The following is a 288,358-nucleotide window of genomic DNA, read 5'->3' as shown; positions in this document are numbered from 1 at the left end:
ACCCCAAGACTGATAAGAATGGTGGAGATGTGGAACGGGCTTCTCCCATACCACGTGTGACCATTAAAAATCAGGAGAAATGTATCAGCTGCAGAGGTACCCCCCAGAGGAGCAAGGGGGCCCAGCCCCACACCCAGCTCCCCAGCTCAGAATTCCAAGGTGAAAAGTCCTCATAACTTCTGGCTGTGGGAACCAGCAGAGACTGTGGTTGAGACGGAGGGTGACTAGAGGCCCAGGTGATCCTCTTAAAGGAACTGTGCTCCCACTTACTCACTGACGTACTCACTCACTCTGAGCTCCAGCACTGAGGCAGCAGCTTGAAAGCTGCCAGGGACATACCGAGGGGAACTGAATTGTCTGGTTTCAGGGCAAGAGCTGGAGGGGCAGCTTCCTCCCAGACAAAAGTGCTGGCAGAAACTACTGTTTTTTTGCTAAGCCCTCCCGCCTGCCAGGCATGAAGATGCAATTGACCACCATATCTCAGTCTCCATCAACCTGGCTAACACCCATTCGTTCACCAGGCCCTGATGATTCCCTTAGACTCCACCCCACCCAACTGCTTCCAGTGGCTTTTTCATATGAATGGCCTGTCTTGGCTCATGCTGTGGACTTTCCTAAAATCTCTCAAAGGTTCACAAAACTAAATCAAACAGCATCTGGCTTCAGCATGTCCTGTACATCTTGCTGAGTAGCCCCAAGCTTGGCACTAGTGGCAGCCAGCCTCAGTTGATGGCTTGGACTCTCAAGGCACATCCAAGCCCAGGCAGTCATCTGTGGATTGCCTTGTGGTTCATGCCAGGTAGCCCTGGGCAGGGCACAGACTGCAGCTGAATGTGGCCTGTGGTGGGGTCCCTCCCAGGAGGCTCCGGGGCCAGCATGCCAGGTGGCCAGCTTTGGACCAAGCCAGAGCATCACCTGACTGCCTCCAGTATGACACACCCAAAGGGCAGACTGGGCAGGCAACAGAGCCCTGCTAAAGCAAGTCCTGCTCTATAGGGTCAGACCTTGAAAAACAGCTTCTCCACTGTAGTCACGGCCAGTCCTCACAACCAATCAGCCCAAGGGTCAATCCCTCCCACCGACATGCAAATAGCAACCAAGGCTCAACTACAACAGGAGGGCACACACAACCCACACAAGGGACACACCCAGAGCACCTGGTTCAATTGACCAGGGAGACTGTACCACTGGGCCCCACAGCACACCTACTACATAAAGCTACTCTACTAAGACTGGGAGACATAGCAGCCCTATCTAATACATAGAAACAGAGGGAAGCAGCGAAAATGGGAAGACAAAGATACATGTCCCCCCAAAAAGAACAGAACAAAGCTCCAGAAAAAGAACTAAACAAAATGGAAACAAGCAATCTACCAGATGCAGAGTTCCAGTGGTTATAAGAACGTTCAGTGATCTCAAGGAGAACTTCGACAAAGAGATAGGAAACATAAAAGTGGCGACAGAAAACAAAAAAGAACCAGGCATAAATAAAGAATACAATAAAAGAAATGGAGAATACATTAGAGGCAATCAACAATACAGTAGATGACGCAGAGGTTCGAATCAGCAATTTAGAAATAAAGGTAGTAGAACACCCAATCAGAACAGCAAAAACAAAAAGAATCAAAAAAAATGAGGACAGTTTAAGGGAACTGTGGGAGAACATCAAGTACACCAACATTTGCATCTTTCTGGGGTACCAGAAAGAGAAGAGAGGGAGAAAGGAATTGAAAACTTATTTGAAGAAATAATGACAGAAAACTTCCCTAACCTGGCGAAGGAAATAGAAACACAAGCCCAGGAAGTACAGAAAGTCCCAAACAAGATTAACCCAAAGAGGCCCACACCCAGACACATCATAATTAAAATGCCAAAGGTTAAAGACAAAGCAAGAATCTCAAAAGCAGCAAAAGAAAAGCAGTTAGTTACCTACAAGGGAGCTCCCATAAGACGGTCAGCTGATTTCTCAACAGAAACTTTGCAGGCCAGAAAGAATTGCCATGAAATATTCAAAGTAATGAAAAGCCAATATTTATAACTAAAATTATTCTATCCAGCAAAGCTATCATTTAGAATTGAAGGAGAGATAAAGAACTTCCCAAACCAATATTGCAAGGAATCTTAGAGGAACTTTTTTAAGATAAAAAAAAAAATTTAAAATATGAATAATAAAATGGCAACAACTACATATCAATCAGCAATTACTTTAAATATAAATGGATTAAATGCTCCAAGCAAAAGAAAGGGTGGCTGAATGCATAAGACAACAAGACCCTTACATATGCTGCCTACAAGAGACTCACTTCAGATCAAAAGACACACACAGACTGAAAGTAAAAGGATGGGAAAAGATATTTCATAAGAATGGAAAAAAAAAATTGAAAAGCTGGCATAGCAACACCAGACAAAACAGACTTTAAAACAAAGGCTATAATAAGAGACAAAGAACTACCCAGTAATCCCACTTCTGGGTATTTATCTGATGAAACCCAAAATGCTACTTTGAGGGGATGTGTGCATCCATATGTTCATTGCAGCATTGTTTACAATGGCCAAAATGTGGAGGCAGCCTGGGTGTCCGTGGATGGATGACTGTATAAAGAGTAGGTGATACACATATACAATGAAATATAGCTCGGCCATGTAAGGGAATGGGTTCTTGCCATCTGTGGTGGCATGGATGGACATGAAGGGTATTATGCTGAGTGAAGTATGTCAGACAGAGAAAGACAGATGCAATGTGATTTCACTTACATGTGGATTCTAAAGAACAAAACAAACAAATAAATAAAACAGAAACAAACTCATAGATACAGAAAACATTTTGATGATTGCCGCATGGGAGGGGAGATGGGGGTGAGTGAAAAGGGTAAGGGATTAAGAAATAGAAATAGGTTGTTATGAAATAGTCATGGGGACGTAGGGTATAGCATAAAGAATACCATTAATTATACTGTAATAACTATGTATGGTGTCAGATAGGTGCTAGATTTATTGGGCTGATAGATGAAAAAGGGTTTGGGGGACAGGGTGAAAAACATGAAGGGATTAAGAGGTAAATTGATAGTTACAAAATAGTCATGGGGATGTAAAGTAAAGCATAGGGAATATAGTAAAAAATATGGTAATAACTATGTATGGTGCCAGGTGGATACTAGACAAGTCAGGGGCATCATTTCTTAAATTATGTAAATGTCTAACCATTATGCTAAACACCTGAAATTAATATAAAATAATATTGACTGTCAACTGCAATTGGGTAAAAGGGTGGGGGGAAGGTGAAGGGGAATAAGAGGTTTAAATTTCCAGATATAAAATAAATAAGTCATGGGGATGTAATGTACAGCATTACATAGGGAATACAGTTAATATTGTGATAGCATGGTACAGTGTCAAATGGTTGCTGAACTTATGGTGATCACTTCTTTAGGTATATAAATGCTGAGTAACTATAGTGGACACCTGAAACTAATATAATATTTTATGTTAGCTATATTTTAATAAAATTCTTTAAAAATATTTTTCTAGTAGCCACATTAAAAAAGTAAAAAGAAACAAGTAAAATTAGTTTTAATAATATATTTTACTTAACATAACATATCCAAAATATCATTTCAATATATTATTAGTATAAATTATTGATGCAATATTTTACATTATTTTTTTCTGTACCAATTCTTTGAAATTGGGTGTGTATTTTACATTTCTAGCACACCTCAATTGGACTAGCCACATTTCAAGTGCTCAGTAGCCACATGTAGTTAGTGGCCACCATATTGGATAGTGCAGGTCTAACTCATGGCTTGGACATTTTTTTATATGTGTGTTATACTTTTAAAAGTTTTTAAAATTTCAATGTTGCTTACCAGTGAGAGTATGAAATTGGCACAAACCATGTGAAGGGCAAATATGGACTGCACATATCAAAAGGGTTAAAATTCTGCATATCTAAAATCTAACAATTCATTGTCTTTATCTTAAGGAAATTTATCTTAAGGCAAAATGAATTTATCTTAAGGAAATAAAAACAGCTGTGTGTAAAATTTTAACCATAAGGCTAGTCACTGCAGTGAAAATGTGGAAAACCCCTGAATTTTCACATTACAGGATTTGATTGAGTACTGTGTGATATATTAATTCAATACTCTGTGTGTGTGTGTGTGTGTGTGTGTGTGTGTGTATGAGTATAAACATCTTCTGGAGAAAAATATTAAGAAAAAAAACTCTTAGGGTTACCTCAGGGGAGTGAGACTGGGAGGTAGGAGATGCAGAGAAATACTTTTACATTTTATCTTATACTCTGAAATTTTCAACAAGAACATCTGTTGGTTTTGTATGCAAAAGGCTAATTAACAAAAAAGATATTGCAGTATTGACACGGAGAGAGGAGCGGGAAAGTAGTTAAGTAAAAAGTAGTTTTCGTTTTTTCGAAATATAGGTAAAGTATGAATCCATTTAAAAAAAAATACGTTTTTGGGCATAGGGAAAATAAAGGAATTATATGTCAACCTGTTTATAGTGGTTTTCTCTAGGAAGTGAGATGGTGGGTGATTTTTTAAATTTTTTCTTTTAGTTTGTATTTAAAAATTTTTTATAATAAACAAGTTTTTCTTTTGTAATATGGGGAAACAAAAATTTTTTTATGTTTCTATGCTCCTGAATCAAAACAACCCAGCTTCTGCCATCAGCCCCACATTAGGAAAATCTCTGTGAAACAGTAAGATTCATCTAGTAATCCAGTCAGTTATATATGTTTACGTCCCCCTTCTTCCATCTTTGTTCTTATTAGCACTAGTCAAGCACAGTTCAACCTGTGTGACAGTGCCCTTGCTTAAACCCATCCTGTGTCTTGTACCTTTATTACTTCACTCTCTATGATAGATAATGTCCTACACAGGGTCCCTGCTGAGACTGTAGAAATTGAAATTGATCATGTGGTGATTTTTGTCCATAAGTACAGCCTTTGAGTATTATCTGGGACTTGAGCAAAGGTAATCAATCTCAAAAACTCCACTGAAGCAGATTATGAAACCACCCACTCCATCAGTAATTTTCCCTTCCTCTTCTGTTCAGAAAATTCGAGTCTAGTCCTCTAAATAGCCATAGGGGAAACTGTCTATTAAGGCCCACACAATTCCCATTAGTTAGCAAAGTAAAAGCGAAATGTAAACAGCATTAGCTCATCCCAGTCAACAGAGGTGAGACCAGAACCATTGATGGGCTTTCCTCCAGCCTAGCTACAAACACATGCTTGTTTTTGACCAGACACCAATGTGCTTGTTCTCTCCCCTAACTCAGTTGTGTGGCTGCTAAAGATTCCAAAAGGGGAAATTTACCAGATGGCCTCAAAACATAGCCAAAGGGAATTCCACTTGTATTCATAATACATCTTTGTTTCCAGTCAATAGTGAAAAAGAAACTAGGAGCAGGAATGACTTGTCAGCTTGAACAGGTAGGTTTTAGACTAGAATGTGTGTGTCTTGTGAGTGAATGGCATCTGGTCTGGGACAAGAGTCATTGCACCAAGGGGGTCAACGAGGGAATGACACTGCTGACTCCAGTCTGTAGGGACCATGAGGCTCATTTGAAATAGACTTTCTTTCAGTCTCTGGAGCCTGAATATAATCTACTCCAGTTCAGATGCCAACATTGCACTCTTTAAACAGTAAAGAACATTCGGTGCTTTCCCCATTGTTGGTACTGGGTCAGCACTGATTTCCCCCCAGATAACACTGGCAATCTGTCAGAAGAGCCCAGAAAGTCCCCAGAAAAGGCCTGGCAATAGTCTATACTACCTGGCAAACTGAAGTTTCAGGAGAACATGTCCCCACCTGCTGTCTATCCTTCACGTGGCCCTTGGCCTTAGGAGGTTTTAGAAGCTGTGCAAGTATTGAAAATCCAACTTTAGTGGTTTAAAAAGTATTTGACAACATTTAAAAATTGCAAGGAAGGAAAGGGGTGTTTCATATTTTCTTTTATTACTCAATTGTGTAAATCTCTTACAATGAGAATGTATTTGAATAAGACATATTTTTATAAAACACATTTTTAACACACATTTTGAAAATGGCTTGGATAGTCCTTTTGGTAGACAAGCTAGCCTTCTGTGAATCTTCCCAGTTTGGGTTTTGGAGGGTTTTTTGGCCAGTAATGTGATCATTGTTGTCTCCTTAGCTACATCTCCTTCACTCAACGAATCAACATTTCAGGGAAGAAAGGGCCTAGAAAACAATGACAGCCCAGAAGCAATGGACCCACCTCACTCCCAGATCTTGGTTTTTAAGTACCATTTCCCCCTAAAAGGAGTCAGCACTCTTTGGTGAAAAGACTGATGCCAGAACTAGGGCAGAAGAAAAACACATGAGGAACTTGGTATATTTTGTTGTGCCAGAAAGTAAGGGACTGCTCTTAAAATGATGGCAACATGTCAAAAAGGATATGAGTCCACTTGTATTGCTTTCCAGTGAACAAAATGGGGTAATTTGATTAATAATTTGGGGCATTAAGATGAATACTAACAGCAATGGACTAAAATCCATTTAATAAAATAAGATTCCATGAGCCCATAATAAATAAATAAAAAAATAAATAAATAAGCAAGCAAGCCAACCAACAAATGTAGAAGAAATTATGGAGTTAGAAAATCATCATTTTTGTGGATGTCATGGCAATAACTGATTCAAGCAAGAATCACCAATATTTCTGCAAAAACTACTATGTAAAAGATTGATGAAACAAATTTTCACAGCTCATAGTATCTCAGCATAAATTACTCCTTAATTATTAAAAAAGGAAAAATAGTAATCTTACAGTGAGGAAACCAGGGTAGACACCACCTGAACCAAGTGACCAAAGTTCATACCACCAATATGACAAAGCGCTATCCTGTGCCTCTTGTTTGATTCTCAGGACACAAGATCATTAATTCCTGCCAAAAATGCACAATCTGGGTATAGTTGTGAGGAAATGTGAGCAAACTAAAAATGAGGAGCATTCTACAAAACAACTGATTGGTCTGTACATTTCAAAAATGTCAACATCATAAAATCAAAGAAAGACTGAGGAACTATTCCAGATGAAAAGAGACTAAAGAGATATTACAGCTCATTGCAGTGTAGGATCCTGAATTGGTTCCTGGACTAGGATCGTGGATGTAGTATTGTATTAAAATTAATTTTTCTGATTTTGGTACATGTGTACTGTGTTCATATGAAAGGTCTTTATTAGGAAATACACGCTGAAGTATTTAGGGATGAAAAGGCATAATGTTTATAACTTACCATTAAATGATTCAGAAAAAAATAACAGAAAAATGTATATACACACATATGGAGAGAAAAAGAATAATAAAGGAAATGAGGCAATATGTTAATAACTAGTGAATCTGGGTAAAGGTATACAGTTCTTCATGGTATTTTTGTAAGTTTAAAATTATTTAAAAATAAAAAGTTAAAACTAAAAAGGGGCCGGCCCAGTGGCTCAGGCGGTTAGAGCTCTGTGCTCCTAAAACCGAAGGCTGCTGGTTCAATTCCCACATGGGTCAGTGGGCTCTTAACCACAAGGTTGCCAGTTCAACTCCTCGAGTCCCGCAAGGGATGGTGGGCTCTGCCCGCTGCAACTAAGATTGAACATGGCACCTTGAGCTTAGCTGCCTCCCAGATGGCTCAGTGGTTGGAGCGCGTCCTCTCAACCACAAGGTTGCCAGTTCGATTCCTCGACTCCCCCAAGGGATGGTGGGCTGCGCCCCCTGCAACTAGCAATGGCAACTGGACCTGGAGCTGAGCTGCGCCCTCCACAACTAAGACTGAAAGGACAACAACTTGAAGCTGAACGGCACCCTCCACAACTAAGATTAAAAGGATAACAACTTGACTTGGAAAAAAAGGCCTGGAAATACATACTGTTCCCCAATAAAGTCCTGTTCCCCTTCCCCAATAAAATCTTAAAAAAAAAAAACGGAAAAGAAAAAAGTCAAGGGCATCTTTCTTTAAAAATCTGATTTTCCCCTTCCACTCCATTTTTACCCCACTATCCTTGTTCAGGATTTCATCAGTTGACCTGGATTCCTGTAACAGCCTTCTAAAGCCTCCTGCCTCTAGTCCTTGCCCCTCTGCAATACTTTTGGGATACTGAGACCATACTTCCCATGTTCATACCCCCACCCTCAAATACCTATCATTCCCTTGCTTATTATCTGACAAGTTTTCCATGTTACTTTTCTCATCAAGTCTAAACACTTCTTCTTGGCAATCAAAGAGCTTCAACTGGCCTAATCATTCTTATCTTTCCCACTTTGTTTTTCAATTTGACAAATATTTACTGACGGTGGGTATGTGCTAGGAGATAAAGAAGAAACAGGACAGTCAAGTGGTTATATCCTCAAGGAATTTATATTTTATGGAGGAGACAAACATAAAGTAAATGAAGTCAACATCATTTCAGGCTGGTATTAGTGGTATGAAGCAAATAAGTATGTGGGAAAACAAGGGGGGGGGCATTGAGCAAGGCAAAGACTTTCTCATCAGGTAATCTTTAGGTTAAAAAGAGTCGGGTGGGAGTGAGGGAGAAAGAGGGAATTGTCTCAGTAGACAGATGGATTTGGTGCAGTCCAGGTACTAAGAGAAGTCCAGTGTGTTGGGTGCATGGAGCTAGGGCAAGAGTGGTGCCAGATGAAGTCTGAGAGGTATTATGACATAATAAATAATATATGTGGTCTTTGTCCCTAGTGTTTCCTGGCACAGAACTTCAAAGCACTGAAATTTCCTGAGGGACAGGAAATGGAGAATCATTCCCTAAATGATTAGGGAAATGGAGAAACCGTGGGTGACTCCCAGATTTTTGGTGGGGAAAACTAGGAGAGAAACAGTTTGGGGAGAGACGGTAGAGTCACAGCTTTGGTTTGGGGCACAATGATTTTGAGATGCATAAGAGACATCCAGTGAGAGATGTCACACAGGTACCTGGATTTGCAACGCACTACACGCCATCAGTATCCTTTTTCAATCAGACTGACTCTACCATGCAGGGACCCCATACAGTATGTCATGATCATTCCCCTCTCTTATCTTTGCTCAAGTGTTTCCCCTATCTTCTCCCCTTCTTCCTTGCCCACGCAAACCTTGTTCACCTTTCAAAGTTCAGCTCAAAACTGCCCTTGTGCATTAGGCTTTATCCTAATACCCTAGCCCATATTCATATTTCTGTAGCCCTAAGAGGCAGTACGGAGCTTTGGAGTAATTTAACTCCACATTGTCTTGTAAGAGTCCCTCTTTATTGCCCATAAGTCTGGCCAGCTCCATCAGATCGTAAGCTCTTCATGACAAGGGTCATTTCCTATACATGTCTGTGTTCCTCATGAGCATGTAGTAGTTTATGCACCTAACATTCAAAAGGAATTGACTAGCAGATTTATACAAAAGGCTGTGGAAGAATCAATAGGAGAAGATGAAGATAATAAAATGTGTCTGCCTTCTGATAGAATTTCTAAAAGCAAGGCTAGAAACTTCCTCTGGCATATGAAACTCTGTAAATCTGACCATTAATTAAAATTGTTGACTCGATGACTCCTGCAGCTATTGTATCGTTGGAGCTTAATAAAGCATATAAAATAGCATCCCTGAAATATTCCTGTGACAAGACCTATAGTTGGCACTAGTAGGAACTAGGACAGGATGAATGAAAAGCCTGAACTTTGATAAGCAAGGACCAGAGATGAAAAACAGCTCAATAGCTAATGAGGGGGCGGGGGCGGGGGAAGGCAGCTAATGGAAGGCCCCAATGTATCTGTTAGATCTAGTAGTTTTATTTAGCGTCTTCATTAATGACTGGGAACAAGGCACACACATTTTGTTAATAACATTGTTGGTTGGCACCAAATTAAGAGGTGCTGCAGACATCTTTGAGAACAGAGAAATAACACAGATGCATCTAAAAAGGTTAGAAATATGAATAGAAATTATCACAATGTGGTCTCATTTAAGAAAAATGCAAATGAAGGCAGCTGGGAGAGAAATCACCCAAAATGCAAAAGAATCAGTGGGTTGGGAAACCTAGAAAGCAGCAACATAAGACTGTCTGGCAGGAGAGCAATGGAATAAAGAATAAGCAGTGACAATGTGCTATCTCAGTGTAAATCGTTGGTGGCAGGTTCAGGAAGAAATAGCTTGTCAAGGAATTGCATTGTAACAGTGTCCTTCAACACCCATGAACATTTTTGGAGACAATGTGGAAAAATAAACAGACATAAGTTCAGGCCTTAGTTTCTTCAGTTGTTAGAAAAGTAATGAGACTTGGCTTCTAAGGTCCTCCAGCTCTAACCTTCTGTGGTTCTAGGAAAGGAAGATATTGGCAAGGGAGAGAGCAGGGTTAACGACGTGCCCTGTCTGAGCACTTCTAAAGATTTATGAAAAGAGGCAGAATGAAACATTTACCTTGAAAATATGTTGCCGAATAGCTTCCAAATTGACAGGACTGCATGTGGAATTCATCTTAAACAAGTGCATCTTTTTTTTTTCAATATAAATGTGGAGCCAAATTAACATATAAAATCTAGTAGTTATCTGTTTATAGAAAAACCCTCTACTCTAACAAGTATTTCTTTAAATAAAAACTTTCTGTGACTTTACAGTATGTATTTTTTTGTTTATAAAAATTTAATCACTTTGAAAAGCTAAGGAACACATCTGTTGCACAAAGAGTAAAACATCTGCATGTTTCTGCTATATTTGTGGAGGGCAGCATGAGAGACAGACTAGCCCTAATGGTTGGTGTGTCCATCTATATAGAATTACTACTGTCTTTTCTCAGGCTACCTCAGGCTATCACCTTTCATTCCTTTCAAGTGATTTCACTCACCTCACCTGCTTTCACTTACCTAGATCCACAACAAAGAAGGAAGTGAGGCATCTTGGGGGCGGTGGGGGCAGGGGATGGTGGAGCCATTTAAATCTCTACTTTAAAAGGTACATTTTTATTGGTAGAAAATGTATTCCTGTCAGGTAAGTACATATGGAAAATATAGCAGGCTCGGGAGAGTTTCTCTTCTCTCTCTTTCTCTCTCTCTCTCTCTCTCTCTCTCTCTCTCTCTCACACACACACACACACCACATACTAACAACCTCCGTCCTGTCATCTGTCAAAGTATCCTGCCAATACTGGAGTTACAAAGTTGTACGTATATAACAATAATGCTTTAATGAATCCGTAAGTCACATCATCATGAGCAGAGAAGTTGCTCAAAGACAGCCAAGTCTTTGTCCTTTCCACTCGATTTCTAATTGTTCCAGGAGGGCCAAATGCTGTGGAAGGAGACACTGTGAGGCATGGCGTGCAAACTCTCTTCCAGAACCACACAGGGAAGGCTTCTCGGGGCCTCAGGGTCAGGACCACTTCTGCTGCTGCCTGTTTACCCAGGAGGAGGAAACCAACCACATCCACCCATCCTAAAAAGAGGAAGGCAAACCTGTTTCTGACATGCAGAAGAAAGGTCGGGCATCTGAAGCTTAGGCCTGTGGTTACGAGAGGCGGCCAACACTGAAACAGGATGTCTGCAGTGAAAGTTAGAACCTGCACAAGAGCCATGTGAGGTTCAGGATTCTCGAGCCTGCAGTAGTGTGCCAGTGTTTGGTTCTCCTTCTAACCCAGGGCCACCCCATGCTGCTGCTGACACCCAGCGTCATCCTCGAGAGCACTGCCTAATGTCCCAGCCTCCCTCTTCAATGGGCACATCCACAGAAACCCAGGCTTGGCGATTGCTCCATGATCCTGAATCTGGCACAGAATCTCTAGGGTCTCATGACTGTGGTCTGAGGTTTCCTTGTGCCATTGAAATGTATGAAGCCACGTCGCTCCCTTGCTGACAACCTTACAATGCCTTCCCATGGCTTTTAGGAAAATACCCAAACTCCTTGCTATGTCTGACCACCCTGCACTGGTGCGGCCCCTGTCCCCACCACAGGTCTCTGGCCTCTTCCACAACCGTCTCCCACACTCACGTGGACCAGCCCCACTGACCACCCATCCGTCTCTTCCTTGAACACACCATACTTGCTCCCCTTTGTTTTGGCTCCTCCTTCTGCATGGAATGTTCTTCCCCACCTGTTCTCTCCCTCAGGTCTCAGCAATCATGTCACCCCCTCGGCAAGGTCTTCTCTGACCATCGTATCTACAGAAGCCACCTCCCTGTCACCCTTTATCACATCGCTGTGCTTAAATTCTTCACATTCTTTTGTTTACTTACTTGCTTTCTCTCTGTCTGTAATATATATGTTATGAGGACAGGGACCTAGCCTGTCTTGTTCTCCAGCGCTGGGAACAATGCTTAGCACAGGTATTTGCAAAATGAAAGGATAAATATACATTTTGACCCTGGGAGAGGCATTAGAGCATCAGTGAGAGGGTGAGTGCTGGAGTGAAGCCGCCTGTGCTTGAATCCCCCTTCTGTCACTTAAATCTGTACACCCTCGGTCAGGTCATGTAGCCTCTTTCTTTTCATTTTCTCACCTATCAAATGAGGAAAATAACAGTGTCTACTTTATAGGGGTATTATCAGATGGCAACGTACTTAATGAAGTGCTGGTACGTGGTTAGCACTCAAACATTGTTGTTTTTGTTGTTCTTTACCTGCCAAAGCTCATGGCCCATTATCATGTGCTATTTACAAATCACACTGTAACTTCTACTTCCTGGTCTGACATGTAACGAGCTTGGAAGTAGTCAACTCCTATCCACTCAACAAGACAAAAAAGCCAAACAAACTGAAAGTCAACAACTCTTCTTAGATCCATCAGAGAATTGAGGTCACAGGCAAACTGCTGCCCTGAAAAGCAGAGAGACTAACAGGCAGTTACAGAGAATCACAGCCTACTGGACACAGAGGCCCAGGAGCCAGAGCCTGCAGCTGGCGCCAGGAGGGTAGGAACACTTGAAGCTGTCAGTGTTGAGTTGCTGGAGGCTTAGTGTGGACAAGCCTGAAAATTAAAAACCCCTAGAGGGCCCAGTCCTAGGGGGCTCCACACTTTCAAGAATTTTACCTCCAGGAGCCCTACCAGGTTCTCGCCATGAACAGCTGAGAAAAATCCCCTTGTTCTTCCAGAGGAAAAGGAGAGAGGTAATTGCAAAGCTCTCTGTGCTCCTTAGCAAGACCTGTCCTCAAGAGAAACTGCTTTACCAGAGCCTAATCAACTAGGTTTTACCAAAGCCTGGTTGACCTAAGGGGGAGGGAAACATTCAGCTCAGGTTCCCCAAAAGACTGACCCCTAACCATAGGACCAGAGAACGCTCTCCCTTTACCTCCATGTCAAGAGGGCTCCTGTGTAATAACAGCAGATTTCAACTGAAAGAACTGAAAGCCTTAAACCCTACTTAAAAGAGGTCTCTGGGAAAACCCAAAGACAAGAGCAGAGAGACATCTTTTCAGACTAAAAGTACCTCCACCTCTCCCACTATCGCCCCCTGCCCAGTACATACATACATCCTCCGCAGAAGAAAGAGAAAGGGAGTTTCAAATGTTTAAGCCCCAATTTTAAGAAGATTGTTTTTGATGATCAAGATCTTGTTTGCAGCATCTGGCAAAAGTCCTGCTGATCCTCAAACAAAGATAACAAGGCATGACTTGTCCATTTTGGCCAAAGGCATGACCGTTCTGACGGAATAGAGCAAAAGAGAACCCTTGAAATTACCATGTTTCCCCGAAAATAACACCTAACCGGACAATCAGCTCTAATGCATCTTTTGGAGCAAAAATTAATATAAGACCCAGTCTATATTATATTGTATTATATTACATTACATTACATTACATTATATTATATTATATTGATTATATTATATAAGACCGGGTCTTATAGTAAAATAAGACTGGGTCTTATATTAATTTTTGCTCCAAAAGACGTATTAGAGCTGATTGTCCAGCGAGGTCTTATTTTTGGGGAAACATGATATCTTAAAAAACCCAGGCGGACATCGAAGGGAAACTAAATCAATGACTCTGTATTAAGTCAGGGCTGTCAATACCCTAGACTGGCAGATCACAGCACAGTTTTCACTTTCCCAGGTGGTTCTCTTCCTAGGTTTAAATGGTTTGGAGCGACTGCATTCTTTCCCTCTGACACAGTTATACATTGTATGGAAGCTTCCACTCACCTAGGTCTAGATGACATTGTTATAAAACCCCAGACCCATGAAGCACTGGTATTTCCAATGGGAAATTGTGGGAATTCTAAAATCTCACAAATAGAAGGCTCCATGAAGCAAGGATCATGAGTGTGTTTGCTTGTCATTAAAACCACTGTGCTTAGCTCAGTGCCTACCTCATAGTAGGTACTCAATAAATATGTGTTGGATGAATAAAAAAAAATATCCACCACAAATGTGGGCCTGGAAGAAAGGTGCACAGTTCAAATTTGATGATTTCTAAAATACTTTTTAAAACTATTAATTCATTTAACAATCACTGAGTGCTTTCTAAATAATAGGCACCACAATTCAGACATGAATGAGATGGTGTGCCAATTCTCATAAAGAGGGAGGATGGAATTTACTATAAACTTAGCACTTCTTATTCATTATTTCGTCATCCCAACAACTCTGTGAGTTAAGTATTAACTACTTGCCCTCCTTTGCAGATGAAAGAAACAAGAGACTTGCACAAAGTCCCACATCTAGTGAATGGCAAAGCCCAGAATTTACTCCAGGATTTGAGTCTACACTGTACTTTCTCCCCAAAGTAAATTTAAAATCACAGTGTGATCGTCTGTTTTGTGATATTTTGTTAAGGAAACTTAGGTCCTCAAAAATTGAGTTATAAACAAATAGTTTCACTGGGAAAAGAGGTTTAGGCTCTCAATCCCAAGTTATTTACATTAGAAAAAAATTCCAACAATAGAGGTGCTTTAAAACCACATGAGTGTGTAAGCGGAGGCTAAAAATAATAAACTGCTTGAACAAAACAAATGGAAATTACCGAGTTAAGTCTTAAATAGCATCTAAGACCCAAGTCAATGAGTTTCTAAATTATCATTATCAAAACTGATCGCTATGATAAACAAAGCACAACACTGAACAAGGATGGTTGAAGTCAAATAAAGTGCAGCATAGCTCACTTTGCCAGCGGTGAACAAACCATGAAACCGAGAAGCTGCCCACTGCTGCTCTGAGCACAGCTTCTTGCCGAGGCCCTGGCACTCATTCCTGACTGTGTTTGAATCATAACCAGTAGGTATTCAAAATACGAGCTGTGTTCCCAAAAAGATCTATTGTGTTAGATCCTATTTGCTTTATAAATGTTCAGACTGTAGGAGGGAAGCCTGAAATAGAAATTTGAATTCTTAAGACACAAGAGCAATTTAGAGAAATGCTTAGGGTCTGGCTGTTTTGTAGGGATAGGCTACCCATTGCAGAGGTGGCCACATGACCTGCACGTCTGGGGGTCACTGAGAGGCTCCTGGGTCACTTGTTTCCCTGGACCCTAAAGCAGTTTTAGGAATCGCCATTTCTTCCCAAGGGGAGAAAATACACAGGGTCTGGAATCACCTGTATTCATATATGGGCAGAAACTTTGAAAACAAGTTGGTTGCACTTACCCTGCTGGATCAGATGAGGAATTGGGAAAACAAGAGATCCATGAGCAAACCAAAATTCTGGCAGCTCAGAAAGCACACTGGATGTTGGGAAATGATCTAAACACAGTCCTAAAAGATATGGCTCAATCCTAGTGTAGTGATGACTCTGCCTTATATTTTTATAGCTTCTTGCAATTTGCAATGATTTCATAACAATTCTGGGAATGAAATTACATTCCTATTTTTATTGATGAAGAAATTGGAAATGAGCAAGTGATTCACAGCTAGTAACCATCAGAGTAAGACTCAAATCCTGTGTCTTCCAATTCCATAGTGAATAGACTTTCCACTATAAACTTATAGGATGACTTATAGGATATATTCCTATATCCTTAGGAATATGCTTTGTAGGAGCAATGGCCTCGTATCAGACCTGCATTTGCCTGCCTTAGATGTTCCATTTTTTAGTCATATAATTTGGGTAAGTTCTTTAACTTCATTAAGCCTTAATTTCCTCATCTGTAAAATGGGACACCATAACACATAGCACATGGGATAACGGTGAGGATCAAATGCAATATGCATATAGCGTGCTCAGCACAGAACTTGGCCGTCATCAGAGCCAGAAGAATGTTGAGGGTTTCAGGGCACGTTGAGGGCATGTACTCCGGAGGGGAGGAATCTCCTTTCCTCCTCGGTAGGTCAGCATGTCTTGAACCACAAAGTCCCCAGGTGACATTTTACAGCATGAAAAGCGACAAGGAGATAAAACTTGGGACTGGCAGGGAGTGCTTGGGGCCTGAGCACTAAGCCTAGAATGGCTATAGAGGAATGTCCACTCCACAGGGAGCTTGTCTGTGCCTCCTCCCACAGAGCCGCCTAACGCAGAGACGACCATCCATCCCCACCTGGAAAGCCATGGAGTTGGCAGCAGCCAGAAATATCCTCAGAGGCAGCTTGGCCTTGTAGGACCTGTGGCTCCACAAGCGATGGGCACCGGCGGTCACACCCAGCGCAGTCAGGAGGAAGCAGAAGTAGGCTGCAAGACAGAAGCAGGGAGAACGTCAGTAGATGTCACCGAGCTTTTAAACATTCCCCATGCTTTTTTTCTCTCCTGAATAGGGACCCATGTGAAATGGTGTCAGGGGAAGAATCTGCAATGTGAAGAATAAGTAACTTGGGAAAATACAATGTTTTTATTCGCTTGTAGCTTTCCAGTACCAGGCAAAGTGGAGAAAACTTTCCTCAAGAAACTTTGACCTTTGAACATCATTTTTTTTTTTCTATATCAAACAAATCTTTTATTTGCTAGTGCTTCTTGCCAGTCTTGATGCAAAGTCACAACCATATTAGTGTACATTTATAATTTGGTCTTACACGTCCACTCTCGGTGGAGCTAAGATTGATCTCTATGTTGCCTCTTAATTGACACCTGTGTCAGGATGAGTTACGTGAAGAGCAGATTTCTAAGTGGCAGTGCCCATTATCATGGCTCCATAGACCTTGGTTTGAAGGAAGTCAGGCCAGACCTAAAGGCAATGAAGTCTGACACAGGACCAGTAAAACAGAATCAGGGACAACTATGATTTGTCTTCTAGAGATCTTCACTTATACCGTCACTACGAGCTGGGCTGGCAAAGATGGTCCGATGAGGAATTTTTTAAAAGCCAACCTACAGTGGAGCTTATTATCTGCCACATTTAAACATGTTATCTCTAACCCTCACACATGTGTTACTGTCTCATTTTACAATTGAGGAACTGGATCTCTGAGAGCTGAATCCTGCACTTAAACCCCAGTCGGCCTGGTTCTAAAGTCTCGCAGGAGGCCACATGCCACCCCCAGGTGGCAGCGGTGGTTTGCTCTGTGTATGGAGACTTGGGAGACGTTTTAAGTGCACGGTGAAAAGGGGACACACAGGGAACAAAAAAATCATGATTCCAGAGATTATTACAACTACGACATAGTGGTTTTAAAGCAATGTACACACATAATGCTAAATATCTTGGATTATCTTATTACAACACATCAAACAGTCCCTTTGGGTTTGTTTTATTATTAGCCCCATTTTACAAATGAGAAAACAGAGGCTTAAAGAAGTGAACTATTTCCCAGCATCACAAAGCTTGGAGGTGTCTTTAAGAGTCAAACCCAAGTCTGTCTGAACCAAGAAACGGGTTCTCGCCCTCTACGTGCCCCTTTGCTTCTGGGAGACATCAGGTAAGTTTTATCTTCACTTCTCTACACCCCACTGTCATCCTTAATAATGGATCCAATCTAAATTTTTTTTTTTAAGATTTTATTGGGGAAGGGGAACAGGACTTTATTGGGGAACAGTGTGTACTTTCAGGCCTTTTTTCCAAGTCAAGTTGTTGTCCTTTCAATCTTAGTTGTGGAGGGTGCCTTTCAGCTTCAAGTTGTTGTCTTTTCACTCTTAGTTGTGGAGGGCGCAGCTCAGCTCCAGGTCCAGTTGCCGTTTTTTCTAGTTGCAGGGGCACAGCCCACCATCCCTTGCAGGAATCAAACCGGCAACCTTGTGGTTGAGAGGATGCATTCCAAACAACTGAGCCATCCGGGAGCTCAGCAGCAGCTCAGCTCAAGGTGCCGTGTTCAATCTTAGTTGCAGGGGGCACTGCCCACCATCCCTTGCGGGACTCGAGGAATTGAACTGTCAATCTTGTGGTTGAGAGCCCACTGGCCCATGTGGGAATCAAACCGGCAGCCTTCGGAGTTAGGAGCACGGAGCTCTAACCGCCTGAGCCACCGGGCCGGCCCCAATCTAAATTTTTTTTAAAAAGTGAGCAGCTTCCTTAATTGGAGGTAGAGCCCCAAACCAGGCTACAAATAGGTAGGATCAGGCAGATTACCCTACACAATTGCTTCTAGCACTCAGCACCTGCAGGACCTCCATAAAGAACATGTGATCAATTGTGAGTACGTCCCTGCACAATTGTGAATGGTCCCAGACCAGGACGAGTTCTTAGTGCTTCCTGTAATAATTCCTTGGGAAATTTACTAGAGTAACTTCAGTGACAATATCCATATTTAAAGGAAGCATAATATTACATCTTCCAAGAACCAAGTCGGACTAATCTTGAGCTCAATCCAAGATCAAGATCCCATGGGTCTAAAAACAAGACTCACCCTTGGCACTAAGACTAATGAGTCTTTGAATACATGTGATTTTCATGAACTTGACAAATCATTCCTTACTTGAAAGGCTAAAAAAAAATTAAAACTCACTTATATGCGGAATCTAAAGAAAAGAATAAGTGCATGAACTAATCAGAGACAGTTTTGGAAACATGGAGGAAAAACAGAGGGTTGCTAGAGGGGCGGGGGGGTGGGGATAAGGGGAAGGTGAGAGGTTTTGAAAAATAGTCGGTAACCACAAGATGGTCATGGGGGTTTGAAAATTAATTTGGGGAACGTACAGAGGGATAGTGGATGGGGGGAGGGGGGGTTCACACAGTGTGAGGGATATAAATGATAAACGTCTAAGTTTTGCTTTGTCTTGTGCACCTGAAACTAATTAAAAAACAAATAAATAAATTTGGAAAAAAAAAATTAAAATCTGCCCATAAATCACAGAAAGTGGCAGTAAATAAAGAGTTCAGGCCTCTTTTGTTAATGTAATTTAACTCTGGTCATAAGTCCATGAAATGGACAGTATTTCCCAAGTCATTCCTGGCCTTCATGTCTCTACAATATTTTTCCCAACTGTCAGGTAGTTAGGGAACAAGTGAAATCTATACCGGAAAAATTCAGTATGACCCTATTTTGCTAGTGGACTAAGACACTGGACCTTGGGTGCAATGACATGAATTCTAAGACTCCATGAAAAACATTGGCTGATCCACAGTTCCCAGGCAGGGCCTTAACACAGACTATGGCACTGTCTTATACTTTGTGGGATCTCAAATACTTCAGGGGTCATTTACATGGTTGATCTGTCCATGCCTGGAGGGAAGGGGCCCTGACAATGGGCTCGAGTCAGAGCCTGTACTGGCCCAGGCCTGGCTTAGCCTAGTATCCTTGTCTTCCTGGCATTGGGAATAAAGATATGACCCAATCCTTCTCTCCCTCTGGCTGAAAAACTAAAGGTCACATACCAAGGCACGACTGCAATAGTAAAGAGTGAGGCTAAGAAAGGGAGACATGGAGATGATGGAGATGTGAACGAGAGCTTGAGCGAGCTGCCTGCCCTGAGCCACTGGTTGCAGGCCCTCGAGCTCCATTCTTCCTCAGTGGATCCCGTGAGCCTCCCCGGTATTTCTCCTCCTAGTCATGTGAAACAACCAGTGTCCTTTTCTTGCTTAAGCTAGTTTGCACTGGGTTTCTGATAGAACCTCTAGGAAAGAAAGCAACCTTCTCGTCATAGCCCAAATGAGGATAAACTGCAAAAACCCGGGGCAGGATATGAGGATTTACGGGCTGTTCCATTAACAGAACTCAGTTTCCCTATTTTGACAAGGCTAATTTGAAAGGTTCTTAACCGCTCTTCTATCATCTTTGTGGAGATTAATATCTAAACTAATTTTTGATGGATGCTGGCTGACTGGCTCTGAGGTAGTAAAGTATTCAGACACAGAAGTGATAACTTTGAAAAAAAAGAAGAAGAAAAAGGAGTAACTAGCAGTATTAATAACTCACAGAGAAAGGAGCTAGATCAATATAAACCAAATTCACTCGGGCTGACAATAGTTCAGCTTATGATTTTTAGACATTATGATGGTGCAAAAGTGGTATGTATTCAGTAGGAACTCTACTTCAAATTTTGAATTTTGATTTTTTTCACCAGGCTAGTGATATGCAGTAAGACCGTCTCTCAGGACACAGCTCCCAATCACGTGATCACAAGGATAAACAATCAGTACAGTATACTGTGTTGCCAGTGGTTTTTGGATATTTTTTGCGTGTGTCTTTGCATTTCATCATGTCTACAAAATGCCTATCTGTGTCTGCTACTTCTGGTGATTAGAAGAGGAAGGCAATTACTCTTGAGATGAAACTGTAGGCTAATGTAAGTGCTCCCAACACGTTTAAGTTAGGCTAGACTAAGCTATGATGTTTGGTGGGTTAGGTGTATAAAGTGCATTTTCAACTTATGACATGTTCCACTTATGATGGATTCATCAGGATGGATTAACCCCATCGTTAAGGCTATGAGCATTTATTTGTATATTGGTCTGAATGCAAATAACAGTCACTAAGTCTGGTTAGCTCAAGCCAAACAGAAATGTATTACAAAGATATTGAGTAGCCTACAGAACTCATGGGAGGGTTGCAGAACAGTTTTGGTACACAGCCTCCAAGATGGGTCCAGTGCTCCCTGCCTCTTGTATCCATGGCCTTGTGAGGTCTCCTCCCGTTCAGTAACTTGCTTCTAACCAAAAGGATGTAGCAATATTGAGGATGTCATTTCCATGATTAGATTAGAAAAGATTACTACTTCTGTTTTGCTAGTAGATTCTCACGTTGGCTTTGATGAAGTAGGCTGCACGTTGGGAAGGCCCATGGGACAAGGAACTGAGGGTGGCCTCCAGACAACAGTCGGGAAGAAAATGAGGTGCTCAGTCCAACCGTCCTCAAGAAACCGAGTCCTGCCAGCAACAGCATTAAGTGAGCTTGAAGAAAGATCCTTTCCCGGTTGAGCCTTCAGGTAAGACCACAGGCCTGGCCACCACATTGCTGCCTCATGAGAGATCCTGAAGCAGAGAACCCAGCTCAGCAGTACATGGGTTCCTGCTCCATAAAAAAAACTATGAGAATATAAATGTATTAAGCTCCTAAATGTTGGGGTAATTTGTTCTGCAGCAATAGGTAACTAACGCAAGCCTAAAGGAGAAACCTTCCCCTAAGGGAAGGAAGACATGGCTTAAATCCTGGTTTAATAACAGTTTGCCATCTATAAGGACAGAAAGTAGCTTCATATCGCTGGGGCTGGGGCAGGCAGGGTGGAGGGAGAGAGGACCAACTGCTAACCGTGTATAGGGTTTGGAAGGTAAAAGGTAACAAAAAGTTCTAGAATTGATTTTGGTAATGGTTGCAAAAGGCTGTGAATATACAAAAAACAATGAATTGCACACTTTAAATAGATTAATTGTATGGTATGAGTTATAGCTTAATAAAGCAGTTATTGAAAAATTACTGAATTCCTATTAGATTTTGTTACTATGTATATTTTCTCTATGTAAAAATAAAATAGACATGTCACAAAACAAAAAGAAACAAATCAAACAAAAATCAACCATTTGCCTCGGATGCCACCATAGACCTCATCATCCCTGGACATTTGGCATCACTGGACACTCATGTCATACCCTGGACCTTTAAATCTTCCACAGCTGCCAGGAAGAGTCTGTATTTGACCCTACACCTATGTCTTAATCTCTGAAGACCCAAGACTCCAAGGTAGAAACACCTAATTGCCCATGCTTGGATCACAAGTCCAAGCTCTAGCGGCCAGCAACAGAAGAGGGAGAGTCCACTCCTCCTTTGGCTTCCACAGGAAGGCAGAGCCTCCCATCTATCCTGAGTGCCCTACTGGGGCGATGTTTGGAGAATGATTGTGGTGACCCCCTCTGGACCACACAACCAGAGAACAGTCCTGGAGAAATGCTAAGAACCCAAACTTAAAACTCCCTTCATTCCGGATCTGATCAGAGAGAGAGAGATGGACAGCCCCCTTCAAGCCCTATCCCTGAGCACTAGACAGAGGAAGCAATTGGCAGAGCTCTTTAACCCTTGCTTATTACCTGTGTCTCCCTAGCATCACAGTGATATCCAATAACTAATAATAATAATAATGATAATAGCTACTATTGACTGAACTTTCTATGTGCCAGGCTGTTCTAAGCACTTTATATGTAGTAACTTACTGAATACTCACCTCAAGGCTAGCGGGTAGGTAATAATATGATCTCCAGTTTACAGATGAAGAAAACTAGACAGAAAGTGAGACAGCCAGGATATGATGTAAGGTAGGGAGAGCCCATACTTGGAACATCCCTCCTGGCTGCTGCACCAGCTGGAGGCTGCCTTAATTCTGACAGGAAGAGTGTGAATGAATCATGTCCTTTTAGTCAGCTCAAAACCCAAGCTGAAGGTCAAAACCCTTATTTTGTATTTTTGCCTTTACCAACTGGCAAGTTTGCTTATAGGAACACCTTCGCCATCATCCTGCATCCAGTTCAGCCTCAGCTTGTCATAAATGTGAGCACCAGGCAAGCTAAGGCTTTATGAGACAGTTTACTGAGCTCCTGCTGTGGACCAGACACTGAGCTCAGAACTAGGTTCATAAGGTGACCACACAAACATGGCCCTTTCCCTCCATGTTAGAAAACAGGGGTTTTCAAACAGGAGTTTGGAAAGAGAATTTCTTACTATATAATTACAAAGTATGGTAAGTGCTATAGAGGAAATGAACAGAATAATATGAAAGGTTAAAGAGATTAAATGGGGGATAATTTAGTTTGCAGGACCAGAGAAGACTTTGCAGGGGAAGTGAGAATTAAGCTAACCCCTAAAGGATGAGGAGGAGGGAAGATTCAGGCGGAGGGACCAACAGATGGAAAGCCCTAGGCTGGAGAGAAAGATCTGCTAAAAAGCCTGTGTCTGACTACCTCATACCCACTAAGACAGCTACTATAACAAAACAAGAGCAAACAGGAAATAACAAGTGTAGGTGAGGATGTGGAGAAATTGGAACGCTTCTGCACTGCTAGTGGGAATGTAAAATGATGCAACCACCATGGAAAAGTTTGGTGGTTCCTCAAAAAGTTAAATATAGGATCATCATTTGATCTATCAATTCCACTTCTAGGTATATACTGTGTAGGGGTTCAGAGTCTCCCCAGAATGTGGCGTGCAGATTATTTTGAGGTAAAGATAACTGAGGCCCCAAAGACTCAGGAAGAGCTTTTTGCCTCCCTCTTAACTTCCTAAAAGAATAAAGAGCCTGGTCCGGAAAGAGCACTACCCTCAGAGATACCTACAGAGTATGGGTTACGTGTGGTAAGGAGACGTGGCAAGGTCTGGAGACCAAAGTCCTCTCTGTGTTCCAGTGTCTCTGCCTGGAATGGCAAACACTGGTTTTTCCATCTCCATGTGAAAGCCTTTCTCTCCTTTGAAGTCCCAGACTCCTGCCCCTTCTTTTTAGTTCAGAATGGCACATAAGCCCCAATTGCCTGACTGCCTAGAGGCCTTCAAATTTTTATGGAACCTCTGTACTTATAAAATTAATTTTTTTCTCCTGTTAATCTGTCTTATGGTAATTTGATTATTAGACCAGCCCAAGAACCTAAAAGGGTAGAAAGAAAATGTTTCCTCCCAGACGACCCCAAAGAATTGAAGGCAGAGACTCCTGTTTACCCATGTTCATAGCAGAATCGTTCAAAATAGCCAAAGGGTGAAGCCAACCCAACTGCCCATCAGCAGATGAATGGATAAACAAAATCTGGTATAAATATACAACAGAACATTATGACCATCAAGTGGAATGGAATTCTGATACACGATACAAAACATGGACGGACCTTGAGAACATTATCCTAAGTGAAATCAACCAGACACAAAAAGACAAGATAAGGGGATTAGAAAGTACAATCAGTAACCACAATATTGCCACGGGGATAAGAAAGACAGTTTGTGGAATATAATCAATAATGTTGTAAAGATTTTGTAGGGTATCTGATGGACACTTGTCTTACTAGGGAGACCACTTCAGGGATGGTGTAGATGCCTGATCACTACAGTATACACCTGAAGCTGAAGCTGAATAATAATGAATGACATCTATAATTTATATATATATATATATATATATATATATATATATATATATATATATATATATATACACACACACACACAAGAAGACAGCATAAGGAATAGAGGCAGTGGAAATGTAATGGCTGTGTGTGATGTCAGAGGGATAGTAGATTGGGGGCGGGGGGTTATCACTTTGTAAGGGGTGTAAATGTCTAACTATTACATTGTTTTTTACACCTGAAGCTAATAAAAAAAAAGGCAAATATTATATAATACCACTTACATGAGGTACCTAGAATAGGCAAATTCAGAGGGACAGAAAGTAGAAAGGGGAAGTACCGGGGAAAGCAGAAGGGGAAATGGGAGTTGTTCGGTGGGTACAGAGTTTTTGTTTGGGATGATGGAAGAGTTCTGTGGATGGATGGTGGTGATGGTAGCACAACATCATGAATGTACGTGATGCCACTGAGCTGCACACTTAAAAATAATAAATTTTATGTTATGTACATTTTATCACAATTTTTTTAAAAACAAAAGCCTGTGTATGAAGCCCAGGGTAAGAGGGGGAGGGGTTCCAAAAAAAGGTTCAAGGGGCTTACATGTAGGGCTGGTGAAGCAGCTCTTGGGAGCCACACTGAGGGGACCGGGTGCTGTGCTGAGAGCCATGAGAATCCATTAAAGGACTTTAAGCATGGAAGTATCTAGAAAATTCATGGAAAGAAGAGGGGGGAAAACAGTCACCACCCCAAATCAATCCCTGTTAATATTTTGCTATAACTCCTTCTGATACTTGTTAAAACAATCTTCCTTTATCCACCTTCAAATACTTTGCACACATAAGATCATTACAACTCCTATTATGGGAGTGATACGATGAAAATATCAATATTTATGAACAAAGTGCAAAAGGAAGTTGGTTCCCTTGATTTCTTAAACCAATGCACAATAATTTTCTCTTTACAAAAAATGCACCAGCACTGCCTAACAGAGTGTCAGAAGGGAGGCTGGAGAAGGGAGTCTACTCTCGCTGAATGCCTCCCATGGACTGTCACTTCACCAGTGTACCTAATTTTATTGTTTTGCCACTATGAGGTAGATATTATAATCCCCATTTTACAGATGTGTACAACCGAGACCCAGAATCCTTAACTAAATGCCTTGGGATCTCACAATGACTAAGCTCGGGCCCAAACGCCAGACCAGTCCATCCCCAGACCGTTTTCCCTGGTACAGTGGTTCTCAGTCATGGCCATACACCTGGCAATCACCAGGAATCTTAAACAGAGGCTGGGGCCCAGAGTGGAGTGAATCAAAGATGAGGGCTGGGAGAGCAGACAACTCTCTCCACTGGTGATTCTGCTGCACAGCTCTCTCCAAGGTTGCTACAGGCCCAAGAAACTGCTGCTCTATAAGGTATGCCCTCTTTTAGAGACCATCTTGTTCCATCCCCTCAGTTTTACAAATGGAGAAACTGAGATCCAGAGAGCACTGCGCTCCCTCCAACCCAGCCATACACAGACCCTCTGTGGCGCCCTCGCTCCCTCGGGGCTCGGGGTCAGAAAAGACCAGGCTGCCCTTTCATGTGAAGTCTGGGTCCTGTTCACGCTCCCCTCTCAGCAGCTCCCTTTGATGATGCCAGCTGCCCTCTAGGCCCTGCACAGCGAAGCTTTTGGTATTCACGCCCCCACGGGGGGGCGGGTGTACAGTGGGGCTCAGGCCGCTAAACCTCAACACGACAAGCACACCCCTTGGTCTTCCACCAAGGGAAGGGGAGAGGTGGGGGAAGCAAGCAGAGGCTGAAGGCTCCTGGGCACAGGGCAACAAGGATGTGTGTGGGGGTGGGGGAGTGAAGGGGTGGGCACTGCAGTGGGAGAAGACACCGCGCTTGCAAACCTGCTTTCCATGGGAGCTCAAGTGTTTTGAAAGTCACTTTTGGGCTCTGGCCAAGAAATGACTGTTTCTCCTCTCCACTCCTTCCCAGATTCAGAAGATAGATAGGGACAGGCCAACAGATCCATAGATGGACAGACACAGATAGAGATACATATATCTATACATACATATGATTGGTTAAATGGACCTGGGATTGCACCCCCAGTATATCACGTATCAATGTGACTTAATTTCTAAGTTTTGGTTTCTTCACCCATAAAATGGGGAAGATAGGTACCTGCTTTACAACAAGCATGAATTTGTTATAAAGATTAAACGGGGTATGCAAAACGCAAGCCATGCCTGGTGAGGAGTGAGCACTGACACATATTATTGCCCGGGTTATGAATGCCACCCCACTGCCTCTATAAAACATCCCTCCCCTGATAAATAACACCCTCTGAAGACACCCACACTTGCATCACTCTATGCCTGTGGTTCTCCAAGGGGTGAGGGATTTTGCCTTTTGCCCATCTCCCAGGGACATGTAGCAAAGTCTTTAGACATTATTAGTTGTCACAAACCAAAACTTGAAGGGTGCTACTGGCATCTAGTAGGTGAAGGCCGGGATGCTGCTAAGCATCTTCCAATGCCCAGATGCTCCCTGCAACAAAGGATGAGCACTACGGAAACGTCAATAGTGCTGAGACAGAATCCTGCTTTAATTTCTTAGGAAAGTTCTAGAAACCTTTCCTGTCCATGCTCTGGTGTAACTACCCCTGTCCTTGCTTCTTCACATCTCTCTGGTTTCATGGGGAGTTGTAGGAGTAATTTATCTCGGAAATTACTTAATAGCAAGCCTAATACAAAGGACTAGGATGACAGATCAATAGTATTTTAGGTCACTGACTCTTGAACTTTAACTTGCCACACAGATCACCAGGGGATCTTGTTTAAATGCAGACGCTGGCCCCACTCCCAGAGATCCTGTTTCAGTGTGTCTCAATTCACTGGGTCTCAGGAGGGACCCATCACTCTTGTTTCTAACAAATTCACAGGCGGTGCTGCTGCTGCTGCTGCTGCTGGGCCAGGGGCCCAGAGTATTAAGCTGACTGGCCACATTTGAGAGAAAGAGGGCCCGATAAAGGACTGCTAGTGACAAGGCCAGGCCCTCTATGGCCACACACCTCAGGAAACAGTGTTTCAAAGAGTTTCAATTAGACCTTACATCTTCCCTTTAAAGGTTTGGCTTTGCCAGGTTCGAGATTCTGAGGCAATTTCCTCCTGCGTAACTTTTCAACAATTCTCTCGAAAGTAGAACATTTTCACAGGGTCTTGGAGATGACAGGCTGAGAAGCACAGGGTTTCTCTTTACTATTGAAATCTTCTGAATTCTATTATATTTACAATAACCAGCAGCCCCTTTTTGCAACAGCACCTCCTTCCACTAAGCCACCTTCTATTGTGCTGCACATAGGCTGCAAGAAGACATGTTCTCTCCTTCCATGGGATGAATCCTTTCTTTAAAAAAACGTGTTTTTTTTTTTATTATTAGTTTCAGGTGCACAAAACAATGTAATAGTTATACATTTATCATTTATATCCCTCACACAGTGACAACTCCCCTCCCCCATCCACTATCCCTCTGACATCACACACAGCCATTACATTTCCACTGTCTCTATTCCTAATGCTGTACTCCTCTTCTTGTAACTATATATATAAAACTGTAGTTGACATTCATTATTGTTCCGCTTCAGCTTCAGGTGTACAGTGCAGTGATCAGGCATCTACATCATCCCTGAGGTGGTCTCCCTAATGAGACAAGTGTCCATCACATACATGGTATGAATGTTTAAGCGACTGCCCACATCTTCTAAGAAGAGTCAGCAGAAAAGAAATGGAACAAGAGAGAGAAGATATATTTCATGCATTTTACATGTACTGCCTATCTGCCTCAACCATCTTTCCTGCTTCCAGTTAGGTCCACTTAGATGGCTCTAAAATCCCGGGCAGATGCTATTTCTCCTGGTTGATTTACAGCTTATATGAGAATCAGAGTGAGTCAGAGCAGATCACTAAGAAACACAAAATTATACATAATGTGCTACTACTCTGCTATTGCATCACATTTCTTGCAATTCAAACAAAAAAGAAGGGAAGAATTCAGGTCCTTTCCAGAACTTCATTCCATGTATACAGGACTCACTTCAAGCGCTCACACTAGACCAGGCATCCCTGTTAAATGCTTGCTGGCCCTTTGTGGTTTCCAAGATGGCAATCACCACATTGTATTTAAATAAGGAATTATTGGTCTGATGCCATCTTCCCTTCTAAAACATAATCTCCGGGAGATCAGGGATCACGTCTGTCTTTCCAGGTATTCTCTACTGGTATCCTGCAACTAACTAAGCTAGAGAAAAATACGCAGCCATGCTGACTGGTCTCACTTTCAAATTCTTGACCACTAACTTCAGTGGGGTTTTAATATTACCCAGCAATCATATTACATTTCCCTGGTCCTACGCACCCCCTTTCTCCTAGACATCTATTTCATACCTGCTCCAATCACATCGCCCCCAACATCTCCATCGCCCCCCTCATGTGATAACTCTGCTTCTGATCTCATTGAGAACAACAGAACCTCCTCAGGCTCCTCTACCTCTCCCCACCCTCCAGCATCCGAGCCTGTGTACACTACTATTTCTCCAGGAACACAGATGGCCAGGTCACACCCCCTTTAAGGCTGGCCCTTCCTTGCGCATCTCATCTACTCCGTCCTACTCACTAGCTCTGCCATTTTCCCTTCCTCGACGCATCATCAATCACCTCCCTCCATACTATTCCCACGGCCTACAACCACAGTGTCATTTCTCTCTGTTAAAAAACAAAATTAAAAAACCTCTCTCAAAATTAAAAAAACTCTGGGACCCTGGATGACTCATTAGGTACTCAGCCTGCTATGCAAGTGATGGACAAGCACAGTGCCTATTAAACGAATGTATCCACAAATCACCTGGGAATGCTGGGAAACTGCCGACACTAATCCAGTAGGTCTGGGCGGGGCCAGAGGTTCTGGATTGCCAACAAGCTCCCAAGTAATGACCCTGCTGCTGTCCCACAGACCACAATTGGAGTTGCAAGGCAGTGGGACTCATTAGGACCAAGGAAACCTAGCTTTTCCTCTTGGTTTGTGATGAAGGCAAAAAGATATTTAGTGACAGAGCCCTGGATGGCAGTCTCGTCTCCCTACAAAAAGCCCTGTGCTTGCCTTTCCTGCCTTCCTTCCTTTCCTGCTTTCTTTCTTCAGGTACAAAGTGAAAAGGTTCATTTCATGTAGATTTTAAAATTTAGAAGATGAGACAAGGACTTTCTTCCAAGCATGGCAAAAACAATTCCATAACATAAAAACGCAGGAACTACCAAAAGATCCAAGGCTGAAGAGCATCTATGCGTGGCAGCAGCACCTTCAAGCCTTGGTGGAAAAAGATCCCTTGCCTGGAACAGAATTTGTTCAACAGAACTGTTGAGAGCTCTTAATAATCACAGAATGGTGTTGACAGCCTTTGTCCTAAAGGAAAAGATGTACAAGTTGACCAAACTGAATGCTTGGGGGTAGGGAGGAGAAGAGTTGCTTTCTTTAGACTAACACTGTTCTGCTTCCAGGTCACCTTTGCAAATATTTGGCATCTGGTAGGAGTGGCCACACGTGTAAGAAGAGCTATATTTAGAGAAGCCAACTGCTTAACTTTTTACTAAAAATACAAAAAAAATATCAAAGATATTTTATTATCCATCAATATTTATTCAGGACAACATCAAAGCAAATCCTTGAGAGATAACTGTTAAAGACCATAACCTAGTTCAGACTGAAATCTTTCTATTGTGGCTCCCTGTTCCCTCTAGGTTTTCTTATTTTCTTCTTCAAAGACTCTTCCTCTCCCTCAAGTAACACAAAGCTTCTCTTGGGGGAGGGGGAGAAATCATGTATTAGGCGCGGGAATCAGAGCTCGCTGGAACAACTCATGGAGAACACAGGCTCCTTACACAAAGAGGTGCGGGGTGCACAGGCTACCTGTGAATTGCCCACTTGCTGTTTCCCAGCTGGGGTGGTGGGGGTGGTTACCATGTTACTCTTTCTTAGTCTCAGTTCTCCTATCTGTGAAACAAACAAAAGACTAGCTCAAATAGTTGTGGTGAGACAAATGAAAATGTATATAAGGTAGTTAGCAAAAAGCAGGATCTCAATAAACATTACCGAAAACACAATTACTCTTCTCACTAGGCACCAGTCAACCAGTGCCAGGCTTAGAATGGGTGACCAGGAAGCAGTGCCTTCAGGGGAAAGGATGCCTCAGGTCTCCTTTCAGTGACTTTTTCTTACTCTGATCCTCAGCTCTGCCAGGTTCTCGTAGGTCAATTTGGGAAGAGTCAGCACAAACAGAGTTCATGATTCAGGATACCTTCCATCATTCATCCCTCTCTCTCTCAAATAATCAAAATCAAAACACAACTATCAAAATTAGAATTAGAGATAACAGAGTACAAAGTGAATAATTCACTGCACTATGGGTACACTAAATCTCGTTTTTTATCACTTATTCCATTTTGATTTTCTCTTGGGCAGTAAGAGTGTGTGTGTGTGTGTGTGTGTGTGTGTGTGTGTGAAAGAGATAGAGATGCATGTGCACGTACATTTTATATTGCTATAGTTATGTACAAGCTCATTAATGTCTCTGACCATAAAAGGGAAACTGTAATACCAAAAATGTTGGTCCCTCTGAAGAAAGACTAAGATTAAAAATGGCACCCAAACTGGTCAATTTGGGGGAAGGGGGGAAAAAGAATAATTTCTGCCCTCATCATCTGAGTTATTTGGGTAATTATGGGTCATCACTGCTCTCTCTCTCTCTCTCTCTCTCTCTCTCTCTCTCTCTCTCTCTCTCACACACACACACACACACACACACACACACACACACACAAGCAATTTGTCCAATACAATTAAGGCAGCTAGTGGTCGAGCCCGGACCCAGCATTTAAGCGGGAGTTAGCAGGAACCCGATCATCAGTGAAGCAGGACGACCTGGATACCCAGATCCTCAGAGGGCTGAGCGTTGAGCCCTAAAGGGGCATCTTGAAGAAAAGTTCTGACAAGAGAAACCCAAGGGACCACTGCTGCTTTTATGTTTGAGACAAAAGAGCTGGGAATTATCGTAAAAATTCAAGAGAAGCACTGCTTTCTCTCGGTCCCCATGTCTCCTCAAGGATCTCCTCATTCTCCTCACCCTCTCTTCTGACCAGAGAAGGTCCTCCCTGAGAAGGGGCTTGGCATGAACTCAGTGCCTTCTGACCAAATTTCTTCCATCTAGCAACCAAAGGCCAAGGACAGAGATAAAAAACGTTCGGCAGTGAGGTGTACTTGCTTCCCCCGAGGGAAAATCAATGACAAAACATAGTCTTTGCAAGGTTATTTCTTAACACGATGTTTCTGCCTTAAACAGGAAAAATAAGTCGAAAATACAATACTACTGAATTCAATCAAGATACCACAAAATCCCCTTCGATTCTCTGATTAGTGACAGCATCACTGAGGTAGCCTGACCTAATCCACAAACTTTGGTTTTAAGAGTATTCTTCACACATTTTTATTCCTGCCAAGTCTCTGTAAGTTGTTGTGAATAACCCAAGGCAGGTTTTTTTTTCCAGCACAATCTAGCGCCTAGTTTTCTAATCTTCACTGGTTTTGATGCATAAAATCAAACCTAATTTTAGTAACTTGCCTTAGCAAAATGTAATTATTCATTCGTTCGTTCCTCGGGAAACGTGTGAGTATCTTGCAAATGCCAGGTTTTCTGCCAGGTACTAAATATAGGAATGGTCAACAATCCTCCCCAGGGAGCCGCACAGCCTCCAGCTCCTCAAACCAGTAGCTGTCAGGCTATAATCAGCCCACAGACTTTTTAAAAATTGAGGCAACAATTAAAAACAGAGGATTTCAAATTTTAAAATCTTTGTCTGGCTTCTCCCAAAAAAACGGAAACATGTGGCAACAGCAGGCCACTTCCCTTTTCTGCACGATTAACTTTCTACTAGAGCTAAATGCCCCCTCCCTTTAGACTGTCACCCCCCTCATCCCCTGCACCTATATACACTTTTATGTATTCGTGCAACAAAAAAATCAACCTTTTTGTTTATAACCTGCCCAGCCCCTGACCTGGAGCATACCTGGGGCTGACTTCTCCATTAGGCACAGCAGACACAGTGCCGAAAGCCCACAGTACGTTTTCTTCAGAAGGAAAACAAATGAATATGATAATAAATATATAATAATGAATCCAGCCTAGATACATTTATCTTTATACCAACACAGTTGTAAAAGATCATTTCTAATTTTATTTTATTTTTTTTTTGGAAGGGGCCATGATGTCAGAAGTCAACACGACCCTGAGTATAGCTGAATTACATCAACTTCTTACTTGGAAAATTGGTGGAGGGAAAAGATTTAAGAATTTAACTTGTCTTTTTAGAAAAAACTATAAGTCGTTCCCAGTTGAGGAGGGAAAGCTTTTCTTTTTGGAAGAGTGCCAGCTAACGAATGTAGATTTGGGGGCAATAACCCTTCTGCAATGCCCAGGTGTTCTGATGCTGTGGTGCCTTCCCCAACCCTCCCTTTAGGACCCAGGCATTCTCTCCTCCAACTGCTGGCACTGTTGGTGCCTAACAGCTTACATCTGAGTCTCTCCCTAGGTATTGTGCTCCATGGAAGGAAGCTGTCCAGCCCAAGGTTTTGTCCCCTCTCCAGGGGATTCTTGTATCCAATGGTTATTTGATAAAGGGGTACAAAGGCCTGGGCCTTTGCCTCAATTTGCAGCATCTCTGAAGAACCACCCAGTTCCAGAGCTGCCTGCCTCGTAGGCCAAGGTCTCTGTTACAACTGCATTGTGATTCAACTTCTCTCTGCCCAGTCCTGCTTCTCTTAGTCTCTCACAGGTGTTACCAAGCACAGTCTCTGACAAACCAGCACACAAATCTGTACCTCAGGATCTGCTTCCCAGCGTACCCAATCTAAGACCCCAATAAATAAGACATTCTGGCAAGAATCATCAGTGGATGCTGTTATGGGTTGAGTTTTGTCTTGCAAAAATCCACATGTTGAAGTCCTAACCGCCAGTGCTGCACAATGTCACCTTATGTAAAGATAGGGTCTTAATAGAAGGAATGAAGTTAAAAGGAGGTCATTAGAGTGGGCTCTAATCTAGTATGACTGGTGTCCTTATACGTAGAGGGAATTTGGACACATGTACACACAGAGGGGAGACGATATGAAGTGACACAAGAAAACAGCCATCCGCAAGCCAAGGAGAGTCCTGGGACAGATCCTTCCCTGTCAGCCCTCGGCAAGAACCAACCCTGCCAACACCTTGATTTTGGGCTTCTAGCCTCCAGAACTATGAGGCAATAAATTTCTGTTGCCGAAGCTTCCCAGTCTTCCTGTTACTACAGCCCAAGCAAACTAATACACATGCTAAAATCATTAGGTCAAAGGATGGTTGGAAAGCAGGATATCCCCATGTTGTCGAAGCAGCACCCTCCCCTCGCCCCCGATTGCTTACTAATTGTGAAGGGGAAAATAAAATTTAACAATGGAGGAATCCAGCGCTTAACCAAAAGATGAAACTTAGCATCAGTAATAGTGAGTAGAAGAACCTGATATTAGTTGCCTTTTGGTGATAAATATGAAGCACATAGCATCACTCATGAAGCATTCTTGTCACATATGCTTAACTTTAATCTGAATATGCTTTTAGACCTAGCTCCCAGTTTACAGCAAACAGAGGGAAAAAGAAAACAATCAGACAATCCAAAATGTAGGACACTCTATAGAAAACTGGCCTGGTCTCTTCAAACAGTCAATGTCAAAGGTAAAGCTCTGTTCTAAAGACAGTGAGAACAAATAACAATCGAATGCAATGCAATAAGCTTGATTAAATCCTGGTTCCAAAAAAATATATATGTATATATAAAAGACATTTTGAGGACAACTGGAGAAATTTTGAATATGAACTAGATATTAGATTATTATTTAGTCATAAGAATGTCCTTATTTTTAGGGGAATTTTGTATGTGGAATTATTTAGGGATAAAGGGCCATAACATTTGCAATTTACTTTTGAAAGATTAAGAAAAAAAATCATAGATAGATAAAGCAAAACGGTAAAATGTTAGTAACTGTGTAGTAGATACACAGGTGTTAGAATATTATTGTTTAAAATCCTCTGTGTTTAAAAATGTTCATATTAAAAGTCTGGGGAAAATACATGTCACTGAGAGGCAATACACAAATAGTAAATTTCATCTTTCTTCTTTTGCATCACAGAAGAACACACCAACCAAACTTCAGAATCAGAATGCAGAGGGCCAGTATGGGAAAATATGGGTTAAACCCTGCTTTGTGCTGGCTTTATGGCACTAAAGTGATTAAAGTTAAATACATGTACACATTTCCTTCCTGCCTACCAATAAATTGGCCCTGAAACAAGTGGGAAAGACAAGGTTGGACAAAAATAACATAAAAAGATATGCATGTGGCTATGTTTAGCTCTTCTCTGATCCTTTCTGAGTCTCAGTTTCCTTATCTGTAAAATGGGGAGAACAAAACAAATCCGGAAGGACTGTTTTTAGGATTAAAGATAAGCAATGTCAAGGGCCTGACAGGCAGTAGACAGATGATACATACCCTTCTCAAGGCTGTATTGTGACTATGGGTGGTGGGAGTAGCCAGTGGCAGCAAGAAGATAACCCAGACATTCTGGACCCAGAGCCTGTCCTCCAGGCTGCACTCAGCAGTACTGCCTCTGCCTCGGAGGGAAACCATCTGTGGCATTTCTTTTCTAATGAGCAGAGAAATGATAACTAAAGAGAATTTTCACCCTCTCCCATACAAAGAAATCAGTGGACACATTTTGTTTACATTTCAGATTGTATACTCGCATTTAGGATAATAGTCAGGAAGAATTCAAGAGGGGTTTCTTGAAGGCCTAAGAAAAGGAAAAAGAAAAACCAAGTCCGAATAGTTCCACAATAGGAGGCCAAGTTTTTCCTGTAATCTATGTCAAGGCCTTGGAATATTTCATGGCTTAAAAAAAAATAACTTCCTTGAGCTTTAGAAATAAATAAATCTTTCCATTTCACATGCAATGTAGATGATGTTAGGCTTTCCTCTGAGATGAAGGGGCTCAAGAGCAAAGGCTTTTGATGTTTAGAATAAAACCTTGAATTCAATTCAAACCCCAAGAAAGCTATTGCTCTTGTCAGTCAACATGAACTTGCTAAAGGTAAAACCCATACCTGAGTTTCATTTTCAGTTCACCATCAAGCATGCACAGTACCTCAACAGCACCATTTTGTCTCGCCAAACAAACAAAAATGACAGCTTTGGCTTGCATGGGGTTTTTTTTGTTTTGTTTTTTTCCATTTGTTTTTATGATGCTTTAGCTCATCCATGAAAACTCTAAGACATGATACTGTATGAAAATAAAGCCCTGAAAAGAAGCATTTGATTTTGTCCCATACCTAAGGAGAGTAGCAATTCTAGTGACAAGATGAATCACAGAAAAGAAGTGAGGAAAGAGCCACCTGGAGGGTCTCTGAGCTTCTGAATCCCTGGACACCCTGCATCAGTTGAGCCTTCCCGAAGGCTCTTCAACAGGCATGTGCAGCTACTTTCTGCTACCCGTATGTTTATTACTAAAAAATAACCTTGAACTTTTTTTGGGGGGGGTGAGGGGAACAGGACTTTATTGGGGAACAGTGTGTACTTCCAGGCCTTTTTTTCCAAGTCAAGTTGTTGTCCTTTCAATCTTAGTTGTGGAGGGCGCAGCTCAGTTCCAGGTACAGTTGCCGTTTTTCTAGTTGCAGGGGGCGCTGTCCAGCATCCCTTGAGGGAGTCGAGAAATTGAACTGGCAACCTTGTGGTTGAGAGGACGCACTCCAACCAACTGAGCTATCCCGGAGCTCAGCAGCAGCTCAGCTCAAGGTGCCGTGTTCAATCTTAGTTGCAGGGGGCGCTGCCCACCATCCCTTGCGGGACTCGAGAAATTGAACTGGCAACCTTGTGGTTGAGAGCCCACTGGCCCACGTGGGGATTGAACCTGCAGCCTTCGAAGTTAGGAGCATGGAGCTCTAACCGCCTGAGCCACCAGGCTGGCCCATAACCTTGAATTTTTATACTGAGGCTAATAAGATTTTCCTAACTGGGCAAACAAGTTACCTGGACCTGAAGATTGAAAAGACAAATTGTTTTTACCCTGCTCGTTAAGGAGGGAGCTGTTTATTTTTTTAAATAGAGACTTGCAGTAAAATGTATTAGACACTGCAACCTAGAACACACACATATAATAGAATTTTCATTTAAAAAAATCCTTAATCCTTACTATCTGCAAAGCACTGATATTTTCTGTTCTATTTTATTATTATTTTTACATGTTGGTCACAATCCAAACTAAAGTTCTGCTCATCCACTAATAGGTTACAATGTGCAGTTTGAAACGCACTGGGCTGGAGGAAGCCTTTGCTTTTGGGCCCATTCCCATCACACACATAACCCTCCTCATCTTGTTTTTTTCCCCAAGAGCTGCCACAAATCAATCTTGACTGGGCCAAAAAAAAAAGGGGCAGTTTTTCTTTTTCCTCCACATTGTCAAAGTTCTGCAGGGCACCCATCATCGCTGCTAGGTTGGTCCCATGGAGTGGAAGCTGCCCCACCTCTAATGGAGTGGGGTCTATTTATCTTTACAATCATCACAGGGTAAAATAGGGTATGTTAGGGCACCCCATCTCACATCTTGAGGCTTTCCTCACATCCAAGTGAGGAGAGATTTCCCCATCACACAGACCCATTAGATTCTGAACTCCTCGTCCTTGGATTCAAGTAAAACCCGAACTTGACAATGGAGCTTGGGGATTTGTGTGCAACAGTGATATGCCATGGACAAGACTGGCACCGCTCAACTGCAAAGGGCGCAACCTGCACCCTCCCTGGAATAGTCCCCGAAGGGAGGCCATCCACACAGAGCACAGTGAGAGTGGTGCCCTTGGACTTGTGCACCGGGCCACCCACCACGGAGGTGAATGTACTTCAAAAGCTCAGAGAGGCACCTGTCCTCATCCTCTTTGAGTGTGCGGGCCGCACCCCTGGGCTGTGGTCGCCCCAGATCAGGAGTTATGGCCCACCCCTGCACCCCCATGTGAACATTCTTCCTTTTATCTCGCAGGGACCGGGCTGCTCCAGGCTCTGGTTCCCTTTTGGTTCTTTTGAGAAGTAATGGTCTTTCCTGCCTTCCCCTTGGACAGCCCCACCAACAGTCAAAAGTGTTCTGACTTCACAGGTAAATCCCTTACCAACTGGTGTTTCCCTGGGTGTGGGAAGATCCAGCTTCTCTCGGCCTCTCCTCTTTGGACTTGAGCTTTTCAATGTGTAAGAGTCTTTCTCTTGTCTCCTCTGCATCTTTTTCCTGTCCCCAGCTAGTCCAGTAGGTTAAGCCATTAAGAAGCATCATCCTGAATTTACTTGTGCAGGTTTTTGCCTACCTGTCCTTTTTGCCCCCGTTTAATAAACATATTTCAGTTCTCACAATTCTTCCTTGGCATTGAGTGTCCCCGGAGTTACCAATTCAGTGTCTCCTCCTTCCTGTAGATAGTGTTCTCAGCCTGGGGGCACAGTAGAATCACCAGGGAGCTTTCGACAGTCTGGAGCCCCGGCTGCAATCCAGACCAGTCAAGTCAGGACCTCTGGAGTGGGGCCCAGCCATTGGTATTTTTAAAGCTCTCCGGGTGATTACAAACTGTAGGAAGCTTGAGAACCGCTGTTTATTTTTCCCATTTACAGCACCTTTCCATGTTTAAGACACTTCTCTAATCAGTAGGAGAGCAGACCCTCCAACTTCCAGAGTGGAGCCTATACTCATCCCCATTGTCCAGGAGGATCGCTTGCAAAGGTCACACGTCAAGCCAAGACTTGCATCTCTTAGAAAGAGTCTTTTAAATCAAAATAAAGCCAGGTATTCCCCAGCACAACACAAGTATGAGGATATCAGCAGGGACCTGACTTGCGTGCTACCTCTAAAAGCTCTGACTCTGGGAAGAAATACTGAGGGGATTTTGTCTCTGATGGTGAGATGCTCAGGGATCCAGGATCAAGACGCCAAACCAAAAGTGAAGTGAAGAACTATGTGACTGCGTCTCCCTGGAGGAACAGGGCAGGATGCAAAGAGGATGTGGTTTCTGACCTCAGTTTTTGAGAAAGAATGGGAATTTTCCAGACAGAGGGGAGGGAGAAATGCATGAAAGTGCTTGGAGAAGGCCTGGAACTTCTGTGTGGCCAAGGTAGCCACGGACAGCTCTTTTCATCCAAATCACACCCGTCCATCTCATAAGCGAAGAAACCATCTTTGAGCCTCCCAAAGCTGAAACTGCACCACTGAAATTAAATAACCCAAGCAGCCAAGAGGTATCCATCCCAAAGGTCTGTGATGAATTGCCAAGTCTGTGAAGATGAGTAGGTTGTTATCTAGAAGGCAGACAGATTCATTTGGAGTTGGAAGGGTGAGATAGGATTTCCCGGAAGAGAGCCAAGAGGGCCATTTGGGGGAGCATGGAGGCTGGGCCAGAGCTAGTTGAGCAGGTGGCTTGTTGAGCACCAGGTTAGGATTACAGGGGACCCCAGTTAGTTACCTTTTCTTGAATTTATACTTCATCTGATAAGCTCAATTGTAAGCTCCCTGAAGGCAGCAACCAGCTCTAGATTCCACCCCACCTCCAAGAGCACCAGCACACAACTCTGCATGCAGCAGGTCTGAGTAAAGAAAAATTTGTCAATGGAAGAGGAAACATTCTTGGAATTAATGGAAGGTGGAAGGGTGGAAGGGGTATGTTTAAGAGAAAGAATTTTAAACACACCACCATCTTCTTGAACATAAAGAGCTTATTCACTTGAAATACTGTTTCTTCTAGGGAAGGTTCCTTAAAGCAAGTCTAACCTTGCTGCTTAGGTTACAAGGAGGCCGACAGCTCCATCAGCTACCAGACTGGGACGCTCCACCCCATTAGGATGTTTTGCCACTTTCCAGTTCCTTTCATTTCATTATCATTTTCTGTGACTTATAGGCAGAGAACCAATCAAGTCTGCCATTCCTGAGAGCAGAAGGCTGCAGAGGAGGGGGCTGGAGGACACAGCAGAATTCTCCCCGTGACTCCTCCCAGTACCTAGCTGGTTGTAGCTGGAAGCAGCAATTATTTTGCCTTGTCAGGAATCCAAGGTGCAGAAAGCAGTTGCTGGGCCTGGCTTTGAGAGCCTGCAGGGCCTGTGAAGGCAGAGCATGCCACCAGCAGAGAGCAGCAGCTCCCTCCTTCTCCCTCTCCCCATTCCAGAGGTAACTTCCTGGCAACCTTCCTTCAGTGCAGTTGAGACTTGCTGGGAGCTGCTCCAGGTCAGGGCTTGGGGCTGTGAGAGCCCCGGAAACAGCCACCAGCAGTTGCAGCAACTGAGAGCATTGACCGCGTCAGGGAGTAAAGGCCCCGGACCTGGAGTCCCAGCCCAGCTCTGCCCACCCCTTACAGCCTAAAAGTGGAACCCTTACTTTCAAAGCTTATCTGTGTCCCTCAGGGAGCCGGTCTAGTTGATAGGAGGCAGTGCAGTTCTGATGAGAGAGGAGTGTAGGGCTTGGAGCCCTGTGAGGCCTGTCACACTCCGCGTACTAAGACAGAGAGTGAGCTGGAGAGAATTCAGACCTCACAGCCACACAAATATAAGGACCCCAAACAGCCCAATTTACTCCTCACTCTCTTCCTTCCCCAAAGGTAGAAAAATGACTGCAATTCTCACTTCTTAGTTACACAGCGTCACCATTTACTTTGGGAAAGATAAGTTGTCATCTCCCTGGATCAAACCAATGTACCGCCTCCAGCTTTTGCTTCTTACAAACCCCACAATTTCAACTTCTCCTCACTCTCCTTCATCACCTCCATGCTCAAAGGACATTTTCTTCTAGAGAAGATTCTTTTCTCTCCCCTCCTCTTACTTACAAAATCACCTGCTGTTTTTATTCACGGACCACTCAGCCAGGTGGGTTTCTGTGCCTATCTGTGTCCAGCATTTGCTCGCCCCAGTCTTCTCACTGGCTTCAGTCAGTCTCCCTCTGGCTGAAACTCCACTGTCAGATCCTGCTGAAACCCAGGCGCCTGACCAGGTTCTGAGATGGCATTTTCCACTGATTATTGATAGCCCTGCAAGCTGGGGTGCAGTCCCTGGGTCACCTCGCTAGGTAAGGACAGGAAGTGCAAACACTCAGGGACAGAGCTCAGGGAAAGAACTGAAACTTGGGCTGTTAGGAAATGAGAGCTTCCGGGTCCTCTCCTCAGTGGTTCTCAAAGTGTGCTTCCCAGACTAGAAGCAGCCGTGGCTCCTGAAAACTTGTTATAAACGCTATTTTTGTCTTACCAGCCTAGGAAAAAGAGGTGGAGCAGTGGCTCCCAAATGTTGGCATGAATGATGATGATGATAATGGCTGGTGCATAATAATAGCTATGCACCAGCCACTGTTCTAAGGACCTTTTTTGAACACATTTAATCATCACAACAACCCTCTAAGGAGTTACGTACTGTGAATATTCTTGCAATTTTACAAATGAGAAAACTGAAAAACAGAGAGGGTAAGCAAATTGGTGTAATCACAGAGTAAATGACAGAACAACAGGCCAAGCTCTACACACACACACACACACACCCCTTCACCTCACTCTGGCTTTGATCTTGACTTCTCAGAGTATGGGCAAACTAAACCTGGTTCCCTGTCGTGAGGGAGTACAGCTCAGTGGCCAAGAGCCTATACTTGGGGCCAAAGGCTTGGGTCTGCAGCTTGGTTCTACTGTGTTGTGTGTGAACTTGGACAAGCTACTTAGGCCCTTTTGCCTGTTTCCTCAACTGTCAAGTGGGGATAATAACTGTACCCACCTACCTGATAGTGTGATTGTAAAGATTAAATAGGTTAATATATGTAAGCATGCCTGATGCATAGCACATGCTCAAGAAATGTTACCTTATTGTCTTGAAGGCCTCTAATTTGTGGAGAAAAAAAAGGAAGAGAAAGAAAAACATGGGAAAGAGAAGAGAGGGAAGAAGGAATTTGGAAACCCCAGGCTGAGCATTCTGTAACAACCTCCCTGGAAGAACTCAGGAAGGTCCCTGCCCATTCTCTCCTCTGCTGGGAAGCAAATGCTAATGAAGCATTTTGTGCACACCTGAGGGTGGAAATGTAACTCTCCATTCTGGGTCTCAGGCACATATTTAATCTTCTCGTGAAAGTGGTTGGTGTTGACCCAGGCCCACGACCCTCTGACTTTGAGAACCACCTGATGTAAGCAGAATTCTGTGTCTTTGCTGCTGCAAAGAAACAAATAAGCGTGGGATGTACAGAATTTAGTGCCCTGCTTACACAGGTGCAAGGGCAAAAAGAAAAATGGCCACTATTAAATAAAATGAAGTCTTTGTCTAAACCCTTAAGAACTACTTAGAGGAAATGTGTGCCTATATTTTATTAAGATTATTGTTGCTGTTAGAGACAGATAAAATAGCAAAAATAACCATCAGAAGATGCCAACCTGTGTAGCAAGAAGGAGCAGACCCTCAGGAAAAGGAGGCCTATGATGCTGAAATGTGGTACTGGCTTAATTATGGGGGGGGGAGGGGGCGGGAGGGGGCACGGGGAATTCTTACAAGCGGAGAAAGGGCCAACATTTTGCCGGCATCCCCTCTCCCATACTGGCCTCTCTCCTTTCCAAAAAAACGGAAACAATCCTAGCACCAGATCCAAGTATGTAAAGCTCTGGCATCAGATGAGCCAACAAGATAGCTAACCCGACATGATTTTCTCCTACAACCACTCAAGGCTCTTGGTAATCACACAGTCCCTCCCTGTATCATCAGGAGAGAATTTGCGCAGCTCTGAGATTTTGTTCCTATGCTGTTCCAGCTCACGTTTAAGATTTGTGTAGTTGTCAGAGGTGTAGGATTTACCTCTTTTCTGTCCTTGCTAAATTACAATATAGAGTACAGCCTTTAAATTTGTGTTTTTAACAAATTTTGTATTGTGAGATGAACACAAATATCAAAGCAACAGAAAAATCAAATTCACTTCTTACCCTGTCATGTAACAAAACTGAATAATCTCTTCTTAGCTTTATTGTTGCTTAGGCTTTTTTTTTTTTTTAACATACCTATAGTTAATACTCACAAAATTTGAGCTCAGCTATTTTTCACTTAGCATTATTTATCAACATTTCTATTTGTTTTCATAAAACACACATTTATCATTCTTAATAGCAGTATTATATTTCATTTTACACCCATAGTATGTTTTATTACTTTAGATATTTTTTCCATATTTTTTCCTTTTTCTTGTTTTTCTTTCCCCCCTAATTTTCTTCTTTTATTTCTCCAGGAATTGATCTCAAACATGTTTTGAAGTCCAAAGGATGTGATATATCATGGCTCATTGTACTTGGCCATGTTGCTTTCCAGACTATTGTAATAAATTATGTCACTATGAGAATACAGCTTTCTCAAAAGCCTTGCCAGATTTTGATTTTGTAATTATAATTTACTTTTACCAGTTTAAGCAGCATTTCGTGGTTTTGTGGGTCTTTGTTTGTTTTTTTTTAAATTTTATTGGAGAATATTGGGGAACAGTGTGTTTCTTCAGGGCACATCAGCTCCAAGTCGTTGTCCTTCAATCTAGTTGTGGAGGGCGCAGCTCACTAGCCCATGTGGGAATTGAACCGGCAACCCTGTTGTTCAGAGTTTGTACTCCAACCTACTGAGCCATTTGACCGCCCCGATTTTTGTGTTTTAAATTCTTACAATTACTAGGGAGGTTGAATCCTTTTTCAACGGTTTGTTTTCTGTTTGCGTGGCCTCTTGTGTGAATGTGTTCAGATTTTTTTGACCATGAATGCAGAAATAGTATTGCCCTTGTGGATTGGGTTCCATTCCCTAGAGATTCTAGATGTTCATTTCTTTCATCCATTCTGTTTATCACAAACAATTTCCCTCCTAAGCCACTTTGACTCAAGAAAGTTTTGTTCAGTCGACACAGGTCCCCCTTAGGAAGAAGATCATCAATTCAGCCCAGGTTTCTGGAGCCCTATTTACTGTTGGCTGCACACAGTAATCCCCTCATCAATTTTCCTGGAGGCAGCTTGATTTTTAAGTTCCCCAGCTCCCTAATGAACTCTATGCCCGATTTGTCAAATGTGCCCAGCAATTATTCAATGTTGTATCATGTACTACTGAAAAAAAATCGGGGGCACTATTTTCCTGCTTGCCTTCCTGGCCTTCTTTGATGTATATTGTGACTTTCTGCTAAGGCACTATTTACATGTTATGATCTCAAAGCATTCTACAACTACTGGATCAGACTCTGAAAAGAGAGAAAGGTATCAAAGTCAAGATGTTTTCAATGGCATAGTGGGGTAGGAAAGCTGGATAGGAAAATAATGGAGACTAGACAAGAAAAATTAAACAAACTGGAAAAAAAAGTATTTGAGAGTTGTTCGTTATGGTTAACAATACTGAATTGTATATTTGCAAGTTGCTAAGAGAGTAGATCTTAAAAGTTCTCAGCACAAGAAAAAAAACATAATTATGTGTGGTGATGAATGTTAACTAGACTTACTGTGGTGATCATTTAGCAATATAGACATATATTAAATCATTATGTTGTGTACCTAAAACTAATACAATGTTATATGTCAATTATATCTCAATAAAAAACAAGTATTTGAACCAGGTTACAGAAAAGACATAAGGTCAGTTTAACTAACTCAAAGAATACCCACCACCTAGAAATATATCTCCCTTTTGCAGGCATCACCCAAAAATGTAAAACAAGAACAACAAAAACTAAGAACTGTACAAGAGAGGCGGACGGGTGGCTCAGTTGGTTAGAGCGTGAGCTCTGGGCAACAGGGTTGCCGGTTCAATTCCCACATGGGCCAGCGTGCTGTGCCCTCTGCAAATACAATGAAGACAACGAGCTGCCGCTGAGCTGCCACTGAGCTCCCAGGAGGCCAGATGGCTCAGTTGGTTGGAGCGCGTGCTCTCAACCACAAGGCTGCTGGTTCGTCCAAGGAATGGTGGACTGTGCCCCTTGCAACTAAGATTGAACAACGGCAACTGGACTTGGAGCTGAGCTGCGCCCTCCACAACTAAGATTGAAAGGACAACTTGACTTGGAGCTGATGGGTCCTGGGAAAAACACACTGTTCCCCAATAAAGTCCTGGAAATACACACTGTTCCCCAATAAACTCCTGTTCCCCCTTCCCCAATAAATACCTTAAAAAAAACTGTACAAGAAATGCTAAACATTACAAAATTCCTTGATTAAAAAATGGCCCAAATTTTTCTTTTCTTTAAAAAGTTATTGTCCATTTCTTTGCATTTATTTTAATTTTACTTTTTGCCATAAGAAGAATCCCCAGTTGGGGAAGCATGCATCCCAACATGCTCCCTCCCTCACTCAATTCTTTCTTACTCACAAGCTTAGACTATATAGCCACTCAATGATCCCTTCCAACCCTCCACAGCCAGTCCACATTATCTAATCCTAGTTAATTCCTGGCCACAACTTGGTCTCTGGCGAGGCTACTGGAAGATGGTATAGAGAAGCTTCTCCAAAGAGCTACATATCCAATGGGTGAGACGGGGTATTTCTCCACAGTACTAGACACAACTACACTGCAGTTCCAAGTTATAGATGTCAAATAGTGCTATTGTCTTTATTGTTGTTGCCACTTAATTGAGCACTTTAGAATATGCCCTTCACCTAAAATAAGCACTTTACATGCCTCATCTCATTTAATCTTCACTAACACTATTACTTCATTTTATAGATGAGGCAAAGTGAAGTTTACAAACTTGGCTAAGATCACCCTGCTGGTAATAACAGAACTGAGCACTGACAATATAACATATTGCCTCTCATTGTTGTAACTTTCTGGTGGCTTGTAATAAATTGTAACTTTTCCCACAAGTGTGTTATTTTTTTACTATAGTAATTAAAAAATATACATTTTAATCTCATCCCTACTAGTTAGGAGTTGACTTCCTATGAGGCCAAATGCAAAAAGTCCCAAACTGTGATTTCCCAGGCAAATAGCAGTAAATACCTTACCATCTTCTGTTCTTTTCTGTTCCACATGAAAGTCATCTTCCTCTCAACAGTGGTAAGATATTTGAGGCTGTGGGTGGGGGTGTGCGGAAGAGGAGGAGGATGGGACAGTGGGGATCTCAGCCTGGAAGTCAGGAGGCCTGTGTTTTAGCCCCGCTTCCGCCACTAACTTCTCTCTCTGGACCACTGGTTCTTCATGGGCAAAAGGAAACCAGTGGATGACATGGGTTCTAACATCCCCTCCAGTTTAAAATGTCTAACAATTTATGAAGCCTGATAGTGTCATCATGCTGGCGCCCGGAGGTGTACACACAGCGCCCCCTACCGGCAGTCTCTCGGCAGTGAGGTCACGGTCACTAGCTCAGCACTCCCGCCTGCTGGTCCTGCGGCGGAGATGGCCCAGCTGTGGGGACTATGGGAAAGGCGGAGTGGTTCCAGGCATGCTCCAAGCTCAGCTCACCCCTCCTCTACAGTATATATTGCCGTGTGTTTGCTGAAGGAAAGGTGCTTAGGATTCAGATGGACAAAGGTTTTAAAGAGGACACAGGATTATAGAATAATTTAGGAGGGAGTCAGATGGTGAGGCAGTCCGTAAATGCGTGTGCTTAGCTTTGTTGATAATGAAAAGCCAGTTTTTAAAATGTGCTTTCTTTTTCTTTTTCATTTTTTCTTTAGCATGGAATATTCTCATAAAGACAGGCATATACCTATTCTCTGAAAGTGAAAAATAAAATCTTCTATAGCTTTTGTACATTCATTTAACATATGAGGCCAAGTAAATGTTCTGAGCTTCCCCCCAAGGGTGCTTCTCAGCTGCAACAACCTGCTGTTTGAGCCTGCTCCCCTTTGTATTCACCTGCCAGCTGAATACAAGCCCCTGGCACTTCATTTTCCAGCACTGACCTGTCCTTTCAATGTCACCAGCCTCCACTCCCTTCCCCCGAGGGGCATTTGATGGGAAAAACAGGCCCTTTCCATTTAGACTCTAGATAAACACACATAAAGCATCCTCACTTTAAAAAACAACAACACCCATTTAAAACCATTTCTAAAGGTTTTAGAAATGGTTTAAAAATGAAAACCCCTGAACCTTGAATCTGCAGCTCACAGCAGAAAAAAGCCATGGAGCTAATAATTGCCTTGATTCCCTTGCTTCTCCCACTCACCTCTTCCTGAAACCTCACACCTGAAGTTGGGGTTGTTTGGCCAGTACTCTGCCCCGAGAGGGCATCACTCACCTTCCCTGTGGGCACAAAGTCAGGGGAGAGGAAGACTGGAAGTTGGAGGTGGGTGGGGCAAGGGGAGGAAGGTCATCAGTGCCGGGCTTGGGCATTAAGGAGTCAGTACCCCACCGCCCACTTAAGCCAGGTCCCAAGAGGAATCCAATTTATGGTGAAGTCCATTTTCACAATAAGCTCCCAAAGCTCCCCCCAATTCACACAAAAATATTGACCTGCTCATACCTTCATGAATGGAAGAACCAGCCTGGCCTGTTCTGTAAACCAGGGGCTCCTAGTTCCCAACCTGTAGTCCATATTCCCAGGATGCTTTTCCAAAGGCCCAGAGGGCTTTGCTTTTTCTGCCCCCTCCTCTCACCTTCCAAACGTAAGCCAATCAAACCAATATAGACTCATTTTAATTTCTCTCCTAATCCTTTACTCCAAATCTGCTCAGAAAGAGTCCAGCACTAGAGCTGGCCCAGGCAGAACTCTCCGTAGTGAACTGGGGAGAGCCAAGACTGTAAATGCTAAAGATGGAGTCCTTTTTTCCTACCTCTTGAATCCAGGTTGGTCTTGCCATTTTGCTTTAACCAACAACATGTAGGAAAGCGATGCTGAGGGATTTCCAGAGCCTAGGCCTCCAGGGGCCTTATAGCTTCTGCTTTGGTCTCTTGAAATGCTGCCCAAATCACCATGAAAGGAAACTGTTTAGCCTCCCAGAGAATGAAAACCGTGAAAATGAGAGCTGAGGCGCCCAGCCAACAGTCAGGACTCACTGCCAGCCTTGGGAGGGATGGCTGAGTGCAGCTGCAGGAGCGAACCCAGGTGAAACCAGCAGAGGAGCAGGCCAGCCAGCACACAGAACCATGAGAAACGATATGCCAGTGTTGGTTTAGGCCACTCAGCCTTGGGGGGGTTAGGCAGCAATAGATAACTGAAAGGCATACTTCTTACCTTTATCTCTGTTGTTTATGGAATAAGATACTAGAATGGAACTTTTTTCTGCCTCTATTTCAACTGAGGCACCAATATGATAGATATCAGATCCCCAGATGAATAGGAAGCAAACCCCCTTACAGAGAATTCACAAAGGAAATTATCAAGACCTGGTTCCATCACTCTTGGATGCCTCATCCAGATCAAGGATATGAAAGGAGTCAGAGGGTGGTCAGAGGGTGTGAGGAGGGAAGATAGGTAGAACATTTTTGTTTTTGTTTTTGGAAAGCTGTTAATGAGCTGTGAGTGTCCCCTTAAAACCCCCAAGAAAAGAGGGGCTAGAGCTGTAGCTCCTTCACCTCACCCCAGTGAAGTAGGCTTATGTGGGCCGATCATTTGGAGAATTCTGAAATACAGCCAGGAAATAGCAGACCAAATGGGTACAGATTCAGGCCTCGACACTCAGAGTGGGCTGTGACAATGGGATGTGGGGACTGGTCTGCTCTTGTGGGTGAAGTGGACCAAATGTGGTCACTCAGAAGAGAGAGCTGGTGTGGGATTAGTTTGAGTCCTGTCTCATAGGACACCTAGAAGAGCAGAGAGACCCTAGCAGCAAGAAGCTAGAGGTGGACACTGGATTGCTAGGGTCTTAGGAAGAAATCAAAGGGACCTCCTAAAATAAAGATGTATCTCCTTATGCCCAGAGAACTGTAGGAGAGAGATGGTCGACAGTGGGAGTTTCTGAAGAACCCACCACAATTCCCTGTAAGGGACAGAGTCCTTCCCACATCAAACACTAGCCCGGCTGAGAGACCTTTCTACTTCCGCTGTCTCTAACTTCCTACCTGCCTTCCAATCTTGGAGGTTCAGAAACTAGCCAACAAACTGAGAAGTGCAGTCAAGAAAACAGCATAAGGTAGATACCCCAGAAAAGTTGCTCTCTACCCACCAACCTTTCCCAGGGCAGACTCCCAGCCTGGTGCAGGCTTGAGATCAGGAAGGGCAGGAGGGGCAACATTCAATCACGGTCAAAGTTTGATTCTCATCTTGGGCTGCACATTCTAATTTCTGAATTGAGACACAGTGCAACTGAGAATGACATGACATGACAATGAAATGACTTTCCTAAGGAGTTGAAAAGTCACAGGGTTTGAACATGAGTTGAAAACAGTCACAGGCTGAGGTTTTACATCAACCTTCCCCTATTAAATAAAATTTAAAAGGGCGACAGGGGAAAAAAAAATGTAGTGTTTTGATTATATCACTAATTAATTGTGTTTGCTGGACATGCTAGTTACATTTGTTGTTTGTGGTTTTTTGTTTGTTTGTTTTTTAAATTTTACTGGGGACTATAGTGGGGAACAGTGTGTTTCTCCAGGGCCCATCAGCTCCAAGTCATTGTTCTTCAACCTAGTTGTGGAGGGCGCAGCTCTCTGGCCCATGTCGGAATCGAGGAGGCAACCCTGCTGTGCAGAGTGCACACTCTAACCAACTGAGCCATCCAGCCACCCCCTGGTTACATTTTTTCTTATCTATTCATCATTTCTCAGGAGTACACTTTTCAAAAGACAAAAACAGTTCTCTTTGTGCAGTCTTTTTCCCCAGTTACTCATATTTCTCTTTGCTCACATAATCCTCCCAGTCATACAAACTAGGTTGGTTTATAACTTGTCACATGATTATATTTATCCAGGTCCAGAAAGTTCGTAGCTGGTCATCATTTAGGACATGGGCAATAAACTTGGAAACAGGTTTCCTCAGGTGCTTAAGGCCTTGGCAAGCTTTATCCCCATGACTGTGGGAGGTCAGTATAGCTGTCCTGGCTTAAGGCCAGCGTCACTTGTCTGGAGTGCAGGACTTCATCTGCACACCTGCCTAAGAGCTTTCAGAGACTGAAACCTGTAGGTGAGTCTTTGTACGTCATGCTGGGAAGTTAAAAATCTAATAGAGAAGGTGGGTTGGCAGAACCTATGTCTGAACTTCCAGCAAGTAAATTTTTATAAATAAAAGATGCAATCTATTATTTAGCATAACCAATCATGCTTGAAGAATTTGGGTATCACTAGCTAGTTCTCAAGAATTTAACGCATAATCATAGAGATGCATAATGCATGAAGACATGGCCCCACTGGATACCATCTTAAGACAGAGACTGGCTGGAGTGAGAGGGAAAGGCATTACATTTCAATCAATTATTTGCAGGTGACGCATTGCATTTATTCATGTAGTGTAATAAAGATGAAGCTGGAAAGTAGCATCAATGTCTTCTCTGCAGAAAGATGTGTGAGACAATGAAGCCTTACACTAGATGAAGAAGAAGGGTGCTGAGCTCTGTTTCTGACTGTGGAGCATTTAAATGATGCTCAGTGCCATGGATTTAAATCACGCTCTCACAGTCACTCCTCAGCGTTGAAATTACCACCTCAGGAAGACATCTTGCAGGCTATCCTGCAAAGACGTCACAGGGTGAAACTTGAAAGATTTTATCAAGGACCAGGGCATGGCCCTCAGCCTTGCTGGCACTGAAGTCTGATCCAGTGACTCCATTTCTCAAGGACCCATTTCTCAAGAGGCAGATTCACATGATCCAGTTTCCCAGCCTAAACCCGAGAGATAGCTTCTAATTCACAGGGATACTCGTAATCCTCATACCAATGCATTCTTTCGCAGCAGGCACACCTCTGTGGGGGGGCCCTAAGCACTGGGTCGCTGGGTGAGCAGGCATCACAAGGCGAGATGGGAAAGAATGTTTCAGGCAGCAAGCTAAGGTAGCCTGAGGTGTCCATCTCACAACAGAGAGGGGTTAGCCAGTGGTCTTTGAACTTTGTGTCTGTAGCCATTAGAGTTATGGAATCATTTTGCAAGTCACACTCAGTCACCATTTTAAAATAATAAAATACAGAGACGAATAGAAAGCATCAGAGAGTACTGCATGCAGCTGAGGTAGGTAAGAGGCAGTACGGAATAAGAGAACAGACACTAAATGCAGTTTCCGTAGGATCAAACAACAGCCATATAACCCTGGGCAAGTTACTGAATCTATGCTTCCGTTTCTTTGTTTGCAACGTACCTCCTAGGTTGTTGTGAAAATTAAATGGCTTAATATCTATAAAGGGGAAAGAACCACACTTGGCTATAATAAATGCTACATGAGCTTTCTTTATTAATAAGAATTGCTTTGTGAAACTATTGCTCACAACACAAGATAAAAGAATGGAGTTCCTATGACAACTGGAGTCAGACATGCTGAGCAGGACATGAGAGAAATCAGGGGACTAAGTGGTTTCCACTGCATTTGAATTAGAAAATTATGGAAGCAACACCATTGCAGGAAAACGAGAATCAGAGGAAATTATTCAAAAGGACATCTCAGATGACCAGGCTAGAGCTCTCTTAAGATGAGGAGCGCTTTTTAGTGAATTAAGATGAAAGTACTTTTGTTGAGAGGAGATGCCGTAAATATCTCTTGTCTGGAGAGAATTCTCATTCTCTGATGTGCATTTTGGCTTTTTTCTTTCTTTTTGACTTTTATCTGAGACCATGATGACATATTTTGATCCACTAGAATGGATGATCAAATTTAAATTTAAACTTGAACTTGAATTTCCTCTCTTCAGATCAGTCAGGTTTTCATCTCAATTTTTAAGAGTATCAGCCATAGCAATCGATTATTCCACCCCATACCACAAAGTCCTTCTTTCATAGATTTTTCCATGTTCCACACAAGTCTGGACAAACAGAAGGTGACTGATAAGGTAAAGGCAAAGACTAAAATATATTTTCAAGTAGATATATCTTTGGAGAAGATATGAGAGCAAATGGGGGAGAGTCAATAATATTCCAGCAGAAGTAAGAATAATTATAATATTGACCATAGACTGAGTACCTACTATGCGCCAGTCACAGTGCTAAGAACTTCATAACCATCAATCATACTTTTCACAATGCCTTTGAAAAGTAGATGGTATTATTTACAACTATAAGTAAGGAAACTGGCCCTTGAAAAGGTAAAAGCCTGCCTGAGACTCACTGCTAGTAAGTGTTAGAGCCAGCACTCAAACTTGGACTCCCTGACTTTCCCTACACACTGCTACAAGGGTTTTAGAACCAGACCCCCTAGGCCTAAATTCCAGCTGTGCCACTTACCATCTATTTAACTTCTCAAAAACTCACTTAATTTCCTCTTACATAAAATGGGGGTGACAACAGTAGCTTCCCCACAGGATTTTGTGAAAATTAAATGAGATGTTTATTCAAGGATTTAACATTGTGGCTGGCTCTTATGTAGCAAACTGTTGAAATAGATGCCAACTACCATTATTGTTATGCCAGTCTTTGCAAGTCTGTCTAGAACTGTAAACATTACATATGGATAATCAGTGGACCAGGCCAGACAACAATGTGCCACTTGGCCAACTGTCTTTGGACCTCCTTTCTCTATAAAGGCATTTCCCATGGCACCACATTCCTGCCCTTGGCACAAGAAGAAAACAAGACACCAGTGAGGGCAAAAGTGTGCAGTAGCAGAGTAAAATAAGGAAACTGCATGCACCTGAGAGGTTTCAGTGCAGGCCTGTGGAATCAGGAAGAGAGGAAGAGCTGATGTTTGAGACGGCAGTTGAGCTAGTCTCATAAAGGACAAATTCAGTACATTATGGAAGGCAGGAAGATAACCGCTGGGGAGAAAATGAATTACTTGGAGATTGGAGTGGAAGTTGTTGCTCATGTACTGTGTGAAGAAGTACTCCCACAAAAGAGCAACAGATTTAGGGCTGAGAAGAATTTAATCAGTTTCTCCAGCCCATTTTAACCTAAAAGAAAAGGACTTCATTTCCAAGTCTTAAATGGGCCAGAATTTAAACAGAGTCGAACTAAGGGGAAAGATGATGAGGAGGAGCCATCCACCGTGCAGAAACCAGAAAGAAAACACCTGCCCACAGAAGAATTGCCCAGGCTCAGATTTAAGGGCAACTTTGACTCAGCAAGCACAGCGCAAGCTGGGGGGAGTGGGGTGAGAGGACACAAAAATGAACCTTTGTTATTTCCACCCTTGTTTTGTATTTTGTTTTGTGGGTTGTTGTTTTTTGTTTGTTTGTTTTTTGATCAGCTAGATGAGAACATCAAATTCCGCTATGTTTATTTCTACTTTGCCAGGCCAAGGATGCCAAGGTTTTAAGTTTAAATAATCAAGAGGCAATGACATTTATTTTTAACACCTGCTGTGCTGAGAATTAACACATCTGCTGCAATCCCTGAGGTACATAGGCAAAAATGTTATAAAGCATCTTTATTATTCCAGCAAAGTGGAATTTAAAAATATGTTATTTAATCTGCAGATGGTTGGGTATAGTATATAGTACGGATCCTGTTATATATGGAAGGTCCCACCTCTGAGACCCAAGAAACAGTGCAAGTGAATTTACAGAGGTTAGTAGACGAAGAAAACTAAATGTGGAGAAACGAAAAGAGAACGCAATGTGCTAAATTTATCATTAGGCTGCAGACCTGGGCTGAGTTAGTGGGCAGCTGGTCACATATTCGGTGAACAACACTTTTCAGTGGAAAAGGTCAGAGGGAGGAGACAGCAGTTGCTTCTGTCTTTATCACCGCTGTCCTCAGTGTTATTCTCTATAACGTGTGAGTCATTGAAGGACATTGTTCTCAAGAAGCTTACAGTCTATTTAAGGAAACAAAACATGCACATAAACAGAAAAGTAAACAATACAAGATGTGCCAAATGGGCAATGTTTCATTGTTAGAAACTGCTGAGTGTCTTCATATTACAAAAACCTATATCCATCTTGCTGGACAGAAGCCACACCATGATGCTAGACTGAGAGAAATAGCCCCAAATGCTAACATCATACAATTTCACTCTAAATCATCCAACAATTAAAGGATAGCTGTGATATTAAGATATGAGAAATTACTGCTCTAGAAGTCATTAATGAACTGCGTTGTGTGCTGTTTGAAATTGTCCGTTTTTAACCTCATGCCGATTTGGGAGTTATTCATCTGAAATGACTTTAGGCTTTATACTCCTAAGCATATTTATATTTATTTAGGAAGGCAATATAAATATAGTGTTTGAGAGTAAGGACTCTGGAATCAGACTTCTAGGTTCAAATCCCAGTTCTACACATATTAACTGTATAACAGTGGCAAGTTACTTAACTCCTCATCTGAGAGTGGGAATAATAATAGGACTTGCCGCATATAATCATAGTGAGGATTACATAAAATGGTGCATAAAGTATGCAGCTCAAAAATGTTTGCTTTCATTGCTATTATCACTAAGGTGGTAGAGCGCCTGAGTCGGTGTGAGATGGCTGTTGGAAGGGCCCTGGCACTGCACAAACACCGTCTCCCACACAGGTGCATTTAAGACCCACCTCCCCATTCTCTGTGTTTAATGGCAGGTGAGTGGACAGACTAGGGACAAGGAAGAGGCACCTAATAGTCTGAGGGAGCAACATATGAGGAAATATGTCCAATATGTCTACTTAAAAATTACTAGTTTACACGCACAACAGGTGATAAGAAGAAATTTGAAATTAGAAGCAAATAAGCACACTTGATGCAGATTAAGAATGTGATGGGAACAATGGGTGCAAGTGTTCATCGATGCTAATAAAATTACTTGCAGAAAAACATTTTTAAAGATCCAGGGAAGTTGTGAGGAGCCTTTTGAGTTTCAAGAATACAGCTGTATTTCTACCCAGTGTCCGAGGGCTGCTTGTAGCAAAAAAAAAGTGGGATCAAAAGGAAGTTAATTATGTCTGTTTTAAGAGAAAGTATTGCAGGTGAAAAAGAGGAAACTATGATAAAAGGTCTGGGGTGGACAGGGACGAAGGGTTCAAAGGCCCATTTTACACACAGTGTTACTCTTTTGGGTGAGTGTGCCAAGGGCTCTGGGGTACAAAGTGCCTCTAAATCTCTGTAGCAAACACCGAGAATGTGTCTTCCCTACAGGTTCTGACTGTAGTAAGACATTCCCAGAGGGCAGGCTCCACTCTGGGTGGGGGTCTTTGTTCTGTGCTCTTAGATCTGCATTCCCGCCTCCCTTTGCACTTACATATTTGTCTTTATCACTATTTGTGTCCCTTACCAGTCTTCACATTTCATCAGAACAAGGGCCAGGTCTGTTTCTGTTTTCCATTGTATCTTAAGTGCTTAGCAAAGGACTGTGTAAGCACAGCATAAAGCACATAGGAAGCCCACAATAAATGTGTGGGATAAACGCACAAGCACATGAACAAATGTATGTGAGAGAATAGGAAGGTGAGGACCGAATACTTGCATTCTGCATTTCATGGGGACGTTTACACTGGGTCTGATTATTGGTATTGCTTTAAATATTTTCTTTCATTGGACTGAGCAAAGCCAGACCCTATGAACACCAGTCAGGCAGGTACTTTCCCTATAATGCAATTTTCAGTTATAAACATCATTCTCAGAGCACAAGGGTTAACCAAGTAAATCTTTTGAATCTTGTACCTTCCAAAAGGAAATCAACTAGGTCAGCCTAAAAAGTGTCTCTCACAAACCATTCCATAGGCTAAAATGTTTTAAACGATCCCATGGGCAAATAATAATAGCTATTTATGCTTTTTATTATAATGAGATCCCTTGTTAATAAAAAAACCATCATAAAGTATGTGTGTGTCTATGTGTGTGTGGTGTATGTGTGTGTACATGTACACACACACACACACCTCCTATCTCCTGGGGTTAGTCACAGTCGGGAAAGCCTTGCCTGTTAGCTCATTTAGTTATAACCGGACTCCACAATTCACCTGCTGGCAGCTACTTTTATTGCTTGCATAGTGCCTTCTTTCCACACGGATGACAAATACATAGACCCTGGGATGGCAGCCCCTGCTGAAAGTCCATGTTAAACATTGCTAACCCACGATTGCACTTTCTTTCTGAGTCTAGACACTACCTCTGAGTTGTTTTCAATATAGTACCCCTGCCAGCCACTACAAATCAATCAAAGTCAGAATATCTGATGAAATATCTTTGCCTCCTGGGCCTGGGAATATACGCTTTCAAGTCTTTCAAATTCTCTTTCCATGATCCATAGTAGAAAATGGCACTGGCATCGAGTACACACACAAGGTTTCACTAAATAATACGGGTCCTTATTTGAATGATGTGTTTTGATTTTCTATTCTATTTCACTTTTTAAAATGCTATTTGCAATGTATTGATTTTATAACCTATACAAAATATGGGTTGTGAACTGCAATTTGAAAGATCATGCTATACAGATGCAAACTCCAAATTCTAAAGTCATGGCAAACAACAGGAAGAGGCTCTGTTAGCTTTCTCAGTTGGACAGAGTGAGGGGCTAATGGAACTATGGTCAGAGGCTCCATTCCCACCAAGGCCCATTAGCTCTGATGTTCTGAGCCATCAGTGAATGCCTAACTCGAAGCAGCCATCTCCTGGGGACACATTCTTGGCTATGGGCTAGGAGGCAAATCTCTTCCTCTTGCATAAAGAATAATTCAGAATAACCATCCTGCCACAATGGGTCAGAAAATTACTCATATCATATGAAAGACAAACCCAGTACTACCTGCAAGGAATCTCATTATTGATTGCTTGGTTCCCACAAGAACCAACTAAGCTATTTTCGGTTTGCTGAGATCACGTGTCTGTTCACTCCTGTGTTTCCTCTGCCTGGCTAATTACCACTCATCACTCATCTCTGTAATCTCCCCTGTCTGCCCTGCAATCCACACCCCACCTCCTCCATCCATGCCCAGGCCACGTTAGGCCCCCCTCCTCTACTGTCTCACTTGCTACTATATTTAATTTCCTGACCACCTCCCCATACATCCTCCTGGGGGACAAAGATGGTCTTTCAACTCCATTCTCAGTGCCTAGCACAAGGCCAGCCTCACAAGTGCTCAGAAAATGTTTCTTGAATGACCTAATGACTGATTCAAGGGCCAAGGAAGGCAGGAGTTAATGTATTTGAGGAAGACAAAGAAACAAGAATTAGAGGAAGGGAAGGAGAAGCAGGAGAAGACATGTGAATAATGTTTCATGCTTTAGCATCAGTTTCAGAACTCGTTCTTCACCTGACCCTCACAACAGGTGAGGCAGAATTCATATTCCCATTACACAGGTGAGTCCATTGAGGCTATGAAGAATCCTTCTTTATGGAGAGGAGGAGGATTAAAACAAAACTATGGAGAGAGAAAAATACCTTTTCTCTAGATTGGAAAATTATTAGAAAAACACCCTTCTCCCCTTAACCACAAGTTGGAGGAATCCCTCAAAATAGGACAGTGACAAAATCATGGATTTGGGATTTTAGCAAGAAATACTGCTTTGTTCTCTAACAAAGTTCTAAAGCAAAATAAATCCCCATAATTATGTGTACAGGAGAATCACTACCATAAGGCCTGAAGTATTGAACCTTAATTAAACATAGTTTTAAATCAGGAGAATTTGTTTATGTATGGGAATTTGTCACGCTATAAAGATTAGAAAAAACAGAAGGCAAAATGCAGTCAACATCTCTCTAAGGCTGACTTTGACTTTAAAATACATATGTAATTGTGTGGAAATCAGGAAGATTCTTGATAACTCCAAAATGGTGTCTGTGGCTCTCACCAAGTTTGGGGGTAGGGGGAGATGGAAAAGAGGTGGGAAGGAGAGAACCTTTTAAAAGTAACTGGCTGAAATGTTCTGACCAAGAAAGGCATAATTTTACTTCTGCTCCTAAGTTCAGATGATTTGGAGCCCTGCATAAACCAAAACTGTCACTATAATTCAAGAATAATTGCAGCAAATGGCTGCTTAGCACAGGGAAACAATAGGGCTGAGGAGATGGAATCTTCCAGCCTTTGAGTTGCTCTGGGAAGCAAGATCTTTACCTTAAATCCCAGCTGAGTAAAAAAATCTACCCACTCTTCTCATCTCCTTACCATACCTGGACCTGGAGAAGCCTAAACATTTGTTGCCCTTTGATCTTCCCAACCCTAAGATTCATTTAATACAGAATACTCATCCTGTGAGCATTCATACATTTACATATTCTACCCCGTTCTCTCCCCTCATATTCTCTCTCTCTCTCTCTCTCTCTCTCTCTCTCTCTCTCTCTTTCTCTCTCAGCTACATCCGTCTTCCTTTTCCTCCTAAATAAACCTACTTCAGTGTTGAAAACAGAAACAAATTGAACCCTACCTACCAAATACTGAATCACATTTTCCCAAATGACGAAAAGGAGCTTATCACCACTATCATCAAAATATGTCTCTTTCACTTGTTCCCTGCCCTCTCCCTGCCAAAAATAAATAAATAACCCTATAATATCAGAACTGCAAAGAAACTGAAGACTATCCGGCCTTCGCCACTCAGAGCGAGGTCGAAGGACCAGCACCACCAGCCTCGCCAGGAGCCTGCTAGAATAGAACCTCCTGCGCCCACGGGACCTGCAGGATTAGATTTGAATTATAACAAGATTCCACATGATTCACGTGCACACTCCAATTTGAGAGTGTCTAGGCAGCACTTCTCAGCCCTGGTTGTATAAGAGAATCATCTAGAAAGCTTTAACAGCTACCCAAGCCAGGCCTTGCTCACCTGAGGGCCAATTAATCAGAAACCTCTGGACACTTAAACGCTCCCCAGTGACTCTGCAGCCAGAGTTGAGTAGCACTGCTCCTGCCCAACTCTCCAATTTCACAGATGAAGAAATGTAATTGCAGTGAGGCCAAGTGACTTGCCCAAGGTCACAAATGTGCCCTAGGGTTCCTCAAGAGGATGGACTCCAAGAGTGGCAGGGTGGGTTTCCTGTGCCCTCAATAGTCTAGCTCTTCTTGGGCTGATTGACGGGTGGAGAAGGCTATGTTCTTAGAGGGTCACCCATCTCACTCTTTTCTGAGCCCGACTCTACCCTCAAAGAAATCATTTAAGTTGGCCTGGAGTACAGCTTAGAAAATTGTGCAGCCATAACATTTCTGTTTGACCCACCAAATGTGTTAGATGCGTTCATATTTGCCTGCCCTCCTCTCAGCTGTCTTCCTCCTCCCCCCACCCCCCACTCCTGTTTAGAGGAAAAGCAGCCAGTACACACCACTCAGACGGAAGTGTCTGAGAAAAATCCAACTCAGGAGGATTAAAAAACAAGGCAGGGTTCATTCCTTTTCCTTGAACCCTTGGAAAATGTTTACATGGGAGGCTGACCAACTTCTACAGAAAAAGCAACATTGCTACCAGCTGTGGAAAGAAGGCAAAATTGGTTTTGAGATTTGCCCGGGCATTGCAGATATGGTTTATAAAAAGCCCAAATGTCAAATTCTCCTTGCTCCTTAGGGTCTCCTCACAGATAATGCAGTTCCTGTCAAGTATAAATCAGCCTGAAAAATGAGACCTGAGAACGGGGGTGGGGGTAAGGAATCTATTCAAAGACTCGAATTCCCAGAGGCCCATGGCTTTTATGTGAAGGATTACTTATCTCCTAGTTTTGCAGGAGTAAAAAGGGCAAAATGGAATGAAGGCAAAAGGACATAAATGGGGAAATCAGAATAGAAGGAGAAAGAGAAGGAAGAGGGGAAATAAGAAGGAGAGTGCAGGAGGAGAGAAATGTATGATTATTAAAAGTCAATTAAAAGGCTCTGCTTCTTTGCTTCCTAAATTTTAATATCACAGAAGCAGGGCTGAATCATCTGCGATAGCTCAAATGCAAGGATTAGGAATGAGAAAGGGGAGGTTGGAGGGCCTTTCATCACATGTTGAGAAATTGCACTGCCTGGTCCCTTGGCTGCTGCAGGACAGGCATGCTGGGGGGTCCACAAAGGGAGAGGAGCTCCTTCCAGGAACCATTCCAGACCCACTCTTCTAGAAAATGGGCTAAACTTCCTATTCCCCTTAACCAGCAGCCAGCACTTTTCACCCCACAACTGGAAGGAAATCTGCTCAGTGCTTCTATGTACAATTTCCATTCAGGGAATCGTTGCATTTTGGAACGGAGTCTGCCGACAGAGATAATTTCAGCTCATCTTCTATTTTCAGGCTCCCTCCTCTATGGAGAGTGGCATCAACTAAGCTCCAAGAAGCAATTTAGAAGTGGGGTTTGTAGAAGGGAGAACCCATGCCAATCTACAAACCTGCAGAGCCGGGGGAGGAAGTTTTATTTTTAACACTGGGATCTGTAAGGCTGACCTGTATTTCATTCTTATATTGACAGAAATGACAAGCCTCGAAGGCCAGGACACAGAATTGAGCCGGTGCCTTTGAAGGCAGAGGAGCAGTTGCAGTAAGACCCTGAGTCCCCACCCTGGACAGAGACAGTGACTAAAACAGAAGGTCCTGGAGTGTCTGAGTAAGGGTGTACTCCATTCGAGGGGAGAATCTGATCTTAGCTTTACCTTCAGAGCTCAGAAGTTAATCCATAGCCAGCCTGAACCATGCAGCTGACAAGAAAAAAATGGGTGGAAGATGGCAGATTAAAAGCCCAGGAATGGAGAAAGTGGGTGTTGATCTCCCAGATTTCAGTAGGAGGACATGTCCAACACATCAGAATCCCTCGGTCAAATACTCGTAGGCAAACACGGAGGTGGTATTAAACAATGTGATCAAATGGAACTGCTTCACACCATCATATATGTTTATTAAAAATGTGTCATCTCTACTGTTACTTTATTCCGTATTTTATTTCTCCTACTCATTTCTCAAAACCTAAACCTCTAAATCATATTTGCCTGGCCAACCTTATGATGACAAGTCTTCAAATGTGTAATACAATGTTAAAATTAATTTTATGGCTGAGACACTGAAGGTTGGCACCGCTACGTTATTTTCTTTTTTTTTTTTTTGTCAAGAAATCACATTTTAATCTGCCATCTAGTCAGTGGACTGGAAACAGAGAGGAATCACTTCAGACTATGAGAGATTTTAGATCCTGCACCACCAGCTTTTTTTTTTCAGTCTGTCATCTGAAGGTAAAGCCGTCCAACGACAGAGTGTAGGTGCGGGAGCCGCTGGCTCAGTGACAGGAGGCTCCAGGAGGAAGGGCATAGGCCTCAGGTGGATTCCTCCACGGGGTGTTCCACAAGCACCTCACACTAAACCCTATAATGCAGAGCCCAGTCTCTCTCTGCTCCCTTCCAGAATCCATGGCCAATGGCACCACCTTCTACTTGGCCATCTGGCAGTAGAGGCAGTGACTGGGGGTGGGGTGGGGGGTCATTAGATTCTTCCTCTGCCCCCCAAGCTCACTCAGGAGAGGTGCAGCATGGTGACGAAGAGAGGAGGCAACAGAACCAGGAGGCAACAGACCACCTGACATGAATCCCAGTTTGTCACTTGCTAACTATAAGTGCCCTTTGGGCCAAGTCACTTACCCTCTCTGTGCCTCCATTTCTTCATCTGTAAAACCTCTTAAGGGTGCTTGTGAAAGCAAATCAGTTAAAATACATCATAACGTGGAACCCTACCTAGCGCATATCCAGGGCTCAGTGTTGGCTAAGACTTCCTGGTCCTCAATCGCACGTCCACTTAGTCACAGGACCTGTCAAATTCAAAATCCTCTCCAACCCCACTATCTTTCGTACGTGTTTGTAGCCCTCACCATCTCTCACCTGGACTAATATCGTCCTCCTGGTCTCCTTGTCTGTATTTGTTTGTATTCTTGTCGCACCACCCTCCCTGCCACCCCAATCCATCCTCTACAGAAACCACATGGATCCAACTAAAACATGAAACCAAACTTTTCCCTCTCAAAACCCTTCAATGGCACCTCACCCTTCACAGAGGGAACATCCAAACTTCGTGTGTCACATAAGGCGCCCTCCCCATCCTGCCCCTCCCCCACTTCCTCTCCTTCATTTTCAGCCACTCCTCTCCTATCTCCTTTCCTTCCACTCCAGTTACACCGCGTGACTGTTCATCCTCCAGCTTGCTATCTCAAGCCTCCATGCATTTATCTGTGTGATTCCACCATGGAAAAGTGCTATAGGTCCCAATTTGGTCATCACTTTCTTCAGACAGCCTTCCCAGAACCCAAACCTGGGCAAACTCCTCATGCTGGGTTCCCAAAGCCCTGTGCATTTCTCCTGTTCCACACCCACTAAGTCACACTGCAATTCTCAGGAGCTTGAGGGCAGGACTCATCCCAAACACCAGCACGGGCACTCAACCCCAAATCGATGATTGTGTGGTACAGTGGTGAAGAGCAGAGGCTCCAGGGTGCTGGGCACATCCTGGCTCCTGCATCTACTGGCTCTAAGGCCTTCATCAAGTCACTGACCTTGGAGAGACTCATCTGTAAAGTGGGGAGGATCGCAGTATCTCCATCATAGAGGTATTATGAAGAAGGAACAAAATCAACATAGCGTCTTTAGCTTGGTGTCTGGCACATCTTAAGCACATTATATGTACTTAAGGGGAGGAAAATCCCGACATATGGAAAGTACCAACAGGATGGAAATTTTCTAAAACGTATGGGCGCGAGCTTCAAACACGTTTGTGGGCAGAACTCATTAATGGATACGCCAAGATCAACTTGGATATGTTGCTCATGTGGCTGTGGCTGATATTTCAAAAAAGTAAACAAAATAGTTGAATCAGCTAGTAATTGTGCCCCATTCCTAAGAGACTGGGTTAGTAAGAGCAGCCCTATAAGGAGCCAGTGGAGACATTCTGGAGGATTCTGGAGGATGACAGTGAATCCAGAACAAGCTGTTCACTCTCCTTCAGAAGCCAAGGAGCGGAGGAAGAGTGGGGCCAACAGAACCCTTGATCATCCTGCCAGTTTCTACAGGAGATCAACTCCCCACAGCTAAGCTTCGCCAAAACTCTTTCTGACGGCAGGGTACTTATCCACACTTTGCCCAGAGGACCTGCTGAACTAATCCCTGTTTCCATGACTTCCTTGCCCCTCAGCCCCAGCAGAATTAGCTGCTGGCAATGCTAATTGGAAATTCTCTGTCCTTCACGCCAGGAATTTGAGTGAAAACCCTCTTGGCTCATTAAAATGCTATATAACCTTGTCAATGCTGCCAAACGCCACCACAAACACATGTTGAATTTTTCTTCTTTAACTGACCTCCTCACAGCAGGCACATCCAGAGGCTCCACTACTTTTAGTAACGAGAATCCTCAGAAAAATAAATGAGATGGGAAAGATGGACATACACATATGTTGTCTGCTTCTCTGAAGGAGCTGGAGCCAGTCAGCCACAATTAAACTTCTGACTGAGGCTCTCAGAACATGTACCAAACACACTGATTTCAACAGCTTCGGGGAAGGGGTCAGCCTAGGACAGTGTGGCCCAGGGCCACAGGGGAACAGCCCCACAGGCTCCTGGTTTGAAAGACTTCAGAGTTACTGACCCACTGTATTAGCTCACTTGTGCTGCCATAACAAAGTGCCACAGACTGGGTGGCTTACACAACAGAAGTGTATTGTCTCAGTTGTGGAGGTTTGAAGCCCGGAATGAAGGTGTTGGCAGTGTTGGTTCCTGCTGAGGGCTCCAAGGAGACTCTGCTCCAGGCCTCTGTCCTAGCTTCTGGTTTGCTGGCAAACTCTGCCATTCTTTAGCTCATAGAAGCATCACTCCCAATCTCTGCCTTCATCCTCACATGGCGTGCTCTCTGTGTGTGTGTCTCTATCTAAATGTCCTCCTTTGATAAGGACACCTGTTATGCTTGATTAGCATCCACGCTACTGATTTCATCTTAATTTGATTACCTTGTAAAAGACCCTGCTTCAAATACAGTCACATTCTGAGGTACTGGGGGTTAGGACTTCAATATATGAATTTGTGGGGGACACGATTCAACCCATAACACCCACTCTCCATCCAGAGACCACTCCGTAACACCAGCAACTAAGCCTTGGATCAGGGTGACAGGATTTGGGTGACAGGACACAAGCTCTGTGAATGCACTGCCTGTTGGACCATGGTGGCTCCATCAGCTTTTGAGTAAACAGTGAGAGAACTAGCACATGCAGAGCCCAGACAAGAAGGCTGACAGACTGGCTCCACTGAGAGGGAGTCCTGGCGAGCACAGGTCGTGCATGCCTGGCTTTAGCTGTCACCGCTGCAAAGATGCCTCCCTGGTGAAACACAAGCACATCACCTCACAATCATGAGGCGCACACAGACGTTTGGACTCGTTCCACAGTCTGACCAGACCCTTTGTCCCAGCTCCTGACTGACATCTCCAACTGCTGTTTAATGAGACTGCCAGTTAGTCAGTCAGTCACCTCACACTTCCTGACTGCACAGGCCTCCCAGGTGTGGTCTAGTCAGAACTCACAGCTCCTTTTCTCGAACCTGTCTTCTCTACTTAGCCTGATTCTGCCTATTTAAGTTCTTAACAAGAAGGTGACTTCCATTCTAACAGTGAATTTAGTCCATTCTCTTCACTCCTGCATTCCCAGCACCCAGGGTAGCACCTGGTAAGTAGGAGGGTCTCAACACATACCTCTGAACGCTGGAATGAGCGCTGTCTTTTCCCCCCAGTGGACGGGCAGTTCCTTGAGGTCGGGGGTAAGCCTTATTCCTCTTTAGAATCCTGCCCCCAGCAGCCTCATATAGAAATCCCCCATAAAAATCAATCAAATAAATGGATGCTTCCTACTCTGATGTTCTGCTTCACCTCAAACTAAACTCTGAAGTCAAATATAACACTTAACTTATCATATTTCTTCTCAAGCAAGTCCCTTCTCACCATTCAGCTCAAGATCGTCTCCTACAAAGACGACCTCCTTCTTCTCCCTCCCCAGAATTGACCACTCCTTCCTGTGAGCCCCTCATTGTATTCTGTACAAGTACACGCTTCCATCCTAGCGTCTATAATCTTACTTGTCTTCTCCTACGAGGCTATGAGCTACTTCAGGGCACAGATTTTCCTCTTTTCTTTTTGATTAACACAGGACTTTGTAGGCATAATTTCTTTTAAAGGAATAAACTCCTTTCCTATTGACACTTAGACTCTCCCTTGCCTCCCTTGCTAGATCCAATCCATCACAGTCTATTCCTTCTCAGTATCTCTGGGGTGTGTCCAGCCAGCCAGCCATCCATCCTTCCCTTCCATGCATCCACTCATCCCTTTCTTTCCATTCCTTCAACATCCATCTTAACCCCATTCAATTTTTTTGGCTCTTTTTTCCCACCTTCAAAACATCCTGTACAGGGCTGCCAGATTAACACGTTGCGTACGGCGGGGTTTAAATCCCTCGTGAAGATTCTCGTGATCCGTACGCAACGTGTTAAGAATCCTACAGCATTACTTTGCAAAAAACAAGCAAACAAAAAAACCCAGCTCCCTTGCTCTAAAACTTTTGACTATCCTTCACTGCCTACATGACAAAGTCTAAACTCCCTGCCATGCCCTTCAGAATCCTGATAACCTGGGCCCCCAAATCTTCCTTGCCAATTTTATTTTCCACTCTCCATGAAATGAGCCCTTTTTCTCAAATAAGTCTCCTCCTTTTCCCTGAACAACCCGCCACACTCACTCCTGCTTCAATACTTCTGCCATTCTCTCCGCTTATTTGCTTTCAAAATCCTCCCTGTTACCCAAGTCCTGACCTTCATTCAAGCCCAGGTCAAGTCCCACTCTCTCTATGATTCTCTTCCTGGTCACCCAGCCCTGGAAGAAAGGCTGCTCTTTTGAATTCCTATGGAGCTTATTGTCTACACCATTAATTTGGACCACATATCACCTTGTATTATCATTTATTCTTGCCATGCCAATGTTTATCATCCCACCTAGACTGTAAGCCTCCCGAGGGCAGGACCTGTGTCTGGTTTCATTCCTTTTCGTAACCTCAACACCTAACACAGTACCCTAAACACAGCACACACACAAGAGTGTGGGTGAAGAGAAGCAACTGGTCATTTGGAGGATTTGGAACATTAGCCTCTATTGCTGCAGATCTACCACAGGAAATGTAAGCAATCAATATTCATTGTGACAGACATGCATTTCACCAGCATGATGGACGCTTTTGGCAGCATTCAGTGCTAAGTCCTCTATAAATATTTTATCAAATGAATGAATTACAGGTTGGCAAATGTCCTCTGGTTATCTATCAAAGCCTAGAGGCAAGAAGGAACGTACCACAGCCATTCCAACCAAAGAACTAATTCCACTATTCCCATAAGAATCTTTAGACAGGTAACATCTGACATCTCCCCTGATGACATGAGGCCTCATTCAGGAGAGTCTTCCTAAGGCCCTAATAACTATGCCTAATTTTGTCTTCTCCTTTCTAGGTTAGTCCGATTTATTCTGCCCTGGGTCCTCTCCCTCTAGCTGACACCAAGATTCTGTCCACACACAAGGGAGAACACTTTATACCAAATGACAATCAGCTGAGGTGTTGCCATGGAGACACAATGGTGATTTCAGGAAATCCATCTGTTTTTAAATAGCTCTATAGACTTGATCTAACTTCTTTTACAGATCAGGTAGTTCAGAGCCCTGAAACCTGCACTCCCACAGGACCCTTCTTCAGCCTCCTTCTCTTTCCTCTCTTCCAAATTTCAAACCTCACCTAGAAATCTTGCACCTTAGGGACTAAATTGATGAACTGGTTCCAGTCTCCTAACATTCAACAAAGTGAAGCCAGAACTAGCACCTCCACATTAGCTGAAAACCAGTGTTACCATGGCTACAAAACGCAGCTTGCTGTGGGTGGGGAAGAGTTGGTAGGCTTTAGGAAGGGTCAGCATTTTCAATTCGTTATTCTCCTGGACGTCAGAAGAAACAACGTTTTTGACTTGAAGCTTTCCTTTCATTAATTCAAACATGGAAAAAATATATAGTGATACTTGAATTAACAAAAGAGATATGTCAAGAGGAACAATGTGTTGTCAGAAGGTTCAACAGAAACAATACTACTCTTTTGAGAGATGAACCATAGCCCCACAGCCTACGTTCTGCCTCTCAGCCATCATAAGGCCAGGGAGGGCACTGTCTGCTCTAAACAATTAGTACCATGGAAGCCCAGAAATACTGTTCTTGGGAGGACAGCTGTGATAAATAATTTCCCTGGCTGTACCCCCCACCCAAATTCATATGTTGAAGCTCTAACCCCCAGTGCCTCAGAATATGACTGTATTTGGAGATAGGGCCATTAAAGTGGTGATGAAGTTAAATGAGGCTGTTACAGTGGGTTCTCATACAATCTGACTGGTATCCTTAAAAGAAGAGGAAATGTGGACACACAGAGAGACACCAAAAGTGCATGTGCATAGAGGGACAATCATGTAAAGAGGCAGCGGCAGCCATCCGCAAGCCAGGGAACGAGGTCTCAAGAGCAACCAACCCTGATGGCACCTTCATCTTGGACTTCCAGCCTCCAGAACTTTGAGAAAATAAGTGTCTGTCATTTAAGTCACCCACTGGTGGTATATTGTGACAGCAGCCCTAACAAACTAAGGCACTGCCCCTCTTTCCTTAGCTGCCCCACCAGCAACAACCTCATACCAAAGATGACCAATAAAAATGTTTGTCTTCAGAGGAGTTATGTCCTCTTGATATCTACTTTGATATTAATATATCAGTCTTTATTCATTAATGTTTGCATGATATATATTTTTCCATTCTCTTACTTTTAATCTATTTGTCTTAAACTCTTCACGTTTAATAGTTTATTTTGCCAACATGTAGTTGGGCCTTGCATTTTAGCTTGTCTGACAATCTCTGCCTTTTAACTGAGGTATTTAGAATTGTGTTGTCCAATAGGCCAATAACCACATGTGGCTATTTTAATTTAAATTAATCAAAATTTAATAAAATGTAAAATTCAGTTCATGAGCTACATTTCAAGTGCTCCATAGCCATGTATGACTAGGTATTAGCACAAAAATAGAACACTGCCATCATCACAGAAAATTCTATTGGACCATTTACATTTGGTCGTATTATTAACTCGGCTGGTTAAATCTACCATTTTGCTATTTAATTTCTATTTCTCCAAATGTTCTTTGTTCTCTTTTTAATCTTTTTCTGCCTGCTTTGAATTAATTGAACATTTTCTCTCATTCCATTTTATCGCCTTTGTTGGCTTATTAGTGATAACTATTTTGCTGTTTATTGGTTATTTTAGTGTTCATAGTATACATCTTTAACTTATTATCTACCTTCAAGTAATATGATAAAACCACTTCACATATCATATACGAATCTTAGAATGGTCATTTCATTTCCCCTTCCTAGGCTTTGTGCAATGCTTTTCATATATTTTACTTCTACATATGTTTTAAACCTCAAAATAAAGTGTTATTATTTTTGCTTTAAACAGCTATTATCTTTTAAAGATATCTTAAAATAAGAAAAAAGCTTTTTGTATTTATCATTTCTGATGTTGTTTATTCCTTCACGTTGATCAAGACTTCCAGCTGGTAGATTTTCCATTTAAGTGCAGAACTTCCTTTCACATGTACTGTGGTGCAGGTCTGCTGGCAGTGAATTCACTTAGTTTTTGTTTGTCAGAAAAAAGTATTTTATCTTCATTTTGAAAGATATTTTTGATGATATAGAATTCTCAATTGATATGTATTTTTTTCTTTCAGTGCTTTAAAGATGTTGCCCCACTGTCTTTGGTCCTGCTTTGTTTCCAACAAGAAGTTTGCCACCACCGTCTTTGTCTGTTTCTCTGCAGGGAATATGTGCTTTTCTTCCTTGGATGCTTTTAAGATTTTCTCATTATTACTGGTTTTAAGAAATTTCATTTTGATGTTTGTGGAGCATTTGTTTGTTGTTGGTTTTTCCTATTTCTTGAGTTTGGGCTGTGTTGAGCTTTTTGAATCAGTGGATTTTCATTTTGATCAAATTTGAAAAATTTTGGCCAGTGTTTCTTCAAGTGTCTTTTTCTTTCTTATCCCTACTTTTTGGACTCTGATTACACTTACATTATGCCACTTAAAATTGTCTCACAGCTCACTAATGCTGTTTTTTTTTTTCCTTCAGTTTTTTCCTTTGGTGTGTTTTATTTTGAATAATTTCTATTACTATGTCTTCAAATTCACTAAACTTTTCTTCTGCAGTGCCTTATCTGCCATAAATCCCACCTATTGTATTTTTTGTCTCAGGTGTTGTATTTTCCATCTCTAAAAGTTCGACTTAGGTCTTTTTTTTTTTTTTTTAATCTCCCATGTCTCTACTTGTCATGCTGAATCTTTCCTTTTCCTTCTTGAATATGGGATATAGTTTTAGTGTTCTTGTTAAATTCTATCATAAGTGTCATTTTTGGGTCTGTTTCTTTTGGTTGATTTTTCTCCTCATTATGGCTTCCTTCTTCTTGCATGCATTGTAATTTCTGAATGGATGTCAGACATTGTGAATATTGCCTTGTTGGGTGCTAGATATTTCTGTGTTCTTATAAATATTCTTGAGTTATTTGGAAATAGTTTGGTCTTTTTGAGGCTTTATTTTTGTAGGCTATTTTATTTTATTTTTCATTTTGGTGAAATACACATAAAATCAACCATCTTAATTACAGTGCAATAGTGTTAAGAACATTCACAGTGCTGTGCAACCAATCTCCAGAACTCTTTTCATTTTGTGAAACTGAAACTCTATACCTCAAAACTTACATTTTTAAAGCTTTGTTAGGTGGGACTAGAGCAGCCTTTACACTAGGGCTAATTTTACTGCACTAATGAGGCAATAGCCCTCTAAGTACTCTACCCCATGCTCCATGAATTGTGTGGTTTCCCATCATGGTTGATGAGAACACAAACGATTCCCAGCCCTGTGTAAGCTCTGGGGACTGTTTCCTTCTGCTCCTTTTAGGTGGTTCTTTCTCTGACCTCAGGTAGTTTTCTCACACGCATGCAATGATCAGTACTTAGGTAGAATACTTTGGGAGGACTCTCTGCACATCCCCAGAGCTCACTCTCCCTCTATGCAAATGTCTTCTTTCTGGTACTTTTCTCTACAAACTCTAGCCACATTGACCTCCCTGAATTCCTAGCTTCATATTCTCAACTCAAGGAGATGGTTAGGCTTCACCTGCATTTCCTCTCCGTGCTCTGCAGCCTGAAAATTCTCTCTAAGCAGTATACCACAGCAATTGCAGGGCTCATCTCATTTGTGTATCTTTCCTCAGGTATCTCTGTCCTGTGCTGCCTGATGTGCAATCTCTGAAAATTGCCCTTTCATGTATTTTGTCTGGTTTTTCAGTTGTTTCAGTCAGAAGGGAAAATACAGTTCCTGTAACTCTATCTTGGCTGGAAGCAGAAGTCTTACTACGTGCTCTCCAGAACATTTGCTGGATAGAGTGTTTCTACATGTTTTTGTCACATGTCTGACTTTCTTTCTTTTTCCCTTACCTCTCCTTATTCTTACAAAAATAGTCTTTAATACATTATCTTTTCCTCTTTATTCTTTGATGGGTACTAAAAACTAAAGATACATGGAAGGGGGTGTCAATCTAAAAACTCACATCACAAGATAATGATGGAATTTACCAGAAAGACTGTTAGCAGCAATGATCAGGCTGTCAAGCCCATATGCACAGCTACAGAGGACCCTCTGGTTTTATCAGGTTACTCACAGCATTGCTGCATAAACATTCTCCCATATGTCTACTTTTTGAAGGGAAAAATAATTATATCATACGATTCAAGTGACAAACTTATAAGAAAAAAAAAGTCCTGGATTTCAAAGATTAAATCTTTCTCATTTATTTGACTAACTGAGATTAACCCAAAATTGCTCCTATATAAAAATAATAACTAGTGAATATTCATTACATACCAGATATTCTTCTAAGTACTTTTTATGAATTGTAATATAATACAGCAATTAAATAAATAGTATATCATTCCATTTATAGATGAGAAAACTAAAAGTTAAGGCTTGCCAACGGACATGTGCTAGTTTATGGCAGAGCTGGGCCCCTAAGTCTGTTTGACACTAAAACCCACTGTATATGGGAGTGGTCTGGCAAGTTGGAGACACTATTGCCTGACTAAGGAAAAATAACATCAGCTAAAATAACTATTAGGGTAACAATTCAAATAAAGAACAATGTTCTCTATTAGGTAAAAATGAAAAGTCTGACCAATAAATAGGAAGAGTAAGATACTAAAAAAGTAATATGTCATCTTTTATAAAACTAGTTAGTGAAAGGTGCAGGTAAGTCTTCCATCGATTGATGGATCTGTCGTTATGAATCAGGGGCAGTACTTACGTGAATTATTTGTAATGAAATGTATTAGTATAAAAACACTGATAATGTGTGTGTGGGGGGGGAAGATTAGCGTCCTATCTTGAGAAACATGTCATGGGAGTCCTGGTACATGTAAGAGTGAAGGTCCATGTGGAAGAAGAATGAATGGTAGAGAGAAGGCTTTGGAAAAATGAAGTCATCCTTTGTTAAGATTAATTTTTTTTCTAAACGAGTTTTGCTTCTCACTCCTCAGGGGCAATGATTTTTCCTTTGAAAAGAAGAGGTAAAGTGAGATTAATGACAGGAGGTTGTGTGGTGAGGAGGTGGAACTAGACATGTATTAGACTGAGGTAGAAGGCTCAGGTCCCGACTCCAGCTCTGATATCAACTTGCGGGGTAGTACTGAGTCCATCTTTAAACCTCTCTAGGCCTAATTTATTTTTAAGTAGAAAGGCCCTTAAAATCTTATGCAGAAGCTCAATACAAAAACAGAGGAGAAAACAGGGCTGTCTGTTGGGGGCTGGAGGTTGGAAGCTGGGTTCTCACTTTCCCCACTCACCACACCCCTCTGGATCCTGGTGGGTCCCAAAGGGCCCCAGGAGCTCCCTAAATTTACACACACTTGACTGATTCTCTCTGAAGGGCCTTCCTGTTCTACAGTTATCATCTTTGTGCTTCAATCCCAACCACTGCCCAGAAACTGACATGGCAATGCCTTTCTAGCCCCCAGTTTGCTTAACTGTAAAGTGGGGATAGAAGAATCTCTAAGATTCTTTCCGGCTATAACACTGTCTCTTAATAGGAATCTGATAGTTAATAAATTAGTAAAATGCCATCACACTGAGCAGACTATTAAGGGAAAAGGATATTAGCCAAGTAGGCAGTGTTTTCCAAGGCCCATAAATGTTTCATTACTTTATAGAGGATTGGATTTTTTGTTCTTTTTTTTTTTTTTAGACTGAACTACAATCAGTAGAATTTGGAAGGTCTGTGAGCCTTAAACTGCATTTCAGTATCCCACTGGGTAAAACTTGACAAGTGCACCAATTCAACCCATTCGGTGCATGTTTTTTGGCAAAGGGTTTCTTGTGGTAGAAGTTGCTTAAAAATACTGCAAAAAAGAAATTTTTTTTTTAATGCTCAGAAACAATTGACTATGGTTATATAAGAGAACATCCTTGTTCTTAGGAAATACACATGAAAGTATTTAATGGTGAAGGGGCCAATGTCTCCAGCTTATTCTTGACTAGTTTAAAAATATGTATTTATACATATGTATTATAGAGGGAGAGAAGGGAAGGAGGCAAAATGTAAACATATGGTTAATCTGGGTAAAGGGTATATGGGAAGTCCTTGTACTATTCTTGCAACTTTTCTATAAGTTTGAAATTATAACAAAACAAAAAGCTACAAAACAAAAATATGCTCAGAAAAACACCTAACTGAAATGAATATGTTCATTTCCCTCCTATACCGTTATTATAAACTTCCTGTTATATCAAAATATAAAAGACAATGTATGTGACATTTTCCTCCGTTTAATTTTCTCTTTCCCTGTCCCCTTTTCCCCTTGCTAACCCTGTTGGTCGGAGCAGGAGTGACTGAAAGCCCTAAGGGTTGAAGAACGGCAGCTAAGAGTCTACTTAACCACTATTCACTGCTCTTGGGCTGCTCTTACTGTACTCCCAGAGTATAGTGAGAAAGCTATTGAATTTCTAGAGATCTCACCCACCCACAGTGTTCACAGGATGCAGTCCACTTGCATTTTATCCCCAATCCTTCTCATTCAGTAAAATAGTTGCTAAATATAAGCAACTATGAGAATAAATATGGGAATTCAGAATATTCTTTCAGTGAAAAGGCAGCAGAGCCTACACCATCAGTGATCTGCACATGTCCCCTTGGCTCTTCCCACTCACATGTGTGCCAATGGCTTCCTACACCAAACTGCTCTGAGTTTCCGCAGAGATTTTCCACATGTAGGAGGCAGAACAGACGTGCTGGGTGTTAATGCCCCTGAGAACATCCCTCAGCCAATGATGGACAGAGTTTGGCGGGTAAACACCCCCTACTTCCTCACCCACTAAGGCATGTTCTAATCTACACACTCTCCCAGATGTCCCCAGAGAGACTGAGCCCCAGCTGCCCACAGTGGTGACAGATCTAACAGACCCTGGGATGACATCTTTCTCATCCCTATCTCACTTCTCTCTCTTTCCTGGGATCATGTCCCAGATAAACTATTTACATGCAAATCTTTCTCTCAGGATCTGCTTCTGGAGGAACCTACTGCAAGACAGGAGGCATGTCAAGAAGGAAAGAAAAGAAACTAAGTTTCACTAACATATAACATAGGTATAACTTTGTGTTGGATGCTGTACCTATGTTATCTTGTTCGACTTTAACAACAATCCCACAAGAAAGATGGAATTACCCTATTTTTGCAAACAGGGGACCAGTGGCTCAGAGAAGTAAACATTTTGCTCAAGATCACAAATTGGGGATGCTTGGGAAGAACTAGCACTCAAACCTACATCCATCGGACGGTAAGGCTCCGCGCCGCCTGCCCCGGCACCATGCTTCCTGAATCTTTTCATTAATCTTGGCAGGCCACTACTGACCAACTGTGCCCCAAGTCCCTCAGAGACAAAAGGCTTTGAATTCCTTCTTTCTGGAGTCTGTCAATAAATAAGTAAAATTAAAACAAAAAATGAAACTGCATCAGCAGTTTGGTTCAGTTCCACACACAGGTGTTGCATGACCACTACCACATCCTCTGATCAGGACATAGTCCCTACCCTCAGGGGGCTTCCAGTCGAGAGAGGGAGACACACCCATAATCAATCACATGAGGAGTTAAGATATAAAGCACCGATGTGCACTCAGCAAGGTTATTTAGCCCAATGAGGGGTTTCGGGAAAGGTTCCTGGGAAGGTAAAATTGAGGCTGAGTCTGGAAGGATGAAAGAAGATGTAAGGCTGTTTCCCATAGACAAAGATATTCTGATGATAAAATCAGCAGAAGCAGTAACTGAAGGTGGGAACTGAAGAGAGAAAAGGAGTCTAGGATGATACTCAGGCTTTTGGCTCGAGTGCCTGGATGGAAGGTAGAACCCTTAACCACAATTGAGAATACAGGAGAAAGAACATATTGGAAGATGCTGGGTCATGTCTATTCATGCATCTCTAGAGTGGATGGTGGCAGGTATCCTTTGGGTCTGCCAGGTAAGCTTTCCCAACACTCCTTCTTGGGTTACAGAGCACAGTCTCTTGGCCATAGGGGTGGGCTCTTAATCCAAGCCTGACTAACTGTACCACCCCACACCTCTGTCAATAATGCTTGAGCAGGTTTATAACCTGTATTCATTAACTTGGACTGCATAACAAACCATCGTCCTCAAAACTCAGTGGCATAAAGCGATTTATCATTTCTCACAATTCTGTGGGTTGTCTGGATGGGTATTCTGGTCTAGGATGATCTACGATGGTGTCGCTCATGTCTGGGATGGCCCGTGCCCAGCTGGGAAGGCCCGGCCTCTCTCCATGTGACCTCTCGTCCTCCTACAGGCTAGCCTGGGCCTCCGCACATGGAGACAGAAAGGTTCCCAGCAGCAAAAGCATAATTTGAATGAACAAGCATCTTTCAAACTTCTACTTGTGTCATATTATTAATTGGCCAAAGCAAGTCATGTGGCTATGCCGAGATTCAAGAGATAGAAAAATAGACACTATCTCTCAATGGGACAAGTGCCACATGTTGTGGACAATTTTTTCATTCTACCACATGACCCTAAAAGGGCAGTCAGAGCCCTTCTCTGGGAATAAAACAAATTCTGGGAGAATGATTTCTCTTTCTGCTTGGGTTGCTAAGCTGAGAAGATGTGAATTGCGGCCACCAGGGGCTAGCTCCCCACTACACACAGAGTACCTGCCAGGAGGATGAAATCAAGCTGGAAAAACTGAAGCTGAGATGTTAGGGAGCTCTGGTGGCCTCAAGACTGAGTATCAGTCAGAAATCTCGGTTCCTGAAGCTCTTCCATCTCTGTGACACCTCACCAGCTACTTGATCTGACACATACTTTTCTGCTAAAATTGGTTTGTTTTAGTTTCTGTTACTCAGTATGGAAAGAGAATTATTCAACCACCTTCCTTCATTTCCTTATGAAAGGAGGTGCGGTCCCCAGCCCTCCGTCTGTCAGGCTGTTTCTCATAGACAGGTCCTTCATAACACCATCTCAGGGCTTGTGGAATTCCTCTCAGCATTTGTCATGTGAGGCCCAGAGACGGTGGATAGGAGGTCTAGATGCAGCCTTGATAAAGAGCGCTTTACAGATGTGGTTTCAGACTGTCAAGTTGAATGTTCCCACAGCTCGTGGATGGAACAGGGCATGTGAGGGGCCAGATGGCTAATCTCTCCTCCTCCTTGATGGTAAACTCCATACCATGCAAGGCAGCCCTGCCTAGGAAAGTCACTCTGGGGTTATAGGAGACCTGTAACGTTGGGCACAAGTCCTGCTCTGAGGGTGGCCCAGCCTCTGTCACATAGCCTGTGGATTAAGGCATACTTTCTGGTTTGGGAGCAAACAGTAAGAGGGTGATGACAAGGGCACAAAGGTCACCTATCCCAAATTCTCTGCTCTAAAGGGAATTTGCTGGGTCTCCTTTGTGAGGTTGGATCAATGCTGCCAGCAGAATCAAAACCACCCCCTCACGGCAGGATGTCTCAAAGTCACTTTCCACTTAGGCTGAAACTCTCATCATCTTCATACTCCAGACCCCAACCCTCCGGACCAACGCTCTTCCTTCTCCAGTATTTCTCTTCTCGGTCCTTGGCATGACCATCCTCCAACTGCCTAAATTAAGAACCTCAGACACATCCTCTTTTCTTTTATCATTCCTGCACACGTAGGACTAACAAGACTAAACAGTAATCAGCAGAGAGATGAAGAGTGCAGGAGCCAATCTGCCATGTTTAACCCTGGGCAACTTATTCAACCTCTCTTGTCTCAATTTCCTCACCTATAAAAAGGTAACTAACATCAGAGGCATTTTGTAATGGTTAGAGTTACTATGTAAAGCACTTACAACAGTACCCTGTACATGGTAAATGTTCAACGAAAGGAAGTTGTTGTGGAATCATTTCGCTCTTCTCCACTCTCATTACAACTGTGTTTCGTCTGGTCCTATTGATTTCCTTCTTGGATTATTGAATCAGACTTGTTATCAGTCAGGGTCCTAGCAGGAAACAGATCGTACACTTAAAAGGGGTGACTAAGAAGACAAAGGTGTGGGCAGGGCCAAGAGAACCAACAAGGGGTGCTCAAGTATCAGGAGGGTTAGCCACTGCACCCTAATCACGAGGGGCATGGGCTACCATCGCCTCGGAGAGGAGCTGCCTAATGGGCTGTGGCCTTACCTGGAAGGACATGGCTTTGGCCATACTGCAGTCCAGCAGACAGGGAGTCATGGGACTACATACTCTGACCTCTCTCTCTTTCTTCTTGGGGCTTTGTCATTTCACCAGAAGCCTAAGGGCAAGGGAGCCATTGCTGTAGTCCATCCAAGTCGGTCTCTGGGGCTTAAAGCAGGATGGGTTCGTGATGGAGAATGGATCTAGAGGGACAAACAGAAGATACCCGACACGACTCCTAACTAGTCTTCCTTCTCCCACTTTTTATCCCCTACATTCTGTCCTCCACATTACCACCATATCTATCCTTGTAAATCTGATCCTATGGTTCTACTGCTTAAACTTCTTCAATGGCTCCCATTCTTCACGGCTTCAATGATCCCATCCTGAGGATCAGATCCAAGCTCTTTAGCATGATATGCTCTTTGTGGTCTGGCCCCTGCCTTTTTTTCTGGTTTCACTTTACCCTACACCCTCTCCCTGGAACCAAAACAAATATTCACCACTGCTTAAACACACAAAGCCTTCCCACCTCCATGCATGTGCTCACACACATGCCTGGGATGCTAGTCTGTCCTTCATAAGCTCATCCTTCAGGGGCTCCCTTTGCCTCTCCTTCACTGTTCCCATCACCGTGGTAATGATGTGTTGAATGTCCTCCTAGAGACTGCCCACGTCTATCTTGCTCACAGCTTATCCTCAAGACTTAGCACAGGATCTGGCCCAAAGTGGATGCTCAATAAGTACCTGCTGAATGAATTCTTGGATAACACCACCCATGAGTGTATCATTAATTCCCTCCTTAGGGTTTCTACAGACTTAGTAGGTCACTCAACGATAGTATTTACTACCTTTTATTACAGATATTTGTGTGTCTATCTTTCTCCCCAGATAGTTAACGCCGCAAGGTCAAGGACCTAAGTTCCCAGATCCTAGTATGGACAAAGTTGGCTGAATGAAGAAATGAGTGGATGACAAAGCTGGGTGTTGGGTATAAGAATTCATTCATTCAGCGAATATTTACTGAGCAGTAACTGTGTGCTAGGCACTCTTCTAGAACTCGACAGTGAACAAAAGAGAGAAATCCTTGCCCTCATGGAGCTCACATTCTTGAGGGTGGAGGGAATAGGAGACAGTAAACAAAATAAGTAAATATATGTTCACTGATTATAAGTACTACAGAGAAAAATAAAGCAAAGGCGAAGGGTGGGGAGTACCAGGGTGCAGATTGGGCTACACTTTTAAATACAGTGGTTACATGAGTTTCCTACTGCTGCCACAAACTTCGTGGTTTAAAACAAACTTAGTGGCTTATCTTACATTTCTGTAGGTTAGAAGTCCAACATGGTCTCACTGAGCTAAAACCAGTGTGCTGACAGGACTACTGTGTTTCCCCGAAAATAAGACCTAGCCAGACAATCAGCTCTAATTCGTCTTTTGGAGCAAAAATTAATGTAAGACCCGGTCTTATTTTACTATAAGACCAGATATAACATAACATAACATAACATAACATAACATAACATAACATAACATAACATAACACCAGGTATAATATAATACAATATAATACTGGGTATAATATAATATAATACCGGGTATTATAAGACTGGGTCTTATATTAATTTTTGCTCCAAAAGACGCATTAGAGCTGATTGTCCAGCTAGGTCTTATTTTTGGGGAAACATGGTATGTTTCTCCTGGAGGTTATAGAGGAGACTGTGTCCTTGCCTCTTCCAGGTCCTAGAGGCTGCCCGTATTCCTTGTCTGTGGCCCCCTACCTCCATATTCAAAGCCAGCGCCAGTGGGTCGAACCCTTCTCACATCAAATCTCTATGACTCTTGGCTCTCTTGTCTCTCCTTCACTTATAAGGACCTGTGCGATCACACTGGGCCCACCTGCACAATCCCACACAAACCATTTCAAGGTCCTCAAGTCAATCACATCTGCAAAGTCCCTTTTGCTATATAAGGGAACATATTCACAGGTTCTGGGGATTAGGATGTGGACATTTTGGAGGGACCCTTTATCTGCTGACCACCATGGTCTTCCAGAAAGACATCACTGAGAAGGTGACAGGTGAGTCAAGACCACAAACTGGGGAATGAAGCAAGTCATGCAGCTACCTGGGAGGAGAGGATCCCAGGAAGAACAGCCTCTAAGGGGACTGTGTCTGATGTGCGTGTGAAACGGCAAGGAGGCCAGCAGGATGGAGCCAAAATGAGCTCAGAGAGGTCCCGGGGCAGAGAGAGGCTTCATAGAGAACTAGCACAAAGACTGAGGGAGACGCAGCGTTGGAGGATTCCGAGCACAGAAGAGGAGACGTGCTCAGAGCTACCTTTGAACAGGACCACTCAGGATGTAGCACTGAGGATGGACTACCAGGGCAAGGGCAGCAGCCGGAAGACTTTGCAGGAGGAGAATCATTCAGGGTGCCTTGGACCAGGGTGGCAGCAGTGAAGGTGTTTGCTGTATTATTCCATTCACCTTTCTATGTGATGGAAATATTCATAATGATAGAAAGATGAATGAAAGAACCTCAATTTTTTTTTTTTTTTTTTTTTTTTTTTTTAAGATTTTATTGGGGAAGGGGAACAGGACTTTATTGGGGAACAATGGTCAAATTGTTGTCCTTTCAATCTTAGTTGTGGGGGGTTCTGTTCAGCTTCAAGTTGTTGTTCTTTCAGTCTTAGTTGTGGAGGGCGCAGCTCAGCTCCAGGTCTAGTTGCCGTTGCTAGTTGCAGGGGGCACAGCCCACCATCCCTTGCGGGAGTTGAACCGGCAACCTTGTGGTTGAGAGGACAGGCTCCAACCAACTGAGCCATCTGGGAGCTCAGCAGCAACTCAGCTCAAGGTGCCGTGTTCAATTTTAGTTGCAGGGGGCGCTGCCCACCATCCCTTGCGGGAGTCGAGGAATTGAACTGGCAACCTTGTGGTTGAGAGCCCACTGGCCCATGTGGGAATCGAACCGGCAGCCTTCGGAGTTAGGAGCACGGAGCTCTAACCGCCTGAGCCACCGGGCCGGCCCAGAACCTCAATTTTTAAAGGCATATGTGGTCCAACTGCATTTCTTCATAGAGGGCCACATTGTAATGGCCTTGGGGAGACCCGAACCTTTTGTATTTTCAAAGACTTCCAGAGAAAAGCCTATCTTCCTCTGCTTTGGGCAAATTCCAACCGGTCCTTTAGTTCTTGACTTAGACATCCCTTCTTATGAGAAGCATCCCTGACACCAAGCCCTTCCCACCGCCCCGTCAGGTCAGTGCTCCCACTTTGTGCTCCACAGCACCCAGTGTGTTCCTCTTCATAGTGTTTACACTGCATGACACGTTGTTGGAGATTCTGTGCTCCATGAGGGCAGGAACTGGGTCTATTTCATTCACTGCCTCTCATTAGTAGGTGCCTGGCATTAGTAGGTGCTTGGTAAATATTTGTGTTGTGAATAGATGGCTACAGCACCTCCCAAAGATGAATAAATGAAGTAGCAGTTTCAATGAGTGTCACAGGTTTACCTGAGGAGGACACTTCATGGATAGGGCAACATTTTGGAGCTCACAGCATTGTAATGCATGGCGTGGGGAGCATTGATGTTTTTATTCCTGATGGGGAGGCCGTGGCCAGCACCCCAGGACACAGGACTTCACACTCCCCATGCCAGCTTCAGAGGAGACAATAGAGGCTTTCTGGTCTGCTCCCTCCTCCTGCACTGTGCAAAGGCCTGTGTGCTCCCTGCCTGGGTCCTCAGTGCTCGGAAGGGGGCCTTCAGGTCCCTAAGGAATACATACAATCCTCTTTTCATTGCAACAAGGATTGCATTGTCCAGCAATCCTGCACTGCTCCCCTCCCCATCCATTCCTTCTCTCCCTGAGCCTCTCTTCTCTCTTCAGCACCTCCTCCCAGGGCATCCTGCCCTTTTTTCTCTCCTGGATGCAAAGACAGGCTCCCAATGGCTCACATTAGCCATTTCCCTATTCCAAACACCGTGGGCACTCGAGTCCTTCTGCGAGTAGAAGACAGGATGGGAGTGGGTTGGTTTTGGTTGATCGCCAATTAAACTGAATACCTCGACCTCACTTTCCTCAGGCTTAGAAGCTCCAGCATCACAAGTGTTACTAAGAACAAAGCTACTGTATGTGTGTGTGTGCATGTGTGTGTTTGAGTGAGATGGAATATTATCTAGCCACAAGAAAGAAGGAAATCCTGCGGTTTGTGACAACTTGGATGAACCTTGAGGGCATTTTGCTAAGTCAGACAGAAAAAGACAAATACTGTATGACATCACTTATATGTGGAATCTAAAAATGTTAGGAAAACGAAGAACAAAATGGTGGTTACCAGGGGCTAGGGTGTGGGGGAAATGAGATGTTGGTCAAAGGTACGAACTTCCAGTTGTAAGATTAACAAGTTCTGGGGATCTAATGTACAGCACGGTGATTATAGTTAACATTTTAACATATACTTGAAAGTTGCTAAGAGAGTAGATCTTAAATGTTCTCACCACAACAAAAACGACATGGTAATTAGCTAATGCTATGGTAATAATCATTCTGCAACACAGAAATATATGTTATGTGTCAATTACATCTCAATAAAGCTGAGGGGAGAAAAAAAATCCATGCGTCTAAGCAGAGTTTCTTAAGCTGGGCACCAATTAACATTTTGGACTTGATAATTCTCTGATGTGGGAGGCAGTGCTGTAAGTGTAGAATGTTTAGTAGTACCCTGGTTTCTACCCACTAGATACTAGTAGCAACCTCTCCTCTGGCTGCGACATCCCAAAATGTCTCCAGACATTGCCAAATGCCCCTTGCTGAGAGGGGTCACCCCGTGTTGAGAACCACTGGCCTAAAGCCTTTAAAGTACATATGGAAATGAATCCTATGGAAATGCATCGAGAAATTTGTTCTGAGGAAACAATTAAGGGTGCGCATGAAGATGAAGCCCGTAGGATGGAGCACTGTTGAGAAGAGTGACAACCGCAACAAAGAACCACCTATATTTCCAACAATAGGGGGCAAAGTATATCCAAACTTTGGATACTATGCTACCATTAAAAAACAATCCAGGAGCACAGTTATGGGCATGCAAAGATGTTTATGATATACTAATAAGTGAAAAAAGCTGACAACAAAATAGTATTATACTCTAATTACAGCGAGTGAGACTATAGTTACTACATAGAGAAAAAAGTCTAGGAGGATATCGTCCAAAATGTTAACAGTAGGTATCTCTAAAATGGGGGCATCCAAGAAATTTTTTTTCCTTTGCGTGGTTATATTTTCTAGGCCGTCTACAGTGAACACCGATTACTTAATTTATAAGACGTAAAATAAAATTCTTCAGGAAGAAGAGAGCAGCCCCAGGTCACAGAGGCTCCCTCCACCCTTTGCTTATGCCAGGAGGTAAAAGGAATTTATTGCCGGAGTAAAATTGTTAACTAGACCCAAAGTCTTCTGATTCTGTTTCTCTCCCACTCTGCCCACTTCTCCACTCACCCTGTCTTCCCTGGATTCCAACTAAAAGCCAGGATGGGCTTTGAGAAGGGAGGAATTTGCTGTTCAATCATCAGCAACGCTTTAGAGGTGGCACCGGGGTGGGGCTGGAGCCATCCCTAAACTCCTGGCCAGGCCCGACTGCCCTGGGCTCTTCTTAGGCCCCTGTCTGCAGCAGCTGCTCTCTCCTCTGGCACATTCCAAATTCCCTAGGCCAAGGAGTCTGGACCCTTGGCCCCCTCCCTCCCTCACACAGCTTGTCACTTCACTGCTAATTAGTACCTAGGGCTCAGCCAGGGCAGGTGGGCAGAAGAGAGGGAACACAAAGCCATTCCTTCTGCCACTTGCTAGCAGTGCCAGTGAACTGACTGCTGGGAAAGCAATGGCAAACACTGATCAGGATGAGTTTGTGGCCATCCCCAGAACTCACTGGGCCACAACGGTCTACTTTTCCTACCCCCACACACCTCCATTCCTTCTCTCCCTCAGGCTTGGCTGGGAGCTGCCTGATGGGATGGGTTCCGGGTAGGCTGGCCACATGGAAGCTCAGGTCTCTGGCTCAGTGGCTCTGGGGACCTGCAGAAGGAAGCACCTCCATAGGTGTGGGTGTGGGTGTGGGTGTGCGTGTGCTGAGGGCAGATGATGTTTCCTGGTCACCTTCTCCCTACCTTCCCCTCCCCCGTCTCAGAGCCATGACTCCACACAAGTCCCAGGAAGGGGTGCTTCGGACCAAAGTCAACAGTCTTGACAATTCCCTGGGACACACCTCAAATATCATCATTCATGATATCAGAGGAACCCAGGACACACACCGCGCACATTACCCGGGCAGGGGCAGCTTCAGGGGTGCAGAACTGGTGCAAGAACACAAGGCTTCGCACTTAGAAGGGTGCCATGCCTGGTTAAACACTCTATGACCATCTTGAAAGTCTTCATAATTGTTCCACAAGAGCCCCATATTTTCATTCTGCACGGGGCGCTGTAAATGACGTAGCTGGTCCTGCTTCTGGGAAAGTTTCCTGGTCACCTTCTCCCTACCTTCCCCTCCCCCGTCTCAGGGCCTTGACTCCACACAAGTCCCAGGAAGGGGTGCTTTCCCAACCAGTGACTGAAACCAACAAAAGCATTAAATCCATACAATTAGCCAATAAAGTCTCCTCCTTCAAAAGCTGATGCTGCCCCCTGGAGACCCATTTTCCCCCACAAGGCCCTAACCGCCCCCCACAAGGTCATACTGTCATTTTTATGTGACTCACAAGTCACATAAACAGGGGCTCTTTTCCCCTCTGTACTTTCTTGCATAAATTTGCACCTGTTTCTGTTGCTATTGTCAATGTTGGGTGTTCTGTTTTCCTATCTCTTGTTGTTTCATCATCGCTCACATGCTGCACACACACATTCATAAGGGATACTCTAGGCAAGCTAAGGATCTCTCCTCCCCCTCATCCCAAATAAAATGCTTAGCTGATGGTTTCAAGATGCTAAGCTGCCTCCAGCCATTTTTTGCTTAATATACGTCACTCAGGGACTGGCCGGAGGTGGGTGGTCAAACATTAGCATCAGCAAATGTCCTCTGAGAGGTCCCCAGGAGCTTGGCTGTTCCTGGCAAGTGAGTCACAACATGTGAGATGGCCCGACCATGCGCCATGGAGGAGACAATGAGGTCAGAGAACTTTCAACTTGGATGACCCTTTGATATGCCCATCCAAAGGATAAGTTCTCTTCAAAGGAGGGTTATACATAACTGAGCATTTCTGTCCGAGTGGTACCTACAGTAACAAGAGGGATTAATGCAGATTAGTTTTCTTTGGGGTGTTGGTATGCTAGGCAGAGAAGTGGCCTCCCAAAGATGTCTACATCCTGGTCCCTGGGCCCTGTGAATATGTTACATTGCAGGACAAAGGGGAACGAAGGTTGCAGATGGAATTATCTCTGATTATCCAAGTGGGCCCAATGTAATCACAGGGGTCCTTAAAAGTGGAAGAGAAGCAGAAGAAGGGGTCAGTGTGATGCTATGTGAAAAGGACTCAAGTAGCTGTTGCTGGCTTTGAAGATGAAGGAAGGGGCCATGAGCCAAGGAACGCAGGCAGCCTCTAGAAGCTGGAAAAGGCCAGGAAATAGAGTCTCCTGAAGGGAATGAAGCCCTGTCGACACTTTGATTTTAGCCCAGTGAGACCCATGATGGGCTTCTAATCTGTAGAACTGTAATATGATAAGTTTGTGTTGCTGTAAGTCACTAACTCTGTGATAATTTGTTACAGCAGCAATAGAAAACGGATACACTGTGTCCTTAGGATTCTTACCACCACGTTTTTAACAAGCAGACCTAAGCAGAGGCAGGGAAAAGCCCTCAGAAGTGCCATCAGCACCATCAACGCTGCCCTCATGGTAAGGAGACCATGAAAAGATGGTGAATTAAGTAAAAAGATGAAAAATACCCTTTGTTTGTTGTACTTGGGCTGTCCCATAATCCAACGGGATCCTTCATTTGGGGGGCTCCATGAAGAGCTTCTCCATAAAAACCTACTGAATCCAGAAGCTCCAAAGTTTTCCCTTCATCCTATCAAAGCTTATCTCCTATCTGTTAAATAAAGCCTGAAAGTGACTATACTGACTAGATACACTCGTGGATAATGGATAGTACTATACAAATGAATACTCATTTACTGTTTATCCTTTTAGGAAATGCTGGCATCTTTAATGTGGCCTCTTCCAGACCAGCAGCACTTAACCTTTTTAAAGACACAGTCCCAACTGAGAATTCGATAGAAGAAAAATACCACTACACACGAATTCTATTTCAGGGGGGCTCATGAACCCCTGAAGCATCCACTCCTGCCCAGAGCCCCTGCTGTGAATGCTAGGACAAATGAAGAAGGTAATTTGAGAGCTGTTTCAGGTTTGTGTCCTTAAAATCACTTCTTCCTGTTGGCTACTTATTTCCTGCCTACACATAGGCTAACCCTGCTTCAACCTGAAAAACTCCAGAATTATTTATAAGTACATCTTTCCCACTGGTTTAGGAGAACTTAGGGGTTACAGACCAGCAGTCAGTGATGAGAATAAGATCTGAGAAGAATAAAGAATCGGGAAAAGGAGCAGTGAAAAGATAATCCAGTAAGTGGCTTTTTGACAAGGAAATAGATCGTGTAGATAGAGAGGCATACAATCATCATTTCCTGTTAAACAGAACCTGACTACCGCCAGACTGAGGGTGGCCGAGCCCGGGCCAAGAGAAGAGATCGACCCCATGTCCCTGTTACTATCCATCAAGTGAGTGGGTCTTGGCCAACAGGGGTGCATCCATGGGCAGTGCTATCCCAACCCATCCCCACTCCAGAGCTGCCCACGTGTCTCGTGCCCAAATCACTGCTGCGTAGAGTCAGTGGCTCTCAAGATGGTGTCACCTGAGGATGCCCATCAGAAGGACTTTCATGCAAACCCTGAATCGTGGGGCCAGCGAGTCCTCCCTGCACTTGGCTTCCACAATGCAAAATGCAGATGACACAGGGACATGTCCTCAATCCCTTACCAAAATCTTAGTCAGATGTGCTTCAAAATTCAGAATTTCTCAGATTTTAGGAAGGTAACGGAGTGCCTATGCCCTGTAGTAAGGCCTATAGTGGGTCTGTCATCAAATATAACCGTATGAATATTCAGACTAAGTAGGGGAAATAGCTTAGGTCAGATGTGGGCACCAAATGAATTCATTAGAGCCAGTCTTCCCTCTAAATTAGTTATGAAATAATTTTGTTTTCCAAGTTTTTGATGTTCAGAACTGCAGTTAAGGACATGTGGCCCTGTAACGATTTCACAGATTACTGTTGTGTACATTAAAAAAATTACAAGGTCCCCTCCTCTAGCCACCCTGCCCCTCATGCCTTCTTCTGTCCGGTCATTCATCACACTGAATTATACGTGGCCTAGGTCCGTCTCCCCTTCCAGAGTGTGAGCCCCTTGTGGGTAGGAATGACAGCTTGTTCACTTGTGTATGGCCAGCAGCTGGCCCACACTAGGCGCATGTCCCCAGTCGTGTGGAAATCAGAATTTAACTAGACTTCTAAATCTCTCAGCCAACCGGACGCCAAGAGGGTGGCAGAAGCGCAGCCAGAGGTCCTCCCTCACTGCTCCTGAGCCTGAGCAGAGCAAAACCCCAATTTGCCTATTCAACGCCATCCCAATGGTGCCTGGAGAACCTTGTTTGCACTTGAAAATACTTTCTTTTTTTTTCATAAACCCAGTTAATATCCACCAGGAATGGTGCTGGCCAGGGGGAGACTTGGGAGATTAGCAGTTTAGCTATCAGCAAAAATGTATCTGAGTCCAAACTCTTCCCTTCAGCCTCTCGGTTAAAGAAGCACCTGGCAGCCCCAGGGCACGCTGGCAGGTCAGCTTGGACCTCTGCTTCTCCAGGGGCTGCTCCCACACATCAGGGACAGTCTGGGCACAGGGCCAAGGGAAGCTGTGCTTTTAGTGCTTTGCATTTCTTCTTCCCTTTGAGGACTTCCAGCCTGGCCAGGTTTGGAAGGCTCTCTGCCCTGCCCCTTCCTCGCTGCACTCTCCCATCGCTGAACGAGAGAAGCCCAGCAGGACTCCCCTGAGGAGACTGAATGAGCCTGGAGATCTAAACACACTACCAGACAAGGCTTGACAACCACTGGGCTAAAAGAAAAAAATGACTTGGAAAGGGTGTCTCCTTTCCAATGAACAGAGGGGGAAGATTCAAGAGGAAGAGGAAGTGAAATATGGACTTGGAGGGCTGTCCTAGGTGAGGGTGGTCACAAGGCCCTCTCCCCGCTGGGGCCAGGACGACCTCCTATGCTGGCTGGATGCGTTAACGGGGTGCCGGTTAGCTTAGCCCCTCAGCCACCTCTCAGATGCACAGTTACCATCTAGAAGCTGATGTCTTCCCACACGTTATCACTGTTAGTGGCTCAAAAACATTTACAAAGGGCCCTTGTATCTCACATGGCAAAGGAGCCGGGTCCAGGCTGCCTTCTAAGATGTGTCTTGTCCCAAGCAGAACTGCACTAGGTTTCCACCTGCTCGAGAAGCTGGGGCATGATTGATAGCAGTGTCTGCTTTTCAGCTAATAAAGATGGTTGGAAAGCCACTGACCCTGATTTCAAAGGGGCCTTAGAGCAGGATTCCATCAACCTCCGCTTAGAATGAACAAATCTACTGGACCCAGACATCACTGAGCTCTCTATACAGCGGATTTACAGCACCAAGGAGGACATGTCTGCTTCTGGGAGTGATATGGTGATGCTGCCAGGCCACTCCTAGTGTCAGGCTATCCTTCTGGTGGGGGTTGGGGGGTACGGGGCGCTGGGCAGGCAGCTGCTGCATCTGATTCAGTCCTCACACCAGTTCTAGGAAAGACAGTGTCAGAGCCCTCTGCCAGGCAGGTGAAGGTTTGTGCCTAGAGCTATTTGAGGCTTTCTCCAGAGGCTTTTCTTCACCTCTTCTGAACAGCTTTTCATCCAGGCATCTTAGGGGTGATACAAGCACCACTCCCCACCCCCACCCACGCCCCCAGGAAACAAGCTCGCTCCACCCCCTCAAAGCATTCCAAGTCCAATGTCACCGCTTCTCCTTCCTTTTTACTCTCCTCCCTCCAGTGGAAACCCCACTCCCTCAGGTAACAGCCTATGTGTGCTAAAAGCAATTCACACAAATGTGTGGACTCCTATTAAGGGGAGCCCCCTGCAGCTATTCACATGCAGAAAATGCTGCCTTCATCAACCCCAAGGAATCTCAGGCTAGTGGAATTTCAGGTAATGTGTCAGGTAATTTGACAGTTGTACAACAAATCTGAGACGCTGGCAGGGGATGCGAGGTTATGCTACTAGGGACACAGCCTCACTCCAAGGCCACCTCCCTCACCCCACCACGTAGCGCCTCCAACCCACAGGGTATATATAGGAGCCACCTGTGGTGCCTGTTGAATGCAGATTCCTGGGTCCCACTCCAGAGGTTCTCAGTCTGTAGATCTGGTTAGAGCTCTAAATCAGCAGAATCTGCAGGCTCAAGAAACAACTCAGACGACCCAATGCAGACAGTGCGCAGACCACACCGAGGTACCGACTCGCTCATCACCTCTTCCTGCTCTCGGTTTTGACTGCTTTCCTCTTTCGAAAACAGTCTCTCAAAAGTTATTTTCCTCAAAGAGCTGGAGGCTGTAGGTAGGGGAAAGGTGGCCCACATTTTCCATGTGGAGGATGTAGCCAGAATTACCCCAACTGATACTCAATACTTAGGTATTTACAGATGCAAATGTCTGGAATTTGCTTCAACCTAATCTGAAAGGGGGGGTGGAAAGCTACAAAGGACATTACAAGGATACCTGATGACATTTGACTATACACTGTGGGGTAGATACTATCAAGGTTAAATTCCTGATTTGGGTAACTCGACTGTGGTTATTATTATATTATATTATATTATATTATATTATATTATATTATATTATATTATATATGATATTCTTATGTTTAGGTAATACATACTAAAGTATTTAGAGATGAAAGGCCATGGGGTGTCTGACTTATTCTCAATGGGCTCAGAAAAAATAATACACATATGTGTATACATACATATAGAGAATATAATAAAGCGAATGGGACAAGATGTCAATTGTTGAGTCTGACGAGATTATATGGGAGTTCCCTATATTATGCTTACAACTGTCCTATGCGTCTGAAATTATACATCAAAGTAAAAAGCCACAAAGAAAAAAATCCCAGATGAGTGGAGGGCGTGGGGGACGAGAGGCTCCATTCTCTTCACTTGTGTATGTTTGAAATTTTCTACCATTGAAACAATTCCCTGTGGTTTGGGTGGCACTGGCGCCGGGCTAGCGCAGAGCCTCGCACCACTTCCATCAGGGGTCAGGCAGTGGTAGTGAGTTCTGCCTGAATCTGCGGTGCGGCCTCCACGCCGTGTCCTCCCGGCTCCTAACACCAAAAGGAAATAACTTCACAATCTTATTTTCACAATATTATTTTTTTTCTGACGATAAAATTAATATCAATTCTTTCAAGGGGAAAATCTTCTATAAAGGCAATTATAAGCCAGAAAATAAAAATCACCTTTCAGACATACATGGCCTCTATCACAAAAGGAGGTTTTCTGAAGACAGGTGAGTTACCCAAAACCCCAGAATTTAAATTAGGCTGTAATATATTTCCTTACATGATTTGGGGGATACAAATTTAAGCCAGAATGATTTTTTTTTAAAGTTCTCATTCAATTAGAATAAAATTGTGAAAGAGAAGCCGAAGATTATATGGATCAGATGATAACAAGAGGATGATGCAAATGCAGAGGTGATATTAAAAATATTTCACTACCCACAGGCTACCAACCAATCAAACAGATGTAGCTTTAAACCCTGCAGCTGAATGACCCTTTAGCTCCTGGATTGTTGGGAATTCCAGAAGTACCTGGAACAGCACCAGCTATTCAATATTTTAACAACTGATAGAACCACAGTGGTGTGCACTGATTGAATACCAACTCTGTGCACGAGGGAATATTAGCTTTAATAACTGTGGTTTATTCCAATCCTCGGGGGAACCATGCGACGTTTAGGTTCACATCCAATTTATACGCAGAGGGTAGTGACTTAATTTTCCCCAGAGCTCCAGATGGAGTCAAGACCCTGGAATAATTTGAGTATAGCTCAAAAATGCTAATGACTCATCTATTTTTCAAGAGCTACTGAGTCAAACACAATAGGTATGGGGAGGGGAGATGGAAGGGGAAAGATATGTGTCATTATTTACCCTGACTAATGAATCTCTCCTTTTGCGTATACATACAGACTCCAGGGCAAACCAAACGCACTGGGGACACTCAAATCATAGTTCTAGTCACAAACTGAGAGTAAAGATGAGCTTCATTGCAACCATCTGCAAAAGCTTCTTAGGGGGCCAGCCTGGTGGCTCAGGCGGTTAGAGTTCCATGCTAACTCAGAAGGCTGCCGGTTCAATTCCCACATGGGCTAGCGGGCTCTCAACCACAAGGTTGCCAGTTCAACTCCTTGAGTCCCGCAAGGGATGGTGGGCTCCGCCCCCTGCAACTAAGATTGAACATGGCACCTTGAGCTGAGCTGCCTCCCGGATGGCTCAGTTGGTTGGAGTGCGGGTTCTCAACCACAAGGTTGCCTGCTCGACTCCCGCAAGGTATACTGGGCTGTGCCCCCTGCAACGAGCAACGGCAACTGGACCTGAGCTGAGCTGCGCCCTCTACAACTAAGACTGAAAGAACAACAACTTGACTTGGAAAAAAAGCGTGGAAGTACACACTGTTCCCCAATAAAGTCCTGTTCCCCTTCCCCAATAAAATCTTAAAAAAAAAAAAGCTTCCTAGGAACATATTATTTATTAGAGGAGTGGACTGACAAGCTGCTCCCTGAAACAGTTAAATTTTAGAAATTCACTTCTAATATCATGATTTCACACATGGAACTTTTAGAGAAGAGTATTTTCCCTTATCTACGCATGCTGAGAGATCACTGCTGGTTACAGAGCTGGGGGCACATCACAGCTGTTTCTTTGAGTTACAAAAGATAGGAGTGTAGAGATGGGGTCTTTGTTTTTTTACACAGTGCCTGGCTCAGGACATAGGAATTAATGGCTTGCTTGATAAATGCTTTTTGATGAGGAAAAGCAGGGTGCTGTGGGAGGGAGATGGCCTTGCCCATTTAGGTCACAGGTCGCATTTATAAACCATTGTCTCTCCAGGGAACCGAGCTGAAACCAGCACAGTCAAATTGCAAGTGTATGATGATATTCATGTAACAGACAGTGACAAAGAAAGAAAATGAATTTAAACCTGAGTTCTAAATTCTATTCTTGTCTCGTTTCATTTCCAAGCCCACTGGTATTCGATTTATCTCCCCCCAGCTCAAAGGGCACTCTCAGGAAACTTCCACAATCCTGAAGCCCTTGATCACCTCATCAAAGTCACCTTTGACTATGGAGAATAATGACCAACTCCTAATACAAGCCACCCAACAACCACCCACGGCAACATTAATTAAGCACTTACCTTAAGTAGTCACTTTATGTGCAGTATTTCACTCCAAGGTTTTACACAAATGGCTATGCTACAGTCCCGCTCCACACATTTTCCCCTTGTCTAAACTTTAAAATATGGTTTTCCAAGCTCTAGCCAAAGCGATTGTTTTGTTTCCCTGATTACATAGTTAGGTGCTTCTTTCTAGGTTGTTTGTGCAAAGAAAAAGTACCTGCTGGGTAAGGTTAAATGGACTTTAAATGTCTCACAAAGTAAAATTTGAGGCAAGAGAACAGAAATCTGGCCATAACTTCATCACTGAGATTCTGTGTCGCCTGAAAGATGAAAAAAAAATGACCAACCAAGAAAACTGTTTATCCGTCGGAGGAAAGTATGTCATCATGGAAAACCTTAGTCAAGAACACATTCTACGTCACTCCTTTTCCCTTAGCCTGCACGCAGAGCAACCTTCCCCGGTCCCACCTCACCCCTGAGAACCCAGGAGAGCAACAGAGAGCCTTGCAAGCTCCCTGGGGAGGTCAGGGTGACACAGAGGGGGGTATACCCATTTCTGGGGCATCGACAAAGGCTTCTCTCTCCCCAAGCCTTACCCCAAAAACCACATGGAAAGTTCTCTAACGGGAAAAAAACAATTTTAAGAGATAAAATGCAAACTTTTCTTAGAAAGAAAGGCCACACAATGATTAAACTCATTCATTCATTCATGTATTGCTTCATTCATTCACCCAACACTACTGCATATGTTGAGCAGAGGCCGTGTCGCAGGTCCTAGGGGGGCAGAAGTGTCATCGAGGGGCTCAGAGCTTTGTGGAAAAGGCAGACATTTACAACTCACTGCAATGACAGCAGGATCAGAGACAAGCATGGGGGTAAGGAGTAGAGGGGATGGGCACACTAACATATGAAACCAGAGTCTTTGTAAGGAATGAAGGTGACACCAAAGAGGGAAGGGGCAGAGGAAGCCTCTGAAGCAGAGATATTGGCTGTCCCAACAGCCAGGCCCTTTTTTTCGTTGGAGCAGGGCTGGGTTTTGTTTGACTCTTCACCCACCCTTCCCACCTGACTAGGCTGAATCCTTTGCCAATGATGGGTTTAACAAGGGACCTGGGACACAATCTCGAAAGTGAGAGTTACGGAGTCATTAGCTGTGAGCCAACCAGGAAACAGTTTTCTCTCTGATAAAATGAGACAGCAAGGGCAGCCACTCTCTTCTTCTGTAGGACATTGTTGTAACTCCACGTGCTGCCTGGAACTCTGGCAGCCATCTTGTAACCATGAGGAAAACTAAATTCAGCAAGGCCACCGTGGCAGAAATGAGACCTGCTCTTTGATGACATTTACTGAATCATCCCAGAAATGCCAGGATTTCTTATCAGTGACATTAGAAATCTTCCTTATCATTTAGGTCAACTGAAATTGAGTTTTGTGCTACTCGTGGCCAAAAGCATCCTAACTGACACAAATTAGCTTCACAATTCTGTGATGGGCAGCCTTCCCCTGAGGTCTCCTCACCTTTACCAGCTCATCTGTTAAATAGACAAGTGGAGTTCCCAAGGGCCATGCACAGAGCCTCCCTGTTATTTTTGCCCAGCTCTATTTATGAAAACAAAATTAATTTTCTAGTCTATGAATTAAACATTGCTGCTAAGGCTGAAAGATTTTAGCAACAGCCTTTTTCTTTTTTTTGGCACGAGAAGCAGATCCTGCCATGTTCTATATAGGCTACAGTGAGGCAGAAGGGAAGGAGGGGAGGCAAAGGTGAGGCGGCCATTAAAAGGAAAAAGGAAGAGCTGCCAAACCCCACTCACGTCCAGCTTCCCCGAACTGTTGGCCGGTGCCTGGATGGCAGGCTGGGGAGTTTGCGTCCCTAACTCGAGCATGAAGATGCATCACGGGGAGATCTTATTACACTCAGGTACTGATTCAATAGGTCTGGGACGGGGTCTGAGAGTCTTTATGTCTAACAAGCTCCCAGATGATGCTGATGCCACTGGCCCTTGAACCACAGCCTGCCAGGACCCACAGAGCCCGCCAACCTTTCCTAGAAGCACCAGACCCTGCAGTGACACCAACAACTGTGGAAATGGGGAGCAGAGCTGACTACACCTGCAATGTGAGCTAGTGAGAATGAGGTTTTTAAACTCGGGTTCAAGGGAGGAAATGAGGTGAGAATAACCCCCTTATACATACCTTTTAGAAACACAGGAAAGAGTAGAGAACAGAGGAAGAAAGGGGGAGGGGCACTCTGGGTATCCTGGGGATGTTTTAGTAGTAATTTAGTCCCGGGACAATACCTCTGAGTCTGTGAATCAAATGCCAGCTGAGAACCAGTATTCCTAGCCTCCCCTCAGCTCCAGCCAGCCTGAGGGGCCCAGCTCCAGTGTCTCCTGAAAAACTTCAGACTCACCCATCCCTCTAGCAAGTGACTGGTCTAGACACTGGGCTCCAGACCATTCCATGATAGCAGAAATTGTTGGTGTGTGTGATAGGCTGAGAGGAGGTGAGAGTCAGGCAGAGGCTGCTTGGGCTGCAGAAGCCCGATCTCCTCCCCATCCTTCTGGTCCTGCTGAACAGACTCCTGGCCCTGGATCTGGGTGGCCACCTCCAGCCTCACTGCATCATCAGGTCCTTGAACAGCCTGCTCTGTCTCTCCCCCTCGCCCCTCCTCGGGAGCTCTGATCACACTGTAGCCTGTGGCTGCAATGCCATCTCTCCCAAACCCCTGGGCCAGCAAGCCTCGAGCCTCCTGCCAGCTCAGTCTGGCTAACCCCCACCCCCCACCCCCCGAGAGCCTCCCCAACTCCCCGGGCTGGTGCTCTGTGACTACTGCTGCCTTGGCAGTTATCAGCTGTGCGCCAGGTGATAACTGCCTATCTGTCTCTCCAACAGGCGCCTAAGTGCCATGAAGTCAGGGATGGTTGCAGTGCCCATCAGGTGATGGGTGAGTATTAAGTATTATTAAATAAGGAAATTAGGTCATGGTTCTCAGCCCAGCTGTGCATCAGAAATACCTGAATGGCTTTTTCAAAAACAAAAACAAAAAGCCAGGCATCACTCCTAGAGAAGCCAATTCGGTACGTCTGAGTGGGTGGGGGCCCAGGCTTGTGAAAATTTTAAAGGCTCCCCAAGTGAATCTGACAGGCAGCCACTTTTGACAGTTACTAAATGGAAGAAATGAATGAATTAGTGGATGGCTGAATATGCGACTGCACCAGCCTCACAGTTGTGAGGATCTCTGTCAAGGCCATGCACACACATAATGAACAAACGACAGGCATTGATGAGGGAGGACAGCAGGTACGTGCTGTTGTGGCCACCAATCCACTGCCAGGAGAAAGAAAATTGGAGACAAACTGCCTTTAGCCCAATCGGGGCTTTCTGATAATCAGGGGGCTGGTGGGAACAAATCTCAGCCTCCAAAGGAACAGCTCAATGAAGGGAAGGCACGAAGGGATGCGCTGAGGGGACGTGTGACTGAGGCAGAAAGGCTAACAAAGACTGTGCCGGCCTCCAGACCAAGTTCTGTACTGTAGCGTTGCATTTCCCTCCAGCAACGGGCTGTACTGTTATTGTCCTCATAGTATACAGTTGGGGACACTGGGGTTAGGGAAGGGGAGTGATCTGACGGAGGCTGAACTTGGGGGACTGGGCTTAGAACCCTGATCCCGACTCCAAAGCCCATACTCTCAATCCCAGAGTTGTGGCACTTGCAAAGAAAGAGGACATGTCACAGCAGAGGGACAGGCAGACTACATGCCAGGGACTACAGAATGTCAAAGTAAATGCTCAGGGAGAATAATGACACCCAAGACAATGTTGTCTTTTGTAAAACCTTAAAGAAACCACCATGGCTGTGTCATTCATTTGTAAATCTATCAATGGGCTTTTCCAAGCAATTATTAAAATGTATACAATACACAAAACTAAGTAAGGTGAGATCTAAAATTTTATAGCAAAGTCATGATCAAATATTTGAGCTTAAAGGCTATGCCTTCTATTTGAGCCAAAAGTGCTCTAAGTCTCACACAGCCGATGAAGCCAGTGCAGGTTTCATGGCCTAAGCCTCTGTCATGGGAGGTAATAACAGCACTGAGTGTCTACTCTCCGACAGGCCCTTTATCATATGCCTTAGTTCTTAAAACAACTTTCAGCTCAGTGTTATTGTCCCCATTTCACAGACGAGGAAACTGAGGCTGACAAACTGGAAAGGGACATGTGTGAAGCTAAACTAAGTGGCAATGCCAGGATTCCAGCCCTGGTTTCTGTTGTGCAGCGCTATGTCTCATGTCATGGTCATGGTGGAATCTGCAGTGACCTTGACCAGTCATAGAAAGAAAATTGAACCAATAATGTTAACCTCAACCTATATTTATACATGCTAGGACTATCGAGCCAGCCGAAGCACACTCTGTTTTCCTGGTTTTGTGGCACTCCAGCCTTCGGTAAAGCTCTTAGTGCTTGTCCATTTATTAAAAATGCAAACGTTGCAACAACAGTGGGATGGGAATGACAGGGCTTAAAAGGAAGATGCACTTACATTTTTCAGTTTTTTAGTAGTTTAATTGAGCATTAAATATATTTTTTTTAAAAGATAACTCAAGAAGACAGGGAGATGAGGGAAATCAAAACTGAGAGCCTAAGAGATTTAAATAAATGATTTGGTTCTGTGTCGACAGCAATTGTCCCCAAAGGCAAACACTAAAGACCAGGTGAGTGGTCAGCTGAACAAAAAGATTCTTATCTACAAAATAGTGGTCTTTTGGAGGAAAACAAATGCAAGAGAAGGGAATGGGGGGAGGAAGGATAAGAGGAATTGTGTTCATTTCTCTTTGGAGACTTTGAGAAAGAACCCTTGTTTCCAAAGCCAAAGCAATATTTTCATGCAAGAGAGGCAATGAAACCAAGTATTGTGCCAGCTTTGTAGAATTTATTGTGCTGCAAGGCAGACTTCTTTCCTTCTCCTAAAGAAAAACAGCCAGTCTTAGGGCCAGTAATGACAATGGCAGCTAACAATTACTGAACACCAACCAAGCACTAGGCACTGTGTTAGGTGATTTACATGTATTTATCTAATTTAATTCTCACAATTTCATGAGCAAGTAGTATTAATATACCCATTTTACAGTTGAGAAAATTGAGGTTTATAGACATTCATTTGTCCAAGGCCATGCAGCTAAGTAGGAGAGCAGGGCTTCACATTCAGATCTGTCTCTCTCTTGAGCCCTGATTCCCCTTGAAAACCTGGAGGCCACACATTCTTGGGGCTCCTCAAAACCTTAGGGACTTGATGGAAAAAGCAGCAAAATCCAACAAAGACAACAGGACCATCCTAAGTGGTGGGTGGAGGTTACCCGATGCTTGACAGAAGATAGCACATGGCAGGGCAACTCTCAGAACTGGACAGGATTTGGTAGAGCAGCACTTTCCAAACCCCAGCCTCTAATGTCCCTCCCAGCCCCCAAACTGCCTTGTTAATCCCTGCGACCTGACCTCTCCGCCTCCTCCCTATAGGCTCAATCCCCCTCAGAATGGTACAGATGTTCCAGCAACCAGAAGGACACCAGAGAATCCTGTATTGGCTTAACAATGGTCACGTTTGCCCTGGGGTAGGATGGAAGAAGGGAGCAGGGCAAATGACTGCTTTGCATGCCTGGTATTAGGTTGGTGCAAAAGTAATTGCGGTTTAAATGGCTTTTTAAAAAATAATTGCAAAACCGCAATTACCTTTGCACCAACCTGATACTACCATTGAAGTTGTCCCATGAGGGAAAACACCCATGTCTTCACCGTAGGACACATTTAGGGGACTCAGATGACATTTCAAGAGAAAACCAGAAAGGTCCCTGACATTTCTGGAAACCAATAGCCAGAACACTTGGAGACAGTCGGGGCAAAGCTCCCTGGGAAGGAGTCCCAGAAATTCTCCTTTGACCTTATGACTACTGCTCCTTACTCCCCTGGTCTATTCATTTTGGGATTCAGGGCATGAACTAACTGCCCCTTGGGCCAAAACCCCTAAAAGCAGGCACTTTTGTGAGCTCAATCCTTCAGGTGAAGATTTTTCTTCCAGTGGGAGTTTGCATTCTGTCCTTGAAACTCATAAACTCATCCCTCAGGACCTGTGGGCACGAAGAGCATTCCGTTCTAAGCCTGCCCACTCGGAACACTGCAAGGATAAGAAGCGTAAACAACTTGTTCTGGCCCCAAGGACAGTCATGAAAAGGTGGGAAGTTAGGCAGTGGAGGAGGTTGGACTAAACAACTTGATAGATCTTTCATGCGTGACATTTTTACCACCATGCAAATTACTCTCCAGACACTACACACCTAACACATCCTCTGCTGTGTGTACTGCATGGATGCCTCTTGTTTCCAGGGCAACCTCACCTGGGGTGGAGGGCAGCAAACAGTGGGTGGGCTAAGCCTATTTCTTTGACAACTCAGGTCCCTGAAGTGAAGTAACAGCCCACTGGTGCATGAACTCAGCCCTAAAGCTGGATGGAGCTGATGGGGGTGGGGGTGAAATGGGCATCCAGGGGGCGGGGGGGAATTTGTGGGTCAAGGCACCAGAGATTTCACTGAAAATAACCCTAGTTATGGTGCCCCCTAGCCTTCTAGTTGCCCTAAATATCCTAGCCACAGCACAGCCGATCTTAGCTATGTCTGTCCCTCATTTCTTCTCTCACAAGATACCCATCAGGTAAGATTCATTTGTTTGGAATGTTTCTAACTCACAGGTTTGGACCCTGAAACTACAACATCCACTGTTTCTCTCTCTCTCTCTCTGCAATGAAGCACCAGCAGGGAGAGAATCAAGATTCAGAGAATGGAGCTGATGAAAAGTAACTGAAACAAAAGACTATGCAGGGAGGTGTAAGGATGGGTTTGGCAACATCACCCACAAAGAGGAAACCAGATTCCTTCTGTGTGTTGACTTCTCCTGGGAAGCGGCGGGAGTTTGGGATGGAGGGAAGTGTCCTCTGACCAAGGTCTTTCAGCACAAAGATTCTGTCTTCACCACAGAAAGCAGCCTGGATAGGGCAGAGGTGGCTTGGTAAACCAGAAGAGAAGGCCTTGTCCTTGTGGCTCCTGGGGGGCCAGCAGGGGGCTCGGTGGCTGTGGGCCCTGTGGACCTCCAGACATGTAAGACAATATTTTAAGTGCTCACTTCTCCCTGAGTTCTCTCTGACACTGCAGCTATTAAAGCTAAGCCCCAGTCCCCTAGAGGCAGGTGGGCCCTGAAGTCCAATGGCACAGTCCTGCCCCTGGGGGGGGGGGGGCGGAGCTGCACGGGGTTCCAGAGCAATGGGGGCTCTGGGTGTCAGCGTAAACGTGTGTTCATGAATGAATGGCTGGATATCTTACAATTTATTAATAGTCACTTGGAGATAAGAAGACAGAGCAAAATTAAACCAACACATAAGGAAGACCATGGTGAAAAGGATACAGTATAGAGGAGGTGCGCTGAGGGGGACGGCTGAGCAGGGAGGTTACCCAAAGCTTTTAGGGGACTTTAAAAGGCTTCATGATTCCCAAAGACCCCTGCCCCTCTCACCATTTTTCAGCCACATCCCCCTAAGAGGGTAGCCATGGTCTACACGGGTTTGCTTCCAAGAGCAGGGACGGCAGGATTTCAAGGAAAGGCTTGGAACCTGAGTGGCCTCAATATCAACCTAGGCATTTGACCGGCACTATGTCAAATAAAAAGCTTTGTAGAAAGAGGTCTTATTTTCTTCCTTCCTCTTCCCCTCTGGAAATAAAAGTAGGTGGTATTTCTGGCTCCCGTTTCTTGGTGATCTCAGAAAAGGAGCTGAAACAGCTTCTTGGATTACCTCGTCAGATTCTCAGCCCAGGGATATCAATACCTGCACCTTTTGTCCTGGCTCCTGCCGCTCTAGTGACCGAGGCCAAAACCAGTGACTGGGGCCAGAGGGTCTTCCAGGTGGTTCAGAGGTCATGCAGCGCCCCCGGGGCCTGGGCAGTGGGAGGGATTGGCAGGTGGTCGACTCCTGCGCTACTGCCCCTGCCAGATGGGGTGCAGGTGCTAGGAAGGAGCGTAGCTGGAGAGCCACAGGTGAGGTGACAGACCCGCACTGGCCAGAGGGGGACAGAGCCTGGAGGGGGCTCTGCACGGCCACAATCGGAGCTTTGTGCTGGGGGCAGAGCACTCTCAACATGAGCTCGGTGTGCTTGCCAAGAAACTTCTGGGAACACAAAGAGCAGCTGTACGTGAAAGATCACGGAGGGTACAGGGATAGGAGCCTTGCAGGGACCAGGACGGGAACGGGTTTCTCCCACCTCGTGCGCGAAAATCAAGACTGTTCCTAGGCCAGAACCCTCCACCCCCTGCACCTCCTCTCTTGTCCTTAACTCGGCCCCAAGGTCCGTGGCCCGCAGAGGACACTGCGAAGCTGAAAGGCAGCAGATAGGAGAGCCCCTGGGGCCCTCACGGGCAACACAACCAGCTCCCCTGTCTTCCCTCCGTCGAAGCCTGGTTCGCACAGCGTCTCCTTAGTGCACCTCTGCACACAGCTGTGGCGCCGCAGGTCTCCGGGTCCCTCCAGCTCTCCATCCGGGAGCCGGCAAATGCGCCTACTTAGGCAGACAGCAGGGGAGGCAGAAGTTGAAAATACCTGGACAGAAATACCTGTCGGTCCCAAAGGGCGGGGAGCTGCAGGCCAGGGGAGCCGGGGAGCGTCGGGTGAGGCGAGGGGAGAACGAACGGGGCTCCGCACAGCCGGTGGCCGACCAGCGACCCCGCGCACCCCGGCGCGGCCTCGCCACGGTGCCCGGGGCTCAGCGGGCGCCGGCAGGACTTACCCCAGAGCAAAGTGAGCGGCTTGGCTTTGGGGATGAGCACCAAGGAGTACACGGCAGCCGAGTGGAGCAGGGTCATCAGGATGACGTTCCTCCAGACGATGTTCTGCCGCTGCCAGCGCGCGCCCGGCCCCTCCTGGCCGCCGCCGCCCTGCGAGCCCTCGCCCCCCGCACGGATTTCCTCCGTGGCGTTGCGGAAGGGGACCTTCGCCCAGTCGACGGCCCGGCCTGGCATGGCTGGGGAAAGGTGGGCGCTGGCGGCGCGACAGCAAGCAGGCAGAGCTGTGCCGGCGCGGAGCTCTCCGGTGGGGGCGGGGGCTTCTGCCTTTTAGAGGGGATCTTTGCACCTCCCGTCCCGCCTTCCCGGCCCTCCTCTGGTTCCTTCTCTCTTCCGCAGACGTTCAGCGTGGCCTAAGGATGCAAATCTGGGAGCCCGGCATCTGTTGCTGGCGTATTACCCATGCCGCTGCTGGGGCTGAACTAGGCTGCAAGGAAGAGGGGGCGAGCACGAGGGGCGGGAGGGGGCGCGGAGGCGCTAGGGGAGAGGGTGTGAAAGGAGAGCCGAGAAAGCGGCGGGGGAGGCAGCGCTCGGAGGGAGCCGGGCAGAAAGACCTGCATAGCTACAGCCAATCACGATCGCCTGTGGGGCTCTTAAAGAGAAAGGCGCCCCCTTGGTCCCTGCTGCCCGAGTTCCCCAGGGCCAGACTCAGGAGCCCGCTGCGCAGGAGGTTAGCAGCCTGGACCCGGGGTTGGGTGGGATGTGGCTCCCCGCACTGGGAGCCTGCAGAGCGGCTCACAGCACTTCTGTTGTGTTTATCCAGTTCCAAGAAATACCTTTTGCTTTTGAAAAGCTTTAAAAAAAAAAAAGAAAAGAAAAGAAAAAAACTTGACGCCACAGGCCACCCGTGTTGAAGAATTTAAAATATTTTCCCAGAATCTCAATACAAGTTAAGGCCAGATGAGAATCAGAAGTTCCTGTATCTGCCGGTTCATATGGTTCTTTGGGCCTGTGGAGGGTGGGGGACAGCTGCTCAACTCTTAATTAGGCAGATGAAGCGAGTCACACAGTAGGTGCTCAGTTAGTGCCTCTTAGATGATTTGGGGGCTGGTTAGTAACTAACAGTGCCCTGCCCACCACGTTGCCCATGAGTCCCGCAGCTGTTTATGCAAATTCTCAGGTAACCAGCTTGCGGCCGGCCTCGGCCCCAGGTGATGGAAAAGTACCTTCAAGTCAGCACCATTGAGAAGGGGCTTTAGGAAAAAAATCAGCCAGAACGTCCAAAGGAACATTAACCTGTGAAAAGCAGTGTCTGCTCATTGCTCTCCTCCTAACACAGATCATTTAGATCTGTCCAAAGGGAGCCCTAATCGTACAGAAACGCAGAGAGGGTTGTGCTTGGACGTGTCCCAAGCCGGCTCTGAGCTCTAGTTCTCACTGACTGTGACCCAACTCGGCTCTCTGGGCACACATTTCCTGGTGGGGGAAACAAAACTAATCTGTATTCTTCCTTCCAGCATGCAAATTCTGTAACTGTGAGCTTGCAGGGGTACCATTATGTTGACAAATAAAGCTGATTTTTTTGGATCCCTCATTGTTAGGAATCCTTTCCAGGATTCTAGGAGAAGGGGAAAAAATTACAAAGAACTGATTGCATGAAACGGCCATACATGAGCATCTTATTGTTAGCAGACCTGAACCAGTCCAATTAGCCAGGTATGTCTAATTTAAAACTGAAACGAGGTGTGTGGCTGTGGGATCGTGGCCTCTGAGCCAGTGTTATGGTGGTGGTGCTTCAGATGGAGCTGAAATTTTAGAATGAAAGGAAACTTGCCTGGGGACCAGATAAATGTCAACACTGCATAATGACTAGTGAGACAATAAAACATGAAACTGCAAGGTATAAATTTCATCAGCCTACTCACCCTGGCCTTTACAATGAACCACTTGTTTTTCTCATGCTCCTACTGCTTCCCACTCCCACCAGACCCATATGCTCCCTGTGGTTCTCTAGTTCAGACTGTCCTTTCTCTCTGGAGTGGACTAGTTGCTTGGACTAGTTGCTGGGTTATTATAACTCACTCCACCTTCACTCTAACCATCTAGTCATTTGTTTGGCATTTATTGGGCACTTGCTATGTGCCAGGACTAGCGGACACTGGGGATACAAAGATGAACAAGGTATAGTCCTGGCTGTCAAGTAGCTCCCTATCTAGGAGGGAAGACAAATCAAACAAATGTAAACTCTTGGCTATGACCTTGGAAGGGCAGGAAGGTCCAGTCCATTATCAGAAAATAAAACACAATTCTTATTAGGCCTCAAGAATACATAGAGTCTGGGGGAGGCAGCAAAATAGTTCTTTACATGGCCCCTGGGTACTTTATCTATTAGATAAGCTACTGTAGCTTCAATCTGTCTTGAGTGAACACGTTCCTCTGGTCCCTCCAATGGGTCAGACTGAGTTAGGCCAGTCATTTCAGCTGGTTGGACTAAGAATGGGGAGGGGATGTTTGTATGTGGGTGAGGGGAAGTGCTCTGTAGGTCTTTCAGATCCTGTCTACAAAAGGATGATTGAAGGAAAATGACCTTTCCAGATGTCACCTCAGAGTGAAACCTCCCAGATATAAGATGTACTCTTGCTAATAATGACTGTTCCCTGTAGCATATTATGCCATCAGGGCTACTGTCTCTTTTCTCATCTAAGGTCTTTGCCAAAGACCTTAGTATATTTTCTTAGCTTCTGGTCAAGACCCCAGAAGTGGATAAGTGTTCATCTCATTCCTTGATGGGGGCAAATCAGACAGTAACCCTTATCCTGTCAAGTAATTACCAAAAATGTGGTAAGAGCCCTGATAGTGGCATGTGCAAGGTAAAGTGAAGGGACAAAGGACAGAGTAGTTAATTCACACTAGAGAGGCCGGAGGGGAGTTGATAGCCAGGTAAGGATTTTTTTGAAACCTGATTAAATTTTTAAATTGTGCTAAAATACACATTACATAAAATTTACCATCTTAACCATTTTTAAGTGTTCAGTTCAGTAATGCTGAATATATTCACATTGTTGTGGAACCAATCTCCAGAACTTTTCTTCTGAAAAACTGAAACTCTATACACATTAAACAATAATTCCCCATTTCTGCCTCTCCCTAACCCCGGCAACCACCATTGTACTTTCTGTTTCTAGTATGAAGACGACTACTCTAGTTACCTCATATAAGTGAAGTCATATCGTATTTTTCTTTTTGTATGACTGGTTTATTTCACTTAGCACAATATCTTCAAGTTTCATCCATCTGTCAAAATTTCCTTCTTCTTCAAGGCTAAATAGTATTCCATTTTATGTATATACCATATTTTGCTTTTCTATTCATCTGACAATGGACTCTAGGTGGCTTCCACCTTTTGGCTGTTGTGAATAATGCTACTGTGAACATAGGTGTACAACTATTTCTTCGAGACCCTGCTTTCAATTCTTTGGATATATATTCAGAAGTAGTATTACTGGAGTTTATGGTAGTTCTTTTTTTTTGGAACCTCCATACTGCTGCCCAGAGCAGCTTCACCATTTACATTCCCACCAACAGTGCACAAATGTTCCAACTTCTCCACATCCTAACACTTGTTATTTTGTTTTTTGTTTTATTTTGTTTTGTTTAGATTATAGCCATAGTAATGGATATGAGATGATATCTCATTGTGGTTTTGATTTGTATTTCCCTGATGATTACTGATGTTGAGCACATCTTCATATGCTTGTTGGCCATTTGTAAGTCATCTTTGGAGAAATGTCTGTTCTAGTCTTTTGCCCATTTTTTAATCAGGTTGTTTTTGTTTTTGTTGAGTTACAGGAATTCTTTATATACTCTGGATATTAGTCTCTTATTTGATATGTGGCTTGTAAATATTTTCTCAAATTCCATAGGTTGCATTTTCATTGTTGATTGTCTTGATGCATAGTTTTTGATATATTCCAATTTATCTATTTTTACTTTTGTAACAATAGATAAATATATCCAAGAAATCATTGCCAAATCTAAAGTTATGAAGCTTTTCCCTTATGTTTTCTTCTAAGAGTTTTATAGTTTCAGCAATTACGTTTAGGTCTTTGATCCATTTTGAGTTTTTATATATGTGTACAGTAAGGGTCCAACTTCATCTTTTTGCATGTGAATATGTAGTTTTCCAAACACTATCAGTTGAAAAGACTCTCCTTTTCCTATTAAAGGGAGGAGCATGTGACCATATACTTGAGGGTTTATGACTGGACTCTGTTCTACTCCATTGGTCTATGTATCTATGTTTATGCCAGTGCTACGTTGTTTTGGGTACTGTAGCTTTGTAATAAGTTTTGAAATCAAGAACTATGAAACCTTCAACTTTGTTCTTTGTTTTCAAGATTGTTTTGGCCATTTGGATCCATTGAGAGTCCGTATGAATTTTAGGATGGATTTTTCTAATTCTGCAAAAAATGCCACTTTGATTTTGATAGTGATTGCATTCAATCTGGAGGTTACTTTGGTTGGTATTGACATCTTATCAAATAAATGTCTTTCCATTTATTTGTGTTTTCTTTAATTTCTCTCCATGATATTTTGTAGTTTTCAGTGTACAAGTCTTTTGCCTCTGTGTTGAAGTTTACCAGGTAAGGATTGCTCTCAGATATATTAGGTTGGTGCAAAAGTAATTGCTGTTTAAAAGGTTAAAAATTGCAAAACTCGTAATTACTTTTGCACCAACCTAATAGTAGAAGAAAACCATCATAGCTAGAGTACCTAGATTCTGGCCAGCATTTATGTACCTTAGAGAAGAAGTTGCTTCAGGTAGAGTGGATAGAATGAAGACAGAAGATGCAAAGTATTCAATGGTAACACCACCTAGAAAAACTGTGTGGGAGATGCTTGGTGAGGCAGGTGGTCTGGAATGGTCAGGAGGGCTTCATGGAGGAGGTGGCAGCAAACAAGGCCTTGAAAGATAGAATGACTTGGGAGAGACTCCCAGTTGGATAATTGAGTAAGAAAAGACTCAGAGATGGGAGTGAGCCTGGAAAAGTACCTAGCTAAGAGTGTAGTCCTTCAAAGGGTGAATACCAAGATTTTAAAAAACTGTTAAAATATTTCTGGAGAAAATGTAGGCTCTAGGGAGGAAGTAAAGAGGAAAACCAAGATCCATTTTGAAATTAGAGATTTACAGTGATTCTCATGGCAATGCTTTTCTTATAGAAATTCTGATTTTGGCTACAGCAGCTACATGTGAAATGACCCAGGTTTGGCATCTGAAAACCCGAGTTTGAGTGTGGATCCACCACTCTGATTTAGCCAGTCTCTAATTTGGAGACAACTGCCGTCTCTTAGGTCTTTAGTTTCATCCTATGTAATCTAAGAATTAATAAGGATCTATGCTGGGAATCCTCTTTGTGAAATTTACCTAATAATCAAACTTCAGTTTTTCATGTACAAAATGGAGGTGATACTGCCTACTTCACAGAAACAGAGCTTAGGATACAGCATTTCGTCCCTAGCAACTGCTGAATAATGAGGGTGTTTTATTGTTTTTTAATCATCCCAGAGAGATGGACTCAATGTAGTTATGAAACCTGCCTGGAAGCCAGGGTGTATCTGGGAGTCCCAGATTGGGAAAACTAGCATAACGGGATAGGCTGGAGGGAGTCAGATCTTGAAATAATGAATGCTAGCAGTACCAGGGAACTGGGAAATAAAATCTCCTGCTCTGCTTGATTAGAGGTAATCACTGAAGCCAGCTCCTTTGGCACAAGGAAGGGATGCGTTTTGCAGCTCTTAGGTATTTAAGGAATGAGGGAGGGGAGGCTGTCTCTTGGATGAGTTGCAAGGTCAATGATTTCAAATGTAGACAATCTTTGTGCTCCTATGATGAGAAATCCTCTCACAAGCTTCAGGGTAGATTTCAGGAGAGCATCAAGTTGGGAAGTTAGTCTCCAAGATTAAAGGAAGATTGGTTTTGAAGTAGAGCAGCACCATGGCTTAGTAGAAAAATAAGTCTTGTCAGCTTCCTCCAATCACAAGAGGGTTGGCTTCCACTTTTCTGGATGAAATGGATTGGAAAAATTTCCCACTGAGATTTTACAGCAGTGGACAAGGGGTGACCCGTTCCCCTAAAATGAATGCTTCTGTTGCTTTGGGTGTCAAGAGAGTGTGGGGTTTTAACAAGAATCCCAACCTTATTGCTTAAGACTCTTCCCATTTTTCCTGACCACTCTTAAGAGTGCTGCGATTTGGCAGCAGGAAACTGGGCATAGGAGATGGCCAGATTTGCAGGCCTTTATCTCCTAATTAGATAAGAGGGTCTACTTAATGAAAACCCCACGGAAATTCTGCAGCCAACCCCAACCTGTCAGTGATATGCTGCCCTTTGCATCTTTCCAAGTTATCTTCAATTTGAATCAATTAACAACCTTTCATTCAATAGCTACTTATTGAGCCTCCTCTAGAAGCCAAGCATGAGCTCAGCTCCATGCACAGGAGTATCTGACTCCTTGGTAGAGAGTAACCAAATTACTACAAGAAGTGTATACCACAAACTCTAGCAAATGCTGTGGAGGAATCGCTATCAACTTTTTCAGGACCCATTCATGGCATGTGAACATTTGTTAATAATACCTACACCACATCCCCCTTTGACCAACATCTGGCTAGAACAAGGTCCACAAACCAAACTAAACTCCTCCCCAGTCTCTCCTTGCTCCCGACTCCCAGCTCTCTGAAATAAATGAATAATCCCTGTTATTGTAACAGAAGAAAGAGCGTATTGACAAGGTTTTCGCCCCCATCTCTTCCAGTTCTCCAGTTCTCCCCACCGCAAACACCCACCCCATTTCTTTTAGGATAGTTATTTTGGTTTCCAAGGGCAGATGAACGTAGTGAAGCTCTTACTTATTTCTCAGCATTAGCTGCTGTTGTTGTTTCTGTTTCAATGACCTCTTTCTTTTCCTGCTGTGTCAATTACCGCAGGCTGCTCTTAAAAGGCAAAGGCCCCTGTTGCTCTCTAAAGGGGAGGGAGCATTTGTAAATAGAGTTCAGGAATGTCAAAAGGGTGACCTAGATCTGCAGCATCAGAGGAAAAACTAGTTCATTTGAGTACCCTATGTAATCAAATGTAGCCTATTCTTGATGTGGGGAACAGGTGTGTAGGAAGGTTAATTTCACAGAAATATGTATCAGTACTGAGGGGACTCACTACTTAGGGACCTCACAAGGCCAAGCAAATGTGTTTGTCCTAAATCCTCACATTACAAACTACTTCTTTAATACCAGTTGACTCATTTTCAATCAAGAAAAGTGCTGCATTGATTTTTCTCCAGATTAGAAATGAAATTAACTCTACAAGAGGAAAAAAGTATCCAAATATAAATAGACCTGACTTGTTTTTGTCATCTTTCTTCAAAGCTTTGTGCTTATCCAAATTTGTTTTCAATTCCTTCTCAAGACTTGTACGCAATATACAAAGACACTGTGGGAAAGACAGATGGAGCACAGACTTCCAGAGCTGGAACTGGAATTAGAGATCATCCAGTCTTACCCCCTCATTTTACAGATGGGGAAATGGAGGCAGAAAGAGGTGACCTGACTTGACTGACAGTAAGTGGCAGAGAAGACACTAAAACGCAGCTCCTTGAGGCTCACATAGGTGTTCTTCTACACTGTCCCTCATAAAGACACAATTTATCGCAACTGGAACAAAGTGGGCACCATAACATTTTACTGTTACCACCCAGGGCTGCCCTCCAGTCTGGAACCCTGCGCCTGTAACTGCCTGGCAGGCGGTATTGGGTTGTTTTGGCCCCCTCTTTTCTCCCCTTCTCTAAATGGCACTCTTTCCTTTGGGGAACCATTCCACATGGTTCTGGTGAGGATTAGAATCACTGCGCTGGCACCAGGCAGGTGGGCACACTGGCTGGGCCAGTCAGTTTGGCTACCCTACCTCTGGGCCCAGAACTCGATCAGGTAGTGAGCGTGAGACCCAAACAGGCAACTGGAGTTGTCTGTGAGCAGTATTTGGCTATTGTGAAAGGTTCTCTTCCCTTTGTGTATCAGCAGTGGAGATGGAGGCTTTGGGCTGCCAAGGGCTACCTTTCCCACCCTGTAAAGAGAATCTGCCTGAAAAGAAGCCAACACACAATGCTCTGTATCATTTATAATAAACACATCCCTTTTTTGTGGGGAAATGCCAGATCTCTGCAGGCTATTAGGAGTGGGGGAAGAAAGCAAAACTCAGGTTTTTGTTGCAGTAGTTTTTTTGTTGCAGTTATCCTTACTTTGGGAAAAATATGGTTTTGTGGGGAAAAAAAGATGTGCTCACTAGGCTGACACATGGATTTGAATCCAGATTCTACTGCTCACCAGCTGCGCCAGGCAACTGGAATTAACAGCTTAGCTCCCTGGGTGGATGTGAGGACTGACTGAGAGCCAGCTAGTACCCAGCTCAGTGCCCAGCTCAAGGAAATGTTAGATCCCTTCACCGTGTCTAAGCAGTTCCTCTTGGTGAACTTGACTTCAGCCTGTTACAACTGATGTGTTCTTTCCCAAAGACTCCTTAAGGCAAAAGAGGTGGTCAGAGCAGGTCATCTGTTATTTGGAGATATATCCAGAAGGAAAGGAAATTACTTTAAGGTCACTTGTAGGAGATGGTTGCTTTCCTTTTTTACTACTGAAATGTTATATTCAATTCGATAGCACATTCTAGCCCTCCTAGCATGGGAAGTTCCTTTACTGGACAAAGTACAAATGAAACCATTTTCCATCATTAACCAAATTATACTTACTGGGCATCTTTAATGCTTCCCTTAAATCATGTACTATATTCACTGCTGTTTTACTATTAAGGAAAAAAAGTCTGAAACTTTCCTCTTCTAATCAAATTTGAATCCAGTCTCCTGTGGTAGGCTCCCTACTGGTTCATTTTATGTTGCCTACCTGGAAGCACATCTGTTTGGACATAAAGCTTCTACTGAACTGCACACAGAACTTTATATTTACTGAGGTAAAGAAATCAAGTCAGTAACAACTCTAGGATACTACTCTCTAGAGCTGGGGAACGTTAGTTATAGCCTTTAAAGGTGTAAAAGAGATAATGGTAGATATGTCTGAGACCCAGATTTTGTGAGGTTTAACTGCACATGGAAGAACTAACAAGCCAACAAGCTTTCCTATCTTTTTGTAACAAAAAGATTTCTATTTCACAAGGCTTCTGAAGCCACTCCCCACTCCCATTTGCAAGGTACGAACCCACTGATACACAAAGGTTTTAGAAAGGTCACGGATTGGGAGATAAGGCACCAGTGACAAAAGCAGAGACACGCCTAACCTAATGAACAATATAGGCTTGTAGGCCTATGGAATATCAGCCAAAACTCAAATTCAAATTCAACAAGGAGTGCAAATCCATTGAAGAGTGCAGACATTACGAGTAATGAGGTTTGTACACAGTCATTCTAGGTGTTTCAGAAGGAAAATGAACATGTTTGTTAAATAAATACGCCAGGTCTCTGGAAACATAAATCCAGAGTGCAAAAAACATACACCACAGTTAAATCAAAGTCTATTCCCTTTTGTTTGCTTTTATTCACTTTGTCAAGATGTGCTCTAACCACTTAAAACCCGCACATCCCACACCTCCCAAAGGGGGGGAAAAGGCAAACAGCTGGAAATTAGAGAATGGTACAGTTTGACCCCAATCAGGCTTACATGCACACCACGCAACCTGAGCCTAAGACTTGTATGGTTACCAAAGCACTCAGCGGGAGATCCTACAGAAATGTTGGTAAAACAAATAGTATACCAGAAAAAGTGTAAGTATAAAGCTGATTTCATTCCATGTTTCCCGGAAAATAAGACCTAACCAGAAAATAAGTCCTAGCGTGATTTTTTAGGATGACATCCCCTGAACATAAGCCCTAATGCATCTTTTGGAGCAAAACTTAATATAAGACCTGGTCTTATTTTCTTTGTAAACATGGTTGCTTTTTCTAGTTTGGTTGAAAGATTTGGTTCGTATATCCCGAAGATCAAATACTTAAGATATTCTGTGCATGGACAGTCCCTATCACTCACTACCTGTGACATCGTCAGCATTTGATGAACACCCCTACAGATTTGTCAGGGGTGAAATTTGGGAATGCTGCCACCACAGCAGTGAACAAACTAAAGAGGGGAGCATGCATACACGTTTGTGTGCACACACAGTTGGGGGTACACTATCTGCTGAATCTTCATGACCATTCCAAAGGAAGCCTCCACTACGGCAGAGGGATGGCCTTGCAGGCCTTCTTAAGCAAACCCCATTCTGGTCCAGGAGACAATAGGTTATCAGAAAAGTGTTGACCAGTCACCATCCCTCTCTTTATCTTCCAGGCAGGGTACATCTCGTTGTCAGGAATCTCACTGCATCGTTCTGTCCCCCAGGATACATGGGAATTTTCTGAATCCAAAGGAATATATAGGCTCACTGGACTCTCGACAGTTAGGGGCAGACCAGTTATTTTCAACTTCATCCTGATGCCACACTAGTCAAAGGAACTACCGTGTTTCCCCGAAAATAAGACCTAGCTGGACCATCAGCTCTAATGTGTCTTTTGGAGCAAAAATTAATATAAGACCCGGTCTTATAACAAAATAAGACCGGGTCTTATATAATACAATACAATAAATATAATATTAATACCGGGTCTTATATGACTAGGTATAATATAGGATCTTATATTAATTTTTGCCCCGAAAGATGCATTAGAGCTGATTGTCTGGCTAGGTCTTATTTTCGGGGAAACACGGTATGAATACCTCCATCAGCTATGTATCCCATTACACAGAAAGATTCTCCAGTGGGGCCTATGGGTGCACCCATCCCGCCTAGCCCAAAGGGTCGCATGAAGAATGGAAGAGAGGAGCAGGTGCAATAAAAAAAAAAGCACCACCCCCAGAGAGGTGGTGAGTCTCCTGGCCAACACCCACCCCACCGACCAGTTTCCCACCCAGCCCTTTCCTTGTTTTAAAATTAAGTAGGTTAAAAAAGTGAAAAGCACAAAACATGGAAGTATATCTGAACAGACTTGGGATTTAGAAAGAATAACGACATGAAGTAATGGCAAGGGTACAGCTGTAACTTTCCCAAACTAAACAGCCATTAGTGGCATCAGCCACCAGATCTTCACGTGAGAACAGCCTTACACAGAGGTACCTGAATTGTGCAGCCATACACTGTAATGCTTTCAGAGATGAAAACATTAACAACAGATTCATCTACAAAATCAAGTTGGAATTCTTTCTCTACTTGTCAAAAAGAAAACTTTTTGAAAGTTGTTTTACTTTTCTCCAGGGAAACAAACTACTCTCTTTCCATAATCTATTATCTTCATACTTCAGAGACAAAACAATATTTTGGGTTCAGCTCTTCTTACCTCCATCCACTTAAATGAAACGCCTCCAAGGTTATAAGCCATGTGGATAAATGTCTCCACAGTGGAAAAAACTCACAGTGCTGTATTGAAAAAGGAGAGATAACAGCTACTCAGATGTCAGCAACAAATAGTTTTTTACACTCATACTTGTAAAATCTTCGGGAGTGGCCAGGGCTCCACTGCCACCTACTCTTGTTTTTCATCTTTTGGGAATTTGTCTTTTTGTAAAATGCTGCCGGTTATGCCACTGTCACGGAATGGTAAGCATGAAGCCATGACACGAATCCTAGCTATAGGGGCAATAAATGAAAGCCAGCTGTTCAGATGAGGTCTTGGGCTGACAACACACTTGAGGGTGAGGTCCAGGTCAAGTCGCCACTTGAATGAGTCACAGAAGCGACTCAGACTCACAAACTTCCAGGAGACTGAAGGGCAGGGTGCTGACACATTACCCATTCCTAAGGCTCCAATGCTCATACATGCTACTATCAAGGTCTTCCTTTTTTCAGTTATAAAACTATTCTGACCTAAAAACTGAGTTGGTTAATTTTTAAAAGAGGGGTTTTACTTGGTGGGAATCCCAACAAAGGAAATTGAGCGGTTCTTGCAAACTGTTCCCCTCAGGATACCGAAAAACCTGACAGACTCCTGTTATTCCTAGAAACAGCACCTCTATCTCCACAATAATCACAGGATTTATTTTCTAGTTTTGCAACCCACTTAGGTAAAATTGAATAGACAATGAAAAATTATTAGCATCTGATTTTCCTCAAGATTCTCGGGGGACCATTATCTTTTATTTACCACGCAGTTCTTAAGACATTATAATAAAGTCACTCGACAGAAAAACTGGCTGAAAAAATATCTGGCTTTGATTCAGGAGGCTGACAGAAATTAAAGTTTTCTTTCTGAACTTAAACCTCAGAGTTATAGATAACTTTTTGAAAATGGATAAATGAATTTTTATAAAATGGAGACAATTCAATCTTTAATTCAAACAGAATATTAAAAACATTTATTAATAAAGTTCAATGCACTCTACAGAATGAAAATGCTATCTTTTCCTATAGATACTTAAAGCTAATGATCCCACTTTTCATTAATATTTGCTAAATCTATATAGCAGCCTCTGGATTTAATTATTTGTTCGGGACCAGAGTGAAGCCAAAGACACACACACAAAAAGAGACTAAACTAAACTGTGAGCAGCTGTTTAAAGAAAAGACTACATACACTTAAAACAGGATTACACACTTTAATCTGATTGACGTGGAAGAAGAAGGGAGGACATGGAAAAAACTTAGTTTTAGCTCGGCTTTAAGCATAACCAGATGCTCCTTTTCCAAAAAGTACACCAAGGTTTTAAAAACCACATTTTATCAGAATACTTCAGAAAAACATACTCTGTGTAATCCAGGAAATACACTATTTGCAGAATAGGAAAATCATCACTGGCAATAAAAGATTAAAACAAAAGAAAGCACCAGGGTTTGGAGCAGTTCTAAGACAAGTATATGTGCAGAAATAGTGCAAATGCTCTTGACTGGCTGCTATGGAAACATGCTAATGAGGACTGGTCCATATCACATCATTTTTTTAAATGTGTTTCTTTGGGAACATGTCAGTGTGGCTGACAGTGACGCTGCCCTTTTAGACACCCAGCTTATTGGCCTGGGTGAGAACAACTTTGAGAACGGGCATGAAAGCGGAGGTCTCGCTGAAGTTGCTGGTGCTCACTATGTGGGTATGGATGGTCAGTCCTTCTGAGTAGTTCCGCATTTCGATGCTCCTTGCAATGTTGTGTAAACCATTGATGATGGTGGGTGAAAGCTGAAATAAAGGTGGAACCAAGAGAAAGAATTAAATTATGGAGAATTCCCCATGATACCCTCTATAAACATTAAACCTCAAATATTTAAAAGGAGCATGAAAGAAATACTATAAAAAATGTATAACTTATTTAGCATTTCTAGAAATTATGCTATGTTTATTTATGCATTAAACATGTATGACAAGCCAGGTATTTTCTTATAGGAAAAAAGCCAGATTTCCTCCCCGACACTGAAATGCTAACATCTCTCTCCACTTAAGAGCTTCAATTCTTCAATTATTTTAGCTATAGCCTCATAACTTTTAAAAATTTTCCTATGCACGTGAAGGAGCTTAAAGATTCTTAATTATGACACCTTAAAATAAGGATCCAATTTATTTAGAATTTGTCTATAATAGAGATCCTGAACTTTTGGTCTACTTCCATTAGTAGGGCAACAGCCCTCATCATGTACTCAAATTTGTCTGTTTTTTAATAACCCTGTCATCTCTTAAAACCATAAAACCTATAGTTGTTTTCCATGTCATTACATGGCTTACATGTCCATACTTTTGATGGAAGACTTTACTTTGGATCAGTCCATGGACTACACCACTTTCACTGTTATATCAACATTTTTTATTTTGGTTCTCATGAGGTAAATGGCTGTTTTTATCTGATGGGATTGAGGTGGGGAATGAGGAAGAGGAATGCTGAAATGCAAAAATATAAATAAGTCCCAGTTCTTTTTTTCTCTCCTATCCTAGTTTCATTAACAAAGCAAAACTATTCTAGAAAGGAATGGAGAGGTGGGGACAAAGGAACAGAAGCCGGTGGATCTACTCCTACTGCTGCCTATCCTCAGTTACAGCACATTAATCTGCTTATCTTGTGGCTATATTTGGCTTTGCCTTTGTGTAATAGGTGTGCTACAAGAAAAGGGTCAGATATCTTAGACTGTGATAAAGATTATAGGTTTGGTCTCTGGAAAACAAAATGTCTTCCCACTTTGATTTCTTAATTCAAGGGACATATAAACAGAAGGCCAGTTACCTTAGGGCCAACAGAAGCCAATTTGTATTTCTATTCTGTTACAAAAAGGGTTAAAATTTCTGTTAAAATTTCTCTCTCTCATGCTCTGCACTGTTCCTTCATCCCGAATGATTATTTTTTTCCCCGAATGAATGAAATTTAAGATTCAGTTAAAGCAAAGACCATTCTATCACTGTCATGAGAGTTCTGACCCCAAGCTCAGTATACTCGAGTGCTGATGAAATGCTTATTTCACTAAAAACTAGGAACAAATGTTTATCATAAAACCTTTTTTTTTGACCCCACAAACTTACTGTCTGTTCCCTAAGTTTATCATACAGAAACTCCAAGCGTTTGCTGGCATCATCTAGCTTCCTCTTGGTTTGCTGCAGGAGAGGGAAAACAGGTAAGTTACATGCGAACATGAACTTTTATCCAAAGAATCTGCCTTACCTCCTTTCACTGACCTTACACTCATGATGTTGAACAGCTTCACCATATAAAGAAATGGAGGCAACTATGGCCAAGAAACTTGAACAGATTATTAGGACAGAGATCAGGAATCTATCAATGTGGGGAAGGCAAGAAGATAAGACTCTTTCTTCTGGTGTGCAAATGCAGTACTGGTGGGACTTCACGTGGACTGCCAACTCACGTGACAAGGTGTGAGCGTGTACAGGCGCACTACATCCACAGGCCACAGGCAGGGCCGTCTGGCAGCAAGGGGTCAGGGTGCTACAGGAAGGAATGTCTAAGTACAGTCATGATACGTTATGGGTGCCGGAAGGCAAACGTGTAGGTGAACTGGAATCCTTTTTAACCTTGAATCCTTTCAAAAATATTACTTACGCACTTAGTCATTTAGTGTGTTTAATCCTGCGTTTTTCTGAGCCTTTAAAACACCCAGAAAAAAAAGAAAACTATCTTCTGGTGACTCAAGACTACTAACAGGGAAGAAGTAAAATGAGTTCTTAAATCAAGGATGTCCTCCCCAGCCCCATCCTAGTATTACATGTAGAGTGAGAGAAAACTATTCTAAAACCAAAACTAAAGGATTAAAATCACAATGTGATTAACGTGATGATCTACATGATGCAACAGCTTTAGAAGTGCCAATGTTCTTCACTATTTGCTGAGTGCCTACTAAGTGCCACGCTGGGGACACAGTCTTGTGTCTCACAGAGCTCATATTCCACTGGGTAGGAAAAAGACAGCAAACAACAATACGCTCTATGTCAGATGGTGATGAGTGCCAGGAAAGAAAGTTAACAGGGTAAGGGACTAAAGGTGTTGGGAGTGGCGGGCGGTAAGGACAGGCCTGATGGCTAATGGGACATGTAAGCAGGAGCCTGGAACAAGTGAGGAGTGAGCAATGCAGTTATGTTGGGAAGAGTGCCAGGCAGAAGGGGCAGCAAGGGCAAGCCCCTGATGCTGACGTGCTCTTGGCACGTCTGAGGAAGGAACGCCAGTGTGTCGTAAGAGGAGCGAGGAAGAGAGAAAGCCATCAAGGATACCATTACAAACTAATTTGTGCTGCAAGATTACCTTGTGTCGTTTAGACATAATTAAAGTGAAAATAGGAATACTATAAAAATGATTCCAACTATTGATTAAAATGGACTTATGTGGAAGGGAATCTTTATACAGTCCCTGTTCAAAGCTACCCACAGGAGCCCTACCCCAAGGGGGCAGGGGCAGCTGAGCAAGCAAGAGAGAATATAGTAACTTCCCTCGCAACTAGGTACAGGAATTAGAGGAACAGTTTGTCTTTTGGGGCTCTCTGCTGCCCAGGGCTCCTGTGGACCCAGAAAAAAGACAGCACAGTGACCTAGAGGAGGTTAAGCTCAACAAAAATTTACTGAGCTGGGCAATGAGTTCTGTGTCCTCCCAAGCTCTCCATACTGCCTCATGCGTGAAGGAGGACTGGAGTTTCCCCACATTTTTATTGGAACTCCTCTATTTTTGAATGCTGTGGCCTATCTATTTAAAGACTGCGCATACGGGATGTGTTTACCTGGCTATCAGCTTCCTCTGCTCTGTCCTATAATAGCTTGGTCTTTCCATCACTCCCAGAATGTCAGGCGCTAAGCTTTGTGTTAACCTTTTCCTGCCTCTCTGCTTTCAGGATACTTTTAGTACAGGGAATTGCTTTCTAAAAGAACAGCAGAAGGCTGAACATACTAATACTCAATGTTGATAAAACAACAAATTCCAGAAGCTGTTTTTCAAGCAGACAAGTGGCCAGTGGCTAAATAAGTCTATTCAACATTTGCTGGCAGAAACTGAAATTTCATCTAAAACAAAACTGACTTTGTGGCATTTTTGTCGTTGCCAATACACAGACATCCTCTAAGTAAACTAAGTAAAATCAGTTGCTTTAACTATGACCATGACTCCAACCAATATCTAAAACATTTAACTATTTTTAAGATCTTTGCAAAGTTACGTATAAGATTATCTGTTAATAATTTCGATGTGAGTTCAGAAAAAAACCCAGAGTCGGGTTGTTTTGCATGCCACCATTCTGTTTTGGTTAATGTGCCAAACACGAGGTTTGCTGATGAGAAGTGCACACAGTAGTTGAGAGCATGAATTCTGGAGCCAGACTGGGTTTGAACGCTGCCTCTGACCTTGGGTGTTACTTAACTACTTTGCAGTAATTTCCTCATCTGTAAAATAAAGATGACAAATCTACCTACCATGGGGGTTGTTGTGAGGATTAAATAAATTTATATATAAAAAGTAATTACATTTTTATATGTAAAGCAAACTATATTAAGCACTAGCTTGATTACTTTTGTACAAACTTTAAAATACATCTTGTAGGACGTCAAGCAATAATTATAGAACTTCATAAAGCACTATTTTAATTAAGCAAAATACGAGAAAAGATACATACAGGATCTGTGGCTGAAGAGAAACAGCGCTGGATAAGGTCCTCAAATGTGGTCTTTAGAATGAGGTGCTCGTCTGGAATAGGTTTCTTGGTGATTTTTTCTGTTGGCAAAGATTGCACATGCTGGAAGAAACAATACCACAAAATGAGCAGAAATGACGAGAAGCTACCTAATACACTAAGCCCTGAAACTCTGTGATAGAGAGAAACCACTGACCTTGTAGACAGGCTATTCAAAACCAAATGTAAAATAAACATGTTAAATCACTTAAGTAAAAATGAAAATCAGATATCCAGTAAAAGGTACAGGTACTCCTCCTGCAGCTTTGATTCTCAATAACAGGACTAGATATAAAGTATTTAATTAGTTATGGAACATATGTCGATCACTACTGTATATAACTGATGGAAAGTAGACCTGTGCCACTAGGAAATAAAAAGAACAAGACATTTATAACATAGGCTGTCAGAGTGCCTGCGTGTTCTGCTTGTCGGCTCATTTTTGTCTCTCCTGGCGTTCTTCTATTCTTTACTCTTGGAAATTGTTAACTGGGCTATTATCAAACTACAAGATTACATCAAAGGTTAGGATAGAAGAAACCATAATGTTACTGAGTGTAAAGATGGAAAAACAAAGAAGGAATGTTTATATTTTTAAAGTTTTGATTTATTAGTTCATTCATTCAAAAAATATTACGCAATTATGGGCCAGGCACTGGTATGTACTGGTCTGCCAATACTGAAATTATCTCTGCCCTCAGGGACTTTACAGGCTAATGGAAAGAAAGTTTAAAAATGGCATTAATGTATGTAAAATAGCAACTGTGGCAAGTTAACATCAGTGGAACCGAAAGACAATGCAACTGAGGGAAAGGCTGCCTTCAGGAAATTATATTGGAAGGGTAAGTAGGACTTCACCAGTTAAAATGAGAAGGAAAAGCATTCCAGATGGAGGAAGAACACATACAAAGGAAAGATCATGATACAAGAAGACTAAAAGGAGGCCAGTGTGACTGGAGCAGACAGAGACCAGGGGAGTGTGAGCTGAGGCCTTCCAGACAATGTGAAATATTCTGGTGTTTTCCTGAGAACAGTGGGAAGCTGTAATGTTTTAAGTAAAGAGGAGACAAGCCCAGATTACAGATGGGTCAAAGTAGATGCTGGCAGACCAATTAGAGGCTCCTGCACTGCTGTAGACTGGAGATGAACGGAGCATGGACCAGACTGGAAACGCAGAGAAGAAGGGATTTGAGAGAGATTTTAAAGTAATAGCAACAAGATTTGGGGATAGATTTGAAAAAGAAGTTAAAGGGAAAAGTATAAAGATGTCCCCAGATTTTTGGCTGGACTGAATAGGTGCCATTCACTGAAACAGGAAACACTAAAAGAAGACTGACTAGGTTTGGGAGGAAGGCTATGAATTAGGTTTGGACATGTTGAGTGTGAGGTGCCTTAGAGACATCCAAGTAGGCAGGCAGCTGAATATTATGGCCTGGCAGAACACATACATCTATACAGCTCTCTTTCTCTGGTAACTGAGGTTCTGGTCTAGAGGAGTATGGCATGAGCACCCAGGTTTTAACAAAAGTGAATGGCTGGGTTGCTTCCCCAACTAACATAGACTTGTAATCATAAAAAAAAAAATAACAATACATCTTTATAATTTATATTCTTATGGAAAGAAGCAAGTCCTCCCACCTCCATCAAAATACTGGTTTTTATAATGCAACTTAGTATTTAGACGTTTTTTAGGCAGAACTATCTCTTAAGAACAAAGCATACTCTTGTGATAGATATACAACTGTTACAAATTTGAGTTCAACGAGTCAAAAACAAAATCAGAAGAATTAGTTTTATACATGGGCAGGAATTTGTTTCATCTTATGTTAAACTTTGTACCAAGCTCTTTATTTTTCACGAATAGATAAAAATGTTTATCTTTGTGTATCTAAGTCAGTTACACAGAAATGTAACAGACTTTTCATCATCTAGAACCCTGCCAACTAACAGTCTGCATGTAAAAAGCAAGTACAAATTTGTATCTCCATCTGAAGATAAGGCTCTATATTATTAGCCCTTATAGGCACACAAGAAAAGACATAACACATCACATTTTTATTTTACAGTTTAAAGGCAAAAGCCTTTGGAAACAGCTTCTGCTTAGCAACCTTGGAAGCAAATACGGGATTCAACTGATCTTAAATTGTGGCCACTGATTAGGTCAAATGAAATACTGCAGTTGCCAAGCTATAGTAAATATACAGTAGCCAATACATAAGCCCCTTCTAGGAAGTTTGTATATGGCCATGTAATATTATTGAAAAATAATATGCATACATGATCAATCTTTAAAAAAGGGTTACTACTTTTTATTCAGTTTGTCTAAATCAAAACCAAATCTAGATGTTCGTTAATTAAGGTGTAACCAAAGAAGTTAATACATTTAAAAGAATTTACTGAAACAGAGCCATCTCTCCATTGCACGTCCACAGATTTATGGTTACCTGGATGGTATTTCCAATAGGAGCCCCTGGGGCACCCTCGATATTGGGCTTTGAGAAAGATGATGGCATGCCTGGTTGACCAAGGGGTTGCTGTATGCCATGGAAGGAGGGCTGGCCACCTGGAAGATGTGGCTGTGGGAATGACGCTTGGCTTGGCAGTGGTACTGGAGCTGAAGGTTGTTGCTGCAGCATCTGTGACTGGGGGTCACCCAAGGGGTTCATGATTGGCGATGTGATAGGAACAGGAGGCATAAAGTTTTCAGGCATCTTTTCAAAGATGGTAATAAAAGGAAACAAGAGTTAGAAAAAAAAACGATAGCAACATTTCCTCAGCTTAAGTAAGGAAGTTAGACTACTCCATGGTTACAAATTTTTTTTTTTTTAATACTGGTAGAATACTTTTCAAATGAAATGTTATGCAGAATTCTAGAGTAAAACATAAAACTAGAGCTAATCTGGCTAAGGGGTGGAGAGCTCAAACCCAGACTTGTCAGTTTCCCGTTTTTCTTCCACATACTCCCATAATGAGGAGGCAACACCATGGTGTTTTTGAAAGAGGATGTCAAAGTCTGGAGAATTATATCTAGCAAGACTAAAATCAGACATGCCAAATGTGCGTTTGTGTGTTCAATATGGTCATGATGTAATACCCTTTTCCTAGCTAGATCACTAAGTAGATACTACCTGTTAATCACACTTAAAGTAGTAGATTAAGTTTCTGATTATTATTAACTTAAATTTGGGGTTTTCTTGCTCATTTAGTGTCTCCCAATTTTAGGTTACAGCCTCTCATTACTATATTTGGGGGAAGGAAAGCACTAGGATTAAAAAAAAAATGTACAAAATGGCTTGGGGAGAAAAAAGGAAAGAAGAATCTTATCTTGTCCTCTAACAGCTCTCAATAGTTACTGACATATAAACAATATTTAGCTACAAGACTATTTCTTCATTCATATTATATGTGATCGACAAAAATAGTCCAAAATATAATTACCAAATTCATGATTACTGTTGGAACCCCAAAACCAAAGTAACTCCTAAAGAAAAATTCATTTGAGAAGCCTACTCTTTGAGTTTCCTACTCTTTGAAAGATATCTGTTGGGAATTTGATGTTAAGTTGAAATACACTTTAAATATATCAGTCAGTAAGCTTTGCCTTTAAAAGTGCAGTGTGGTATGTTCCAAGTGGCTACATGATTAACAGAACATTTGTAGACAACTGGATGGACATCTTTTTCTAATACCTTCTTCTTCTTGGGTACTCTGTTCAAAGCTGGAGGATCATTCCAACCATTCTGAGGACCTATAACAGATAACAGAGGGCATTGTCCTTTAGAATCCTGAAAAGACTAAAACTAAATTGTATCCATCACAGAATACCTTCAAATTCTGTCTTAGCCCTGAGATAACAAAAGTTTTACCAGCTGAGGTGTGGGTGACCACTATGTAGCCCTGGATTCTCACTCATTACCTCTAATAATCACAAGGCCTTGGCTTAGTAGGCAAGATACCTTGATATTAAAGTGAAAGAGCTGTGCTAACTTTAAGGATAGTGATGAAGTCTTTCTGTCTATATTGGTATCTAGCCTTCAAGATCTATAAACAGTTCTCTCCTAATAATGAAAGAATAAATCACTTGAGTCTACTTTTAAAAAGGCTTCTGACAGACAACATACAAAAAAGAATAAAAGTAATCATCTATTTCCCAAGAGGGAAATTCAACATAAGCAAATCATCCACATGGTAGAAACAAAGTTAAAGAAAGCAGAGCCCAAGTACACAACACCAGTAATTTTCATCATCTTTAGGAATTACTGACATGTAAACCTTAGGAATTACTTACACAGTAGAAAAGGGAATTCAAATATTGATGATAAGATTTTTTAATGCTACAAAACAAATTCCAGGATGGCAGCAAATGTAAAATTAAACTACTATCAACTTTAGTAAATTTCCTCTAAAAAAACACCGTCATCTCAAAGTGAGAAATGAACATAAGTAGCAGAACTCATTTAGTACTCTCATGCCGGTATCTTTAAAGAAAAAAGGAATAAAACATGCCAGAAATAAGATAGGATAATTTTTAAATCACAATATAAGCATGTTAGAATTCATTGAGTTTTGTGTATTGTATATGTAAAGACAAAAAAATCACTCCTCTTTCAATTAAATATCCTTTCAGCATTTCACCTTTTGTTTCATTGATATCCACATTAAATCACAAAATTGCTGAGCAAACCAAAGAACCTGTGATTCATACATAATGTCACAGAATTTTTTTTTAAACAAGATCTTCTCCTAACCAGCATGTACGATTTACCTTGATTTTAAAGATGGAATTAATTTTCTATAAGTTTACTAGAAGACAGAATGCCAAATGAACCTCAAAACACTCAAAAACTAATCACAAAATATTAAGCCACATGCTGCTCTCTGCTTAGCAAATTCTTAAAGTTCTAGCCATACATTGATTAATCATTCAAATCTCTCCCATCACCTTCTAATCTTATTCATATCTAAGACAATCTTGGTATAGTCGTTGTCTTTATGTCTGTATGAAATAGCCGACTTTTATGATTTAAAGCTATTTGTGTCACCATATTAATTCAATCAGTTCTAATATCTGATTCATTAAGAAGCCAAATAAAAAATTGATACTGATCAGATTTAGGATATTATCAGCTTTGAAGTTTACATGCATTATTGTGAATATCCAATCATTAATTGCATTCAATGATTCAGAGATTTCCACAGGTATATTTTATAACCAATTCACCTTCCAATATAGGTGCCTGGTCTTGTATAGGCTCATTTTCTGTAGACAAAATATAAAAGTCACTTCAACGGTATTATAAAAGACACTGTAAAGTCTACTTTTCATTTTATAATTGTTTCTTCTCCCTCTATCAACTCCTAGAAAGAACTAATTTTATAAGGGAATAAAACTTACTGTTTAATCAAGTCACATGAAATGTCTTATCTAATAAAGAAAGTATTCAGTTTGGGGGTAAAGCAAATTAATTTAAGTTGTATCAGTTTCAATTACTGTTAAACGTCACCTTTTTTCTTACTGTGCTAGCTGCCTCTTTTAAAATTTTGTTCTTTCCTATTTAAAATAATTTTTCCCCAATTGTTTGCATGGATTTTTTTTCTAATTGATCAATGAAGCTCAGAAATATCTCTGGCGGGAGAGCACTTTCTAACATGTTATAACTAATGTGTCCATTTTAGTGTTATTTAAAGCTGTGAATCTAAATCAGCTGAAGATTTTGTTAAAATTCGGATTCTCATTCATATAGTGTGGGGCCTGCTCCCGGGTAATGCCAATGCTGCTGGTCAAAACCCTTTTTAGTAGCAGGGATTTAAAGTGAAATGGGAGGCTTTCTACACTGGCCTGCAGACTTCAGTACTGCACTTGTTAAAGATCAACATGTCAGACAATCTTAAGATGGTGCCACTCCACTGCTGGATTTGGGAGGCCCCAAATGTGTGCATTCTGGAGAAATTGTAATTTCTGGGGTCACCTCATGAATATGATTATACACGAGAACTGGCCCAGTAAATATGTAACCACTTCTTATGGTCTTTTCTGTAAGACTATATGGACCTGCAGACTGTTTGGCACAAGTCTTCCCGCCATCACTACTTCTCTTAACAGAACTGGTTTGTGGCAGTGGACAAGAGGCGAGAAGGCTGAAAACTAATACAGCAATTCCAAAATTGTCAGATATTCAGGTCAGGCCAGGCCCAACTTCAAATCAAAAGCGTGCATGAAGATATATTGCGTGCACACAGATATAACTTAGGAATTTAACTATCTTCATTTGGGGAGAGAGGAACCAAGACAATAGAGCAATTATATCAGTGAGTTCGGTTCAATTTGAGCTCTACTCAATAAGCATGTGCCTCAGAGAAATCTGTGAGGTGGGAGAGGTAATCTCATAGCTTGAAATCTCACTGTATGGAGTTTATGAATAGATGCTTTTCTGTCCAATATGGCTCCAAAATATAAACCAACTTCTCCATCAAGGACTTAACTGAAGAAAGGAGTGCTGAAAAGACAATTGACTATAAGTGATTTCCTATTTTTGCCTTAAATGAAGACTTTACAACCTAACTCCCCCTGCAAGACATGACCTCACAGCACTGTAGTTAAAAAAACTCTGGGAGTCATGTGTGCATTACAACAGAGGACTGACCTGATTGGCAGCTACTAATGTATTCTTTAGCACCAGACTTCAGCTTCTGGGCAGAGGGGTGGATATATTGCAAACCAAAAGGTACTGAAAATAGTTTGGCCTTGACTCTCTTTTTTAAGAAGTAGTCCCAACAATATGTCCTCTATCCCTGCCCCATGAAAGGCAAAATCAGAAGATGAGAGCAGTTTTTCCTCTAACCTCTCATGGTGACTTACGTCTGAAAGGGTTCCCTGATTTCACAAACTACCGTGCTTCCTCGAAAATAAGACCTAGCTGGACCATCAGCTCTAATGCGTCTTTTGGGGCAAAAATTAATATAAGACACGGTCTTATATTATATAAGACCTTTATATTAAAATAAGACCAGGTCTTATATAAGACCAATATAATAATATAATATAATATAATATAATATAATATAATATAATATAATACTGGGTCTTATATTAATTTTTGCTCCAAAAGTTGCATTAGAGCTGATGGTTCTGCTAGGTCTTATTTTTGGGGAAACACATACTACTTCACACATGGACAGAATTAAAAGAAAAAAAGAAAACAACAGTGTTGGTGTGAATGTGGAGAAACTGGAACTCCTGTGCACTGCTGGTGGCAACATAAATCGGTGCAGCCATTGTGGGAAAACAGTATGGTGGTTCCTCAAAAACTGAAACATTGAATTACAATTTGATCCAGCAATTCCACTTCTGGTTTTATGCCCCCCAAAACTGAAAGCAGCAACTTGAACATATATTTGTATATCCATGTTCATACCAACATTATTCACAATAGCCAAAATGCTCATATACAGATGAATGGATAAACAAAATGCTGTATACACATACAATGAAATATTATTCAGCCTTAAAAAGGAAAGACATTCTGATATGTGCTACAATATGGATGAATCTTGAAGACAGTGAAAACAGCCAATTACAAAAGGACAAATATTGTATGAGTCTATTTATATAAGGTACCTGGAGTAGTCAGATACATGGAGACAGAAAGTGGTTACCAGAGGCCGGGGGAGGGGGCAGTTATAGTTTCACTGTAGGACGATGAAAAAGTTCTGGAGACAGATAGCAGTGATGACTGTACAACGTGAATGTACTTACTGTTACCAAACTATACCCTTAAAAATTATTAAAATGGTGAATTGCATGTTATGTATATTTTAACCATATTTAAGTTTTATTACATGCACACATAAAACATACATATAAGTATGCATGTATGTTTATGAAGGAAATAAATAAACCTAAATTATTAGTGGTTATATTTGGGTGGTAGAATTATAATTTTATTCTTATTTTATACTATTTGGAGTCTTACAAAATCCTATAGAGAGAAATTAATAAAAATCAAGGGAAAATTAATTTAAAAACTGAATATGGCATGTTGCTGGATATGGAGACCCCTATTCAAGTTAATGTAGAGATTAGTCTTTCACAGTTCTTTGGGGAAGAAAGAGGGAACAGCTCAGTCATACACACACAAGTGGAACCGCATACCATCCTTACTTGAATCCCAATTCTCACTGGGAAACTTCTTAGCTATTCTTGCAGGAACACAATGATAGTATCTATGTATTGGCTAAGATACTTTTCAGTGGACTCACAAAATATTAGCACTGATGATATAGAGACTTTTGGCTAGAAGATAATTTAAGATGAAGCGAATAGAGCATCCTTGTCAACAATATACATCTCCTTCCCCCTAAACGCCTAGCATGTCACCTTTAAAAAGAAAAGGTGACAAAATTAAAATTTATAAATACTCGCATCTTTAAGGTTATCTCCACTGACATAAACCAGAACTTTCCCCAAAAAAGTAAGGAAGGCTATCATGCTCCTTTCTTTCATTTAAAAGGTTAAAACCAGGCCTTTATAATTTGACTAAGAAATATTTATGAAAATTAAATTTTTTCAGAATACTGTTTTATGAAAATATACAACATTATGCCCCTTAAAGACTCTTCTTTGCAAAGAAGTACAAGACTATATACCTAAATTAAATTTTCCATTGTTTAACAAAATCAGTAATGTTCACTCAAAGATAGCTTCATGACAGCTTGAAGGTCATTTTATCAGAAAACAATTTTTTTTGAGTAAAATTCTATTTGAAAGTGCTTACCCTTAGTAACAAGCACACATTAAACCAGGGACACAAAGACAGAAAAAACTATCAGTATCCTACTTATTCTAGACAGAACAAGGAAAACTTACTTTCTGTGCTGCCACCAGTGAACCAATATTTCACTATCCTAACTCAGGCTGTTAACACAGTACACCCAGAACTGGGAGAGAGCCTGCTTTCCTTATCTCTGATTCAGCCATGCTACCCAGTCTTGTTTTGTAGGACCACTCCCCGACTAACCTCCCTCAAGTACCAATGCAACCATGCCTCTGAGCATCCAAATCCCTTCACTAGAACTTTTCTGCTTACCGTATGAAGTATAAAATTCTTGCCTTGGCATTTAAGGCTTTCCAAAATTTGACCCAACTACAAAATTTATGTTCTAACTTATAACAAAACTATGTGCTGTTTACTAGAAATGTACTGTCTTTTCTGCCTCCCTACCTCTGCCTGGAATAATTGTGATTATAGACTGAATAGGTAGATACTCATTAAGAATTTACTGAATTTTAAAAAAAAATTACTGAATGAATGTTTTAATGATTATAACATTAGTTTCTCTGAGCGTGGGCACACAATTTTGTGGTTCCCCAATAGTCAGAGGGCTTGAAAATCCTAGTGTCTGTCAAGAATCACTCACTGGACAAGCAGAATTTCCAAATTCTATTAGGGAACCATGATAGGATCTAAGATACATTAAAACAAAGATAATATTTTCAGTCACAGTTACTTGTATAACCTAAGCAAAATTTTCAGGAAATCAAAAAAATAAAATATGATAAAGCTGTAACTGTTAATTAAAATATAGGAAACTATTAACATGCAAGAGGTAACAAAGCAGCTAGCTTAGTGCATGCTGACTATTGAAAAAGTTTGTTTGGCTTCTTCTTCCTATTAGTCACTCTGTTTCTCAGCCAGGTTAGAACATTCTGTTACTTTGTATATAAGCAAAGACTTTATCTCATAGCCAAATGCACTTTTGCTTAAGAAAAAAGATATCCATGCAACTATTTAACTTGGATGATGAAGTAACAAATGCCTAAAACAGTGTTGCTAAATGATTTTTCTAATTCCAACACTGACAGCTATTTCTATCACACCAGGGCTATACTGTATGGTAAAGAATGAACACAGGGTTTTGGAGACTATCACAGTGCAATCATGAGAACATAATACAACTCCTGGGAAATTCAAGTTTCCTCACGTCAATTTTTTAAAAAATAATTATTTTTATTTCTCATGGTTGTGAGAATTATAGAAAAAATATTTATCAAGTGCTGGTACATGTCTAATAAATGATAATTCACTTCCCTACTTCACTGTACTACCTTTTAAGTGGGGATTTACTCGACTATCTTTCAGTCACAAACTCTAGTACCCAACTATTCACTGAAATAATGTTGAGATGTCTTCACCCAGGTTTTAAAAGGTAATTTTTTTAACTCTATAATTTAATTAGCACTCCTTTCTAAAATATCAACCTATTAAAATATCTGTATTGAAAATGGCAGAAATTTTATTTGTGCAGTAAAGGATGACACATGTGCGTGTGTGTGTGTGTATGATTTTTGGTACTTTAGACTTTAATATTACATATCAAAGAGAGGAGGAGATATGTGTATACTTCTGGATCCATAAGACTTTATTAGAAAAGAATATTTTTTAAATAGATCCTATTTTTTAGTAAGTGTTTTTAGCAATTAAAGCTATTGCTTAGCACATAAAAGGAGAAAAATATATACTGGGCTCCCCAGGAGCAACTTCAGTATTAGGAGCAAAGCAAGAATCACTCATCCTTTTGTCTGTCTAGTTCAAAGACATCACTGATAATCCAAAAGTGAAAATATTTTCAAATACCAAAATGCATAGAACTCTAATTTTAAGTGAGGTTTTGTGTAATCACAGCTAATTTTGCAGTCATTATCCCTAAATGCTTTTAATGTATTAATGCATTCAATCCTCTTCATAAGCGTATGAGTAGGTGCTATTATTATTTTGAGGAAACCGAGGCTTAAAGAAGTTAAGAAACTTACTTAAAGTTACATAACTAGAAAGTAGTGAAGCTGGGATACAAACCCAGGAAGCTAATTCAAAGCCTGCATTCTTAACCACTATGCTAGTGGTTCACCCTGATTCATTGATCCCTTTCTATAACACGTTTTTGAGGCCCCTTTTATTATCCCAAAATGAAAATCAGATAATATAACCTAACCATAAAAAGTTAATATAATGTTCTAATTGTAACATGAGAAATAAAAAATTTATAAAACGTGTATTTCTCTACAAAAATTTTCAATTACATTAATTAGAAAATTTCAGGCACAACTACACTACCAGACCCCCTTCCGCCCCTCCCCCCCCACAAAAACCACCTAGAAATAAAATGTTTGAGAGGATGGTACTGCTCTAATGGAGAACCAGTATAGTGCACTACACTGACTTTCTACCTTATTAGGGAGTCTGTCAGTTGTGTTCTTTCACTTTTTTCCCTTAGATAAGCATATCAAGATCCCTCTTCACTTTTACAATAAATATAATTATAAAATTTGTAAAACCTCACTAAGACCCTGTACTGTTTAATCTCCATGAATAAGTTTAAGGCACAAATAATTTTAAAAATTGAAAACTTCTCAGTAAAAACATAGAGCATAGTTTTGCTCTAGTAAAGAAACTGGTGTCAATTAAATCTGGTTCCAATCACCACTTAGCTTGCCAATTAATTTCTTAGCACTTACTTGAACTTCATTGCAGATTATACACTCTTACTCTTTTTAGCTCTACAGATTTCCTCATTTAGCAACTAAAGTTCATTATGGGAGAATCACACTTTTAAAAATAGTTTTAGAATTTGTTATGAAAATTCAATCAATACCTCATAATACCCAGTTAGAAATAATTCCCCTCCATCCACCCATGTGTTCATGAAAAAAATAAAGGAGGGAGCCAAACCAAATCCCTTTCAAGCTCAGACCTGTTCTTTGGGACGCAGGCAGCTCACTGGCAGCAGGCAGTGTACCTGTTGTTCCAGGAGTCAGTGCATAAGCTGAAGATGGTGGAGCTCCCGGTCCGCCATGCTGGAAGGATGCTCCAGAGGAAGGGGGAGGGGGAAAAGAAGCAGTAGGGCTGGAGGTAGGTGGAGAGACCTGGTGCTGTGCTGTGTAAAGCTGAGACTGCCCAGAATAGGAAGGAGCAGAAGATATGTAAGGGGTGTTAGGGTAAGCGTTTGAAGCAGAAGGAGCAACAGGCTGCGGAGGTTGATATGTTGATGACCCCCCTGTTCCGAAGACATACTGCTGGGTTGGTTGATAAGCTACACCAAGAAGAAGAAACAGAAATTTTAATTAGTTACAAGTTTATTTAGACAGCAACAGAAAACCAAATTATCTCAGTCTATGGAAATTGTTTTTATAATTCTTCATTTAACAGTAAATTACCAAACATGACCATTTATAATACGCTATGCTTTTTTTTTTTTGCAGTCCTTTATAATTTAATCTTGAATGTTACATGCCATCACATCTGACACATTCTGTTGGTCAGACAGACCAATATCCATCAGGGGAGGGGACACAAGGGTATAAAAACCAGGAAACAGAGATCACTGAGGGCAACTTTGGAGGCTCAAAGGTGTAAATTCCTCAAAGTCACATAATTGGAAGGAGAAAGATCTGGGTTTCAAGCCAAGATCTATACGACTCCAGAAACTGTTCTCTTTGTTTTTTTGTTTTTTAGTTTCAGGTGTAATATGCTATCCTTTTGATATCTCAGATGGCCTAAGTATACTAAAAGTCATTGGATCCCATATTTGAAACCTGCCATCTCCAGATTGCTGTGGGCTATGAAAATCTTTCAATCATCAGACCTAAAAATTGCAAGACTGACCCTTTTCTGTATTAGACTTTCCAGGGCAGAAAGTCTATATATATAAATGTCTAATCACTCTGTTGTATACCTGAAACTAATATAATATTATATGTCTACTGTAATTGAAAAGTTAAAAAAATTAACAAAATGTTTTAAAAAAGACTGACCCTTTTCTGAGACTTTCTGTTCCTGTGAAAAGACTGCAGTGACACAGACTAACCACTGGATGGAACCATGAAGGAATTCCACATCCTTTACCGTAAGAATTACAGGGAATTTGGTGGCAACACAGGATCTCCCCCACCATCAGGAGTGCAGAGTGAGCACTATTGTTATGGATCAAATATCTTCTCTAATGTCTAGTAAAATCATCAGCTACCCAAATTCTGAGTATGAGTACAGTTCCAAATTAATGGTCAACTCTAAGATTCCTGACAAAACAATTACTATATAATATTTCGTATATTGTACATAGTTGGTTAGTTAAGCAATCAGGCAGCCAACTAATATTTTAATGCAAAGACCTGAACTCAGATTAGCAATCTTAATACCATCACATTTTGTGTGACTGGGGTAGGCATGAACTTCTACAGAGTGAACCTAAATCTAGTAGAATTTTACTTGTTCTACTCAAAGACAGTACTTTCACACTGAGCAACTGAGTGAAAAGTTGTACCAAATTTGTATTCGTGTTAAGTAAGAACATCCATTTTAGCACAGAACATGCTCATTAAGATTAGTTTTTACTAGGTAGTAGCCTCTTGTTTTTGTCATAGTTGTTTAGTCATATCTTCCCATTTGAGATTTTTATTTTTTTGCTCTCCATTTAAATTTTAAAATAGTGGTGACATTTCACTTTCCAAGTGCAAATATTTTCTGAAGAAAACAAAAGCCAATGGTGGATCTATGTCATTATTATACATTTGTCAAAACTCACAGAAGGTACACCACTAAGAGAGCGCTAGAGTAAAGTGTGGACTTTGGATGATGCTGATGCGTCACTGTAGGCTCACTGACTTGTGACCACGGTAGTACAGGATGCTGACAGTGGAGGAAGTTGACATGGGGTGCAGGTATATTGGAACTTCCTGTACTTTCCACTCAATTTTGCTATATAAACCTTAAACGGCTCTAAAAAAATAAAGCCTATTTCTTAAAAAAATAAAATAAATGGAAAACAACAACAAATGTCCCTTGGAACCATTTTTTCCAAAAATGGTTTATGCCGTTTTGCCTGAAGAAAAAGAGTTATGTACCAAATAATTTCTAAAATTCTATCTTTTATACCAAATCATGGGACAACTGACTCTCTTTAACAGGTCTTAGTAAAGGCTCAGGAACAAGAGCCAAGTGTTCTGACACAGGAGCTGTTTGCTAGCATGTTGATTCAGGATGCTTCCTAGGGAAACCATGTTTCTCTATAGCAAGGACTCGAGCCCTGCATATAGTGGTTTGTTCCTTATTTGTTAAAACTGATTTGATCATGACTTTGGAGCTTCAGGGTAAATAGTTGCTACATTAGATGAGACATGCTGCTGTGAAAGGACTTCAGGGTTACACTACTTACGCTGTGGCTGTGGATAAGGTGGCACCTGGGAGTGCATATGACCTGGAGCAGGGGGAAGCTGAGCTGCAGCAACATTTGGGTTAACATTTCCATGCATTAAGAAACCTGGAGGTGGAGGATTTTCTCCCTAGGAAATGAGAATATGGTAAAAGGAGGATTATATTTGGAACCAAGAATCTTACCCAATGGATTTATAATCTCCGACATGGAATTCTATTTAAAAACAACAAAAAATCCTTATTATGTAAGAAACATTGCATTTTGCACATTCTGTCTTCTTCAAAGCACATTTTCTGAGCAACACATTCTGAGTGATTTATCAAAGATCAGACAAGTTCAAAGTAATAACTGCAATGAATGGCAACAAATGCTAATAGCCTCATAAAGTAGTGTCAATGATATTTATAGTTAAGTCACCAGGGTTTTCCATCTCTACTAATTCCATCCACTACTCCACACTTGGGAAATGTAAGTATAAATGCCATAAGGGAAGTTTGCTTCTCTTCAATTTCTGCAACGCTCAGGGGGAAAAAAAAAAAAGGAAAGAAAGAAAAAGAAAATCTTCAGTGAAATCAGATTTAAACCATTGTTAGAACCTTGGCTGATGTTCTCCTAGCTCAAGTCAATGTAGAACAGCAAAGGAGGAGAGAGGGATAAGAAAATAAATTAACTGTGCTAAAAACTGCTTCTTGCATCCTGAAAGCATTCAAATGCAATAAGGAGGCAGACAGATGGGGGTGGGGAACTTGACAAAGGCGGGGTAGAGAATATATAACTATATATATTTAGGTGAGCAGAGTTCTGCTCAAAGAGGAATAATGAAGGATATACCTGTGTGTCAGAGGGACAGGCTGCAGGTGGATGGCTGGGAAGGGCGGTAGGAGTTTTGTTACTCCAGGTAGTGACAGTAGGGGCAATTCTAACCTGAATTGAACAAAGAAACACCAATCACAGAAAATAAAAAATGAAAATGTTAAAAGAAGAAAAAAAACCCCAAAGGCAATAACAGCCATACATACGCAAAGCAAAAAGTAAGAGCAGCAAGACAGCATAGTCAGGCAATTGCTTTCAAGGTAGCTGGGATTCCAAAAGAAAAACACACATTCACAACAAAACAGGAGAAGGGAGGCAACAGAAAAATCAATATGAAAACCTAAATCAAAGCACAAAGAACAATGCCATTCAAGTGTCAAGAATAAGGGGGGAAAGCTAGGTCCTGTAAGTAGGGAAGGAAAGAAGACATTCTGAGAAAAAAAAGTAATTGAGTAAAAAAGTGATTTTGAAGCATTAATAGTATTCATGCTAGTATTAGATCTGTGAACACATTGCTATAAGTTTCCTTTTCTGGATTTCATTAGAGCCACAAAAATCAAATTAATCCCATATGAGGCTTAGAGTCATACAAAGAATATTAAAGAACATCCAGTCTCATCCCCACTCTTGACCACTGAGAAACCCAAGGCCCAGAGGAATGAAGGGGTTTCCTGAGGTCCCTCCAACTCACTGGTAAAAGAGCTAGGATTGATTCCAGGTCTCCTGCTTCCCACGCCAGCGTCTGCTACACTCCACCATGTTGCTAACCCTGGAGTCCAGAGGTTTTCAATTTTTTTTTAAAGCCATTAAAATCTTTTTTGTGAAGTAAATCTTTGTAGAAACTCTAATACATAAACAACAGCAAAGATGTGCTCGTCAAAGTGAAAGTGGAACTCCTGCGAATCCGGCCTCCCTTTTTCCTCTTTAGTCCTGCCTGCAAACATTCCTTCAAAACCGCAAGTCATTCTCATTCAGCACAGCATAAGCTTTCATCAAGAAAATCACTACTTAATTTACGGTTGAATTTGTTTTTCTTGTTTTAAAGTATGAGACTGCTAAGTCAAAGTAAAACTCAAGTCTTCTGTTGTTTCATGTTTTCCCAGAAAGACAGATAAACCCAAGGACATGAAGAGTAAATAGTCTCCTCTCCCAGCGCAGAGAACGCCTTACTCCTTCAGTTCCCTGAGAGACAGTGTGGTCCAACTCAAGGTGCTTGGGAGTTCTAGTCCCACACTGCCCATTAGCCAGCCACACAAGGCTGAACACTTCAAGTTCTCTGCCTTCAAACTCTGGTTGGCTGCTTGATCACTCCACCTCTGTTTTCCCAGCCATCCTGATCTGCCCTACCTACCTATGTCTTAGACGTTCCAAGTCTAGTTTAATGTCTACAAGAGTGGAGAATTTACTGTTTTGTTTACCAATATGCCCCAAAAAGGTAGAATCAAGACAGGCACTTACAATAGGCTCTCAAAAAATATTTGCCAAAGGAATGAAAAAACAAAACAAAACAGAGAGTACTCTAGATAGTTATGTTCAAATGTAATCTATCCTGATTAAGGACTAACCAAAAGTATAATAGACAAAAAAAGCATGATTTAATTTTTTTTTCCAGTTATTCATGGGTTTATATTTACTTTGCTACAATGAAATGTAAGAAAGACCCTGTCAATTCTATCAGCAATTTGTTCTATTTTATAATGGGCAGAGTACCTGCTAACTTTTTTTCAATCAAGACCATTTATTACTTATAAAAATATACTTTTCCTTTAAGAACATGAGGGTTATCTGCTGGTCTAGAAATATACGTTTCTATGTGAAACAGTAAAAAACAGTAAGGGCCACATTTTATGCCACTAAATGTTTGGTAATTTTAATACATAAATTAATAAAAATTATTTAATCATCTTCACATTTCCTGTGACCTACAACTTTATAAACCTTTGCTCATTCACTTTCCTCTAATATCCAAGTTGTCCCCCCAAAAAGTTTGTATTCTCAATACTCTTTATCGTGCAGATACAGTAGACACAGTAAACCTACACTAATAATTCAGAAAAGAATACTAAAAAAAAAAATCAAAAACATTAATTTCTAAAAGTATCTTACAAAATTAACCAAATCACCCACAAAATTGTTCCCGCCGTTTTGCTTATACTTACAGTTTGTTACATGAATCAAATGGTAGAAGTTTCAAGAACAGATAGGTGTACACGTGTAAAGGAAGTGTGAATGATGGAGAAATCTCCCTTGAGAGCTTAAATTAATTTATATCTAAAATATAATCTATTTGACCAGATTAAAGGGATGACTTTGAAAAACAGATCTTAAGTACCACTTTGAAGAATATAAAGAGTATAACTACTAAAACAGTACGTTGTCTAGCTTTATCATAGCAGACATGGTCTCTTACCAACAAAGTAAAACCACCAATTTGAATAGAAATACATGAATGTTCTTACTCAGTCTGTACCATATCACTCACATGGGGATAATATTGCTGAGTTGAAACTCTTGGCATCTGTGTGTGGCCAGCAATTGGTCCAGGCCTGCCCTTGGGCAGCTGTTGCCTCTCATAGGGAACTTTAGGCGATTCCTGCCCTGGTACAGGCTCTCCTTGTGCTCTATAAAGTCTGTCACGAAGCTGCACAATATTTGGCTATGAGAAGCAATGGAAGAAAACAAAGCAACCTGTGAGAGGTCACCTAAATATATGACAGCATGTTGATTTTCTTGATTATTCATGATATTTGTTCATATACAACAGACCTTGGCACATTAGGGTTTGACACCAACGATCAACGATACATAGTGTAACTTATAATTTAACTGAGGCAAGGATTTGAATTATGCCCACATGGTAGCATGCAAGATCAATGTCCCTTCTCATCACTACTCTTCTGTTGCTTTCTTGTAGTTGAGTAATGCTCACAAATCACAAAAGTAATTTAAAAATATATAACTGTTTCTTTGTAGGGAAAAAAAGGCACCAAAAAAGAATCAACTGCTACAGATGGTGACGGAAGAAAATGATGATCTAAGAGATAAAAAATAATTTTAAAAAATGTTTGAAGTAAGATAAGATGTCAAACTCAAAGACGCTTATACAGACAATTATATAGATCTACAGTATGAGTTGACCACATACATGCCCTAAGTATTAACAACAAAAAAGCAATGTTGAAATGTTTCAGCAAGAATTCCTTTTAATATCTGTAAAAATTATGTATTTCTATAAATTCATTAAAGGTTTAAAGATATCTTTTATAGACTTTTTAGCTATACTTTATTGTCTTTTATGGAGGAGATTTATATACTATAATGATATCACAAAGTCTCAGGACATATTCCCCAGAAAATACTAAGGGTATAATGAGATATATAGAAGGAAGTAACATCAAAATTATGATATTTGCATAAAGAATGTCCTTTAAAGGTTCAAAGAAAAGCGTGAAGAATAATGTATAGAAAATGTATGTGGTTAATAAGTGGTATTGAAAAGAGTTTAATTCTAAGGCTAGAAGATCTAAAGAACTTAGATTAAGTTGGCTTTAAAATAAAGGGTCTTACATCTCAATATAAAAATGAGACCAAGAAGTAAAATCATATAAAACTCTTATACCAAAGTCATCATGAAGACTAAGTTTCTATTCTACTTATTATTTTCATTAACAATTTGGAAAGATATGAGCTGGATTCTACATGTAAGTGTATACAAAACCAACTGGAGAGTCATTCCTCCATAGTGCTGGTACACAGATGTAAGTATTATTATTCAATGAAATTTACTGATAATTCCCTAGAACAGACAAAATACTGAAAACAATTTTAACTAAAAAAAAAAAAAAAATCCATCAAAAACAGAATAAAGTTTAAAATAAAAAGTACAGAAATAAAATATTTTCAAGGCTCAAAATTAAGCTCTGTGAAACACACAGTGCAGATATAAATACCCTACTTGTGGAAAACTTTCCTCAAACCCGACCCCGACGTCCACCCATGCATGCTTCATTATGGGTTTTAGGTTTCCATCTTCTGTGCTCCCACAGCGTCCTACCTCCATCATAGTACTCTGCACTTTTGGAATCCCATATTTACTCGCCTGTAGTCATTTTGAGCTTGGAAACTCCCTTGGGGAAAGGATCTTGGCAATCTTGTTCATCACTGTATACTCAGTCACTTATTGAATTGAATTGAAACCAATATATGAAAAAGCCTGAGTTTTACTGCACACCAAATAAGGACTGCATTAAGAATGTAATGTAGTTCCCTCTGCCTTGAATACTTTAAAAATATGCTCGCCCACAGACAGTATCAGAGTGAAATGGCATACAGAATGATCTTCTTTGTTAATATCTGGGAACTTACGAGAATTTTAAAATTATGACCCACTAGTTTGATTAAGTATTAACATTTATAGCTTTTCAACATAGATGATTCCTACAAAGGACCTTGTACACAAATTTAGCATTTGGCTTAAGAAACAAATTTTCCCATTTATTTTCCTCAAAAACCATGCCCCTCTGTACAAAGGGATCTATCATACAACAGCATCCTATCTCTTTGACACAGCCTAGATACACCTAAAATGATCCTTGAAGAATTTCAACTGTTCCAAAACATTCCACCTACTAGTAGTTTATGTTTAATACTGAGTGCTATCTACTGGACTCACCTTTCTCATACATTAAATGAAGAAAAATAACCAATTGTAATTACCTGGTTGGTGTTTTCAGGAAGAAAAGCCAAGGCTGCAGCAATACTGCCCTGGGCTGCCAACAAATTGGCATATTGACTCATCTTCTCAGCCAAAAGAACTCCTACAGTATTAGTGTCCATGGCTTGGGTAAGTTGTACAGCTTTGCGCAGGATGACAACTTTCTCAATCAGATCCTAAATGAGAAAAAGAAGGGAGAGTAAAGGCAAAACAGACAAAGATACCAAGATGTGTATGACAGGAAGCAGGAAAAGACAGTTATTAGGATTTCCAAAACCTACTAAAAGTACAGTCTCTTAGAAAGGTCTGGCATAGCTGACTACCATTTAGGTAACTGAAAACAGTGAGGAGGAAGAAGGTCTCCTCCTCATGCGTATGGCATAGGTTACCACCTCCTCCTAAACGTCTTTAAACTGACAGACACTTCTGAGCTACAAAAGGCATATATCCAGAGAGAAAGTGATAAGCAGATGTCCAAAGGCAGAAACTTGGGATCCAGCAGGTATAGGAGAAACTAGGAGTGAAAACATCATACTATCTGTATTATAAAAATATTACTCCTATGATGTGACCTCCAAACGGGCTTACTGTTTCAACCCAAAGTTTCTTATGTTGCTCTTCAATACCAATTCTTTCAACAATGGGGAACTATGCTTCAGGTATAAAGCACAAGAATATCCTACTTATCTACCTTTCATAAATACACAAATCCAGAAGTGTGAACCAACTGTGTTTTCTCTCAAAGCACTTAAAAGGAAAAACCTTCATTTCCTCCCAGATTTTCAGTTTCAACAGAGTGATCTTTAAAACAACAACTCTAATGAGAAAACCTCTTTCCAGAGAGAAAAATAAATATTAGACTGAAATATCATTAGACTCTGATTAAATGCTCAGGGAAAAAACATCTAAATACATAAGTTCTCAGTGCCTGAGAATTGTCCCCACATTTTTTTTGCTTCCTCTCTTGCCTGTGTATTGGTGCTTTATGGGATTCCACTGACCTCTTACTTTCATTTTCCCTTACCCATGAGATTCTCTACTGGTACTGGGGCTGGCCCCATTCCTAACCCATTGCTTCTTTCTTTGACCAAGGCAGACAGGGTCACTGGAGGCAAGGAGAGGAAATAAGGATAAAGAGGCAAGGCCAAGGGTTATTTGCATACTCTGGCCACCTACTTCCCCCAGTCAACTACCAAATCACAACCTTGATCTCACAGTTACAACCCCATTTAACTATCCCACCATCTCTAATTTTGTCCCTCCAAATACAGCTATAAATACACATAATTATCTAGCAAAAGAACTTCTAAAATGTAAATAAGTGTTCCAATGAACTTCTGGAACAAATCAATTCCTAGACTATGAGTAGGGAGAAAGACAACAACACTAAAAAGGAAGCCCCCTTTATTTCAAAGATACTAACCTGAAGAGACAAAGGGTTGCTTCCATCTTGAGCTTTAGTCCAACAGGCAACTAGTTTCTCTACATTCCCTGCACAAATATAGCAGAGACATGCCTGAGTCTGCAAGAGGCTATCACCTTCACTTTCAAGCCTGGTTCCCAAGAGATCTACAGATAAAGAGGAAAACAAAGTAAGATTATTCTCACTGTAATCTGTATATGAGGTCGTGAGCAGCCCAATAATATTTTCAGAAGTATGGATTAAAATTCACAACCAATGAGTAGTAGGTAGAAACAAAATTACTGTCATGTAAATGCTCAGTAAATATTTATTTGTTAAATGAATGAAAGCGTGTGACAAACTGTATATAATAATTTCACAAAATTCTATTCCTGGCTACAGAATGGATTTTCATTAATTATATTGGAAAAAAACAATAAATGGAAACAATATTTGTACAGGAATCCTTACAGAAAGAATTTAACTCCATTTCATTATATCAGATGCTTTTGTAAGCAGTGGTCTAAAATATGGCACATTGTGAATAAACGTCAATGGTAGCTAGGATTACTATAAACTATTTATAATAACAAAATTAATCTGGTAAGTTTCATATTCTTATAATTCTTTCAAGGTAATAAACTGTTTTTGGTTCTTATACTAGCAGTTTAAAGCTTTTGTTCTTGCAAATAATAAATATTATTCCTTAGCCATCAGTTTAGTCATGACCTTTAATGGTAATTTCTACTCAAATGTTATAATTATTAATTTTATCAAGATAACATTGAGAGCTCATTATGTGCCATTTTACTATGAATAGACTAAGGCTTAGAAAGCAGTTTTTCACTAGATCATACAGCTAGTAATTGGCAGAGGCAAGATTCCAAGTTTGGTCTGTCTGAAACAAAAATCATTAAACAGTATTATTAAAAATAATGACTAGGTGTGGAGAAGTGATGTAGTTAATAATTCTGAGAGAAGCATGCAAATGAGAATTTTTTTCTTTCTTTTTAAAATTATTTTATTTTTCAATTAAAGTTGACATTCAATAGTATTTTATATTACTTTCAGGTGTACAGCATAGTGGTTAGACATTTACATAATTTACAAAGTGATTCCACAATTAGTCTAGTACCCACCTGGCACTATACATACTTGTTACAAGAACTCCTTTTTCTTATTTGTGATTGGTAGGTTTACAAAAATTTCTAATAATATCTGTCAATTTTATTTACAATGCGCCATGCCATAACCCTCGTTTTCTTACCACAAAGGGCTGAAAACTCATCAAGTTTAGCGTAAGTCAATACTGCAGCTAAAGCCTCTCTCCAATTTTTAAGGTCACAAGACTCAACAATTTCTTTCCAGTTCTTCATCACCACTGCAGTAATTAGCTTGAGAAGGAAAACAAAGAGAGAATTAAAAGCCTTTGGTATGTTAATAAAAATTAACTCTGGCTAAATCATATCTTTCAAAACTATTACTATTCACAGTATTTCATGCAGAATAAAGCAGCAGCAAAATGAAGTATTTTCTTGAACCAACAGACGTACATAGAAGATGGTTATTATTTTTCCTAAAAAAAAAAAAAAAATCACACAGGCTCAAATTAACTCTTATAAAAATTCTCTAAAAAAAAAATTACAGGACCGACCTGGTGGCTCAGATGGTTGGAGTACCGTGCTCCTAACACCCACATGGGGGCCAGTGAGCTGTGCCCTCTACAGCTAAGACTGTGAACGGCTCTCCCTGGAGCTGGGCTGCTGTGAGCAGCCGGAGGTTGGCGTCTGCTGCTGCGGGCTACTGTGAGCTGCCGTGGGCTACTGTGTGCCGCCATGAGTGGCCGGTGGCCAGCGTGAGTGGCTTGCAGCCATCATAAGCGGCTGGCAGCTGGCGAGAGCTGCCCTGAGCTGCTGTGAGCGGCCGACCGACAACTGGCAACCAACTGCCTGAGCTGGGGGGAGTGTAAGAGTCATAACACCAGCATGAGCCAGGGAGCTGTGTCCTACACAACTAGACTGAGAAACAACGGCTTGAGCCGGAGATTGGGGGGGGTGGGGGGTGGAAGAAAGGGGAAAAAAAATTACACAAATATATTAATATTTTATAAAATGCTGAGAAGGAAAAATACAGAGTGTTATCAAAACATTTAACAGATCTGATGGACTAGGGAAAACTTTCTGAGCATACAGACACTTGAGATATGAAGTCAGATTAACTTCATCATTAAGAAGGAAAAAAAATATTCCAGGCAAGGGAACACTAGGTGCAAAATACATGGAATGTGTGAGGAACTAAAAGGCAGCTAATGTGACTAACACGTAACAGGGGAGGAAGTGACATGAGACAAGGTTGGGGAGACTGACAGCAACCAATGCTGGAAAGACTGAACACTGGGACGACTTTTAAGGTAAGAACTTAGTAACATCAAGCAGGGACTTAAAAATGTTCAGATTCTCTGCACCAGAAATTCCTTTCCTAGGACTATAACCTCATTAGACAATTAGAAATTTGAAAAAAATCTTTAGGCACAAGAATGTTTATCATCAACATCTATATTAGAAATGTGTTAGAAACTACTTAAATACCCCAAAATAAAAGAAGTAATATATCCTTGCTATATATTATAGAGCAATTAAAATTTTTTGTAAGAAATTTGAATGATATGGGAAAATCTATGCAACATTAAGTGAAAATATCTATCAGCAAAACCACACATATATGATCTTGATACTGTTTTTTAAAGTTCTACAAATATACAGAAAGAGGTATGATAGAATGGAACCAATCTGAGATTGAGAGGTACCAATCTGATGGAAGAACTAAGGGATATTAAACTTTTACCTTTAAAATTTTCTATGTTCTAACTTTTCTGCAAAAAAATATGAAAAACATTTTTCATTTTAAAAATTATATATGCAAAAAACAAAAACTGGAATAATCACACCAAATTATCAACAATAACTATTTCAGGGTCAAGGAATTACGGTGAGTCTTTTTGTTCTTTACTGTTTCTGCATTTCAATTATGTAGAATAAGAGTATACTGCTTTTACAATCAGATAAATGTTATTGTTTGTTTAAAGTAACATACCCTGGTAATTTTGCTTTGGGATTTTGCAAAGTATTTTTTCTGGGTTGAAGCCAAAAGTTCTTGTCCACCTGCTATGGCCAATATAATGGCATCAGCCATACGGTTATCATGTAAACAAAGGTCAACAGCACTCTCAAAGTTACCCGTCAGCAAAGCCTGAGTAATTAAACCATCAATATCTGCAATAAGGAAATAATATACCCAAGTTAAATAAAGCTTTTTGTTACAAGAAAAAATACTACACACATCAATTTTTACAGGTACATAAAAAGGAAAAAAAGTCTAATTTCTGTATGTCAGTGGTGATTAATTTCTAACACAAACTTCTCAGATACATGGAAATATACTGAGATGCATATACAAGTAAAATCAAGTAAGACAACACATTTTCCAGACTGCTTAAACTAGAATAACAAAGATCATTATACAGTTTCTATCACATAGGTGTCAAAACATTCCACCATTTTCAAGATACTAATTACATATACTAAATGATGACTGTGTTCTTCTTTTCAACCCTCTACCACCTGTGACAAAAACATTTCTAACTTAAACATAGGGACTATTTGCTTTCAAATGGTTAAAAAAAAATTAGAAATCAAAACCAACAGGTACTTACCCCCACTGATGGAGAGGTTAAATGTTCCTCCCACTGACGGTAGAAATTCAGATTCTTGTTTTTCCTCTTTAATGCGCTAAAGAGACGGAAAGGGCAACAATTTAGCCAGAATGAAACTGGAATAATTTACTGGCAAAACAAAATTTAAATATGATTATTCACCTACTGACTAGATGACATGCAAAGTTATTCCAGAAAAGTTCTCAGATCCAAGTTTACACATAGATCTATAATCTTCCAAAGAATTAACTCCTATTATACAATCATAAATAAAATCCAAGATCATCAGGAATAACATTAAACAAACTTAAGTGTACATATCTATTACTGGTAGCTCAGAAGTTTTGAAGCTGAAGAATCTGTTTTCTCAGATACCTCAACTAAGAATAGCTTGAAAAGAAATATGCAAAATGTTTTTAATTATACTATCCTTAGATATTAAAACAACTCTGCTTCTACACATCTAAAAATTTCTGTCCCCTAGGTTTAAGGGTTGTTTGATTTGATTGGATTAGTCATGAAATAAAAAATCACTTGGTGCCTAACATAAATGCAATATAAACGGATTGTTTATGAATATACTACTATTAAAGATTTTGAGTTCTCTTCAGTTAGTCAAACCCGGAACAGCAGATTAGCCTGGTATAAATATATACAGTTCTGCTATAAATTTCTGAGACAACTTGCAAGACTGAGTATAAATAAATTCAGTATTTTCTTTCGTTAGAAAAAAGGAAATATAATGGAGGCATATTGCTGACAAATACTTTAAATGCCTTCTCTTCTACACCTAGAAATTCAAAAAGACAAAAAGTAAAAAAGATTACTGAGAAAATTTTAAAGAAAAACAAAGCTGTCTTGCATGAGGCAAAATACCTATCTTCTGCACTTGTGCTACCTACACATCTGAATGTAAAAGCGCCTAGTATTCAAAGTCAGGGGCATTTTTGGATTGGGTAATTTTAGTGTAAAGCACAGCATACCATCGTATGTAAATGCTTAATTAGTTAATATTGACTATTACAGAAGAATAACTATAACCTTAATTCTTTCCCCAACTAAAGAGAAGCATTTTAGAATTTAAAACTCTAACAAAAAAAAAATTCAGAACTTAAGTTATTCACTTTAAAGAATAAATCAGACAGTGACCTGATTATTCACTAACAAACTTACCAAAAAACCCTTTCTTTTAACTCAGTTTTTCAAATTTGCTTTATAAAAACAATAAACCTTTACTTATGGACTTCTAAAGTAGACATAAAGCCAAAAAATGCACAATTTATTACGTGTTGAGTATCTTTAACATATAATCTACTATTTTAATAAACATATAGCTTCAGCAAGAAAAAGGGGAAGATTTTATCCCCCTCAAACAAAATTTTTTCAAATACTCTGAAAGTATCCATTGATAACTACTGTTTAAATACATATTGTTTTTATCTATTAATTCATGAGTGTATTTCCAAATGGTCATCTATTTAATAATATATAGTTAATGTGGTTGTACATAAGTGAAAGTACATTTCTTTAATGTATCCTATAATTTTGTCTAGGTAGTCCCAAAATTACCGTCTTTTGCCGTGTATAATGTGCTCCAGTGTATAATGTACACCCATGTTTTGGGCCCAAACTTTCAGGGAAAAAATCTTTTGTTTTAATTTTTTTCATTCAAATTTTTACTTGTTTACATTTAGGTACTTGTTTTTTGTATTGCAGCATTTATTTTTTTAACATATTATGGTACAAGACAATTACAAAACACAAAAACAGATACAAAGTACAAGAAATTTTATGTAGGGGCCGCCCCAGTGATTCAGGCGGTTGGAGCTCCATGCTCCTAACGCCGAAGGCTGCCGGTTCGATTCCCACATGGGCCAGTGGGCTCTCAACCACAAGGTTGCCAGTTCAATTCCTCGAGTCCCACAAGGGAAGGTGGGCAGCGCCCCCTGCAACTAAAATTGAACATGGCACCTTGAGCTGAGCTGCCGCTGAGCTCCCGGATGGCACAGTTGGTTGGAGCGTGACCTCTCAACCACAAGGTTGCTGGTTCGACTCCCACAAGGGATGTTGGGCTGCGTCCCCTGCAACTAACAATGGCAACTGGGCTTGGAGCTGAGCTACGCCCTCCACAACTAAGACTGAAAGGACAACAACTTGACTTGGAAAAAGTCCTGGAAGTACACATGTTCCCCAGTAAAAAAAGTCCTGTTCCCCTTCCCCAATAAAATCTTTAAAAATAAAATTGTATGTACTGGTAACAAACGTACGATAATTACGCATCATAGAAGCCCAGGAACTCTTCGTCATTGCAAGTTTGTCGTAAGTTCTACAACACCGATTATCGTGTTCCAGGGTATTGTTTTACATATGGATATTCTTATTGATTTCTAGAGTTATACTTTTAACTCATAAGCATAAATAAAAGAATTGAAAACATTTATATAAATACAGAATTGGTACTACCCATGTATAATATGCACCTTTATTTTTCCACACAAATTGGGGCAAAAAAGTGTGCATTATTCACGGCAAAATATGGTAGTTCAAATTTTTGTAAGATTTTACTCATATCCTTTATTCTCAAGTTGAATAAATGCTAGAAGACCCACTTCTAAGAAAAATGTTTTTTATATAATCATCTTCTAATAGTCTAAATTTATTGATGAATTATGTGTATAACTTAGTAAAAGGCTGCAAGAAACATTCCATAGTTCGATATCTCCACGTCACAAAGAACAGTTAAAAAGTCAAAGATGAGATGAGAAACAACCTGTGGATTAATTTTCCAAGATGAAATATAATTAGAAAGTAAGAAAAGTTATTTCCAGAATTATTTATTAGTAGTTGTTAAAAACCCCCAGAAAATTAAAAGGAAAAAAATTAAAGTCTTTGAACTCCGTGTTCAAAGACTCTTAACTTAACCTTTTCACTGTGTTAATTGATTTCAAGTTTGTTCTCCAAAATGTGTCAAAAATCCACAGAAAGCAATTACAGTATTTATGTTTTTAAGTAAAGTGAAGGGGCTACATTTTATTAAAATAAATGATTACTTTAAAGTATAAAAATGTCCTATTGTTATTCATTCTTGAAAAACACAAACATATAGAAAAATGTACATCTGCTTTCCTAAACTTCCTTTCTGGAACACTGAGCTCATGGCGTAAAGTTGAATGCCACGCTCAGCAGCATGGAAACATCATTCGAATATAGACGAATGTCGCAGAGAAAACGTTAAACTAGTTATAAAAACTGTCAACTAAGATTCAGAACACATTTATAGTAAATCATGACAATCTGTTTATGTAGTGAAGTATTCTTTACTTGGATTCAAAGTTCAAGAGACTTATTCAGAAGCCTACGCTACTGATAGTGGGCCCTGAATATTAATGTGCCAAGAAAAAGACATTAGCTTTAGATGCAATACAATACAGATTTCTGAATAAATTTTCTTTTCAGATTGACATGATATCCATCTGACCAAACTAAGTCAATCTCACATCAACTGTTAATTTTAAACCATGTAATCCAGAACCTAGGTCAGAAAACTAAAGATTTCAGAGATGACACTTCTGTCAAACTAGTAAACAGACTCCTGCCCTAAACATCTCTAAGAAAACATACTCCAACTTTATTTTGGAACAAGTAATCAAGAAAATTTTCCATATTTCAGTGTGAGATCAACAATTATCACATAATTTCCAATGAAATTAAAAATGAAAAAAATAAGTACCTCTCCCAAGAGCTGCTCTTCAGCAGCAGGGCTCTCCTCCCCATCACTCTGTGCTACTTGGTCAGAGTCTTTAAGAGCCTTTGGTACACAAAACAATTACAGAGGAAGTTGAAGAATTTAGCATTAACAGGTTATTAGTGAACAAGGAAGACAAAAGACCCAATAAACAACATTCAGAGCTAGTTTAATCATAAGAAGCAACACCAAATAAATTTATATGAGAAACACCATTAGAAGAAAAGCAAAGAGCCATTACTGCTGAAACCTTCTCTTTCTTTCCTACCAAATGTCCCTCAGCAACAAAGATCTTAACTTGAAATATCTGAGCAGTCATTAATTTTATTTTTCCCCCTTTGGGAAATTCAAATTCCGACAAGAGAAAGGAATGCTCTAACAGCTAAATTTATGCCATTTTTAAATGATATAAATTATTATTTATATCTTATTAAAATATCTACAATCAGCACTTATTTTATACCACAAAGCAATAAAACAGACAAATTTTTTTAAATGATATTTCCTTCTTTGTTATCACCTAAACCAAAATTTCAGAAAGTAGCTATTTTTAAAGGCCTTCTTACCATATCTGGTCCATCCACTTTGTTCAAGGCCAAAGCAATCTGCAATAAAAACAACAACTCACCTACTAAATGGAATTCTAGTTCAAGGTATATAGCAAATGTTCACTTCTTACTCCATTCTCATTGGCAAAAATCCACAAAATTTCAGATCAGGGATAGTATATTTAAGAAAAAAACAAAATCTGTGCAGAATTCTCAATGGTTCTAGTTTCAATTACATGGAATTGCACTGCTCACCTGTCATCTCACTGTTAATCACAAAATTAATCTCAAAACAATCTAGTTTCCTTCTATTTTGTTTTAAATAAAACAACTAGAATTAATTTTTAAATATTTCTTCAGGTACTCACTATGGAAAGAACTGGGGAGGTATTTTGACAATCAAATTCTATTTCCTCATTTTTTTGTTATTTGGTATGCAGTAAAACTTTCATATTAATCTCTTACAAACCTAAAAAAGTTATAGCATCAAGAAGTTTAGACTAAGAATAAAGTTCAATATAAAATTCTAAAGGAGTGAAAAAGACACATAGCCAGTAAACACCGGGGCTGTGATGTGACCTCAAGTCTGTCTGACATCACAGGGGCACTAATCTTCCACGTGCTTGGCCTGACAGAGTGTGCAGTGTCCAACCTGTACCACGTTTGCAGTAACCCTGCAATGCTACAGAAAACTTTAGTCATTTTCAAAAAATAACAAGGGCTAATGTAAATTACACAACGAATCTATAATATTTCCTTCAAGGTCTCCAAAGTCAGACTATTTTTACTGCTGTTCATGTCAACACTGGAATAATTAAGATACTCTTTGAGAAGAAAACTATAAAACTGGAATACAACTTCCTCTTTTTAAAAAGGAATCTTTTTTTCTTTAAGTTAAAATGTTAAGTAAATCACTTGGACTTTTTCAATTCAACTGGAATTTTTATTCAGGTTCAGTGCAATAAATCGCCTTTGTTCCAAAATATTTACTATAGTTATTTGTTAGCTGAACCAACTCAATACACAGCTTGGGAACTGTAGTCTAAAGGCATAAACACCCAGGGTGGAAAATGTGATAACTTCAAATAGTACCCTTTTTTTCATCACTTAAGTAATGAACTTGGGATGATCTCTAATAGTTCCCCTCTCTCTCTTCCCCCAGGGCCATCGGTTACACACCCTTAAAATCTTTGTTTCCAGTGTTTGAGATTCACCGCCTCTCATCTTCCAAGGCCCAATTCTCCCTGACACAGCTCTTTAAATTAAGTTTGAATTGAAGGTGGTTCTGGCAGCTTCTAAATCTAGGTATAACATGGAATTTCACATTTTACAATATGTATACAAAACTTTGGAAATATGGGTGGCTGGATGGCTCAGCTGGTTAGAGCGCAAGCTCTGAACAATAGGGTGGCTGGTTCGATTCCCACATGGGCCAGTGAGCTGCGCCCTCCACAACTAGATTGAAGATATGAGCTGCAGCTGTGCTTCCGGAGGGGCAGCCAGATGGCTCCGTTGGTTAGAGCGCGAGCTCTCAACAAGGTTGCCGATTCAATTCCCACCTGAGATGGTGGGCTGCGCCCCCTGCAACTAACGATTGAAAATGGCAACTGGACTTGGAGCTGTACTGCACCCTCCACAACTAGATTGAAGGACAACTGCTTGGAGAAACACACTGTCCCCCAATATTCCCCAATAAAATTTATTTAAAAAAAACAAAAAAACAAAAAACTTTGGCAACCAAACACAAATTCTTACTAAATGTTTATTGACTAATTTGATATAATCTGTATAAAACTTTATTTTTTAAAAAATACCTATACAATATAAATATCTTACTTGTATAAATAAGCACAATCTTTTAACTTTTCCAAAACTTTACCTTCTTTCCTAGGTCTTCTTTTCTGTATCCTAGAAGTTCAAGGTATTTTCCACGAGAGTCATCCTCAAAGTTTACCTTTAAAAAAGACACATTCTTGAAACAAAGACCTGCATATAAAGCCTAATTTTTAAATAATTGATCAAATTTCAAGTAGAATTATTAAAAATTTCTAAAGTCTACCATGTCAACTAGAATGTTAAGTAAAAACTAGAAGGTTCACTGTAAGAAAGAATCCAAAGAACACTTTTTTAAAATAAGTCATTTTTTAAATAGTAAGTATACTAGTAATTATCGTGGTTGAATAAAGCTTATTTTTAAACTATAATTTTTGTAAATATAAACTAACTCATGTCCAAAGATTATATGAATGCAAAACTCACACTATGTGGAACATTCAGTCTTAAAACTCTTTTCCAAAATTAATACTTAATTACAAAATAGAAAAATAAACTCCATAATTTTAGAATTTAACCTTATTGTATTCAAGATCTCTTTTCTTTGGAAAATTCAGTATCAAGAAACAGACATTCCAGTGGAAGCCAACCAGAAAATTCTATTTGTTATTCTACTGTCATAAATACAACTCAGTAAAAAGGATGAGAAATGGCTCCAACCTCTCTCCCCTATACCTCTTCCATCTTTCCTCATTTTCTGTAACTGGATCGACTACAGAAATCAAATATTGCATTTTTTATTATACTTACATTTTTATTACACTAAGCTCTATGTTTAATTTTAAAATAAGCCTGGTGAATATTATATCTCTCTCATTTAAATACATTATATTGTTTTTTACTTATTAAAAAAGGCTTTTCAAAGCAGACATAAAAAGTTAGGTCATGTGTTCTTCATAAGTTTTCTTTAATTTCATCCTGAGGTTCCTGAAATCACATTCTTCCAATTGTTTCTTCAATAGGAAGACAAATTTAGAAATTTAGGATATAATGGGAAGTTAAATTTGCAGATAATGAAATAGAATTGTTTTAATACCAACTTTACCTTCAAAAAGGACCACACATTTTTTTCAAACTCCGTCTGAGAAGCATCAATTTTTTTCTGACAATAACTGACAAATCCCTGTGACTGCACGACCTGCTGAAGTTGGTCCGATCGGCTGAGGAATTCCTTTTCTGTTACAACCTGACTGATGAACACGTGCTGGGGCTGCTGCTGCTGCTGTTCAGCTCCCTGCTGAGACTGCATTTTGACATACTCAAAGGTAACCAGTTTGCCTCCAAACTATAAAAGAACAAATTAAAAAATCAGTTTGAATCACAAAGACATGGTCAGAGAATCTGCTTATTGTAAACGGCTAATGGTAAAAACTGGCCTAAATATGTATCACTTTGGATAAAATTAGCTGACACACCCTCCCATACTCCCGAATTTGACTGCAGCCTTCAATTATTATTCCTCTTCACACCACCCACCTTCTAGATAAAATGTACTACTCACTGTGCCCCACAATTTCTCACCTCCTTGATTTTACTAACTTCCACACACTCAATGCTACTTCTCTACAAGTCCTAGGCAAATGTCACCTCTTCCATCCCAGATGCTCTCAGTGCATAATATATCTCTTTCAATTCAACTATTAGCTACATGTATTTGCTTCGCCTTCTAAGTTTTAAAGGGTGGCAGAATATGCCACTCTTTCAAAATATTCCATTTGGCATAATGACTATTTTGAGCTTTTAAAGACTACCTGAAAATGAGCAGGAGCAAGAAAGGTACGCTAATCTCTTTTCTTCCTGAAAGCAGGAGATGAAACTCCCATGTGAAAGCTGCTCTCCCTATACCAGGAGGAAAGAAACATTCTTATCACCAGAGATGGGAGTAAAGGCTGAGAGAACTCTATGCAAACAGAACTGGTTAAATAACAATTTTCTCCCTTTAGTTTTTCTATATATTTTAGTTATTTTTCTACAATTGTCATTTGTTCAACCTAGTATATAAACACTTAGGATTTGCCACTTCTTTGGGTTTTCACTTTCTTATGGGGCCCCTCTCTCACACACATGTAAATATCTGAATGCTTTTCTCCTGTTAATCTGCCTTATGTCAATTTAACTCTCAGGCCCAGCCAGAAACTTTAGTAGGAGGATAGATGCAAAGTTCTGACCCCCTTCATTTAGGAAAGCTCTGCATGTACTTTATTCTTGTATCTCCTACAGTATGCAATATCTGCCTTCTAATAGCAAGCAGACAGTTAATGTCTGATTAATATATTCATAAAAATCAATATAGGTAAAAAAAAAAAAAAAACAGTACCAAATTTCGTTCTTTCTACTCAGTAATTTTGTATTATTATAGTCTTTGCATAAACTTATTAAATGTTTAATACATTCAAAACATTTGGTATGTCATGTATTGTAGAAATACCGAGACATAAGAAAACAAAACTACTATCCTTAAGAAAGTTAACATGAACACAAGACTGGATACAACACACACAGGAAAGTGCCAAATGAAGTGCAGATAATACCACACATGGTATGGAACTTCACAGAAGGGCAAAACCACTGGGTTTCTCCAAGTTCTAGGGAAGTTTGGGAAAACTGAACTCACAAGAAAGACCTAAACTGAGTTTTACAAGATTATTGGACACAAATGTTCACTGCAGCATTATACATAGTAGCAAAGAGATAGAAGCAACCTAAAAGTGCACTGATAGAGGAATGGATAAAGAAAATGTGATAAAGAAAATTGTATGTATTCCATTGTGGATGGACTATATTATGGACATTATGCTAAGTGAAATAAGGCAATCACAAAAAGATAAATACTCTATGATTCCATCTATGAGTTACCTTAAATAGTCAAAGTCATTGAAACAGAAGGCAGAATGTGATTACCAGGGACTAGGGGAGGGGAAATAGGCAGTTTTTCAATAGATATTGAGTTTCAGTTTTACAAGATTTAAAAGTTTGGGATTTGTTGTACAACAATATGCATATAGTTAACATACTGTACACTTAAAAATGGTTAAGATGGTAAATTTCATGCTACATGTTTTTACCATAAAAAAAGCAAAGAAATTGGCAATTTAAAAAAAACTAGAAGGGAAGAAAAGAAGGAAGGACACAACCATCTCCAAAAAAGAAAAGGAACAAAGGAAGGAGAAACGGAGAAAGAAGATGAGTTTAACAAGATTGGGAGGATAGTGGGGGGGATAAGGGGGTAAAGGTTGCACAATGTGAATGTACTTAATGCCACTGAATTGTATGTTTTAAAATGGTCAAAACAGGAAATTTTATGTTATGTATATTTTGCGACAATTAAAAAGAAAAAAGGGAGTACGTCCTACTTTTCTTGAGAAACCATTTTAAATGACGAACAAGCCACAGACACATCTCAAACTCAATCTTCTTCCATCAGAGTGATCCTATAATAACACTTTCCTGTGGTAAATCCTTTGCAATTATGGACCACAAAAACAATGCACCTACTGAAAAGGAAGCACCAACAGGCCTTCGGATCCATTTCGGTGGCTTCTTGAGAGGCAACACTATACTATGCTGAGCAGTCTGCTGAGGAATTTGTAATGGAGGAAGGGGCTGTCCTGTGCCAAAAGGATCAAGATTCCCAAAAGATGATGAAAGCTAAAAAATAAATAAATAAATAACGTGAGGATTTCTAACTTATACCAGACTATATACTACATGTGTTCAAGTCAAATCCAATAAATTTTTTATCACAATTATCCAATTAATCACAGTATTATTGATTAGTAACATTACTTTCAAAATAATTACACAGTAAGGTGTTTTTTCAGTTGTTATAATTAAAAACTAACATTTGCTATTACCTTGTCAACTTGTTTCTGCCTTAAACCATCTGCATTCCCTCCCATGATAGAATAAACACTGATACGCCCATCAAAGGAAGCAGCTGACAGGACAGCAGGATTTCTGGGACACCACTGAATATCAAAGCACCACTGTGTGTTGGTGGGAAGTTCATATAACACCTAAGACAAAAACAAACAAAAAGTCAGAAAATGATATAGCCACTTTATAGCCAAAACACCTGAATTAGTATGACCAACAAGTCACAGTTTAATTAACCATTATTAAAAAGTGTCTTTAACCAGGAAAAACAATTATAAAATTTTTTTGCAAGTACAAGAAAAGTCCATTATGATGGTCTATTATGACTAAAAAAAATGCTACTCAAAATTTCAATCAGATTTGGAATAAGCACATCTTAAAAACTGAGGATTTTCTGTTTTTATTGAAATGGTATTAATGGACACAGCTGAAAGACTAGAATGTGCTATTAGAGTTAATTTATTAAACTCTAATAAAAGACCAATAGTGTCTTGTCCAACTGTTTTTGCTTCCCAAAATCCAAACACCTATATTTAGATTATTTGAAGACCAAACTTAAAAACATAATCTTGAGAAGGAAAAATTCACGGAGAACTCTGGCTTTTAGTCAAGCAAGAAAACAGGTACACATCATTCTTATTACTGTAGAACTGAAACAGAATTTGGCAAAACAGTTTTCTTTAGAAGGAAAATATGAAAAAAACTATAAAAAATGGCTGATATAAAACCTTTACAAGGTAATAATTATTGCTAATTCAAAGTTAGTGTGATGGTAACTGATGCTCATAGGAGCATAGGTTTTGTGGCTTTAAGAAATAAGTCAAATTATGTTGGGGAATCACTCTATAAATTATACAAATGTCTAATCACTATGCTGTACACCTGAAACTTAAATAAAATAATATTAAATGTCAACTGTAATTGAAAAATTAAAAATGGTTAAAAATAAATCAAATAAAATTGTGGTAATGGCTGCATATATCTATGAATATACTAAAAATCATTGAATTGTACATGTTAGATAGTTAAATTGTAGTATATGAATCATCCCTCAATAAAGCTATTTAAAAACAAGAAATAAGCCAAATTAGCTTAACTTTGGTTTCATGTGACATTTAAAATAATGTTTCATTTCATGAGAAAATAGAATTGAATGAAAAGTTATTTAGCCTGCTTGTCTTTGATGCTTGATTGGTACGATTCAAAGCTTCATAATATCTGAATCATTTGTGTATTCCTAATTTGCATTTGAATAAAAAATGTAGTAAGTTTTTAGTTGCAGCAGGCACTAAAAGTTTGCTACTTCAAAGTCCAAGCACACAAAACTAATCATATGCAAAAATTTTTTCTATCCAATTACATAACTGAGAAAATTAGAACAGTAATTTCCATGAATTTTGAACCACCTGGGAAGGCACAGAATAAACCACAAGATTTTTATTATTTGGTCTAAAAATCACATGAGGCAAAAATTATTATTGTATTTTTTGCCTCGTCTCCCCTAACTTTAATGTTTCTACATTCTTATAGACATCACTGCATCTGAAGACTTTAAACCACAAATTAAATAACAAAAGTGCTTGTTTTTATTTTAATATTATAAATTAAAACCTACTGAAGATAACTCTTACTTTTACTAGCATTCCATCATTGTAACTAGCAAAGCATTTGCAATAATCTGTCTTAATTTAGAAAAGGTAAAAGTTTAAAAGCTATAATTAAAATCTGTGGTCTCTTGCCCAACACTGAAAGAGAGAAAAACCATTTCAACTATTAAGAATAATAGAAGCAGTATTTAAAAGAAAATTTTTGTCTACAAATCAAAGCAAATAAAATTATGCTTATATAACATTTATATGTAGTAACATAAAATTTCCTACATTCAAATTTGTGTGTGTAGAACATATAAATATATTGTAAAGTATTATATTCTTGCTGTATAGTTCAGAAGAGAGATTAAAAACCTGTATTTACTGATTACCAAAAGTAAAAAAGGATTTTCAGGAATGGTAAAGCTGGAAAAAGATCCAAATCCTGAATACTCCTATTTTGAAGGCACTGATTTCCAGAAACCACGTTAAATAAATCAAACCAACTACAGAGGGTGCCAAAAAATGTATACACTTTTAAGAAAGGAAAACTGTATTAAAATTGTAATACTCAATATATACCAATAACAAAAGATGAATACAAGTTACATTTGACTTCTGCAATTACAAGAGGTGCTCAAAGTGGTTACCATCAGCATAATTTTAATACAGTTTCTTCCTTTCTTAAAATATGAATACATTTTTTTGGCACCCTCTGTATTTCTGAGTCCTGGTAAACACCTTTTATTAGAAATAAAATATGGGCGATGATTACTAGTTTCAAATATACTATTTCAAAAGTTGATTTTCCTGGATGAAACAGCTTAGCTTAGATAACGTTCCTGATAAAAGTCTTTGCTAGATTAACATTTCACACATACCTCCATCTACTTTCATATGTCCTTAATTGTAATAATGCACTAAAGAATCCATATGGAATATTTCTTATTCTGCTAGAGATAAAATATTATGAGAGCTGTAAGTTTGAGAAACATTTCCATCTCATACCTCTGCTGTGTTTGGGTTGGAGCAGAGAATCTTAGCATCTTTTCCACAGCTCAGCAACAATTCAGGATCTGCCATGCTCCAAGCAATTGCCAAAATCCCCCTTATAAAAAACACAGAGATGAAGAAATTTTTAATCCTGAAAAAACCAAATGTCCAATTATTTCTGTCTAAGCTTTAAAGACACACACTGCTAACAGAAGTATAATTTCATATAATCGTTCTGGAAAGCAATTTAGTAATGTGTATGCTCTTTGATCATTACAAAGCTACTCAGTATAATATGCAGTGTATGATCACAAACACTAAAAACAAATGGCCAACAACATGGACTATGTAATAATAAATTACAGATCATCTTTTAATGAGAAAATATATAGTTTAAAATTATGTTGCCAACAAACAAGAAAAACAAACAAAATCACACACACAGACAACAGGATGGTGGTTACCAGAGGGAAGGGGATGCGGGGAGAATGACGAGGGCAAAAGGGACCAAATACATGTGATGGAAGGAGACTAGACTTGGGAGGTGAGCACACAATGCAATATACAGGATGTGTTACCAAACTGTACACTTGAAACTTAATGTATTAACCAATATTATACCAATAAACTTAATTTAATTTAAAAAACATGTTGTAGAAATCTATTTCTCATTATATGGTGTTCACAATTGAGGAAAAAAGGTCAACTATGCACATAAATTTGTATAAAAATATATAATTACACTAAATGTTTGCATACATGGAGCTATGTATATATAAATTAAGACATGCACAATAAAATGTTTTACTGATGGATGAGTAGGAAGCGTAACTATATCATATTTTCCACTTTTTATTTACATTTTCCAGCTTTTGTTATCAGAGAAGTTCTCCTAGCATATAAAGTATTTTTAATTAAAAGAAAAAATTTAAAATGTATCATAAAGAAGTATTGCAGATATAAATAGCAAAGATCTGATTTTATAGCTTTTTTTTGTGTTTTAATAACTTTTGATTTTCTTATCCTAAGTATAATTTAAATAACATTTTTCGTAAATCTGAAAATTCACATTAGGATAAAGAAAAAAAAAATCGCCTGTATCCTACCACCCAGAAAAAACACACGCTATTAATAGTTTGTCTTTTCTATATTCATGCCTTTGTTGTTTAGAGATGGAAGAAGGCAAGTTAACACTACCATATCATGAAGAAAAATACTAGAAACTAGAATTTAAATACCAGCTACCAGAAAATACTAGAAATTCTACTGGGAAATATTAAAAATACTACTAGAAAATAACAGATACTAGAAGAATACTAGAAACTGGAATTATGTTTGCCTATTTCTTAAAACAAAAACAAATGAATATCCCTCAATTCTTCTGAAAACATTACAGTAGTTCTAAGATACAGTTTTTTTAATTTCCAAAATAAATATAAACCTCGTTATCAATGTGTATATTTAACGGTGTTTTTCTTTCTCCCAAAAGCTGGTTTTAATTTGGTATTTCTTACAATCTCAGTCATCTCAGAATCAGGAAATTGTGGTGGTATAGGAAAAGGACCCAAATTGTTTAAGAATGACTTCTGTTTCCAACAGTTTATTTTTAAAAGGATAAAATCTTTATAAAAATTATAAGGACAGTATGATGTAAACCCTTATACCACCCACCTAGATTCACCTATTTGGCCACATTTACTCCCCCCACCCCACAGAAGTACTGACCATTTGAAAGTTAATTGCCCATATCATGACACATTATCCCTACACACATCTCAGGGGATGAGAATGTTCTCCTATATGACCACAATACAATTACATACTGAAAATACTTTTTATATGCAATACTTTAAGATACATAGTCCACATTCAAATTTCCTCCAACTGCAACAATAATGTACTTTATAACTGCCTCTTCCCTTTAGAATCCAATCATGCATATCATGAATTTCAAAGCATGTCAAGAATGCCTTTTAAAGAAATCCGTATCATATTTAATATTACATTTTTAAAACCATTTAGGTTCTAAGTATTAAAAAAATAATCATGGAATTGTAGAACTGGAAGAGACCTTAAAGATTATATAATCCAACTCTTGTACTTATCAGAGGGAGAAAATTGAGAAATAGGTTGATTTGCTCCTGGCACCCAGTATGGCTTTCTGTCTTTCTAAGATACAACCATTCCTAAAAACTGGCAGTGGAATGTAGTGTTAAAAGCATGGACTCTGAAATCAGAAAGTCTGGATCAGCAGTTGACTAGTTATGTGACCCAGGCCAAGTTTAACCTTGCTGAGCTTCAATTTCCAATCTGTAAAAGGGGATAATAGTATCTACACCATAAGTTTGTTACAAGGATTAATCAAGCTAACATTTAAAGTGTGTGCACACTTTACAGGTTATATAAGAGTTAGTCATCCTCCCATTACAATGTAAGCTCCCCCAGGGCATGGATTTTTGTCTATTTTATAACTAAATCCTAGTATAGTACTTGGTACAGTGTAGTGTTCAATAAGTATGTGTTGAATGAATAAAATAAAACCTTATCTAACATGAGAAAAACATCAAAACTTCCCAGAATCATCACTTCTTTACTAAAACGCTGATGAAGCATAACATCTAAATAGGATTGCATTTTGACTGGACTCTTTTCTCCTTTATAAGAAGCTCAAGGAGAAGTCATAAACTGTAAAACATCTTACTGTACAAGTCCATTACACAGGGGAAAAGGGATTTCAAGTTTTAGTTCTTATATTCCTAAACAGGAAAGAAGAAAAAAAGTCCAAAATACTATAGCATTAAGAGAGATTTGTTTCTTGTTTAAAATCAGTGAACACATATGCATAAACTCCCTGGGTATCAAAATAACAATGATGGGAAATTTGTTAAATTACCATTTAAATTTAATGCTACTAAAACTAACATGAGAAAATTCTCCTAACTTTTTACAGCATCCTCACATTTATTAAAATTGAAAGCAGAATGAACCATCTAATTTCTCAAAAATGTTTCCTTTTAAATTAAAAAAAAACTTAGAAATAAAACAAACTTTTCAATTGTTGCTTGACATTGAATGTTATGGAAGCCTCTTCATAAGTATGATGACCCTAATAAACAGCAAACTGTATAATGTCAAGAGTTGCCCTGAAGTGCTGTGATAAACTGAAATTTTGATCTATTAATTATGACTTGAAATAAGTAGTGGAAAATCCTCTACATATTTTCATGTTGTTATGCTATGATTTGGCTACCATTTTGGGGTATAGAAAATCAGACTACTGCTTTAAATAAAAACAAACCATTTACAGTAACTTTTACAAAACAGAGACAAAGTAGATTTCCTAACTTAATAAAAAGTATCTGATAATTCAAAGTAGTAAGTACATATGTTTTTAAAGATAAACTAAGTTCTTTGGAAGAGTAGCAGGATACCTGGCATGGTTTTCCAGGACACGGAGTGGAGAGGAGGCAAAGCGAAGATCCCACATCTGGACCACTGGTAACCTATCATCTTCAGATGCAAGGACCATCTGAGTAGCAACGTCAGGATGCCACGCCAACCCAGAGCAATGCATCTGCAGATAGTTAAGGCTCACATTTTATCAATCGTATTACTTTATGAAAAGCCAAAATGAATTTGAGGAATGGGCCTTTGTTGAAACAAACAGTAAAAAACATCAGTGCAGGCTTAATTTATTTTTAAAAAACCAAAAGCCTAAAACTATTAAATTTTATTAAACAGTCTTAAACAGTAGTTTTAAAAGTAAAAAGCTTAAATGTTTTTAATTCATCCAGCTATCTGATACATAAAACCATACTGGGCCAGAATAATTCTATACCAAAAATGTGCTTTCCTGCCAAAATTGTAACTCAGGGGGGAAGTTTTACATAAATTTAAAATTTAATACTTTGAGAAAAATGAAAATTAAGAGAAAAGATTTTAATAACAAAGAAAATCCGCACCTGTCTTCCAGTTTATCAGAAAAAATCAAGATAGAATGTCTAAAGCAACAACTACCATTTAAATTTTCACGTGGGGATAAAGTAACATTATTAAGAATTACCTGGAAGTTCAGATCCCATTAAGTATTCCAGAAGATGACTGAAATGCTTATTATATGCTTTATTCCACTGAAACTTATTTTAAAATATGAATTCATTGAAAAACAATACCCTGAACAAATATTCTTCTAACTAGTTTTTTGTTTTTATTGTTGTTATTTAAAAATTATATATGTATTCTCTGATTTAGGCAAACTTGTTTTTGAAAATGTCAAACTATACAATGTAATTAAAAACAAACTAACAAATCAAGGCCTTAACTGTGTCTAAATTATCTTACAGCAAATGATGAAACAATATTATGGAATTCGTAAGGTCGAAATTTAGTGTCCACGGGCAACTGAGAGAAGAATATTACCTCACTTTAGCAGTACTGAATCAGAAGCGATGAAGCCAGCAGTTTGGAAACTACAAGTTCACAGTCATAAAATTACTAGCAGGAAAAATCTGTAGTCTAGAGAAAGCTAAAGATGAATTCAAAAGTTGCTGTAAATGCTTTGAAACAGCTAGCAAAGCAAAACAACCGGTATATCGTGGAATAAGCTCCTTGACTAACTGATCCCTCTTCATTATCAGTACTATCCAATATGGTTTATTGGGAATTTTATTATTTTCCCCAAGGAAAAATCCTCTCATTCCAACATGATTGGTCCATGAAAAGACAGAATCTGACTTTGTGGAAATTTGATTTGCTGCCAACTCTGACAAATATAGGAATACCTACAGCAGAAATACAACACGTTCATTCGAAATCAAGCATATACTTACCCTGTTACTATGATCACTGACTTTGATTATAGGCTCATTTTTCCTAAGATCCCATACAGTGGCCCGGCCACTGGGACTGGCTGATGCTAAAATATGCTGAACTTGTCTGTTCCACGCAATGCAGCTGATATCCTCTGGGGGCTAAAAGGAATAAACTATTAAAAACCATGTCTCAATTATAATCAAAGTTAACTACAAAATCTGATCCTTCTTTTTTAGAAACAGATTACTTAAAAATCTGATCAATTCATTCTAGAAATTTGCTTCACATTCTCAACTTATACAGTACAGTTTAAAGCTCAGGTATATGCGTATGCCAATTCAAGCATTTTACCTTGTTTCATACTGTCTCATTCACCAGGCATTTATTAAGATCCTGTTATAAATCAAGCACTGTTTCTTTATTTTGCAAGTGCCATGAGGTAGATGAGGTACCACAAAGTAGATGTGGGTCAATATGACAGACAACTAGGCAGAGCAAAACATTACAGCCTACACGATTAGAAAAATGTCTTTATAAACGGTAGACCATGTGCTATCATTATGCTACCTCGCAGATTGCCAAAATGTTAGGGCCCATTATAATGGCTACTCAAATTGAGTGGTCTAGGCAACATAAAGAAACTCAAAGAAGCCCCGAGAGGGCTGTTCTTTCTCAACTTATTGAAAATACATAGGAAAGGGCTTGAGTTATTTTTTTAACTAAGTTTTCTTTCTAGTCTATGATTTTTATTCTAAGATTGGATATTGTTAAAATACTGTATGATATAAAAAGTATACTATGTAAAATGCCATATCTAAGAAAATTATTAAGGATTTGTTTATTTTATTCACTGCTGTATGTCTACTGTACATCAAACAGTCTCTGGCAGATGGCACGCAATGAATAAATATTTGCTGATGGACTTACTGATACTTTGAAAAAACATATTTATTAATACTTTACTACACAGAAGGAAAATCAATGACTTCTAAGCATTGATTTTAAACAAATATATTTTGTGTGAGAAAAAAAAACCTGAAATAAGTAAATGTTGAAGAACTGATTTTGGTTCTTTTGATTATATCAAAATCAATGTAATTACCTGTGTTTTGGCTCCTGGTGTCATTGGAGTTGCAAAATTGTTTAGATCCCAAATGTAGATTTCAGATTCATTAGCACCAGAGGCTACCAGATTAGTCTGCAGTAAGAAACAATTAATAATTAAACAGCACTTATAAAAGATCCATCAGTTTTAGGGCATACAATTTTTCTATTTAATTAAAAAAGAAAACATGAATTCCTAAATACTATGCATAACAATCTAAAATTTAAGTAGCTTTTTAGAGAAACATTACAAAATTCCATTTAACTTAAAAAGATATTATGTGTACTGACATTTTAATACAAGACATTAAAAAAGTAATCACATAGATAAATTCTTAAATAATAAAGCAACGATATAGGGATTATCATTTATGGTTTTGCATCTCTGGAAGGGGATCTGATAGTGGAAGACAAAAACAGGTCACCAATTATTGCTTACAGATAAATAACTGAATCCTAAAATAATGGCGTTTATCTCGGATTTTACTAGCCCTATCTTGGCCAGACCAAGACAGAGCTAGTAACATCTCCCATCTTAAACCCTTATGTAATTCTACTTCATTTACATTCAATCTTGTTTCAAGTGGCAATATTTCTAGGTTATCTCTATTGTACACCTTTAGTCAAAAAGACCCTAAAACTTTGATATGAAGGACAGCAAGATGATGAGCTTTGTGCATTAACCTTCTTCATCCTTTATTGTTCACTCAAAAATTCTTCTTTGGGGGTGGGGGTTGGGAGATGAAGGTAAGGGGGATCAAATATATGGTGATGGAAGGACAACTGACTCCGGGTGATGAACACACAATGGGATTTATAGATGATGTAATACAGAATTGTACACCTGAAATCTATGTAATTTTACTAACAATTGTCACCCCAATAAATTTAATAAAATAAAATAAAAAAATCTTCTTTGATCAACAGACATATAACAATGAAAATAGAGGAATTCTATGGTAATAGGCCCCAATAATCTATAATACGAGACACTAACCAAAAATTAGCAGCTATTTAATCCAATTAACAACAACAACAAAAACATCTTTCTAATCTAAAGAGGGGACGCCACTGTAGAAATGAAGAAGTTTGGGTTTTACATTTCTATACGCTAAGTATCTATTTATAATACAAAAAATAATGAATTTAAACTTTAAGATAATATTCACTGGGCCAGCCTGGTGGCTCAGGTGGTTGGAGTGCCATGCTCCTAATGCCGAGATCACTGGTTCTATTCCCACATGGGCCAGTGAGCTGCGCCCTCTACAGCTAAGATTGTGAGTAACAGCTCTCCCTGGAGCTGGGCTGCCGTGAGCAGCCAGAGGTCGGCATGAGTTGCTGTGGGCTGCCATGGGTTGCTGTGTGCTGACGTGGACTGCTGTATGCTGCCATGGGCTACCATGTGCTGCCAGGATCGGCCAGTGGCCAGCAGCCATCATGAGCAGCCGGCAGCCGGCGAGAGCTGCAGTGAGCTGCTGTGAGCAGCTGACCGACTGCCTCGGCTGGGGCAGCGCAAGGCTCATAATACCAGCATGGGCCAGGGAGCTGTGTCCTACATGACTAGACTGAGAAACAATGGCTTGAACTGGAGTTGGGGGGGAGTAGAAGAAGGGGAAAAAAAAAAAGACAACATTCATTTATTAGTTGTTATACTCTAATATCCTATTAATGCAAGATCTTTATTAACCTACACATTTATAACTAATATTCAGTAATGTTTATGATGGCAACAGTAGACTCTGTAATTGTCTATTAATTAAATTCACACCATATTTGTGTATACTTCTAAATATTTGATAGAGTAATCTCCAACATAAAGACTAAATTTCTCAATTTCTAAATCAGTAGATTAACCCAGACACCACAGCACCAACCTAATGCTGAACTAGCAAAAAGTTTTAAAAGGCAAGGTTTCCAAACTTTGGAGGCCCTAATGTTTAAAAAAATGTTCAATCAGATGGTACGACACCTCCAAACTTCTCCGAATTAAACCCATCAGTCGAATCGGATCCCCTCCATAAAGTTAGTATTCCCTCCATGGAGTTAGTACCCTGAACCCAACTCTGAATCCTCCACTCTTCAAATAGCCTTACTCATCAACCTGCACCGGCACACATTTTTGGCTTTTGATTCCAAGACCGAGGCATAATAGATTCATATATTTATTTCAAGTAACAGCACATATCTCAAGAATTATGAATAAATATCAAAAGTCTAACCTGGAAAATGTTCACATCCAAGGCTCTCACTGGGCCAGTATGTTTGTCATTCTGGGCAATCACAACTTCCTTGTCTCCAGCTATAATTTTAGAAGGATCATAAAGAATAATATTTCCATTTTCACCACCAGCAATCAGAACTCCAGAGACATTTCCTTTGGAATCCATCTTATGAGGCCCCCAAATCAACTTGTGGTACCTTTAAGAGAAAATGAGTAAAATAACTCATTTTTGAAGTCAAATAAATGTAGAAAAGAATCTGAAATTATATATTTAATTCTTTATGTCTTCATAAATACTCCAGAAACACTGCTTCTCCTCTATTCCTGGTAACTATGCATGACTTGGTGAAATGGCATCTTAGTTTTAATTTATATTCATATGTGAATATTTGATTTTATAATCTTAAAGAGTAATAAAACTCTTTCGTAGAGGTAATATAGTATGAAAACGTATACTTAATTTGTGTGTCAAAAGATATGGGCTTACAAATGATTTTACCATTTAGAAACTATAAGACCCTGGGCAAGTTACTTAAGTTTTCTAAGTTGCTTTTGGTTCATCTGAAAAATAGAGCTAATCAACCATTTGCCTTGATTCTATTTGACCACAGAGGTACTCACCAACAAGTGATCTGTTAAACAGTAAGGTGTTAAGGGAATCATCTGAAATTTTTAAAGAAAAATAATGTATTCTGATAGTAGAAAAGTGACATCAAAGTTATGTCTATTATGACAAGTACCCCTACTGGTGAAGAATAAAAGATTATGGTTTGGCATGGAGATCAAATATGATGGTGGCAGAGGGGTATACGATGAGACAACTGAGCTGGTGGTGAGAAGAAAAAGTGCTAGACAAAAAGCATTGGGGGCTCCCATCACAGTGGGAGGTCTCTGAAGAATATGAGAGGTCCCGTTAAGACTCCATGATTCTGTTAGCTAAGGTACAATCTCTTCACCAAAATCTGCCAAGCTATTGAGACAATAAAGCAATTTTTCTACTCAAATGAAAGTGTACTTTCTCTGCATTTTAACAAGGAGTAAGTACTTGGAAAGGTGATCCAAATACCTACTGTATCAGAAATCATGTGAATAAACTTCTCTGTGAACTACATTTTCACATATACTGGGGGTGCCAAAAAAGCCAAAAAAATGTATACAAGTAGACACTTTGGTCAATGTTGCTCAAGCAGTAAGTAGTTTGCCATAAACAGGAGTGTTTGGACGCTGATGGTAATCACTCCGAGCACCTCTTGTAATTGCAGAAGTCAAACGTGACTTGTATTCATTTTCTGTTACTGGTATATACTGAGTATTACAATTTTAATACAGTTTTCCTTTCTTAAAATGTGTATTCATTTTTTTGGTACCCTCGTAGATAAGTACAAGGAAAAAAATTAAAATAACCTATCATTCCAAAATAATCACTACTAACATCTTAATATTCACTGAACTACTTTTTTCTAGTTATACCTACCTTTTTGTAAACAGGTGAGATAAAGGAGATAAAAGAAAGCAATACTACTATGTCATATATCATAAGGAAAAAAACAGTAGAAACTAGATCCTTTCCTTCCTATCCTACACATCACAGTCAGCAATAAAAAAAAAAATCATTAGACACAGACTCTCCTTTACTTCCACAGAAATTCACTCATATATTTTTTTCACAAAATATTTCATATCATTGCTGGTATTCTTGCAGTTTCGAAAAATGGCATGTTTATAGACAAACTAGGCATCAATCACATCATATAATTAAATATCATTATGAGAATTTAAGTTTGAATCTCATACCTGTGAGAAGAAGAGAAGATGGCACAAGATTTCATATCCAAGGATGGATCAGATAGGTCTAATTCAAATATCTCCAGGGAAGCATTGGTACTAAATGTTGCATCCAATTGTTGAGCAGATGTTCCTATAGAAAATACATTTACAGTAACTATGCATGCAAAATAAAAGACTCAGAGAAAACCATACAAAACAGAAATTAAATGCAAGTTTTTCAGTATCTCACTCCTGAGTGCTACACTAGTGGCTGAAATCTCAGCACATATGCCTTTGGACAGATGCTTAAATTACTACGGCCATGAGATCCTAACATAGGGCTCAGAGATGATATTTGTTAAGAGTGTGTAGTACAGATAATTTTTTAAGCCTATAGATATTTTAAAAGCCATTTGTAAAGACAGTCCCATGATTTACTATATCTGCTTATAGTCACAAATTACATAAATTCCAACTCTTCCTATATAAAGATGTTAGCATCAAAACTGTTCATTCAAATTGATATTTATTAACTATTTTTTACATTACCTATTGTGCTTAATACTGGAGGAATAAAGATAAAATTTATGAAATGGGGAAGATACTATAAATATAATGTATCATGATTAATGCTATAATGTACAAGGTGCCACAGGAACACAGAGGAAGGTCACTGAACTCAGATGACAGGAAGGAGGGAGGTATCTCATTTGGGAAGGAGAGGCTGTCTAGAAATGAAGCTTAAACAGAATCTTAAAGAACAGGTATAAATAAAGTCAGATGTGGAAGACAAGAAATTTGGTGACTCATACTATTTTCTGTCTGTTGAACTTACCTGTAGCTAGGTAAATGGGATGATTCTGGGCAGGGCTCCATGCCTGCATGGCTGTACGATCTATTTCCTTTAACTTCATCCTGCTAAAGAGATAGAAATACACTGAACATGTAACATAAATATACTGGACAAACCACTATATCATTAGTAATGTTTGAATGCCAATAAATTAAATTAGGTATCACGTGCTGGGAATGTTCAATCTTAGAAAGAGAAACTTAGTAAATTATTTTGAGACAAATATAGGGCTATTTTAATTGTTTACAGATGATAGTCCTGAAAAATCAGTCTGGAAAAAAATCTGCTACACTATATCCTTCATCCTTCTCAGACAAGGATGGCTGGCGGTGTATGGGGGTAAGAGAAAGCACATAAGCAACAAGGTGCATTTTCCTGCAGCAGGATCACTCAATGATAAGAGTTTTTAAAATTAGTTTTAAATTACACAGACAACTAATAAGAACATAGTAAGCACACAGATTTTTAAATATAAAGCAGAATTTTTTAAAAACTGGTCACTTCGAGCTACAATCCCCCATACCACTAGTTTATATATTCTTTCTGTTAAAGTTACTTTGAGTAGAAAAATTCAGGAAGTACTGTGCTATAGCTTTTTAAAAAATCTTTGTTATTTTACATAAATGTATTCACATGGCACAATATTCCACTATAAGACATTCCATAATTTAATTACTTGGTCTGCTACTATGAAACATCTGAGTTGTTTAATCTTTTGCTACTTTTGCAAACAATGCTGAAATAAACGGCCATATGTACATATTCTTTAATTCAGGGGCAAGGACAGCTATAAATTTTACAGAGGCAAAAATGCTGGGTTAAAGGTCAAATGCAATTTTAACTCTGATGGATATTGCCACGTTGCCCTTCATGTCAACTGTACCTTTTCACATTTCCAAGAGCAATATATGAGTAGCTGCTGCCCTATAGCCTTACCAGAATAAGGGTTTTTTTGCTAAAACTTAAAGATATTTTACCAACATGATTGATAAGTGAAAAATGTTAGCTCTGTATAGTTATACGTTGCATTTCACATAATATAAATGTTGAGCATCTTTCGTATATGGTTTTGAATCTTCCATATTTCCTTCTGTCACCTTTTCTATTTTTGTCCACATCAATTGTCTATTTCTCTATTAGGTCATCAGACTATCTTTTAATTTTGCTTATATATATATTTGTACCTTTCACAAGATTTTTGTTTTTATAAAAAATAGATTTTATTTATTAGAATAGTTTTACGTTCACAGAACAACTGAGTGAAAAGTATATAAAATTCCCACATACTTCCCCTCCAAACACAGCCTCTCCTACCATCAAAATCCCGCACCACAGTGGTATATTTGTTACGACTGATGAATCAACACTGACACATCATTATCCTCCAAAATCCATATTTTACATTGGGGTTCACTCTGTGTTGTATATTCTATGGGTTTTGACAAATGTATAATGATGACACGTATCCACCAGAAGTTTCAGTATCATTCAGAAGTTTCCATCCTAAAAATTCTCTATGCTCCGCCTACTTATTCATTCCTCTCTTCCTCTGTCTTTTCTCCTTTCCTCCCGGCAACCACTGGTTTTTTACTGTCTCTATAGTTTTGCCTTTTCCAAAATGTCAGTTATAATCATACCATATGTAACCTTTCCAAATTGGCTTCTTTCACTTAGCAATAGGCATTTAAGATTCCTCCATGTCTTTTGTGATTTGATAGGTTCTTTCTTTTTAGCACTGAAAAATAATCCATTGTATGGATGTACCATAATTTTTATTTTTTTACAGTCAAAATTATCACTTTTTAATTTTTACTATCTAATCAAAATTTAGAAAACATTTTTAAAAATGTTTTCTAAATTTTGATTTGTTAGAAAGGCCTTCTGCATGCCAAGATTATGAAGAAATTCACCTATATTTTTCTTCTAACAAATTCATTTATGGCTTATTCCTTTTTTTATATTTAAAATGAAAAATGTGGGTAACACTTTAATGGTATGTTAATTAGTTCCAAATTACAATGAAAATCCTATAGCAGTGAAATATGACATCTATATGAATTTGAAATAAATTTATTATGATCAGTATTATCACAATGAACACTAAATGAATTATTAATGAAGGACCAAAAGTATTACCAGGAATATAATAAAACATCAAGAAAAAGCTGGAAGTTTTCAGCCACTTCATCATCAACTAGAAATAAGCACAATAACCCTGGATAACACTGTATTATGTGTATCATTAGTAGCCAGAAATTAAGTGACAATAAATAGAAATTGGAAAAAAATGTGTTGTTAAATATCTTTCCAGTAACATGCAAAACTATGTTTTACACATCAACATAACATACTGTGCTTACTCTGACCTATATGTATTAGCTACTGAATAAATACTAGAGTAAAAACTATGGCTTATTCTTTACATTTAAATTTTGACTTACATGGACTATATCCTGGTATACAATGTATATTCAAAGTGTTTTTTTCCCTTATTGCTCCAAAGCCATTTATTGAAAAGTTTTTTTCCTACTAATTTCAGATATCACATTTATCGTGTACTAAATTCCTGTATTTAGGTTTAATTCTAGATTTACTATTTAGGTTTATATTCCTGTAGATATTGGATATAGCTTACGGTTTACATTCCTATATATACTTAGGTTTATTTCTGGATTTCCATTCCTTTATGTCCATTTGTTTACTTGCATGCTAAGCACTCCACTGTTTTAAATACTGAGACTTTATATGAGTATGATTCCAATAACCTCTATCTACTGCTTTAACCCTTACCTTGTTTTCCGTCTTACTACTGTGTATTTTACTACGTAAACTTTAGAATAGTTTTTATCAATTGCAGAAAAAAGGCAATGTATTTTTATTGAATCTGCATCAAATGTATCAATGTATTTTTATTGAATCTGCATACGGAGAATTAACACAATGTTGAATCTTCCTATTGAGAACATGGTGTCTTTTGTCTTTTTCTATCTTTCAGTATTTAAAAACAATTTTTGACATAGTGGGCTTGCGTATTCCTAAATATCTTGTCTTTTGGATTGTTCGTAAATGTGGCTTTTTTTCCTTCTCATATATTGCCTATCTTCTTGTTATTGTTGTAGGAAGGCAAATGATTTCTTAATATTAATTTTGTATTCTGTTCTCTTATTGAATTCTCTTTTTGGAGTAGTTTTTCAGTAGAATCTGTTGGGTTTTCCATATATACACCCATATCATGTGTCTATAGTAACAGTTACCTCACCTCTTTGTTTCAAAGTGTTATACCTCTAAATTTCTTTTTCTTGCCTGAGTTGGCTAGTATTTGTAATACCATATTAAAAAGTAGTGATAGCAATGATGTCTTGTCTTGTTTCTTTCTTTAGTGAAAAAGAATACTGTATCACCACTGAGCATGATTTGGGGATTTGAGATATACATACATACATATAAATATGTGTATACAATGTGAAGAAATAGCCATTGATTACTGTTTTATTGACTGCTATTTATAAAGATTGCGTGTTGAATTCTGTCAAGTGCTTTTCATTAGGTAATTGGAGATGATCATATGATTTTTCACCTTAGGCCTATCAATAAAAACAAATTATACTAATTATGAACCATCTTCCCATATTCTGAATAAACCTCTCTTGATCATGGTATATTATTATAATGGGCTGCTAGATTCTATTTATTTAAGAGTTTTGCTTCTACGGTCATACTGAAATTTATTCTTTTGTGTGCTTTTTTTCTATTAGTTTCAGGTGCACAAAACAACACAGTAATTAGACACTCACACCCCTCAAAAAGTGATAACCCCAACAAGTCTACTACCCATCTGACACTGGACATAGCTATCCACGGTCAAGGGATGTAAAGTACAGCATAGGGAATGTAGTCAATGATATTGTAATATATATATATATATATATATATAGTTTTTTAAAATTATAGTTGACATTTATATTACTTTATATTAGTTTCAGATGTACAGCATAGTAGTTAGGCATTTATATAATTTATGAAGTAATCCATATCAGAAGTAATCCATCTGATAAGTTTAGTACCCATCTGACACTATAGTTTTTACAATATTGACTATATTCCCCATACTGTATGTACTTCCCATTCCCATTACTATTTTGTATTACCAATTTGTACTTCCTAATCCTTTCACCTTCCTCACCCAGCCCTCCAACCCCACTCCCATCCAGCAACCATCAGTTTGTTCTCTGTATCTATGAGTCTGTTTTTGTTTGTTCATTTATTCTGTTATTTAGATTCCACATATAAGTAAGATCTTATGGTTGTCTTTCTCACTCTGACTTATTTCACTTAGCATAATACCCTCTAGGTCCATCCATGTTGTTGCAAATGGTAAGATTACATTCCTTTTTTGGCACAGGAATATTCTATTGTATAAATGTACCACAATTTCTTTATCCAAGTGTCTATTGATGGGCATTTCAATTGTTTCCGTATCTTCGCTATTGTGACTAATGCTGCAGTAAACATAGAGGTGCACATATCTTTTCAAATTAGTGTTTTTGGATTTCTTTGGATAAATACCCAGGAGTGGAATTGCTGGGTCATAAGATAGTTCTATTTTTAATTTTTTGAGGAACCTCCATACTGTTTTCCACAGTGGCCGTACCAATTTGCATTCCCACCAACAGTTCAGGAGGGTTCCCTCTTCTCCACATCCTCACCAACATTTGTTGTTTGTTCATTTCTTGATGATAGCCATTCTGAAGGTGTGAGGTGATATCTCATTGTGGTTTTAATTTGCATTTCTCTGATGATTAGTGACATTGACCATCTTTTCATATGTCTGTTGGCCATCTTTATGTCCTCTTTGGAGAAATGTCTATTCAGGTCGTCTGCCCATTTTTCAATTGAATGGTTTGTTTTTTTGGTGTTGACTTATATGAGTTTTTTTATATCTTTTGTGTTTTCTTGTTTTGTGCAATTGTCAGATTTTGATATCAATGTTTTACTTGTTTCACAAAAAGTGTGGGAGTTTTCCTTGTTTTTCTATGTTCTTATACTTTTGGGGGTCCTTAAGTAATTTTCCCCGTTTCTTCTATGGAAATTGATCTATTTGAATTTTCTTTATTCAAGGTAATTTTTGGTAAGTTATAATTTCCTAGTGTTTTCATTACTATGGTCATCTATACATTATACAATCTCCATTTGTATTCTCCATTGATTCAAGAATTGTTGAATTTAATATCCAAGTGGAGGAGCCTTTATTTTTACTGCATTGTGATTTTCCTATACTATTTCTCCTTTATGAAATTTATTTAAGTTTTTTTTGAGGCATATATACATAGATGTTTCTGTGAATGTTCCATGAGACTTAAACAAAGAGGTACTCTGTTTTCAGGGTTGAGTTCAATATACATTAAGCAAATCTATTCTGTTACCTATTTTAGTAGGTATATCCCTGTTTTTTTTTCCCATTTGATCTGTTTTGACCAGGAACAGGAAGTTATAAGTCTACCACTAATGTATATGTGTTTATTTCTCCTGGTATCACCTGCAACTTGCTTTATGAAAGTTACTTTGTTATTTAATACATAATTATTTGGTAGACAGATATTCATAATATTAAATGTTCACTGTAAAATACACCTTTTAGCTTTACGAAAAATTTTTCTTAGTCTTAAATAATGCCTTTGGGCCTGAATTCTCCTTTGTCTCATAGAACGATCAACAGCCTATCATGTTTCCCCAAAAATAAGACCTAGTTGGCAAATCAGGTCTAATGCATCTTTTGGAGCAAAAAATATAAGACCTGGTCTTATTTTACAGTAAGACCCGGTATAATAATAATATAATACAGTATAATATAATAAGACTGGGTCTTATATTAATTTTTGCTCCAAAAAACGCATTAGAGCCGATTGTCCAGCTAGCTATTATTTTTGGGGAAACACGGTAGTTTTCTTTTTATTTGTTTTTATGTGTATACTTTTGCCCTTTTCAACTTTTGAACTATTTAGTTTTCACAGGATACCTTGAATACAGCAAACAAAAATCAGACTTTGCTTGGTAATCCAATATGAAAATCTTTTCAATAGACTCACTAATACGGTCATTTAAAATTTATCGATATGAAAAGAGAAAACAAACAAAAATAAAATAAAATTTACTGATATGACAAATAGTTTCTCTTAGTTTACCTTACTTTGCTGTTTGGTTTTATAATTAAAAAATATTTTCACTGTTGTCTATTTTCTGTTTGTGTCTTTATAGTTTTTCTGATAATTAGGATAATTTGTATTTTTTTCTAATATGTGTTTCTGCTTGTATCTTTATGACCATAATTTTAAATAATTTGTTTAATACCATTAACTTTCTATTTCTTTACACAGTTAAGTATGAGCACTAAAGAAATTAGGTTGTAGAATGTTACTGCTCCTCTTGCACTAGTTATAGTCACAGGAATTATCTTTCTCAGTGTTTACCTTTGTACTGTTAAGTATGCCTATACTTCTACTAACTGATTTGTCAGCTTTAAATGATGTCCTTTGACTTCCAGCCATTATAGATGAGGCAATCCACAAACTCATTCTACCTCCAATTTTCTTCCTACTTCCCAGTTTTCTTAATTTTTTAAAGTTTTAAAACTAATTCCTACATTGTCATATGTTTAACATGTACATTTTATTCTTCTTTATTCCCACTTTTTAGTCTCAGGTCTATAGTTAAATATAATCGACAGTACTTTTGCCAGTTTTCTTACTTATCTCTAAAGGATAAAGTTCATCTTCTATTAGTTTCCTTAAGAGAACCTTAGAGTAACAATATGCCCTGAGACACACAGGTTCAAAATGTTTATACTTAAAGAACATTTTACTGAAGATAAAATTAAGGCGCAGAAAGATTAAATAATTTGTACATACTAGCAAGAGGCAGAGCCAAGATTTGAACTCAGAAGTTTAGCTCCAGAGTCCAAACTTTTGTTATTTCAACAAGTTCAGATATTCAATTTTAATCATAGAAGAAATACTAACATTTATAAGAAATAATTAATGACAAAGCAACTGTGATTCATTATAAGATTAAGAGAATAAGAAATATGTTTTAGAAACTATGCTAGGTTAAGCAAAAGTGGATTAGGAGATTGAATGACTGATGTGATTAAAAGCAGGGCCTCTAAATTCAATACTTGATTTGAATATCGGCTGTTACTTATGATAATTTGGACACATTATTTAACCTATCTGAGCCCCCGTTTCTATATTTGTAAAATGGGGATAAGTGTGACTACCTCATGGGATACTGTGAGGTTTAAATGAGATAATGTATTTTATAGGGGGCCAAACAGTACCCAGCACATAGGTTAGTAAGTGTTTTAATATGCTAACTACTTTTTAAAATTATTACTATCATGAGATTAATCAAGAAAACTACACATCTAGTTTCCTAAGATTATTCTGAAAAAAAAAAAAAATATTCCCCACTGTCTAAGAAGTGAAAAAGAAGCCTATTTTCTTTATATAAAATGCCCTTTTCTTCCTCTCAGCCAATTATCAAGTTCAAGTCCCAGCTCCTTCATGAAAACTGCCCTAATGATCCAATCCACACTGACTTATAATAAATAAACTCTTAACCGTTTCTATCTGTCTGCACCACACTTTACATATTTTATAATAAAGTCTTATTTAATCTTAACAAAACTTTATAACATTCTATAGTACAAATTGTTTACATATTTTCCCACTGCCTTTTTACCAATAGTTTTATATGTCATCTTGTCTCACAAACTAGACAAATAATGTCTTTTTTCAACCAAGTTTTTAAACTTTTACTCTTTTCAGACACACAATTGCTTAGCACAGGGTGAGGTACACAAAAATTTTGTTTGATTGATTCTGAATATTTATATTTAGGGGAATTCAAATTGATGAGCTAGAAAGGCCATTTTCAGGTAAACATTTAATTTTTAAATTCTTAACTGTTTAAAAGATCTTATTTAAAAAATAGGGGAGGGGTGGCCAGTTAGCTCAGTTGGTTAGAGCGTGGTGCTAATAACAGCAAGGTTGCAGGTTCGATCCCCTCATGGGCCACTGTAAGCTGTACCCTCCTTAAAAAAAAAAAAAAATAGAGTGAAAGTACTTTTGGGAGAAAAAAGGTTTTATAAAACGCTTTAAGAATAATTTCTAAAAGTGAAAACAAAGTAGCTATTTATATATATATATATTTAAACCAAACTGAATAGAATTACAGTATCTCTAAGAGCAAAGGTACAAGGGCTACCTAATTCATGAATATTTAGTTAATGTGTAACATTTACTGAAAGAGAAAGAGATAAACTCACAAGAACATAAAATGGTTAAGTGGGAATTCAAAGCATTTATAAAAGTCTATTTTTTGTCTTAGTACTTCCCCCAGAAGCAGTTCCATTTATTAACCTGAACTGAACACAAGGCTTCAATATAATCCGTTAAGGGGGATAAAAAAACACTATACTACAACAATGGCCTGTAACTACATTATGTGGTCTGAATCTAATTAAACAAGAGAACCATAATCTACCTACTGTAATCATTCTCAAAATTACTAAGAATGCTTTAGAAATACAGCTTCATCTGGAAGCATATGTATTTCCTTCTGTTAGAAATGGTAGTTCATTAGCTGTAATTAATATTCTTGAAAATATAAAGGCTTAGATTAAAACATGTGTACTTCCCAAGTGAGACTTGCTTTAAAGGCTTTGTGTGATTTTTTTTCAGTATTATATGTGATTAGAAATCACACTATGCAGACTTGTTTCATTTAAGGCTATTTTACACAGAACCTAATCATTCTGAAAATATGAAAAGAAAGTTGTAAGGACAGTGGCTTGTTCACATATGCCATCTGCAAGATAATATCTAGCACAGTGGTTAAGAGTCTAGAGCCAATAGCCTCAGTTTAAATCCCAGCTCCCCCATGTCCTACCTGTGACTTAGGCATGTAACTTTACCAATGTGTGTCTTGACTCCCACTTGGTAAATTAAATATAATAAAAGCATGGATACCATAGGGTTGTTGAGAAAATTAAATGAGGCATTAATATTATACAGAGTGCTGAGAATAGTACCTGGCAGGTAGTAAATCAATGTTCATAAATGTGAGCTATTACAAAAGTAACAATTTAAAATGTTTATCCCAGTGAAGCCTCAAGAATACATCTAACTGAAGAAAATTTATGTTCCAGACTAGAACTCTTATTTTTTCCAACTTTTTTCTCCACAACAACCGCGTGTAGTTAAGTGGAAACTTTTTTCTTTCTGTTCACTTTTTAAATAATTTTGTGAAACAATACTAAAACCCAGCAGTACTCTAAACAAATGCAAACCTTACAATGCTACATATAGAGCTGACCCATACCTCAGAAAGTAAAAAGTGAAGGCGATAACAGAATTGGAAACTTTGACTCCTGAACCAGGAATACAATATAAAGGCAGCTAGCACTGCCTTTAGTAAAAAAAAAAAAAAATCCATCTTGTGTGTACCAAGTATCTCATAATAGATGGGCACATTTGTTCTACAGGATTTATTTAGTGTCATCAATGTTCTAGGCTCATCTCACTAAACCAAAACCAAATCAAAGAAGCAACTGTACACTGGTTACTGGGCTAAATGGTGTCATACTTATCTGGAACCTAATAAATAAAACTTTCTGAGCTGAAATTAACCTAAGAATGACAACATTTCTAAAAACAATGTAAAAATAAATTTAATGGCATCACCTTATAAGAGTTTTTAACTTAGGGTTGGTAAACCTCATAAATTATATAGAAAACCCTATATATGCATTTTTCTAGGAAGATGATCCAGTGCTTTCATCAGATCTTCAAAAAGGAGTGGAAACCCAAAAGGTTAAGAATCAATGCTCTTTACAGCTTACAAATTCCTTTCTATTTTTAGGTTATTAGTTTCAGAAAAGACCCTGCTTCTATAAAATTAAGCAGTATAATTCTAAATCCATTCCAAATCTCACGTTGTTTATAGTCTACAAACCTTTCCCAGAGCTGTAATTAAGAGACAACGTAGCACAGAAGAACTACTAATAAAGGGTGAGTAAAGTTTAACCAACTCTAGAACTAGTATGTATAGAAAACGTACGATATCATGATACAAGGATGAGGCTCTAATTATCGATTAAACACAATTACAGTTGCCAACAAAGACAATCAAACTTCAGTTTTCTAAACTTAGACAAGGCAGTTTAGGAGGAAAAATTTTACCACAGACCATCATTGCAATTTCAGAGAGCGATGCAAAGTAAGTTTCTTGAGCAAACAGAAAAGTTTATAATGCCCACAAGCCCAGGCAATCTTTTATTTTACACCTGCCCCATAATTCATCTTATAATTAGCAAAAACACAACACTTAATGAGACTTCCTTCCAGGTATAGGCTACGATTGGCGACAACTGTCTTTAAAATAATCCAATCCTGATTAAATGATAGTAGCCTTCAGTTAAAACCTACGAACCTTTCAATCTGGCAACAGTTAAAATACAAAAATCCTAACCCAACTAGAGTCAGCCAAAGTAATCCTGAGGTTTGTTTCCTTCCCTCGCCCTTGGGGACGGGGCACCTCTTTGTGCACAAGATGTGAAGGTCTCGTAACCTCAGACCCCAGTTACCGACCCTGGCAAGACACCCTGTCCTGCTCAGCAGTGGAAACGACGGCGGAAGTGAACCGGCGCGGTCCCCAATGCAGTCGTGACGCCAGGCGTTGTCCCGCTGGGCCCAAAACCAAGAGCAGGGGCGCGCCGCTACCGGAGACCGGGCCGCAGGCTGACGGGGACCAGCGGAGACCGAGGCTGGGGTCACAGTTTTGGCCCGTGCTCTATCTCAAGGCCTGCGCGCCGGCGAAGAGGACAGGAGGGAAAAGGGTGGACACACCTGGCGGAGACCGTCGGCGACCGGTTCCTGCGTTAGCCCGGCGTCCGTCAGTCTTCCAGCATTCGCCGCCGCCCCTCCTCCCGGTCCAGGGCCACCTCCACGTTCCGCTTCAACGTGGCAGCCGCAGGCCCGCCCAGCCGACCAGCCAGCTTCCGGGAGCGAAGCTTCGCCCCGCCCATCCAGCTTGCGACCCTCCGCGGCACTTCCGGGAGTGGTGGCAGTCCGGGGCGGAGCCTGGGACGGCTGGCGGGGCACTAAACTCCGGCGTCCCCAGCGTTTGTGAAGTTAGGGCCCAGCTCTGAGGGGCGGCGCGTAGGGCATCGGTGCAGTGTCCCCGACTACGCGAAAAAGTCCTGCTGGGTGCAGCTGTCCGGCCGAAGAACGGCTGTGGCTCGCAGGAACGCCACGTAGCACTAGTCCTCAGACGTCAGTAGCCCCCGGGACACTGCCAATGCCGGACAAACCACGTGAAAATAGGGCTGCGAGGGACTTACTGCAATAACAGTAATTTGTGACTTGGTTCTTAAAATTACTTGGTTCTACAATATTGTTTTAAGAACTTCTTTAAAACCAAACCCTATTTAAGTTTGGTTTTAAACTAGAGTAGGCACATTTTTGTACTCTCATTGCACTCTCCAACACCCGTTTAGTGTCTTATGCTTGTGGTGCAACTTAAAATGCAAGTTTATTTCTGTGGGATTGAAATAGACCATATCATGTGCATAACTTAGGCTACAATAGCTAATTTCCAGTGTTCTAAAAAGCCTTCCATTTTTAATAACTGCAAGGACTAGTTTACCTAGATAGGTGCCAATAATAACCCCGGACTTAAAAGTGGGGCCATTTGAGCCAACAGAAAACACTGAACTCCCTACGACCTGGAAGTGTGCACTGGTAAGAAAAAAAAGGTTAATTAGAACAACTTTCCCAAAACTCAAAGATTCAAGCAGTAGTTACGTTTATTATCACTTAATACAATCCTGGAAGGCTGACTTCTGATGGGGAGGCTGGGGCGTGGGGTATATGAAAAGGGAGATGGGTGGGAAGCAGGCGGTGGGCTGAGATCAGGGGTGGCGGGCCAGGGCAGCAGAGACTAATGGAGGACTGGGTCTGGCCTCGCCTTGCCTGCCCACAGGCCGCTGTCGCCCACCTCCATGGACTCTAACCTGGTGCTGCTGCACTGTATCCTTAGGCCTGTCGAGCGCCGAAGTGACGGAGCTCAAGCTCCTGTGCAGGTGGGCAAGAGGAAGCTGGAGCACCTGCAGCGTGGCCTCCACCTCTTCTCTGCGCTGCTCGAGCTGAAGGAGCTGGATCCTGAGCACAGTGAGCTGCTGCGGGAACTGCTTGCTCCCTCCGGCCCCAAGACCTGCTGTGGCTTCTGGACGACTTCCAGGCAGAAGCAGCCTTCCAGGCAGAAGCAGCCGGCTGGGTCGCACGCCATAGGAGCCCAACCTGAATGCAGCATTAGACGTACGTTATCACGTGGGGAAGGACTGGAGAAGACTGGCTCGACTTAGCCTCTTGCCACCAAGAGCGATGCCATGGCGGTGAAGTATCCTGTAAGATGGCAGAACTGGTGCAGGAGTCGCTGAGTCTGGAAGCACACCAAGGGGAAGAAGGATGCTAGGACTGGTGGCTGAACTTGGTGGCGGACCTCATCAAGGATCAGCAGGCCCAGGCCCTCCAAATCGGGAATGAGTGCGGTAGCAGCTCCGAGCCTGTCAAGACTCAGAAGCACCCTCTGGAGCCTGCTTATGATCCATCCACCAGCTCTTTCCCCAGGGCACCAAGGGCATCTATAGTCTGAACTTGGGTGACCATGCTGAACTGAGGGTGACAGCATTCCACGTGCCAGCGCTGTGAATACCTAGCAGTGAGCCAAGATGAGGGACCCCAGCACTCGCAGAGCCTGACTGGATTCTCAATCAAAGCTGGCATTTACTGAGCACTGTGCCAGGCGGGGCTTTGGGCACTGTACAGGTATTTCCATGTGAGGGAGATTCTGGTGTCCCCATTAGATGAGTTCCTACAGGAGGAAGTTTTAGAACCATGTTCCACACACAGACTGCATCTGTAAGTTAGCAGTTATTACTGTTATGATTCTACAAGTGAGGAAACCAGCAGAGTTAAGGAGCTGGAGGAAAATCAGGGTAGTAATGGAAGAGCAGGGCTGGGAAGCAACACGGTCCAGATCCAAAGCCCACACTTGTAACCACTGGCTCATTCTGCCACCAGCAGTTAGCCAAAGGCATTCAGGCCATCACTTTAGAACCATATGTCAGGGCAGGTGGTGAGACGCACCCTGACCTAGGATTTGGGAGGCTTGCTGCTCCCATTCTCCATCTCTTCTTGGTCCTTGAGTGAATGGAGTCTCCTTTGAGGTTTGCAAAGTAGGGATAGTAGGTTTGTGAGGGCAGACTAAAGTAATGCCTCCTAAGTGATTGGAAGTCAGTGCCCTTCAAATGTTACTGTATTTCCCCGAAAATAAGACCTAACTAGAAAATAAGGCCTAACATTTTTCAGGATGCTATTATATAAGCCCTACCCCAAAAATAAACCCCAGTGAAGATCATAAGATCAGCCAGACTGACACATTTAGTACATCCGTTGAAACACACGACAGACGTATTGAAAAATATTAAGTATAAATATTGACACTAATACAAATAATATAAATAATTAACTATTTGTAAATACCAAGCAGAGAATAGATCAAATAATGATTCCTGCAGGAATGACTGCCTATCTCCAGCCTCTTGATATTGCAATAAACAAGCCATTCAAGGACCATTTGTGCATGGAAATCAATGACTACATTGAAAATAGAATGGAGAAATTTGTGAACCCTAGCCTGCAAGATGTCGTGACTTGTGTGAAGAATTCATGGGATAAACTCACTGACAGCTATGTTGCCAGTGCAATACGAGCAGGCTACATGGACAAGAAGTGTTCATTTAAGGAGAGCTCTATTGCTGGACATGAGAGATTGGGGCCAATCATTCTACAGGAAATGGAGTCACAAGAAATTCAAGCTGGAATTCGGGGTTTGGAGAGTTATGACAATGTTCCACAAGATGATGATATGACTGTATTTGAATAAATGTAGATTTTTGTACATGAATGAATGTAGATTGTTGAACATGAAAAAACAAGACAGCCCCTGAAAATACGCCTAATGCGTCTTTTGGAGCAAAAATTAATATAAGACCTGGTCTTATGTTCGGGAAAATACAGTAGTTCTTAGAAGTATGATTCCTGTGATCCCAGTTTACTATTTTGTATCATCAAAACCACTATCTGATAACAGAACTGGCAAGGGAGCTGAACTATGTACTTTTAAAATGTAATCTTTCTTCCTTGTTCTAAGGTAATCCTATTAAAATAGATGCCTTTGCAGTGGAAAAACAATTACATAATACAACTACATTTGCCTATTGCATAAGTCAAACTACAAACCTCCCACTCCCCACATTTTTATAAGGCCCTGTGAACTAAGTAAAATATTTTGTGAATAAAAAATATTTTGTGAGCAAAAGAAAAATATTTCATGAGAAAATTATGAAATTCAAATTTCAGTGTCCAGTTTTAACGGTGATTAATAAATTTCATTTATATTGGAGTTGAGGGCCTATAGGGGGAGCTCTCTCCCTACCACTCATCCTCAATCACCCCAAACAGTAAGAGGTACTTCCCATCTTCCACAGGGAAGATGTTTTACTCTACTGCTCCAGCAGGTAATAGGATCTCCTCCTCCAAAAAAAAGCCACTACACTGCGAGTTCCATTTCCTTCCAATATTCTTGTTTACAACAGCTCCTCTGAACTCACTCACCACCCCCCCAACCCACCCCCGACTTCCTCTACATTCCTCCTGTGCTTTCCGGTCTTGTGTATGGTTTGCCATTAAACCAAATGTCCCAAACTGCAATTCTTTGTTGTTCCCAAATAAACCTTTTGCTGGAGAAACATTTGGCTCTTTAACATCAATAGAACATAGCCACACTCAATGGTTTATTGTCTATGGCTGTTTTTGTGCTAGAAGTGCAAACTTGAGTAGTTACTACAGACCATACGGCCTGCAAAACCTTAAGAATTTACTATTTGGCCCTTTACAGGAAGTTTGCCAAACCCTGTTCTATTAGACAGGATTTAGCCTACAAACGGATTACTACAAGAAGTCAAAATACAAGACATTCAAATTACAAATTATTTCAAAGCCTTGATATGGTAGCAAAAGACAATATGAAAATGTAAACTATTACTGGTTATTGCAAGGCCCAAATATAGCCATTTCTATCTAGACTTGATTTATATTTGGTAAAATATAAAGACTCCCAAACTTGTTTTAAATGCAGGCAGTTCTCACTTTGACTATGCACGCTAAAATAGCAAAGCAATCTTAATTTATGGGGTTAACCATCTATGATTATTCTGTGACCTTAAAATGTCAAAATGTTAAAAATTCTCTTAATGTTGGTTATAAATGTAGTGAAATATTTAAAACATTAGAAACACTGAACATGAGTTCTATTTCTTTATAAAAATGTATTAAGAGTAGTTTGAACAGTGCTTGGTTTCTTCTCATTATAATTTATCATATGGAGTGAACAACTTTTCTATGCCTTGGCAAATCATCATATTCCTAAATTTGGATCAGCTTCTGAAATTTTATCCTTTGTGCTCTCAATGGTGTGAAATATCTGAGAGTTCCTTTAATGTGAAGTTTTTCATCTGTATCACTTCTTCCGAGTTGTGTTCATCCTTTACAACACAACCACTGTCCTCACTTATAAATGTTTGCCTTCACTAAGTTCCTCTGGCTGCATATCTAGAACTAATTCTTGAATGGAGGCAGTGTCAACATTCCCATGGTCATCTACATCTTTTACAACTTCATTTATATTCCAGCCAAATCCTGCAGTGTTTTGCACAGGACAGTCTTAGTCTTGCACTGTTGTGCAAAGCCAGGACTGCCTGTAATTCTTGGAATCAGGGTGCAAATTTCACAATAGCATCCTTATCTGAGTTTGCAGCCTCATGAGATGGCTTAACATTAATCAATTCATGCAGACTTCTGAAACGATGAAACCAGCCTTTACTGGCAGTCTTTTTTTCAGTCACCTTGTAATTACCCTTTCCTTCAATGCAGCAACTAACTTGAACGCTTTGACCTGAATGCTAGCCCAAATGATGGGGATTTGTTTTTTATTATATCCCTCAACCTAAAGTAGAAATGCTCCACTTCAACCCTAAGCGGCTTTCTGTTCCTAGTGCAACTTAATATAAAAGATGTTGAAGCAACTTTACATTGTATTTTATATTCATCAGGTTTTTAAAATATGGCTCATAGCTTCATGTAGGCCTACGTCTCGTCGTATCTTTTCTTTGCTGTCACCATTTTCAAATCTAAACATGTCCAATTCACTTCCACGGTTATCACATTTTGTTTCTTTGCTGCTGTCATCTTTGTTGACCAATTCTGTTTTGATTATCCATTTTTGTAAATGTTGCATAGGTTTCTTATTGGGAGAAAAGAAGGCAACAAAACTATTCTTTACTTTCTGTGTGTGAATAGATGTTCAGTGACCGCCAATCACCAACAGACTGAAAGAAGTGACATAACTGGTTATTGATGATGCACATTTTTTATTTGCGTAATGATTTGTGTAATAAAGAGCTAGCAACAAAGTTTATGCAACAATTCAGTTAATACTGTGGTAACTGAAATTTCAACCATATTGTTGAGCTGGTGTTATTTAAACTGTAAAAACTGATATTCAAGCATGTTGGAATGATACAAAATAAGGACTACCTGTATCTAAAAAGAAAAGCTTGTATTAGTTCATAAATAGTCCATTTTTAATCCAATTCAGTTAACAATCAGCCAAGATTAATCCTAGATTAAATAACAACTGAAACTTTTTTCAAAGGAATGCTAATTCCAAGACTGAATTACTCACTGGAGGTAGAAGAATGTTTGGAGATAATACAGAATTCTTCAAATTAGGATATGCTGACAGTCTAAAGTCATTCTTTTTAGACCTTAGGCCCCCTCTCCTTATTTAAATAATCTTGATGTCTGCAAAAAAGTTCTGGACTTTACCGTTTTCCAGATTGTTCAACTTCACAGTCATCACAAGTCACAAGACCATATGTGTTTACAACTAGGACCCTGTTTACTGCTATAAAACAGTAGCATCCATCCCATTAATGTTTTAGTTTTGTTTATGAATGCATTTATTTTGTAAATCTTTTCATTAAGGGACTTAAAGTTTATACGAACTTTTGTGTTTGTAGAAATTTAAGATAAGAAATACATCACTTCTCAGCCTTTTGGCTAAGATCAAGTGTAGAAATTTAAGAAACAGAAAATTAAATCAACGTTGAGCAGTCACAAGAATGTTCCCTTTATACTCCCTCAAATTGGAGAACACCGCAAGACAACATGCCTACTTATTAATGACATATTAACCTGGTATTAGAATTGAGATTTCCAGCTTCCAACCACCTGCCTATCTACTGTTCTTAAAAAAAGACTAAATTATAGGATGGTCACCCACTGGCATATCGAAGAATATTTATAGAATATCCAATATGTCAGCAAATTTAAACACCAGAACATATGACCTCTAAGAATTTCAGGGACTGAAAAGATTATGTCATTATTTTTAACAAAAGATGACTATTAAAATTAAAAGTCTTGTACCCCACTCAATAAATTGCCTTTTCTTAATCTAATCTATTGATTCATAAAATTATACTCTTTGAAATCATGTTTATGTTATCTTTGAAAGCTAAAAGAATAAGGAAAAAATTTAAGTACAATATCCAAATTATCCTCAAATGTCAATTTTTTGTTCAGATTTTTTTTTTTTGTATTTTGTCAAAGCTAGTAAATTTATAAACCTCTTACCTTATTACATACATCTTTGAATTCTTGATCAGATAAATGAGACAAATGTGTTCTAAGAAAGATATCCTTCAGCTTTATTCCTACAAAGAAAAAAATTTACAGGTAAATCAATGTACAAAAACTAGTATCTATAAGCCTCACGATTTTTTTTCCATTATGTCCTCATCCACATACATTAATCACAACAAATCATGATGTGAACAGCAGTGGAAAAAGTTTAATCATTGGACAGTTATATTTTCTTCTAATTTTCAACTTACGCTCAAGTCATACGGTTTTCATAGCCTAGTCCTTTTAAAAAAACACATCATATATGCGTATTTCTATACATGTCAATTCTCTCATGTAGAACAGATAAGATCTGCAACTTTACTAAGACTGCCAAAAATCCTTAACAAAGACAATTTCAAGTATATCGTTTATCTACTTTGCATAGATTACCCTATGCTAATTTGCAGGTGTCTTCTTCTCACCCTCAGGCCAGATATAGAAAGGGTAACGATACCTTAATACACTCCAAAACTGGCTATGCCCTGCTGTATATGGACAACAGCCATTAAAAAACTGAGGAATGCCAAGTGGAAAGTTTGGAAGCCGATGTCTCCCCTGTCCTCCCACTGTTTGTTGTTTTAAACTACTGAGTTTTGGGTAATTTGTTACACAGCAATAAACATGTAACACAGAGGGTCATAATCTGTATCTAAAAAGTAAAATGTACAACTTGTAAATTAGTTGAAAAGGTCTGAAATGTTTGGGACAGGATCAGATTCAGAATTATCTTTATATTTGGTCACCAATAGTTTCAAACCCCAAGGCTTTCTGAAGCAAAAAACCAAAATAAAACCCCAGACAACTAAAAGGATAAAAAATTCTCCAAGAATATAAACCAGTACTAGAAATTGATTTTATTATACCAGGACAACAAAATAAAGGTTCTAGTGGCACTAGCTAAGAATCTAACAAAAAGGTAGGTGTTCAACAAGGAAGCTAACAGTCCCAGAAAGCAAAAGCAAAAAGTCTATTTTCTTTTATAGGGTTGTTGTGCGAAATAAATATTGTTTAAAAAAACAAAACAAAAACCCAACTGTGTGTGTGTGTGTGTGTATAAAGTGCTTAGCACAATGCCTGGCGTATAACCATACACTAAGCATTAGCTGTTAGTTTTTCCCCAAGTGACCAATTAATGAGATTCTATGCCATAAAACAGGCCATTTGATTTCACCAAAGCCTTTACAAATCCATTTTTTTACTTGGACAATCCTCCATTTCCAACTCACTGCTACTGATCCATAAATACCCAATACATTTAAGACAGAAAGATATACTACCTCCCTTGCATATTTTGAGTCATCTTCTAAGACCCAGGAATCTTTTTCCAGCATCTCCAAGAATGTAATTTCTGAAAAGAGATATATTTCTTTTAAATTATGTTATGTAACAGTCAACACCTTTTGCAAATAACATCTTTAGTGCAGCTTACATATCCTCATAAACATGTCAATAATCACAATGGTTCATTATGTGAACAGCAGTGAAAAGATTTAATCACTGGATATGAAGTTACTGGAGGAAGCAAAGATATAATGATCAAAATAAGAACCTTAATGTCACCAGTAAAACAGTAAAAAATAGCAACAGAAAAGCATGTAAAAGTTATAAACAAAGGTAAAGATACATACATAAATACAACTCAAAAGAAAATAATTCCATTTATAAGGGAGTGCATACTTTCCTATCCAAAAGTACACTAACACCTAGGGCAGTGAGCCCTGTGGCTTCTGTAAAGTGAGTTGGTTATTTTCATTTAAGCAGTCCACAACATTTAAGTAAAACTGTTCTACTGCGTAGCAGTTTTCAGTAACTCATTTGTAATTAATAATTAGAAGAATGTGTCAGAATGTGAGAGCCACAGTGTTTCATCTTTCGTAGAACCACAATATCTAGAATCCAATTAAGCAGAAAAGAAAAAGAGAGCACTCTTTTTCTCTGTACTGATGCTGAATTGGCATAAACTCTATCTTAAGAATATGAAAAATGAGTGCCTATACCTGGGGACCCCTGCCCCACCCACCTCCCCCTAGGTTTTCTACTACTTCTGAACCCATTTTAACCACAGCCCATTCACCCAGACCTCCACTTCCATCTGTAAAGTCTAGCACCCACCAGGCTCGCTCCTTTAATACATACCATGGGAGTTTCCATTTAAAGTGACCTTTAATGGGGTGGGAGGGCATAAAAGTACTTACTTCCTCCCACAAATCGCTGCTTATTTTTGAGATTATCAAATTGCACTGGTTTTGAGTAGTCAACCCTATTTTTCCCCACAAGCCATGCTTCTTTCAAATGCAACTTTGGTGAACATGAGGTTTTTTTCCAGGGACACATGACATTAGGGTAGGAATACACATTCCTATTTGTGTGCCGGGGACTGGAAAAAGACAAATTTACCTCAGGCATTGTCTCTGCACTCAAAGAGCATCTTCCAGCAGGTTCCTTACAAACTTTGAGTCCTTAAAAACAGCACAACCACACACTACAAGATACCACTTCATACCTACGAGAATGTGGAGAAATTGGTACTCTCATCCATTGCTAGTGACAATGTAAGATGGTGCAGCCTTAGAGTTAGCATGTGACCCAGCAATTCCATCCTTAGGTATATACTGAAAAGAAAACAAAGGTTCACACACAACTTGTACAACTAACATTCATAGCAGCATTATTCATAATTACCCCCCAAAATGGAAACAACCTGAATGTCCATGAACTGATGAATGGATAAAAAAAAAATGTGGCATATCCATACAACAGAATATCTTTTGGCAGTTAAAAAAAAAAAAAAAGCAGTACCTAATCATGTTACAACACAGATTTACCTTAAGAGCATTCTAAGTGAAAGAAGCCAGTCACAAAGACCATATATTAGTTTCTGATTCCATTTACAAGTATATGAAGTGTCCACAACAAGCAAATCTACACAGACAAAAAGATTAGTGGGCACCAGGGGCTCAGGGTAGGGAAGATACAAGGAATGACTGCGAATGAGAATGGGGTTTTTTGGGGATAGGGATGACGAAAATATTCTAAGACTGGTGATGGTTGCACAATTCATGGATATACTAAAAACCACTGAATTGTATACTTTAAATGGGTTAATTTGTATTTATATGAATCACATCTCCATAAAACCGTTAACAAAAAATAAGGCAAACAATTTTTTTCCTCAAAAATAATTGAAAACTGTTATTTATGCCTATTTAGCTTTATGCAGGTAGGTCTTAACCGGTTGAGTACTAGAAAAGTTTCTAATAGTCTAGTCAACTGACAGTGATTTAAATCCAGGTCTTACCCTTTGCACATCTTACAGCCAATATAGTACATCCCCCATGGACCAATTTTCCCCAAATTTGTGGACTATTCTTAGGCCATGTGACTTTTAAGAAAGCTACATAAGCAAAAGCTCTGTTAATTTCATTCAAATAAGATGTAAGCACAAGCACATTACAATTTAAAGTAGGAGTAAGTAATACCTTGTGCTGAATCTTCTTGGCTGGAATCTGGACAAAGTAACAAAATGGGGGGAAAGAAGCAATCTTGCTTGAAAATGTAATCATTCCTGCAAGCTAGAAAGGGAAATGAAAAAGTTACAAACACTTCTGTTTTTTATAATAGGCCTCCAACGTTTAGGAAAGAAGCCACTTAAAATGTTAAGGATCTCTTCAAAGACACAAAATACAAACTATGCCCTACGTTGGCGGCATTGTTTTTTCTATGAAAACTGAAATCTCATACCATAAACACAGACACTGTCCTAAGATCTCATTCCTGAAAGCTGGCCCATACCTTAAACAAAACCATCTTATCTCCCCTTGTCTCTTGCACTTCCTAGTACTGTTGACAAGTCCCCACTAGGTTCTTTCCCAAGAGCCCCAAGATCCTTTTTTCCATCTTAATTCCCCACATTATGGCAAACAATCTTGCAGAAAATGGCTCGTTGAATTAGGAGTCCACGTCTTCTCACATTAGACTCATTCAAGCTCCTCTGGGGTAAGGTACCTATCGCCAACCACACCAGCGACTCCTACATTATCTCCGCATCAGGGAACTACCAAATATAAGTCTAGTAAATGACATGCCTCTCAGCAACTAATGTGCTTTTGGCCCAATTTTGTCATCAATATTTCTAGGGCCTTGCGTTTATCCGCCTTCTTCCCAATATATCCTCCATTCACTTTCAGAGCTCGCACCCGAAGACCCATCGGCACACCTCCGGACTCGTCTCAATCTTGGTCCTACTTCTCCGCGTCGTATTTCCAGTCTCGGCCTCACAATAGGACGATGGCACCGGATTTAACCAGACCGGGTGAAAACAGGAATATGACCACATTACAGCAAAATCCCCCAGCCACCCTTGAAAAGAAAGGGAGGAGCAACCAAGTGCTCGTCTTAATGCCCCTGGCCTTTCCGATTGGCTGCTGCGACACAACGTGCCCTGTGACTGGTCACGGCGTCAAGCACCGAGAGGAAGAGTGGGTGCACTGCGCCCTAAGAGCTCACCTTCCCGATAAATAAAGGTCGCAGACGCCGAGCGGGCGGAGCTAAATTTGTCGTGATTCATGTTTTCACGGGAGCTCCGAAGGTGGATCCCCACGTAGCACGACGATGACCCGAAGTTGCTCGGCAGTGGACTGCAGCACCCGGGACACCGCGCAGAGCCGCAAGCGCGGCTACGCTTCCCACCAGTGCGTGTGCGCAGCCTCCAAGCTGTCAAGCCCCGCCCAGCCAGGCGGGCAGTAGGCCAGGGTGGGGCGGGACCGGGCAGTGTGTCGCGCCGTCGACGTGACGTGCTTGACGTGCGTAACGTGGGACGGCGTTAGGAACCTGGGGAACTTCTGAGGACGTATGTCGTTCTGTGTTTCCCGCTGAGAGTTTACCTCCAAATTACTAGTTCTTCTTGCCTGTCGCAGGCCTAATGGCGTTAGCGACAGTTACTCAAAAGGAGTTCTGCTTCCTTTCTGTCGTCTTATTTAACGTGAGGAAACAGGAAGGGAGGGAAGTTTGAGAGACTTGAAGGCGTGCGCCCCCATTAGTGTGTGTAGGTTGCTCGTGGGCATGAGTGCAGACCAGTTTTCACCAGGACTGCCTGCCACGGCAGGTTGTTGAGTAGCATTAGCCGAGCTCTGCAAGGAGGGTCCTATTCTGGCGGGAACTCGTCATGGCAAGGAAGGTTCCTTGGGCCCAAGACGGGGGCAGATCTTCAGACCGATCTAATTTGAATCCATGTCTGGCTTAGACTGGTACTTAGCTCATTCAAATCAGTGTTCAAGGCACAGTGGGGAATAGAAATGTGAGTAAAACATCCGCAAAGACAAAAAAAAAAATGTGCTTCACAACGGGGTAGCCTATGAAGGTAATATGAGATGTAGAGAGTTAAACCATTGACAAAGTGCTTTTATGAGAAGATCAAAAAGCTTTATGGGATAGGTGGTATTTGAATTAGACCTTGAACCTTACCTAGATTGGAGGGTGGGAAAGGGAGGAGGACAGCAGTTAAATAGGAATAGCATGGAAAAATATAAAGGGATGGTAAGTGCAGATACATGTACAGAAGTGGAAAAAGTGCTTGGAAACATTTTTTTGAAAAATCAGAATGTCAGGTTAAGGACTTTCAACTGTGTAGGGTAGGCCTTTTGTAGTCATTGTTTTGTTTTTTTAAATAGGACTGATTCCTCCACCTAAGCTGCTATAATTATATCCTTTCCATTTTTCCTCTGGGATTTCTTTTTTCATCAATTTCTGTTCTCTTTCTATTTTAAACCGCTCTCTCTACAGATTACTTGCCTAAAGTCACTGAGCGTGTTTACATTACAGCCTCCCCCTCATGTGAAAGTAGAGCATGCCTATGAAATGTTTCATGTGCTGAAATGGCAGATAGTGAACAGCATGCCCTGCTTTCAGAAAGTTGGCGTTACACCACGTCATTTTTACGAAAGAGCTACGTTACTACCTGTTCTCACTAACCGAAAGAAATCCAGAGGATTTTCACTTTTATGAAAAGAAGCCCTTACTGTACTGAGGTCTTTCATAAAATAAAGTGGCTTAATTGAACTTTCAGAATGTGGGGGATACCTGTACTGAATTTTTAAATACAGACACAAACTGTTGAGCTTATGTACTCCTCTACCCTACCAGTCTCCTCAAAACAGGCGCAATCGAGTCCCATTGACTTTTCAACCTACTGGAGCCAGATACCTATGACCACTGCTCTAATGACAGAGGGTCCCTGGTAATCTTGCCAAATCTTAGCACTTCTAAGTCCTTCTCTTGACCACTTTTTTAAAAATTTATTTTTAAAGATTTTATTGGGGAAGGGGAACAGGATTTTATTGGGGAGCAGTGTGTACTTCCCAGGACTTTTTTCCAAGTCAAGTTGTCCTTTCAATCTTAGTTGTGGAGGGTGCCGTTCAGCTTCAAGTTGTTGTCCTTTCAGTCTTAGTTGTGGAGGGCGTAGCTCAGCTCCAGGTCCAGTTGCCGTTGCTAGTTGCAGGGGGCACAGCCCAACATCCCCTGTGGGAGTCCAACCAGCAACCTTGTGGTTGAGAGCCCACTGATCCATGTGGGAATCAAACCGGCAGCCTTCGGAGTTAGGAGCATGGAGCTCTAACCGCCTGAGCCAACGGCCGGCCCTCTTGACCACTTTTTAACTTTAAATCATACTACTTGAAACTCTCACTGCCCTTGGCTTTATTGACATAGTGTCCCTAGTTCTCTTCCTTTTCTTTAATTTCTTCCTCAATTTTTTGCTGCCCTGCTTTTCCTGTGCCTTCTTCTTAGGATCCTTAAATAGGGAAGAACTCATTCATTGCTTTTATTTGTTACATTGAGGACCACAGTAAGACCTGCTTATTTAAAAAAATTAAAAAGTGATGTATCATTACAATAATTATTATTACAATAGTCTGCTGTGATTCTTCCAGCCTGATTTCTTACCCATTCATTCCATTTTCCAGATTCCTGGCAATATATTTTCTACAACTGCAAATTTTATCATGCTGATTCCCCAAAGGAAGGATTTGCCACATAAAAGTTCTTAGTTTATTAATCCTCTCATGATAAATGTGCGCAATCACCACAGATAAAGTCACTGACAAATCTTTACAACTTCTTTTTTCCAGTACCAACTGACTGCCGTCCCCTTGACTTTCTTCATTCTAGTCTTGCGTTCCTTTCACTCTTTTCTTGAGGTTTTTTTCTTCTTATACATGCCGTGTCTTGCAGGTCTATGTTTGGGTTCATTTTTCATTGCGTAATCCAAGGGATCATAAATCATGCTATTGCCAGTTGTCTTGCCACCACCAAAATGGGTTCTGGATCCAAATACAAAGATGACATCTGGTGTGGTCTTGTATATTTTGGCTAGTTTTTCCCAAGTTTCTGTCTTAGGTACTGTTGCCTTCCCCACTTGAAGGACATCGGTGACCATTTGTTTCTGCTGACGTAGTCTATTGGCCATGAACTTCCTGGTCTGGATAGTTACTGTGTTGTTCATGATGGCAGCCGACCCTGAAGCAGCCAAGGATGAAAAGAGCCCCAAGGAAGGATTTTAATCCCTTGCACTCCTCAACGTCTAATAGAGTCCAAGCTTCTCTGTGAAGCCTTTCCTCATACACTTCTCTTCCAACCTGAATTACATTATTTCTCTTATTGTACATGTCTGCTGAATTAAACAAACACATGTCGGTGTATAAATGGAAAGGAATCATCGTGTCTTCCTGCCATTAGGAAGTTGTAAGAAAGGCAGGAGAGAATAGAGATGGGAAAGGAGTGAGAGTACTAAGTACTATGGTGTTAGTCCTAGCAGCAACAAGGTAGTATCAGTCTGAATTTAGGGCTCAACAAAAAGCGACTGTGGGAAGGAGAGAATTAGTCTACTTGCCATTGCCTAAAGCTGCCATCGTCACATTTTTTGATCATGGAGTTCTCTCCATAAAAAATTTCAGTACGTACTCCTGATACATGCATAGTGATTTATAAATTACATATATGAAGTGATATACTAATATATATTATGAAACAAAAACTAAAGGATGGCAAAAAAATAAACTAAATTCTGATATTTTCTTCAAATCTTAGTAGATAAGTACAGACTCCTATGGTGACCACTGACCTGAAGGATGGATCCAAAACTTACTAGCATACAAGACCCTGTGTGATCTGGCCTCTAGATACCTCTCCACCCCATCTGGAACCACTCCCAGCTACCTATACTCTTTAGCCTCCAAATTAACTTATTTGTTAATGTTTTCTCAGCCAATCAGAGCCAAGTACCGTGTTTCCCCGAAAATAAGACCAGGTCTTATATTAAGGTTTGCTCCAAAAGATGCATTAGGGCTTATGTTCAGGGGATGTCATCCTGAAAAATCATGCTAGGGCTTATTTTCCGTTTAGGTCTTATTTTCAGGGAAATACAGTAGTTCATATTTCTATGTTTTTGCATCTGCGTTGAGTGGCCACTATCTTCCTGGTAAACTCCTACTGACACTTCAGCCCTAGCTCCAATATTCTCTCCTCTGAAGCCTCTCCCAACATGCCCCAACACTATCACCACAGTTGTGAAAGAGGTTGTAAGGACATAGGCAAAAGGCTCTGGTTGAAAAGCATGAATCAAAATGACTCAAAGGTGTGGAAACTTACTCTAAGAATATTGGTGCTCTGTCATACGCATACGTAGCTAAATGTGAAGTGGGACTGGCAGGTTGAAAATTAAAGTGATCCTTTGATTCATTCTCTTTTTCTTGGTGGAAAGAGATTAAGAAATTTAACTTATCTCATAACCAAAGAAGTATGTGTCTGGTAATTTGTAAGAGTTTTTGCGTGAATTGCAATTCTGTTTTTAAACTTTTAGTTAATGAAACATTTCAAATACAATAGCAAACAAAAAATAATATATAACAAACATGTATGTACCCATCACTAGGATTAAGCAAGTATTAACATTTTACCGAGTTTAAGATTTTTCTTTAGAAGATAATAAGGTTATAGGTGTAGTTAAAGCCTAACCCTCAACCCTTTTGCTCTCTCCGCAGAAATAACCACTGTAGAAGGGATTTTGTTAGCCACTTTTCTGGAAAAGACTTGATGTGCAGGGAGCCAATTGTAAACTCCTGCCAAAAGTGTAAAGAAGACACAGTCAACAGGAGAAATAAAATGGATTCTGTATTACAGTGTAAACCAGTTCGTTATTGTACGTATGAGATGATGATTGGTTTGGGATTTTTCATCTGCCACAGGTGACTTCAGACTAGGGAGACATGAATTCCAATGGCAACTATTTACTAGTGGCTATACTTGGCTCTAGTGTTGTTTTCATCTTCTGTAAAAGGATAAAAAGCTGTATTGCAGAGTTTATGCAAGACTAAAACTAAGTTTTTAAAATACATATATAGTACAAGGAAAATGCTTTAAAAGTAATAGCAATTATTATTGCCAACATAATTTTGTCCGGAATTCAAATTAGTCATGCTGGTTAGACTATAGTATTTCCTAAACCTTTTCATGTCGTTTTACACATAGGAAATATTTGGTCAATACTTTGGGGCAAACCAACAAAGCTGTTTGGGACTGGCTTGATGTAACTACTTTTCAAGGGCACCAGGTGGCCCAGGCTACCTCATGGCTAGGGAAGTTGATAGCTGTGCTCACCAGGCATGCCAGTTGGGAAGCTTTGCCTCAGAGTATCAAGCTAATAATGTAACTTGGTGGACTAGCCAACTTTTGATGGTCCCATGCATGGTTAGAGACTACACTCAATCTGTGGAAAAGCTGCCTCACAAACACATGCCATTAGTTAAAATGAACCTAGTTAAAAAGGGATAGGTTTGCCTCTCCTTTATTGGAAAAACAACTCCCTGTATATACTCTCCTGATCAAGTAACATCATCTTCCTGGAACTATCAAAAGAAAGTCCCAAAAGTGGAATTAGTTATTCGTAGGAAAGAACAGACTTTGGATAGTACTTTACTGTAATTTACAAAGTGCTTTTGAACGCATTTGTATCTGCATGCACTCTTACTGCAGCCCTATGAGGAGACTCAAGGATTGAGAGATGTATCTAATACCATACGGTTGGTAAAAGGTAATTGAGGCTTATATACAGGTTTTCTAATTCAGTGTTTTTTCCCAAGGTGATTGAGAGAGTAGCTCAGAATTATGTTTTCCCATACGGCTATCTATATATTTCCCTAACAGTTAGCTGAGGAAATGAAAATTTTCACTAGTTTCAGTTCCTAGCAACTATATGCTTTAAAGCCTAAATTAAAATATACAAAAGTCATACAATTACCTGAGATCTATCTCTGAGATAAATCGAAGAGGGTGCAGAAAGAGTAGTTTTATGATTTCATTATATGAAATTCATGAATTTTTTTCCTCACCATTTCTAAACATAATTTGGGATTGAAAAATACAGAAATGCACAATAATTTTTATATTCAAGGCTAAGAAAAAGCGGTGCCTTTCAAAACAAAATAGGAAAATTGAGTACAGGTAATATACTTGTTTTCTACTGCTATGTAACAAATTTGCTCAAAATTCAGTGGAAACATTATCTTACATGATCTCTAAGGATCAGGGATTCAGAAGTGGATTAACTGGGCATTACAGGGAGTCTCATAAGATTTCAATCAAAATGTTAGCCAAGACTGCAATCATCTGAAGGCTTGACTGATGGCGGAAGATCTTCTTTCAAACAGACTCAGACACATGTCCTTTGGCTAGAAGCCTCAGAGTCTGGCCAACTGGACCTCTCCATAGGGTTGCTTATGATGTGGCAGATAACTTCCCCCAGAAAAAAACCTTAATAGAATAAGGGGGAAGCCTCAGTGTCTTTTATGATCTAGTGTCATCGCCCACTGTCACTTCTGCTTTTTTTCTATTCCTTAGTAGCAAATCACTAACTACAGCTCACATTCACGGGAGAGGAGTTAGTCTCCACCCCTTGGAAGGAGGAATACCAAAAAATTTGTGAACAGTTTAAAATCGCCACAGGAAAGGAGAAGACACACATATTAAATTTGATCAGATTCTGTTAAGTGTAAGCAGTAAAGACAAAATGCAGTAGGATATTTAATATAAGAATTGCCCCCATACAAATTGAAATAGAAAAGATCACTTAGATATTGAACTTTTGGATTTAAAAAAATTAGTTGACATTCGAAAAATGAAATCATTAAGTAAATTAAATGTTAACTGTACTTAATGTTTATATAAAGCATTTAAATAATAAATGGGTTTATGTCTACTGGAGCATTATTATAATATTTTCATGTTAATGGAACTTTAATATGATTGCTATAGATTTCCAACTGATAGCATACAGCACTCAAAATGGATCAGGGCTGTTACTCGTGTGGACCCCAGGACCAAAAAGATTTGGATCCCAGGACCAAGTGCTTTGATAGGTTCTAAACATTTTCAAGAAAGAGTCATACGGCATAAGAAGAAAGCTGAAAAAAGGAGCTGTGCCTTCTGTTTCTCTATACAAGGTACTTACATCTAGGTGTAAACAAAAGTAAATTTTACAGAGCCATTTAAAATCAAGATAGTTCACATTATAGCTAGAATTTGCAGAGATTAAAAAAAAAAACCTAGGTCCTAAAATAAGTGCAATAATAGATTTTAAATGCTTAGAAAATTTGTTTAGTTCTAAATCTATAATGTAACAGTAATTCTGCTTTGGAGCTTTTTTTAAAAAAATAAGATATATAAATGCAAATCATAGGTCTACCTATACATAAAGGTTACTAAACTGATCATAAAATCAACTGGATATAAGTGGACTAAGAACTCAGGCTTTTAAGTATGAGACAGTTTTCAAAATACTTTGAAATTACTTACCCCTTTTTTGTTTCTTCCCAATAATGTTACTGATCTTGACCCAAAAGGTACCTAATTATTAGCATTGATACAGAGAGACGTATACAGAAATAGAAGGCTTTCTATGAGTCAGTCACCAGTATTGGTGTTAACATTCTTATCTTTCTTCTGATTGTTTGTATTTTATCCTTTGCCCCTTGGCCACACTCCTGTACATGGCTGAGTCACTCTCTGCCGTCTGCAATAGTCATCCCACTGTTCTATCCTGCCACTACCCTGACCTGCCTGCCTCGTGTTCAGTGGAGTCTCCTTCTTTTGGTATTGCTTTATCTTATTCCCCTAGTCAGAAGAATATACTCAGTGTCAAATCCAATCTCAAATTCCAAGAGCTTCCTATTTAACTGATGTGTGCATTTCTAACTGCTTTGAACTATCTTTTCAAACCACATAGGAGGTGTGACAATTAACTTCGCAAACTTGTTGCAATGCTGTTGCTAACCTTTTTTTTTTTTTTTTTTTTTATACCAGAGGGATTATTTGTTATGAATCTGTACCAACTGGAAAAACAGTTAACCAAGTTTACTACTATTTGGAAGTGCTGAAAAAGCTGCGTGGATCAGTTAGACGACCTGAACTTTTCACCAACAATTCATGGCTCTTGCATCACAACAATGCACCAGCTCACATGGCCCTGTCTGTGAGGGAGTTTTGAGCCAGTAAACAAATCACCGTATTGGAACACCCTCCCTATTCACCTGATCTGGCCCCCAGTGACTTCTTTCTTTACCTGAAGATAAAGGAAATATTGAAAGGAAGACATTTTGATGACATTCAGGACATCAAGAGTAATATGACGACAGCTCTGATGGCCATTCCAGAAAAAGAGTTCCAAAATTGCTTTGAAGGGTGGACTAGGCACTGGAGTGGGTGCATAGCTTCCCAAGGGGAGTACTTCAAAGGTGACAATAGTGATATTCAGCAATGAGGTATGTAGCACATTTTTCTAGGATAAGTTCCCGAACTTAATTGTCTGACCTCTCTGTCTTAACTGCATATGTAGTAAATTGACTTGCATTCATGCTTTTTTGTAAAATCAACAATAGTACTATTTATTGAGACCTACAATGGTTCAGGCATTGTACCAAGAGATTTACATAAATTATCTTGTATCCTCAAAACAAATCAGAAGATAAAGAATTGTAGAGGTTAAGTGACAGCTAACAAGTGAAGGAGCTGGAATTCAAATCCAGGTGGGTCTTAATTCCAAAAGCTCAACTACGTCCACTATGCCTTCCATTTTGCACAAGTAACTTCCCTATCCCCTCTAACGCATGCTATCGCTCCTTCAAAGAACTACTCAAAACTTATAACTATGAAACCTTCCCAAATTACCACCTTTCTCTAGTTACTTTAATCATTTCAGAAACTTCCAGCATCACATTACTATTTCTGTATAGGTTCAAAAACAAAACAAAACAAAAAACAACCCTGTTTACATTGTCCTTTAGACTATCCACATATTAAAAAACCAGAGATTATTACCTTTCTTTCATAACTAACTCTACACAGCAACCAGGGGAGTATTTTGCATTCAGTGGTATTTTTATAGATACTCTTCTGTGATAATTTCTAAAATAACCTTACTTTTCTACTTCTGTCATAGGTTCTCCAAGGTGTACACCTTAAAGGTAAAGCAAGACTTAAAATCCTAAAAGAGCCACTTCCTGATCATTCTGAAGAGGTCGCTATTGAGGACCATAATTACAGTTTAAGGAGACCTTTAACAGTAAGTGTAGAGAAACTGGCTGAGGTGCAAGAAAGAAATGCTACCAGTGTCCAAACCAAGACCTATGGCTGTCAGAAACAACAGGACGATCAAGAAGAGAGTGGGCTTACAATTAATTGATACTCTGGTGGAAGAGAAACTACTTTCTGAAGAAACAGAGTGTCTGCTATGAGCACAATTTTCATGTATGTTCCCATGACCAGTAATATTTACAAAATAGCTCTATAATTTTTCTGAAATATCATTAAATACTTACTTTGCTATTGCCTATGAAAACATGCTTATGGCTGAGAAGTGAAGTCTCAGTAGCGTAAACAAGAAGAATGAAGAGTAATTGCCAAAATCTTTTTTATGGTTTTGCAATTTGAAAGTAATATGTTTATTATAGGAAAAGCAAAGAAATATATAAATGATCATTATAAAACATAATCCTACTACCCAGAGATAAGAAAATATGGTTTATACCATACACTGTACTTTTTACTTTTTATAATAGCAGTTACCCATGTTACTGTAAATTCTTTATAAACAATCTTAACTGCTACATAATTTATCACTAAAGGCCTTTTGCAGTGTAATTGAACTAGATAATTTGCAAAATCCTTCTGCGCTTCAAAACTATGAGTCTCCAAATTTTTTCTAATAATTTTCATATATATAATATGTAATATACCATATATTATATATATTACATATTATGTTATATATTATATGCATACATATTATATATATTACTATCTATATTATATATTATATAATGTATACATATTGTATTTATATATGTTATATATATATATATATATATATATATATATATACACACACACACACACACATACATTCAGAGGGTGCCAAGAAAATGTATACACATTTTAAGAAAGGAAAACTATTAAAATTGTATTATAATACTCAATATATACTGATAACAAAAGATGAATACAAGTCATGTTTGACTTCTGCAATTATAAGAGGTACTCAAAGTGGTTACCATCGGCGTCCAGACACTTCTAATTACGGGAACTACTGTTTGAGCAACGTTGACCAAAGTGTCAACTTGTATCCATTTTTTTGGCACCCCCAGTATATCCATTGAAAAACAACCGAGTCTTCTTTGTGAACCAGGATGTTTGAAGAGGGGCAGAATAAGAATTGCCAACTTACTCTTTGATGAAAGAAGCAGAGATATTTGGATTTACACTCTGGTCGATAAAAAGCATGTCCTATTTCTAGAAAAAGTAGGTATCTCCAAAGGAGGAGATATTTTGTTTTTCCAACAGGGGAATAGAGGTGATAAACAGGGGTCCCCACCACCAGGAACACAGGATTTTTTTACTCTCAGTAGTAGGCAAGAGTCACTCTGTCTGTTCACTCTGAATAGTGACCTATCCCTAGAAATGTTTTTCATGTCTAATTTTTTACTGTCAGATAAGTGGTAACCAGGAAACAAAATAAATAAATGTGCTCATAACCAAGAGACTTAATTTTATCCAATTATTTCATTTTCTTTTCTGTTCCTCTAAAAATCTCCACTCAGGCTGCCATTGAATAGTAAAACATAATAATTCAAGTTGAAACGCTTTTCTTCCTTTTTTTTTAGTGATATGAACCAAGGTGAACACAATAAATTGGTCAACGGCCTCAAAGACTGGATATTAATCTCTGAACAAATTCAGTTAAAATGCGAATGTATTTGAATTTTGGTGACCAGTGCGGTTATGATCTATACCTGAAAATGTTACTGTACACATTTTTTCATCAAAAAGATGAAATAAATTTATTTTAACAGATTTTAAGTGGGAATTGTATGACTGGACAGAAACATCTGAGTACTCCATAGAAATGAAGCAATTTGCATGGACACTGTATTGTGCGGTAGCAGAGTCTATGATTATGCAAGAAAGATTCTTACGCTGCCTCATTCTTCCATCCTCAGAACGTAAGTGAATTACTTTTTAGTGCTAAATAAAACAAATATTTTGTTCTTTTATTGCGTTTTAGACATTAAGGATATTAGTAGTTGTATTCTATTAGTCAATTTTCTCTTTAAAAACTTCTAGGTGGTATTTGCATATTATCAAAATCAGTATTTTCTTTTCCTTTTGCCCCCCTTTACATTCAGTATTATTTTATATTAATTTCAGATGTATAGCACAGTGGTTAAACATTTATATAATTTAAGAAGTGACCCCCCCCTGATTGGTCTAGTATTCACCTGGCACTATACATAGCTATTACCATATCATTGACTATATTCCCTATGCTTTACTTTACATCCCCATGACTATTTTGTAAATATCAATTTGAATTTCTTAATCCCTTCACCTTTTTCACCCTGCCCCCAACCCCCCTCCCATCAATCTAGTACCCATCTGACATCATATATAGTTATTGTAATATTATTGACTAAATTCCTTATACATCCTTGACTACTGTGTAACAAGCAATTTGTATTTTTTTTTCTTTAGATTTTTTTATTGGGGAAGGGAACAGGACTTTATTGGCGAACAGTGTGTACTTCCAGGACTATTTTCCAAGTCAAGTTATTGTCCTTTCAGTCTTAGTTGTGGAGGGTGCAGCTCAGCTCCAGGTCCAGTTGCCGTTGCTAGTTGCAGGGGGCGCAGCACACCATCCCTTGCGGGAGTCGAACCGGCAATCTTGTGGTTGAAAGGACGTGCTCCAACCAACTGAGCCATCCGGGAGCTCAGCGGCAGCTCAGCTCAAGGTGCCATGTTCAATTTTTAGTTGCAGGGGGCGCTGCCCACCATCCCTTGCGGGAGTCGAGGAACTGAACTGACAACCTTGTGGTTGAGAGCCCACTGTAAATCGAATCGACATGTGGGAATCGAACCGGCAGCCTTCGGAGTTAGGAGCATGGAGTTCTAACCGCCTGAGCCACAGGCCGGCCCAGCAATTTGTATTTTTAATCCCTTCCCCTTTTTTACCCACTCCCAAACCCCCTCCCATCTGGAAACCATCAAAATGTTCTCTGAGTTTTTTTCCATGAAACAAATGTATCCGAGTTTGTTTTTATTATGTTTGTTTATTTTGTTCTTTAGAGTCCACTTATAAGTGAAATATATGACATTTGTCTTTCTCTGCCTGGCTTACTACACTCAGCACAATACCCTTTAGGTCCATCCATGTTGTCCAAGATGGCAAGATTTCATCTTTTTTTATGGCTGAGTAATATGCATAGTAATGTCATAAATTTAATACTCAGTTTTTACTGTTTTTTATCACTGGTTTTACAGATTCCTTTTTACTCACTTTGTTTGTTTGGCTTAAACAACAAAAATTTACTGTCTCACTTTCTGGAGACTAGAAGTCCAAAATCATGTTTCAGGACTCCTTAGCTTATACATGGTCGTCTTCTCCCTGTGTCTCTTCACATCGTCTTACGTTATGCATGAGTGTTTCTGTGTCCAGATTTCCTCTCTTTTATGAGGACACCAGTCATGTGGGATTAGGATTCACCCTAGTGATCTCATTTTAACTTGAGGTCACATTCTGAGGTACTGGGGATTAGGACTAGGACATATCTTTTTTGAGGGACACAATTCAACCCATACAAGTCACTTTCCTATTACATAAGCCTCCCATTACCCACCGACTAAAAGCCAACTCCTTCCTGTGGCTTACTGCTTCCCATGATATGGGCTCTGCAGCTTATCTCTCGCCTCCCTCCCTGCCCTCCTGCATTCCATGCTCCGGTTGTAAGGCATTTCTTGCTGTTTTTGCTTTAGGGACTTATCCTTCCATCTGCTTAAAACTGCCCATTCTACCTGTTAGTCCTGGTGATTAGTCTTCTCCCTTCAGGCTCAGATTAGATATCACATCCTTTCAGAAGCCTGACCTGCCATTCTTCCACCAATTCTGGGTTAGGCACCCATTGTGCACATACTAAATGGAACTTGAATCTTAGTGCTTACTATCTTCCTCACGAGACTGTGAGCTGCCCAAGTATGAGGCCTGAGTCTGGGTCTTTGTTATATACACACACCCTGACCGCGTGGTGCCTGGTACACAATGGTCCCTTGATAAATGTCTGTGGAATTGAAATAATGCCTGGATGATCATTTAAGATTTTGAACAGATATAAGGAGGAAATGTGGTAGACCTCAAGTTGCTGTCTAAAAAGTAGCACTCCATTTCATTCACTGTAGTTGGGGCAGACACCAGCCAGGAATGGCAGGAGCCACCTCTCCTGGAAGGTGCATCTTAGTTTCTTATTGCTGTAACTTTGAAACAGACTCACAAGGGCTCTGAGCTGGAAAAACTCTTAGAAATCATGTAGTCCAACCCCCTCATTTTAAAGAAGGGAGAAATTGAGGCCTGGTAGAAGGAAGGACCTTAATTATAACATTTTTTTTCCACTTTAGGGAAAACTTTTTAAAATTGAGATGTAATTGACATATAATATTAATTTTAGATGTACATTTAATCAATATTTATATATATTGTAAAATGATCACAATAAGTATAGTTAATATCCATCACAGTTTTTTGTTTTTGTTTTTTTTTTCTTGTGATGAGATCTTTTAAGGTATTCTTTCAGCAACTTTCAAATATACAATACAGTATTATTAACTATAGCCACCCTGCTGTACATTACATTCCCTTTTAAAAAAATGAATGCAAATTTTCCCACACACACACTATTAAAATACTACTACTAATAAAAATTTTAAAAATGAGAGAAAAGGAATGAAAATTTATTAATTGTTCCTCCATATATAAACAATTATTATTAACATTTAGGAAATTTTCTTCCAGGCTTTTTTTTCCTGTGGTTAGATTTACTCATTTTTTAATATACTTTTGATCTTTAATAGTTGCGTAGTATCAGGTAGTCGTACCTATTAACTTGGGCATTCTCCAACTATTGGACACTTACATTGCTTCCATTTCTTGGTTGTAATTGCTGTTTCTTATATTGAGATGAACATTTGTGTATGATTTTACCATTTAGGCTAGATATTATACTTATTTATAAATGTCTACTTTCTGCTAAGCAAGAGCCTTTTTTTTTTTTAAGATTTTATTGGGGAAGGGGTACAGGAGTTTATTGGGGAACAGTGTGTACTTCCAAGTGCAAGAGCCTTTTTTATAGACACTATGTTGATAACTCCTTCTCCTACGTCTTTTTAGTCAAGTCCTCTGTACTGGTTTTACGCTATGGTTTATGCGAGATATTCCATATGATCTATCTTTTTTTTTCCTTCATGATTTTCTTTATTTCCTATAGTTTTGCATCAACTCCTGGATTAAATCTTTTCTGGTAATTCCAGCTCCCACTGATCTTTTTTCTTTTCATGTCATTTGCATTTTGTAACCTTTGCTCTGACATTATCTATTTAGATTTATAATTTTAGTACTTAAAATGTTGCTGATTTCTTTGAGTACTTTGTCTGAAACTAAGGTACCTTATTTAATGTGATAGTAATACATGTTTGTTATAAAACATTCAAACAATATGTGACTATATAAATACCAGAAAGTGAAAAACACTTATACTACTTCCATTCTCCTAATCCTACAAGATAACCACTGTTAGCAGTTTGGTATATATTCCCTCATACTTTTTAAAAACACATTTATCTATCAATACAATTTTGTTTTAATGGCCATCTCTTATTCCAATATATTAGAAGTACCTAGATTTTTATCCTTAAAAATCTGACCTGTCAAACATGTTCGTATTTGATTACATTTCCATTCATTTTCCCATTTAAAAAGCTGTATCTATTTTAATACATATCTGCTTAAGTATTAGTTCTTTATAATCATTATATTTAATATTCATTTATTCAGTGAATAGTTATTGATCAGGAGTAGCCAGTGAGGCAGGAATAAAACCAGGAGATTGTGATGGCCTGGAAACCAAGGGTAGAAAATATTTCAAGGAGATAGTAGTCCACTATATCAAATGCTGCTAGGACATCAAGTAAGATGAAGACAGAGAATTGACCACTGGATTTTGCAAGATGGAGGTCACTGATGACCGTGACAAAAGTAGTTGCAGGAGAGTGGTAGAGAGGTAAGTATGGCTGAAGTGGAATGAGAAGAGACAGTGATTATGGAGTCTTTCAAGGAGTTTTGCTGTGACGGGAGCAGAAAAATGCACTTGTAGGTAGAAGGGAACATAGATGGAGGGGAGGGTGTTTGCTGAGATGGCAGATATGATTTCACTATGTGTATGTACACATTGGAATGATCTAGTGCACAGAAGAAAATTGGTGATATACAGAGAAAGGATAACTGCAGGAGGATAACATCCAACACCATTGTGGAGGGAGCTCGGGCCTTAATTATCAGGGGAAATTCATGCATTGAAACAGGAAAAAGGCAGATACACATTCAAAAGGTTAACAGATTTGGTGGTAAGAAAATGAGTTTCTATCTGATTGCTTCTATTTTCTCAGAGACATGAAGTTAATAGCTGAGAGTTGGGGCAGGGGCATTAGAAGTTTGGGGAGAAAGGAGAAAATGTGAATAGTTGTTGTTTTTTCCCTCTGTGATGATGGAGAAACAATTACATGGCAAACAATTAGGTGATGACAGACAACATTTTAAAAAACCCTTGGTTTAGTTAGCCAGGTACCTCACTCACTCACTAATCTCTAATTGTTATACTATCTTTGTCTAATTCTTGGCTACTGTCATCTCTCTAATCTGTAGTGACGTTACTTTTTCAGTTCTCCCTTGAATTCCTTATGTCCGCACTTTTCCCAGAGCTGTGCTTCTTGTAATTACAGTACTTTCGGTCTTTAAGGTAGTTTGTTTTCACAAATCCTTTGAAATGATGTCATTAACATCGTCAGTCTTCCTTATTATAATACTGATATTTTGCATGATCTTAGATTTTCTGTTTCTAATTTTCAATTTTTTTTATTCATTGCAATTTAGTAAATTAGCTTCCCCTCTATAGATGAGGTATAGCTTCCTACTTTTTACTTGAAAAGTGAACAGAACAGTGGGAGGAGCTAATAGTCTAATCTTTTTCTAATATTAAACAAAACCACTAAGCTCAGTGTTATGGCTCTTTAGCACTATATTTTTCACAGATAGTTTTAAGCCACCCAAATGACTCCCTATAATCATTCCGTAATTAAGCTGTTGTTCAATTTAAAAATCATGTTGATGAGAATGCAAATTATGATTGGTATAAACTTTCTGAAGGACAGTTTAGGAATGTGAATTAATTTTCAATTGACCCACCCAATTAAGTGCACCTGAGGTCCAAAATTTATTTTTAATTTCTTATATAAGTGAAGTCCATTTATTCCAATACATGTGTAAGTAAATTTACCTCTGCATCCTACTCCTAGGAACTGCATAAATGACATAAATATGTATATGTGTATGTGTGTACACAAACACACTGTGGTGCTGTTTATATTGTCTAAAAAATAGAAACAGCCTAAATGTCCTTCAATACAGGTTGGTGAAATTATTTATGTTTTAACTATACTGTGGTATACTGTGTACACATTTAAGCTGTTGTAGGTCAACAGTTAAGGACATGTAAAATTTTTGTATAACATTACTATTAGTAAAGAAAAATAGATTCAGTATGATTTTTACAAATTATATTTAGGTATGTGTACAAAAAGAATGTTCCTGAAATATCAATGGTAATTTTTACTTTCATTTTTGTACCTTTCTATATTGTTTCATTTTGTAAAAATTGACAATTCTTTTTTTCAATCAGAATTTTTTTTTCCCCCCCAGAATTTTTTTTTTCCATTTTGAGGTGAGGGAAAAGATTTCAGAGGGTCATCAGTCGCTTCCCTACAGTTCTAACTCACAAATATGATTTGGGTATTTCTACTCTCAATTATAAAAACTTTTATAAGCAAATCAACAAGTACACATCCCTTTTTGCCTGATAGTCAGAACATCATTCCAGTAGCTATGGACATTAAGATACCATTTACATTTTCATTTAAAAATCAAGCTCACCAGAACATAAGCTTTTTTTTTTTTTTTAACCTATTTAAAAGAAAAGTTTTACATAGAGGCATTACGTGGCTTTATCACATACTCACTGCATATTGCAACACAGTTAACATCTTTGGTGTTCATTTGAGAATCCTAATGCAAAAGGATAAATTCTAAGCAATTAAAATTTTGTTGACACACTTGAAAAGGTTTTCAACATACTAGTGGCTATAGCACCCTGTTGGAGAGCCACTGTACTATTTTCTCATTGTCTTACTCTTTTGCCCTATTTTAAACTATAACAACTGATTAATACTTTCGTCTCTTAAGTAGATTGTAAGCTACTTAGTCAAATTATGTCTTTTGCATCTTACAACTGTGTTTTCCAAACCCATTAGTGCATCTTAAAATCAATTTAGTGGGCCATAATCAGCATTAAATTTCATGTGTGTATGTGTGTGCACGCATGGCAGGTAGTAAGGGTAAATTCAGTTTATGAAACATCTAACTGGTTACAGCAAAATAGTTGGAAAGCCCTGTCCTGAAATACTTAGGGGGAAGTACATTAAAATCTCAATTAAGTAGAAGTCAGCTGTCCAGGAAACCTAGAATACAGCCCCCAAATCAGAAATTTAATCCCCAAGTCATTTGAATTACAAAAGTAAATTTCAGTTAAGATGAGCACCTCAGTCTCTACCTCAGAATCCATTTAGTCTTATTTTAGGCAATTATTAAATCTCACTGTTTCCTTTCCTGATCTACAGTAAACTAGAAAGAACAAATTCACTGAGTGAGGAGGAGTCCGAAGATACACACCAGTAGCAACAGGAAAAAATCATCAGTCTGGGAAGGTCAGGGATACTCTACAAGAACTCCTGAGACAGTGTGCAGGTACTTTGTGTAGGAGCAAACAGAGGCAGACACCCTTTTCAGGCCCTGAGGAGCAGTGAGAAAAGCTCTGGTCAGGGCAGCAGCACAGCTGGATTTCACGTCTGTGCAGAATTAGCAGCACAGAACTGGCCAAGGGGCTTAGCCTCCCCCTCTGTACCCGCTTCCTAACTGTACAGTGAGGTAGGTGTACTAGATGTTCACAGTGCCCTTCCCATTCGTCAATTTTCTCATTTCAGTGAATTTACAGGTGAGACTGGTTTCTTATCTAAATTATAAACACATCAATTAGAACAAACTGGGTAATTGATTTGTATATTTTTTAAAGAAGTGAAGGAGAAATGAAAATTTATTTTGTGTTATGCTTGCATCTTAGAATACTACTCTGTGTTTCTAAGTTTCCTATTATCTTACTATATTAAGTTAACTCTGAATATTTACTTGAAAATGTCTGTAGAACTTGGCTATTTATACTTGGCTTTATTTCCACAGGGATTTGAGACTACTTTAGTACCATTTAAGGCATTTCCCCTTTCTCACATTTCTTCATTTGAGTTTTTTTCTTCATTTTTTTACATTTTCTAGATGGTTATCCAAATGCAAATCCAGTCCAGGTTTCAACAGCAACATTTTTTCTTTTCTTAAACAAAGAGTAGAGCATGGAGACCAGCTATATCAGTATTGTTCGCTGATCATAAAATATGTATCTCTCAAGCAACAGCTTCAGTGAGACCCCACCAGTCACCAATTGCAAGGGTTTATGGACTTTGGTCTTGGCAAACTTGACGCTGATGAAATGCCGCTCGCCTCAGAAACTATTTTGTTAATGGCAATGGGTATTTCTGGTCATTGGAAAACACCTGTTGGTTATTTTTTTGTAAACAGAGTGTCTGGATATTTGCAAGCTCAGCTGCTTCATCTGACTGTTGGCAAACTGCGTGACATAGGGATCACAGTTGTGGCTGTTACGTCTGCTGCTACAGCTCTAAGTGTTCAGATGGCAAAAGCATTGGGGATACATATTGATGGAGACGATATGAAGTGTACATTTCAGCATCCTTCATCTTCTGGTCAAGATTGCCTACTTCTGGGGCCGGCCCGGTGGCTCAGGCGGTTAGAGCTCCATGCTCCTAATGCCGAAGGCTGCCGGTTCGATTCCCACATGGGCCAGTGGGCTCTCAACCACAAGGTTGCCAGTTCAACTCCTCGAGTCCCGCAAGGGATGGTGGGCTCTGCCCCCTGCAACTAAGGTTGAACACGGCACCTTGAGCTGAGCTGCCGCTGAGCTCCCAGATGGCTCAGTTGGTTGGAGCGCATCCTCTCAACCACAAGGTTGCCGGTTCGACTCCCGCAAGGGATGGTGGGCTGTGCCCCCTGCAACTAGCAACGGCAACTGGACCTGGAGCTGAGCTGTGCCCTCCACAACTAAGACTGAAAGAACAACAACTTGAAGCTGAACAGCACCCTCCACAACTGAGATTAAAAGGACAACAACTTGACTTGGAAAAAAAAGGCCTGGAAATACACAGTGTTCCCCAATAAAGTCCTGTTTCCCTTCCCCAATAAAAAAAAAAAAAAAAGAGATTGCCTACTTCTTTGATTCTTGCCACTTGCTTAGATTAAGAAGTGCATTTCAGAGCATTCGGTTTGTTAATGGCACAGCACATTGGCAACACCTTATGGAGTTTGTAGCACTAGAGGAACAGGAATTATCAAACATGAAAAGAATCCCAAGAAAACTTGCAAATTTGAAAAACCATGTACTGAAAATGAATTGTGCTGCCCAACTCTTCAGTGAAGGCGTGGCCAGCGCGTTGGAATGCTTGCTGTCATTAGGCCTGCCTCCTTTTCAAAACTGTACTGGCACCATCCATTTTATATGCTTAATTAACAATATCTGACATTTTTAATAGTAGGAACTATTATGGAAAGGGACATAAAGGACCTCTAATGCCAGAAACTTTTAATAAAATTAATCACATGTTAATTGAAGCCAAGACTATTTTTGTTACATTAGCTGACACTAACAATAATCAAATAATTAAAGGTAAGCGAAAACTAGGATTCCTAGAATTGTTACTCAATGCTGAGAGCTTAAAATGGCTCTACCAAAATTATGTTTTCCCAAAGGCGATGCCTTTTCCATATCTTCTGACTTACAAATTCAGTCAAGACCATCTGGAATTATTTCTGAAGATGCTTAGACAGTTATTAGCAACCAGTTCTAACCCTACCTGCATGGCATTCCAGAAAGCTTACCATAAATTGGAGACCACATATAGAGTACAAGGTGAAGTGTTTCAAAATGAACCAAGCATCCTTGACATTTCAATTGCTCGACGGACAGACTTGGCCCTTTGGACAGTTCAACATCAGTATGGTGTCAGCGTTATAAAGACTCTTTTTCACAAGGAGGATATTTGCCAAGACTGGTCTAATTGTTTGCTAAGTGAGGCATTACTAGACCCGTCAGATCACAGGTGGAATCTCACCTATTGTGCTGGTTATAGTACCGATAAATTATCAGCTCTTTTAACTTGTGAGGACTGCATCAGCACACTGTATGCAACAGATCTTAAAGCTTCTAAAATTGGGTCACTGTTGTGTGTTAAAAAGAAGAATGGTTTGCATATCCCTTCAGAAAGTTTATGTCGAGTCATAAATATTTGTGAGCAAGTTGTAAGAACCCTTCAAGAATGCCAGTTAATGAACGACTTCCTAAATGGAGGGAATTTTATCTTCAACAGAAAATACTATGTGAGCTTTCTGGGCATATTTATCTTTTTGTAGAGTTAGATGAGCATCTCTTTGATGGAGAAGTGTGTGCCGTCAATCACTTTGTAAAGTTACTAAAGGATATAATAGTCTGTTTTCTTAAAGTTCAGAGCTAAAGATGTAGCTCATTTCCCTTTAAAACACCATTCAGAAAGAACTGAAATGAAAACTTTGTCAAGGAAACACTGGCTACCTTTACAGGATTACAGCTATCCAGGTTTTGCTAATACCAATAAATTCAGGCATCTGCTAAGTAATGATGGATATCCATTCAAATGAGGGATCAAAACATATTAAAACTTACTTTAAGACTAATTGGTCAACACTTATTTTAAAGTCAACTTACCATATTTTATAAATTGACCATTCTGCTCAATGGACTAGTTGGCATTTCTGACTTACTAGAATTTGTCACTGGCGTATCATATAGTCTGTTCGAACTTCGGTATGGCTAGCAGCATTTCAGTTACCCAAGCAGACTAGCTAAGAGGTGCTGTCTTTCAATTTACTAAGACTGAATAATGTGACTGGACGTACTTTTAACTTGTTCAGTCTACTTTAAAAACAAGAGAACTACAACAGGTAGGAGTCACCAAAACATCGACTGCTCTTATAGACAGACTACATTCCCTAAAAGAGCTCTTTGGTTTACAGCTCTTAAGAATGTGGACAGAATACCTATAAAACCTTGAATATAATTTTTAGTTGGAAGTTAAGGTGTGGTTTGAAAATTAAAGCTAAATTAAGATATCAAATACCACAAAAATCCCTTTGCTTACAGTGCCCTAAAATAGAAACACCATGCTTTATCAGGCAGAAGGTAAACACATGAGCCATGAAATGGTTCCTTGTGCTGCAACCAAACTGGGGAATGTAGTCTAGGAAGTACACAGGTGACATCATTTTCACAATCCATTGTCTCTAGACTTCAAAATACTACTTTTGAATAATGGAATGCACACTTACTTGACTCCTATTTGAAGAGTCCAGTGCTCATCAGCGAATGAGAAGCCTTTATTCCAACTTCTTCTGAAGTCTACTTGTGTTTGCAGGGTGGCTAAAATAATGAAACATATTTCATATGTTGAATGAATAAACGAATTTCATAGTATTTGAGTAATAAATTGGAAAAAGGTGGTCAATTGAGACAATAGTTATGAAAAAACTGGTCTTAATGTAGAGTTTTTCAGAAATTTAGGAGCTTAAATAATCTAAAGGTGGAAACAATACGGGCAATTTTCTCCATTCTCACACCCGGATTTGAAAAGATAAATAAAAAATCATAGGTACATGTACTTTTACAAATGGGAGTATTTTAATGGATAAAAGAAACAAGCACATTATTCACCCAAGTATGTCAAGCATCTCTTTTTGCCATTGAGTGAATATTCACAAAGTATAATGAAAACTGAAAATTGTTAAAGATTAATGACTACATAAAAGTTGTTTCATGAATTGAAATTCACCTTAGTCTATTTTTATACATTTCTATTCTACCTCAAAGGCTGAAGTTTTGAAATGTAACCATAGTTGTACTGTATTTTACACAAGAGCGATTGCTGAGACGTCTGAATATTGTGGTTTTTGTTTTGTTTGTAGTAGGATTTTAGATGCACCAAGATAAATCTTATTTAAAGGAAGCCTGTTTGTAAATCACCACTTTTAGCTTATTGCTTATATAAACCCAAGTTTTGTACCTGATCTTTACTTAAAACTGGGTTCATATCTGTAGTGTCTTATTTTCTGTTGTTACATTTGACTCATATACTAATATATTCTATATTTTAAGAAATTAGTGTTTTGAATTATTTAAGTGCTGGATGATTTGGACAAATATTGAAAATAATGTTTGCATCACTGCCTTCAGCACAGTTAATTGTTCTTGCCCTAGTGAAAGTGTTCCAAGTCTGATACCAGGTTTACTTGATATGATATGCTTTACAGTGAAAAATTTTTTATATTATTTGATTAGGGTAATTTAGTTTATAGATTCTATTCAGCGCCTTTGTCCCTTTTTTTTTTTTTTTGAAGAAAATTAACATTCCCATCAGAAATTTGTCCTTCTTACTTTTCAACAAATAGTGCTGGAAAAACTGGATAGCCACATGCAAAAGTATTAATTTTAATGCGTCAAAACCCTAAATAAAAGTATAAAACTTTTAGAAGAGAGTAAATCTTTGAGACTTAGATTAGGTGATAGTTTCTTAGCTGTGACACCAAAAGCACACGCAACAAAAAATAAACTGGATGTCATCAAAGTTAAAAACCTGTGCTTCAAAGGACACCATCAAGAAAGTAAGACAACCCACAGAACGGGAGAAAATTTTTATAAATCATATTATCTGATAAAGGAGTTGTATCTAGACTATACAAAGAAATTCTATAACTCAATAATAAACCCAGTTTGAAATATCGGTAAAGACTGTGAGTAGACATTCTTAAAAGGAGGTATATAAAGGGCCTATAAACACATGAATATAGTATTCAACATCATTAGCCCTCTGGGAAATGCAAATCAAAACTACAATGAGATGGCACTTCACACTAGGATGGCTCTAATAAAAAAGATAATAACAAGTGTTGACAAGAATGTAGAGAAATTGGAACCCTCATAACCTGTTAGTGGGAAGGCAGACACGTTGGAAAACAGCCTGACACTTCATAAGGTAAGTAAAACAGTTACCATATGATCCAGTAATTCTAGTCACAGGCATATATACCCAAGAGAAATGAAGTATGTCCACATAAAAACTTGTACAGAAATTTTATAATGGCATTACAATAGCTACAAAGTGAAAATGTTTAAATGTCCAACTGATGAAGAGATAAATAAAAATGTGCTGTATCCATACAATGGGTCATGTGGTAAGCATGTTTTACAAACTGCCAGAACTGCTTTTGACAAGTGACTGTACCACTCTGCATTTCAACCAGGAATATGTGAAAGTTCCAGTCGCTCCTCTCCAGTACTTGGTATTGTCAGGGTTTTGTATTGAATTAGCCATTCTGATAGATGTGCAGTGGTATTTCATTGTGGCTTTCATTTTCATTTTACTAATAGCTAGTGATGACGAACATCTTTTCGTAGCCTATTTGCCATCCACATGATCTTAGGTGTAATATCTGTTCAAGTTGTTTGTCCATATTTGGGAAGGTTCGTTTTTTATTATTAGTTATATATTCTGGACATAAGTGCATTATCAGATGCATTTTGCAAATATTTCCTCCTATTCTGTGGCTTTTATTTCTCAGTGCTTTTATTTCTTGAAGAGCAGACATTATTAATTTTGATAAGTCCAATTTGATTTTTTTTAACAGATCATACTTCTTGGTTTCATATCTAAGAAATCTTTGCCTAACTCAACGTCAGAGATTTTTTTCTTCCTGTTTTCTCTTCTACATACTTTTTAGTTTTAGGTTTTGCATTTAGGTTATGATCCATTTTCAGTTAATTTTGGTGTGTGGTATATAAATTGTTCATATGTTTACATGTGGATATTCCAGCACCATTTGTTAAAAAGACCATTTTTTCTCCATTGATCTTTGAACGCTTGTCAAAAATTGACCACATATATATGGGTCTATTTCTAGGCTCTATTCAGTTCCATTGATCCAGGAGTGTAACTTTCACCAATACCACAGTAATGTTTGGCTATTTCAATTGTACCTTTCCATGTAAATTTTGTAATCAGTTTGTTGAATTTTATAAATTTATCATCAGCTTGTTCAATCTTACAAAACTCCCTACTGGGATTTTGACGAATTATGTTGAATCTATGGGTTAATATGGGAAGCAATGACATCTCAATGATATTGAATGTTCCAATCCATGAACATGGTATCTCTTTTTTAAGGTCTTTGATTTTTTTAATCAATGTTTTCTACATTTCACATACAGATCTTGGACATATATAGGTATTCACATCATCCACAAACACAGTGTCTTATTTATTCGTTTCCAATCTATGGTGTTCCCCTTTCTTATTGACCACTAGCACAATGTTGAACAGGAGTGCCTTGTTCCCAATCTCAAGGAGAAAGCAGTCTTCATCATTCGTATGTTAGCTGTAGACTTTTTTTGGTAAAAGCTCTTTATCAAGTTGAGGATCCCTGCTATTCCCAGTTTGCTGAAGAGCTTTTCTTTTTCTTTTTTTGTAATCATAAATGGGTGTTGAATTTTGTCAGATGATTTTCTGCACTTTTTTTGGGGGGGAAATTTTGAGGTAATTTACTTACCATAATATTCACCCTTTTAAAGCATACAACTCAGTAGTTTTTAGTGTATCTAAAAAGTTGTTTTCTAACACACAATGAGGTATAGATAATGTATTACAGAATCGCACACCTGAAATCTATGTAACTTTACTAACAATTGTCACCCCAATAAACTAATTTAAATAAATAAAAGGTTGTTTTCTGCAACTTTTGAGATAATCACATTTGTCTTCTTTTGTATGTTGATACATAATACTGGTGTGTTTTTTTCTGAATGTTGGGTCAACCTTTTATTCCTGGGATAAACCCACCCTGGTCATGATGTTATTGTGTTTTATATACTGTCAGATCTTATTTGCTAATAAATTACCTTAAAGTATGTGACCTTATAATAAATATTACCCTGAACATAATTATTTTCTTAACTGCTTTTGAGTAAAAACTAAAATGCCTTAAATGCATTCATAAAACTATTTAAAAGTAAATTTTTAATTTTTCAAAAGTTTTTAAAACTTTATATCTTACATTTAATAAAATCATGTGGATCATGAAAAGCTCATGTTTGGCCTAGAGATGACAAAATGAGCATTTAAAGAAGTCCAAACAAAGATCTACGTAATTTACATAACACTACATAATAATAGAAATTATAATAGTGAAGGCTTTCTCGTGGATTGGCTTCCATCTCCTTGGGTTGCTGCTACAAAACTATATAAAATGCTTAAGAGAGGCAGTATGATCACAGGGCTGAAGGTCCTGCATTTACGTAAGTATTCATTTTCTTAGCTATTTATTTGTATTACAAAACAAAAATAGAAGACTTTTCCAAAGGTATTTTTATTTACATTTTACATAAGAATTGAGAAAATGTCAGTTGTCCATATCAAAGGATGTGGAAGCTAAAGCAATAGTCTCTCCCCAAAGTTGCTACTAGTAGGTTCATTACCTGTAAGGTTAAGGTTCTGGTTCCCATAGAGTCCAAAGACAAGATCTACAGGTTGCTTTTAGTTCTTGAGAGAAAAGGAAACTAAGAAAGGTGCTCACCATAAAAACGAAAGGAAAGGAAAGAGTAGATTGAGTTTCTGTCCTTAAAAGAAACTAGAAAATTAGAAAAGACATTGTCATTTCAAAGCAATTTATGTTCATGATAACTGGACAGTTATAATGACAGATTTCTTTTTCAGTTGTGTGCTTTCAGAAATAATGTTAAATTTACTTAAAATCAGGTATTTTAAAGGTTTCTTGCATGTTAAATGGTTAAAAGTGGTGTTATTAAAGAAAAAGTGCAAAATCTTTTTTTACAGAATAGTATAAATGTTTATTTTTTGTATGATTTACTTTGCTGTCCTGTTTTTACAATATAGAAAAGTGTATTCTTTGAATAGCTCTAGTAAATATAAATTTAATCTTTCTACTTTGGGATGTAAATAGAGCTAAAAAATTATATACCCAACCCTCCACAAATAGTCTTTTAAAATTGTTGAGTTAATGTGGATATTAATCTTGTTCAGCAATTTGATGCAAATGCCTAAATACAAAAAGTTTAGTAAGTACTACACACAAAGGAAAAGGCTTAATACTTTAGCTTCTTGAAAATCAGAAAAACTAGTAGCATTTGATTGCACCTTCAAATTTTTACAAGCAAAACATTCTCAAGCAATGCCATCATACATAATCTATAATTGTAATCCAAATTTCACAAACATTTTCTGCACACTGTATATAAATACACATCACAAAGGTGCAATTAGAATTAAACATAGAATATGTACAAAATGAACAAAGTTTAGGTTTAGACCAAAAAGGTATTGTAATCTTTTGAAAAATAACTTGATTAGATATTATTTTATCCTCTTACACTAATTTACATTTATACAAATTTTAATTAAACATACTAGATTGAGGTGCTAAGAATGTCTGCACTATCTACATTTAAAGTTTACTGCACTATAATTTTATAAATCCAAATTTCAAAAGGAAGATACTTTAATGAATAATGGAATCTTCTTTTGGATTACTTAATTTCTATTGCCTATATCTTGCGTGTTCATATGAACATATATACACACTTAATACATACAACTATAGATTCCTTGCAGGAAATGTAATAATTATATACTAATTACCGAGGATTAAGGTACCTAACAAAATGCCTGAATTCCAACATGGTTTTCTCTTGTCATAAAATCCACAGTCCTATTATAACAGGCTCTTAAATTCATAAAGGTTTGTATTTCTGAAAATGATTTAGGTTATTTTAGAATTATATGAAAACACTCATACCTTCAGCTTACCAAATCACTGGCTAAAAGTAATGCCTTATTAAGCTTCCATTATAAAAAACAAAAATCCCACTACAATTTTGAAAGCTTTGTTAGGAGGCCCATTTCAGTAAATCAAGTAAGAGTCATATATTGGTTTAATACCTTTCGGTTCAAAAGTCTATAAAATAGAGAAGTGTTTGTATGGATGAAAAATCCTTCCTGAAACTCATCTCTTAGAGCTTCAAGCTTCAATATACTGTATTTCTCCATCCAAGCCGAATTTGATACCTGGTAATTATATAAGGTTCTATTTTATCACTACATAATAATAATAATAGCAATAATAATAATAATAATAATGTTTACTTCTATTTATATGCACCTCTCATTTTAATAGTACCCAGTAATCACTTTGACAATTTATTATCATTTCAAATACATACCACTTCCTTAAAAGAAAATGGAAACATCCCAGAGCATTTCTTAGTCACCCCTTATTATAAAAACACATTGGCCATCCTTTGAGAATTCTTTACTATCTCTTAACACTTAATGTTTTTCAAAAAAACAAAATAACTTTTGTATTTTAAGTGTGCCTACAGATTACTTCCCCTTCTGACATTCTCAAAGTCACAATAGGATATTATTCCAGAATCTGCCTTAAAAAGTCATTTTTTCTTAAAAAGATAGTGCTTTTCTAAACACAAAATGTCATTTGAATATGCTTCATAAGAATTGTTTACGTAGGCATTCTATCTGCTTATATTCTAGTCTAGAACCAAAGAATGACTGGGTATTACCAATGCTTCTTTGGCTTTTTCTACTGAACAAAGTCATACAACGCCATACATAATAAATTATAGTAATTTATAAATGTTCTTTGTCAATAGAGTCAGAAGGATAGAACATCTAATTCTTAAGAAACCCAAGCAAATTAAAAATCTATATAATACAATACAAAAAAATTCAATTCAGAGGGGGCATAGATTTAACTAAGATTTAAAATGTACTAATATCCTCATTTAAAATTTCTTCTCTTTCAGTATTATAATTTCAGATCTCACAAGGACTGGATTAACAATACAGTAATTGTTAAACTAACTTCCAGAAAACCAAGAGTCCCTGCACCTTCAATTTTCTGTACAGTTTCATTTATCAGTCTTTTATGCAAGAGTTAGCAATTCATGGCACAAGGGTCACTTTTTGCTTTTCCAGCAGAGTTGATGACGCTCATCAAACATCGTCCAAATTCCTCAAGTATCATCCGTTCAGCTGCTGCCTTTGATTTTCCCTTCTTGTCTGCCTGCTCTGCCTGGGCAAGAAGGCAATTACACGTGGCTTCAGCTACTTCCTTAGTTACAAATGTAAATGGCAATCTGAAATGATTTTTGAGAAAGAAAGAGAGAGATGATGATGGTGTTGAGTAACTTTAAAAATGGATGACATTCTTTCATTTGGAAATCTCTGTTGACATTTTCATGGTTCACCAGGACACTGAGCATCACAATCTTTTCAGTGAGCACAAGCACATCCTAAAGAGCTTTGAAAAGTTAGAGCTGGTTTATGATTGAACATATTTTCAAAATGTTGTTCAGAAAATATGTCTTCTTAGCTAACTAAAAGATGTAATTCTACATGACTGGACTTTTTCTATAACAAAAGTCCTCCCAATTTGTGAATGTAAGTAAGCTCCACAAGTGCAGTCATTGCTATATCTACTGCTGCTTCTTCACTGCCTAGAACAGTGCCTGACACATGGAGACACTCCATGCATATTTGCTGAATGAATGAGTAATATTGGGAATTGAAAGCACTATCCAATCCTGTACAACACTGCAATTAAAGCACTTTCCTATAGTCCCATATATTTGAAAAAAAACAAAACAAAAAGGTACCCCAAATTCTTGCATTGTTCTATCACAACAAAAACAATGGGGAAACCAGATGCTGTTCTATACATGGAGTTTCATTCATAAAGCTCTGAACTACTGAATATTAAATTTGAGCAATCCATCCTGAGGCTTGCTATATATAGACAAGTGGTAAAAACCTTCAAGAGATAAAATCGGGCAACCTAATTCTAACCACTAACTCAACAACTTGTAAGCAGTCACTGATAGAAGGAAACTACAAAACAAAATAAACAAAGTCTTTAATTAAGGCCTGCCATGACAAAAGAGGATAATTAAGGACTTAGGCTGTTATATAGTTGTATAGAAATCTTTAAAATATAAAAAGCACTTTAAATTAGGAAATATTATATTATAATAATATTGTATAATTATTAAAACTATAACAGTAGTACATGTAATATTTAGAAACTACAAAAGTAAAGAAAAAATTCAAATTTTTGTCACTCAAAGACAAAAGTTACATGGCTGGTATAACTTTTTATACAGTTTTTTTTTTAACATAGTTTTGAGTATAGTATATAACTTTGTGTTCTTAAATACTTCATAATATAAACATTTCCCCATGAAAATTAATTGAAAAATTAATTGCATGTAAAATATTTGAGTATAGCAATATTTCAGTCTCCAAATGGAGATTAGATTTAATATTCTGAAGGATTATTGAAAGCATATTACCAGAAAGGAGTCTGCCTATTAAGATGTCTGCCCATTTCCACTTTATTTAGTTAAGAACCATTTGCTGATTATATTCCAGTTGTAAGAGTTCTTTAGAACTAGTATCTGAAATATTTTGTACAAAAGAAGTCCTACTGTTACTAGTATTGGATCTTATTTCAATTTAGGCATTTTAAATGATATACCATTTGCAAGCCTCATTCCACTTAATAATTCCTCAAATTAACCTCTAACAAACTCTCTAATATAAACCTAAGTTAGTAAACATGTTGCATCAGGCCCTGCCAAACGCACCAAAGATGCTTTACTCCTCACAGCCATGTGATAAGGGAGATTTGAAGGCTAAGAAAACAAGCTTAGAGGTGAAGTGCTTGTCGAATTCACAAACTATTACAGAGCACAGATAGTATTTAAACTCAGGTTGGCCTGACTTTAAAAGAAGCTCCACCTTTCCAACTCCAGAGCTCAGCAGTCTAGTGAAATTAGGTGCTCCACCGGGATGGGGAAAGTGCTGCGAGGATATGCAAAAGGCAAGAGATGATAAGAAAGTGCAAAAATACGGATAATGACACAACCAGTAGTGGGTATTAAAAATTTGGTTTTCTTAGGCGTTTTTCAAATTACATAATTGCTCATCTTAGTAGGGAGAAATCAAATTAAAGCACAGTCAACTAAAGCATTACTGTGCATTTTAGAACTGTGCAACATATTTGAGTGGTTTTTCTGTTACCTTTAAATTCCTTTATAGCAAGCAACTAAATAAAATGCAAAAATGAAGTTTGCAACAACCAAAAGCATGAACTCAATTTTGTCCAAAATGAGAAACTACCAAAAACGAATATTCATGTCATAGTATAAAAAGAGATGAAAATATTGACTTACTTTCCTCCTCCACTGTTCAAAGTTGGTGCTGGCCTAGTAAGCAAGTCCGAAATTTGAGAGGATAACTTAGTCTTTGCTGCTGTTTGTTGCTGTACCCTTACTTCTGCTGCATCTGCCAAGTGCATCAATGTCTTTCTTTCAGGGCTTTCTTCAAAATTCTTACAGCCAATACATTTGCATATTGAAGAACACATTATTTTTGCCTAGAAGATTCACAAAAGAAAAGCTTCCAAATTCAAATCAAAAAACATTACTGTAAGTAGACTCAAATCAACAAATAATAGAACTGGTCAACTGATATAAGATAAAATGGAAACATCTCTTGCTGACAAACACTAAATGGGCTAACCACCCATGTGGATCGGTAGGTATTCTCAAGTCTGAGAGTGGCTACATAATGTTTGTGTTTGAGCCCTTCCATGTCAATTTCCCCTCCGCTATAGATTTTCCCCCTGGTATGAATAACATATGTTCTTTATAAAGAATATAAATGATGCATTACAGTACTAAAAAATAAGAGTCCACCAGAATCATACCACCTCAGTGAAATCTTCGACATGTTAGTGACCTCCCACTTATGCAAACACACACACAATATTCACATTAAAGGAATTTAATAGATGCTATTTTTATTATGGATATCTCTTTCCCTGAACCTCTGTTCCAGATTCCCCAAACCCTTTGATAGTCCATATTAAACTAGTGTGTCCTTTCATGTGAAAATATGCAAAATATATGTATATTTATGAAAAACATTGACCTTATATACATACACATATATTAACTCACAAATATAAGTCTTTCTTTTTTCAGTTTGTTTTACAAAATCATATTCCCACTTTTCTGCATCTTCCTTTTCTCACACTAAGACTCAAGAAATCCATCCCTCCAAGTCATCTGGCATAGGCTGAATTCATATATTAATCCCTGGTATGGATGGGCTACATTTTATTTGGGCATTCACTCCCCTGTCGATGGGTATTTATTTTGTTTCCAGTTCTTGAGTACCACAAACAATGAATAAAAAGATTTTTTGTATATATTATGCTTTTATTTCTATGAGCTAGATTTCTAGAATTGGGCTTACTGGCCAAAGGGTACATGTATTTTAATTTTAATAGATGTGGCCAGATTGTTTTTCAAAAGGCTGTAACACCTCACATCTCATCAGAAATGTATAAAAGAAACCTTTCCCACATTCCCTCCAACAAGGTATATTATAGCTCTTTTTAATATTTACCAATCTGATTGAGGGGAAAACCTAAAGTGAGATCTTACTGTTCTTTAATTTGCATTTTCTAGACTCCTAGTAAATTTGAGTATCTTTTGTTGGCTGCATTTTCTTCAGTGAACCCATGTCAATTTAAATAAATAATTTCTCTCTACAGCACCTAGCATGATAAATGGATCATACTGTGAACACATTTTACCCTGCACCTTTCTTACTACAATATACTAATAAATTCTATTTACCAAGGGAAAAAATGGAGACACATTTTAAGTTAATTGGGTTACTATGAGTCAGGCGGGGTTACTTTACTTAACTAAAGCAATACTTAGTAAGTATCTAATGATGAAGGGATAAAAATCCCTCAGTAAGGGAGTGGGGTGGCGGGGTGGGGGGGACACATACCAATAAAGGAAATTTGGGTTAAGTTTTAAGAACCATAAGAAAGGTACTAATAATGCCTAACAGTATCTCAGGAGGGAGAAATTAGAATGACAAGGCGTCCATTTGGCTTTGCTTATTCAACTTTTTTTGTGGCGAATTAAATTATTCACATATGGTTGAATTTCATATGCCTAGAATGTATTGATTGCTCAATGCCATATACATGAAAGGCTTTCTTTGCTCTTCAGACCCAGCTTTACATCAATTTTTATTTTCTCTCTTTTTGTGGACTTGGTTTTATAGCTTACATTTTATATATTCATGACAATTTTTATATGATATGGTTTATGAACAGAAGCCACCTCTTTCATCAGGTATTTAAAGAAGAGTCAATCTTTTCCAATAGTGGATGAAAAACCAACTTGTTGGACTCTGAGACATAATTTAAGAGACTTTCAAAAATAATCTTGGTGCGGCCTGATGGCTCAGTTGGTTAGAGCACGAGTTTTAACAACAAGGTTGCCAGTTCAATTCCTGCATGGGATGGTGGGCTGCACCCCCTGCAACTAAAGATTGAAAATGGCGACCGGATTTAGAGCTGAGCTGCGCCCTCCACAACTAGATTGAAGGACAACTAGTTGGAGGTGATGGGCCCTCAAGAAACACACTGTCCCCCAATTCCCCAATAACATTTATTTAAAAAAATAAATAAATAATCTTGATTATACACAATTTTCACTCATACTAACTGACTTTGGGACTAACAAGATATTACTTTACTGTACTTCCTCAAAGAAGTATTTGACCTTTGCAATGCATAAAGAATTCATTACACAAGGAATTCAGTACACAAAATCTTTGACACGTTTCTGTATGGGAAGGGGCACTGAATTGCAGGTACATGCTCCTGGAGCAGAGCTAATTTTATTAGGGGAGAGTGCAATCCTTGGTGGTATTACTTTACCAAGTGTAAGGCTAGGCCTTCTGCCCAAACTAAAGTCTCCCTCTGAATATGAAATTTGAAAGAATGAAAATATACCAGATGAGAAGAGCCAACTGTAGAAATAACTCAACCCCAAAGATTGTCCATAAAGAATTTCAGGCACACCAAGAAACCAACGAGAGTAACCTAGAGTTAATCTCAGGCCTGACTAGATTGTTACATTTAAGCTTTGCAAATAAAAATAATAAACTACATAGTACTTTGTCTGAAGCAAGAAGGGGATAAGTTACATGGCATCTCAAAGCAGAGTTTCAACTACATTCTCTGGAAAAGATGATTCACCCATAAATAAAAACAGCTAGTTGAGTGGGATGGTGAAATGGTAAAAATGAATGCAATCACCTCACAATGACCAATAACCAATTCCAGCAATATTCCATGTTCCTCCTTTTCTATTTTTATGTTCACAAAGCAAACTTCTTAACATAATTTAGTTTTTCGCACAGCAGTGTTCTTCAACAGGGCGCTACTGGCATTTGGGCAGGTCAATCTTTACTTTCAGGACTGCGCCCTGAAATATAGGCTATTTTGTATCCATGTATATTTCTAAAAAGCCCTTGGGGGAGATTGGGTAGTATTGCCCCTCAGTTGAAGGCTATAATTTCCAATCCACTTTTATGTTATTTTTATTGAAAATCAGTAAACTGGTGCTCTGATTTGCATACTTACTGGTATAATGATCAAGAAGTTATGAACTGGTAAATCAGCTAATGAGACCCCAAGCTGTAATGACAAAACCAAGGTACAGACATACCTTGGAGATACTGCATATTGTGGGTTTGGTTCCAGAGCACCACAATAAAGCAACTGCCACAATAAAGCAAGTTGTACTCTTTTTGCTGGTAGAGGGTCTTGCCTTTAAGTTGTAAAAAACTCAACATCTGTGAAGCACAATAAAGCGAAGTGCAATTGTTCCTCTGAACCTTTCTTGGGAGACCACGTCTTCCTCAATTTAGGGCCCTTGGGCCAACTGTACATATTTTCTAACTGCAAGAGCAAAGCAATTTCCTAATTTCCAAGTAAATTTTTATAGTATGCCCTTTCTAAAGTTATTTTCAAAAGATGGTTAGATTATTTTCCAACGAGCATCTCACCTCATAGCATTCACAGTAGTTTTTAAGACATCCAGATCGTTTGCAATTACATCCTTTGCTATGACGTCGATCTGATTCTCCCTCCTTTCCTTTCCCTATTTTAGGCTTAAAAGCTTCTGGATTTCTGTCAAGGCATGCCTATCAAAACAGATCAAATATCAAGTGAAGTTAAATAACAGATTACATTTAAATACTGCAAAGGGATGAATGGATAAATAAAATATGGCATATCCATACAATAGAATAGAACTCAGCAGTAAAAAGGAAATGTTACAACATGGATGAAACTTGAAACAAAAATATTCTAAAGATTGTATGATGGTTGTACAACCCTGTGACTATTGTAAACCATTGAATTATACAGTTTAAATTGGGTGAATCATATGTGTTAATTATTTCTAAATAAAACTGTTTCTAAAAATAATAAATAAATACATACATACATACATACTGCAAAGGGAATTAATTTGCTTTGTAAAACAAAGAGTCCTACAAAAAAAAAAACATGTGAAATTAGAAATTTTTGTGAGTTAAATGAAATAAAAATAATCACCTTTATTGCTTTTTGCCTTTCATTTTCATGTTCCAAATTATTATAACAATTAGTACAATTGCAGTTGTTGCAAAATTCACCATTTGCAAAGCAATCACAATATCTGGAATATAAAAGTCAATGTAAGTCATATAAAAAAGTCATTGTTAAAGCAAACAAAACTAGAAATTATCTGCATGATCTATGCAACAAAGAATTTTAGAATTGTACTTAAAACTACCTCGTTATACTTATATGTTGTCAACTACATGGTAAGACTCAAAATGAAAGTCACCGGCTCCTTAGAATTTTGGTTTAGAAACTTAGTTCCAGCAGTAACAGCTGTTAACACAACAGCTATACGATTTTATGTGCCCCCAAAGTAAGCTTTTTCAAAATAATGAAAAAGGAAAATTGTGGGCTATATTCTATGAGTGGAACCTGCTCACCTGAGCTACTATCATGCTTTTTCAGACTCCCACATGACCAGCGCTTTTCATTTAACTGTTTTATGTCAAATCTCCTACTTCAGTACTAAGAAGCAAATTAATCATCCAACAATTTTTAAAACTACGCAGTGTATCACCTCATTCAGAAGACCAGACAGAAAGGTCATAAATAAGACCAAATGTGTTATTATTAAGGGCAGAGACTATGTCTATCTACTTCCTGCTGTTGCGTCCCTAACTCTAATTCCAGTACCTCATCTATGAGAAGGACTCTGAAATTATTTTTTTCTGAATGAATGAAAGTATTTTTACAATGCCATATGTTCTCCAACATTCACACTTATATGTTTATTTAAATTACTCAGACTTATAAAATTGGTCTATCAAGAATTTTTAGTTAACTCTATTTTAAAAAGCATTTCAGGTATATCCAATGAGGTAACAGTAGCAAAAAGACTTACAATTTCAAACACAGCGATTTTGTACAATTACAGGGCTTTCTGGGCCGACTGGCGGACTCTGATGAGATTATGCTATATAGACAACAAAAAAGACATACATTTTAATCAATTAAAAGTAACTATTTAAAATTAGAAAAATCTGTAAATTCCTCCTAAAATGAAGCTTTAACAAATATATCCAGCTCTAATAAAAGTTTGCTGTGTTGTCCGTTTACATTAAGTTCAAAAGCAAGTTGTAACACAAAAAGCTAAATAGCCAAGATACGGATTTAAAAAAAAAAAAAAGAAGTTATCGATAGCTTCTATGAAACATTCCACAAAACATATTCCTCCTTCTGAGAGAACTAAAGTTGAAATCTCAAAACTTTTCGGATGCAATTATAAAAGGTAGTGAGTAGAAAAGGGTGTGTAGGGCCAGAATTTGGGAGGAGAGGAAAGGGTAGACTGATTCTGTCAGATAGCTAGGCACTGCCTCTAAATCAACACTGCAAAGGCAACAATAAAAAGATTTAAAAACAGACAAAAAAAGCAAAGACCTAACATAATTTAAAAACTAATTAAAAAAATATCTTCAGGGTGGGAGAGAGATGGAGAAGTGGAGAGACAGAGAAACAGAGAGAACAGTAGAACACGTGGCAAAATTGGTGAATGCAAATAAAAGATATTTGGGAGTTCTTCTGACTATTCTTGTGACTTTTCTGTTTAACGTATTTCGAAATAAACAGTACCATAGAGGCATGCTCACATAGCTTTGAGGGGAAAAAAATTAGATAAATGTATTTTGAAATATATATATATTTGATGCTGCATTTCACCTGATTTAACAATTTATAGATTTTCAAAATACTCACCCATTGAATGGAAGTCTTGCCTGGGTCTGGATACCCGGTGTTCCAGTAAAGTTAGAGTTGCTTGCTATTGACACATATGAAGACTGCTGTAGCTACATGTAAAGAAAGGTAATTTTAGACTCTATTTACAAAAATGGATAAATTCTCAGGTATAATGATCAGTCAGAAGCACAATTCATATACTAAAATATTAATAGGAAAAACAGAATGGACAATTTCATACAAACTCACCACCTCATGGAGTCTATTCTAAAGACCCAAACTAATAATACTAGAGATGAAAACAACATAAACGTTTTAAAGTGCCACATTATACAAATACAGGAAATTTTTTCATAGAGGAGTATGTTATCAGGATTAGGAAATTCTAGATGAATGCTCTGAAAGAGTAATAATGTGTACTGGCTAGAAAAATGCAATGTGTCTACTTGTAAATAAAACAGGTACTGTACTGATCATCACAATGCAAGTTATAGAGAATGAGAAGTTACGTGCACAATAATGAAGTTTCTACTTCAAACTCATTTCAAAACATAAGAGATGCTAATGATATACTGAACATTAATTTTTAAAAACATCTTTTTAAAACATATTTTGAAAAACATAACGTATTTTAAAGTACAATTCATTAAAATACAGATAGGTTTCCGTCTCTCTCTCTTATAATCTGAAATAAATCCAATAGCTTAGAACATGGTACTAATTTGCTTGATTCTTACATGAAAAAGAAAACTTCTATATGCTTCCTAGAAGCCACACTCCTAACCCAAGCCAGACAATTGGATAATCTGTGGCTTTGATCTAAAGATGACCAAATGAGAGAGTCTGGACAGGTCACTAAAGATACATCGCATAGAAATGTATCTCACAGTATATTTTCCAAGAACAAGTCAGTGACATCATATTCATAGATGAGAAAGAGCTTTATTAGTCACAGTTGTTTCTGAATTCATTCGGACTCTGCTGATTTTACCTTCAACTTACTTTCTCTTATATCTACATGATCTTGCCCTTTCGCCAAACTGCCCTCAGTTCCAAATTATCTGACGTTTATAGTTGATTTATGCTATGTATTCCTCAATGCTAAATATACATAAAAATAACTTAGAAGTTCTCATTAACGTTTCAAGGTTGTGGAAAGAGCCATTTTAATACTGAATTAGATGGTTTGAGTAGTTTCAGAATGTGATAGCGCTAGACATTTTAGACCCAATTATCCTTTTGGAAGTGCAATGACTTCATTTTTGCCTCCTACCTGAGTAACGTACTGAGCTGGAAGCACTGCGTAACCCACATTCCCTGTTCCCGGAGCTGGGGCCAACACAGTGCCTGGTGGCAGGTTAGTGAGGTTTGGCTGGATCTGTGGCAGTGGGGTGGCAGGCATGATAAGCCGCTGCTGTGGCTGGCTGGTAGTAACTATTTGTGAAGTTGGATTGATTGGTTTTGGAACCTAAAAAGGAAGAAATTGTATCAATAATTACAAAAATAAACTTTACAGCTTCTCGGTGCAGTATACATTTCTTGTCCTTCAATCTTAACTTTCAATTTTAAAAGCAAATTGTCTGTGGGAGCCACTGAGAAAAGATGTTATGTGATACTCACTTGTTTGACAGTCTGTGCTGGGACAAGTGGAACTGACATCCGCACTGGAGTGGTGTTGACAACCATAGGCTTCGCTTTTTAAAAAAAGGGAAACGGGATAATTTACTTACAGGAAATAGTTTTTAAAACATTTAAGATACTTAGTTCCCTCAAGATATCCTCATGAAAGACCTACAGAATTCCATTTGCTTCCTACTTGAAACAATGTTTAATCAGGATCACTACCTTTCAAAATTCCTTAACCCATCTGCTAGGTAGCTATATAGTCTGTCCACTTTAAGAGGGAATGTTTGTCATTTAACACATTCTACTGAAAATACTTCAGTCTGTATTTGGACGACTTACATAGTCATCACTAAATCCAGTCAGATGAAACACTGCATAAGTAAAAAAATACTGCCATTCAGGAGCTTGGGTAACAACGCTCTTCTATACTATTTCTAATTGCTGTGTTTGTATTTACACCAGAGAAAAATATTATTCTTGTGTAATTCATTATTTACAGAATATCTATTAAAAGGCAGCACAGCATGGTTAAGAATATGGTCTCTTGAATCATCAGACCCTGGGAGTTCAAATCCCAATTCTGCTGCTTTCTAACTACTTAAACTTTCTTTGCCTTTATCTTTATCTGCAATATGGGGATGGTATCTCCCTTAAAGGGTATAAGGATTAAATATTAATTCATAAACGTTTATTAGAACAGTGCTCAACAAATAGTAAGTGCTTAATAAATGTTAGTTGCCATTATTGTGATTAATGTTATTACTACAACCATTACTACTATATAAATGACACTGTGGACAGTGTTCCAGGGAAATTCAAGTACAAAACACCCGCTCAAAGAGATTATATTCAAGTCGAGCAGATTAGACAAGGACCCAATAAAATAAATACTGTTAAAAAAGAGGAAGTGCTGTGGGAGTTCAAAGGCGACAGAACATACATGCAATTGGCAGAGGATGAGCTATGGAAAGAATGCATTGAGGACACAGGTTCTGAGATAGGTCCTGTTCAGTGGATAGGTTACAGAGAGGGCACACAGGCTGGAGAAGGACATTCCACACAGAGGCAGAGGCATGAGAAGTGGAGGCTTAATGCTAGAAAGCAGCAAATATTGCACAAAATGTTAGTGACCAGAGCTAGTTTGGCTGCAACTAGGCAAGCACAGGCAAAAAGGACGACTGCAAGACCTCGAATGTGAGGGAGAAATCTGTGTTTTTAATTCCGTAGGCAATGAGAAGTATCTGAGGATTCCGAAGTACAGAAATATGATCGGAATAGCACGAAAAGAAACTGTGTTTGGCAGCAGTGTGTAAGACAGAATGGGGCTGCAAGAAACAAGTTAAGAGTGCAAAAACTGAGGGTCTAGTCTGGGGTAACAGCACTGGGAATGGAAAGGAGAGAGCAGTTGCAAGAAACATGGTAGAGGTGAAAGGAACATGAATTATCAACCTTTTGGATGGCAGAAATTGTAGGTATAAGGGAAGAAAAGTCACTGTGAAACTTTCAAGTGGCTGGGAAAATGACAGCTATTAAAACTAAAAACTCAAGGATGAGCTGATTTGAAGGGAAGATGAAACGTGACAGAAACGCTATGGTGAAACTCAGGAGATTGGCACAAGACCTATTATTATCTTTAGATCAAAAGAAATACAATGTTTAATACTGCCTACTGCCACTTTCACAGTCTAAAAAAGGGATTTAGGTAGATAGAAAGGACATCCCTTATTTATGCAAATAGTCTAGAGCCAGGTCTGAGAAAGGTTGAGATAAGGGGATCTAAACTGCTCAGAATAATAAAAGAAAAAAAAATAGACTTCCTTGGATGGAAACGCTGGGCAGGTCAATGGCTGAAGACCAAAAGTACAGAGTCCTGGAAGAACATTAGTGAGTACGCTGACCTAAACGGGAGCAGGCCCCTGCATCAAGGTGATAAACTAAGGAGAAGAGGGGAAGGCAGGAGACCTCCAGAAAGTGTATAATTAGTGGTGAGGACTGCATATTTCTGAATACACTAAAAACCACTAAACAATATGCTTAGCAAAGGTGAATTTTACAGTAGCTATGAATTATATCTCAATAAAGTTGTTAAACAAAGAGTATATGACCATGAATTATAGAAGCAGTGACATCCAATTCCTGATTTGAAATTGTTTCCTGTTGAGTCTCCTCAGTTACTTTATCTTTAGTAAAGTTATAATAACCATTGTAGACTGGCCTCAGCAATACTGTAAGGCACTGAAAGGCAAACTGAAAGGTACTAAAAGCCTGAAGTCATGCTTGGGACACAGAAGAGTGGACTCCCTGCACCACTGGCTCCTGGGCGAGGAGCTGCTGATCATCGTTTCATGAGCAGACAAAGCAGCAATTCTGAAGCAAGTGAGAAAACTAGAGAAACGTAAGAACGTCCTCCAAGTCCACGAAATAATGGGGAAGGAATGTGTGGTCTGCCCTCAAACTCTGATGATTCCTATTTGGAGAATAAAGAAAGGAACCTCATGCGTGTGTGTGCATGTGCACACACACAGAGCTGGAAAATTTGGGAAGTCAGGTTTACATTAGCTTGGCATCTACATGATGAGTTTTAACTGAAACCTGGGGAATGCAGAAAATATGGTCAGAAAAAAGGACACTATAAATTGCCTAGGGAAGGGGGGGGTATCATACTGACGTTATATAATAAATCAACAGTCTATTTCTCCTCCTTAACTTTTGAGCTGTCCAATAATACTACTACTGCAGTTTTCAGAGAAGATGGCATAGTCTTTCATTGTCTAGTCTTTAACTGGAATTCTGACAATCTTTTTAGAACAGCCCCTTCCAAACTTCAGAAACCATAGCTGCAAGTTTCGAGACTTCTTAATTTCTTAAATTGATTTCCTCCCTCACCAAGATGGCAGAAGATAATATTCTAAAGAGGTTAACCAAGCACTCTTCTGGCTCTTTCTGCAGTGCTACCTGCCATCCAGCCTGCAATGAACAGTATGGAGCCTTTGAATGCTGTTTTTGTATGGCTTTCATGAGAAAATGTACAAGATGAGCCCAATTCTTTTTGGCATAAGTAAATTGCTCATAGGAAATTAAGCCCTTAGAAAGACATTAATACATTTGATGAACTAGAGCAACTATTTAGTGTATCTCTAATAAAAACTGTAAGTTAACTCGCTATTCCTGAGAAATAATATAGTATATTATACATACCCAGATCTTTTATGGGATAGAAGAGAAAGACAAAAAGAAAAATATGGGTGAATATAAGGGAAATTGCATGGGTAGTAAGTGTCTGTGAGTGGCTGGGAAGAGGGTATACATAGAGAAGGAGCCAGAGAGACAGACGGGAGAAGAGAGGAAAAGTTGAAAGTGGACAGCAAAACAGGAAGAAGCAGGGAAGGGTGTTATGTGGGGACGTGCAGATGAAGGATTTTCAGGAGGCAGAGAGAATAGAGAGATACAGGCAGAAAGACAGACATGAAATTGGAAAAGAAGCCACCGGTAAATACCCTAGAATTACAAAATGCCCAACCCATCCCTCCACTCTTCCTGGATCTTCAGCTCCCTTTTCTACTTACACCAAAGCCTTATTCTTGATAATGAGTAAATTCATTTTAACATCACACTGGAAATTATACTCAGCATATTGTATACATACAAACAACACACACATAAAATATCACCAATTGTATCTAATGACTGCTTTATATCATTATGATATCTAAGGAAATTGAACTTGTAAGCACTTCTGTTAGTAACCTGCTAAGTTTCAGTAGAGAATACAACCTTGACTCCCCTAGTCATTTTTCCTCTCATTAAGAACAAACACTGTAATAAAAGATTTTCTTCCACAATCAGTTTAAAGAAGGATTAGAAAATTTAATTTACTTGATATGTCTGATTTTCATAGAACACACACTAAAATGCTGTTTCCCTCAGGCGTCCTCCACTTTCTCCCACTAGTAATTTAAAAAATAAGCAGTTTTTTTCTTCTAGTTTCCCTTAAGTGAACTAGCTATCAGCAATAGACGGCTTCGCCCTCTGATCCTTTAAAAAAAAAAAGGAAAGAATAAACAAGTGGTCTTGAATTCTTCTATTTACATCCATAAACAATAAATCATTCATTTGCATCAACTTTTTGACATCACTGAAATACGTGGCAGTCTTCCAAGGAAAAAACCTGATCCTTTCACACCATTCAATTTTTTAACAAGTAGATAAATATGGAGAAAGGTTATGTGTGAGTCTGTGTATGTGCATCAGGTGGTAGGAAGGGTTAAACACAAACAGAAGATGGAAGGACTATAAAAAGGAATATCTTCCAGGAAAAAAACACAACTGAGCAAAACAACAGAACATTTCAATGGCTTTTTATTAAAAATTACAGATTCAAAATAAGTACAGAATGAAAGTGATATAAATTCTTACTTATTTACACCTTGCCTACTGGTTATTTCAACTGACCCAAACCCTACCAAGCATCTTCATTGTTTAGAAAGTAAGATAAGTAATTTGTTTCCATCTAAATTTATCCCACTGGCATCAATGGTAGGTTTTAAACCAGCAATAAAATGACTACCCACAAACTGATGAATACTTATCTGGTACTATAGCACACTGTGTACCAACTTCTAGCAGAATGAAATACTATAGTTATATACAACTACAATTCTGTCACTGCTTTCTATAACAGCTGCTAATTCAAACTCTTAGCTGAATTGCCACATTTAATCAGGATTTCAGCAAGAAAAGGATCAATGTTATTCAATAATGTTCAAAGCATTAATTACTATTTTAAAAATGGTTACTAACCTTGCTGAAGAGGCTGAGTGTTTGTACTGGGATTCTGACTAACTGGCTGGGTTGAGCTACTGGCTGTTGTGGCAGTAACAAGTCGGACATAATGAAACTTGCTTCCAGGCACTTGGATCTGCTGGACATTGGAAGCAGTTGCCAGAGGAATAATTGTCTTAAATTGTGATGTGCTCACGCCTCCAACAGTGATGGTCTGCACAGCTGATTTCACTGCCTAGTAAACAATACAACATGGCTCTCATTAATCTGGTATTGAATTTTCCTACATCTTTTAACTTAAGACAATCACTCAAGTAAAAATGTCTGTTCCTGTATTGCATCAAAAGCTGTTGAAAGGAACAACCTGTTCAAAGAGAAATGAAAAGAACAGTAACGAATACAGGAGTGAAACCACAATTAATGAGTTCTATCTTCCACCTCTAGTAGTTAACTTCCTTGTTAGTCCAGGTCAGATGACTTGCTATGAAGAAATTATTATTTAAATTACAAGAACTTGTACAGTTTTATTTATATAAGGTAAAATTTATAAGAAGAGGATTATTTTTAAACTCCCAGAATTAAGCCTCAGATTCAACATAGGAAAAAAAAACACAAAACGGATTACAGATATTTGACTTTATTGTTACCCACCAAATTAACTATGACAAATTTCATTTTCCCAAGTTCTAAAGGATGAAGAAACCCAAAAGAAAAGCCCATATTATACCCTCAGTAAGTCTAGTCAATTCTGAAAGGCTTAGAATATTCCACAGATACAAATGTGCCCACTAACATATGGGTAGGACAAATTCAGTCCAGAATTACATCAATTTTGGTTGTTTAGGGAAACTAACTAATTTTGGGTGATTCAGATCTGAGTCGATATAATCATTTGTAATCTCCTTCAGTCCAACAAAAAGCAGTGCCATCTTAAAAAGCTAAATGAAACACCAGAGGCAGAACAAAACAAAAGTCTTTTAAGTTTCTCCAATCGATGTTTAATCAATGTACAACAGACTGTCATACAAAGCAAAGGTCCAGACAAGATTCTCTAACTAGTTCTATAGCATTATTTTATAAAGAATTATATCCCCACCTAGTCTTCAAAAAGCCCTCATGCTAAAAGGTAATTGACATGATGGAGAAGGTCTATATTATGTGAATAATAATTTATGAAAGAATAATTCTGGAGAATTTTAACACTTTCATAAAAGACCAGGGAGAAAAAAAAAGAATGCCATTTAGTTTGGAAACTCTATAGGTAATACTATCATTAGACAGAGGCACCACAAAGCAGACTTAACATAAAGATAAGAGATAACAGCTACAACACTCTGGAAGTTAAATGAAAATATAGAAGTTTAAGAAAAGGAATAAAATGTGTATGAGTACATATGGAAGATACTGAAAAATCAATCAACCTATGAGACAAATATGTACAATATTACAAAAAAAAGTCCTTGCTGTATCATCTCAAAACGGAAAAAAAAAACACTATCTTAAGAAACAAGGTACCTCAAACATAACAGTTAAATGTATTGAGTATTTAATATGTATCCAGGACAATGGTTTAAAAACCTCTAAGTGAGATTATCTGGTTTAAATCTAGCAATCACATTATGAGCTAGGTACAGCATGGCACAAGTATAGAGGCTAGTTCAGTTTGCACAGTACTGTATTTCTTTTTCCATCTCTTTACTTTCAACTTTTCCACATCCTAAACTTCAAGCTACAACTCTTACAAGCTGTATATAATTGGGTCTTAAAAATATATCACATTTGACTATATTTTTAATCAGCATGTGTCTGTTTACATCAGCATAGTTAATTAAATATTTGGATTTAAATCTGCCATGGTACTTTTTCCTATTTGAATCTTCTTTTTCTCTCCCTTCTTGACTTCTTTTGGGTTAAATATTTTATTTCATTTCCCCCTTGTATTAGCTTATTTATACATTATATTACTATTGTTTTAGTGGTTACCATAGAGATTACAATGTAGGAATTAAGTTGGTACTTTATACATCACCCAATCAATGCAAGAACCATAAAACACCAGTATCATTTACTCTTGCCCCATGTTTGTACTATTGTTAACTATTTTAATTCTACATATACTTAAACTCCACAAGACATTCATTTATATATACCCCACAGATTTACCCTTTCTGTCCTTCCTATATCTCTGTTCTGACATTTGGGATCATTTTTCTCTGCCTAAAGAACTCACTTTAGGATTTCTTAAGTGCAGGGTCTGCTGATAAGTTTTTTCCCTCTTAAAAAATGTCTAATCCTTTTTTTATCTGTATGGAATTTGCTGGTAAATTCATCTACTAAATTCTTAACCTCAGTTTTAAGTCTTCAGTTTGAAAATATTCACCTGATTCCTTTTTAGTTTCTAATTCTCTGCTGAAATTCTTCATCTTGTTAAATAAAATTTTGAATATATTAATCTTAGCTATTTTAAAAATCTGTTGATAACTCCATTACCTGTATCTCTTGGTTTTGAATAATTTGGTCTGGTTGCCTGGTATGCCTATTTTTTGACTAAATGCCAGCCACTGCTTATAAAAATTAAGGCGATAGTTTGAGGCTCTGAACGACGTTACATTCCTCTAGAGAGAATTCCCTTTGGCTTCTGGCAGGCAGGTAAGAGTAGGGGCAGATTACCCTACACCGATCATAAACTGAGCTGATTTGAAGCTGAAGTTCAGTCTTCAGGAGGCCTTGTCTGTTTCTGGCCCAACCTTGCCCTGTACTACACTTCCATGGTCCCAACTAAGGCTTGGGTGTTTGTAAGTTCCTCCTCTCCTTGTTGGGGCCTGAACCCAAATTTTTGTCCATGACAGCTGTAAGACTGACAGATCATCTCAGCTCCTCAACCTTTCTGTGGCCACTTTTTGACTTAGAAAGCAGCCAATGCCCTAAGGGGAAGTGTCACGGTGAACATCAAGTGGACTTTCCCAGGCTTCCCTTTACTTCAGGATGGTCGCCTTGGGTGTCCTGGCTCCCTGGTAGGTCTGCAATACCTTCAAACAGATTTCTAAAACATATTTTATGCTGTTTCTTAGCTGTTCTTGGTGGGATGGGTCTGCAACAAGCTAGTTCTGTAGAGACGAAAATAGAAAATCCAGAGTTCCTGGGTTTTAATCTAGGCTACAACATTTCCTAGTTGTGTGATCTTGTGCAACTAACTAAACTTTTCTATGCCTAAGGTTCCTCATCTGAAAATGTGAAAACGATGCCTTTCCCAGAGGATTGTTGTGATGATTAAATGAGTTAAATTATATAAAGTGCAAATAACTCACCACATATTACAATGCTCATGAATGTGAACTGCTATTTGTATCAGCATCATTATGCCCATTACAGAAGGAGAAACTAAAGCTCAGAGCTAAAGTAACTTCCCCAAAGTCACACAGCTACAAAGTAGCAGAGCCAGGATTGGAACCAGATCCAACTCCAAAGCCCATTTTCTTAAGTAAGACATTATAATGCCTCTTGCTATATATACACTTAATGAATAGATATTAAATGACTGAATAAAAGAACATCCAGTCCTCAAGAAAATACTATTAAGAACTAAAGTTGCATATCTGCCTCTAAGAAACATGAAAGTATTTTTTAATCAGTATAGTGAATAGAAGTAGAAATAACTTTTTTAAAACTTTATTTTAAAATAATTTTAGACTCAGAAATTGCAAAACTAATAAAGAGTTCCCATGCATGCTTCTCACAATGAGGTGTGATCACAAAATACAGTCAATGTTTAAAGAAAATAAAAAATTGTTACAGTAGAAGACACACTGCCATTAATTCCCCCTCAAAATACTCCTCCTCGCTTCCAACACACTTACTTATCCCATCATTCTTGCCACTTTCTGAAGCAGTTCTGGAAGTCCTCTTTTGTGAGTGTCTTTAGTTGTGCTGTCACGGCTGTCTCGATGTCCTGAATCATTTTGACTTTGAAGAGCCAGAAGTCACATGGAGTCAGATCTGGTGAATAAGGTGGATGAGGCCACACTGTAATGTTTTGATTTGACAGAAACTGCCATATACCAGAAGCGATGTGTGACACGGAGCATTATCATGATGGAGGATGATTTACGGCACACTTTAAAACACACCTTCTCTCAATTGTAGCTCACTCCCGACTGACTGCACCGAACAAGCTGACACATGTCACACACTGTTACCAAGATTCCACATGCCGCTTCCCATATTGAAGATTCCTGCCTTTCCGTTGGATGACACTTGGCAGCAGTATTCACTGCATTTTGTGGTCACAATGGAAAGCCTCCGTGCCCCACATCGTTTCTGGTATATGGCAATTTATGTCAAATAAAAACATCATGCTGTGTCCTCATCCACCTTATTCACTGGATCTGGCACCATGTGACTTCTGGTTCTTCCCCAAAGTCAAAATGACCATGAAAGGTAACGTTTTGAATCAATTCAGGACATCAAGGCAGCCATGACAGCGCAACTAAAGACACTCATTAAGAGGACTTCCATCATTAAGAGGACTTCCAGAACTGCTTCAGAAAGTGGCAAGAACGATGGGATAAGTGTGTTTGAAATGAGGGGGAGTATTTTGCAGGGGATTAATAGCAATGTGTCTTTTACTGTAATTTTTTTTATTTAAATATTTACCGTATTGCTTGATCACACCTCGTATCTTTCTCTTTTCTCTTTAATTTCGTATCACCTAATCTATATCACACAACTTAGCACTTATTTCATTATTCATTATTGTCTTACTTGCATTCAATTTTGTCTGTCCAACCATTGTAAACTCTTCTGTAGTTCCCACAGTCTCAGCACAGGGCAGACACAGACCTCAGTAAATATTGATAGCCACTGATAGGATGAAGGAAACCTTCATTATTTTTCAGGCTCCCAGTTTCCTGCCTAACTAATGTAAATTACCTGTGTTAATATAGCACTATTATGCTATATATGGACAATTATGCTATAGAATGCTTGCTGCTAATAACTAAAATGCATATTCTCTTCTGTTTCCTCGGCATATAGCCAGATTATATTTCCTAGCTTCCCTTGCAGTAAGGTAAGGCTATGCGACTGAGTTCTACCTAGTGAAATGAATGGATGCAATATGCACACTTCCAGGTCTGGCCCATGAAAACCTCCCACATGCGCTTTTCCACATCTTTTCCCTTCCAGCTGGCTGAAATGGGGATAACCTTCAGGGAGACTGATACCTTCATTCAGTTTATTGTAATATCTAGCCTATTATAAATATTAGCATTTTAAAATAAAACTGTCACATCACTTTATAAAATGTATCCAATGGAATCAAATCAACAGTGATTTGATATTTTTAAGTACGCAAATAAACCATTCTTTAGTATTCAGAAATTTGTATTATTCCTTTCCTTTGTAAACTTGTACTTGAATTCCCAATCCTCTAAAAAATTTATTTTAGTGTAACATTTTTATGCCTTAAAATTTTAATTATAATTCTCTGAAACTAAAAGATGTATATAAACTGAAATTTTAAAAGTATTATTCCCTAGTACCCTTATGTAAAGCTTTAAGTGTTAAATAATTTCAGTAGTTCAGTAGTTAATAATACAATTATTGGATACACTTAATCAAAGCAACATAAACATATTACAAACTGCAATTATTACAATATATAAAGATTTATTGGAATGCAACTCACAGCAAGATTGATGGACTCATTTTTAAGATTACTTCCTGTATCCACAGATGAATATTACATATTTTCAGAATGAGAGTTCAATACCAATTCTCTTCCTGTTTTTTAATATATATTTATAAAATGATGAAAAACATTTTCACAAATAAGTATATATTAACAGAAGGCTATTAATTGTAATAATATACATTAATATTTTAACTCCTTCTCAATTTTATACCAAAAATCACATGGTAGTCTAACATCAAAAATTAGTTTTAATAATCTGAAAACTCATTTAGGTCCTCTTTTGATTTAGTAGAAAGAAAAAAATGGAATCTAGTTGAACTAGAAGCAAAATAATTTTTAGTAATCTGCAGTCACTTATTTCTGAACTTCTAGGAAATATGTCGAAAAAGCTTTTCACCAAAACCTATGAAATGACAGGTGCCTTGTTTACCCTGATAAATTCAGAAATAGGAAAAAAAAATTGTTAATAATGTTCATTATCTTAACAGAGGTTTGGGTTGCACAGATGTATGCATTTTATCTGAACTCATCCGATGGTACCTTTAAGAGCCACGTTATTTCAGTACATGTAAATTTTACCTCAAAAGGAAAAAAATGCCCTTTAAACGAAGTGACTTCTAGTTAATAGTATGCTAGAAGACATATTTGGGGAGAAGCAGACTGGACATGTGCCACTTACTTTGAAATGCATTTTAAAAATAGGATGATTAATGGATAGAGGGATGGATAAATGATAAAGCAACTATAGTAAAATGCTGAATATAGAATTTAATTATAGACGCTTCATAGAATTCTATCCAAGCTAGAAGACCCAGAAGTAGGAAGAGTGTAAGAAGTTATACTGGTCATAGAAATCAGAAAAGCAAAAAGCTTTTCTTACACCATAGCTTATGCTCTACATAGCTTATGCTCTACAATTCCTCACACGGGAATTAAGTACATTCTACATTCTAAATGGCTATGTGATGATTCAATTACGTACAACAGAGTGGGCCAACAAGAAAGATTTGTTTGCCAGATAAAGGCCAATAAAAGAGCACTTCCCTGGGTAGAAGAACAAAACTGACAAGAAGTGTATGTAAAGTGAATACAAAGATGTCCAGGATAATTTGCATAGACTGTTAAACTAAAGAGTACGATATTTTGAAGACGTATTCACATAAAGACATGAAGGGGTAAAAAAGTACCCATCAATATTACGTAAAGTTTGACCAGGCCTTACATTTTTGGAATATTTACTAACTCTAAGACCAAATTAGTGGGAAAGAAAGGGTTTCAAAGTTTCTAACCTTCATTTTTTTTTATTCAATTTTCCAAAACCAAAGCTCTGTGAACCTTTACCTTTCTTGAAGTCCAGTTATCCAAAAGTTCAACTATCACGAAGTTTTTGTGAGCAGATTTGCTGCAAATCAACAGCGCAGCTTTACTCTTTGTGCTAAGTCACCTACTTTTATTTGTTTAACTTTTTATTTAAGTGTGTTTTTTTTCAGGACTCATCAGCTCCAAGTCAAGTAGTTGTTTCAATCTAGTTATGGAGGGCACAGCTCACAGTGGCCAATGTAGGAATCGAACTGGCAACCTTGTTGTTAAGAGCACCAAATGCCCCTAAGTGACCTACTTTTAATACCATTATTTCCCCCCAAAAAAGATCTGACCAGAAAATAAGCCCAGCATGATTTTGCAGGATGCTCGTAATATAAGCCGTACCCCAAAAATAAGCCCCAGTTAAGATCGTCAGCCAGACAGACACATTTAGTACATCCGTTTGTAACACATGATGGACATACTGAATTATAAAATAATTGTATTAATATATAATTATACATATTATTGACATTAATACTTAAAATAAATGATAATATAAATTATAATTATTTGTAAATACCCAAGCGGGAGCCTTTGGACGAGAGGTAAACAGATGAACTTGAGACTTATTGCCTAATGACCAATCGGAGTAGACGCAACGCACGAATAACGTGCACACTTGATAATGAACAGACATGGCTGTGTCTAATATGCATCTTCATAATTCAATACATCATGTGTAGTAAAAGATGTACTTAATGCACTCATGTGAAATAAAGAAACATCTGAATTTTGGTGCCTGCAATTTTTTGTCGCTTTTGTGTGGACCATCACTCTTAACTGTCATCATTTTTGTTGCCACTCCTGTCTCATAAGTCTTCAATTAACACTTGATTTAATGGTAGATTTAAAGGGAATAATATTTTGACCCCCAGACAAGATGAATGCAAAAAAGAAAGAGCTTTTCCGTTGCGTACAAAAAAGGAATCATGGAGGTCTTCTGGGGTAAGAATCTAACGGCTTTCTGCAAAGAGGAGAAATTGGATCTCCGAATGGTCCGAAAATGGCGAGCAGAGTACGATAACCTCAATCGACAGGTGGACGAGGGAAATGCTAAGAAGTGCACATGTGGATCAGGTCAGCCATCATTATTTCCTGAGCTAGAAAACATCATGTGTGAATGGATTGCTGACAGGAGAGCAAAGGCTTTGGTTGTGCGCAGGGCTGCTATTCAAGCATGTGCAATGGCACCACAGTTAGAAATATCCCCACAAGAATTCAAAGCATCACAACACTGACTGGATGGCTTCCTTCAGCAATATGAACTATCTCTAAGATCGACAACACTGTTCAAGCTGGAAGATACTGAAGTTATTAAACGTGCACTTGCATTCAAGTCCTTAGTTGACGGCATCGACTTTTCTAAATACCAACTCTCCAACATGATTGCTATGGATGAAACTGCAGTGTTTATGGGCCAAGGATCTCAAACGACAATTGATCAGAGGGGTGCCTCGTCAATCTACATTCCCTCCAGTGGTTACAAAAGTGCACGTGTTACCTGTATTTTGGCAATTTGTCTGGATGGAAAGAAAGCCCCACCTTTAATCATCACTAAGGGCAAGAAAGATAAAGTTGAATGTGCTTCAGGCATTTATGTTCTTGAAACCGAAAATGCCTGGTGCACACAAGCAGTTATAAGGAAGTGGGTCAATTTAATGCTGCCACTTGTTTTGCGAGGTGGCCAAAGAGGTCTGCTAGTCTGGGATTCAGCCAGAACTCACCGCGCTAAAGATATGAAGAACTTCCTTGCAGAGAGAAGAGTAGATCAAATAATGATCCCACAGGAATGACTGCCTATCTCCAGATTCTTGATATTGCAATAAACAAGCCATTCAAGGACCATTTGTGCATGGAAATCAATGACTACATTGAAAATAGAATGGAGAGAAATCAGTGTGGAAACTTTGTGAACCCTAGCCTGCAAGAGGTCGTGACTTGGGTGAAGAATTCATGGGATAAAATCACTGACAGCTGTACTGCCAATGCAGTACGAGTAGGCTATACGGATAAAAAGTGCTCATTTTTTTTTTTTTAATGAGAGCTCTACTGCTGAACATGAGAGATTGGAGTCAATCGTTCTAAGGAAATAGAGTCACAAGAAATTCAAGCTGGAATTCAGGGTTTGGAGAGTTATAACGATGTTCCAGAAGAAGATGGCATGACTATATTTGAATAAATGCAGATTTTTTTGTACATGAATAATAAATGTAGTTTGTTGTACATGAAAAAATAAGACATCCCCTGAAAATAAGCCCTAATGCATCTTTGGAGCAAAAAACTAATATAAGACCAGTCTTATTTTGGGGAAATACGGTAGAATATAGTTTCCCCCTACATGTATAAGCTTAAAAATGAAAAAATTTTCAAAAATTCACAACGAATTTTTAAAATATAGAGTTATACAGTTATAGGTTCTAGAGTACTAACCACTATACAATCATGGAGAGCTACTGGGATAAAGAAGATGTGGTATATATACACAATGGAATACTACTTTGCCATAAGAAAAGATGAAATAGTGTCATTTGTGACAAAATGGATGGATCTTGAGATTTTTATGCTAAGTGAAATAAGTCACACAGAAAAAGTCGAGAACCATATGATTTCATTGCTATATGGGATATAAAACTGAAAACAAAAAAGGAACAAGAAAAACAAATAAGATACAAAAACTCATAGACACAGACAATAGTTTCGTAGTTACCAGAGGGTAAGGGGGTTAGGGGATGGTAGATGAGGGTAAAGGGGATCAAATATATGGTGAAGGAAGGAGTACTGACTCTGGGTGGTGAACACACAATGTGATATATATATGATGTATTACAGAACTGTACATTTGAAACCTATATAATTTTACTAACAATTGTCACCCCAATAAATTAAAAAATTCAGATGGCCATTCAAGTAATAAAATGAGAAGCAAACTCAGAGATGACCTAGATGATGTAACCATCAGATAAAGACTTTAAAATAATTATGATTAATATATTAACATACCTAGTGAGAAGGAAAGACAACATGCAACGAACAGAGAGGAACTGTAGCAGAGAAATAAAACTATTAAGAGTCAAATGGAAATGCTAGAAATAAAATAAATACAATTATCACAGATGAAGTCCTTCAATGGGTCCAACAGTGAACTCCACACAACTAAGGAAAGAATCAATGAATTTGAAAATGTGTCAACAGAAATTATCCAAACTGAAACACACACACACACACACACACACACACGCATATTGGGAAACTGGAGTTCTAGAATGAGAAGAGAGAAAGAATGAAGCAGAAGAAGTATTTGAAAAGATAATGGCCAAAAGTTTTCCAAAAATTGAAGACAATATAGATCCAAAAACCTTTAAAATCAAGATAAATATATATTTAAAAAAGAAAATAACAACACACCACACATCTGGACACATTAAAAAATCTTGAAGGCAGCTAGAAAAAGAGATACATTATATACAGAGGGGAAAAAGGCAAACATTACATCTTTACTTCTCATCAGATACTACACAATCTAGAAGTCAGTGGAGTGACATTTTTTAAGTACTGGGGAAAACTTTGATCACAGAATTTTTTACCAAATGAAAATAATCTTTCAAAAATAATGGCAAAGTAAGACTTCTTCAGGCAAATGAAAGCTGAGAGAATCTCTTATCAGCCGATTTTCCTTAAAAGAAATATTAAATAAAGTTCTTTAGGGAGGAGTTTGATACCAGAGAGATTGTAAGCCACACAAAGAAAGGATGTAGGATAGTTAAAATGAAAATAAATAAAGGACTTGTTTATAATTGCTTTAAAGGGTAATTTTTTGTTATGAAGTTTATAACATGTAAAAGTAAAATGTTTAACACAAAGGACAGGAAGGGAGGAACTGGAAGAACTCCACTACAAAGTTCTTATCATACATGCAGTGACATAAATTTGAGGGTAGATTGTGGTAAGTCAAAAATGTGTATTTGCCTCTAGAACAACCAGTAAAAAAAAAAAAATTCAACTATAATAAGCCAATAGTGGAGGTAAAATGGAATCATAAAAACTATTCAGTTTGCCCAAAAGAAGGCAGAAAAAGAGTTGAAGAAAGAAAAAGAACAGGTGTGACAGTAAGATGCAAGATTTAAATCCAATTATACCAATAATTATATTCAGTGTAAATTGTCTACAAATATTGATTCTTTTTACACTGACCATATATCAGACCATCTTGCTAAATTTACACAATTGCAGATTCTTAACTTTTACTTGCATATAATAATGGAACATGTAAATTGTGGCATTGTTTTACTCTCTTTTGAAGTCCTATACCATTCATTTCTTTTTCTTGTGTTATTACATTAACTCAGACCTACAGCAGAACTGAACAAGTGCTGAAAGTGGGTATTCTTCAACACTGCACCATTACATGAAGTTTAATGTATTTTTCCCATTTGCAAATTATGAACTATCCTTCTATTTTTATTGTTTCAAGTATTTTTAACCAAAATGGAAGCTGGCTACTATCAGGATTTTTCTGCATGTACTGAGATGCATTATATATATTCATATAATTCTCTTTTTTCCTATTAATGTCATGAATTCAACGGATAGATTTTTTAATGTTAAACCATATTGTATTTCTGAAAAACAAACAAACAAAAAAACCCAAGTATGCCATGAACAAAACAACACTAAAAGGTAAGAATAAGATTAGCACAGGGGCGGCCAGATGGCTCAGTTGGTTAGAGCGTGAGCTCTTAACAGCAAGGTTGCCGGTTCAATTCCCACATGGGATGGTGGGCTGCGCCCCCTGCAACTAAGATTGAAAATGGTGACTGGATTTGAAGCTGAGCTGCACCCTCCACAACTAGACTAAAGGACAATGACTTGACTTGGAGCTGATGGGCCCCGGAAAAACACTCTGTTCCCCAATATTCCCCCCCAAAAATTAAAAAATAAAATTAGGACAAAAACACAATAGATGTCAAAAAGTAGAGGATAACAGCACTGCTAAAATTTAAAGCAAGGAAGTAAACCATGCAGAATCACATATTCATTAGTTTAATGCTTATTTGCATGTCTAATAAATATTTTTAAAAACTGAGGATTACTTTAGAAAATAAATATAATGAAATAAATCTGTCCTACAACTATAATATTAAGTAAACTGAGAAAACATTAGACATGTACGACTTCCCACAACAAGCCTGATTATCATTAGTTTCAAAGATGGAAAAGAGAATGAGAATGATCTACAAATTGCAGTGAGAAGCAGCAAAAAAGACACTTATCCCCCAACCTTCCCTTTAAGACTCAGTGGCATAAAGGCTGAAGAAGAGAAACAGTCATCACTTAATAGGTCTGTAGGGGAAGCCGTATCAAGGAGAGCCAGGTATCCATTAGACAAAGAAGACAAAAGAAACATTCAGTGAAGAGGTTCAGGATTTAAGGGATTACTTTGATTATGAACTCCAAAGAGTAGGAGGATTTCAAGAGTTGAGGATGGGTGGGAAAAGGGAACAGAAGATACTGACAGCCTTAAGGAGAAAAAATGTGGGAGATGAAAGGTGATCGAGGATTCCAAGCCTTTGATGGTGCTCAGTCTACACGAAGTTAAATAAAGAGAAGTTCTGTCAGATTCAAGACAGATTTGATGGTCAAACTCTGAGTATCAGTGGGTGTTGGGGGTTTCTTTTGACCACTTTTTTTTTCCACATTCAATATTATTTTATATTAATTTCAGGTGTACCTCATAGTGGTTAGACATTTGTATAATTTAAGAAGTGATCCCCCTGACTAGTCTAGTACCACCTGGCACCATACATAGTTATGACCATATTATTGACTATATTTCCCATGCTCTACACCCTCATGACTATTTTGTAACTACCAACTTGTGTTTCTTAATCCCTTCACCTTTTTCATCCTGCCCCCAATCCCCTTCAAATTTTTAACTATGATAAATCTAGTACCCATCTGACACCATATATACTCATAGATATTACAGTATTATTGACTATATTCCTTACGCTGATTTCTCTGTTGAGAAATCAGCTGATTGTCTTATGGGAGCTCCCTTGTCGGTAACTAACTGCTTTTCTCTTGCTGCTTCTAAGATTCTTTCTCTGTCTTTAACTTTTGTCATTTTAATTATGATGTGTCTTAGTGTGGGCCTCTTTGGGACTTCTTGTTCATCTTGTTTGGGACTCTCTGTGTTTCCTGGGCTTGAATATTCATTTCCTTTGCCATGTTAGGGAAGTTTTCTGTCATTATTTCTTCAAGTAGGTTTTCAATTCCTTGCTCTCTTTCTTCTCCTTCTGGTAGGCCCCTTAAACTACCCTCATTTTTTTGGATTCTTTTTTCTTTTTGCTGTTCTCTTTGGGTGTTTTCTGCTAATTTATCTTCTAAGTCACTGATTTGATCCTCTGCTTCACTAATCTACTGTTGATTCTCTCTAATGTATCCTTTATTTCAGTTCTTATATTCTTCGTTTCCGACTGGGTCTATGTTGTCTCCATTTTTATGTTTCCTAGCTCTTTGCTGAATTTCTCCCTGAGATTATTAAGCATCCTTATAACCAGTGTTTTGAAGTCTGCATCTGGTAGATTGTCTCCATTTTGTTTAGTTGTCTTTCTGAAGCTCTGTTCTATTCTTTTATTTGGGCATGTTTCTTTGTCTCCACATTTTGGCTGCCTCCCTGTGTTGTTTCTACATATTAGGTAGAGCTGCTATGTCTCCCGGTCTTAGTAGAGTGGCTTTAAATAGTAGGTGTCCTGTGGGGCCCTGGTCTCCAGAACTGGGTCCTCCGGGTTTGTCCCTTGTGTGGGTTGTGTGTGAACTCCTGCTGTAGCTGAGCCTTGGTTGCTGTTTGCACATCAATGGGAGGAACTGACCCTCAGGCTGACTGGTACTGAGGACTGGCTGTGTCTACAGTGGAAGAGTTGTTCTGTAAAGGTTGATGGTACAGAGCAGGATTCGCTTTAGTGTCTACCCAGTCTTCCCATTGGGTGTGTTGTCCTTGGAGGTGGCCAGGTGATGCTCTGGCTTGGTTTGAAGCTGGCCACTGTGTGTGCTAGCCCCAGCACCTCCTGGGAGGAGACCCACTGCAGGCCAAGTTCAACTGCAGCCTATATCCTGCCCTGGGCCACCTGGCATGAGCCACAGAGAAATCCACAGATGGTCACCACCCTCACTGTGCTTAGAGGTGCCCTGAGAGGCCAAGCTGAGAACTAAGACCAGCTGTCGGTAGTGCCAGGCTTAAGGTTGCTCAGCCAGAACTACAGGACATGCTGAAGCCAGATGCTGCTTTTGCGGGTTTTGTGAACCTTTAAGAGTTTAGGAATGTCTGCAGAATGAGCCAAGGCAGGCCGTTTATACAGAAAAACAGTTTGGGTGGACCCACAAGTTAGGTGGGGCACAGTCTCAGGGAATCATCAGGGCAGGGTGAATGAACAATGTAAGCCAGGTTGATGGAGACTCAGATATGGCATCTGCCTGCGTCTGGCACACTGGAAGGGTTGAGGGCTCAACAAATAAACAATGGATTCCACCAGCTCCTCCATCTGGCAGAAATCTGCCCCTCCCGCCCTCATTCTGAAGCCAGACACTCAGTTCCTTTCAGTATGTCCTGACATCTTTCGAGGTGCTCCCCCAGCAATGGAGCTCAGATGGAGTGGGTCCATCAGCAAGTAAATCTGTGCCTGGTCGTTTTAAGGGGAACACTTCGGACTCCAGCTGCCCTCATCTCACTCAGCCACAATCTCTGCTGGTTTTCACCAGAAGTTACAGGGACTTCTCTCCCAGGCAATGAAACCCTGGCTTGGGTAGCCTGCTGCGGGGTGGGTTCCCTCACTTCTCTGGATGCAACTTAGCAGCTGAGATATCCCTCCCAATTTTTAATGGTCACATGTGAGTGTGAGACCAGGCTGTTCCGTGTCGCTGCCCCTTCTACCAGTCTTGAAGTGGCTTCTTCGATATGTTCTTAGTTGTAGGGCTTCAGTTCAGCTACACTTCAGGCAATTCTCAATGGTGGTTGCTATGTAGTTTAGTTGTTAATTTTGATGTGGTTGTGAGACAATGCAAACACAGAGTTTATCTACTCTGTCATCTTGACCGGAAACACACTCCTTTTGACCACTTTCGATCAATGGGAGCAAGGCAATCTCTAGCAAATCCTTACTTTTTAGTCTTTTTCTTAATTGCCTTTTCTATGACATTTGAAATTGTAGCCCAGTATCTTTTTTGAAATCATCTCTCCTTCCTACTTTTTTCAGTTTCTCCTATTACTTCTCTTATCATTCCTTCTTTTCCATTGGCTCTTTTTCTTCTACTAACTCTTAATAGTCTGTGGTTCAGTACTGCTTTTCTTTTCACTCTACACACAACCTCATGCTCCCTGGTTGATTTCATCTATATGTATAGCTTTAGCCACTGCCTATATGCAGCTTCCTAACGGACATCTTTCTCTAGATAATCAGTGGTACTTCAATGACAAACATCTCCAGGAACTAAGCTATATGCCTCTGCCCAAACCAGCTATTCCTACTATATTCACTTTCTAGTGTAAGAGGATAATGGGATGTTTTCTTCTATCTTGAAATTTGGCTGAAGTGAGAGGCCCCTAAAGATGAGAACTACAAAAGATACACTCCCCACACTCTAAAAAGGATAAGACATCCCTGCCAGACTTACTAAAAGATTAGCATCCCTATCATCCACCTCCTGCCTATTGAAAATGAAACAAAGCAGATTAGAAACAGAAATGAATTCATAAACAGAGAATGTTAGGGCTTTACACTGAAGTGAGAACAAAGGAAGGAGTTCTCCAAGAAAACCTCTGGGATAGAGTTGGCAATAACTTTAAGAGAAAACTGACATTTAAATCTTTGGCTAGCAATGCACTGAAATAAAGAACCTCTTAAGCCCATTTTGGTCTAGCCACCAGAATTGAATGCAGTGAAAGTTCTTGGAAGAACATGACACACATTCCCAGGAGTTTGGGGCATATATGAACACAGAAACTGATTCCAGCCTGGAGAATTCTGAAAACAAGAGGCTGGATGGAGCTGTCAAAATGGCAGAGCAAGGACACAGAGGACAGCAGTTACACAAGCTACACTTCTACCACTGGGTTCTATAGGTTTCCCATTAGCCAGATTGATGTTTCAAAAGGGCTAAAGGATCTTGATGGGCCAAAGACCCATGAAGGGCACTCCGCAGTAACTACAGGACCCAAGAGTAGAGGAAGTTGCCAAAGATAGCTGGTGTGTGCACCATACCCAGACAGGGAACTGGGCAACGTGGACATACCCATGTGGGCCTCCCCAAACCTTCCTAAATGCACAACACATTGGGCTTGCCACAGAGGGTACCGACAGCTGGATTACAATCATCTTAGTCATATAAAATTTTGTCCTTTCTCTTCTAATCTTCCTTCCAATAAGAAGCCAAAAATAGAAAGGGGGAGGAGGTAGAAAAGTAAAGAAAGAAATCACACTCCTCTTCTCCATTACATGACCCCTGATCCAACTCAGGTCTGAGTTGAGAGGAAAAGCTTTCAACTGGATATAAACTGTTACCTTAACTTTTCAGAACTGTAAATTTAATTACTAAAATAAAGCTTATAGTTAAAAATGACCTCTGGTCAAGAGGCAGGGACGGAAGATCCAATATGGCGTGGCTAAAGTCAAGGATCAAAGAAAAATAAAGCTAGTTTCTATCTGTATGCTATAAGGCACAGCCCATATACCAGTCATATTAGTCCATAGTGCCACCATGTACTGTTATTCAAATCAGGGATCCAGGAGTCATCATAGATTCTCCCCCTCCCTAAGACCATAATGTCCAGTCATTATGTCTTAAACCTCTTTCTACATATCTCTTCCTCCCTAGCCCCTTAGCTACCTTGTTTCCCTGAAAAGAATACTGGGTCTTATATTAAGGTTTGCTCCAAAAGATGCATTAGGCTTATGTTCAGGGATGTCATCCTGAAAAATCATGCTAGGGCTTATTTTCCGGTTAGATCTTATTTTCGGGGAAACATGGTACTAGTCAAGCTCACACATGAAGTACTATAATAAATCTAAGTTAGATACTCAATTGTGGCCTACACTTTAGAAATTTAAAATATTAAATCTAATACCTAAGCCCCATCTTAGAGACTCTGATTTAAATAGGGTCAGGAAGGGCCCAGCTGTTAGTTTTTTCAAGTGGTCCCCAGGTGCTTTGAAAGTGTAGCCTCAGTTGAGCATCACTAGCATAACTGGCATTTCCCAGAATCCAGGCTTACCTTTCTCCAAACCATCATTCATAATGCCACAAGAATCATCTTTTAAAAAATGCAAACCTCCTATTATCCTAGAGCAGTGGTTTTCAATCTGGACTGCCCATCAGAATCACTTAGAGAGCTTTTAAAAATCCTGATACCAGACCAGTTAAAACAAAGTCTCTAGAGATAAAAACCAGGCATTGGCATTAAAGCTCCCCAGGTGATTCCAATGTGCAGGCAACGCTGAGAACCACTGTCCTAGCAGCAATGGGAAGCAACAGAAAGTTTTTAAGAACAATAAAATCCAAACTCCTCTGAAGGTAATGAGACCTTCCATTCACCTTTGTAACCTCAGCTCTCATCCTACCAAAGTAATGTAGGTACCTGCAAGGGCCACACTTTTACATTTTTGTGCAAAATATTACCTCAATCCAGAAAGCCTCCTTTGCTCACCCACAGCTAAGACCCAAACCACTTTTAAAGTTAAGACCTTTCAAGAGTAGCCTCCATTGTATAAACCTTCCCTGACACAGCAGAGCTCATAAATTCACCTGTGGCTGTTTTGATTCTGTAGGGCAATTTTTAACGTTAAGCCTGACTTTCCTGTTGAACTACTTGAAATTAAAAACTTAGATCTGATTCATAGTTTTATCCCCAGTGCCTATCACTATGCATAACACACATGTATGTAAATAATTACATTATTATACAGGTAGAATCCCATTTTAATAAACTTCGAGACATCACAATTATATATTATATTCAAGTCTCATTAAAATGGAAACCAACAACTAGACTTTTAAAAAACGCAAGGCAAATGTTTAATGTTTGTTCTATTTATGAACAGTAACAAATTAAGGAAAAAGGCAGGTACAAAGGGCAGTATGTTTTCAGAATCACAAGGGTGGACCCTTACGGAATAATGATGTTTAGCTTTCCACCTAAATATGTCCTTTAAAAGATACCTTTTTCAAAGCGCTATACTGGTATATGACAGCTGTATGTTTTAGGAAAGTGAGCTAAGGCTACTTACTAGGAGTAAAATAATAGGTTTTGCCACCTTGAAATGAAAACAAATTATGAAAAGCTTTCAAATGCTTTCAATGAATTGTACTTAAGCTGAAAAACTCTGATAAATATGGTTACCAGCATTTGATGGCAATTTCTAGTATTCCATGTACTCTGTTACCCAGCAGAAATTCAGCTCTCCATAAAGACCCAAGACAGCTTAAGCAGAAGGCACAGTATTTTATCAAAAAGTTACACTTAACATTTTATATTTATATAATCACTACATGTGTGACTTACCCAAAGACAGTAATTTCGCACAAATATTAACTGAATAAGAACTAAACATATAATGTACCTCATTCAAAAGATTTTTGTTGTGCCCACATTCAGATGGGCCATGGAAATCACCTTAGCATGCAAAATGATTACAGGGTTACTATGTGTTTAGAGTAAGTTTTTTATCTCTATATATCCTTGGTTACTAAATTAATCCAGTATTTACTGAATGCCTATTAGTTGCTTGGAAATATATTAAAACTGAAGTATCTGAAGTGACTAGTAAGAAAATAAATGTATTAACCACAATACTTGGCATTTGTGGCTAATTTTTTTTTTTTTTACCTTATTTGGCGATTTCAAAGGTGAGATGGCTATTTTATTTGGTGTCTGTGTTGTAGAATTTAAAGTTGATCCAATAACACCACTTTCAGATATTGTTATGGTCTTTGATGGAGTCCCAGGAGTAGACTGTGAAAGAACCCTACCTGCAAACGAGAGGCAGCACATCAGTTTGACTTTTTAAAAGTAATAATAATATAAAAATGTATGTGATAGTGATCCACACCCACAAGGACTGTACTATGTATGTTTACTATTTCATATGTATCCACATACGAACTTAAAACACTTGAGTCTCTAACGAACTATGATAAATCTAAGAAGAAACAAAAAAATGTTTCTTAATAACATTTAGTATCTTAGTACTATTTTACATGAAGTTCAAGAAAACACTTCTGCTCACATTCTCATCAATCTTGTTTCATCTATCAGAAAATACGTTCAGGAAAACTAAGCAACATGCGCTGTATAACACAGTTCCTGAAAGTCAGGACTTGGAGTCTTAAAACTTCAAGCTCTCTTCTCTACTATACTGAAGCTGTTTTACTCTTTGAACTTAAACTGAAGGATACAATTAAATCCACATCTATAAAACATATAGTTACTAGCTAACTTGAACACTGTCTGGTTTAATACTCTTATTTTAGACTGTAAATGAAAAAAATTTTCTTCCTGCAAGATTCCAACAGGAAAACAGAAATACTGTGTTCCCTTCTGCACAATACCCTTCAGGAACAACACAGACAAACTATAGTGTGTTTGGATGGCTTAGGGATTTGGAAATCATATCACAATGAGTTGAAATGAGGAATTTTTATCCTAGGCAAGACTACCGACATGACACATCTCCAAATTCTTAAAAACTCTGACTGTGTGATAGTCATTCATGTGATTCTTCAAATATTCTGGCTCTCTCTCATTCTGGGCACCTGGTAGAACTACACTTCCTACTCCTCCCCACTCCCTGTGGTTAGGTTAAGGCCACGTGACTAGTTCTAGCCAATGAATTATGACTAGACGTGATGTGTGTCATCTGAGCCAGAACATTTACTGCCTATTGCAAGGCCTGCCAAAGCTCTTTTCCTCAGCCACATCTGAGATGGTGGCCCCTCTGTCAGCCTGGGTCTTTCAGAGACTGATGAGAAGAACTCCCTTTCTAATCTACAATGGACATGTAGATAATAATGAAGTATGAATAAAAAAATTAAATTGGGGGATTTTTTTTTAAGCTTTTGAGATTTGGAGATTGTTCATTATGACAAGAAAGCCAAGATCCCCTGACTGATCAAGTTGAAGTATTACAACCAATCTGTATCATATCAGTTGCACAACACTAATGCATAGAAACAGAAAATATTCAGCTCAGCACTACAAAAGAACGAATAAAAATTTCCAATTGAAATGACTGTTTCAACACAAGTAAATTTCTAGTCACTGAAGGCGTTTTAAAAAGATGCTAGATAATCAAATCTAATGAGGGGCCTGCTTGTTTTTCATCTAGATAGCATTTCTCCTGATTATCTAATCTCCAAATCCCTATTTAGCCTTAGCTCTAAAGACAAATTCAAGCAAGTATGCAAGCTATACAATTTCACCTTAAAACCAATCTGCAAGGCATTTATACTCTGAGTGTCAGCTGTCCTCCACCTGAATCAAGAGGTAAACTCCAGAAAGCTACAGATGGAACAGACTGGGGCAGGGAGCTATCATATCTGAGTGAGGACTAATTCTGTAAGAGATTAATTCATTAGTGAATATCTTTACATCAATGGAGTGTACCTTGTACCTTAGAAGCTCTGATAACAAGGACCTCTGTATCTCAGTTAACCATCTCAAAAGTCTTGTGAAGTGGTTGGTATCAACATTTTACAGAAACAAGTAAGATGAACAGACAATATATTTACACAAGATCACAAAGAAAAATTATGGAAGAGCCATGACTAAAACCCAAGTCTTCCAATGGCTCCCTTCATACCACTACACTGCTTCCATGACATATTCATTCAACAATACATTCACTGAACTACATTTATGGGTCAGAAACTGTGCCAGGTATTGGAAAGATAGAAATATAACTACCATCAATATGCTACATACATACAGTGGAATATTACTCAGCCTTAAAAACAAGTAATCACTTATGGTATAACATAGATGAATCATGAGGAAATACACCAGTCATAAAAGGATAAGTACTATATAATTCCACGTATATGACATCTGTAGAGTAATCAAAGTGATAAAGACAGAAAGTCCCTGCTAAGGGCTGGAGGGAAAAATGGGGTGTTACTGTTTAATGGGTACAGAGATTCAACTTTGCAAGATGAAGAAAATTCTAGAGATGGATGGTGTTGATGGTTGCACAACAATGTGAATGTACTTAATGCCACTGAATAATCCACTTAAAAATGATTAAAATGGAGGACATATAGATGGCCAATATGAAAAGATGCTCAATGTCACTAATCATCAGAGAAATGCAAATGAAAACCACAATGAGGTATCGCCTCACCCCTGTCAGAAAAGCCATCATCAATAAATCAACAAACAACAAGTGTAAGAGAGAATGTGAAGAAAAAGGAACCTGTGTGCACTGTTGGTGGGATTGTAAATTAGTGCAGACACTATGGAAATCAGTATGGAGGTTCCTCAAAAAATTAAAAATAGAATGACATGTAGGAGAATAACATGTGACAACACTCAGAGATTGGAGTGGTGTAGCTGCAAGCCAGGAATGCCAAGGATTGACAGCTTCCACCAGAAGCTAGGAAGAGGTACAGAAGGATACTACCCAGAATCTCAGAGGGAGCATGACCCCCTGTTGACACCCTGATTTCTAACTTCTAGCCTCCAGAACTATGACAGAATAAATTTCCATTGCTTTCAACTAAAAAAAATAAAAAAAATAAAAAAAAAATAAAAAATTAAAAACAGAACTATCTTATGACCAAGCAATTCCAGTACTGGGTATTTATCCAAAGAAATCCAAAACACTAATTTGAAAAGATATATGCACCCCTATGTTCACTGCAGTGCTATTTACAATAACCAAGGTACGGAAACAACTGAACTGCCCATCAGTAGACAATCAGATAAAGAAATTGTGGTACATACCTATATACAACGGAATATTACTCTGCCATAATAAAGAATGAAACCTTACCATTTGCAGCAACATGGATGAACCTTGAGGGTATTATACTAAGTGAAATAAGTCATACTGAGAAATAAAACTACCATATGATTTCACTTATATGTGAAATCTAAAGAACAAAATAAATGAATAAACAAGACAAACAGACTCATAGATATAGAGAACAAGTTGATGGCTACTAGATGAGATGGGGGTTGGGTGAGGAAGATAAAGGGATTAAGAAGTACAAATTAGTAGTTACAAAACAGTCACAGGGATGGTAAAGTACAATATGGGGAATATAGTCAATAATATTGTAAAAACTGTGTATAGTGTCAGATGGGTATAAGATTTATCAGGGGATCCCTTCATAAATTATATAAATGTCTAAGCACTATGCTGTACATCTGAAACTAATATAAAATAATACTGAATGTCAACTATAATTAAAATAGTCATGGGGATGTAAAGTACAGCATAGGGAATATAGTCAATAATACTGTAATAACTATGTACAGTATCAGATGGTAAGACTCACTGGGGTTATCACTTTATGAGGTATATATAATGTCTAATCACTATGTTGTTTTGTACACCTGAAACTAATTAAAAAATAGCCTTAAAAATTATTAAAATGATCAAATGTTATGTTATGTATACAATTTTAAAAAATAAACTTATTTTAAAAAACTAGGTAACAAACAAAACAAAATAAAAATACCATTAAGAAAACTCATGAGTTTAGTAGGAGAGACAGGCAAGAAAGCCAAATATTACAATAGTGTGACTAATAGAAAATTTGAAAGCCAATGTGAAATTTAATAGAAGTCTAATTAAATTTAAGTATTTGGTATGTATAATTAAGTTTTATGGAAATACATAAGAGATGGTCAGAGGAAGAGTACCTGACTGACTACACAGAGGGGTCAAAAGCTTCCAAGATAGGTGGAGGTAATCCAAAAATAAAATGGATGAATTACTAATGAGAAACAGCAAAGAATGGCATTTCAGGTAAAAGGAATAGTGCAAGATCCTAAGTCCTAATAGAACATGGTCCATTTGGTAATCTCTTAAAGTAAGTTAAATAACTAGGTCTGGAGCTAATAGAAGGTAAAAATGAAAGAGGTCTGTATTAGATCATAAATGCCTTTAATGCTAAGAATGCACTGGCATTTGAACTTAATTCTAATGGATTGAAGCCCAGAAATGGATACAGCCAAGAAAATTTTAAGCAAAGATGTGACAAGATCAGATTTCCATTTTAAAAACATCACTTACATATATACCAAGTTTCCCCGAAAATAAGACCTAGTCGGACAATCAGCTCTAATGCGTCTTTTGAAGCAAAAATTAATATAAGACCTGGTCTTACATTATATCATATTATATAAGACCTGGTGTTGTGTTGTGTTGTGTTGTGTTGTATTGCATTGTATATTACATCATATATTATATTATAATTTTACTTATATTACAGTAAAATAAGACTAGGTCTTACATTAATTTTTGCTCCAAAAGACACCTTAGAGCTGATTGTCTGGCTAGGTCTTATTTTTGGGGAAACACGGTAAGTTTATTTTGACTGAAAGACAGAAAAAGATATCTATCTTTAATGAGAAGCCCAAAAGTCATTAAAAAACAATCTAAATATATTTTGAAAGATCATTAGCTACAATATAAAGACGATGGAACCTCCTTGTGATAAGACAATTCAATAGGAAAGCACTTTGATGTTTTAAAATTTGGTTTACATGAATTTAAAAGGCCACAAGAAACTAGTTAACAGTAGAGATTATCCCTCCAAACTGAACTTAATGCCAACAATTTAGTGAAATTTAATAATAGAGGTCTATCTCTATGCACTGTGGTGGGGCTAACAGTCTATAATTAAAAGGTGAAGCTATGATTAGTGTGCAACACGTTATAAACAACCCAAAGACATGTAAAAGATGAAATCTTGACATTAACCAAAAATTCATTCAGATACTTACTTCTTTCTGCAAATATCACAATTGTTTAGCATCCGGTTTTTTCACATAATTAAAAAATTTAAGGGACTCTCAAAATCAAACAGTAAAGAACATTGCATTGAGACATTCCTCCTGGTTAACCCCCTCCACCTACCCGAAACCTCCCAGGGGACTGACAGCCCTTTTTCATCAACACATCCAACCCTTGCTCACACTTTCAGCCAACTGAAGCCCACTTCCTGAACCAACATCAATTCCACATCCTTTCTAATCTTTCCTCTGTTGCCATATCTGCCTCTTATGACAGCCCTCAAGATACTAGCCTCCTCCACCAATCTCTACTGAGGACAAATGAGAAAAAGAACATTCTCTCACCCAACACTGCCCTCAAATCACAGTCTTTCCATGCCTTCTCTCATTTGCTAAAATGAGAAGCTTCCCTACATACAATTCAAAGCTTCAGGAAAATGGTAAATCATTGCCATTGACTTCAGAGTGGCCTACTGTTATGCTGACCACAAATTTATCAAAGATAGTAGTAATTCATTTTAATATATATCTCTCCCCCACCCATGGTTAGTTAACATTTGAAGTACACTCATCAAGAATACACATAGGAATAAGTAGTTAGCATTTGAAAGTCTCTAGTTAAAGTCTACTGTCCAGACATGCTTCCATAGCCCTTAGCACAATGGATATTAGAAATGAGCTCTGAATTGGTGAAAAGAGTAATGTAAGTGTAATTCTGAATTAAAGACCAGGCACCACAGCTATGTGATTTTCTCTAGAAGTACTGAAGTGCTTGCCAGGCAAGGAATAAGAAGAGAGCTGGACTTAACGAAGCCATTATAGAGAGACAAGGAAAAGATAATCAATGGTGTTTACAAAGGAGAGATATGATGGGTCATGGATTCCATGTTGAGTAAGGAAGACTTTGAGGACAGGAAGGGGTGATTATTATGAGAAAGTGGAAGGGTTAATGGATAAAGGATTTCAAAGTCAAAGAATTGCTAGATTGGGAGTACAAAGGTGGAAAAACGAAAAGAGAATGAAATACTGAAGTCAAGATTTCTGAGGTTTTATAGTTATTTGGTGATGACAAATTTTAAAGTATATAATAAAAGAGAATTGGGTCACACTAAGGAATTTGTTGGTTAAAATTAATATAGCTAAAATTCTGTTATCATTTTAAGTAATTACTATCATTGTGACAATGTTCTACTCATAAAAAGCTGCATACAGAGCATATTAAAATACTGAAACCAAAAATTCCAACAGAAACCATGAAATACTACTTTCCCACGTGCATTAATTTAAACCTATTAGACTTAACATGTGTGTATTCTAGAGACAAACTGCCTGGGTTCAAATCCCAGCTTGGCCATGTATTAGATGAGTGTCCCCACTTCCACAATGACGGAGTATGACGACCTCATAGGATTGCCCGAGGATTATGAAAGTCACTACCGGGGGTGCCAAAAAATGTACACATTCTAAGAGATGTTATCTCTGTATTACTTTTCGAAGTTGAATTAAATTACGGTAGCAATGTGTAGAACAACGTTAGCTCTAAAGATGGCATTAATCAAATGAATGCTAGCGTCATTCGTTGTATTACAAATTTAATACAGTTTTTTCCTTTCTTAAAATGTGTATACAGTTTTTTGGCACCCTCTGTATATGTAAAGAGCTAAGAATAGCGCAGGGCACATAGTAAACACTATATAAATGTTAGCTAGTATTATTAAAGTTTAAAACTTTGCTATTTTCATGGTAAATTTCTACCAAAAACTAAAGAGACTAAAGTAATGGACTGATTTTTGAGATAAAACATTTTGCTTGAAGCATACATTTAATAAGTGTAACATTTCTTATTAACTACTTTAGTTTACAATAAACTAAACTTGTTTCACTAAAACATTTCAAAGTGGCAGAACAGCCTTTTTAAAACTTGACAGAAAGGTAAATATATAGCTTAATAAACTATAAAGAAAAATAACCTGCAATGACTGGTGGTGACACTTGAGTTGTCTGTCCTGTAACTGCTTTACTATTAATTGGTTTTGCAAAGATCAGCTTCGTGATTACTGGACCAGAGGTTGGTGTTCGAGGCTTCTTAGCAATCTGAAATATATAAATAACTATGAAGACCATGTTTCTATAAAACATCTAGTCAATCAAAATTAGAGAAAAGATGGATAAGCTGAAGTACATGTGAAACCAGCTCATTTAATAAAATATATCTTAAGTATTAATGTTAAAAACATTTAAAATGCAGCCATTCATTAAAATGTTAATATGATCACATCCTTAAGACAATATATACTGGGGGTACCAAAACAATGTATACACATTTTAAGAGATGTTAACACTTTGGTCAGGGTTGCTCAAACAGCAGTTCACCGTAATCAGAAGTGTCTGGACACTGATGGTAACCACTTTGAGCACCTCTTGTAATTGCAGAAGTCACACGTGACTTGTATTCATCTTTTGTTATTGGTATATATTGAGTATTACAATTTTAATAGTTTTTGTCCTTTCTTAAAATGTGTATACATTTTTCTGGCACCCTATGTAGTAATACCTTTGCATTTCATTGAAACTCCTTATTTTAGTCTCTATTAAGTATTTAATAAATAATAATAAAACACTATGGCACAGCAATATTCTTTCTCAAAACAATAAATTGTTCAATAATAAAAAGATGGGAGTAGAGTAGGTTAAGAAAGAATAGTGCAAATGATGAAGCCACCTGTAAATAAAACGACATTGGCCTCTGGAAGCAAAATAAACACACATTAAATTGACAGGCTTATGATTAGATGTTCAGCTTTAAATGTATATATCAGGGGTAGATAACCGAAGAACTGAACAAATTAACGACCTAGATACAAAGAGACAGTTTCGCAAAGCAAAGACTCTATTCCAAAGGCAAAACCTCTGAAATATTGTTTACTAAAATACTGTTTACTAACCTATAAATTCCTTGAAGGGAGAGTGTATATTTTACTCATCTCCAATCTTAAATTATATATTAGCACGCTATTGACCTGAACTAAAAATCTCCACAAGTCAAGGAAAATAGTTATCAATGTTTTTATACTGAAATTATCAATGTATGCAAAGACAAGACTTCTTCTAAAAGTTAGAAGCAGAAATTTAGGTATGATAAAAATTATAGATTTTGAAGCAGGCAGGATATTAAATATTATCTTTTGGCAGATATGAAACTTGAGGGCCTGAAAGTACAATTTATTATTGGAAAGAATGACTCAAAATGAATAAACATGACCAATTTGAATGACAGAAATATACCAGTAACTGTAATAGATCACAGAACAAGATAAATATTAGCTTTGTACTCAAATTATAAATTAAACTAAATAACACATTTTCTTACATTTTGAATATATCACTGTTTTACACTCAGAACATATTACTGACAAAATAAATACACATTAAATACAAATCACTTTTTAAAAAACATGTAGATCCATTATTATATTAAAAAATACCCAACTTGCAAAATTCTGATTCAGCCAAATAAATCCATAATTGTACTTTAAAAAACTGATGCACTTTGGGAGACATAAAGGGAATATATTTCTCAACTCTGTTTACAGGCCTAAAACGCTAAAGTAAGTTAGAAGTTGTCATCTATTGACTTAGTATTAATAATCTCAAGAGGCAGAAATATTGGTGCTCTTAAAATCCAAGCCTCAAAATAAAAAATCTTAGCTATAAAGATCAGGAGCTTAAAGTATTTGCCCACTGATTGATTTTCATAATCACATAGTCATATGAATACTTACCAATCAGGAAAAAATGTAAACAATACAAACAAAAGCACATTAATAATTCAAAGGAACAATCTCAACTTGCACTTGTGGTTATGTTTTTTTTCTTTTCTTTTTTCTTTTTTATGGTTATGTTTCTTTAGAGGAACTTTGCTGAAAATAATTTCGTGTTCCGTTAAGGAACCCTGATTTATGCATTATGAATTCTAAACTATCTTCGAACAAAATTACTTTATTAAGTAAAACAAACCATCATTTATAACAAATTTATCTAATCAGCACATTAAGACAAAAATGAATCATAAAGGAAATTTACAAATAAGATAGCCAAATATGGGACCAAATAATAACATGCAGGAATTACTAGCAAGGTATTGTACAGACTCAGGAAGTAGTAAGGAGTTATGCTGCTCCAGACTATTAGTTATTTATTCCTCTTATATTCTATGCACAAGAAACATGGGAAAGTGTTTATATATCTGTAATTAACACGTTGCGTACGGATCACGAGAATCTTCACGAGGGATTTAAACCCTGCCTTACGCAATATGTTAAGTGTAACTATACCTCTTTGTTACTGCCTCTAGCCTCATCTGTCACCCCTTTCCTTCATTTTTTAAGATGGGTTTCCTTCTTCAACCCTTACCTGTTGTCCATACCCTATCAGTTTCAATACTCTAAATAAACTTAAGACAACACTGAGGACTGTCTAGGAAAAAAAACAGAGAATCCTTTACACCGTGTAATAACAAACCAAATATTCTGATGCCTAAGAAGGAAACATAAGACGTGTAGCTCGTGTTTGTTTGTTTTCTTGTGCATCAGAGCTTTGTAGGTTACTTTTGAGTTGGAAGGATTTGGGTTGCCTAAAAATAACCGGACAAGTAGAACAATATTCTAAATGGGGTTTCTTTTTTTCAAATACAAGCTTTTTTCTCAATAAATAGAATCAGGGTTTATAAAAGTAATAATAAAAGAAGTTACAAGAATTAGATCCCAATCTTTGTTTTTTATTGTCAGTATTTAGGGAATTATAGTAGAAAACTAGTGAACACAAGTAAACTGGTCATTGAAATAGTATATGTACATTGCTCTTGTAAATAAAAAAAATGACATTCTAATTTACATTATCAGTTTCTTGTGACATGGTTATGATCCACATCCCCAAAGCCAAATAAATTCTGATAAACCAATAAAAACAAGTTTCAAACCTGACTAAAAAAACAAGTTTAGGACAGATACTTGCTGGTGATAGCGTATCTCATTCAAGAGATCCTCAATCTAAAGTAAAGGAGTCAGGGATAAGTGAGATGATAATGAACAAGAAAGAAAAGGACACTGAGTGTTTAATAGGGGCAGAAGGAACACGGGCAAATTACAAGGTTTGAGAAATCTTACAAAGTTCTTAAATAAAAATCCCATGAATATAAGTTCCTAATTATTTTGCCAACATAATAACCAAAACAATATTTCTAATATCATCAACTGGGGGTAGATAGTTCCTTGTACACTTGCTTTAGTTCTCCAACTCATGCCTTCTCTTTTTTTTTTAAAAGGTGACTCTCAAACAGGGAATGCATTTGTGTTCCCTGGTCATTTAAGTGGATCATTGTATTTCTAAGGGTAGTGGTGACCCAAAAAGGCCTATTTGGTCATGAAAAATAGGGAACCATTTAATACATGTCCTGTGAACCTTCTATGTTAAGATCCTATTCATACTAATAATAGGTACCATTTCAAAGGATCCTCAAAGTTTTGAGAATTATATCAACTACTATCTGTTATTGCGTATTTCATCATGACCGAACAGCCATCTTCCAGCTAAAGTCAAAAACTCAGATGATAAGTAACCTATCCAAAGTTCCACAGGTGGTAGGGCAGCAGAGAGGTGACTCAAATCCATTTGGTCCAACTCTAAAGCCTATATGTTATCTTCCATCACATAGCATTGCCTTTTTCACAATGTAAACATGAATGATGGCTATGACAGTAAACCCAAAGAAGGCGCACACTGGCTAGTATGTACTATTTATGGTTCCAAAGATTTCTCAGAGCAGCAAGTTTTCCTAGATTTTGGCCATCTGTTAAATGAAAAAAATCAAGTATGAATTATTTTTTGACAGCCCAGCAGCAACTCTGGCATCTTTATACCAGCAGAACATCCTTGTAATCAAACTACTACTGAGAATAAAATGCATTTAAAAATGAATAAAAAGCTATAAATACACTCGTTTGGAATTTAACCAAAATTAAGTTTGTTCTAAGTTCGCTAGTAAAAGTTTTCAAAGCATTAGACATCAAATTTTACCCAAAAACCCCCACACAATTACTAAAAGCAACATTCAAAAGAATTCAATAACAACTAAGCATTTCATCACCCTACAAACACAACTGCGAAATCAGTATAACATGCATTTTAATTCATAAGCCCCCTTTTTTTTTTTTTACCTGTACTGTTTTTAACTGTTGGGTCTGTAACACAGAGGGCTGAGTTGTAGTATTAATCAGTTGATTTCCTGGGGTCAATGCTGAGACACCAATGACAGGTTTCACCTCTGGCCTCCCTCCAATGGTAACTACTTTAATTTGCTGCGGTGGTAACTTAGCATCTCCTGACTGGGCCTGAGTTGTAACTTTCTGAGCCTGGGGTAGTTGGCTATGGGGTAGTGCTAAAACAATTGGTGAACCAGACTTGCCCAAAGTTGTTAAAATTAACTTCTGTCCATCTGGTTTAAGGGTCTGATTGCCAAGTTTAAGATCAGATGTCTGTGATACTTTGTTTAAAATAATCTGATTGGCTGATATAGTCACAGGAGTCTGAGCACCAAGTTTTTGAAGGCCACTTGGAAAAGCTGGTTTCACTGTGGTATTAAAATCTGCTTTAGTAATTGTGGTGTTCACTGCAACTTGGTTAGTGTGGTTACTGTACACTGTGATTGGTTCCGTGGAAATGGGCGTGGCTGTAGAGTCACCAGTAGAATTTATGTTGACAATTTCTTCCAGTTCTGTCTCCATGGGAATTGGGGATGAAACAATAACAGCCTCAATACTATCATCATCCACTAAAGTTATACCAGTGTCCATTATCTCCTCTGGAAGCAAACTATTCACCTCAGCTGGCACCACCTCCATGATCGTTCTCCTGATAGAAAGTTGATCAGGCGCTGCAATAAAAGTTGAAAAATAAAAAATTACTTAGGTTTTGAAAATAGATTTAAGAAAAAAATTATTTAAGAAAGATGCAAATGAAAAAATGATAAAATTTAAAATATTTTTTATTAACGTAACTGAATGAAGAATACTCCTGATGTGAATTTAGGTTAAACCATTTTATCATACCCTCAACCTTCAAGAATCTGAAGTATAAGTTATGTGGGACACAAAACTAGAAGCAAATATTCTCATTTGCTGTGCCTCAACCCCAAAGCATACTGCATTCAGGTAACACTACATCACATAATTACAGGAAACTCCTTCCTAATACCCGCTCATAAAACTTTTTAATCTTTGACATTTCTGATCATTTGATTTCTTCCCAGTTACGGTTTTCCCCTCTTATTGACAGACTGGAAAACTGCTAATTCACACAAAAAAAAATAAAGATTTTAAAATATAAACAGATATTGGAAAATATCTTCACATCTCCAGTGAACTAGGTCCTAAAATGATAGTATTCAACCATTTATAAAAATCCATTAAATACTCAAATTAATGCTAAAAGACTGTCCAGAGTAATCCATCTCAGTAACTGCAAATCAAATGGTTTATTTGGCCCAAGTCTGATCAATTAGCTCCACAGAAACTTTTGATTCTCAAATCCTCCTCAGCCATTTAAAATTATCAAAAAGGGAACCATTTAAGAGGTATACAGCCAGTCCCCACAAAGAAAACAAGTGGTAATAAAGCAGATTATAAACAAATCAGAACTGTGATGCCTTTAGCCAAAGTTTATGCAGAACTTCCGATAAAGGAGTCCGTATCATTGTCTTCACTTATTGAAGAAGCACATTATATTTATGACTGACTAAACAGCAATAAGTTATTTGCCCATAGAATATCAAAGATCCATAGGAATCTAATGAACAATTCTTTTTCTGCCCTTTTTTAAAATATAAAAATCAATAACCATTCTGAGATTAAGGGTAACAGACATGGCAGTAACAAACGTATTGCCAAATTTATCATCATTATTGAGCACTTATTATCTACCAGTGATGGCACAATTTAATTTACCGTCACAATAAGATGGCATCATTATTACCCCTATTTTACAGATGAAAAAACTTAGGTTAAATAATTTGCCCAAGGTCACATAGCTAGTAAACGGAAAAGTCAGGATTCAAACTCAGGATATGTTTTATGATACCAAAGTTCATAATTTTAATCACAAAATTATATTGTCTTAAATTCTTATCACTGGTATTTTAAAATGGACAAAAAAACCCCAAGTCTACTCCTTTACAGTCAAACCCACTCTACACAACCAATTTGTCCTATCACTATAGATTAAGTTTGCCTTTTTGCCCATTCCAGAACTTTACATAAATGGAATCGCATATTACGCACTCATGACATACAGGAATCATACAGTATGAGTTTTTTCCCTCAGCATGCTGAGATTTATTTTTATTCTTGTACTTATTAGTACTTCTGTTCCTTTGGACTGTTGAATAATATTCCATTGTACAAATGTACCATGATTTGTTTATCCATTCACCTGTTGATGGACATTTGGATTGTTTCCAGTTTGGGGCTCTTATGAATAATACTGCTATGAACATTCAAGTTCCAAGTTTCTTATGGATGCATTTTCATTTCTTTTGAATAAATACCTAGAAGTGGACGTGCTGGGTCATGAGGTAAGTTTATTTTTAACTTTGCATGACACTGAAATGATTTCCCACCGTGGCTACACCATTTTATACGCCCCCAGCAATGGAGGACAGTTCCAGCTGCTCCACATCCTCGCCAACAATTGGTATTGTTGGTCTTTTCATTTCAGCCATTCTAATGGGTGTGAAGTGATAACTCCTTGTAGTTTTAATTTGCAATTCTGAGATGACTAATGATGTTGATCAACTTTTCGCATGCATATTATCTATTTGTATATTTTCTTTTGAAAAGTGCCTGTTAAAAACTTTAGCTATACTTAAAGATACCCTCTTCTTATTGAGCTGCATGAGTTCTTTGTATATACTGCAGAATCATGAGTCACAATAACTTGTAGCTCAAAGGAATCACTAGGGCTTGGGGACCCCAAAGTAGTGGCACTACTCTACATGTGGCTCTTCCTGATCAGCAGAGTCCCCACAGGCACGTAGGGGCATTTACAGTACAGGTACGTAAAACATCAGTACCAATAGACCTTAGCAATGGAAGCCAAACAGTACACAGCAAAGGGCCCCACCCACAATGTCACATTAGCTTCCCTTCCCCACTGCAAACTTGCCCAAGCCCTGTCAGTTGCATCTGAATACTCCATCTCCCCCAGAAAGAGGCAGGAGGATGACAGGTGCCAGTACCCAACAGAGCCATAAAAGGTTGACTCCCTCCTCTCCCTGAAGCTCCCCAGCATATTTAGACAGGTGGGTATGGCTGTTCATTCCCCTTAAGGACTGGGAGACCTCAGCCCAACTCCTATTCATCTTTCTCCTTAAAACACCTGAAGTGAAGGTGTAGGAGGAGGGAGAGGTCAGGCCATGAAGGGAGACAGTGGCCTATCAGTGCATTTACTTTCAGTTTCAAGTACCCAAACTGGCAGCTCAACTAAACAAACTTCTAATGTTTTCCATCCAACCAAAGCTCTATATCCTCAGTATCACACCATTTTCTCACCTCAGGGGACTCTTTAACTCAGCAGCTACAGCCACACTGCCTTTCATCTGGGGCCACGGCACTGAGTACACAATAACCAAAGCACCATTTGGGCCACCTCTCAGCTCAGCCCCTAAATAGTCATTAAGAGGTAGAACACTGAAGGACTCTTACTCCTCCTGCACATGCCACCCTTATCACTTGAGTAAGAGCATTCGAAATGCCAGCGAGTCTTTTCCTATCCCCTAACCCAGTCCGCAAGGCCCTCATCCTTCCTCTTCCAGAAAGCCATGTCTCTGTCAGCACTCCATCCTCATGGCCAAAACTGTTAGGAACTGTGAAGGACCTGAGACTTTTGACCTCCAGACAGGCTAACAAAATAGCCTGTTGCTGTTTCATCGGTACTGCCAGCCCACACAGTGGTCCCGGGTCAGACACACAGGTCTTGGTTCTGTCTTCACAGCACAGCAAGGACCATGAGCATCCCGTGTGTTACCAGTTCCTCCATTGCCCGCAAGCCCCACAGAGCAGACATGGAGAGGCCCAGGGAGCTGCTGTGCGGGTCTGCATGCCAACTAAGGATATTGCTGACTTCTATTTCATATGTTGTTAAACATTGTTGTCTACACTCACGAGGGATATTGGTCCGTAGGTTATTTTTTTCTTGTAGTGGCTGTCTGGGGATAATGCCACCCTAATACAATGAGTTAGGACGTGTTTCCTCCTCTTCAGTTTTCAGGAAAAGTCTGCATGGCTTTACTATTTCTTCCTGAAATGTGTGCTGGAGCTCACCAGTGAAGCCATCTAGACATCAAACTTTCCTGTGGGAAGGTATTTAACTATCAATTCAATTTCTTTACTAGATGTAGGGTTATTCAGGTTATCTCTTTCTTCTTGAGTGATCTTCGATATTTGACAGCTCGTGTCTTTCAAGGAATTTATCTGTTTACTCTAAGTTGCTGTATTTATTAACAGAGTTACATATAATATTCTCTTATTTTAATATCTGTAGAAATGTCAACACTTCATTTCTCATTGTGGTAATTTCTGTCTTTTCTCCTTTTTTCTTGATCAGTCTCGCTTGATATTTATCAATTGTATTGATCTTTGCAAAGAATCAGTTTGGCTTCATTGATATTCTCAATTGTCCATTTTTTATTTAATTGACTGTTATCTTTACCTCCTTCCTTCTACTTACTTTAGGTTTAATTTGTTCTTTTTCTAGAAGCTTAAGGTGGAAGCATAAATCAGGGTTCAGCAAACTATAGCCCATAGACCAAATCAGGCACATGATCTGTTTAATTACTCTCCAACTAAGAATGGTTTTCACATTTTTAAATAGTTAGGAGGAGGTGTGTGTGTGTGTGTGTGTGTGTGTCTTTGTGTGTGTGTGTGACTGTGTGTATAAAAATTGTTTTTTACATGGCTTGCAAAGCCTAAAATACTTACTATCTGGCCCTTTACAGAAAGTTTGTCAGATCATTGGTTTCGATCATTGATTTTAAACCTTTCTTCTTTTCTAAAATAAACATTTAACATTAAAAATTTCCATTAAAAAATGCTGCTTTAGCTTCCTACTAACTTCAATGTTTTTATTATCATTCACTTGAAATGTCTTCTAACATTCCTTATGATTTCATCTTTGACACAGGGAAAATAAAGAAGTATACTATTTAATTTCCAAATATTTGGGGATTTTCTATCTTTTATTGATTCCTAACTTACTCCAATTATTGTCAGTGAATGCAATACATTCCATAACATTTCCATCATTTGAAATTAGAGACTTGTTTATGGCTTAGTATATGGTCTATCTTAGTGAACACTGCACGTGCACGAGAAAAGAATGTGTTGTACATATGTTAATTAGCTCAAGTTGGTTGATAGTGTGGCTCAGATCTTCTACCATCTTACTTTTTCCTCTTCTACCGTGTTTCCCCAAAAATAAGACCTAGCCGGACCATCAGCTCTAATGTGTCTTTTTTTTTTTTTTTTTTTTTTTAAGATTTTATTGGGGAAGGGGAACAGGACTTTATTGGGGAACAATGGTCAAATTGTTGTCCTTTCAATCTTAGTTGTGGAGGGTTCTGTTCAGCTTCAAGTTGTTGTTCTTTCAGTCTTAGTTGTGGAGGGCGCAGCTCAGCTCCAGGTCCAGTTGCCGTTGCTAGTTGCAGGGGGCACAGCCCACCATCCGTGTTCAATCTTAGTTGCAGGGGGCGCTGCCCACCATCCCTTGCGGGAGTCGAGGAATTGAACTGGCAACCTTGTGGTTGAGAGCCCACGCTCCAACCAACAACTGAGCCATCCGGGAGGCAGCTCAGCTCAAGGTGCCGTGTTCAATCTTAGTTGCAGGGGGCAGAGCCCACCATCCCTTGTGGGACTCGAGGAATTGAACTGGCAACCTTGTGGTTGAGAGCCCACTGGCCCATGTGGGAATCGAACCGGCAGCCTTCGGAGTTAGGAGCACGGAGCTCTAACCGCCTGAGCCACCGGGCCGGCCCTCTAATGTGTCTTTTGGAGCAAAAATTAATACAAGACCCGGTCTTATATAAGACCCGGTATCATATTACATTACATTATATTACACCCAGTCTTATATAAGACCCGGTCTTATATTATATTAAAATAAGACTGGGTCTTATATTAATTTTTGCTCCAAAAGACGCATTAGAGCTGATGGTCTGGATAGGTCTTATTTTGGGGGAAACACAGTACCAATTACTGAGAAAGGCTGTTAAAATTCCCCAACATGATTGTGGGTTTGTTTATTTCTCTTCTGTGTATTTTTACTTTATGTATTTTTGAAGCTCTGTCATTAAGAAGAACATGTCTTTTTATTTGTTCTCTTAAAAGCGACTAGGAATTACAAGACAGGGGGTTTGCCTTTGAATTAGGAATAAAGTTCAAACTTCTAACAAGAAAAGGTCTGATTGGTCTGGCCAGTCTCTATGTAGTATAGGCCTGTGCAGAGTTCTGGAGCCAGCACACCTCATAAGTCACTGAGCAGAATATGATAACCGCTTTATGATTAGACATCCATATCTGTTTCAATCAGGGTCACAGGCAGGGCGGCTTATGCTAAAAGAAACTCTCAAAAGGAGCTTGTGGGCATGGCAGGAAAGGGTATGGCCATCTAGTTACATGAATCATCACTCTAATTTTATCCCTTAGGAATGGAAGACATGTACTACTATCAAATGCAACCTCATCACCAGTGTGTGGAGGACCACTTCAAGAAAACAGAGTATCTTCACAAGCCAATAGGACTGAGGCACTTTAGTTCACCTCAGCTGTACAAGGTATGGTACCTGCCAAGGTATGGTAGTAAAAGAGTACAGAACATACAATGCATTCCCCATGCCTTCAATATTTTTTGCTCATAAAACAAAGTTCTAAAGGCAAAGTACAATTCTGGAAATCAATACATTAAGATTTTTCCCCCTTAAAAGTCAAACACGGTTGAATGATTTAAGTCTGATGAAACTTAAAAGACTGACTCATTTCAGAAAGTCTAATGATTTATAAATTTGTCTCAACTGTATTACATTTATAAGCTCCAACTAAACTAGCACCCCCACTCCCATTTCCACTGCCCTAGGCATTCTATAGCATTACCCTGGTATTTCCATCACAGTATCTGTCACAATCAGAAAGTCCCTTTGTTTACAGTCTGATTCTCCCTCCCCTACTTCTTTAGAATGCAAGCTCCATGAGGACAAGGACTTGTCTGTCTTCATGACCTCTGTATCCCATCCCCAGTACCTAGAACAAAGCAGGCAAATAACAACCTCTCAATACAAACCTGAAGAATGAATAAATTAACCATGGAGAAGGGGTGTCATCTAAAACTAGCATTTTGTACACTAGGCTCTGAAAGATAACTTTGGTTTGTCTATTGATTACGATAGGTTTATATAATGCTGAGACTTCACAACACTTCAAATGAAATAAACTCACATTGTCATAAGACACACTAACAAACTGAGAAACTCCCTTAAAAACTCAAATAAGTTTTTAAACACTCAGATTCAGCTTTTAACCAATACACTCTGCAATAACATTCCATCTTAAAATCTACGAGGTTCTCTTAGCTTTTAACTACCTTATGATTTTTATCAGTCATTTGATTAACAAATACTTATTACTCATCAACTTTGTGAAGGGAATTATGGGAAATTAACCAAAGACCTTGCCCTAACAGAGCTTAAAAATCAATAGAAGAATGGCATGATCACAGCTGTGCTTTAGGAGGATTAACTTCATATCAGCACATTATTGGGCTGGAGGCAGTAAGACGAGTTAGAAGGCTATTACAGTAATTGGTTCAAGACAGTGCTAAATGGAGGGTCTGATTTAGGATGGTAACCATGAAAAGAAATGAATTAAATATAAAATAAAAAAATAACATAAGATAGAAATGACAAACACTCTATGCTTTTACATTTTTTAAAGTTTCTTACAGAATATTACCAGTACAGAAACACTGTTCTTTTCTAAGTTACAGGTGGAGGACAACCTGGGTGAACAACTGTTTTCATTCTTACACTTAATAATATGAAGTGATGACCTATCACCATATTGCAGATGAGTAATTGCAGATGTTTAGACAGAAATATCCGAGTGTTTAAGAACTATACTTTTGTACCTAGAAATTACCACCAGCACTAAGTGGCTCACTACACTATTTGGATTTTAACTTTGATTTCTAAAATCAAGCATCAAAATCTCAAAAGCTAGCTACAAAACTACATTTCTCAAACCAAATTAGGAGCAGTGGACTATAAACCATGATTCCTGATGAAGAGTCGAAAAGTTTGTATTTTCATTTTGATGTTATATTTTGAAAAAGTATATTCTGGATCATCTGGATAACCACCTCATATCTGCAATCAGCGATACTAGAATTAGGGTGAGCTAAAGAAAAGGCGCAGAAGGATCTTACAAGGTAAATGATATATTTATGCCAAATGAAAGCCAAATCACCTAACTTATGATTTAAAGAGGAAAGCTTTAGAGCATTCAAATACAGAAAAGTGGTGTAGGAATTGAGTTATCATAGGATATATAATATATAGAAAACTGCACACCTTGCCAAGGCAGACCATAGTACATTCACAATGCAAAGAAAGATTTTATTTCAGCAAAACAACATCATCATCACCCTAAATTTAATGTTTTACAGTTTTGTTCATATTTCATTTATAAATTTACTTTTGTTTTATACTTGTATAAAAGTAATAAAGAGCCGGCACAGTGGCTCAGGTGGTTAGAGCTCCGTGCTCCTAACTCCGAAGGATGCCAGTTCGATTCCCACATGGGCCAGTGGGCTCTCAACCACAAGGTTGCCAGTTCAATTCCTCGACTCCCGCAAGGGATGGTGGGCTGTGCCCCCTGCAACTAACAATGGCAACTGGACCTGGAGCTGAGCTGCGCCCTCCACAACTAAGACTGAAAGGACAACAACTTGACTTGGGGAAAAAAAGAAAGTCCTGGAAGTACACACTGTTCCCCAATAAAGTCCTGTTCTCCTTCCCCAATATAAAAAAAAGTAATAAGCATAAGGAATTTATATTTATATACATCTAAAAATTAAATATTTTAATGAAATTATTTAGGACAATACTAGGGATCTAAAATATGTTTTTTTTCCCTTTAAATGGGGACTGTACATTATTCATGCTTAAGATTAACATGGTGGAAAAAACACAGGGATTCAAATCAGAAATACCCACTTTCAAATTTTGGCACTCCTAGTTGTTGAATGTGTACACCTAAGCAATAATCTTTCTAAGCCTCAGTTTACTTGCATGGTTACTGTGAAGACAGGTATGTGATATACTATAATTCAAATGAAAATCCTTTTCCTAGTACCTCAACATAATAAAGACCATATACAACAAACTTTCCGCTAATATCATACTTAATGTTGAAAAACTGAAAGCTTTTCCTTTAAAATCAGGAATAAGACAGGGTTGCCCGTTCACCACTGTTGTTCAACATAGTATTGGAAGTTCTAGCCAGAGCAATCAGGAAAGAGAAAGAAATAAAAGGCATCCAAATTGGGAATGAAGATATTTAATTGTCACTTTTTGCACATGACATGATTCTTTATATAGAAAACCCTAAAGACTCCACAAAAAAACTATTAGAAGCAATAAACAAATACAGCAAAATTGCAGGATACAAAATCAATGTACAAAAATCCACTGCATGCCTATATACTAACAATAAAATTTCAGAAAAAGAAATGAGAAAAACAATTCCTTTTGTAATTGTAACAAAAAGAATAAAATATCTAGGAATAAACTTAACCAAGGACCTATACACTGAAAACTACAAGACATTACTAGAAGAAGTTGAAGACACAAAGAAATGGAAAGATATTCTGTGTTCATGGATTGGAAGAACCAACATAGTTAAAATGGCCATACTACCCAAAGCAATACACAGATCTAATGCAATTCCCATCAAAATTCCAATGGCATTTTTTAAAAAACTAGAACAAAAAAATCATCAGATTTGTACGGAATCACAAATGACCCCAAATAGCCAAAACAATCCTAATTAAAAAGAACATGGTTGGAAGTATCACACTCCCAGATTTCAATTTATATTAAAAAAAAAAAAAAAAAAAAAGCAACGATTACCAAAACAGCATGGTATTGGCAGAAAAACAGACACATAGACCAATGGAACACAACTGAGAACCCAGAAATAAACCCATATATATATATATGTGTGTGTGTGTGTATATATATATATGCAGATAATTTTCGACAAAGGAGCCAAAAACACACAATGGAGAAAAGAAAGCCTCTTCAATAAATGATGCTGGCAACAATTGGAAAGCACATGCAAGAGAATGAAGCTAGACTGCTGTCACCATATATCAAAATTAACTCAAAATGGATCAAAGACCTAATATAAAAACGTGAAACAATAAATTGCATAGAAGAAAGTATAGGTACTAAACTTGGGGACCTTGGGTTCAGAGAGGATTTTATGAATTTGACTGACTTTAAAGGACAGGGAAGTAAATGCAAAAATAAATGAATGGGACTATATCAAACTAAAAAGCTTCTGCACAGCAAAAGAAACCAACAAAACAGAGGCAACTCACCAAATGGGAGAAGATATTTGCAAACAACACCTCCATTAAGAGGTTAATGTCCAAAATATCTAAAGAACTCATACAACTCAACAACAACAAAAACCCCAAAGAACCCAGTTAAAAAATGGGCAGAGGACCTGAATAGGCACTTCTCCCAAGAAGACACACAAACAAGCAACAGATATAAAAAATGTTCAACTTTACTAGCTATTAGGGAAATGCAAATCAAAACCACAATGAGATACCACCTCACATCTGTTAGAATGGCTATCATCAACAAGACAAGTAATAAAAAGTATTGGAGATGCTGTGGAGAAAAAGGAACCCTCATACACAGATGGTGGGAATGTAAATTGGTACAGCCACTATGAAAAACAGTATGGAAGTTCCTCAAAAAACTAAGAATAGAATTACCACACAACCCAGCAATCCCTTCTTCCGGGTATCCACCCAAAAATCTGAAAACGTTTATCTGTAAAGATATATGTACCCCTGTGTTCATTGCAGCATCACACAGTGGCCAAAATATGGAAACAACCAAAGTGTCCTTTGATAGGTGATTGGATAAAGAAGATGTGGTACATATATACAATGAAATATTACTTGGTCATAAGAAAAGATGAAATAGTGCCATTTGTGACAACATGGATGGACCCTGAGATTATCATGCTAAGCAATATAAGTCAGACAAAAAAAGTTGAGAACCATGACTTCACTCATATCATTTCCCCGAAAATAAGACCTAGCCGGACAATCAGCTCTAATGTGTCTTTTGCAGCAAACATTAATAGAAGATCAGGTCTTATAATAAAATAAGACCATCACCATCAAATATATGGTGATGGAAGGAGAACTGACTCTGGGTGATGAACTCACAATGCAATATATAGATAATGTATTATAGAATTGTACACTTGAAACCTATATAATTTTACTAACCAATCTCATCCCAATAAATTTAACAGCAAAAATGTCTTTTCCTCTTTATATAAATAAGCTTCTTCTAATTTCTCTTTTTCTATGGCATTCAATATTCTATCAAACAGCAGGGTTTGAGATCTTATCATCCTTGATGTTTCTCAATATATTAATCTATCATATATCATGCAGATTACACCTTCACAATGTCTCCTTCCAAATGTAACCAAGAATTTCCAAATCTCCAAAGCTTGGAGCCTACTATGGTATTTTTACCTCCATCTCCTCTAACCTTCAACACATCCTACATAAAAGCTACAGGATTTATCTCCCTCAAGTGCATCTCTGAGGCTTTCATTCTCCTATTTAAAAATTTTCTATAATTCTCAAGGCCTTCTTCATTATGACCCTACTCAACCCCATCCTTCCAATTTTACCTCCAACAATTCCTAAACTGAGAGTTTCCTGAAGCAATGATACTGAGGTATCCCCTATCCTTAGCATAGTATGTACTATGTAATAGATAACCAATAGTAATATTTGAGAAAAGTAATGAAAGTGTGTAATGCTCCTCTCACCCCAAAAGACACTGGACTATCTCTGGAGGCGTAACCCTTCATTTCTTTCTAACATATTTCTAATTATTAATAGACAATTGTTCTACCCACAACAATCTGAAAACTGGTCGTTAAAGATAAGCACAAGGAATCACAGAAAGACAATAGCCCTCTGTGGTTGAAAGCAAAAGAAAGCTAATGAAAAAACATTTTAATCTCCCTCTTTATTTGAATGTTTTAAAAATTCTTAGTCTTACTTCTAATCTAGCAGCTGGGTTGGCATGGACCAAATAATTGCAACATAAAATCTATGAAGAAAAAAAACAATCGAATTCCTACCGGATAATACAAGAACATCAAACAAATGATTTTTTAAAAATTAATTAACTAAACCTTCTGAGTACTTCTCAGTTAGTTCCCCTAAAAATTTTTTTGGTCCCTTATTTTTCTAATGAGTGAAAGCCAAAAGTCCAAGTTATACATACACACATAAATATTTCCCCTCTGAATAAAACACATGATGTATGATATTTATGACATACCATGACATCATCTCTTTGTAGGAAACTTGGATAGGGAAAATTACTGCTAATCATAAAATTACCAATACACACTTCTCTCTATTCACTCTCATATACTCAACGACACTGACCCAATATGCCACTACAAAAGCTAGAAGAAAACAGAGGGCTACAAATTACGGTAATACTATATAAAAATTTGATTAACATGTAACTTTTCACTAACACTACTTACTGTCGTGTACAAGGAAACAGATTCCTTAGGGATCTGCAGCACAAGACATGGATCTTTAGGTAACCTAACAAAATTAAACTATGGATGTCATAAAGTCAATCAATCCAATTCTCCAGCTGTTTAAACAAATGGCTCCAATATTTAGAATATAGGAGCTCTCAATTCATCTTTACTAACCTAATGTACTCTCATCAGGTGCATGCATCAAGCCACCACAACTTCCTTCTTACAATGAAGGTAAAACTTGTTAAGCAAAATAGAACTCCCAGGGCTATTGTTCACTTGGATTATAAAATCCACTGCAAAATCTTCCATAACTTTACTCTCTGATTCATGAAATGGATGGAGGAGGCAGAGAAACATATAAATATAAAACATGCCTGACAACATCTCAATTGTAATTTGCCAATGGCAGGAGCAAAGGGGTCATTCTTTGGATGACAGAGTCATAAAAAAAAACAAAAAAACATTTTTAACCATTACAAAACTGGTCTATGCGCTCAAAAAATGTGAGCATCCACATCTCAACAAGTTATAGACTATGATCTAAGACAAGGTCTTGAATGCAGAATAAAATGCCAATGCTCTGCCTCCCTAAAGGAAACATACAACCCCATAACCTGCTGAACATCATCACACCAACGCCCGCCAGAGTGGATATTTTGAAAATTAAATCAGGAAATCATGATAAGTGCTAGCGGTTCCTCTAGGCCTCAGCAGCAGCCTTAGGTATTAGAGCAAACTCGAGCCCTCTTAACACTCAAAGAATAATGTTGATGTCATTATGAGGCTACTGATTCTTTGCACTCCGGACTAGTCATTCCTTGATTCACAACGCAATTCTTTCCCGCACCGCCGCAAAATAAAGAGATCTCAAGACAGAGAAGCCCTCGGGTACCCCCTTCTCTACCTCCAGCGGCTGCCGCTTTCTCCTCCCTCCGGCTCCAAGGTGGGGGCTCCAGAAGGTCCCGGGCAATTCCGAGCCCGGGCGGTGCTTGTTTGCCTGTGCACGGTAGCTCTGGCCAGCCGCTTCCTTTTCCAGTTTGCCCGAAGTGGAGCGCTACGGGGGACGCGAGGACCGAAGAGGGAGCTCGGGTGGCGACGCCGCCACTGCCGCCGCCTCTGGTATGTCAGGGGCCGGGATTGTATTTCGAAAGATCCGCCATTTTCACCTCGTCATCACCATCACAGCTCAGCAGCTTCCCCGACAGCCCGAGCCCGGGCCGCCGCAGCCGCCGCCGCCAGTAACCTCCCCCTTCCTCCTCCTCCCATCCCCAGCCCTCCCCTCCCGAGAGGCGCACACCCACATATCCGGGGAAACCTCCCGCCGGCCCCGCCAACCTTCAAATGCACGGGGAGATACTAATGTACACACAGCCCACGCCGAGACCTCTCACCCCACAACGAAAAATGGTGCTCCTGCGGGCCCGACAGCCACACCAAAGGAAGTCGCGCTACCTGCAGGATCCCCAGTCCCGCACATTTTTCTTCTGAAGAGCAAAAGCCATGGGGAAGGCGACAAGGACAATACTCTCGAATTCTTTAATTTTCAGAAAAGCAACTTGATAGAGGTGATGGAATGCGTTTTATTCACTGTGCCCATCTCTGACACTAAAAACATGATCAAGACCTTTCACGTCATTCACCAACTCTGACACTTTCCTCCTCTGTCAGCACTACTTTGACAGAATGAGCTATTTCCATATGCACGTCTGACCTTTCTGACACGTTTGTAAATTACAGGCACTGATCCTCATGTGGATACTATGGTCAAACAACCAGTTTTAAAAATAAAGTTCTTAATTATTTATCTCTCCACTTAATTTCATTTGATCATTTCTATGAACATTGTGACTTTCAATTTGTCTGCGATTGGTTTAAGACGTTAAAGTGCAACTACGTTTAAAATGTATTGATCCTATTCATGAATGAACAATTTCTAAAACAGAAAATTTACCTCTAAGCTAAAATTCTTTGCCACGTTTTTAGCATCTATGTCACCAAATTAAAAAAAAAAAAAATCTACCACTGTTCAATACAGTGAAACAGCTTGCTTTAGAACAAGACCCCAGTTACCCACCCACCCCTTCCAGCTCCTCTCATCATGCAGTTTAATAAATAATAGTACATAGGTATTTTTTAAATTATCAAAAACAACAAGAAAACATAAGCTGCAAGACTTCTGATAAGACCAGTATCTTTTTAAAAACTAAATTGGCTACCTTTGTTAATTTCAAAAAGATTTGATAATCACCCATTCAAAAACTTAATTTCTATACATTCAACTACAGCATAAGCTCTAAAAGACTTATCTGAAATGAGCAAACTGAATTTTAAGGTTCCGAATAGGGCCGCTCTACTGTCTTTTTTAGAAGTTAGTCTAAGAAGAGTGAGGTAGAAGTTGAAAAAGCCATTTCATTTCCTTACCTTGCTTGAATGGCAACTCCATATAAAAGTCAGTAGATTCAGGCTTAAACTAATGTTATTTACCACCCAGCCTAATCGCCGTCTCTATGCGTAGCCTGTTAGAGGCTGAGAGTATCAAGTCTTCCCAATGTCTTCATCTTTAAACTTTATTTCCCCACCGCCAGCCTCGTCCACCCGCAATCTTCTTGGTGTTTACCGTTGCTTGACCAAGCTAAGTCCCGGCCCGCTCCCTTCCCCCGTGCACCTCGGGAACATTATGACATTTGGCTGGTGGGCTTCGCGAGGAAAACGGACACACACGAAGAAGACACCATACAAAGGGGCGTAGGAAGACCCGGGCGGCGGGTAGGAGGGAAAGGAGGGGCTGGTACAAAATGACACAGCAGCAAAACCGGTTCCCAGAAATCCCGGGCCGACACCGCCGGCTCCTCCGGCCACGCAGTGTGCGTGTCAACAGCCGCGGGAGCCCTTCCTCCAGACAGCCAGGAAGGGCGGGCTGCCGGGTGACAGCCGCCCTCCCGGGTGCGGGCGGGAAGGGGCAGAGCCGGGAGGATCCTCCCGCCCCCTGCGGCCCGGGGGTGGGGTGCGGCGACCCCCAGCTTGCAGGTTCCCGCTCTCTGCGACGACCCACCAGCCCCGGCTCCAGGAGGGGGCGGTCCAGCGCCCTCCGCCCGCGCCACCACCCGAAGCGGGGGCCGGGCCCCTTCCCGCCCGCCCACCCAGATGCCCCCACCCCGGGGGCTGACACTTACCAAAGCCGGCGGCGCCGCCGCCTCCTCCTCGCGCCGCGCTCCCTGGGCTCCCAGCAGCCGCGGCGGCGGCGGCGCCTCCGAGACACAGACCCGGGTTTGTTCAAAATCACGCGCCCAGCGCCATTCCACCGCCGCATCCCATAATACGCCGAGCCCTCCCCGCCCGCGCGCCCCTCTCCGCCCGCCCCTCCACTCCGTCCGCCCCGCCTCCCCGGCCGGCTTCCTCCGCCCCGCCCCTTCCGCGGCGCCTGGCCCTCCCCTTAGCAACCCGAGCTCGCGTCATTCCGCAAGGTGCCGCAAGTACGCTCCAGCTCCACGTGACTCTGAGTGGGAGCTCTGTCAAAGCTTTCGCACGGAATGTTCCATCCGACTGAGGCTGGGAGGGGGAAGAGCGGGATCACACCTGCAGGTGTAAGGGCTTCCTCTTCTACCCTTCCTTGCTAGAAAGTCCGTGCTGCAGGTGCGATTTCCAGCATCCTGCTGCTGTTTGATGTGCTTGAGCGCGGAGGTGACCAATATTCGCAAATGCCAAATCTTTTCGTTTCTTAGGCACTAATTTTGTAGGGGTCACTAAAAAGCCCCTGGGAGAACACGCAGAGTTAAATTTATTTTGAAAGGGACTTGTTTGCAGTATACAGCTAAGACTAACACAATCAAAATTCTTTGTGTTTAGTCACCTTTTCCTTTTATTTTTCCTGCTATCCTTTATTATAAAATAAGAAAAGATACCCAAATTTGGAGTCATATAAACAGGCACTGAGAGATTATTCAGGTAATAACTGCTCCGTGTGAGACAAGAGCTACACAGAAGAAACAATAGAAAATACAAGAGTGTAATGTAAAATAGTGTGGTACAGTCGATAATTGCCAATGGAGAGAGGAGGACGTACAGGTCAACGTGAGAGACTAGCCCTGGAACACAGCGGAGGAGGTGAGAGGTAGTGGAAGCAGCAATCACTTTGGAATCAAGCAGTGCGGATTTTAAATTCTGGCACCTCCACTTATTAGTATATAACAGTTATCAAGTTTCTTTTCCCATCTACAAAATAAAAATAAAGCCAGGATTCTGAGGGTTAAATGAGGAGAGGAGTGTCAAGTAGCTACACAGTCTCTGCCTCAAATGTTCGTTCTACTCTGCCATGATCAACACCACCCCCCAACTCCCACCTCAAACTCAGTGGTTAGACTTTAGCAAGGCCAGTGACAGGAAATTAGCAAATCTTTGGAAATGGGAAGGTCTGTGGCCAGTGCACAGAACGTGAGAAAGCTGAATTATACACAGGCTTTGTTGGGGATCTGTAGGTGAGCCCCGTTTACAAGAAACCTTGAGAGTTAGTGTGACAAAACAGCCTCATGGTTAAATGATTGGTGGTACCATGGAGCACCTCTGGAAGGAAGAAGGGGAGTGAGATGGGGCACCCAAGCCCAGGGAAACAAAGAATCCGCCCAAAGGAGAAAACTTCCCACTTTATTCCACAAGGCTAGCATAACCCTGATACTAAAACCCAAGGTAAGCAGTACTTAAAAAAAAAAAGTGGGGAATTCTCTTCTCACTATGAATGTTACAAAGACAAAATTGAGTATTAAGATATCAAATCCAGTAATGTGGTAATAAAAAGAATCCACACCACGACAAAGTACAATTTATTCCAAGAACAGTGGTTTAACATTAAGAAATCTCATGTAATTTATTAAAGGAGAAAAGCCAAATGATATTCTCTAGGGATGCATTACATAATATTCAACAGCCATTTCTGAATTTAAAAATTCTTACTGAACTAGAAATGAAAGACCATTTCCTTAATTGGATCAAGATCATCATCAGAAAACAACAGTAGCATTATACATTAGAGAGAGTGAAATGGCACAAGCATTCACATTGAAGCCAGGGAACCCACAAAGATGCAGGGCTCTAGCAGCTATTACTTAACATTTTTCAGGGTGCCTTAGCTAGATGCAATTAAATAAGAGAAAAAAGTTTTAAATACTGGGAAAGAGAGCCTAAATGTTTCTTATTAAAAATAATCACACAGAGCTAGCTAGTGTTGTGGTTAATCGCTTGGCCTCTGGAGCCAGACAGCCTGGGCCCAAATTCTGACCCTGATGCTTAAGAGCTGTGTGATGTCGGGCAACTTCCTTTCCTCTTGCATGTCAGTTATTGCAACTTGAAATAGTGCATACATCATAAAGTAGTTGTGAAGATTAATGAGGTAGTATGTGTAAAGCATTTAGAACAGCACCTGGCATATGGTAAGTGCTCAGTGACTGAAAACTATTAATAATCAAAGCTACAACACAGCCTAACCTGTAATCTAATCTTTTACTTTTTGAAAGAAAGGATTTTAGCTCCTAAGAGCCACTGATTTTCAAAACATCTATATTTCAAAAGAGGATCTTTGCTTTACATTTATGTGATGGCTTTGCCAGATGAACTAAAAATATTCAGCAAATATTTGTTGGTCATCTACTAGATCCCAAGCACTGTTCAGGGCACTGGGAATAAAGTGGTGAGCAAGACAGCAGCTCTAGCCAAAGGAACTTTCCACAGTGGGGGGACTCTTCTATGGCCATACTATCTGATACAGCAGCCACCAGCCACATGTGGCTGTCAAGAAACGAAAATGTGGCTAGTGTTGCTAAGGAATGGGATTTTCCATTTTATTTGTCATTAAGTTTAAACAGCCACATGTGGCTGATGACTACAATATGGACCACCACAGTTCTAGAGGAAGCAACAGACAATAAACAAGTAGAAAAAAAATAGACCTTTAAAAATAAATAATGGGGGAATAACGATAGAAAAAAACGAAAAGGTGGTGTTATAGAGGAATGAGCTGGGTAGGACTCTCCATAGATAAAATAAATGCATTACTGGGCATCTATTGTGTGCCAGGCATACTGCTGGTTATAGGCTAGTGAATCATATTTTCTTAAACTAGGTTAGTTTCCAAAAGATTATTCAGAAGTTCCTTTGTTCATGAGTCCATTTGTCATTAAGTCCAGTTTTAGTTAGGCCTTCTGTGTCCCTGCCACTCAGAAAGGGTCACTCTAAGCTCTTGCCTTTTTCCCAGCAGTGAATGCTTGTTACTTGGTCCTTGCTAGGCTGATTGTGGGGAAGAGGGGAAGGAAAACAGCTTCTCTGCGGTGGGTCCTGTTCCAACTTCATTCTTAGGCAGGCTCCGTGTCCTTGGGTCTCCGTGACCCTAATCCTCCCTCAGCACTATCACCTCTAATGGTCTAGGCCCAACAGTTTCCAGTTCTCTCCCAGGATTCAAGGTTTTTCCCCTTTTTCCTATTCCTCCAGCTGCAATGGGTCTCCACATGTCCTTTGGGGGAAAAACAGGTTTGTTGCCTTCCTCCATCAATGGAAGTCTTTTGTTCCTTGGGCACAAGGTCTCGGCGTCTGGTTGCCTTTCTTGCAGTGGCAGCCACTCCTCTCCTCTAGGCCTTTATCACCCTGCAGCCTGTCTCTGTCTGCCACCCTGCTCCAAATCTTTGTCCTTGGTGCCCCGTGGAGGTCCCTGGAGAAGACCCTGGGAGTGGATGTGAACCCCCCTTATGATTGTGCCTCCCATGGGGTTCCCTGCCAGCCCACACTCCGTCTTTAGCAATTTATTTTAAAATTTAGCAGAATTCTTCTTTCCTGTTTGTATGGCTACACCATCTTCCTTCCCAAGCTCTGCCACAGATAACCCAGTGCTTGCATCTCATTTGTGTTTAGAATCACCTGTCTTTCCTTAGGTTTCAGGCTAGTTGTTGCCCTGTGACCTCAGCTCTTTGATTGGCTCAGAAAAAGTTATGATTTTGTACATTACTTAGATTATTGTGGTGGTGGTGAGAGCAATGCTTTTTCCAGCTCTCTATACTGAGGCAGAAGCTGGAACTCCTGCAGGTGTTATTTTATTAAGAGAATATGAGGGTCTCTATTGTTGACCCACAATTCTCATCACAGTTTTTACCCAGCATAGTCTTTCTACTTAGTCTCCTAATCCACCTCTTTCTAATTGTCTTTCTATTTCTCAGAGCTCTGGCTTCACAACCTAAGTTTCACTATCTTCTTCTGGTTATTGCCAGGGTTGGTGGCATATTCAGACCATCTTCACCTTACTGACATTAGTTCCTACTCAATCTTTGGATTTGTATACTCCTTGGTTTTAGTGACACCCCCAGAGAAGGGAGCTTTAGATGGACACACCATCACATTCAATGATGCTGAGATTTTCTAAGACTCCTATTTACTCAACTATGTTCTTTACTCAATTTAACAAATATTTTTTGAGCACTTACTAAATGCAAGGCACATAGTTCTGGGTACCAGGTAGTTTACAAAAATGAATCAGTCTATCACATCTCTTTTACCTTTCTCTCCACTTCCAATTCAACTATATGACCCCACTTGAAACATGAGTATATGGGAGCCAGCAGACAGACACAGTGGGCAGGAGATGGCATGAATGAAGCGTAAGGTTACAGTGAATCTAGAGATCAAAAGGGAAGAGGATCAAAACACACTCTTGAAGAAGGAGAAAGTGTAGCCTGTGAAGATCTATGGCCCTCTAAGGGGAAGGATAGGACCTGGCTGGGCACTGTCCTTAAGAGGACCTGCTGGCTATCCTGACACCGGAGGAGCTTTGGGGAAGCAGAACCATTGTGTTGAAACTTCTCTTCCTCTGAGGCTGGATGAGCATTAGCCTTTGAAACCACTAGAGAAGACAGAAGACAACTTAAACCATAAATAACATATAAATACGTAAATAAAAGCACTTAAGAAGACTAAATTCAGTATCTATACACGAGACTATGGAACAAAAAGCATAGTTTCATTCCCTTTTTAAATTGAGGTTTTACATTTAGTGAAATGCACAGATCTTAAGTGTACAGTTTGATAAACTTTGACAAATATATACACCCATATAAGCCCCACCCCTACCAACATATAGAACGTTTCTATCACCTCCTACTGCTTCCCAGTAAACTGCCACCCTTCCCAGGCAATTTCTGATTTTCTATCACCATAGATTAGTTGTATCACATTTAGAACTATGTGTAGATGGAACCATAATGTCAACCTCAAAAATAAAATAGTCAATTATTTTACTAGCAAATGAGTTTATTCAGGAATAAACTCATTTGCAATTCAGGACAATCAAGCTATGGCAAACTATAGGCCAGTCCAAGAATATTAAATGGAAAATTCCAGAAATAAACACTTCATACATTTTAAATTGTGCACCATTCTGAGTATCATAATGAAATCTCGTGCTGTCGCGCTCCATCATGTCCAGGACATGCATCACCCCTCTGTCCAGCTTAGTCAAGCTGTATACACTTGTATCCGTTAGTCACTTAGCAGCCATCTGAGTTACCAGGTTGACTGAGATGGTTCCACAATGCTTGTGTTCAAGAAACTCTTACTTTACTTAATAATGGCCCCAAAGCGCAAGAGTAGTGATGCTGGCAATTCGGATGTGCCAAAGAGAAGCTGTAAAGTGCTGCTGTAAGGTGAAAAGGTGAATTCAGTACAATAAGGTATTTTGAGAAGAGAGACCACATTCACATAACTTTTATTACAGTATATTGTTGTAATTGTTCTATTTTATTATTAGTTATTGTTGTTAATCTCTTACTGTGTCCAATTTATAAATTAAACTTTATCATAGGTATGTATGTATGGGGAATAAAAGAGTATATATAGGGTTTGGTACTTTCCCCTGTGGATAGGGGGGATGCCTATGTGAATTATTTTATGTCTGGCTTCTTTCACTCAGTATAGTGTTTTTGAGATCCATTCATGTTGTTCCATGTGTTAAAAACATAACAAATTCAAAATGGACTCGCTTTTGACAAGCCCCACAAAGCCTTTACACCTAACCATACTGTAGTTTCAGCCTCTCCCAGGAGTGGAATTTTAAATAAATCAGTCTGGATGGAATTCCCTGGTCAACACTAGTCAAGTAATCTGCTTGATAAAACTTCCCCTAAGGGAAGGTAACCTTGCCTGAAATAATCCATTCTTCTAATTTTCTTGTCCCACCCTCTTTCTGCCTTTAAAAACCTTCCACTTTGTAAAACTCCTTGGAGCACCTTTCTAGTTGCTAGATGGGATGCTACTTGTACCCAGGTGAACTTTTTTTAAAACACATGTGTCTGTAATTTTTTTCTTTTCAATGCTAAGTAATATTCTAGTGAATGAATATACCACACCTTGTTTATCCACTTTCCTGATGATGAACATTTGGGTTGTTTTCACTTGGTGTTATTATAAATAAAGCAGCTATAACATTTTTACAAAAGTAAACATATGAAAATCATTTTTTTTAAAAAAATTATTTTTTTAAATCATGATTTTAAAAACACAACATTGAAAATATATTGCAGGAGATTAAATATTGCTAAGTAGTCTAAATAGTGGAAAAAATATCTCAAATCACAGAGCAAAAAATGTAAAGAGAGAAATTATGAGGCAAAGGCAAGTCTCTTTGAAGATAATCCAAGAGACCTGAAATATGACTATTTGTAGTTTCAGAAGGAGAGAAAGGAACAGGTAAAAGAGAGATCACAATTAAACAAATAATAATAAAAAGTTTCCCTGAACTAAGGACAGACTTGCATTTGCAGATGAAAGGGGTCACTGAGTTTCAGCTAAGATCAATGAATAAAGACACACTTCGTATCTGAGGAAAACCCCTGTAAAGAGATCTTTAAAATTTCCAGGTGGAAGGAACAAGTTACCTATAAAAAGAAGAAAAACAAGAAGAACAAGGAGGACAGGGAGCTGGGGGAGCAAGAAGGGGAGGAAAAGGAAGGGGAGAAGTAGAAAGAGGAAGTTGTGGAAATAAACACAAAGAGTGACCAAATGAGAACAAGCAAAGGCTATTTATTCAGAGCTTTTCACAGCAAGGGAGTTGGCCACCATCACCTGTTTAACAGTGAGGCAAAGGCAGGCAGAGGAGTGGGAAAGCTTTGTAGTGGTAAAGCGGAAATGCAGGTGCGCCCTAATTAGAGGCTGTTGGCATAGGGAAGCTGTCAAGCAGCCTAAATTGAAGTGGGGTGTCCTATGTGATTGGTGAGGGGAACACACTTGGCTTTCGCTGCTGGGTCCTGAGTTAGAAGTAGGGGCAAAAATTTGAGAATCTGTCAGTTATTTATGGAGTAGTTGACATTTTGGGCTGATTGCTACAGTTGTTTGGCTTCCTGGGATGACTGCTACAGATTGTGGGTCAGAGCTTTATTTTAATATTTGGTCTTGCCATTTCTGTTTGCATATTCAGTCTCTCAAAGATAAGAAAGAAAGGGAGAAGGAGGAGGAGGAGGAGGGGGAGAGAGAGAAAGAGAGAGAAAGAGAGAGACAGAGAAACCGGCACTGGACTTTTCATCTAAAATCCTAGAAGCTAGAAGACTGGAGTACCATTTACAGGTCACTGAGGGAAAAAGACAGCCAGCAGCTCAGCCCAAATCTCATTCAGCTGTCAGGATGATAGAAAGATATTTGTGAATATGCAGATTCACAAATGTTACCCATGCACAGCATCTGAGGGATCACTTAGGAGTGAACACTACCACACAATAAAACAATCAGAACAGAGACCTCATATCAAGACAGGGAAGATGAAGAGAAGGGAAATTTGTGGTGAGTAATTTCTTTAAATGTACATAGCAATGTACGTAAATAATGACAAGGTCACTAGGAATTATAATAACACAAGTAGTAAATTAAGGATTGCTAAAATAGATACATTGCAAAGGAAAATCAAATACTTGGAGAAATGGAAAAGTACCAACTTTTCTTAGTGAAACCTAGGAATTACGTGGTGATAGAGGGGCAAAAGTAAATATGTTCTAAAGGTCTCAACTAGGAGTGAAGGGTGGGGAAGTAAAAATATTATGAGTCTCATTTATTGAGGTATAATAAAGAGACAATGGGGGACTAAAATGTCTAGAAGGGAGGAAATGGCTGAATACCTGTTCTCACATATTATTACAGAAAAAGTGTTTGATAGTGAATATCAGGAAAGGGAAAGCAATCACTAGTTAAATTGAAAAGATGACATACTTTTCTTTAAGCCTTAATACACCTTTCACACTAGTTAAATTTAAAGGAAAATGATATAGGACATGAAAGAAACACCCAGAATATGTGGCAGTACTCAGGAAAGAATTAGAAATAAAAATAACGTTTTAGTAATGAAGATTAAACTAAGAGGAAACCAGGAATAACTAAAAATGGCAGGTGGTATCTTAAGAGAGTTAAAAAGGAAGAAATTTTTTAAAATAAAAAAAGATGTGAAAAAAGAAATAAAAAGGTTTTGAGGAAAATGACTAATATTAAAGCTAGGTAAAGAAGATCTAACATATAGATAATAGTAGTTTCTGAAGAAACAAAAAGAAGTACAAAAATATAATTAAAGATAATGTTGTTGAAAAAAATTGAAACTACATATTGAAAAGGCACACTGTGTACCTGAGAAGATTGATCGAGAATGACCAACACCAGCATATAGTCTAGTAAAATTACCTGATATTAGAGGAGAAAAAATTGGGGAGCATTAGGCAAAAAGAGTAAGTGATTTATAAGGGAAAGAAAATTAGGCTCTCATGAGTTATTTTTCAAAAATGTTTTATGTCACAAGAATATGGAGTGCCATCCACACTTAAGATTCTCAAAAAGTGAATCAGGGTTTATTATATCTAACAGAACAGATTTTCAAACATAAAAGGCACAAGATGTTACGAACATACAGGAACATGCAAGAATATGGTCTTCATGAGCACTTCCTGAGAAACCTAGTAAAGAACTAGCTTCAGACAACCAAGATGGCTAGAGAGATATCAATATAAGAGCAGATGGTAAGCATTAAATATTTATTACTTATAGAACTAAGATGAAATAAAGAAAGTATTGTTTTAATGGCTATATGTGCTCATAATATAGACATACTAGAATTACAAAAATGAGAGGAAATGGGGAGAGGAATAGCAGGAAAATATTGAATTCTTTTCAGCAATCATATTGGGGGGTGGTAGGTATTAGTATTATTATACTGAGGCTGTTGTGTGTATAACATGGAATGAATGAAATGAATAATTATGGAATATACTGATTCTCTAATCCTCTATGTACTGTGAACCAGGATTCTGGATGTACAAGGAGATACTGTTGTAATACATAGGAGAGGTTAAGTAAAAGCACTTAAATTAGATTTAGAGTACCAGTATGAACTCATGAGTTATTTCATCCTTAAAATATGTATATATTTCCTAGTTCTGGTCTATGAAAAGTTCCCCAAATGACCAATACAGTAGCAATGAGAATCCCTAGCACTCGGATTGTTATCTGTAAACATCAGTTCCTAAGAGGAACTAAAGGAATAAGGGCTTCTTGGAGAAATGGCTAATTCTGGGTCTAGGCTAGGAAACACATAAGATCACTCTAAAACAAATTTGTTACACAGCACTAACAACATGTGGAATAACTGTAGAGTAAGAATGAGTGCTTAGAAAACAGCAGAATATATACAATCGCCTATGTTCTTTTTTCTTCTCCAGCAAGGCATATATGACCTTGACACATGGGACTTAGAATGGAAGATGAACTAGGAAAAGGACCCCAGGATGACTTCCGTTGCTTGTTTGAGGGGAAATTGAAGGGGTAGAACATCTAGTTGAATATGTAAAAATGGGAGTTTCCTAGCCAAGGAAATGGTGTTATTAGACAAGAGTTTAGTGTGGAGAGCTGCTATACCAGTTGTGTTGGCATCTGCTGGAGCAGTGCTACCCAAATTTTAATGTGCAAGGATTAGTAGAGGGATTTTGTTAACATGACAATTTTGACTCAGTTGGTTGGGACTAGGACACAAGGTTTTGCATAGTACAAAGAAGTAAGATTTGTGCACTTTCCTTCAGTTAATTCAGATATGCCTAGCAAACTTCTTGCTAAGCAACTGAAAAGATGGTTAGAATAAGCTTCCATCTGGGTTTGTTTTTCTTCACTGCTATAAGCAAAACCTAAAAATATGTACTATTCTCTTAGGGGTTGGGCAGAGGTAACCAGTGGTCCAGAAAGGGGAGGCCTTGTCATGTTGAAAAATTATCACATTGTTGCATACATTAAGTAGGAAGGCAGACAACATCCCTAACTTGTAGCTCAAGTGGAGTTATCTGTTAAGAGCCAATTTGTGTGTGTGGCTGTTTCTTTTTGCTTTCAGCAAGGTATTACAAGTGAAGTTTGGAGTCAGAGTAAAAAGGGAATAGAATGTCCAGAAATTCTGGGGTTTCACTAAGTTGAAAAAGGCAAGTGCTTATGTACCCTTCAATAGCAGAAGAGAAGACATTGCTTAGAGATTTCTCATAGCCCATTAAAACTTTTTGGCAAACACAAGTAAAAAACAACAAAAAATAAAGATAAGCTGAAGCAAAAATCAAATTAATAGAATTCTCTTCTCATTTAAACCTATTGTTTCAGATGATTTCAAGGCTGCCATCATTAAAAATGTTAAGGATGGGTTGAGTGTGGAAGCTAGGAAATAAGGCAGGTTTAACAACTATGTCTAGAAACAACTTTGGTTTTGGTCTTGGCCCTTAAACTGTCTGGAAGCAAACTGGGTTTACTGAACATTCAATGAAATTATATTTTTTTGAAAAACCAAACACTGAGAATCCTGGCCTACAAAAGCTTCCAGTTGTTCAAGCCCTAAGGCATTCCCCTCAAAGAAGAAATACTCTCCAACACCCTGTTAACCTGTATTGACAAAGGTTGAGCCCACAGAACACAATGGACAATGGAGATCCTCTCAAAGAGCAGAACTAGGGTTTAACCAAGGAACTTATTCCACTACTGGAGTAGTGGGTGTTCACATTACTATCCAGAATTCCACTATTGCCACAGACAAATAACTGCTGTTGTTTCCTATTTACTTTTTCAGAGTTTTGACTGTGGTTATTCTGTTCCTGTTCCACTATTGTTTTGTGTTACATGTATGGACATGAAGCAGATAATATAGTTTATAGTTTATATGTTTCTAGACCATGAAAATCCACATTCTAATTAATGGAGAAGACTGTGCATCATCAGACATCCTGGATTTTGAACTACACTTGATCTTAGCCAAAAGGCTGAGAAGCGATCTGATATAGAAACTGAATGAGAAATTGAACTATCTTCTTTAGGGGTGACAGTGTTCTGTAAGAAGAAAGATACACATAGTTACTTAGGTGGTCAGAGGGACAAACTAGTAGAGACTGCTGATTGTCCTTCTAAAGCAATCCTTTCCTTTTTCCTGGGCAAAAGCCTGCCTAACTGGAAATTAAATTTCCAGTCTCATTGTTGCTAGGCAAATGCACTTGATGTAGTTCTTGCCAGTGGAGTGAAATTTGAATTGATGTGGGCAATCTTCACATTATTTTCTTAAAGGATTTCCTCCTCCTGGTCTTTTCTTCCCCTTTCCCAATACAGGGATCATGCTATTTTTTTTTAACATATCAAGATGGCAAAAATTCAAAAGTTTGACATCCTCTGTAGGCAAGGCTGTTAGAGCATTGCATTCCTACATATTGCTGGTAGAAAGGCAAAAATGGTACCATCCCTATAAAGTGCAATTTGGCAATATTTATAAAAATTATATCTGCCCTTTGACTCTCTACTTGGAATTTATTCTACCTGTACACATGCCAAATGATTCATGTACAACGTTATTCATCGCAGCATTGATTGATTAAAAATAATTTAAGTGCCTAGCTCTAAGGATGAAATAAACTATGGCATCCCCTCATTATAGGTAATATTCTCCAGCTCTAAAACAGAACGAGGACGCTCTCTAGACTTACATGGTAATATGGTCACCAGCAAAAGTGAAG

General features: G+C 39.1%; 4 protein-coding genes, 2 long non-coding RNA genes and 1 pseudogene across 41 annotated transcripts in view; 2 read left to right on the top strand and 5 right to left on the bottom strand.

The window, feature by feature from the left end:
* Nucleotides 1-100,110, bottom strand: part of SCD5 (stearoyl-CoA desaturase 5) — a 143,230-nt gene extending 43,120 nt beyond the window's left edge. Inside the window, exons 1-2 of one of the 2 annotated variants that reach the window (XM_019731353.2) lie at nucleotides 99,506-100,110; nucleotides 16,469-16,599 (exon numbers count right to left, since the gene is read on the bottom strand). In XM_019731353.2, the coding sequence (XP_019586912.2) occupies nucleotides 16,469-16,599; nucleotides 99,506-99,737 (363 nt within the window). In that variant the 5' untranslated portion in view covers nucleotides 99,738-100,110. Of the gene's footprint in view, nucleotides 1-16,468; nucleotides 16,600-47,204; nucleotides 47,267-99,505 lie in introns of those variants that run through there. The other variant, XM_074324282.1, reaches the window with a different exon arrangement.
* Nucleotides 100,111-112,170: 12,060 nt separating this feature from the next.
* SEC31A (SEC31 homolog A, COPII coat complex component) lies at nucleotides 112,171-175,980 on the bottom strand. 27 transcript variants are annotated; one of them, XM_019731334.2, is made up of 29 exons: nucleotides 175,822-175,980; nucleotides 164,900-164,982; nucleotides 164,092-164,215; nucleotides 162,296-162,494; nucleotides 160,075-160,170; nucleotides 158,990-159,130; nucleotides 157,592-157,734; nucleotides 154,176-154,275; nucleotides 151,557-151,718; nucleotides 151,198-151,350; nucleotides 148,748-148,987; nucleotides 147,749-147,823; nucleotides 145,888-145,926; nucleotides 145,307-145,384; nucleotides 141,577-141,652; nucleotides 140,958-141,136; nucleotides 139,132-139,258; nucleotides 137,886-138,031; nucleotides 136,465-136,638; nucleotides 134,231-134,404; nucleotides 131,767-131,859; nucleotides 130,936-131,062; nucleotides 128,476-128,814; nucleotides 121,949-121,987; nucleotides 120,417-120,475; nucleotides 119,172-119,438; nucleotides 116,671-116,790; nucleotides 114,086-114,157; nucleotides 112,171-112,759 (listed from the first exon to the last, which is right to left on the bottom strand). In XM_019731334.2, the coding sequence occupies exons 2-29, from the start codon at nucleotides 164,976-164,978 to the stop codon at nucleotides 112,580-112,582; spliced, it is 3,801 nt and encodes a 1,266-aa protein (XP_019586893.2). In that variant the 5' UTR covers nucleotides 164,979-164,982; nucleotides 175,822-175,980; the 3' UTR covers nucleotides 112,171-112,579. The 27 variants fall into 27 exon arrangements, with proteins under 27 accessions (XP_019586893.2, XP_019586898.2, XP_019586894.2 ...); XM_019731339.2 differs by having other exon boundaries at nucleotides 128,521-128,814; XM_019731335.2 differs by having other exon boundaries at nucleotides 164,900-164,979; nucleotides 175,822-175,977.
* A 70-nt stretch (nucleotides 175,981-176,050) lies between these two features.
* Nucleotides 176,051-179,920, top strand: LOC109447218 (FAS-associated death domain protein). The gene is given in 7 exon segments (XM_074324262.1): nucleotides 176,051-177,001; nucleotides 177,003-177,052; nucleotides 177,055-177,165; nucleotides 177,168-177,229; nucleotides 177,232-177,343; nucleotides 177,346-177,453; nucleotides 177,456-179,920. Coding segments are annotated over 7 exon segments (642 nt in total). The 5' UTR covers nucleotides 176,051-176,975; the 3' UTR covers nucleotides 177,629-179,920.
* A 1,529-nt stretch (nucleotides 179,921-181,449) lies between these two features.
* Nucleotides 181,450-187,523, bottom strand: LOC141569750 (uncharacterized). Of its 4 annotated transcripts, XR_012493548.1 has the most exons (6): nucleotides 187,291-187,523; nucleotides 186,264-186,356; nucleotides 185,288-185,396; nucleotides 184,062-184,132; nucleotides 182,734-182,813; nucleotides 181,450-181,638 (listed from the first exon to the last, which is right to left on the bottom strand). It is a non-coding gene; the product is annotated as an uncharacterized LOC141569750 (long non-coding RNA). The 4 variants fall into 4 exon arrangements; XR_012493545.1 differs by having other exon boundaries at nucleotides 181,450-182,813; nucleotides 187,291-187,516; XR_012493547.1 differs by lacking the exon at nucleotides 187,291-187,523 and adding an exon at nucleotides 186,981-187,159 and having other exon boundaries at nucleotides 181,450-182,813.
* On the top strand, nucleotides 187,390-210,716 carry LOC109447220 (DNA transposase THAP9). Its single transcript, XR_012493536.1, has 6 exons — nucleotides 187,390-187,475; nucleotides 194,089-194,276; nucleotides 196,271-196,578; nucleotides 198,180-198,329; nucleotides 205,808-206,292; nucleotides 206,804-210,716. It is a non-coding gene; the product is annotated as a DNA transposase THAP9 (long non-coding RNA).
* Nucleotides 189,841-190,518, bottom strand: LOC109447219 (small ribosomal subunit protein eS24; annotated as a pseudogene).
* A 2,789-nt stretch (nucleotides 210,717-213,505) lies between the features above and the next one.
* LIN54 (lin-54 DREAM MuvB core complex component) lies at nucleotides 213,506-276,683 on the bottom strand. Of its 6 annotated transcripts, none has more exons than XM_074324238.1 (13): nucleotides 276,506-276,683; nucleotides 260,619-261,334; nucleotides 256,374-256,497; nucleotides 249,274-249,416; nucleotides 230,357-230,573; nucleotides 225,551-225,624; nucleotides 225,204-225,398; nucleotides 223,949-224,040; nucleotides 223,098-223,169; nucleotides 222,209-222,311; nucleotides 221,656-221,793; nucleotides 217,947-218,149; nucleotides 213,506-215,852 (listed from the first exon to the last, which is right to left on the bottom strand). In XM_074324238.1, the coding sequence occupies exons 2-13, from the start codon at nucleotides 261,300-261,302 to the stop codon at nucleotides 215,651-215,653; spliced, it is 2,247 nt and encodes a 748-aa protein (XP_074180339.1). In that variant the 5' UTR covers nucleotides 261,303-261,334; nucleotides 276,506-276,683; the 3' UTR covers nucleotides 213,506-215,650. The 6 variants fall into 6 exon arrangements, with proteins under 6 accessions (XP_074180339.1, XP_074180352.1, XP_019586888.1 ...); XM_074324251.1 differs by having other exon boundaries at nucleotides 261,282-261,334; nucleotides 276,506-276,675; XM_019731329.2 differs by lacking the exon at nucleotides 276,506-276,683 and adding an exon at nucleotides 275,754-276,386.
* Between the last annotated feature and the right edge of the window lie 11,675 nt (nucleotides 276,684-288,358).

The sequence above is a fragment of the Rhinolophus sinicus genome, linkage group LG02, assembly GCF_036562045.2.
Source record: "Rhinolophus sinicus isolate RSC01 linkage group LG02, ASM3656204v1, whole genome shotgun sequence".
Taxonomy (NCBI): Eukaryota; Metazoa; Chordata; class Mammalia; order Chiroptera; family Rhinolophidae; genus Rhinolophus; species Rhinolophus sinicus.
This window is presented reverse-complemented; position numbering and strand designations above follow the sequence as displayed.

Excerpts from the sequence above, each read along its gene's own strand:
- SEC31A (XM_019731334.2), bottom strand. The coding sequence starts at position 164,978 with ATGAAGTTAAAGGAAATAGATCGTACAGCCATGCAGGCATGGAGCCCT. Across the intron at positions 160,171-162,295 it reads TGGATGTGAACATTTTCCAG|ACTAATCTGGTAGCCTCTGG; the intron begins GTTAGACTTTTG and ends TTCTTACTGCAG. Across the intron at positions 138,032-139,131 it reads TGAGTTTTCAGCCCTTTGTG|ATCTCTTGGGAACCAGGCTT; the intron begins GTAAGAAAACGA and ends CTTTATCTGTAG.
- LIN54 (XM_019731329.2), bottom strand. The coding sequence starts at position 275,775 with ATGGAGTTGCCATTCAAGCAAG. Across the intron at positions 218,150-221,655 it reads ACTACTGTGAATGCTATGAG|GCAAAAATAATGTGTTCTTC; the intron begins GTGAGATGCTCG and ends TGAATCTTCTAG. Across the intron at positions 215,853-217,946 it reads TTGAACAGTGGAGGAGGAAA|ATTGCCATTTACATTTGTAA; the intron begins GTAAGTCAATAT and ends AAATCATTTCAG.